Source organism: Periplaneta americana, chromosome 13 (assembly GCF_040183065.1).
Source record: "Periplaneta americana isolate PAMFEO1 chromosome 13, P.americana_PAMFEO1_priV1, whole genome shotgun sequence".
Lineage (NCBI taxonomy): Eukaryota > Metazoa > Arthropoda > Insecta > Blattodea > Blattidae > Periplaneta > Periplaneta americana.
Window position 1 is genome coordinate 50,765,195 of NC_091129.1, and position 247,276 is coordinate 51,012,470.

At 35.8% G+C, this 247,276-nt stretch overlaps 2 protein-coding genes across 5 annotated transcripts; both read right to left on the minus strand.

The window, feature by feature from the left end:
- Positions 1–26,024: 26,024 nt before the first annotated feature.
- LOC138711881 (facilitated trehalose transporter Tret1-2 homolog) lies at positions 26,025–136,497 on the minus strand. 3 transcript variants are annotated; one of them, XM_069843155.1, is made up of 4 exons: positions 136,380–136,497; positions 55,468–55,606; positions 37,014–37,301; positions 26,025–28,304 (listed from the first exon to the last, which is right to left on the minus strand). In XM_069843155.1, the coding sequence occupies exons 1-4, from the start codon at positions 136,392–136,394 to the stop codon at positions 27,268–27,270; spliced, it is 1,479 nt and encodes a 492-aa protein (XP_069699256.1). In that variant the 5' UTR covers positions 136,395–136,497; the 3' UTR covers positions 26,025–27,267. The 3 variants fall into 3 exon arrangements, with proteins under 3 accessions (XP_069699256.1, XP_069699254.1, XP_069699257.1); XM_069843153.1 differs by lacking the exon at positions 136,380–136,497 and adding an exon at positions 124,303–124,582; XM_069843156.1 differs by lacking the exon at positions 136,380–136,497 and adding an exon at positions 113,154–113,174.
- Positions 136,498–140,537: 4,040 nt separating this feature from the next.
- LOC138711882 (facilitated trehalose transporter Tret1-like) lies at positions 140,538–242,186 on the minus strand. Of its 2 annotated transcripts, XM_069843157.1 has the most exons (5): positions 242,026–242,186; positions 214,130–214,252; positions 208,092–208,230; positions 175,401–175,688; positions 140,538–148,227 (listed from the first exon to the last, which is right to left on the minus strand). In XM_069843157.1, exons 2-5 carry the CDS (start codon positions 214,184–214,186, stop codon positions 147,158–147,160), a joined length of 1,554 nt encoding a protein of 517 aa, XP_069699258.1. In that variant the 5' UTR covers positions 214,187–214,252; positions 242,026–242,186; the 3' UTR covers positions 140,538–147,157. The 2 variants fall into 2 exon arrangements, with proteins under 2 accessions (XP_069699258.1, XP_069699259.1); XM_069843158.1 differs by lacking the exon at positions 175,401–175,688.
- Positions 242,187–247,276: the final 5,090 nt, after the last annotated feature.

Below are 247,276 nucleotides of genomic sequence, written 5' to 3' on the forward strand. Positions count from 1 at the left end.
CACTGTCGTGAATGACGTGAAGCCTGAGGTATGGCCAGGTTCCAACTGAAATGTGTTGTGTATCGCAGCAATTGAATGGGAATATGTTTATTGTGCGTAGGGTTCAGCGTTGTGTTCCTGCAATTGTGTTTGTTTACATTGCACTGCGATTCATTGACTGGTTAATCATATAAAGCAGTGGTCATCAGCACACAGCACCCACGGGCTATCGTCTCTTACCCGCGGATAAGATACTGCACTATGGTGCATCCGTAGCTGCTGGCGGGTATCCTTTCTCCCTCTCTGCCTGCTGCACTACGGGGAATATGATATTGCACCGAATAGCCTTTACCCATTTCAGCGTGTGCTGACTACCACTGATATAAAGCTACAATCTCACCCTGCTTATATCACGGCAGAGTTCCCTACCAGATACCCATTCAGTTGCATTGCTAGCTACGCTCACTCTCTCTTTCAACAACGAACACTTTATGCATACCTAACCTTGTAGTCTCTGTGGGTAAATTCCCATCTTTAGTAATGACATAGAGCACAAAAAAAAATATTTAAGAAATCATTTTTAAATTCTCAGACTGCCTCTTAGTAAAATTATCTGTACCTGTATGTGACTTACCATTGTTTTGCACGAATTCCTTTCTAAGATGTTTCTTTGTCTTCAAGTTTACACGGAAACTGAATGAAATTCAGCCCGCAGAAACAAATTATATCGAACGAATTCTGCCAAGGAAAATTAAGCACTGCGCAGTAATGCTGGTAGAACTTTAAGCGTTAAACAAAAATTTTATTTGTCTTCATTTTCGCTCATTATAGCAGCCACTTAAAGTTTAATGCAGTGGCACTCACTAGAAATTAGGGGAGAGCCAAAAGCGAGAAATAGTAATTTGCCGAGAGCCGCAATGCATTTCACAGTAATGAAGCTTAAAAATGCGCGGATTTTTAATTATAAAGTTATTTAACTATTATTATTATTATTATTATTATTATTATTATTATTATTATTATTATTATTATTATTATTATTATATGAAATAAGGTAACTACACATACTGCTGATATTTTGAAGTTGAAGGGCAGACTTTGCTACTCTTCTGCAAAATCATATCAACACGAACAAGTTGATTTGTTATTTTATTTCACTTCCTCTCTGTTCTTATTCTGGAAATTTAGAAAATAAAGTGTCATATACAGCTAGAAGGCACTCTTTAATAATCTCCGAATTTTTAAATGACTTAATTTCTGCTTACGTGTTACGATGCTTTTTTTGTCAATTCGTTTTTATGTACAGTACAAGACATTAATTTCTATTCAGATATTACGGACAATTTTTAACATTTTCAGTTTTTATATCGTTGATTGGGAATATTTTGGATACTCGTTATCAAAATTTTAATGCACGCTATTGTAATGTCTATTAAGATAAAACGCTAACAACCCGTTATTATATTATCAAGATACAGTAAGCAGACAGCGGATTTTCGGTCCGTACACAGCAACAAGACGTCACGTCCCTTGGATTAGGGAGGGAGCGCAGCAACGGGTTCAGTTACCTCCCTGTAACTGATGTATACCTAGCGTTTAGTATGTTCAGTAAAGGAATCCAATATCCACTGTCTGAATTAATACGAGGTTCTGGTTGTTACTTACTGTACATCTATTTTATCAGGCAGTACATCTCACTTGACGATATGTGTCAGAGGAAGAACAATTGTTTGCACACATTTGAAGTCTGATCAGTGTAATACAGTATATTACTAGTCAACGATATACGCAATGGAGGGGGAGAGGAACTCGCCACCCTCCCCCATTATCTCCTGGCTTAGTTTCCTCATGAGTGATGTTTTATTGGTGTCACTTATGAGTAGGGGCGGATGTCGATGTCCTAAGAATCTACTTAAAATGATCATTAAAATGCCCTTAAAGTAAATGAAACATGACGTAAAATAAAAGAAAATGTCATTTAAATATTATTCACCGTACTCGCACCACAATTTCTTAAAGATTGGTCACCTTGTTTCAACGACTGCGTTGCAAATCTCGGAGAGAGAAGGCAACTTCCTAGAATTTGGCTAAGATAAAGGAAAAGAACATGCAACAAAATGAAGGTTTTAAGGGAAAACTATAGATTTTAATGAGGGTTTACAATGTGTTTCAATCAGGAGTGGTCCATGCCAGTGCCTTCATTATCCGTCTCCTCCTGCTTCCGCGCATCACTTTTGTTACCAGATCTTCTAGATGAGGGAGTGTAAATGACAAAAATGGTGGACGCAGCGTGAATTCTTGCTGTCTGTGTGTTAAAAAATACAAAATCTTAACGAGGACCTTGAATCTGTATCTGCATGGGCCAGAAAGTTTGATTTGACTCTCAATGCAAGAAAATCACAAGCAATCCTAGTGGGACATCAACGTCTATTATGCAATATTACTCCTGCTCTTCCAGTCAAGTTAACCGACACAATAATCCCTTTTGCTTCCTGTGTTAAAAACCTTGGAGTTTACTTTGATATGTATTTAAACTGGAATAACCAAGTGACCCATATTACCAAAAAAGTCCTTTCCATACTACATTCCTTAAACAGCATTCGAAAATTCCTTCCGCTATCACTCAAGAAAATACTAGTGGAAGCACTAGTAATGCCCCACTTCGATTATTGTGATTTTCTACTGACTGACCTCAATGTCAACCAGTCGCAAAAATTACAACGTGTTCATAATTCTTGCGTTCGCTTTGTCTGCGATGTCCGTCGCGCTGACCACATTACCCCATCCTTCCAAGCTCTAAACTGGCTACGGCTTAACGAAAGTAGAAATGTTCATTCTCTTATTCTCCTTTTCCAAGTCCTTCACACTTCTACACCTACCTACCTTGCCTCCCGTTTCAGTTACCTGTCATCATATCATAATCTCTTCACACACACGCAAAATAGCCGCATACTAGCCATACCAACACATAAGACATCATCGTATTCATCATCATACACAATCTCGCTCTCGCGCTTGTGGAACACTCTATCCAGTGACATCAGAGACTGTCGGAATTTAGTAGCGTTCAAAAGCAAGCTTATTAAGAATTTTCTTACTGCGTAGAGTAGATTTAATTTGTACTTAATCAATAAAAGAAATGCTTCTCTCTTCTTAACTTTTACAATAAACTGTCTGGCTTTTATTAATCAGTTAATCTTTTAGTACTTTCATTTTTATTGTATATGTAAATGTAATATTAATTGTAATTATAATTGTAATTGTATTCTTAATATTGTAGTTTTAATCCCCTGGTAGAGGGGAAGAGAAGGCCTAAAGGCCTTATCTCTACCAGGTTAAATAAATAAATAAATAAAAATAAATAAATAAAAGTTCTTCAATCAGTTAAAAATAACCAAATAATGCCGAAAAAACATAAAAATGACCTATTAGTTTAAAACCGTCAGAAATGCAAAAAATGCAATATAAGAAATTACTCTTTTACTTTGATATTAACATAGAAAGGATTTCTATATTACTAGGCATCGTCAAAAAATCGTGAAAAATAAGAAGATGACTTTTTGATCAATATCCGCCCCCTACTTATGATGTTGAAATCTGTCTTCGGATAATTGGCTAAACAACATATTAAGCACATGGGATATGACAACCATTTTTTAAGAAAACAAAAACGTGTCGTTGTTGAACACCTTTACTGGCAGTAATGACGAAAGGTCACCAAAGTTTTCTATAGTGGCACATTACTATAGAAATTTAAAAAATACTGCTCAGAAAAAGAGTAGTTATAGTAATATTAGTTCAAGAGCCGCAATTAATGATTTGAAAGCCGCATGCCTCCCGCGGGCCGCGTAATGAGCATCACTGCTTTACAGCAAATTGAAACTGTTCCTTTTTTTGACATAAGCTAAACACAGAGGCCTTATAGTAGGCTAGTATTCATATAACTGGAAAACTCCGATCAAACGCAAAGAAATGGATTTATCACGCACTGTGCGACACTATGGAGTAAAATATTAGGTGGCTGTGTGTAGAGATGACGTTGATGCTTGTTTACCTATATGCGTACTAATTCACAGGCTGTCTCAAAATTCATTAAACCCAAATAATTAACGGATGAATATTTACTGTATGTAAGATGACATCATTTCATTGCCGCTAATTGCAGTGGCGTTAGTGGTACGTTAACACCAATTATACGGATATTGCGCGGGGCAGAGACGTGAGGAACAGTTGAACAGTATAAACTTCTTGACTTGTTACTTGCTGGCAGGTTTTGCTCAGAAGAAGCGGAACTATTGATCCTAATTACTATATCATCATGGAATTCGATTGTCTCAACAGCAGCTTACTTGCCCTCCACGAGCACTTGTATAACTTAATGGTCAACTTAGAATGGGTTACTCCTCACGGTAAAAAAATTAAACAATGATGTTACAATTTATATTACATCTTCCTCCCGACATGAATTAGGTGATAACCGCACGTTACAGTCCATTTCGATTCAATGTTATTCCTTTTTCTTTCATTATGCGTGTAATTTACGATTTTCGTTGCATTCCGTAATAACCAATTTCAAGAACTAGGCAGCCAATCCATGACAAAGTAAGCCTGACCCCAAAATTTTCAAATGTTTTATATCACATCAAAGTTTGAATATTATGCAAGAAAACACACTGATGTTATCTGTGAAAGAAGAAAAACGGATATCAGTTCATTACTTATGAAGTGATTACGGTTTAAAGAAAGTAGTGGAAATTTGCACTCTTGAACTATATTTTGTACTGTAGCCTAAGTTAGTAACACTGATGAAACTCTTCACTCCATTTATCAGCCATTTTATTCTGCTGAATGAAAGAAAATAGTCCACTATCACAGCCACAATAATATTTTGTTTTAAAAAGTAGAAATATTATGTCCTCTGTTTATTGCATATTATAGTGCTTGTTTCAATGTCCCGCCTGTGACGAAATAACTTTAAAAGTTCGTTTCTAGAAAATACAAAACTGGAGATGAAAGTTTATGTTATGTACAAGTAAATTTGTCCTCATTAATATTATGAATCCAATGTTTCAGATTAGTCGTAATTATTGTGTGTCACACCAGTGAAACATTTCATGGAGACCTCTCTTCTCACTCATGAGTGAAACACCATCAGCTAACAGGATACAGAACTTGTTCAAAGAAGATAAAATGAAGTATGAAAGTCATAAAGAAAGGGAAAGAGAGAAGGACAAGGGAATTAAAAGAGTTAAGATAGTTCTTTCTCACATTCTGATGAAAAAATTTGCTGTTGTAAAGAAACTTATATTGGAATGTATACCTAATGCTGTATATTCAACCTGCATATTTAATCATATATGTATATATATATATATATATATATATATATATATAATACAGAGCCATAATTTTATCCGGTTTCTTGAAATATCGTTATTTCTCATTACTGTGCTCGAAATAAACCAAGAATTTATTTCCACTAGACATAAACTACAATGATTTTCTCATATTCCATACCGCTTCTCCGCCAAACATCAGCCGATTGTTACTCTGGCGCCATTACTCAGCAAGCGTCGTCTCATCTATCTACTTTTAAGTTCTAAGAAGTTACCAAGCGTTTTCTATGAATGGGTTGAGGGAAAATCCCGGAAAAACCTCAAGGAGGTAACTTGTTCCAACCAGAATTTGAACCCGGGCGCCCTCATCTCACGGTCAGATATAATAACCGCCACTATACGCGACAGACCCAATGAAACAACTGTAAACTAGATAGACTTGCTAGATTTCGAAATAAATGCTGAAAAACACGACTAAATATTTCCTACAGACAGTGAAATAGAATTGTAATCCGGAAATTGCATGTACAAACCAACTTATACACATTTAAATGACCGTGGAAATGATACTTCAAAGTATTTATTTGTTCTGAAACCATAACTGTATGCATATATAGAAATAATAATGTTGCTGTAAGTAAGAATCGATGCTATGATATTAGGCTACTTCCTTTGTTAGTCTGATTTTTCATAGATTTTCTAAATAAGAAGTAAGTATGAAGGCTAAAGCTACTTATTTTCTCACGAAGGAGTGCAGAAAGGTTCTTTTTTTAATGGTCGTATTACATAAGAAGGAGATGAAGGGGTAACAGACAATCCTTGCGTCGCACGCAAGATGAAAAATAGGTAGCAAGAAATTCAGTGGTAGTAAAACGGGATAGTTTGAGAAGAGTAAAGCAGTATGTATTCAAAACTTATTAACACGTGTTATATATCTCCGCCGCCGCCATCATCATCATCATCAACATCATCATCATCATCATAATCATCATCATTATCATCATCATCTTCATCATCACCACCACAACAACACTGCAAATGAAATGAGGTCTATCTGTGACATTATCTGAATCTAAACTTTCGTATTATATAATTCCTTTGGAACATATACATTGCCAGTCTTTATGCTAGTTCGTACAATTTTACATTTTTTATATCAATACTTTTATTTATAGTTTCGAAAGGATTTACGTTGTTTTTGGTTTGCAATCACTGTTCTTCTTTCATTATTACAAATTCAGAAGAATTTTAATCAATCATTTATATATTGTATTTTATTACTCTGAAAAAAATTTGCGTGATTGGTTCATTTTCATGACGACGAATCCGTGGCTATCCACGGTTGGTTTCTGATTAATAGATGTTACTACATCTAGCGTACTTACTGAATCGCTACACGGAGAGGTTTCATGTTCGACATGTTCCTATTATTTTCTACTATATACCTACGTTTATAGTTACGATGTATGTAATAATGTGTTAAGCATTGTGTATTAGCAGCACATATGCATCAATAATAGTATTTCTTCTTCTCTGTCAATTGAAATTTTTATGAAGTTATTTATGATGAAAAACAAGTGATTTTGCTTTACAAACATCAAATACAGGTAATGACCGGTAATGTTGCTCCTGTACGAGCTGTTTCAGGCAGAACTCAAAACAATAACCACTGTAGGCGATGCCACAGTGAATTTGAAAGTTTGGCTCATGTCTTGGGTTCATGCCCATTTGGCGAAACTCTTCGTAACAGCAGACATCACAAGATCAGGTCTGTAACTGCAACATGCCTTCAGCCCAATGGCTACACTACTTATGAAGAAGTCCATGGACTAGCGGATACTGTAAGTCATCGGCGTATTGATATTATAACATTTAAACCTGGAGAGACGAAAGGTTATATTCTGGATCCGACCATCAGATTCGAGACGCATCAGAATCAACCTGAGGAGATTAATCTAGAGAAAAGGAGAATTTATGAACCCACTATCCCTTATTACAAAACATCATATAAACTCAGGGATAGAGAAGTCATCGTATTAATGGTGGGCGCTAGAGGGACCATAACAAAACAATTTGTGTCATTCTGTCATAAATTTGGAGTCCCAACAAAACAATTAAGGAAATTTCTATTAGGCCTATAGCTTTGCATTGTTCTCTGCAGCTTTTACGGCGACATTTGTATTTCAATTCAAATTACAGTTGAATTTTCTCAGTCTATTTTTTTATCTGTATTTTTTTATAAATTTTCATTATGTGAAATATTATCTACTGCAAATTTTAGTTTCTTGTAAACAAATTTCTTGTAAGACACTTTTAATGCTATTTTAAATGTTACTGTTTAACATTCTTTGTCTTTGGCAACCTCACCAAGTTGAGGAAGATTGGATTATATATAATGCTTTGATAAAATTCTGTCTCTCTAATTAATTTACTTTTTTCTTGCATAATTTTTTTTTCTGTTGATGCAATTCTGAGCCATTATTTATAAATTTTTATTTTGAACCTCATCCATGTTGCTTCCTATTTTTGAAGACTTTTTTAAAACTTTCCTACAATAATTCGGTAGTAAGGTTATAGTTTTTATTATAAAACTATTGGATGTTATCTTATTTTTTATTATATTGCTTCAGTTTTCAGTTTATTTTTGTCATAGTTGGTAGCATTCTACATTTTTTATTTTGGTAATTTTTGAAACAAATTCTAAATTTCCATAATCTTTGTTTATAAGACGAAGATTCTTACTACATTGTAACTTCACAAATTTTTCTAACTTAATATGATTTTAAATTTCAATTTGATAACATGTTTGTGGTTGGATTATTTACAATGCCTAGTACTGACCATAGAGCCTCGGAGTTCACATAGTCGAAGGAGGCTCCCTTTAGATAGATTACGCTTCTCGTTACAAGGATTACGGTATTGACTTTTGAGCGAAGAATGTTTTTGGTGGAACATGTCTTCCTCCATAACGACAAGAACACAGAAGAAGTGCAATATGGTTTTTTCGTTGCGGAATACTCACACACTACTATACGTAGCGTTATGTCTTCTTAGAATAATTTTATGAAGAAATATAAAAACGTTTTAAATGTTTTTTGTGTAAAATGTTTACCTTAATGATCTAGTTCGTGAAATATAGCTGAAGCAGGTAGTATTCAATGATGCTGAAAATCATAATGGAAATATTAACATAAAACAACAATATTTACACGACACCAATAAAAATTAAGAGAACAAAAAACAAATTCAGAAATATAAAATATTGTGAACTGCAGATATCATTTAGAAAGTGCTGTAAATGAAAATCACAATTTCTCGATCTGTTCTGAGGATGTTACATTTAATCTGGAGCGATTCCCTGGCCCAATATTTACCACAAGAAGAAGTGAGGACTCTTTACATATTAAAGTAAACTTGCCAGTGTTTGTATGAGATCAAACTTGCCTGCTTTCTGTCAGTGGTCAAATTGATGCTCCACTTCCTTTTTCTTTATTTTCTTTCTATCTTTAATTTAGGTCCCATATTTCCCCGTCTTTCAAACTATAGCCTCGTAAGAGAAAGAATTTCATTTGATCAACACCACAATCATCTCAGTGCAGACCTCAATGGCCGTGGGATCAGAACAACCGGCATGGCATAGTTGCGCCCCGCGGTCAATTGGGAGGTCTAGGGATGGCATAATTGCGCCCAGAAGAAATCAGGTAGCAGAAGGGACATGGCATAGTTGCGCCCCGAAGAAATCAGGTACCAGAATGGACATGGCATAGTTGCGGCCCGATGGGCATAATACACACGAAAGTGATTGTCATAATATAAGCAAATTACTTACAAATATTACAGCGATAGCTGCATTGAAATCAGGTAGGCCTAGCATATGATCAATTTTTTTTATTTAAAATAACACTTTTTTTTCGATCACACACAATAAATGAACTGCATTTTTTGTTTGTACATCGATATCTTAACCCTATGGTACAGGGTTTCGAAAATTGAAACTTAGCACCATTGTGATTATTAACTGTTTAACCTTTTCACTAAACTTAACATTCATTTTAAATTAGCCTCACTATACGCCACGGACGGTGTGAAAATCATTAATAAAATGTCAATGACTGCGAAGCCCCCATATTCCAACGGCTCACTCACTTGAATATATCAGTTAATGAAGTACTGCCAACTACTGGATGTTCATTTCAAAATGTGCCATGACGTCACTGTTGTTGGGTCACCTATTTGAAGCGAGTTTCAGCTTATATGTCAGAGAAGTTGCCTATTGTTTAAGGCGTTCTTCAATCTGAACTTGAGAACGTGTACGGTATAACTTGAACGTCTTAGCAACAGATGGCGGTCTGTACGGTCTGTGTGCTACCATAACCTCTTTCGAACTGTGTTTTGCGCCGGTAAGTCGTACGCAGGGTATTTGTTATCATCGGTTGCGTACGGTAACATTCCACAACACAAATCAAATGCTCCGTGTCCATGTTGACCGTCGAAGTTAATGTCAACAAATACGTAAGTAATCGTCTTAACCCTTTCCCCATATCCCGACAGTACGTATTTCCAAACAGTTCACATTCCTGCCACTACCGGCGTTACCGTACGTATCGGTACGTACTCTTCAGAATGAACGCCGTACTTGCTAGGCAACTTCTCTGCCTCTGCGGAAGTGTAGGAAGATTGAATTCTCTAGGCTCATCGGCTAGCCACTGACGGCATACAGCGAGCCATGACACACTTTGAACTGAACACCCAGTATATGGTGTTCATTTTAACGGTAGGCTATTGATAATCACTGCATAAAGAGTAGAAAAACAGTTAATAAAGTACTGCCAACTTCATGGTGTTCATTTTAACGGTATCGATAATGAATATTAAATCGCATAAGAAATCAATAAGGTTGGTTCATTACGAGGCTCGAATTTCCGTAGTGTCTTTTTCTCTATCTATTTCATCGGGGCGCAACTATGCCATCCCCTTTTCTCTACCTGATGGGAACGGGACGCAACTATGCCCACAAAACAGGGACCCTTTTTTATCTGCTGCACTTTATTTGACCGTAGGGCGCAACTATGCCCTGCCCCAGAACAACGCGGGACGACAGCGGACACATCCTCCCTTTACCTAAAGATCATTCAATTTACAAAAAAAATAGCGAAATCAACAAGCTGAAAAATGAATTTTTTTCCATCTAGATCAACGTTTTTTCAATATGTGGCACACGAAAGTTGTAATTTAAAATCCTGCTACCTACTTATATAATATAAACCAGTTGTTCCTACGGAGCGGGAATATTTTTCATAAGAACATATAAAATATGATATTCATGATATTCTTTTAAGGTTGGTCCGCTGTGAAACTTGAGGCAAAAAATGGCGCAGTTGGGTTTTTACGGGGTTCTCTCGTTTCCCCATTTTAGACATCTACATTATTCTGGCAACGTTTCTTCTTTACGTCATCATGCCATAGCATTCTCCGAACATCGGCTAGCGACACATGGAGGGGGCTGGCTTACGGACGAGTGGAGTTGCTTGCTCGTTACCTAGGTACGCAGCGAACTTTAGTGTAGTTAGCCGGTGTGGGTTTGGGAATGCGCCTTGTTTGAGGGTAAGCGCAATAGATCTAATGGATCGTACAGTAGTGCCCCTTCCCTTAAATTAAAATTCAATTCATTTCAATTCCCCGTATAATATTCCAACTTCATAACCTGGCAATCATAGCTGCGCGTCATTATTCTCTGCTGCTCGCAAACCTACACTGTGTTGAATGTTAATTTGTGCTGCTTTCGCCGAAAGTTGATTCTTATTAGCTCACTTTTTTTATTACTCTTTTCACTTTTATTTTCCCAATTTTTGATAAGTCAACCTTTACCGGTACTACTTTCATTTTCCCGCGGCACACCAGCAGATCATTCGCGGCACACTACTTGAAAATTACATCTTTAAAACTGAAAATTCATCGTTAAAAGCACCTCAATCGGGTTTGAATATATTTTTTAAAATTTCATTTACCTTTGTGTACTGTATGAATTATTCCTGTATTGCATTATGTTCCTTCGTATCTTCGTATTATTATTTGTTTTATTAAGTTGGTTTATATATAACCTTTAACATTTATGAACACAGATGTGACTGTTGATAGTGATTTATCCGTCGAACGGGGACGTTAAGGCTGGCGGCCTTCTTGGTGCTATTCGACAGGAGTGGGCTACGTGACGGAAGGGTTCCTCTTGTCCCTTCCTCATCTTCATCATCATCCTCACCCATTGCCTACACTGCACTTCCACGAATACTTACATATACTCACCCTAATACACACAGATAAACACATCATGCATAACGTGCCCGCCAAAGTTGTGTGCATCTTGAAAATGTGTCACAGTCTTGTCTTCTATCCGAAAAATAAGGAAACCGAATCACGTAACTGAAGTAGATAGGCATTGAATACATACACACATACACAGTGTTCACTTCTCTATATTTACAGTACTGCACTGACAATGCAGAAACACTAGTAGGGTCCACACCTGTGGAGTAACGGTCAGCGCGTCTGGCCGCGAAACCAGGTGGCCCGGGTTCGAATCCCGGTCGGGGCAAGTTACCTGGTTGAGGTTTTTTCCGGGATTTTCCCTCAACCCAATACGAGCAAATGCTGGGTAACTTTCGGTGCTGGATCCCGGACTCATTTCACCGGCATTATCACCTTCATTTCATTCAGACGCTAAATAACCTAGATGTTGATACAGCGTCGTAAAATAACCCAATAAAATAAAAAAAACACTAGTAGGATATCCTAGCGCTGGACGTTACTCTGTTACACAATATTTTCTATTTTAAACGAAGTGAGAAACTACACAAATCAAATTTTAGCCAAAGTGTTTATTGTGCACTGACATTAATTCATGTTTTGCACGTCTTTAGGAGAAAGAAGACATGTTTCCCTTATTTTAAGTGATTATGTGATGACTAGGGCACGGCATGGGGAGTTGTAATAAATATATTGTGACTTGGTAAAGATAGAGCGCGTGACACTGGATATAGGTATTGCACGAGCATTAGTACAGTTTGCCCATCGAAATTGGAACATACTCACTGAAAATGTTCAGAACAACACTTTTGTTACTTCACATAAGTTATACAAATCAAGAAACTATGTTCTGGACTGAAAATCAAGGAATATGTTAATCCCTTAGCGAATTATTATAGTACACAACAAATACCTACTTACTTACTTATTTACTTACTTACTTACGTACTTACTTACTTACACATGGCTTTTAAGGAATCCGCAGGTTCATTGCCGCCCTCAGATAAGACCGCCATCGGTCCCTATCCTGTGCAACATTAATCCACTCTTTATCAACATATCACACTTCCCTCAAATCAATGTTAATATTATCCTCCCATCTACGTCTCAGCCTCTCCAAAGGTCTTGTTCCCTCCGGTCTCCCAACTAACACTCTATATGCATTTCTGGACTCGCCCACACGTGCTACATGCCCTGCCCATCTTAAACTTCTGGATTCAATGTTTCCAATTATGTCAGATGAAAAATACAATGCCTGCAGTTCTGCGTTGTGTAACTTTCTCCATTCTCCTATAACTTCATCCCTCTTAGCCCCAAATATTTTCCTAAGAACCTTATTCTCAAACACCCTTAATCTCTGTTCCTCTCTCAAAGCAAGAGTCCAAGTTTCACAACCATACAGAACAACTGATAATATAACTGTTTTATAAATTCTGACTTTCAGATTTTTTTAACAGCAGAATAGATGACAAAAACTTCTCAACCGAATAATAACAGATATTTCCCACATTTATTCTTCATTTAATTTCCTCCCGAGTGTCATTTATATTTGTTACTGTTGCTCCAAGATATTTGAATTATTCCACTTCTTCAAAGGATAAATCTCCAATTTTTATGTTTCCATTTACTGTTTCATCTATAGATATCCACACTATCCCATTTTGCAGTTCATTTCTGATTTCTTCTATGTTTTTTTCGTAAATTTGTTTTACGTAACACTTTTCGCATTGTTGATTCATGTGGAATCTCTCGACCTGTGTATTTATGTAAGAATGTACAGGGTGTGTTATTTTTTAATTTGAAGAATGGAATGTAGGAGGAAATAAATGCACTGCATAAATTTGTGTTAAAATCATGCACTGTATTATATGAATCACTGTGCTATTGCTGCACATTCGGAACTTTTGTTTTTTCAAGTCCTTTTCTACGTTTATCCGAGTGAATATGACGATGAACATTGAAATTCTTACAGCCTAAAATTTCGATATTTCAAATTTTGCAGAAGAGATATTATTCGCAATAGCAAACACATTGTCACCATACTTTGAAACACATGCTTTCAGTTGATTATATGTATTTGGTTTATGTTTCGGCATTGTAATGTACAACGTCTCGTAATATGACTGTTCTAATTGGGAAACTTCAAACCAGTGTAACAGAAAAAAAACTAAATTACGATAGTAGTAAGAAATAATGATATATTGAATGATAAATTTATTGCACGTACCTTTAATTATCTTGGTATAATATAGAAATGGTGTAATCTTAATGTATTTGACGTGAAAGTAAAATAAATAACTTGTACTTTGCTATTTCCTGAACACAACTGTACGTTTCAGACTTTGGTTACTAAGTAAGGGTGGCCTCTGTGTACAAAGTGCATGCTATTTACTCACGGAACCTGTACATGTCCTGCGACAGGTCAAAACATTGGCTGTGTACATGCAAATCTTAGCGTTTAGAGCTCTCTATGCCTTGCCCTAGTGATGACAGTATTTTCCTGAAGAGGATGAAATCTTAAAGATTTTATGAAGATTAATTTTTCTGGCTTAGTCGTAACAGAAATAACTCCTCTGAGGAGCTGTAGTGTGGGACTTCAACAAGATATCCTTGTTTTTACGAAACATTTTTTAAATATTTTCTATTCATTTTGTAATATGAATGACAAAATACATTTGTACTAAATTTGTACTTAAAAGGCTTTTGTTCTCATTAACTTATGCACAGAATAAATACAAACTAATATAATTTTTCTCTGTAAATATTTGGAGTATTTGAGAAACAACACATGACCACCAACTTTCGGGCAACCTGGCGCTGTTAAGTATAATTAAAAGTTTCTTTATAATATTTATAAATGGGGAAAATAATGTGAAAAATTCACTCTGAAAAGATATTTATTAAGCTGCAGACATTTTTCTGAAAACTTCTAGTTAAGGAAATGTGTAGTTTCTTTTTATTTGGTTATTTAACGATGCTGTATCAACTACGAGGTTATTTAGAGACGATGCGATTGGTGATAGCGAGATGATAATTGACGAGATGAGGCCGAGGATTCGCCATGGATTACCTGACATTTTCCTTACGTTTGGGGAAACCCTCGGAAAAAATCCCAACCAGGTAATCAGCTCAAATGGGAATCAAGTGCCTTATCTGACTGAGCTAAGATGGTGGTCGAAATGTGTAATCTCTCTAATACCCAAGTCGATTATGTTTGAACCGGTATACAGCAGAACTCCGTAGAAAGCAGTCGCATGTGCACAACACTCCGCCTAGTCAAGTAGAAAGGTTTCTGACCTGAGTTAGAATTTAGAAAGAAATGAAGGACGGACAGGCAAATGGAAGAGTGAATACAAGTGATTTCAGGAAATTATAAAGTTAGTGAAGTAAGGAGAGAGGAAATGAAGTTTATTACAGGAGTGAAACAGGTTGAAGACCAACAAAATCCAGACATTTGAAAATTCAAGTGGAAAGTTAGAAAGCATCAGCGAGAAGATAAAGGGGTTGGTAGCGGAGAACAATAAATTAAAGAAGAAAATGAGTGACTACGATCGCAATACGAGGAAAAAGAACTTAATAATTTTTGGCATTGAAGAAACTGGGCGCGAAAAAGAGATGGAAGCCTTGGAGATAGTTAATAACATGCATATAATGATCTTTAATTTGGAATTGAGGGATGACAATATTGACCATTCGTACAGACTCGAAAGAGATCCAATAGGCCTATATTTTTAGCTTTAAAAATACGATACCGTAATAAGAGAAGTTATTCTGAATAACCGAAGAAAGCTTAGTAATTCAGGAGTGAGAATAGAAGTAGATATGTCTATTAAAGTAAGAAATAGAAGAAAACGGATACTACAATATATGAAAGCAACAAGATTAAAAGGACATTTTGCTAAATTGTGCGAAGATAAGTCTTGCTGTGTGTGATCTTGCGTTTCGTCCAAGAGCACAACACCTTCACTCAAGAGCCCTGGTCTCTTTCGTCGAATGGCGGACCTGAGTTTGGTGAGGGTGTTGCAGTAGCGTGCCGCATTGATGATCCCTTCATGGAGGAAATCCAAGAGAATTACACCTTTTGCGACCCAGAACATTGTGGCCATAACCTTTCCTGCGGAGGATGTCACTTTGCATTTTTTCTTCACTTGTGAGGTGGGATGCTTCCACGTCATTGAGGCGGCCTTGGTTTCTGGGCTAAAGTGGTGCACCCATGTCTCATCGCCTGTGACGACTCTGAACAGGAACTCATTTTCCTCTCGCGCGTACCACATCGTGTGATCGAGGCTGATTCCCATTCTTGCACTCTTATGATCCGGGGTCAGGTTTCTCGGCACCCATCTTGCAGACTTTTCGGTAACCCAACACATCATGGAGCATGTGATGGCCCTGAGCACGACCAATATGCAATGTGGACACCACCTCTGATACCGTTATGCGCCTGTTAACTAACACCATGTCCTGTACTCTAGTAATGTTGTTTTCATTTGGATGTGGAGGGACGCCCACTTCGACCTTCATCCTCCATACTCTGCCTTCCATCACTGAACATGCAACACCAGCGACCAACCATTTGACGAGACATGACCTCTTCACCATACACGGCCTGTAGGCGTTCATGGATGATGGACACATTATTCCCACGTGCCCATTCATACCGGATAACAGCACGCACTTCCATTGGCGACCATGTTGTCAGCACACGTCTGTCTGCCATCGTGATTTTTACTCGAATAACCTTGGGCACGCCGTTCGAGCAGCGTTGCCAACCTGAACACGAGCGAGTCGGCTACAAACGTCCCGAAATTCAGTTACAAAGGCTGAAATTAAGCTACGCTCAAAACTTGAAGAATTTGCACATATGCTGTTCAATGTGCTGCGTTTAATTATGGTTTCATTGCCTGTTATATTAATTTAATAAAAATAATTCGAAAGAGCTATGCATACGGTAATAATAATAATAATAATAATAATAATAATAATAATAATAATAATAATAATAATAATAATATTAATAATAATAATTATTATTATTATTAATATTAATAGGGTTAGTAATGTTAATATTAACTTTATTTTATTTATTACTAGACAACAATGTAATTTTAATCTTAACAATACAACAATTACTCTTCACTCCCGTCAACAATGGGATTTGCTCTCCGCACAGCAACACAGCGTTCGTTATTGCACTCCACAAACGACAATGACAATTTACTTGGACTATTACAAACAACAATGAACTGTTAATCTTAACTAATATTCACAAAGCACTATTTACAACACAGAACTGTCAGTTCTCAGTTCACAGCTCGTTTGTCTTGGCTAGTTCTTCTAGCTCAGTCACTCGCGTTCACAGAATCTCGAACACCAGACCTTCAGAGACGATCCGCTGCACTTCGAACTCAGGTCCCCCAACTGCGGTCCACTGCACTCGAACTCCGGGCTTCAGGCTCCACAGTTACGGACACAACTCAAGTCGCGCTCTGGTCTCCAGCAGCTTCACTGCTACACAAGACTGTCTGGCTTGCTCTCCACTGACTTTAACAACACTGCCTTACTGACTGACTGAATGAATGAATCGCGTTCACTTGCGCGTTGTATTTATAACTAAGCCATAGTTTCTCGAGAGTTCGCCAAAGATTCCACTCTCGAATAATCTGGATTTCCACTTCGACGGACTTCTGGACGATTCGGGAGGGTCCGTCCCCCCCTTCACTCCGCACGTAGCCGTTTGCTTCCATCCATTCTCGGCAAGCACCAGATGCGCGCGCAACCTCCCCTCGCGCGTTGCCGTAATACACCCCCTCTGCCCTTCCTCCGTCGGTCGTGAGATCGAACCTCACGTGGCCGTCACATTATTATTTTTTACAAACCGAAAAATCAATACATAGGCCTAAGCATCAACACACTTCTATAGGTTTGGTAAAGCGTTGCTCAACCCAGTCTACAAAGCATGCAGCAATATAAAAAAGGGAAAGTATTTATTAACTTAACTCACCTAATGAAATCTAGTTGATACTTCTGATAACACTTGCTAACACACACAAAAACGTCACAGCGTCCACGTATTTATAGGTACATATTTACAGTCAAAATTTTGTAAACACTAACACACATTGAAGAAGATATCATCCTCTTCTTCTTCCTGTTCGTCACTCGGTCCTGCCTTAGGATATAACACTGACTTGTCATGGATCTTAGCATGCGATGATGACAGGAGACCAATCAATTTGTTCGTAGCAAGCTTATGGATTAATTTCTGTGCGGCAGGCTTTTCTTCCTCGTGGATGATTGGCACTCACTGTCAGATGTATCAAAACTCAAGATGAAACCACAACACACTACACTAAATTGCACACAAAAGTTGCATTTACTAAGTAGGTCCTATCTTACTGGAACTCGACTGACTGGAATTCAGACACGCGTAAGACTGTTTTCCTTAATTTCCAGTATAGTGACGGGGGAAGACGCCATGAAAGGAAATAAGTAACAATGAAACATAAGACTCGCACATTTTAAAAACTGGCCCTTCCCGACCTTCCCACTCATATATTATATCTCATTGTCAATTTGTTGCGATATTTTGTGCAAAACATTGTAAGCACGGTGTCATCTGAAGACCATTCGTAAAGTGCGGTATGTATGAAGATAGTTTAGATTTTAGAGCTTTAGAGATAGCCCTTATTCTTGAGTAATAAATAGAACCGAGGATCAATGTACGATGTTTACAATGTTTTGTACCAAGTGTCGTAACAGGTGGACAATGGGATAGATATGCGTGGAAATAGCCAGTTTTTCAAATCTAAGAGGCTTAAGTTTCGTTGTTATTTGAAGTCGGAGTACGGTTATTTTTGCGGAGTAGGCAACCCCTAATAAAAACTCTGCTGTGTGCCGGGAAGTTCACAAACAGAGGAACTGTCAGGTTACTGGTTTACTTTTGTTGGGTAGGCGACCACTAATAAACCGCATGACGGGTGTCTGCAAATTCACGAGTACAGAAATTGTCAGTTAGGTAATAGGCGCTTTTCACATAACAGGGAAATAAAACTGAAAATAGGAATGCTATCCTTCCCATAAATGCGGGTCTCATTGTTCAGAATTCAGTCTGTGACATAAAGTTTCTACCGGTATGTTTTCGTAATTTTAATGAGGGAGTGAGAAAATTCTGGTGGGTATTAATATGAGAAAATAAATTTGTTAAAAGAAGAATATTCACAGATGGTCGCTCGATCGAACCTCAATTCGGCTACATTTTCACATTCGGCTACGACCATTCTGCTACAAGCTACACGACTAAAAATTAAGCCACGTTTAGCCGAATTCGGCCACGGTTGGCAACGCTGCGTTCGAGTGTTCAACTGATACGCTCTCTTTCTCGGCGATATGCGCATGCGTCATTCCCCCTCCGCTGACGGAATATTTCGTAGTTGAACCAGCAACATGTGTAGTTTCTTATGGTTATAGTTTCTTTCACCTTGTGTACCATCTTCACATTAAAAAAAATTACGAAACTTACTTTCGGAACACCCCTCGTATAAGCATGATGATTCGACTGGGAGAGGGAAGCAACTTTAAACTGCAGAGTAAGAAGAATGCAAGTCTGCTAAGAAAGCACTTGAATGTGATGAGTGGCAAAAGGAGCATGGGAAAATAAATAAGACTAGTGATAGGAAAAAAACTAATCAATGAGTCGGGACGTCAAATTGGTGGAGGAAGAGTGGAGTGGAAGTGGCGGGAGTGGAAGAAGTAACTTAAAAGACTCTAATACAGTGTTTGCTGTTGATATTGTTGGGGATTTTTAAGGTTTTGGAAGCATGATGGTAAAAAAAATCGAAGAATTAATCAATCGTTAAGTTAGACCAGGCTATTTCGAAAATTGGTGAAAAATATGATGGGGAGACGAGATTTAATAGTATATCGTCGCTTAAGAACCAATACCGCGTAACTGACAAAATGTAAATTTTACAGGAGAAGGAAAAACCCGAATAAAAACCATAAAAATAACGCAATAGTCTTGAAAAGTGGTGTATGGCTATGAAATAGCATAACTAATTTGTAACTAAGTGAAAATGGATGATCATGGCCGTAGACATTTGGCCATGTCACTTACGCGGTATTGGAACTCTGCCGTTGACTACATTTTGTTAGTTACGCGGTATTGTGAGGCAACTTTAGCAGTTTCAGGACACATGCAGACAAGCATTTTCTTTGCGTGAAAACTGCCTTCTGGAAATATTATTCGTGCTCTTGTATATGTCAATGTGTTATCTGAATTGTTGTCCTACCATCTGACTTGAGGTCAAGGTCGGTAGGCTGTAGCTTGAATCAGCACTAGATTACTTTCCAGACAATGATTGCTGCATTCTTAGTCAATCAAATGCTGAAACTATGGGAAAGGAAAAAGAAGACACAGTTCAATGTTTATTGTTATAATAATAATAATAATAATAATAATAATAATAATAATAATAATAGGGACCGATGGCGGGCTTATGTGAGGGCGGCAATGAACATTCGGGTTCCTTAAAAGCCATTTGTAAGTAAGTAAATAATAATAATAATAATAATAATAATAATAATAATAATAATAATAATAATAATAAAAATAATAATAACAATCTGATACAAGGTACTTTATTTTCACACTACGTATATGAATAAATAAGTAGAATTGTTGCTAAAACGTTGCTGACAAATATAATTTTATAATAAAATAATTAATAATAATAATAATAATATTATTATTATTATTATTATTATTATTATTATTATTATTATTGACAATGGACTTGACTGACTTGCGAATAATGAAAAGAAAATCATATAAAAATATAATAATGATGATAATTTTTCAGGCACAATATTCGTTAAACACAATAAAGAAATAATTATAGGCCTATGCTGAAATCACAAAAACTAATCCTTGAGTAACCCTAGTGTGGAATACTATCATAAAAACTATGGCACAATCGGTTCTATATACAATAATGTGACGGTAATTTAGGCAGGCTACTAATGCCCTTTTTTTTCTGTGCTTTTGCACGAGAACATTACTTTTTTTTTACTGAAGGGACGCCATAAGTACTATTAGCTAACCAATATTGCACAGTTCATTCTTTAATTCCCAATGTACACAGAAACATCTTTTTGCAAACCTGAATTTTTTTCTCATCAACTTTTAGGTTGTAGACAAATGTTCTCTTTCTTCTCGATTCAGAATTTGTACTGTCAGGTCTTTTCGTAGATTTGATACGTAAACGGTCCTCTGTTCCCAAGTCATAGATTTCCAGAATGCCTGAAAGATGTCTTCTCTCATTACAAATTAAATTACAGCCCATTACTTTCGAATTTTGGCACATTTTATAACTACACTCTGGCCCCAAATTCCTTGCATCTCTTTTCGTATCATGTGTTACTTTGCCATCTTTCGATCTCTTGTAGCTAAGATAAGCTGCCTGTTCTATTCTAAGTTTTCTATTTTTCATTTTCTTCCACTTACCCTTTTGTGGCTTTGAACTTCTTTTTCTTTTCTGTCAAATTTCCATGAAACGCTTGTAGATTCTTCTCTTTACCTTTTTCTGACGAATGTAAAGATGTAGAATAAGTAGCACTCACAAATTCTTCGGGGTCGTCTACATATGAAGACGCTTCCGAAATTTGGTGTAGATCCCTCATTGACATGGTATTGTCTTCAGTTTCTGTCCTATCCTATTTCTAGCTGTATTATTTTAATAGCGTTGCTTTAAATCATACCAGACTGCATAATACGATCATAACATTACCGGTAACACTGGACGGATAATCCCTGATCTGCAGCAGCCCATTTCCAGAAGGACGGTTTTCTTTTGCATTTGAATTATCAGGCAGTACACCTACGAATAAGGTGAGATTACTAGTGTTTATAAATGTGATATAAATGGCTTAAAAACATGTGTAGTAAATATTATCATCAATTTAGATCTTCCTCCTAACGCAGGAAATGGAAGGAACCAAGCTCAGCACCACTAAATGTAGCGCAAATTATTTTAGCGGCCCCATTCATGATTATTTATATTAAGTACTTAAATTAAGTTTGCTGTTATGATTCCGTAACTGAAGAAAAATAAACGTTTAATAACTGTGATACTTCTTATGCCATACCTTTGTTAATGTTCACAGAAGTTTCTCCCGTCTTGAATGCAGAACATAGCAGAGATAGGATTTCGTTCTCGCTAAACTGACTGTCGTCTGATTCATTGTCCATTTCTTTTCTTGTATTTGAAGGCCTATATAATAATAAAATATTAAATGTACTATATTTCAGTGAATGAACTTGGAGATTCTGCGGCAATTCAGCTCAACTAACATTCAATTGACATTAGTGAAATAATTATATTATATTTACCTTTTAAATAATTGAAACTGAACACTTCTTTAATCTTCTCAGAATATTACACACTGCTGACACAATTTTACAAAGTAGTAACGAGAACCAGCTTCCGTACTGAGGGCGCGCAAGGAGTAGACGTAATATCTGTTGTCAGATACGCGGTATTTCCTACAGACTTCTCGTGACTTCAGTTACGCGGTATTGTACCCCCCTCCTTCGCACGCAGGCCATTCATGCAATCAAATTCCCGCGCTTGTCAATGCATGCAGACGATAGTGGAGGTACCATCTGTGCAAAAAAACAGTTTTGACCAAAAATGTCAGTTACGCGGTATTGGTTCTTAAGCGACGATATAAGTAATACAAGCGACTGAAGAAAGTGCTAGCTACGAAGAGAGAGGGGGAGGAGTCATCAGTGAAAGAAGTAGAGATCAGTGATGATAACGATCTGTTTTCCTAAGGTAAAAAAGAGACTAGTGAACAGCATTTTTCGAATTAATAAGTGCCCAATATTAGAGAAGTAGTAAAAGATCAAGAAAAGAGTAAAAATCAAAAGATATCAAGACATCAGAATAACGAAGGTGTGGATAGTAGTAATTATTGACGGTGCAAGTAAGTTGTTATAGCGAATAATGAACTGAATAACGAATCGGTTGTAGAAGTGAACTGGTATAAACAGTAAGGTATATATGAACTAGTGAATAAATAATGAATAGGAAAAACAAGGTAGGATAAGTATTAGATAGACGATGGACTGAACAGCAAGAGAGGAGATAGCTAGTAGGATTATAATAATTTTATTAAAGTTTACTGCAAAGAAGTATTATTTGTAATGATTGTTAATGGTGGCACAATATACGTTAAAATACGAGATCCACCATTACGGGTAAGAAATCTTGTGACGAAGTACATATCATATCGTATCATATTTAAACAAATGGTAACGTTTGTCGATTCGTTGAGCATCATAATCTTCTAAAAACGCTTTCGTATATTTTAGTAGCAAAAATTATATGATACGACTTATAAATGTGTTTCGGTACACAAAGTACGATATAAGTTTCAAATAAGTGAATTTTGTCTTATGCATGTAAATGTTTCAGAACGTAATAGGTAGCAGATTCTTATGAGAAAATGGAACCATTACGAATAAACGGTGTAATGTAATTAGCTGAATTTACCCTAAATATAGGCTATTGAGTAATGTTTTTAGGACTGGAGTCTCACTATATTGATTTATACGATGAAGTCGAAAATAGGCTGTAGTTTTTAAAGTCTATGTAGTAATTGAAATCAATATCATTCTTAACTTTCTAAGGACTGGGTGGAGTATTCTGACACCCCAGTAGCAGATTTTTTTAACTAAAACACATTAAATGCTCTTCTTAAGTAATTATATTTTTTATTGTGTCAGAGTTTCTTTATGTTTTCATATGCCAACTGTTGAAAATAAGACAGTTCATTTTTTTCTTGTAAAACACATAACTAGTAGATGGGGTATTGATACACCTCACATAGTCTATACCGTCATTTTCTGATTTTTATTTATTTATTTATTATTTTTTTTAATTTGTTGTAGATTATTTATATTGGTAGTAGCCTACCGGTTTTTACAACAATGTTATTTAAATATGTTCCACATTTTAACTTATTGGTTCATTGTTGAGGATTACTACAGTATGGTCTTACTGTCTTGAAGTATGGTTTGTTTCTGCAACATGTGGAAAAGTACTAAATGTAGAAAAATTATAACTGATCATGTAGAACTTGGAAGGTTGGTGAATGATAGTTCTTTTTTTTCCCTCTTCTTCTTCTTCTTCTTCTTCTTCTTCTTCTTCTTCTGATTCAGAAGTAGATGATAATTTAGAAATTATAGAAGAATTTGACGATCTAATCACACGTGAACCTTTACCTGATGATGAAGTGGATCCATCTGCAGGAGATCCTGGAGAAGACGATTCTTCATGTTTTAGTAAAAGTGGAAAAAATTTCCCTACCCACCAACACGAAGAAACCGCGTCAATATTGTGAGTGTAAAATGTGGTCCCTGCAAATTAAGTATAGAAAATATTGATACTATTTTGAAGCTATTCCTTGGCGATGAAATAGTGTACATAATAGTCTTATATTCAAATCAATAAGGGGAATTACTGTCCGGAAAAAAGGAACCTTGAAAGTCCGAGTAGAGAAATATGACATTGGGTTCCTACATTTCGTGAGGAAATATATTCATTCTTCGAAATTGTGCTTGTAACTGCTGCACTGATTGCTAACCATGAACCAGTAAGCATGCTCTGGGCCACTCAGCCCATTTTTCAAAGGTATTTCTTCTCAGGATTTATGGCAAGGGATCGGTTCAAAGATATGCTTGTCTTAAGATTTGACGATTACAATACTACGACAGAAGGAAATCCACAGACAAAACGGCTGCTGTTTGTAAACATTGTTGCTAGTTACCATTGTTGGTAGTCTTGGTTTTTACAACAATGTTCATTGTTGAAGCTCATTCACTTTCCTGTTACTTTTTTTGTGAATAAATATACTAAAAACCGGAACAGAAATACTTATCTCTAGTGATGAGATAAACTGCTCTTTTGTGATCACTGTTGGACCTGTGATTGCTCATTTATGATCACGGTGTTCTTAGACAGTGAAACCGTGATAAACAGTGATTGAACTGCGAACTTATTCGAGATGAACACTAAACAGTTCATTTTTCCCCGCTCATCACAGCGTCTCACTGCGATGTTTCAGTGCTCTCGATATTTCGCACATGTGGGTGAGGGCGAGAAAATGTTGAGGTTATGTGTTTGTACTTCACAGAAGTCAAGTGTAAGCACAATACTGAGATGTAAATACAGGCATTTCATCATTTTAAAAACAGATTAAAGATTTAAAAGTCAGTATTTATTTATTCACTTATTCATTTATCTAATTATTTATTCTTTCATTTAATTTAATGCTATAGACAAACTGAGCATTTTTCGTCTGACTACCCAATATAATGACTTCCATTTGATGTTGTCCACTATTCCCAAAGTGAAATATTATAAGGGAAAAAATGGAAAATTAGTAATTTTGACTGTGTGTGTTTGCGTGTGCGTGTGTGTGTGTGTGTGTGTGTGTGTGTGTGTGTGTGTGTGTGTGTGAATTCATACAACACTCAGAAGATGAATAAGACATTGTTATTTATATATCATTGTCATATTTGGTAAAATTTTATTATCATTGTCATTTTACTGGTTGATTAGTGTAGCCAATTAATAATGTCACTGCTTAAAATAATGGAATCAATTAGGCAATGTAAAAACCTGCCAGATTTTCGGCTATCGGCTGACAATAGTATATTTTCCGGCTTTAAGAAATTGAAATCTGCCAGGATCAGCATGAAATCTACTGAGTTGGCTACACTGAATGTATTGTTGAAATCGGGCGCTCACAGTTCGCGGGAGTAGTTGTTCCCGTTGTTGCCACTAGGTAGCATAATCATAGCAGCGCAGCGCACGCAGTTAGAAAAGAACGTGAACTGTTCAGCTGGTGAGCAGTTTAGTCTCGAATTGTGATCACTGTTTAAAGAGCTGTTTAATCACAGTTGTGATCGTGATTTTTCGATCACCGTAATAAAATCACAGGTCAGTGATTTTCTGCTCGTCACTACTTATCTCAAATAGTGAATTGGGGTGAAGAAACACCCACATAGTCGCGTATATAACAAAATGTATCCAGTTCTCAGAAGGTCAAGAATTTGATATGTATTACAATACAAAAAGTGGTTGCAACGCAGAACGACTTCTGTCCCCTTTCTCTGTAGATGAATTGGAATAATATACTCATAACCAAAACGTGATAAAACTATTAAGTGTTGGATTAGTTTGTTCGAATATAACAATTTTAAACAGAAGAAGAAAATTGTTTTTTTTAGCAAATGCAAATATTTTTGTGAATTATTTACTTTGCACCCTCTACTCAACCAAGAATATCGTTTTAATTAAGATTTGCGGACATAATAATATTCCGCTTCCATTCGTTTGATTGAAAGAAGAAACACATAGTTTTAATGATATGATTTTATTAAAAAAATAGCCCTTAAATATTCTTACCCGCCTGCGGTTTAAGAATTACAGAGCGATACAGAGTAATACACTGATCAAAACTTAAGCTACAAATTGTGTTTTGTTTCGTTGAACAAAACACGAATATTGTGATTAAGACAACAAGAGACAAAATATTTAAACAAACAGATAATTTTTAATGTTTTATCTTTCTATAGATGTAGGGTTTAGCAGAGGAAACTTGAGAATACATATAAGTTCAACTAAAATTGTATAAAAGCATTGTGAATCGCATTACCTATTCTTTCTTCTGCCATTCTTTTTCCTAGGTCCGCAGCAGCGATTCTGTTTCATTATGTTAGAGTTCATGGAAGGAATGTTACACCAATGTCTTCTCGAAAAAATCCAGTCTCCATCTCTCTTTACAGGGTGATGGAATAATGGGACAAACTAGATGTCTTAGATATAGGTCTATACAAAGAACGAAGATAAAATGAAATAATCGCAATGTTCGTGCACTGTGTGCAATTAGGCAGAGAAGAATTCACGTTTTTTTACAATAAAGCAATTATCACATTCGGAGTATATTATAATGTCTTCAAGGTCAATTGGCGTTTAGTTACGAGCATAATTTCTTAAGCACCAGACGTGACTATGTGACATACTGGCAAACTATTGACTAACAGCTACCTCGAAAAATGTCAGCCTGCAATTATATGAGCGACATGCCAAATAGACCTATCTTGTAAGATTAGGATTTCCACGCAGCGACATTGTGAAAACTATCTAAAAATAGGTCAGAATTTTGAATAAATCTTATTGGAAATCTATAGTGAAATGATATATAGCGTAATGTTATTTCAATACTTTGCCCTTTAGTTTGTCGATTTTAAGTTCGTCCATCATAATGGATAAAAATTATAAACATTGTGTTAAGTAGCTGTTACTTATTCTTTAATATGTCTATTAGTATATAAATTCATCGAACGTAACAACTGTGTATAATAAGTTTCAAGTTACACAATTAAAACATATTTATGCTTTACATCTCAAATGCCGTTTAGTTCGAAGGCGTGAAATGCTGTTATGTTTATTCGATAATCGGCTATGGACTAATGGCTAAAAGTCTGCCGCATTGTTTCATAAGCACCCTGTATAGATTGGAATATTTTACTGTATGGCCAACATGAAGCATATATTGGCTCTTAGATTGCATATTTCGTCCATTATCTTGTTCCTTCCAATGCGATCTTTGTAGGCAACAGCTTGTTTCTAGAAGTTTTGTTGCAGGAAGCCTTTCCTCCGTTTCTAAAGAAATCTTCAACCTCTTCTAATGTCTTACCCTGTGTTTCTGGAAGAACAAAATACATTACGATAGTTCCAACAACAATGATGACCGTGTAAAACGTGAATACGTTGTGATAGCCCATCCAAAGCCTCATTTCGGGGTAGAGCTTGACGGCCATAAAACAGAATATTGTGGCCATGAAAGTACAGAATCCTGCGGCCGAACCTCTGATAGCTGCTGGAAAGACTTCCCCAATCATGGCGAAAGGTAGCGTAAGGAAGCCTAATGTTCCCGTCAGTACGCAGAGAAGGAGTGCAGTTATCGGAAACCAACTGTGAGTCAGAAGAGTTTCATGACTGATGGTGCCTCCGTGCGACAAGCTGAGAAAGATAGCAAGTGATCCCGTGGATAATGTCATGCCAATCCCTGACACGTTGCACAGCATCCGGCGCCCAAATCGCTTCGAGGCGTAGCTGATAATCACGGTGATTACAACACGTGAGACTCCGATGAGGACAGTCGCCAAGTATCCATCAAAATTCACTCCAGACTCTCTGATAATGTTGACTGCATAAAATATAATAACATAGATACCGGAAAACTGCTGAAAGAAGAAGAATGAGTTGAAAATAAGAAGAGGCTTGTACGCCTCCGGCCTCTTCAAATATGCAAGGTCATCCCTCCAGGTTCTGTTGTTGCTCCTGGGTGTGTTACTAGCCATCATGGCGTCCAGCTCCTTCTGCATATCTTCTGTCAGTCTCTCCTCGAGTGGCACGTGTCTGATCTTCCTCATACAGAGTTCAGCTTCCTCTACATTCCCTCGTGCCAGAAGCCACACTGGGCTTTCTGGTAATATATACCATATCAGTGCGATGGAGATGATTGGCACACAGGTACTGATGCCAGCTACCAGCCTCCAGTTCTCTTGGAAGATCGAACCCAACACGTACACAATCAGGATGCCCAGCGCCACGCCTGTAAAATGGATCAGGTTGAATACTTTAACTATTTACAGAATTGTTGGTCACCCCAGTATCATTCAGTAATAGATAAGGAGAAATAAAAACAAAAGTATTTTGAAAAAACTTGAAAATATAGTGCCCTCAAAAAAAAAACCGTAGCACCTATTTTTTTTCACATAATCCCCATTTAAATGTCGAATATTTAAATTATCTTGTATTATACTCGTCTCATCACAGAATTATAAACGAATAATTTTCCATAATTATAGTTTCTGAGATTTAACAATGCTTACATAAATGTAACGTTACCAAACATGACATTATTTTTATAATTCCATTGTTTACAAACTCTAGCATGCTATAAATTAAAAGCATTTCTGTGAGGATATTGTTGCTTTATCGATGTTTAGTGTTAATGTGGACATTCTCTGTGGAGTTTTTGAAGACGTTTAAGAGAGAAGATAAGGATGCTTCTAAGCCCTGAGGATTTGGCGATAGCAGTTGCACATTTTAATGAAGACCACAGCTACCGCTACAATGGTGAGATCCTGGATACATCCTGCAGTAGTATCCTTCGAACTGTGAAATGTTTTCTGGAACTCAATAATCTTCAGAGGAGAAACGGATCAGGCCGTCCACGATGCACTTCGGCCAGGGAAGACCGTTTCTTGAAGCTGCAATTCCTTCGACACCGACATAGTGCTGATGAAGCACGAAATCACCTGATAAAAATCAACAATGCAACACTAAACGGTGAGGAGGAGGCTACATGAGATAGACCTAGCCTCAGGAAGTTCTGCCACAGGCCCAGAGCTTAATCCAGATCGCGGAATGACCCATCAATAATTTGCGCAAAGACGTGAACACTAGATTCAGGAGCAGCCAAGTGCTTTTCAATGACGAGTCAAAGATTCTGTCTACGCAACCGGACAGAAAGGAAAGGGCGTGGAAAAGACCTGGAGAACGCTTTGCCTCTTGCACCTTCTCCGAAAGGACTCCTTTTGGAGGAAGCTCATTGAGGGTGCTGGGCGGCATAACTTCAGAGGCGCGTACCGATCTCGTATTCGTAGAGGACGGCTCATTAACGGCACACCGGTACATTCAAGAGATAGTCGCTGATCATGGAGTTCCTTTTGCACTTTTCGTGCACAAAAACTTTGCATTTATCTAGGATAATTCACGTTCTTATGATATTTAGTGTGTGAAGGAGTACGTGTAGGAGGTCGGCATTTCAACCTTGAAGTGAGAGGAAAGGGTCCCGACCTGAGATCTATTAAACATGTGTGGAACATTCTTGGACGTCATATCCGAACCCGAGTTTTCAGACCCCTGTCACTACGGGAGGCAATATGGAAAGAATGTGAGGAAATACCACAGGAAGACTTCGGGCTGTGATCAGATGTCTGTCAATAAGACTCAGAGCGGTAATAAGTGCAAGAGGTAGAAATAATAGGTATTGTTCATTAAATGAACAGTTTTGTAGTTTTGAATGTAGGCCTATTATTTCAAATGTATGAACAATAGATCCTCTGTTTTCGTTTGTGACAAAATACGCCTATATTGTTTTCTCTTTATTTTTAATAGGATTGTGATAACATTAAATTTATGTTAGAATTTTTAAATCTCTATATCTATGTGGATAAAGTTTTAAAATGATATACTTGAATAAAATTTTATTTTTCCACATTCACATATCTGTTTCTGTTAAAAAAAATAGGTGTTGCGGTTTTATTGAAGGACAGAAACATTCTTAAGTTTTGTAGTTTTTAATATCCAATACACAGTCTATTTAACTTTTGTGGTGTAACAAGAAAGCACATGGAAATAATTTTGTTATATGTACAGAAAGCGAAAATGTTCAAGGAAACATGACCAATAAAAAAACATTAGGCCTAAACTGGTGAATGAAATATTGGATGTTCAAAGAAGTTTTAGATAGAACAAAATATGTACATTACTAAACTCTAGCGCATGAAAGCGTGAGATTTATTGGAAATATATTTGTACCTAAGTGTGGAGAATTTGGCATAAATAGGAAAAATAATATGTATGCTCTACTTCCGTGAAAGACATTAATTTTTTTTGGGCTATAAAGTTAGTGATAATATGTTGGGATTTCTCAAATTCAAAATTTGGCAGTAAAATGACTATTTTAAAATTACTTGCACTGCAATTGAATATTATAGAAATTTCAAAACAAAATCGATGTGCTATCTTCATACATCTTTGTTTCACTTTAATCACGATTTCTTACGCAAACTCGTTATAAAATTAGATTTTTTATTTAAATGATTTCTTGAAGTGAAGAGATTGCTCACATTTGATGATGAAGACAATCATAAAGTAGTAGTTTTTGTTGTTGTTAATTACGATATAGAGATAATAATTGAGGATTGGCTGGGAAACAATACTCGGACACGATTTGTCTCGTTGTTATGTTGTGTTTTCATGATCTCCGTGGATGAAGTCAGGAATCGAATCCTGGCTTCTTTCGCCAAAGTCCATCAACTAGTTGGTCTGGGTAGCGTAGTCGGTATAGCGCTGGCCTTCTATGCTCGAGGTTGCGGTTTCGATCCCAGCCCAGGTCGATGGCATTTAAGTGTGTTTAAATGCGATAAGCTCATGTCAGTAGATTTACTGGCATGTAAAAAAACTCCTGCGGGAAAACATTCCGACACACCGGCGACACTGATATAACCTCTGCAGTCGCGAACGTCGTTAAATGAACCATATTTTCATTTTCATAAACTAGTGACTGGAAAGAAGTAGCGAAAAAATTAAAGTAAATTTTATGACAAAGACTAATGTCAAATATGAAAATAATTCAGCTCAAATAGTAGAAATCATAGTAATAAATTTTTCAATTGGGTCGTCTGATTTTACTAATCCATTTAAAGTTACATTCACGAATTTTATAAAATACTATGTTTATTTCTTAAAATTTTAACCTAGCACTATATCCCATTACAGCTTTGAGAATGGCATTCATTACTGAGATCTTTGTGCGGTCTTTGCAAATATATTTTATTAGAAAATCTTCCTTGCAGCGAGGAATATTAATTTCTCATTACAAGTTTTGCCTGTACCGTAGCAAGTCCGTTTTTATCGTGTTGCATTATTAACATTCATGCTTCGTATACTTCCTTGAATAATCAAAGATATTAACAGAAAAATTCATTTACTGTTCACTCTAGATAAAAATGAGTTTCCTCTTTGCGCATTCCACTCAAAACGTTTGACTCAGACTTCATATTCTTAGAGTTGAAATAGGTTTGTGCAATAAATGTTGCAAAAATTCGAGTGACTTGGTTACACAGAGTTGCCATGTTTTGGTGCTTTACATAACGAAGGACATTTTGAATGACTTTTTCATACTCTCTACAAAAATTAAATCCATTTTCATCAAACACCCATAGTTTTTACATAATTCCTTAAGTGCCTATATTTAAATTTCGCGCGAAATATTATAGGCCTACTGCAATCGCTATAATCTATCGTGAAGTGACTGAACACGATCTACTGTGAAACAATCGATACTTCACAAGTTGTCTAGATATACACACAAGCATTACAGTCATATGATAATAATTTTGAAGTGAAATTTATATGTGTAAACGTTATCAGGTTATTTCAAATCGTCCACACCTGTGGAGTAACGGTTAGCGAGTCTAGCCGTGAAACCAGGTGGCCCGGGTTCGATTCCCGGTCGGGGCAAGTTACCTGGTTGAGGTTTTTTCCGGGGTTTTCCCTCAACCCAATATGAGCAAATGCTGGGTAACTTTCGGTATTGGACCCCGGACTCATTTCACCGGCATTATCACCTTCATCTCATTCAGACGCTAAATAACCTAAGCTGTTGATAAAGCGTCGTAAAATAACCTACTCAATTGAATATTTCAAATCAGGCGACTTCAACACAAAGATCATATGCAAGTGACTCTAATGTGTTGGGTTGGAAGGGAGTAGCCTGCTAGAACAACAATGAATGTTGCGAAGAAAAATATCATTAGAGAATGTCTGATGACACGAGAGAAGATCATCTTGCCGCCTCTTCACATGAAACTGGGAATAATGAAACAGATTGTGAAAACATTGCATAAAAAATGGTAATTGTTTTAAATACATAAGTTCTAAATTTTCCTTTCTCTCTGAGGCTAAACTTGGAGAAGGATTATTTGTGGGACCCAAAATAAGAGGTTTGATGAAAGATGAATACTTTGAAAATTTAATGACCCATAAAGAACAACTTGCTTGGACAGGATTAAAGAATGTGGTTGAAAATTTCTTGGGGAGTAGGAAGCATCAAGGTTTCAAACACATTGTAGAAAATATGTTGGTAACCATGAAAAATATAGGATGCAACATGAACATTGAAATCTATTTCCTTTATAAGGTAATTCCGGGAGAGTTGCCCCACTTAAAGTTTTTATCGTTTAAAAATTAAACAAACCAAAGCAGATATTTTATTCATGTGTTATAGCAAGTGAAATACATTAAAGTTTTATGTAAAATATGAAACAATCGATAATTCGTACACAATAAGTGGTAAAATAAAAATTAATCAGATACGATATCACTGCAATATACACACATATAGGGGAGAGATGCCCCGCTGTTGCAATTCCCAAATAACACTATTAATTTGATAAATAACACTCTAAATAATTTTGCTTATTTTATTTTTGCAATAAGTTCATTTTCTGAACTCGTTTTTCAGTGCGACCACACATATGGCACTTAGCCCACATGTTATGGAACTTCTTGCAGAAAAGTCACTGAATCCAATCAACAACTTCCTTCATTTGATAAAATGTTCAAGGCACTCAACAAAGTAGAAACTATCTACTTTGTTTCATTTGACGACACTCGCTTCATATTTTCTCCAAAAGTGTCTTCTATATCTACTAGATTTTGAAGAAATTGACTTTGAGCTTTTTGGAACTAGGAGGCTTTCAAAGATGGTATTTCCATTTTTATCTCCACCTGTAACGCGTTCTACCGATCGCTTTCTTTTCTTCACAGCAAAAGATATTGCTGGCACATAGTTTATTTCATGAAGGGATTTGAAGGGAGTCGCTGTCGCTGAATTTTCCATTGTGACACTTGAGCCGAAATTACAACTTCTTATCCCGTTATCATTAGAACTTGTAGCCGATAAAGTTTTCTCTTCTTTGAGATTTCCTGAAGAGGCACAGAAAGGAATTTTTACAGCTGTGTTGTTGATTGATGCATCATAAATATTGAAGAGGTGCTCAGGAACTGCATCTGGATTGAAAGGATAGAAACCTCTGGCTCGAAATCCAAATGACCTCTCTATTAATACCAACGCAGGTTTCTAGATGGATAGTCAGGCTTGCTTTTTATAAGCTATCCATTGCTGTGATTCTCTTCTTGAAATAATGCTTGAGAGACTTAAAATGTTAGCGATCAAGAGATTGAAGTGCCTGAGTTGCATAGGTTGGTAGGCAAACAATTGTGATTCATTATCCTCATTCTAGCATTTTATGTTATGTAAATGTGCTGAATGTTCATCCAAAATTAAGATAATCTTGCCAGGATTCTTTCTTGGAGTAAAATTTTCCTTCAATCGCTTCATAAATAATTCTGATGGAACATAGGACGATTTTGGATTCATATAAACCCCCGTTTCTGCTAGGAATCCGTCAGAAAACTTCCATTTTTCTTCTCAAACATTGCCGGTGGAAGAAATGTTCCCTCGGAATTATAACATGTTATGACAGAATTACTTCCACCTTTTTCGCTTGAAGTTAAGACTTGAACATTTTTGGATCGCTTTTTCTGAACCACTTTTCCTTCTAAATTTGTTTAGTTGGATGCCACTTTCCTCTATTTTATGTGGCTTTTCTACAAATTGCCTTCACATAGAGTTGTTTCCAGTAGGTCAAAATACTGCTTGTCTCGACATTCCTTGACCTCTTCAGAGAGATGGATGATCCTTCTGACTGCCTGACAGGTAACTCAAGGTTTCGCTTTAGGAAGAATTGCAGCCATTGGATGTTTCTTGAAGACTCCACTAGATTTCAGTCGGTTGATTGTTCTCTAAATAATTCCATAACAATGTGATGCTTCATTAATTCCCAATTCCCCAAAAAGTTACAGTAAGATCGAAGAAATCTCTGGGATTGCATTGACTAACGTTTGGTCGTGAAATGTGTCTTTCAAACACAACTTTGGACATCCCTTAAAATTTTGAAGGCCGTCAACTTTGGGCACCTATTGAAAATGTCGCTCCAACAAATTTAGAATACCGGTATTCCTTAAAATGTTCATGGATTTCAACTTTGAACACCTCTTGAAAATATGTGATCCTCTAGCAAGTTTTGGTCACCCTTTAAAACTATTGGCCTCTAATATACAATAATTGTATTCTAATATAATAATTCAATTAAAATTCCAATAAATTCAGCAAGGACACTAATAATAATTAGTTATGTACCGTAATATCACTCTTAAGTACATGGGGCGTCTCTCCCTCAAACAGGTGGGGCATCTCTCCCTTTAGCATGACCAGTACGCCCTATGTATTTAAGGGTAACCGTAATGGACAATTACTTATTTTTTTTTTTTTAGAATGGAGTACAATGCAGGTACTTGTCAAATATATTGGATTAAGAAACATATACATAGCCATTATCCCAATTACGAATTTTGAAAAATTATAAATATTATAACAAAGCCTAGGAAAAACAGCATTTCCTTTTCCTATTCATTTTTCACACAAAAAAAACCGTCACAAAGATTGCCCTGCTTGCCTTCTAGGGTGGTATACGAATTAAACAAATGGTCCCAAGGTCAATTCCTTAGAGGTTTTCAGATAAGGAGAAAATGAGGGTGGGGCGACTCTCCCCGTGGGGCATCTCTCCCGGAATTACCTTATACCTCTTGATTTATTCCCTGATTGTCTTGGAGATTACACCGAAGAACACGGAGAAAGGGTTCCTCAAGACATGAAAGAAATATAAAGGCGTTATCAAGACAAGTGGGATGAAGTGATGATGGCTAACTACCAGAGACCGGCGAAACCTCAATCAAGCCTGCCCATAACTGTTTAACTTCGTGAGTGGGCTACTCACGGTATCGCTCGCCTGCCTTCAACCTTCCCTCACAGACGGCCAGTGTCGTTGCACGTGACGTCAAACAGTCCTAATAGTGAGCCGAAAGGACTGTTGCGTTTCGCCGATCTGCGACAGACTGTGCTGCTTTCAGATAAATGACAAATATCAACCAAGTCATTCAAACCCGACAAGAAACATACAGATATAGACAAACTACTGAAAACTTAATTTGTCGCCTTCTCAAACGTACCGTTAATAAATACAAAGAAAACTATTTCTCTCAACATAATATCCATTAAATTCCAACAGTTGTTATAAATTACTTACACTTTCCTTTTCATCATAGTAATATAAAATGTAATAGAAACCACTCAAATTTTCAGCTTCATAAATAAAAAGTAATTTGTCCCCCAGAAGTTAAATAGCAAATTAATATTCTGAAGAACGAATATATATATATATTTTTTTATAGGTCATCATGAGGCTTTAAATTGTTAATATGGTAAAAGTTAAAATGCAATATTTTCCTATAACAGTTGTTGATATTCATAATAATAAAAATGTTTATAAATTTCTTTCCAATATATTCCTCTCCTCTCCTCTCCTCTCCTCTCCTCTCCTCTCCTCTCCTCTCCTCTCCTCTCCTCTCCTCTCCTCTCCTCTCCTCTCCTCTCCTCTCCTCTCCTCTCCTCTCCTCTCCTCTCCTCTTCAACTAGTCACAAGTTACGAAATGTTACTGTTTTGTTCAGTGAGCTATACTTTGCAGGAATATGAAATGTATAATATTGTTTTATTATTTTATTAAATTCTGTAGTGCAATAAATTGTAAAACTGTTTTTCTTTTATCAAGAATTATCTACCGTTGTTTCTTGAGTTAGATACACTTTGGAGAAAAAATGAAATATGTAATATTTATTTTATTATTTTATAAAACTATGTAGTTTAATAGATTATAAAATTATGTTTCTTTAATCAAGAATTTTCTGCCGCGTTGGACCAGAAAATAAAGATTTTTTTAAGTAACTAAATAGTCAACGAACTTAGATTTCAAATTAGTACTGTTTCATCTTAACCAGCATAGATTGGCTTCCATGAATACAAGTCACTCTATAATACGAGCATACAGGCAGGCTTCTTCGGGTCCAGCCTGGACTGGGCTTATAAAACGCGGGCTGAATGGGACAGTTACGGGCGTGAGTCTTGTCTGATTTGCCGGTGTCTACCGCATAATAGACATTCCAAGTTGATTGTGGGCGGTCTCTTATCTTCTCCCACATCGTTTACGCGTGCCCCTAACGTATATAGAATTTCTATTTCACAAACCATCTCTGATTCTTATTTTCCATTGTTGCTACTTCTACTCACTGGAATTCTCTGCCGCCTGAAGTCAAGGGCTGCCCGAACTTTGATTTATTTTAAATATAAATTAGAAGAATATCTTATGAGTTACCAAACTTAACGCGTTGTAAACGTTTAGTGCAATGTTTTCCACTGCATTTATTTTATTTTTGTGTACACTATTCAATTATTTTTATACTTGTATTATGTACATCATATAATCATATTTGATTCTAATTTAATTCTAATTCAGCCAGAACCTCAATCAGAGGTATTTATATTAGTGTGAACTGAAATTACAGCGTTACCCAGAGAAGGCCAGGTGACCACCACGCCTCTAAGCGTTCTGTCGATGACCTCGCTGACGTATACCACTGCCGCCGTGCTGACCAGACCAGTGGAGATCCCTGTGAGGAGTCGACCCACGTACACCAAGTAGAGAGGCCAGTTCTCCGAGTGCGGCGCCGTTGCAATGAGCAGCCAACCCAGAACGGACGGAAAGTTGACGAGCATAAGTGTGCGCCGGCGTCCCAGTCGAGTCAGTAAAGGCCCCATCAACAGGCAGCCTGCTGGCATTCCTATCGACGTCAGTGACGCTGTGAAGAATGGATATAAATAGAATTACGACTACTTAATATTTCAATTGTATAACATCAAAGGCACTCTAATGACACATTATTTGAAACCAATATTTCAAGAAAATGTAATTTTATTGATTTATTAGGTCAGAAACTTTGATACACATTTATGGTTTTTATCTTCCATAAATACTACGAACTCTTTATACCTCGATCTCGGTTCATGCATTTTTATTTTCATTATCTCTATTGATTAGGCCGTTCTGCTGCACACGTATTTAATTTAGTAATAAAATGTTAAATTAATAGCATGTCTCTTCATTTCCTAGTCTCATAAATTAAGTCTTTTGTCGCTTGATAGTCCAAGTAGTGCTTGGAACATTAAATCCAGACGTTTGAGATGGGCAGGGCATGTAGCACGTATGGGCGAATCGAGAAGTGCATATAAAGTATTAGTTGGGAGGCCAGAGGGAAGAAGACCTTTGGGGTGACCGAGACGTAGATGGGAGAATAATATTAAAATGGATTTGAGGTTGGCGGGATATGATGGTAGGGACTGGATTAATCTTGCTCAGGATAGGGACCGATGGCGGGTTTATGTGAGGGCGGCAATGAACGTCCGGGTTCCTTAAGAGCCCATAAGTAAGTAAGTAAGTGCTTGATGTAGGTCTATGAGTAGAAACCTTATTTACCCATAGTACCTGTGAGTATGCCTCAACCGTCTTAATACTCTACTTCGAATTATTGCAATTGTCAATGTTATTATGTATTTTCTTGTTATCTTTGCTGTGTTGAGTGCGTGTTTTTATTAGGCCCACTTGGTCCTAATACTTTTTCGCAGTATTTATTTAATATGATTAGTGCACGGCAGTTTTTTTTAGAGAACCCAGTTTTCTTCACCGTAGAGAAGGACAGATATAATAATTTTCCTGTATGTCTTGAATTTTGTGTTTCAAGATAGACATTTGTAGCTTAATGACAACAATGTAATATTTAGTTTTATGGGGTTTTTTAAAGCGCGTAAATCAGGAAAAGTAAATATGTGAGAAACAGAAAACAAAATGTTAGTGGAAATCTATTTGGAAATATATAATTCCGGACATGTAGGCTAATACTCTAGATTAAAGTTGTTGGCTTTTAAAGTAATTATACACATTATGTGTATTCAGATCTAAAATATAAAAAAGCCGACCTTTAAAAAAAATCAATTTTATAACAAGTAAAAGCAAATAAGACGGAGATATTTTCGTGCTATTCTTGAATTAAGTTACTTTACTGGAAATCATACACAATCAATAAACAGAATGTATAATAATTATAAATTAAAAAGAAATAGGATAATATCATGAATGATGAAGAGAAATCAGTCTTTTCACTTGGGATGGAATTCTATTAGCCTACTGTTTGCCAGTCAATGTGTTATCTGAAATGTTGCCCTACCGTTTGACTTGAGATCAAGATCGGTAGGCTGTAGCTTGTGTCAGTAGTAGACCTGACAATGATTGCTACATTTTTACAATCAATCAAATGTTAAAACTTTGTGAAAGGAAAAACGAAGACACAGTTGGACGTTTCCTAATAATAATAATAATAATAATAATAATAATAATAATAATAATAATAATAATAATAATGAGAATCTGTTAACAGGTACTTTATTTTCACGCTACGTAATTTATTTAAATAGATAAATATAATTGTTACTAAAACGTTGCTGACGAATATAATTTTGATAATAAAATTTTCATAAATTATTATTATTATTATTACGATTATTATTATTATTATTATTATTATTATTATTATTATTATTATTATTATTATTATTGACAATGAACTTCACTAACTTGCTAATAATGAATAGAAAATCATAGAAAAATGTAATAATGATTATAAGAGAATAATTTTTCAGGCACAATAGTAGTTAAACACAATAAAGAAATAATTATAAGCCTACACTTAAATCACAAAAAGTAATTCTTGACTGACCCTAGTGTGAAATACTATCATAAAAACTGTGACAGTCTTTTGGAATAACTTTCTTCAATTGCTGCAGATGAGTCCATTTTGAGTCGTTAATCTTCGACCTATCGTTGTACAGTTTTGGAAAAACGACATTCCTGGAGAGCTTCTTAGGTTGCCTAGGTATCTCTTGCAAATCATCGTTGAAATTGCACTTGAATAGTATTATATCATCAGATCAATACTGAATGACTCTTAAGTTTGTGACCGTAGAGTCATTTGTAATCCTCCCAGGTTGAATAGAGTCGTATGATCACATATCGTTATCGTTCGTGAAGAAGCCATGAATCAGATAATGAACTTTATAAGGGGAATTATTTCTTCCTACCCTCTTTAGAAATCAAATCATACTGGCGAGGAAGTATTATTTCACGCTCTTTCGCTTTACATTCTATAGAATTATGGACGGAAACGCATTCCACTTGCGTATGTCCCTTTTCCAAAAATTTCTGTGTTATTGTAATAACAATAATAATAGCTAATCTTAATGATGTATTTGCCATAACTACGTTTCTATTCTAGTAATTACAACCATCAGAATATAGAGTGATTGGGAGTAGACGATCTTTTAGTTGCTTGGTTAACGTATATACCACGTATGATGCGAAAGTTGACGCCACTAGATCAGTCTCTGCCTCATGGAACCAGTACCATACTGCTTCCTGAGTGGTTAGGTTCCATAATTGCCAAATTATGCACACATTTTGTCTTGCAATACATGGAACTAGCCTGCACATATGGTGCTACCTTAACTGCTTGGAGATCCATTGTATAAGCTATACACACATTTTTCTCCCTTTTATCTTTGCCTTTACATTTTTCTTTTCTTGTCAATTCTTTCCTTTTATTAAGAGTTTCCAATTCTTCTTCTAAGATATTCCCTGCTTTATAGCTGCAGCAAACATTATATTGATCCTTGTTGGACCTAAGGAGACTGAGGTTCGATTCCTGGAACAATCTGTCGAAAGTAACTGTTGTCATCAATTTAGATCTTGCTACGGAGGAAATGGACGGAACCAAGGTCAGCACCACTGAATAAGCGCAAATAATTATAGCGTCCTATTCATGATTATTTATATTACTTGAATTAAGTTTGCTGTTATGATTCCGTGATTGAAGAAAATAAATGTTTAATAACTGATACTTCTTATATCATACCTTTGTTAATATTCACAGAAGTTTCTTCCGTCTTGAATGCGGAACATAGCATAGATAGAATTTTGTTCTCACTAAGTAAACGACGCCGTGTCGCGTCGGTCGATTCGTTATCCGTTTCTTCTCTTGTATCAATAGGCCTATATCATAATAAATACACTATACTGCAGTGAATGAACTTGCAGTAAGATTCTGCGTGAATTCAGCTAAACTAGCATTCAATTGACATTAATAAAATAATTCTATTATGCTTAAATAAATAAAATAATCCGTGGCGCTACAGCCCACGAAGGGCCAAGACCAACCAGATGGCTGCTGGCCTCACGTCCACATGCCGAAGCAGAGGTGGACGATCATCCAACCGTAATGGAGGTATCGTGTGTTTAGCACGATGAGTCCCCCAGCCGTTGTAGCTGGTTCACGTAACCGGATATCGCTACCTATCGTAGTTCCCCAAGTGCATCACGATGCTGGGTGGGCATCGGTCCCATACACTGGCCTAAATTTCATGAGAAAATTTCTTCCCCCATGAGGACTCGAACCAGAGCGCATTCCGTAACGCGAGTCCGAGGCAGGATGCCTTAGACCACGACGCCACGGCGCGGGACCTATTATGCTTACCTTTTAAAATAATTGAATCTGAACACCTCTTTATCGTCTCAGAATGTCACACATTGTTGACACAATTTTACAAGGCAATAACGGGAACCAGGTTCCATACTCAGGGCGCGCAGGAACTACGGATATCTGTTGTCAGATACGCGGTATTTCCAGTGACTTCAGAAACGCGGCATTGTATCCGCGTCCTTCGCACGCGGCCATTCAAACAATCAAATTCCAGCGCTTATGAATGCATGCAGATGATAGTGGATGTACCAACTGTGTAAAAAAACAGTTATGACCAAAAATGTCAGTTACGTGGTATTGTTTCTTAAGAGACGACATGTACTTATCACGTTATCAGTCTTATAATTGTCCGAAAATTATCCCTCCAATATTAATAACAAAAATAATTAGTTTAGTTAAATAAGTAATAAATTACTTTTCTAATCTTGATTATTGTCTGCAATAATTTTTCTCTCTTAACTGCACAATTTAAAAATTTTCTATGCTAACTCCATAACGTAACACAATTGAGTGGATAGTTGAAAGAACGTGGCATGTCCTTTTCGTCAATTTACAGAAGAAGCGTTTGTTCTCGGTCGTACGGCAACTAAATTAGCTACATATCACGTTATTCCAATCAGCACTATTCATTCATTCGTTTAGTGTTCTACCCAAGGGCAGGTCTTTCACTGCAAACCCAGCTTTCTCCAATCTTTCCTATTTTCTGCCTTCCTCTTAGTCTCCGCATATGATCCACATATCTTAATGTCGTTGATATACTCTGATATCTTCTTCTACCCCGAAATCTTCTCCCATTCACCATTTCTTCCAGTGCATACTTCAATAGGGAGTTTCTTCTCAGCCATGAGCTAACCAATTCCTTTTTTCTCTTTCCGATCAGTTCCAGCATCATTCTTTCTTCACCCACTCTTTCCAACACGGCTTCGTTTCTTATTCTGTCTGTCTATTTCACACGCTCCATTCTTCTCCATCCACATTTGAAATGCTTCTATTCGTTTCACTTCACTTCGTCTTAGTGTCCATGTTTCTGCCCCACATAATGCCACACTCCATACAAAGCACTTCACTAGTTTCTTCCTTACTTCTTTTCCAGAGGTCCGCAGAAGATGCTCCTCTTTATATTAAAAGCTCCTTGTCCATTGCTATTTTGACTTCCTGGCAGCACCTCATGTTACTACTTATAGTACACCCCAAGTATTTGAAGCTGTCCACTTGCTCTACTGTCTCATTTAGAATTCGCAACTTTATCTTCAGTATTTTTCTTCCTATGACCATGCTTTTCGTCTTATTTGCATTTGTCTTCATCCCATACTGCTCACGGCTGTCATTTATCTCCCGTAGCATATTCTTTAGTATGATTTCCTCGTCTGCTAAAAACGTCATATCATCAACAAATCTGATGCACTTTATTCTTCTTCCTCCTACTATCACTCCTCCCATGTTCTGAAAAGTGTTCTTTTCAATTCTTCGAAGTAGATATTGAACAGTGTAGGTGGTAAAGGGCATCTTTGACGTATTCCTCTCCCAATTTCACTCCCTTCTGACATTTCTTCTCCTATCCTGACTTTGACTCATTTCATATAAAGATTACTGAAGTCTTCTCTCTTTCCAATCCACACTAATTTTCTTTACGATCCCCAACAGTTTATTCCAATCCACTCTGTCAAAAGCCTTCTCTATGTCATAAATACTACATACACTTCTTTATTCTTCTCTAGGTATCTTTCACCGATTGTCCGTAGCAGTCCAATTGCATCTCTCGTACCTTTTCCCTTCCTGAAGCCAAACTACTCTTCTTTCAACTGATCTTCCATCTTAGAATATAAATGTCAATTTAGAATTCGCAAGAGAATCTTTGCCGAATGTGATATTCCTGAATTCCTTACATTTCTTGACTTTTTTTCTTCGGTATTGGAATCAACACTGTCTCCGTAAAATCTTCAGGCCAGTCGCCTTTCTCATATATTTCGTTGCATAATGATAGAATTTGCTTCTTTTCTTCACCCAAGCATTTCACTAAGCAGACACAACAAATCAGCATCCCATTAGAATGCCTCAATGAACACTTCACTACTCCGCTAACTAACAATACTGACCATAACACACAGCAACAGACAATGGCAGAACCTCAGGTAGTTGACCCACTCAGAGACAGATTTTACTTTTCATACGTTACACCTATTGACGTGAAGAAAGCTCTTAAACGCAACAAATCCAAAGCGACAGGTTCTGACGACATTAGTATCGCAATGATAAACAAACTTATTGACGTAATCTTACCAACACTAACACACATTTTCAACACTTCGCTGACGACATCCTTTTTTCCTAAAGCTTCGAAAAATGCCTTTGTGCGCCCTATACCCAAAATTAAAACGCCGATTATCCCCAACGACTATCGACCTATTAGTATTCTACCTACCTTATCGAAGGTGTTAGAGAGGATAGTACACAGACAACTCATTGCCTACCTAAACAGATATGAACTCTTGGACACATATCAGTCGGGTTTTAGGACTCGACACAGTACAGCGACTGCACTGTTGGAAGTAACGGAAGACATCCGAAAAGCTATGGACGAACGTAAAATTACAATACTGACACTACTAGACTTCAATAAAGCGTTTGACACAGTAAATATCGACTTACTGACGAGAAAATTACGATCACTCCAACTATCAGAAAGCACAGTTTCGTGGTTCTCCTCTTATCTCAGCGAACGTCAGCAGTGTGTCTGCATTGGAAGTCGAACTTCCTCATGGCGTATCGTTGATTCTGGAATCCCACAGGGATTTGTTCTATCACCACTACTATTCACTATTTACGTAAATAACATCCCCTCGACTGTACAGCACTGTAAGCATCGCCTCTACGCAGACGGTTTACAAGTCTATATCCATACAACCCCTGACTCGCTCAATGACGCAATACAAAATCTTAACGAGGACCTTGAATCTGTATCTGCATGGGCCAGAAAGTTTGATTTGACTCTCAATGCAAGAAAATCACAAGCAATCCTAGTGGGACATCAACGTCTATTATGCAATATTACTCCTGCTCTTCCAGTCAAGTTAAACGACGCAATAATCCCTTTTGATTTCTGTGTTAAAAACCTTGGAGTTTACTTTGATATGCATTTAAACTGGAATAACCAAGTAACCCATATTACCAAAAAAGTCCTTTCCATACTACATTCCTTAAACAGCATTCGAAAATTCCTTCCGCTATCACTCAAGAAAATACTAGTGGAAACACTAGTAATGCCCCACTTCGATTATTGTGATTTTCTACAGACTGACCTCAATGTCAACCAGTCGCAAAAATTACAACGTGTTCATAATTCTTGCGTTCGCTTTGTCTGCGATGTCCGTCGCGCTGACCACATTACCCCATCCTTCCAAGCTCTAAACTGGCTACGGCTTAACGAAAGTAGAAATGTTCATTCTCTTATTCTCCTTTTCCAAGTCCTTCACACTTCTACACCTACCTACCTTGCCTCCCGTTTCAGTTACCTGTCATCATATCATAATCTCTTCACACACACGCAAAATAGCCGCATACTAGCCATACCAACACATAACACATCATCGTATTCATCATCATACACGATCTCGATCTCGCGCTTGTGGAATACCCTACCCAGTGACATCAGAGACTGTCGGAATTTAGTAGCGTTCAAAAGCAAGCTTATTAAGAATTTTCTTACTGCGTAGAGTAGGTTTAATTTGCACTTAACCAATAAAATAAATGCTTCTCTCTTCTTAACTTTTACAATAAACTGTCTAGCTTTTATTAATCAGTTAATCTTTTAGTACTTTGATTTTTATTGTATCTGTAAATTTAATATTAATTGTAATTATAATTGTAATTGTATTCTTAATATTGTAGTTGTAATCCCCTGGTAGAGGGGAAGAGAAGGCCTAATGGCCTTATCTCTACCAGGTTAAATAAATAAATAATAAAGTAATAATAATAATAATAATAATAATAATAATAATAATAATAATAATAATAATAATAATAATAATTCAATGGGGATTCCATCAACTCCTGTTGCTTTCCCATTCTTCATTTCCTTAAGCACTAATAATACGTTATTAAATATGAGAAGGAATATTTATCAATAAGGATCATATTATGGCACATTTCCGCATTGCTAAATTATATAAATACATTAAATAATCGAGTGTATACAATAATATATAATTTATTTATTTATTTATAACGTAAAGTGGGTGAAGAAAGAATGATGCTCAAACTGATCAGGAAGAGAAAAAGGAATTGGTTGGGTCACTGGCTGAGAAGAAACTCCTTCTGAAGATGCACTGGAAGGAATGGTGAACGGGAGGAGAGTTGGAGCAGAAGAAGATGTTAGATGATAGACGACATTAAGATATGTGGATCATATGCGGAGACTAAGAGGAAAGCAGAAAATATAAAAGAATGGATAAAGCTGGGTTTGCAATTAAAGGTCTACCCATGGGCATAAGATTTATGCATGTATGTATTATAACGTAATTACATGTAATTGAGTTACTGGCTGATATGTAACCCACATCTATTATCAGGCAGTACATGTCGCTTGACATGTGTCAGAGGAAAAACAATTGTTTGTATGCATCTGAAGTCTGATTTGTGTAATATGTAGCTAATCGGCGATGTATACAATGGATGGGGAAAGGAGCTGACCACACTAGCTCATTATCTCCTGGCATGGTTGCCTCATAAGTGGTGCCATGTTGGTATCACTTGCGAGGTTCAGACCTATCTTCCTACATTTGGCTAAACAACAACAACAACAACAACAACAACAACAACAACATAACATTATCTACAATTACATTTTCTCCTGCATTCTCTTACAATTGCAAACCGTATCTTACTGTACGTCATAATTTCAGCCAGCTCGACGTTTTCATTCACTCTTATTATTTCAGAATTTAAACTGGAGATGTACAGTAAATATAAATTATTGTCATAGTTGAATATCAGCTGTTTCTCGCTAAAACTAATAATTTCTTTTTACAATCAGCAGAGCCTAGCGGGATTAAATTTTGAATTCTATCAATGCGAGTATATTTACATACTATTGGCAACATTTAAATAATCTTCGCTCTCTATTCGTAGAAATGACAACTAATGAAGCCAGACTTACATCACTATAGATTAGTGAAAGTCAGGTGACTTTCAACGTCAGTGTGCATACTAGAGTGCGTGAGAGAAGGACAATAAAGTACTTGTTGCAAGTCAACACATAAAGTAATACTATTCACATGTGTAGAGTCCATATCAAGTTGTTTATATGCTTTCAGCCTTAAAATGATGTATATTTCCATATTCCATTTGTTATCGCTCATCCTCATTAGTGACTAGTGTAATATGTAGTCTGACTAGTGTAATATGTAGCTAGTGGGCGATGTACGCAATGATGCAATGGAGAGGAAAGGAACTGGCCATCCTACTCCATTATCTCCCGACTTAGTTGCCTCATAAGTGTTGCCTTCTTGGTATTACTTGTGAGGTTCAGACCTGTCTTCGAACAGTTGACTAAACAACAACATCCTCATTTAAGCAGTTTTAAGCTTGGCAAAATATAAATCGCATTGTTTGCATGTATCTGACCTAACCTCAACTTGAATTCACGGTAAAATATTTTTTGTATAGTGTCAAACTGACTGTGATCGCAGGGTTTTGGCTCTTGAAAAGCCTGTAACCTTCTGCAAGAGACAAATCAGGGCATAAGCAGGAGTATTCCGGCTGTGGTGACTGGGCGTTGTTGGGAAACTAATTTTAAGTGTTCGTATCAAATTACGAACATCACTGTCGATTACGTGAGGTCTATTTGTATGTAATCCTCTACCGTCTTCAGGGATAATGTTCCTCCCCTTTATTTTGCGTTGGAGTGTTTCTACTCCTCGTCGAGTTATCATGAAAATGTTCCAGAATGTTTTTAAGACTTAGAAACATTTGCCGTCAACATCTTCCTGAAGTTTTTTTCCGATTTTCCCGGTCTTCTTACAGGCTCACATATAGTGGTCTTTTTCAGGAGTAGTAATGATTGTTCGTCATATGAAAGTTAGTAAAATGTGTGTAAAACTCCGATACATACTGGAGACTTAAGTTCATAGAGTCTTTTTTTTTTACAAAATTTATTATGGACTGTAGCTTAGAACAGACTAAAACAAAAACAACTCACACTGTATCGACGGTCCAGATCAAAAAGGAAACCAATAAAAATTTAAACTTTTGAGAAATCTGCATTTTGAAGCTATATGTTCCTGTGAAAATCAAATGATCGTTGAAATTACTCGAAGTACTGGTAATGATGATATATAGCCTACTGTAAGTTTCAAATTAGAGTGTTAATTGGATTTTTCAGAGCAACATGCAACTTTAAAATTCAGTTGTCTAAAAACTTTAAATTTTGAGTTGTTTCCCTTTTGAAGTGGCCCGTTCATATGCATCTATCCAACTGTTAATATTCACATATATGAGAAATATTAGCTTGCATTACGCTTATACAGTACAAAATAATTTCAATCAAGAGATTACAATAATATAGGAATAAGGGTATTTACAGTCACTGGTGAAGATTTTGCAGGAATCTCTTTCCACTGTATCGTAGACGTTACGCTTCACGGGCAGTAACGTTCTAACGATTCATGTTGCACAACACAAGGTAACTGATCGAATGTTAGGCCTAAACACTGGCTGATGTTTTGAAATTGAGTTAAGTGTTAAGGATGTGCTATTATGTGTTTTACTATAGCAACATAGACGTTGACATGAAAATACTACACATTATATGCAAAAAAAAAAAAAAAAAAAAAAAAAACGGAAACTTGACACTCTAGAACTGTGGTTCCCAAACTTTTTCAAGGCGCGACCCACTTTTGGGTGAAACTTTCTTTTGCGATCCTCTCCCCCCACTGCCGTACCGGCACTAAATTCCATTCGAAAAATGTAAATCCTTGTAAAATCGAAAATAATGACAATTTTACTCAAAATCAGTGGGTACCACTAAAAATAGGACCAAACTGAATTATATAGGCTATGTTGCAACAATTACACGAAATATTAGGTAAACATCATTTGTAGTACTTCAAAACATTACCACCGTGGCGCTGTGGTAATAGTTCAATACAAACAGCGTATTCCGAATCTCACCGGACCGGTGGACAACAATGACGTCACGCTGCAGCGAAATAGGAACAAAACTGCTGGAAGGATTGATGATTGTCATGGCGACTGTGTAAGTTGTTGTCTTTGCTATGCTAGCAAAATTTTGCGAAATTTCCGTACTGCCATCTCGTTCAAAGAAAAGAGAGCATAAACAATTTATTTCTTTAACCGGTAGTAATAACTGGTCCGTTGGCATGTTCGCTCATAAGCCATTAACATATTGTTTTCACGTTGTGCTCATTACAAACAATACAGCAGAACTAAAGCAGAACACACCGCCATGACACAACAGTGCACGATGTTATCCGTCTCCTAATTCCCGCCTTATACAAGAACCAATCAGATTCACTGATGGCGGCTGATGGAGACTGCCACCACCTCTGCAAGCTGATGGCACCGGTGTGACACCGGTGGAGCATCAGTGAAGCCATCAGTGAAATTCGGAACACCGTGATGCCATCAGATTGCTCAGCGCTGAGATTAGGAATATGCTCGAAGTGATAAATTCCATCAAAGGAAAGGCGTTACAAACTCGTATTTTCAGCAAAAATTTGTGAAAGTTTGGGTTCGTTTTATGAAAATACTCTTTATCACGCGGAAGAGGCGTTTTTAGGGTAACGTGTTGAAAAGAGTTTTAAAGTTAAGAAAAGAACTTTTAATATAGACCAACCTGTACGTACAAGACGAGAAATCGGATTGTATGCGAACCTATTTTCCAATTGAGGAATGTCATCCCAAAACTAACTAGGAAATATACGTTCTATATAAAGATAATGATATAGCTGTAGACAATAAAGCTAGATTTACTCAATGGTTTGGCCATGTATGCAGAATGAACGTTACACGTTTGCCCAAAATTATATTAAATGGTAAACTAGATGGCAAGAGGAAAGTCGGGAAGCTCAGTTTACGATGGTGGGTGATGTACAGACAGACTTACGAAAGATGGAAAGCAAGTGCCATAAACCACAGTAAATTGGATGGCTTTGAAAGGAAGGCTAATGTCAAAATAAATTGATCGTCACGCCAATGGTGGTGGTGATGGTGGTGGTGGTGGTGGTGGTGATGATGATGATGATGGTCCAGTTGGTCATTTTTATTATGTATAGATAGGATTATATATGATTTTTTTTTAGATTTCTAGCACGATATTTTAAGTTTCTTTTCTTCCAAAACAACGCCGATCCTTGTCTAAAAGTTTGTGTTATTGTGTATATCACTTGAAAACAAGTTCAGTCCGTAGACCGATAGATAAAAAACTATTAGTCCAATTTCATCATAAAAATGATCTGAACGCGTTTTAAATAATAGTCTACAAGACCAAGATGTTAACATTATAACAGCCAGGTATAAAATTAACGGGTTTACAAAGAAACTTGATTTCTGGTCAGTATGATTTGTCAAAAGGATTTTTTATTCATTCCAGTGTATTAAAGAGCTCATGGAAAATTTCGATACATATGATAGCCAAATACTGTGTTTTTGCTGACATGCAACTAAGTTTCAACAAAGTTAATCAACAACGTTTTGAGTACAATCCGGAAGAAACTCAAAACAATTTATTACGACTATCACAAAGATGATGAATTCCAGAAACCATAAAGGAAAATCTCATTTAAATATGTACCTAGAAATGGAATGTTTAAATTAAATATACATATTTTTTTTTTCGCAGAGCGTAGATCAATTTTGGAACAAAAGAATGCAAAAATACCTGAAACTTAATAATCAATTCTTAAATTTTTAAATATTTTCAGCCTTGTATTTATGCAAAATGAATTTTTCGTCTATGTTCATCATCAAAACAAAAGTCTGACATGTTTCTCAGCTTTAAAATGATATCACTGTGTGTATGGAATGCTGAGTCCAGATTTGGGAAGCTACTTCTGAAAAACAGGCATATTAGTCTCATCATTTATTTTGTACTTTATAACTACTCAAACATTTTTTTATTCTTATGTTCAATATTGTTTATGTTTATGTTTCCAAATACGAAATAAATGTTAATAAGAATATTTTTGACTTATTTTGTATATTATCTCGCGACTCCTCTTAACTCCTTACACGAACCCCCTGGAGGCCGCGACCCACACTTTGGGAACCGCTGCCCTAGAACAATAAGAAATTTAAAAACGTACAGAAAAACATCCCCAGCACATCCTGGACACTCAACTCAATTTCAAAACACACACCTTTTTCGACACAATCATGACACCACAACAGGAAACAAGAAGATAGCGTGGGCTCTTAACTAGGCTTTGGACAATGATGAACTACACTTCAAAACTAATCAGCCAGGTAAATTCCGAAGAAAATTAACACAGTGAAGGGGTTGAAAAGTTAATCAGTCAGTTTATTCATATTCATCTATGAAACCGAAAACCACGTGGTATGTATAGCCTATTGCGGCTAAACAATTAATTTGAACTGACTATTACACTTTCACTACGATATACTACTTTTGACCAATAAAATGGTACGAAAGGAGGTGTTTCAACTAATCATGGGTGTTTATCCCTACAATTTTGTCACTTACCTAGCATTTGTTTGTTTTTATCATTTCCCTAGCATTTGTTTCTATGTTTGCAAACATTTTAAACTGCAAATTCTTTACAGAACTATAAAACATGCTTTGCGATCATCATTTGTTTCCCGCATAGATAATAAACTTAGAAATGGCGGCTGTGTTCAAACGTTTTGGTAAAGCTAACACTAGAGAAGCAGAATTTTAGTAAGACAATTCATACATATTTTTCCTATTACATATTTCATTTCTTCTAATCTTTATATATTTTCTTCTGTTTATATCACCTCGCTAACATTTGTCTCTTTATTTGCCATCATTTCAAACAGCAAATTCTTTAAGATACTATAAAACATTCTTTGCGATCGTCATCGTCGTTTACCGCATAGGTAGTCATCTGAAAATGGTGGCTCCGTTAAAATGCTTGGGTGAAGGTAACATTAGTGAAATAGAATATTTTAGTAAGTCGATTAATATTTTATTGTATTAGAGTACTTTATTTCTTCTGATCTTTATATACTTTGTTCTAATCGTGTAATAGTCAATTCAATCCCACTCGAGTTTTCATTATCTCTAGATAAATCAAAACCAGTGGCGTATACTGGTTTAAGGGCCTGGGCTACCACTGACCCTATTATTACACAAAATATATTTTAAAGTCCATATAATAAAATTCCTTACCTATTTATATCTGAATTTCAGACGTCTTGATTGGGACGAAAATACTTTGATGACTTCGTCATTGAAATTACAGTTGGGCCGCTTGCGAAGTTTCTATAGAAATGACTTTTCAATGGACATCAGTGCCAAGCCGGATAACCGTTCTTGTGTATGAGTTGATCTACAGTAGGATTTTATTCTCTTAAACGCAGAAAATGTTCTTTCTACTGATGCTGACGTAGCTGGTATTGTCACAATTAATGTTGCCAATTTAAGGACTTCAGGAATAACTTGGTTCAGCTGGTTTTCATATATGGCAGATAATATTTCATGGATAGGTTTGTTCGAAAAATCAAAGACCTCTGCTGAATATATTACACTTAATTCATTTTTCAAACGTACTTGATCAAAGTGACTGTTATAGGACTGAAATAATTTGTTTAGTGCCTCATTCGGGAAGTTTTCTCTCTAAGCAGAAAATTTTTGAGAATCTAGAAGATATGTGAACTGAAGCTTTCCATAATCAGAAAATCTGTCAGTAATTTCCATGTGCATACGATCTAGTATGCTGTAGTACAGCTGCCTGCATTTCAATTCATCATACCTTTTCTTCGCTTTAATGGTGGTTCCATTGTATTGGCTGAAGAACTTTCATTTTCCATATTACTCCATATGGACGGAAACCCACTATGTCTGAACTCGAATATAGTATTTTTTAACTTTGATACCTCTTGCAAGCAGTATGCTATGTCTAGACTTTTTGTCTGAAGAATATTGTAGAGCACACCTGTATGTGCGAACACTCTAGCATAGACTTCAAGAAGAAATATATTCTGAAACTGTGTGAAAAATACAAATATCCTTGAGCCTGCACAATTACATCATCAACCCAGTTTTCTTCAGAGTCATAGAAATGATATTTTCAAAGAAAGCAGTCAGTTGTTGTCTGTATTACTTTACTGTATTTACAAGCCGAGATGTAAAATTGCATCTAGTTGGTGCTACTTTTGGGAGTTTCTTTTTCATAAATTCTTGAGTTTTTCTGATCTTTTAGGAGATGATGAGAAAAATGCAGCTAAACCCGACAGTGTTTTGAAAAAAAAAAATGCGGCATTCTAGAATGGATGAAGTAGTTTGTTGCAAAACTAAATTGAGAACATGGCTGTAACAATGGACAAATAGTGCTTGAGGATATTTTCCTTGAACTTTTGTTTTTAAGCCATTAATATTTCCCGCCATAACTGAAGCACCATCGTATGTCTGTGCAATTAACTTATTGCCGACATTGTATTCTGCTATAACACCTTCCACATGCTGAAACCAAGCAGCAGCAGTTTTGCCCGAACTGACATTTGTGAATCCTATAAACCGTTCTTGAACATTGGCAGTACTATCGACGTATCTTAAAACAGTGGACAATTGACTCTGATTAGAGCAGTCACTTGTTTCATCAACAACAATGGCCGCAAAAGGTGCTTCTTCTATTTCAGATTTTATGTTCTTTATCATAACCCCACTTATAGCAAATATTAAGTCATTATGAATTGCGGGAGAAGTACCACGAAATACTGTTGAACTCTCAAGATGATTGGTCAGTAAATGGTCAGATTCACTTAAGGAACTTAAATAGTCAATATAATTTCCTCTATTGTCTGATTCCACACTCTCATTATGATCCCGAAAAGCCAATTCTTGTTTTTCTAGAAAGCAAACTGCGTTAATAAGATGCAGTAAAATATCCCGATTTTTTTTCCACAGGAGCATTGTGTTGGTTGATATGTAGAGCTTTTTGCTTATCTAGCTGTAAATCAATTCTTGTCTTCCCAAAGTTTGCAAAGTTCATGCTACTACAAATATGAGCTTTTGATTTGTCGTGTTTTAGGACTGCAGTTCGAAGGGAGTTGATATTAGAAAACCCTCTTTTGACCACACATTAATTTCGCGGCTAAATAACAAACATGGCCAGCAAAATAGTTTAGACAGTTTAGAACTACCACACAACCAATTCCACTTACCATATGATGTTGAAGTGAAATGGCGTGTGTACTCACGCTGTTTTTCTTTTACGTCCATGGACAAATTTAACTCAGGAGTTGGTCTTTCCATTTTCACAATTTCAACTTCCTCGTTGTATGTACGACGGTTAAAAGGTACTTTTAATAAACCTTCTATTACACAGTCATTTTCAACACAAACCTCTCCAGAAACTTGTTCTGCCATATTTTTCACAACATCACTTAATTGGGAAATTAAAAACTTAATAATTCACAATTAATATAACTCTTAGACACTCGAACAAATCACAAATTTAAAATACTGCACTGCAAGAACACAATTACATTCATGAGCTAGCGTGCTAAGCGTACTGTTGCTTCGCGCCTGCGAAGAAACCGATGACGAGAGCGGCAACTCACCCGGCCTTACACTGCACGTTGGAAACAGAAGAGAGCGGGGGGATGGGCAGTTGTGCGACCGGACAGCGTGCGCGGTACGGTCACAGGCTACCTCACGTAGCAAGCGGTTTCTCCAGTGATGCCGCCTTGACAACTTGTTTCTTTTCGAGAGCAGAGAGCGCATATAAATCTAACAATTACTTTAATTTTAATTACTGTGGTAAAACTAATAATACAAAATTATTACATTATGTTATATTATAAACTTTTTCTTTTGTAATTTTCTTGGGCTACCGCCGGTAGCCCCGGTAGTCCGCAGAATACGCCCCTGATCAAAACCTGTAATGAGATTACTGTTGATAGACTAAACCATAACGTTTCTTTGGGGAGTAATATGAAAATTACTACTAACAATATTGTTTGTATAATGGATACCTGCAATACCGATCGGGATGTGTAACATGAGATGTAGTTCCCATTTTGTCACCATTGGCTTGGGTTTAACATCGCTTTAATAGCTTCTCCAAAGTATGTATACATTGAGTTCAAAGTCTTTCTATGATATTTGTCTGCGGCTTGGAGGGTGTATGTAATTGTAATAATTTGCAGCCATAACAAGAAATCTTGTGTCTTATACATAGGATAGATAGGGGCTTAGAGGCATACTGCGTTCATTTGTGTCTTCATCACAGGCAAGAAACATTATGTAAAGAACACCTTTTGGACAGATATCGAGTGTATGACTGTTTTAAATATTTGTTTTAAATAGAGATATATAAATTCTTTTACTAAAATGATTATATTTTATGTGCATCATTCACGGATAAATTTATTTGTAGTTAAGCTACTTACCAATAGTATGAAAGAAACTGGAAAGTGCTATAGACAGATAGGCAGAGAAAGAGACGGCGCGCTTGAAACCACATTTTCCGTTACCAGTGATGCTGAAAAATTGTATTTCCAGAAGAATCTTGAAATATATTTCCATCACAATAAAATTTCCTTTTATTCTCCGTGTCATGAACGAAAAACTAAAATGAAACCGGCTAACTTCATAATTCTGTGGTGTTTGATCAGAAGATGATAACTCCAAAAAACCTATTTTGAGATACAAGTATTTTTATATTCACTTTGCGTATACATATCTATACAAGTTTAAGTAATAATGTCAATAAAACTGACATAAGATTAAGTGGAGATATCACGGCTAAACCAAACGAAAGAGAACTGTTTGCTATACAGTGCTGTGCTTTCATTTAAAAAAATACCATTTTTGGAGTTATCATGTTCTGACCAAACACTACAGAATTAACGTATTGGAAACAGAGAAAAAGTGTTAAGTTATTGACTAACTATGGATCATAAATCTTGTGAAATAAGTACTTATTCATTAGATTTAGTCAATTCAATTTTATTTGACTACAAGGAATTAAATAGGCTACATGTTTCAATTTAATTTTGAGTTTCCCTACCATATCTTATGTACTAATTAATTAGGCATATATAGCCTAATGATCTCAAAGAAACGCATCTTCAATTTTAGGCACTCAGAACTTAGTTTTAAATCTTATATGTCCGCTTACCACTTCGCATATGTAGTCTATTGTGCTTGTTTACTCACCCACCCACGACGCCTGCTCCTCGGACACGTGTGGCACATGGTCTGTCATCTGCATGGCTGGCAGCGCCACAGCAGAGAAGCCGAGCGCCATGCCGGACGCGATGGTACCCAGGTTGGCAGCAGCGCTCACGATCAGTTGCTGCAAGCAGAACAAGCCGTGCACATGTACTGCCATTTTATCTCACTCTTTTTCCTCGGTAGGGTTTAATAACGTCTTTGGGTTAAAATCACTCTCGTAATTATAATTTTTATCTTCACAATGTTCATCATTCTCACTAACATCGCTGTCGTCATCAACTTTGTTAAATGTTATGTTTTATTTAACGACGCTCGCAACTGCAGAGGTTATATCAGCGTCGCCGGATGTGCCGGAATTTTGTCCCGCAGGAGTTCTTTTACATGCCAGTAAATCTACTGACATAAGCCTGTCGCATTTAAGCACACATAAATGCCATCGACCTGGCCCGGGATCGAACCCGCAACCTTAGGCATAGAAGGCCAGCGCTATACCAACTCGCCAGCCAGGTCGACTCAACAACTTTGTCTTCCCCGTACCAGATCGGCATATGGTTTTATTTGTGCATTACTCTGTGCAAGTGGTTCTCAAATTTTTTAAGTCCGGGACCACCTTGAAGGATATTAAAATTCACGCGACAAGAATTTAAATTAATACACTAATTACTGATGATCAGATACTAGAAAGAGTAGAAAGTTATAGGTACTTAGGTACTATTATCAGCAACGATGGAAGAACAGAACAAGAGATTTTAAATAGAATTAAAAATGCAACAACAGCCTACTACCAAATAAGCAACACAATAGTTGGAAAAAAAAAAGAGACCAATAACAAGACGAAAATGCAAAAGTATATTTCGGAATATGTATTATAGGGGAGAGTCGGGTAGTATCGGACATCGGGTAATATCGGACAGTGAGTTTCTTTCATCTACCACCATATCGTAGTACCTGAATGACATGGTTACATTTCTCTATGCGACATCACAGAAACGTAACCATGTCAATCAGGTACTATCATCGTGTGGTAGATGAAAGAAACTCACTGTCCGATATTACCCGCTGTCCGATACTACCCGACTCTCCCCTATGTCTTTCTCGTGTTAAATTTTACCGTACCTGGTTGACCTGGTTCGGCCTTCTTCAGAGTTCAGAACTCTGAAGAAGGCCAATAGCAGGCCGAAACAGGTCAACCAGGTATACGGTAAAATTTAACACGAGGAAAACATATAATATGTATTCCGAAGTGATATAGTGTTAAAAGTTGTGTAATCAAGATGTATAGCAAATATATAACTCAATAATAAAACCAATACTACAATATGGAGTAGATTTACTAGCATGTAAAAGAACTCCTGCGGGACAAAATTCCGGCACATCCGGCAACGCTGACATAACCTCTGCAGTTGCGAGCGTCGTTAAATAAAACATAACATTAACATTAACAATATGGAACAGAAAGTGTACGGCTAACTGACAAATACAAAAGCAAGATAACAGCTACGGAAAAGAAGTATCTCCGGAGAACGATAGGGAGAACTAGAAGGGATCGAATAAGAAACTAAAAAAGTAAGAGAAGAGGTAACACTGAAGAAATCCATAATAGAAAATATAGAAGAAAAGCAACTGAAGTGGTTCGGACAGGTGCATAAAAAGACAGAGGAAAATAAAATTAAACAGGTAATGGAGATGGGAGTGGAAGGAAGGATAGGAAGAGGTAGACCAAGATTTAATTGGGAAAATACTATAGAGAAAATGGTACAATAACGTGGAAAGAATGGTTGAAATAAAGAAAATGTGTAAAGACAGAAAGATTTGGAAGAGATGGACGGAGATAGGTGAACTCGACGCCTAACAGCATCAGAGATTGAAAGAAGAAGAAGAATTACTGATGAAGAATTCAATACTGTATGTTTTGTAGGTTAATAAAAAATACTATATTACTCTAATTGAGCACATGTTGAAATTTGTTAAATATTTAATACTCATCGAACTAATGTGATGGATGGGCTTGTCGTGTCTGCATAAGTTGCCCATGTATGTTGGGTTCCAGTGCAATTAACTTGTGTCGTAAATCAGAGCGTGCATCAAGACTATTTCTGTACTGGGTTTTCACTTGAACTAAGGAAGAAAATTCCTTTTCACAAAGATATGATGTTGCGAGCGGCATGAGCAACTTTAATGCTCCATTCGAAAGTTCAAGATATTCACGCCTTAATAATGTCCAACAAGTTATTACATCTGAGTGTAAAAATTTAGTTTTAATATCAGTATTACGGCTAATATCACACAACTGTTCTCTCAGTTTCACTGACAAGTTTGAACTTTCGAATTATAGGAATGGGTCTCGAATCCAATTGAATTCACTGTAATTTTTTTTGGAAAATAATATTCAATCTCATTATTGACATCAGAGAAATGGAATACTACAGAATCGAAAGATCAGAAGGTAAGGAAAAATTATTCTCACTTTGAAAGTAACCTAAGATTGGAAAAGCAGAAAAATTATCACTTTTGACGTAATCTAACCTTTTCCTGGAATGACTTTCCTTTATCAAAAACTTTAAATACAGTGATGGTTGGGCCTTGAAGAGACAAATTGAGTTCATTTCGTTAGGAAAATATATTTGCCATATGGGCCAATTGTTATCTAAAAACAAAGCCACGTACTCATTTCTACAATCATTCAAAAATAGTAAAACGTCTTTAACAATATCCTTAACAACAGAAAGGATCAGTTTCCAACTATTTAATTAGACATCTTGATTACACAACTTTTAACGCTATATCACTTCGGAATATGTAATATATAACTTTTTTGTGTTAAATTATATCGTACCTGGTTTACAGGTTTCGACCTATTATGGGTCATCCTCAGAACTGGTCGTTGTTGGTCTTGGCACCTCTTGTTTTGCTTCATGTGAGGGTGTGTTTGTGTGCTCTAATGTGGAATCAAAGAGTGTGTGTGTTCTAAAATTGAGTTGTGTGTTGAGAATTTCATTGGGATGTGTTTTTGTGTGTCTGTATATTTCATATTGTTCTAATGTCTTTCGTTTCTATCTTTTTGGTTGGATGTGTAGTATTTCTACGTCTGTATTGATGTCTCTGTAGGTGTGGTTAGCATTTGTGATGTGTTCTGCATATGTGGAGGTGTTTTGTAATTTTGTAATAGCTGTGATGTGTTCTTTGTAACGTGTTTGAAATGGTCTGCCTGTCTGTCCTGTGTAGAAGTTGTTGCAGGTGTTACATTTGAGTTTGTATACGCCTGTGTGGTTGTATTTGTTTGTTTGTGTTGTTTGTGTGTTGAGATGTTTTTGTAGAATGTTATTTGTTCTCTATGCGATGTTGTAATTTAATTTCTTGAATGAGGTTGCAATCTTGTGTGTGTTTTTGTTTTCGTATGATAGTGTGATGTATTTTTTTTTGTTCTTGTACTTGTGTTGTATTCTTATGTTTTTTGTGATTATGTTTTGCCTTACGTATTATGTTGTCTATTATGTTGGGGTTGTATCCGTTTTCTTGTGCTCTGTATTTGATTGTGTTTAGTTCTTCGTTGTAATCCTGTTGGTTCATTGGTACCATTGTGTACCATTTTACAATTCGTTTTTGCTTTTCAGATAAATCTATTCAAAATGATAAATTTATTTTAAATGCTCAATCAATATGATTGATCTATTTGCAAATTTATTATTTGCTATTACATCTCATTACATGTGTACCATTGTTCGGAATGCAGCTTGTTTGTGTTGTGTTGGGTAGTTGGATGTATTGTGTTTGTGTGTTGTTGTTGTGGGTTTTCTGTATACTTTGAATGTGTGTTTGTTGTCTAATAACATATTAATACTACACAAAGGAAACAAAAGACAGATCCAAAACCTACATCAACACATAAAAAATACACCTAAAGCTACACTACACATTAGAAATTGAAAACTACAAATCCATAAATTTTCTAGACATCACAATAACAAAAGTAGACAACAGACACAGATTCAAAGTATACAGAAAACCCACAACAACAACAACAACAGCAAGAACATACATACACAACACATCCAACAACCCAACATAACACAAACAAGCTTTATTCCGAACAATGGTACACAAACTACTCAACATACCAATGAACCAAAGGCTTACAACGAAGAGCTAAACACAATCAAATACAGAGCACAGAAAACGGATACAACCCCAACATAATAGACAACATAATACGTAAGACAAATATAATGAAAAAAACATATGAATTCAAACAAGCACAAGAACACAAAAAATACATCACACTAACATACGAAAACAAATACACACACAGGATTGCAACCTCATTCAACAAATTAAATTACAACATCGCATACAGAACAAATAGGGGAGTTAGGCCTAAAATGACATACTTGGGTAAAATGACATACTATGTGTTTTGTGAAAACACTGCAAGCTGAGTTTAAATTTACAGCTCTATAGTGCACAGAAGCTGGAAACAGTGGTTACATCCAAGTTTTAGCAAGCGAAGGCGCTTTTTGGTGAAGCAGGTGCAACTAAAGGAAAAAAGTGCACGACGATATAATATTGTTGAGTATGTTATGTATTTTTTGTCCTTTTAAGCTTCAGATATTAGTGAAATAATGTTCATGACTGAAAACATGAATATTTCCCTCTATAAAAAGCATTACAATATCCAAATTCATAAAGAGGTTAGGTCGTACTAACACTACTTCTTATTCTTCTTCATTCCGGGTAAAATGACATACCACCTACTTGGCTGAAATGACATACTATGTCATTTTACCCAAGTGCATGTTTCTGACTGGAAATGAGAAGCCATATATTATGGGCGATAGCGATTTGCAAAATTGGTGTCAAATTTGTTTACAATGGCTGATTAGTGATTACTTCTGTGAAATTATGCATTATATGGTGACTCCAGCCACTTGATGTCTCTTTCTTCGGGCCTTTGAAAACATATGATCAGGCCGTTACAAAGTGGCTGAAGAACCATCCTGGATGGGTGATTACACAGTTTCAAATTGCGGACTTATTTTCTGAAGTCTATGGAAAAGCTGCAACCATCACCAATGCATTGGGTGAATTTTCTTCAACAGAAATTTGTCCACTCATTTCGGACATATTTCCTGATCACTTATTTAGTCCTGCAGCGCCCACAGACAGACCTCTAACGAATGCAGTCCCTACAGACGGGCCAAAGGGTCAACACAGAAGAGCAGTTCAACAACAAGAAATGCAAAAGAAGATATGATAGAGCCATCACCACTAACTGCACCAGCTGCGGAAGCGTCACAAAAGAGGCCTTCAGCTCATGTGACACAGCAAGATATCTACCCGATTCCCTCTGGCACTAGATCTGTGGCGAGAAGAAAGAGAACACATGAAGGGTCCCAAATCGAGCATCTCTTTTATTAACCAATTAAAATTAAAGGAAGCTGAAAGAAGAGCTGTAGAAGAAAGGCGTTCAGCAAACAGAGGAAAAACACGGCTTCAGTTTGATCTAAACAATGGGGACCAAGATGAAGAGAGTGACTTCGATGGTGATGTTGAGAACGATGCACTTTGTCTGTACTGCAATGAATTCTGCAGTCAAAATAAACCAGAAGAAACATGGCTACATTGCAAGAAATCTTTCTCATGGGCACACAATGAATGTGCAAGTGTATCTAAGAGAACAAACTCTTTTTTTTAACTATTTAAAAATTAACTTAAGTGTGTCATTTTACCATATTAACTTGGGTAAAATGACATAGTTTGTCTATTTTCAAACATACATTTCAGTTAAAGATTGTCAGTATTTTCCACTTTCTGTTGATCTTAATATATGTGTTAATATTGTAGTATCAGTTATATATAATTGGCCAAAACTAATTTGGTATGAATACATATTTTTTTCAAGATTTCCTTAAGGTATGTCATTTTAGGCCTAGTTCCCCTAACATTCTACAAAAACATCTCAACGCACAAACAACACAAACAAACAAATACAACCACACAGGCGTATACAAACTCAAATGTAACACCTGCAACAACTTCTACATAGGACAGACAGGCAGATCATATCAAACACGTTACAAAGAACACATCACAGCTATTACAAAATTACAAAACACCTCCACATATGCAGAACACATCACAAATGCTAACCACACCTACAGAGACATCAATACAGACATGGAAATACTACACATCCAACCAAAAAGATAGAAACTAAAGACAATAGAACAATATGAAATATACAGACACACAAAAACACACACCAATGAAATTCTCAACACACAACTCAATTTCAGAACACACACACTCTTTGATTCCACATTAGAGCACACAAACACACCTTCACATGAAGCAAAACAAGAGGTGCCAAGACCAACAACGACCAGTTCTGAGGATGACCCATAATAGGTCGAAACCTGTAAACCAGGTACGATAGAATTTAACATAAGAAAGTCATATATTACATATTCCTAAATATATAATTAGGTTCTCCAGCTTCAGCAATATGCAAGCTAGCAAAATATGAGTCTTTGTATTCAGTGATCCTATTTTAAATACAACAGACTTTTCCCGTTTAATTCGCTTTAATGCTGGAGCGAAATATTCTTCACTTTTATTTTTAATATCGGAATGTTTTGTTTCTAAGTGCCTTCGTAAGTTATTTGGTTTCATGGAAGCATTTGAGAGGTCAATAATAATAATAATAATAATAATAATAATAATAATAATAATAATAATAATAATAATAATAGGCCTAATAATAATAAAAATAATAATAATAATAATAATAATTTTGCAGTGTAGGCTTTCACGGCCGGAGTCTATAGATGTAGATTCATTTTCCGGGCTGAGAGGCCGTGGTCTATTAGTTGGTTTTATACCAGACGTTTCGTCTGCAACTGCGGCAGACATCTTCAGTGGAGTAGTATCCGAGGTCGCAAGACTCTTCTCGGCGTACCTGAGGCAACTGATCCTGTGTCTGGTTGTGCGAGCGTATTTATAGTGCGGCTCGCGGGCCGAGGCCTGTTGTCGCTGCGCAAGGAAGAAGGCGTAAAGCTAAACAAGTGTTGGTACCCGGTCCTAAACAGAACAGATAAGAAGCCACTACAACAAAAGGACGGAACCCAGAACGGGAGCAGCGAACAAAGCGGCGCGGACCGCAGCGACAACAGGCCTCGGCCCGCGAGCCGCACTATAAATACGCTCGCACAACCAGCCATCTGTATATCTATGCAGATGACACTGCCCTCTTGGCGATGGGCAAAACCTACAGGTTAGCGTCGCGTAGATTGCAGTCGATCTTAGATCACCTCCAGCCGTGGTTCCACGACTGGAGAATCAAGGTCAATGTAGATAAATGTCAGGCCATACTCTTTTCACTAAGAGCGAGGCTCGAAGACATACCACCTCCACCCACACTTTTCGGACAAGCAATGCCGTGGATGAACCAAATTAAATACTTAGGGATCATTATGGACTCTCATCTTACGTTCCGAGATCATATCCATTCCCTTCTTCGTAAGGCCAATGGATTGATAGTTAGACACTATCCCATTCTGGCGGCCTTCACTCCTGACAACCTGGGGGTAGGACTTACCATGTATAAGGCCCTCATTCGGTCTGTAATAACCTATGCCGCACCCGCATGGGGGTTCGCGGCAGTGACCCATCTCCGGAAACTCCAAGTTATCCAGAACCAGGTGATTCGTATCATAACACATCTCCCGCGAGTCGCTTCGAGAGAGAAGTTCCACGATGAGCTAAACTTGCCAACCGTAGACGAGTTCATTGCTCGATTGGCTAGAAACCTGTATGAGGCCGCTCTTGCCAGCCCCAACCCGCTCATATCTGGCCTTGGCCGGTATGATCCTAGGTTACGGCGAAGACACCAGACAGGTCCACTAGCTATTCTCTTAAGACAGGAAAACAGGGAGGCAGGTGTCACTCCCAGATTTAGGTAGTAGATTATTAATTCATGACTTAATCTAATAAGCAACCGCTGTGAAATGGCCTGCTCTAACTCGGGCTATAAATCCATTCTATCCCTCTTACAGGTCTACGGAGTGAAGAGTCAATTGACTATTCTCCGGATCTGACAGAAACCATCAAAAAGCCAATTGGCTAATACCGTTATGATGGTTAAATAACTTGAGCTAACATATCGTCCCCAATAAATCCGTTTTGCTGATCGATGGAGTTGTAATAGAGCCAATTGGCTAGTCTACATCCATCGAATCAAGTCATTTTACCTAAGAGCCAACTGGCTAGTCTCTAAAATTGAGACATCTCATCCTGCCTAAGGTTTTTCCGTGGTTTTCCTAAGGCGTTAAGACAAATGTCGGGATGAGCCCTAAAAGAAATGGGCCACGGACCTGAATTCACTTCCCCAGACATTGGTGACGGCTCAAGATTAATGATTGTTCACATCGAACTCGGGCCCTGGCAGGGTTCAATCGTCCCCTTGTACAGATCACTGGAGTCATCAAGGAGCCAATTGGCTGGTCTCCTGATCTGAGGAAAATAATCAAAGCGCCAATTGGCTATTGTAAGATCAATCCCTACGCGTTCGAATCTTCAAACAGCCAAACTGGCTCTCACCGTTTCGTGCCTAGACTTCTCCTCCATCGCGTCTCTCCTCCGGATCAGGTCGCTGTACTTCTGCCCCTCCTCCCCCCCGTATGTTGTAGCTAATCAGTTACGTCCATTTTCGGCTTACCCACTAGAAATTTCTAGCGCTCCTTCACTGGGGCGGCGAAACCCGAAGTGAGACAAGTGGCCAAGAGGCTTGGAGCTCACATATTCAGTTTTTCACAGCCCCAACTCCCCCCTTGCAAAAAGGACGTGTTTTCACGTACCTTTAAAGTTTCTCCTCCCACTTCCCCCACTCACTCATTCAGATTAATTATTGTTCACATTCATTCAGTCTCTTATATGAGACAACTCATCCTGCCTAAGGTATTCCGTGGTTTTCCTCAGGCGTAAGACAAATGTCGGGATGAGCCCTATAAGAAATGGGCCACGGACCTATATGCCCTTCCCCATATATATTCCACCTTTATTATAAATTATGTATGCCCTAGTTCAGATAATATTAATAGTCTATTAAACATATGAGGTCACTCAATAAGTCGCAAATTGAAAGGACAGGGACCTCTCAAATTGCAGGTTAGAATTCACGGCGCTTCTTCCGACGGCCTTCAAATGCTTTGTCATCGAACAACGGATGACGGCGTCTTGCCATCCTAACGGCAAACACCAGCCAACTCATCCTCGCCCCGTTCCGTGATCAAGTGATCAATCTCAGCCCCCCTCGCGTATGTGGTACCTAAGAGGTTACGTCCAATTTCGGCTTCCCCTTCAAAATTTTCTAGAGCTCCTTCAGGGGAGCAGCGTAACCCGGAGTGAGACTAGTGGCCAACAGGCTTGGAGCTCACATATTTAGTTTTGTACAGCCCCCAACCCCTTGCAAGGACGCGTTTTGCGTACCTTTTAAATTTTCCTCCCAATTCTCCTTCGATTTTTCGATTTTTCGAGACACAGGATCAGTTGCCTCAGGTACGCCGAGAAGAGTCTTGCGACCTCGGATACTACTCCACTGAAGATGTCTGCCGCAGTTGCAGACGAAACGTCTGGTATAAAACCAACTAATAGACCACGGCCTCTCAGCCCGGAAAATGAATCTACATCTAAATAATAATAATAATAATAATAATAATAATAATGATTTACCTCCTTATGTATTGAAAGCTTGTTTCGAAGTACTTATGTATCCTTTATGTTTGTTGTATAATTTAATTTAAAAAACAAAAACTTTTCCGAAAATGTGGAAATTAACAAAGGTTTGCCCTGTGTTTAAATCTGGTGATAATAGTAAAATTGAAAATTATAGACCCATTGCAATAGTTTGTGCCCCGTCCAAGGTATTTGAGCAGATTCTATATACACGAATTTTTCAACATGTTTATAGTGCAATTGATATAAATCAGCATGGATTTTACACCCATAGATCTACCACAACAAATCTAATTAATTTTACACAAAAGGCATTTAATACATTACATAATCGCAGAAATTTAGACGTGATATACCTTGATTTTTCCAAAGCGTTTGATAAAATTGACCATAAAATTTTAATTAATAAACTTTCAAGTTTTGGATTATCTTATTCATATTTACAGTTAATAACGTCATATCTTACAAACAGGCAGCAGTATGTTTCATTAAATCAAGTAAAATCAAAACCATTCACAGTAAAATCAGGTGTACCCCAAGGATCTAATCGTGGTCCCTTGTTCTTTTTACTTTATATCAATGACTTTCCTAAACAGATTTTGCACACTAAATGTTTACTACATGCTGATGATGTTAAATTGTATAAAGTCATTGACAAACAACTAGACGTTTTTGATCTACAGCATGATTTGGACAGACTATATAGATGGAGTATCGATAATTTTCTTCTGTTAAATCTTAATAAATGTTGCTTTATGACATATTCTAAAAATAAGACAGTTCCTCAAAATTCGTATGAAATTAATGGTGTGAAGTTACCTAGAGTAGAATCATTTAAGGATTTTGGTATTTATTTTACACACAATTTATGTTTTAAAATGCACTTAAATCACGTCGTAATTGATGCATATAGAAAATTAGGATTCATAATCAAAAATACAAAAGAATTAAAAAATATAAATACTATTGATACTCTCTATAAAACTATGGTTAGAAGTAAGGTAGAGTATGCGTCTGTAATATGGTCACCTCAGTTCCAGTCCCATCAGATGCAAATAGAAAGGATACAGAAAAGATTTTTACGTTATTTATATTTTAAAAAACATCACGTATCGTCTTATGACAAGCAAATTTCATATAATCAGTTCCTTTTTTAATTTAATTATAAAACTTTAAAATCTCGACGATTAATAAATAGCCAAATTTTACGCTATAAGACTGTTTATGGTATATTGAATAACTGTGATTTTCTTAAATTCCTTCAGTTCAATGTAAAAAGAACAGAATTACGTCATAGGCAACCTTTTATTATTCCTATTCCTAGAACTGTTTTCTTCAAGAACTCTCCATTGTTTGTTATGTGTAATACTTACAACTCTCTGTCTTTAAACTGTGATTCTCAATTGGATTTCAGTTTAACAATTGAAAATTTTCATACAATATTAAAAAGCATTGTATTTCCTTAGATATTTAAATTATGAAGAAGTGTATTATAATGTTTTTACTCAAGTTTTTAAATAATTTTGCATCATTATATTGACATTTGGCACTATATTAACTGTAATATTATATTCTAGCATCCATTACCATTATGTACTTTCTTTCTTTCGTTTGTGTTGTTTGTTTGTTGTTTTTTTTCTCTCTTATTATGTATTTTGTGTATACATCTGTGTAAGCCACCTGTAATTGGAAGCCTGCTTCTGTTGGTGGTGGATTTAAAATAAAATAAAATAAATAAAATAAAATAAAATAAAATAAAATAAAATAAAATAAAATAAAATAAAATAAAATAAAATAATAATAATAATAATAATAATAATAATAATAATAATAATAATAATAATAATCCGTGGCGCTAAAGCCCGTGAAGGGCCTAGACCGATCAGCCGGCTGTTGGCCTCACGCCCACGTGTCGAAGCAGAGGTGGACGATCATCCAACCAGAATGGATGTATCGTGTGGTTGGCACGATGATCCCCCCAGCCGTTATAGCTGGTTCGCGTAACCGGATTTCGCTACCTATCGTAGCTCCCCAAGTGCATCACGATGCTGGGTGGGCACCGGTCCCATACACTGGCCAAAATTTCATGAGAAAATTTCTTCCCTCATGAGGACTCGAACCAACGAGCATTCCATAACGCGAGTCCTAAGCATTTGAGAGATCTTCGTAACATAATACATACTGTGGTTTGGGTTCGTCTTTATTACCACAAAACGTACATCTCAATCCCAAATATTTCGAGTCATATTTACGCTGATATTGCTTCTTTTTTTCGGGTCAATCGCCGAACTAGTCGCACTTATGTCAGAGCTCGAAGCAGGGACACTTGATTCACTATCACTCCCGGGATTGTTAGTGTCACTCCAGTGTAGCAACTTTTCTTTTTAATGTTCCCGGTTTAGGCCACACATCCATCGTTAAGTATTAAGATGGAAAGACACTCACTAAATCTTGAACGATGGCTGACTGAAGACAGAGTGTGAATAATAGCAAAATTATTATTGACGATCGGAAACAAAAGAGACTGACCCGAAGAAAATTATTTGATATCTGTCCGGGCAAAAATCACAGTTATTCACAAATCTGACTATCGGCAGAACATATTGTGATTCCAATACCGCATGTCAACTTCTTTGCCGTTGCTTTAAAGGCTGCCGCCTGTCAGCCATCACAGCAATTTCATTTTGTTGCGAAAACTAACTTATCTTATATAAAATCACAAGCATAAGAAGAAAGACACAACAGAAGACTGCTGAGGAAAATTTAAATTTCATTAACAGAACGTGTTCAGAATGTTGTAAAAATTTCAATTGTCTTTCTGTTGCAAGAAAATGATACGTTTTGTCCAATATACTCACAACCCGTTCGTCTTATTGTAGAATTCTGTGTCTTTTCTTGTCTCCTGGTTGATTATAACAAAAGTAGAATGGAATTAAGACAATAATAATAATAATAATAATAATAATAATAATAATAATAATAATAATAATAATAATAATAATAATAACAAACATCATCAATCATTCGTGGAGTAAAGAACCCATAAAGGATCAAAACCGGACAGTCAGCTGCTGGCATGATATCCAAGTGCCTCAGCAAAGGCGAACGAACTTCTAACAAGAACGGAAGTCTCGTGTGATAAGCATGATGATCCTCCCAGCTGTTATAGCTGGTTTTCGCTACCTATCGTAGCTCCCCAAATTTATCACAATACTAGGTGAGCATCGGTCCCATAAACTGGCCGAAATTTCATAAGAAAAATCCTTCCCCACGAGGACGCAAACCACAGTGTATTTCGTAACATAAGTCCTATGTATGATGCCTTAGAGATACCACGATACTACGGTGCGGTAAAATAAAGATGAACCGTACCTTACAGGCTTAATATAGTATTTGTTTTTCCGAGTAGTCTAATTAAAGTGAAATCATCGTAATTATTACAATGGGACCACTCAAATTACAACACGTGTTAAATATTTGGTAGCTGAAAGGGTATTATCGGAGAGTTCAATACAAAGAAAGGTAAGCCTACACAGAAAACCTTTAGTCTCCATTGAAACACTTGCCAACAATGCAAAGTTAAAATCCTACATAATAAATCTTATGAACATTACCCGTTTAGGGTTAAATTTACTTTTTCCACCTACATTATAAATTACAAGAATCTGATGATACATTGTTTTTCCGGAGAAATCTTCAATTTATACTGTAGATTGTCTAGAACAGGCCCGTTCAAACAGCGCTCCCGACACAGCAGTGCGCCAATCACGCTCCAGACAGTGCGCCGGCGCGCATAACTGACATGGGTCAGTCCATGGTGGAAACAGTAAAGGTGTGGGACTGCGCATGCTGTTGCGATAGCGGCCGAGGCGTGTGACGTCATCTTTACTGCAGACAGCGATCGCAGCTCATTGCGTTGAGTACATTTTCTTTAATAAACCTAACTAGACATTAATTACAATACATAATTTGAACTGATTGTTGCCAATATTATTCATATCCTTTTCATTGTGCGTTTAAGTTCATGTACTCTTTAAAAGAGTTATGAATAAAATTAAAAAAAACATATAAAAAATTAACAGTAATAGTTTAAAAGTCGCTCCCTCAAATCTGCCATCCTAGGCAGCTGCTTAGTCTGCCGAGGCCTAAATACGCCCCTAATTGCATGTAGGCTACTGTACCTATTAACTTTCTTTCACTTCAGCGCAACAGGAGCATCCAGCACTAATGTAACAATGGAAAATCGCGGAGCCACTGAGTCTACTGTCACAGAGGAATGCCAAATACTAATACAAAGAATTCAAGAATTAGAAGAGAAGAATTACTCTCTAGAAACGAGGATTAAGGAATTGACAGCTTCCAACAGGAAACATGAAGAAGACAAAAGAATATTACATGAGGATGTAATTTCATTGAAAAACATTAGACAAACAGAAGTTAAATCTAAAGTGGCTGAAATTTTGAAACCATTTTTCACTATTGGGCAAATTGATGCTCTTTTGAATAAAAAGCGTAGGGTGAAATGGTCTGTAGAAGATTACGGTACTGCAATAACACTTCGAAACCTAAGTCCAAAAACATACCGATACTTAAGAACAAAATTAAATTACCCGTTACCTGATTTGTCAACTCTGAGAAAATGGGCAGTAAAACAATTATCGCTTGAGGAAGGGGTACTTCATGATGTCTTAAAATTAAGGAAGGCGAGAGCTACAAATATGTCGGAGTTAGATCGTGTAACAGTATTAGCATTTGATGAAATGTATTTAAATGAGGAGGTTTCTTTTGACAGTAGGGAAGAACAAATAATTGGACCTCATAAGGCAGTGCAGGTTGTTTTTGCACGTGGTTTGTTTGCAAGGTGGAAGCAGCCCGTATACTATAAATATGATCAGACAATGACAAAAGAAATCCTAACAGACATAATTTGCCAGTTAGAAGGCAGTGGTTTTCAAGTTATGGCCACAGTTAGCGATTTAGGTGGAAGTAACAGAAAATTGTGGCATGATTTGAAAATTTTTACCAAACTAAATTGCAGTTTTCCTAATCCAAATGATTTAACTCGAGAAATATTTTTTTTCAGACGCTCCACATTTATTGAAATTACACAGGAATCATTTTCTAGATCATGGTTTCAACTTGAACGGATTGAACATTTCATCAGAACCAATTCATGAACTTTTACGTGCATCCTCGTCCTCTGATACAAAATTAGCTTACAAGTTAACTCCGTTACACTTAAGTGTCCGTGGTACCCAAAGACAAAAAGTTAGTTTGGCAGCACAATTATTTTCCAACAGAGTTGCAAAGGCTTCGAAATGGTGTGGTGAAAACGAGCTGTTGAGATCAAATGAATGGAAATAAACTTCAAAGGCAATAAAATTAACTAATGATTGGTTTGATTTATTTAATACCGTTTCTAAATTCGGTACCCACCGTGCATAGTTACGGAATAAACCTTCAAGATCAGAATATTATACTCTCATACCACAGTTAAAGTAGTAGAAGCAAACAGGAAATTACCTTATCAGGAGGAGATTCTAATAAATAATAAATCATTAACATTGTTGTATGAGGCAATGAGGTACAAGTACAAAATTGAATACATCATCACAAGAAAACTTAACCAAGATCTGGTAGAAAACTTTTTTTTTTTCGGAAATTAGAAGCATGGGTAGAACAAACGTTCATCCCTCTGCTTTAGATTTTAAACATAGACTGAAGTGGTACGTACTAGGTCGAAATCCATTATCTCAGTTTTGTGAGAACAAAAACACCTCCGATTTGCTTTCGGAAGAAGAGGCATTAATAGTGGGTCCTAGTACAAGCCAATCAGAAGTCAATGATAATCTGCAGAAAGAACTATGTGCAACGGCAGAATTTCTTAAAGGCATTCTGAAACCGGTTAAATTTACCAACGATCGAGATCCTGAAGAAAATATAGGCCTCCCAGAAAAAATATATGAAATCTCTGCAAGACAGCGGATATCCCAGGAAGGATTAAAATATATTACAGGATATGCTGCATCAAAACATATGGAGCAATACCCGAATCTTGGAATTCCCACAAAATTGTCAACTTCTGCTAATCAAAAAGACTGGATTACTACAGTGTCCCGTGGAAACATAATTCTCCCTTCTAAGGATCTGCAATTGGTTGCCATGCTTGTTGAAGTATATTCTCAGATGTGCACGGAGATTCTGTTTCTCATGAGAAATTTATAATAAAAAAAGACTGTAAATTTGGTTAATTCTGCCATGAAAAACGAAGCAGAAATCAGTTCTCCTCTTCCGCCAGAAGTAATTACGACATTGGTTAGAACAAGAACATTTATTAGAATTAAAGAAATTAATAAAATAATAAAAATGTCTGGAATTTCAAAGAGAAATATTATAAAGAAAATGAAAAAGATTGCATAAGAATAAGTATTTACTTAACAGAGTGGGATTTATAATGGTGAAATTATATTATGTCGTGTGTGGAATAATAAGGTAAATAATGTAGTAGACTATATTATGTCTCCAATAGCCTGAATATATAAAAATATTTGTTTACTATAATGACAAATTATTCCAAGAAATTCATATACATATGTTATTGAAGGTTCAAAAGTATTTGAATTCATGTACAAAATAATGTATGTTATAAATAACTGTATAGATCTAAGTATGTATATATTTATTACACATTGTATTGTAATTATTATAAAACCACGTGTATATTACAGAAGGCAATATTATTAATGACACACTGCCATATCACATTGTTTCTTGAAACTTGAGTTTAATATGTAATAGATCATAATTTTATTACGTTATCATTTCAAGGTAGTTCCTATTGTACTTGAATTCATGTGTAATATAATTTGTGTGATATATGGGCCTAATTTTGTGCATATTTGTAGCATAATGTATTATAATTATTATAAAAGTACGTGTATATTACAGAAGACAATTATTAACGTTGCACTACCATATTACATTATTTCTTGACTCTTGAATTTAATTTATTGTTCACTATTTTATAATGTTATCACTTCAAGATAGATCCTATTATAGCCTATACTGTCAATATTTACTGAATACACAAACCATGAGTTTTATTTATTCATTTAAATCTATGGACGCAGATCTAACCATCAACAATCTGTTATGTTGACTGTGTCATTCGAGTGCGGCCTGCAGTAAAGGTGACGTCATGCGCAGACTGAACGAAAACACGCACAGCTTGTCCCACACCTCTACTATGTTTCCACCATGGGTCAGTCTACCACCCTTCTTGCTTACCACGCCAGGCTGCGTAGAGTGTATCGCATTTGCTCCGCGCTTGATGTACACTTATTCAAAATGAAAGTGACCGGCCTCTTGAACAGTGAAAATTTCCTAAGTCCCTTCGGGTGAGCGCGCAGTTCACTACTGAAAACCTTCGTGCGCCGCTTTAGTTGACTCCATAATACAAGACTACCTCCACAGCAAGCTTCGAATCTCCTTAGTGAAATTTTTGTGTTTTGTCCTTTCTTTTATTTTTTTACAACTCGTAATATCAGAGCAATTTCATTTTGTATGATTTTTCCGATAAGCCAGTAGTAATAATATATTAAATTGAAATGAGCCGTCTATGCTTATCTAGTTTTATATAAATTAATTATGACATGAACGTTTTCGGCACTGATGTGCCATTTTCAAATGTATGAAAGTTTGCCTAATTACATATTCAAATAGATGCACATGGACTGTGTGAGTGAGACATATAATGTATACCCTTGATTATTTGAACATAACATAAGAAACAATTTTATATAGATAATTAAAAACACTCATTATTACTAACAATAAAATGTATTAACTAATTGGTTTTCTACTATATTGTCCATATCTTGTAGAAAACTATGGTTAGCTTGACGTTATTCTGTCAAATTCAGTTATTCAGTTGTTAAAACATTATTAAACATTCTTAAATTGCACATGATGTAAAATGTTAAAATCATTATTGACCTGTCTTATGCTTTGTTGTTACACCAAGGTTCTTGTATGTTCACTTTCACATGATGAAGCACTTTACCAATATGGAACATGGTACGTAATATAAGTTACAGTAATACCTGGCTATTGTTTTCCTTCGGTTTGCCGTTGTTGAAATGTTACAAATTATAGTTGTCACCGTCCGATTTTCAGCTTAGCCTTTTACACTGTAAACATGAAATATTGCTGTTACGTATATGAATGTATTGATGGTCAAATGTATTAATTGAGCTAGTAACTTACGTGCAATGGCTGGACGTGTTGTGTGTTCTACGTTAGCTTGGCTACAACTGAAAGTCGTTCGGTACTCACATTGGTTCTTGGTTTAATGAACATCTGGCGGAACCGGAAGTAATATGGGGTGGGGGGACATGTTGTAGTAAGTGGGGCTGATTTATTCTTATTTTTTTAAATAATTTAAATAAATTATGGGTTATTGGGGTTGACTATTTGCTCGTTTAAAAGGTGGTTTCCTTCATTGAAACTCCTAGCGATGTAATATTGCTCTGCCGTATCTATTAAGGGGCTGTTAATGACTTTAATAACTTTTAATGTATCTTTTATGTTACTTAATTCATGTCCTTCTTCAATAAAGTGATGAGCATATTTCGACTTGTTTCTATTGTATTTAAAATCTGTGGCGTGTTCTTTGTATCTTATTTTAAAATTACGGCGGGTTTGACCGATGTATAATTTGGTGCAGTTTTTGCATTGCAATTGATATATACCACTATTTAAGAAAGGTTCATTACTATTGGTTTTGTTAGGAATTATGTTGTGAAGCTTCTTTTTGGTTTTAAAGGCTATATTGATATTCTGTTTTTTGAAAAAATTGTTGATTTGATTTGAAATTTTTCCCAAATAAGTCATGGTTTGCCATTTTTTGTTGGATTTTTTCATTTTCTGGTTCCAATGTAGTTTGTTTATTCTTAAATACTTTGGCTTTTCTATTTTTAAACAGTTTATGAATTAAATTTTATCATAGCCGTTTTCTCTTGCGAGGTTTTGTATGCAGTTGTATTCTTTTTTGTAATTATTCTTATTCATTGGTGTCGCGAGTAACCGGTCAATTAGGTACCTGAATTTACGAACTTTATGTGTTGTGGGATGGGTAGAATTGTTATTAATAGAGTGTGTGGTAGCCGTTTGTTTTCTATGTATATTGAAGACTATTTTAGGGGGTCTTACTGCAATGTTTAAATCTAGGAAATTTATGGTATTGTTAATACTTGTTTCCAAAGTGAATTTCAAATTTTGATGTAGGTAATTAAATTCTTTTAGTATCAATGTATCCTGATTAATGTTATCCTCGTAGATAATCAAAGTGTCATCAACATATCTGTTATATGTGACGAAATGAAATTTATTGCTTAGATTATTGATATGTTCTTTTTCAATATGTTGTAAAAATATATTAGCTAGGAAACCCGATAGGGGATCTCCCATTGCCAAGCCTTTTGGTTGGGCGTAAAACTTATTTTAAAATTTGAAGTAATTTTGTTTTAATGAAATTTGTAGTAAGTTTATTACTTGTTGGATTGTGTTATTATCTAATTGGAGTTCACTTAATTTAGAGGATATGATATCTAAAGTTTCTTTGATGGGTATATTTGTATATAAATTGGTTATGTCAAGTGATAATAATTTCGTGAATTTTGTGGTTTTCAGTTTTCGTAATTTATTTATTAATTGCCTTGTATTTTTTATAGTGTATTGGCTCTCTTGTATAATGGTTGTTTTTAGGAAATTATATAAGAATTTGTTAAGTTTATGGTTAGGTGCTTCTCTGCAGTTTACTATTGGTCTCATGGATAGTTCCGCTTTATGTGTTTTGGGTAATATTTTCAATGTGGGGGCTTTGGGGTTTTTCATTATTATTGTGTGGCTATTATTTTTCGGGATTACATTTGGTGCATTTTTTATAGCTGTTTTAATTTGCTTCTGGTATGTTTCGGTTGGGTCGGTTTTTAGTTCCGTTATCTGATTATTGTTGAAGAAAGTGTTGGTTTTACTAATATAATCGGTTTTATACATTAGAACAACAGCATCATTCTTATCTGCTTTTATGTGTGTTATATTATTGTCTTCAAATTTTTGTTTCAATTTCTTTATTTCATGTTGTTGTGTTTTGGCTATTTTAAGTTCTTTTTTAGTGCTGGGGTCTGTAATGTACTTCTCTATTATTTTAGCTGCGCTGAACTGTAAAAATTCTTTGTTTTTATGATTACTTTGTGATATTATGTGCTGAGTTTCAATTGCTAGTGTATCAACTATGTTATGTATGTTGCTTGGGGGAAAGTTGTGTTTGTAACCATTTTTTAGTATGTCTAATTCTTGATTATTTAGTTGAATGTTTGTTAAATTTATTATTTTGTTATCATGTGTTGTGCTATTATTGTTGGTTCGCTGTTGTGATTGATTACTTATCAGGGTATTTAGTTTCTTCTTTGGTGTTTCGTATTTGAGTTTCATTATGTTACTAATTTTCTCAGTTTTACTCATATAAATTAGGTTCCATGTTTGGTTGAAGTAAGTTGCCAATTGTAAGTGTATGTCGTATAATTTTCTATTTAGGTATTCTTTCTTTCTATGTAAAAAATTAATTTCATCACGCACACGTAACTGTTGGTATTGCATGTTAGATTTCAGAGCAGGATATGAGTAGTACTTGTTCTTTGTCATGGCGTATTTTGGTGTGACTCTATTTGTTAGGCATTGTGTATTAAACCAAATGTTGGCGTTGATTTTAAGTATTTTCACTTTTGTATTCACAAACGAATTGAGTAGTTTAGCTTGACTAGCGTTTAGTAATTTCATTTTGTATTTATTTTTTATTTTATTGGGTTATTTTACGACGCTGTATCAACATCTAGGTTCATTTTGTATGATTTTTCCGATAAGCAAGTAGTAATAATATATTAAATTGAAATGAGCAGTCTATGCTTATCTAGTTTTATATAAATTAATTATAACATGAACGTTTTCGGCACTGATGTGCCATTTTCAAATGTATGAAAGTTTGCCTAATTACATATTCAAATAGATGCACATGGACTGTGTGAGTGAGACATATAATGTATACCCTTGATTATTTGAACATAACATGAGAAACAATTTTATATAGATAATTAAAAACACTCATTATTACTAACAATAAAATGTATTAACTAATTGGTTTTCTACTATATTGTCCATATCTTGTAGAACACTACGGTTAGCTTGACGTTATTCTGTCAAATTCAGTTATTCAGTTGTTAAAATATTATTAAACATTCTTAAATTGCACATGATGTAAAATGTTAAAATGTTAAAATCATTATTATTATTATTATCGATTTTGTTCTGCATGCGATGTTGTAATTTAATTTTTTGAATGAGGTTGCAATCTTGTGTGTGTTTTTGTTTTCATATGTTAGTGTGATGTATTTTTTGTGTTCTTGTGTTTGTGTTGTATTCTTATGTTTTATGTGATTATGTTTTGCCTTTCGTATTATGTTGTCCATTATATTGGGGTTGTATCCGTTTTCTTATGCCATGTATTTGATTGTGTTTAGCTCTTCTTTGTAATCATGTTGGTTCATTGGTATGTTGAGTGTATCATTGTTCGGAATGCAGCTTGTTTGTATTGTTTTGTGTAGTTGCATGTGTTGTGTATGCGTGTTGTTGTTGTTGTTGTGGATTTTCTGTAGACTTTGAATGTGTGTTTGTTGTCGACTTTTGTTATTGTGGTGTCTAGAAAATTTATGGATTTGTGTTTTCAATTTCTAATGTGTAGTGAAGCTTTGGGTGTATTTTGTTTATGTGTTGATGTAGGTTTTGGATCTGTCTTTTGTTTCCTTTTGTGTGTATATATATATATATATATATATATATATATATATATATATATATATCGGGTTACATCAGCTTCTTGTCTATGCGGATGACGTGAATATGTTAGGAGAAAATACACAAACGATTAGGGAAATCACGGAATTTTACATCCATTCATTCATTCATTCATTCATTCATTTATTTTATTCCATAGATCTTACATGAGCAATGAAGCTTTAAGATGTGGAACAAGTCAACATTTTACAATATTACAATTACAATTTTTACAAATTTTTATAGTTTTACAATTTAGTAATTTTCTTCAATTTTTACAATTTTGTACAATTTTTTTACACTTTGGCGAGATGTAGTGAGATGAGATGAGGTCCGAGGATTCGCCAAAATATTACCCGGCATTTGCCTTTTCGGTGGGGGAAACCTCGGAAAAACCCAACCAGGTAATCAAATCAAAGGGGGTAATCAAATCAAAGGGGTTGATGCCAAGGACTCGCCATAGACCAGTCCCACGGCTTCAGTCCCACGGCTGGGGAAAACCTCCGAAGAAACCAAAGTCCAAAGGGGGATCCAACCCAAGCCCGAACGCACCTCCGGATCAGCAGCCCAGCGAGTCTGCCGACTGAGCTACATCGATGCCTCTACTAAAAGTATACAATACATAACCAATCAGATTATTAATTTTACAAAGGCAAACGATCATTCATAAGTTGAGCTATATTATGATACAAAACAATTTAATTAAATTTAAGGCATAAACAATTCAACCAGTTGTGATATACAGAAATTGATAATACATATCATGCAAACTACTTCAAATTACAAACACAAAGAATTTATCAGTAGAGCTATATAGATTACTATTCAATTTAAAGCATATACAATTCATCGGCCAAAACTATACAAATATATACAATACAAAGTAGCATACTTTCATTAAGCTATACAAATTTGTGCAATTAATATCAAGTAGATTAATTCAATTCATAATCATAAACAATTCATCAGTTGAGCTATACGTATTACCATTAAATTTACAGTAGGTCTATATACAATTCATCAGTAGAGCTACACAGACTAATAATCATTTTAAGAACATATACAATTCATCAGCCAAACTATACAAACATATACAATCAAATTAGTTCAATTTACAAACTTATTTTCGTTAAGCTATACAATTCATATGAAGTAGATTAATTCAATTTATAAGCTTAAACAATTCATCAGTTGACTTATACAGTATACTATTCAATTTACAGTACATACAATTCATCATTTATGCTAAACAAAAAATACAATACATAGTAAACAGATTAAGTCAATATAAAAACATATTTTAGTTGAGCTATATAAAATTGTACATGTCATTTAAGTAGAATAATTCAATTCACAAGCATAAACAATTCATCAATTGTGTAGAAGGTATGAGTATGTAGAAATTTGGTTAATTCTTATCTGAACCTTTTCTCGTTGTTCTTCAAATCTTTAAGATAATTAGGCAGTGCATTGACGACTGTTATACATGAATAGCGAACTCCTTTTTTAAAACAGCTTAGACTAACAGAGGGTAGATGAAGATCTGATTTATGTCTTGTATTAAAATGATGAATGTCTTGATTAGTACTGAATTTATCTTGGTTCTTAATATACAGCATTATTAGGGAAAGAATGTATTCACAAGGTAAAGTCAAGATTTCTAAGTTTCGGAAAATATTTTTACATGAGGTCCTTTTATGCACACCGGCCATTATTCTTATAGCTTTCTTTTGTAAAACAAAAACGTGTTTAGCTTCAGACGAGTTACCCCAGAATATTAATCCATATTTCATTACAGAGTGAAAATATGCAAAGTATGACATTTTAAGTAAGTTTATATCACCAATAGTAGATAAGGATCTTAATGCATAACAGGCAGAGTTCAATTTACAAGTAATACATTCTATATGCGTTTTCCAGTTCAAGTGATTATCCAATTCTAAACCAAGAAACTTTGTGCTTATAGATTCTTTGAGATGAGTTCCATTTAATCGAATGCTGTAGGAAACCTGAGCACTATTGTGTGTACTAAATTTGACTGCACTGGTTTTATCAACATTAAGTGCTAGTTTATTTGCATGGAACCATTCATTCATTAGATTCAGCACTGTATTAGAAGTGTTTATAAAATGATCGTATTGTTTACTTGAAATAATTACATTTGTATCATCTGCAAATAAAATTACATGGGATGAATTGTTTATGGTCAAGGCTAAATCATTAATATAAACTAGAAACAACAATGGACCTAAAATTGACCCCTGCGAACACCATGTTTAATATTTCTAAATTCTGAATAAGTAACTTGAAGAAAGTAAAGCGATCGGTTTGGAAGTAAATCCCGAAGAGACAAAGTATATGATTATGTCTCGTGACCAGTATATTGTACGAAATGGAAATATAAAAATTGGAGATTTATCCTTCGAAGAGGTGGAAAAATTCAAATATCTTGGAGCAACAGTAACAAATATAAATGACACTCGGGAGGAAATTAAACGCAGAATAAATATGGGAAATTGCGTGTTATTATTCGGTTGAGAAGCTTTTATCATCCAGTCTGCTGTCAAAAATATCTGAAAGTTAGAATTTATAAAACAGTTATATTACCGGTTGTTCTATATGGTTGCGAAGCTTGGACTCTCACTTTGAGAGAGGAACAGTGATTAAGGGTGTTTGAGAATAAGGTTCTTAGGAAAATATTTGGGGCTAAGCGGGATGAAGTTACAGGAGAATGGAGAAAGTTACACAACTCAGAACTGCACTCATTGTACTCTTCACCTGACATAATTAGGAACACGAAATCCAGACGTTTGAGATGGGCGAATCCAGAAATGCATATAGAGTGTTAGTTGGGAGACCGGAGGGAAAAAGATCTTTAGGAAGGCCGAGACGTAGATGGGAGGGTAATATTAAAATGGATTTGAGGGAGGTGGGATACGATGATAGAGACTGGTTTAATCTTGCACGGGATAGGGACCGATGGCGGGCTTATGTGAGGGCGGCAATGAACCTTCGGGTTCCTTAAAATCCATTTGTAACTAAGTAAGTAAGTATGTTACATATATATATATATCTGTACCAATACATGATGTTGTCTGCGTGTTTGTTACTGTCTTTGTGTAGTATGTATGTCTGTTCTTTGTGGTGTATGAATATTTCTGCTAGTATGCTGGAAATAGTTGATTCCAAGGGTAGGCCTTCGGTTTGAGTGTAATATTTGTTATTGTATGTGAAGTAGTTTTGTTTTGTGATATTGTGATATTAAATTCTCCTAAGATATTCACGTCATCCGCATAGACAAGCAGCTGATGTAACCCGTTCAATTCCAAACTCTCTCTGTTATCTGAACTTTCCTAATGGCATACTCTACAGCAAAGTTAAAAAGTAAAGGAGAAAGTGCATCTCTTTGCTTTAGGCCGCGGTGAATTGGAAAAGTATTCGACAGAAACTGACCTATAAGGACCCTGCTGTACGTTTCACTGAGACACATTTCAATAATTAATCAAATTAGTTTCATGGGAATACCAAATTCAACAAGAATATCATATAATTCTACTGTCTTAACCGAATAATATGCCTTTTTTGAAATCTATGAATAACTGAAGTACTGTACCCTTATACTTCTAGCTTTTTTTTTTTCAAATAATTGTCGAATACAAGAAATCTGATCAATAGTCGACCTATCACACCTAAAACCACACTGATGAACCCCAATAATTTTATCTACATATGGAGTTAATCTTCTCAAGAGAACATGGATAAAATTTTGTACAATGTCAACAAAATCATTAATATTAAGTTTGAAAAAAAAAAACGTGATGATTAGCAACATTGAACGGCATTTAAATAACTGACAAAAGAAACTGACTAAATTAGGTTCCGAAACCTAAATCCCCAACCAATTGTGTATATTCATCACTCTAGCCTACTAGGTTCTTTCCATTGTACTTCGTTGTATTGAAAATAAATTAAATTCTTACTGGTACAGTTTTGAATATTCTTTTTCCAACACAGTAGGTAACACTATTATTATTATTATTATTATTATTATTATTATTATTATTATTATTATTATTATTATTATTATTATTATTATTATTATGAAGGACAATGTTACCTACTGTGTTGGAAAAAGAATATTTAAAACTGTACCAGTTATTATTATTATTATTATTATTATTATTATTATTATTATTATTAATATTATTATTATTCACTTCATTCATAGTGTTATGTCCATGGGCAGTTTTTCTCTGCAAGCCCAGTATTCTCCAGTCTTTTCTATTTTCTGCCTTCCTCTTTGTCTCCGCATATTATGATCCATATATCACAATGTCGTGTATCATCTGATACCTTCTTTTGGTCGGGACTCTTCTGCCTTTCACTATTCCTTGCTGTGCATCTTTCAGTAAACAGTTTCATCTCAACCAGTGACTCATCCAATTCCTATTAGTCCACACCTGTGGAGTAACGGTCAGCGCGTCTAGTCGCGAAACCAGCTGGCCCGGGTTCGAATCCCGGTCGGGGCGTGTTACCTTGTTTAGGTTTTTTCCGGGATTTTCCCTCAACCCAATACGAGCAAATGCTGTGTAACTTTCGGTGCTGGACCCCGGACTCATTTCACCGGCATTATCACCTTCATTTCATTCAGACGCTAAATAACCTAGATGTTGATACAGCGTCGTAAAATAACCCAAAAAAATTCCTATTCCTCTTCCTGATCAGTTTCAGCATCATTCTTTCTTCATCCACTCTTTCCAACACATCTTCGTTTCTTATTCTGTCTGTTCACTTCACATTAAAATGCTTCTATTTGTTTCTCTTCACTTCGTCGTAATACCCATGTTTCTATCCCTTACAACGCTACACTCCACACAAAGCACTTTACTAGTCTCAGATTTCCGCAGAAGATGTTCTGTTTCTATTAAAAGCTTCCTTTGCCACTGCTATTCTCCTTTTGACTTCCTGACAGCAGCTACACCCCAAGTATTTGAAGCTGTCCACTTGCTCTACTGCCTCATTTAGAATTCGCAAGTTTACCTTCTTTATTTTTCTTCCTATGACCATAATCTTCGTCTTGTTGGCATTTATCTCCATTCCATACTGCTCGCAGCTGTCATTTAGCTGGATAGCATATCCCTTAGTATCATCACCTCTTCTACTAACAACGCCATATTTTAAACAAATTTTATACACTTTATTCTTTTTCGCCCTACTATCACTCCTCCCATGTTCTGAAAACTAAATCCTCCAAGTAGATGTTGAACAGTGTAGGTAATAAAAGGCATCCTTGTCGTACTACTATCCCTATTTCACTTCCTTCTGACATTTCTTCTTCTGCACTTACTTTCACTTGTTTTTTCATATAAGGGTTACTGAACAATCTTCTCTCTTTCCAATCCACACTAATTTTCTTCAGGATCCCAAATATTATTCCAAACAACTCTGGCTAACGCTTTTTCTATGTCCACAAATACTACATTTACTTCCTTATTTTTCTCTAGGTATCTTTCGCCTATTGTTCGTAGAAATACAATTGCATCTCTCGTACCTTTTGCCTTCCTGAAGCCAAACTACTCTTCTTGCAACTGTTTTTCCATCTTAGAGTATAAACGTCGATTCAGTATTCGCAGAAGAATCTTCGCCGAGTGTGATATCGGGTTGATAGTCCTGAACTTGTTACATTTGTTGGCATTAGTTTTCTTCGGTATTGGAATCAACACTGTCTCCGTAAAATCTTCAGGCCTGTCGCCTTTCTCATATTTATTTCGTTGGATGTTATTGTTATAACAATCCATGGCGCTACAGACTACAACCTTTTAAAGGCTCTAACCGACCCGCCGGCTGCTGGCCTCACGTCCACATGCCAAAGAAGAGGTGGACGATCATCCAACCAGAATGGAGGTATCGTATGCTTATCATGATTATCCCCTCAGCCGTCGTAGCTGGCTATCGCAAACGGATTTCGCTACCTGTCGTAGCTATATCATCATAACGATGCTGAGTAAATAAAATTATTCATACAAGTAATATTCATTCATATCAAGATTGTAACTTTTAATGGCTGCACAGAAACACCTTGCAAGCATAAAGTATAATTATTTATTTTAATATATATTTGTTTTTTTGAAGTCATACTACGTTTCTAGGCAAGTTATAGCTCTTTTACAGGCACCAAGAAAATCTTCATGCAGTTTCTTTTTATTGTATTGTTCCAATTGTAGAACCCTACATTGCTCCAAAAACGTATCCTGAATCCTCGATTCAAATCTTGTTTTTCAAGTCTAGAGGCAGAACAAATATCTCTCTTACATTCAAACTGAATTCATCAAGTCTCAGAATATTTCCTTGAAATTCTTTAAATAGGCACTAAATGAGAATGATCACTTACAAAAAGTATTATCCTCTTATTCTATATAGCATGTAATTGTGGTTTCGTCTTGTACACTTTGACCTGATATTGAAAATAACTTTTGAGGTGATTTCAGTTTTTAGCCAAAGTTGCTGCTGCTTATAAGAAAGACTGCCACCTGGTTTTAAAATATCTCAAAATTGGGAGATTATTCAGTTTCTAGACTTAATTTTTTTTCAGATTTGAAATGTTTGCAACTGAGGGACATAAAATGAGAGTGGATATTTAGAGTAAGATTTTCAGTATCAATATTCAGTTTCATGCGCCCGTATTTGGAGTAGTTGGGAAAAACATGTGCCAAACATTTGATCTACAATAGATCTAGATCAGGATTCTTCTCCTTTAGCTACTCAAAAGCACTGCAGTGTTTGCCATAATAAATTGTCGGCATTATTTGTTCAGTATGCATACATTTTTGGAACATACTCTCTTCAATTTTGTTCAACATAATATTATGATGAGCTATTGCTTCTGAATGCTCGTCACTGTTTATAAAAAAGAAAAAACCTAGAAGGTATGTTTTCATTCCACCTTCTGAGCTCAAATTCTTAAGTAAAATAGGGACACATTTGATGTTAACTTTGTTACTTTCTTCAGTTGCGTTATTAACAATTACAGTTGTTATGTTCAAAACTGAAGCTGAGGCTAAGACATTCTGACAAACTGCTGCAGTCTTGTCCTTTCCTAGGATTATTTCTATAGCTATCTTAGAACTTCTTATTTAGTTTGTCTGTGCAATCCAAACTTCGGAAAGAATGGTGATGCTAAATAGAGTGATAACACCAATGTCAATTCTGATGCTATTGTTTCATCAGGAAGGGTTGTAGTATTTGGCTTCAGAAACGAATCAATGCATGAGCTAGAAAATTTTCAAAATATATCAAACACACGGCTTGAGACATTTCATCTCCTCAAACCACTCGTGCTGGACTTTACATTTCATTTTATGAATTTTTATGCTGAACTAAAAAAATACTGTAAATTCATTAAAATAACAAAAATCATAGGAGAAACGGGAAAAACTGAAGCCCTGAAACAACGTGAGAGTAACGCTAAGGGAAAATTCTTTTAATGGCGGAACCTTATTAACGTTAGTTAATATTTTATTCTAATAACTAACAACGCTAGTCTAGGATCAAAGTATGCTGTTTGCTGGCGTGAACCGACAAGCTTATTATTTATTTCTATTTAACAAACATTACGAGACTTTCAAAGAAAACTAAATCTAAAATTGAATATCGTAATGCTCCATCTGCAATAAGATTTGTACCACAAGGACCTGAACTCCTTGTTCCTAATCCACCTTCGCAATTGAAGGAATTGGTTCTTCCGATAGAACAAATGAATAACTTGACTCAAACATCAACAGCATCTGAAATTTAAATTTAAATTATGATTTATTTAACGACGCTCCCAGCTGCAGAGGTTATATCAGCGTCTCCGGTGTGCCGGAATTTTGTCCCGTAGGAATTCTTTTACTACTGACATGAGCCTGTCGCATTTAAACACACTTAAATGCCATCGACCTCGGCCAGGATCGGACCCGCAACCTCGAGCATAGAAGACCAGCGCTACTATACCAACTGCGCTACCGAGGGCGACAACATCATCTGAATCTCCTATAGTTCAGAACATTATAAAGATCTCCATTTAATTCAACAATATAAACTAAACAACTTAATAGGAGATCTTAATCTCACTAAATCAATCAGCTGATATATTAGACTCTAGACTGCTAGCATCAGATACTAGAATTTCATTGTACAGGAAGAGACACAAATACTTTTTAAACATTTTATAATAAAGAATTCAGTGCACATATGTGTAAATAAAGGTGGTTTAATGGAGGAAATAACATTTCTACATGTCCCTGAGGAGTGGAAGTTATTCATAGATTCTTACAATTTATTTTTAAGAACAGTGTTATTTCACTATTTAAATACTAAATCATGAATTACAGTGTCGTATTCAGTGGTTATAAAGAAACTTTGATCATTTTTCATCACTATTAGATGCAATCCAATATAAAAGATACTGCTGGCAACTATGCGTAGATTTCGCCTTAACACCAACAAAATAAATAAAATTATTATTATTATTATTATTATTATTATTATTATTATTATTATTATTATTATTATTATTATTTGAGAACTGTCACGTTATTGCACGGACTTTATGGTGGATTCACAAAATACTGTTGTTTTCTATGTTTATGGGATACTAGAGCGGCTGAGTAACACTACTTACTGAAAGACTTAGCTTCCAGAGAAAGTTATGTTCCACGAGAACTTAATATTAAACATGACCTCCTTTAAAATAATATCAAACTTGGTTTAATGAAGAATTTCGTTAAAGCTATAGATAAAATTGGAGAAGATTTCGTATAACGAAGGAATCTGTTTCCGAATTTCAGTGAAACCAAAGCGAAAGAGGATATTTTTGTTATCTCTCAAATCACGAAACTCCTGAAAGGCTTCGAAAAAAAATTAAATGTTAAGGAACTAGAAATTTGAATAATTTGGAGGGAAAAATTATTCCAGGTCCGGGCATAGAACCCGGGACCTTTGGTTAAACAAACCAAAGCTCTACCAACTGAGCAACCCGGGAACTCTACCAGACACCGATCCAATTTTTCCCCTCTATATCCACAAAGTGGGCTGACAACCGTCAAGCAACCAACATTGAGTGCACACTAACGCTGTGTGACTTAAATTGTGGTTTTCTGTTAACGAACAGTAACGTGTATTATGCAAATCAAGCTTTCCGGTGTCTGGTAGAGTTTCTGGGTAGCTCAGTTGGTAGAGCGTTGGTACGTTTAACCAAAGGTCCCGGGTTCGATGCCCGGCCCCGGAACAATTTTTCTCTCGAAATTATTCATATCAACGTTACAGGGAATTCTACCTGAAAGCTTAATTTGCAACTAGAAATTTGGAATGCCTTCGGAAAAGTTGAAGAGTTACTAGTAGTTTCTACATAGTGCTTAAGTTGACAAGTACGAACAGCTTGTACAGACCCAGAAACAAAATTTTGACACCTGAATTTTGTTTCTGAGTCAGTACAGAAACTTTTGCGTACTTACTCTAAACTAAGAGTCCACACCTGTGGAGTAGCGGTTAGCGCGTCTGGCCGCGAAACCAGGTGCCCCGGATTCAAATCCCGGTCGGGACAGGTTATCTGGTTGAGGTTTCTTTTCTGGGTTTTCCCTCAACTCAATATGAGCAAAGGCTGGATAACTTTCGGTGTTGGACCCCGGACTCATTTTACCGGCATTATTACCTTCTTCATTCAGACGCTAAAGAACCTACATGTTGATACAGGTCGTAAATTAACCCAATAAAATAAACAAATTTAAGCTAGGATGTCGAATGTCTCTGAACGTACACTATCGAAATTCCTATCTATACCTTTCCTCAGATTACTTAGGAGATGTAAATGATGAAAAGGCTGAAGGGTTCTATAAAATTGGGCCTATACACAGGATGGAACAAAGATATGAAGGAAGATGGGATTATAGCATGATTGGGGACTACTGTTGATTTTTGTTCAGAGAAGATGACTTAAAGTAATAAAAGAGAAAATGTGTATGGTTTTTTCTTTGAATATACGGTTCCAAAATTGTTTAATTTGAGATTGTAATCAATATAATTTATAATCGTTAAAATTCATAGTTGATTTGATCGAATTTGAAATTATTTAAAGAAAAGGCTGCTTTCAGTAAAAATGGGATACAATGTCATTTGTTTATTGTAATTCTTTTTATATAGTGTTATTAATTTTCTGTGGAACGACAGTGTATTCTTCACAGAAATTTTGTATTTTAGGAATTTATTCATTTTCACTGATGTAATTACGTATTTTGAAATGTGCAAAAACGTATTTTTAATTCAAATACTCATCATTGTCATATAAAAAAGACAGGTGTTACAAACTTTTCGCTGCGATTTTCGTAATCAGCAGGGTCGATTCAGTAAAAATCAGCTCAACTGATCTCTGTGATAAACAAAAAGTTGAATTTATTGGCTAATGTTATTAGAGCCCAGAGTAATGCAAGTAAAAAAACGGTATATTCAGACTTTTCAGATTACATATTATGTGGATCAAGAAAAAGATATTCCTTGAAATAAATGTGGGACAGAATTGATTGTTCATGAAGTTACGTGCCATCAATTTGAACTTTTGTTCTGACCTTTGAGTTAGTTACATTTTCACTGAATTATTGCAGAATGAAAAAAAAATGGTTACTGACACTACAGAAGTAATAACAGTTATAATAGAAAATTATTACACTTTAAGTTTGTAACGGATTTTTCGACATCTTTTTACTGCATTTTAAATGCAAGATATCTAGTTAAAAGTAATACGTCGTGCAATGTGTCGCGTAGGGGACACCCGGAAAAAAAGAATAACCCGGGCAAAGAGAATAATGCCTATTTCTTAGAAACGACAACAGGTACCGCTTTCTGCTATGTTGGGGAAGAATCCCTACCAGATTTTGCTGCTGGAACTAACTTGTCATTCTAGTTAGTAAGAGAAGAAGTCAGCGTGTGTTTGAAGAACATTGACTGTTTTCTTAAAATATTTCAAGGTAAGAGAAACATATGTACAACATACAGTAATGCAGAAACTCTTTGTTTAGTGATAGTGATATATAGGCGATAGAATTAGTTCTAAAATTCTGTACTTACGAAGAAGATTATTGACGTTTATGTTTGTATAACCTTATAGGAAAAGCGAAGTGGCGTCTGCGGGCAAAGTGAATAGGCCAAAATGGATAACTTATCCGCTTTGCCCTGCCACCTTTATTTGACTATATAAGTGTCAGCCGTATTTTTGTATCTATTTGTCTATTGTAATAAAGAGTGTTAGATCATTTTACATAGTGGAGACATTAAGTCACACTAATTAAATTATAAATCAGCAACACTGATCTTAATTTTTACTTAAAAAGGTCGTAATGTGTTTTCAGATGGTTTAATTTTTCAAGAGGAAGACGGAGCAAGCCAAATGGTTTGAAGGAGCCATGAAGAAAGCACTTGAAGAAATAAAATCTTCCAATCAGTGGTTCTGCTATTTGGTCATACAACCATAATGTGTTTTTTGATGAAGATTATGCTCCAGATGAACTTACAGATCGCCCATTTGAGACAGAAATCAGCTAAACGACAGCTGGCTCAGATTTAACAAATTCTGCGTTGACAGCTTCCTCAGCGGCTGAAGAAACAGTTATTTCTCACTACAGAATCAACCACTCTGTGATGTCGGCATCTTCAGAAATTGAAGAAACATTCAATACATCAATTACACTCAGATTTTCAGTTCCGGTTACACCAAAAACCCTCAACATTGTCAGCAGGAGAACCCAAGTCAGTTCTTTTGATTTAGAACAGTGCCAAAAGTGGATGCTCGAGACAGGAGGTAAACGAAGAAAATGTCAGCGCTCTGAATCTCTTACAACTATACAGATTAAAAACTTTGAAAGAGAAGTAACTTATGGGCAGGAGAAAAAGCAGAAGAAATCCAAGTCTTCATTGCCAGTGAAACGTCGACTTGTTCAAATTTGTATTTTATACTAATCTAACGTGCTGTAAAGGGCTGTAATAACTTCTTATAGTCTCATATGCCTCATTAACATCGTGTTTATGTGTTGATTAAATTTTATTATCAGTGAATAGAAATTAAATATAAAGGTGAAAATGTTATAGGGATATTCACTTTACCCGGGTTAATTATTCGCTTTGGCCTTGTACCCGGGCAAAGCGAATAATTAACTATATTTTCTTTCTCAAATAATATCACTGTCCGTAGGTGCGAGAAACGAATTGCTGTTTTTATATATGTGGACAACATGTATCACAACCAAAGTCATGAGGTTTTTATTTCGAGAGAACCAAAATATAGCCTGTGACATTGTTTATTCTTAGCTTATCTGCTTTTCACGGGTTTCCCCTACATGTATTGATGTACATACGTCTGTATGCCATATGAACTGTCAAATTTATGCAAGAATAGTATTCATACACGTTTACACTTTTTAACATTTCTTCACAGAAGTAAGTTTATTGATCAGTCATAAATCTCACCATTATTCTTACCGGTTTCTTTTTGTTATTTCGGGTTCATTATTAATCCATATCAGTAGTAGTTCAACTATTCTTTATTATGTATAGTATGATTTCTTTGTATTCGGCCAAGTTATACTCATACATGTTCTATGAGAATCACGACTCGTGATTGTGAGCGTATGTGAAGTTGTATGGATGTATTTTACAACATCTTCACAATTTCTTGCAATACGTTCCTAGTCCCAAACCTTGGGCATTCATGCGCCTCCGGATCATAAAGTACCCTAGCCAAGTTTCACCGTAAGACACAAATTTTCATTGTTGCTGATTAGGTTTTCGCCACGCCATGAAAACAACTGAAAGCATTTTTACTGTCGTTAGTAGTTATACATGAATCCGAAATATGTTTGGGTCTATTTACAAGATTACTTGCAAATTTTAAACGTTTCTTTCTGTTTATGTTTCTGACATATTGAGAAAAATGAGAAAATTATGTATATCAGTAACCATAAATAATGCAACTATTTTTTAAAGTAAGTTTGCAAGCATTTATTCTTTTCTATTAGAAACCAAATTGTCAATAGATTCTTTGAATTGGTTTAGCAGATATTATGTTATAAATTATAAATTAATCAGAGTTTGCAGCGGAGTTTCTATGAAACATCTATAAAATTAAATTTACAGCAGTATAGGCTCATTTAGGAGACATAATGTGGTTAATTTTTATAAATTTTTTTCGTAAAAAGTACTATTTAACACTGGGACCGCATCGGTCATTTTGGCTGGTAAGCATTTTTAAGACTTCACAAATTGCACGGGATTAGAGATGGGAACGATATATCGGTTTTTACGAAATACTAATATTTTCGTTTCGATATATCGATATCGAAATTTTGATTCAATATATCATAATATAATATATCGGTTTTTTCATAAATTTATAGTTTTTTTGTAGGCCTATTTGTTTTTGTTTTTGTGGAATTATTATGAACAACAAAATTCAGATTAGTTAACTCCGATAATTCCCTGAGAAATGGCGTTAATGAAAGTGAGCAGTTACATAATTGTGAAACCTTGAAATACCCAATCCAACCAATGCCTTTCTCTGATTGACTGGTCTGGAATTCGAATTCAAACTGTTTAATATGCAGTACCAAATTCAAAATGCAACGTATGCGAACTTGAGACTGAGACGGGAGGTTTATCTACTACTGGTTTGTTATTAATGTTCTCCAAGGCAGGAGCAGCTGCCACTCTGAAAAGAAACCGTCTGACATCAAAGAAGTCAAAAGGAGAATACCAATGGCAAAAGAAGCTTTTAATAGAAAAAGGAGCATCTTCTGCGGACCTCTGGAGAATGAACTAAGGAAGAGACTAGGGAAGTACTTTGTCTGGAGTGTACCATTGTATGGGGCAGAAACATGGACATTATTACGAAGTGAAGAGAAGAGAATAGAGACATTTGGAATGTGGATATGGAATAAGACAGAGCGGGTGAAATGGACTGAGTAAGAAACGAAGCTGTGTTGGAAAGAGTGGATGAAGAAAGAATGATGCTGAAACTAATCAGAAAGCGGAAAAGGAATTGGCTGGGTCTCTGGCTGAGAAGAAATTGCCTACTGAAGGATGCACTAGAAGGAATGATGAGCGGGAGAAGAGTTTGAGGCAGAAGAAGATATCAGATGATAGACGATATTAAGAAATTTGGATCGACCTGGTTGGCGAGTTGGTATAGAGCTAGCCTTCTATGCCCAAGGTTGCGGGTTCGATCCCGGACCAGGTCGATGGCATTTAAATGTGCTTAAATGCGACAGGCTCATGTCAGTTGATTTACTGGCATGTAAAAGAACTCCTCCGGCACATCCGGCGACGCTGATATAACCTCTGCAGTTACGAGCGTCGTTAAATAAAACATAACATTTTAACAACATAACTTATACGGAGACAAAGAGGAAGGCAGAAAGTAGGAAAGATTGGAGAGTTTTGGGTTTGCAGTGAAAGATTTGCCCTTGGGCAGAACACTCTGAGTGAATGAATGCTTCAATATCAAATACTGACCCATTTAGAGTTCACTTAACGCTTTCCCATTATATCATTTAAGCTCATGTTACCTTCACCATAATTTTATTTAGGTTAGGAACTACATAATAATTATGATATTGAAAATGTATTGTTTATCGTTGCAATTTTACATTTAATCTTTTGACTGTTATGCTAATTTCAATGCTATTAAGAAATAGGCTATTAAAATTTAAAGAATTTATTGTAATAAATGTATGCCTGCAAATGTAATTGCATTACTATGTATTAATTTGCTAACGGAATAGCTATATATCGTTAATCGTTTCGATATAACGATATAATAATATTCGGCAATATAATATATATATATATATATATATATCTTTTTTCGGAATTAGGTTTGCAATATATTGCAATATCTATATATCTGTATATCTGTATTTAAATTATTTCCTCCATCTGTACAAGGGATTTATATATTTATGTTTATGCAGGGTGTTTAAAAAATACGGGGCATAATTTCAGGTATGTATTTCCCACATGTAGACAATCAAAATAGTTCATTACAACATGTGTCCGGAAATGCTTCATTTCCGAGTTATGGCCTTCACAACATTGAAATTCACCGGAACGTTTTTCTTTCCGTAGGTCGTTGTCATTACAGAAGATGTTCAAAATATCCACCTCCTACTTGAATACAGATCTCACATCGATGTCTCATTGACCTGCGAACACGATCCCAAACTCCAGGAGTATTGCGTATGTCCTCAGAACATGCCACAATTCGATTCCGAAGGGATTCCAAATCAGGCACCGGAGACGAATAAACCAATGATTTTAAATGGCTCCACAAGTAGAAATCGAGAGGGTTCAGATCAGGTGAGCGTGGAGGCCAAGCAATTGGGCCACCTCTACCTATCCATCGATCAGGAAACCTTCGATCCAAGTACCGGTGAGCCGTATGACTGAAGTGTGCAGGAGCGACATCATGCAAGAAGTGAATGTGTTGACGATTGATCAGTGGAGTGTCTTCTAAAACATGAGGTATGGTGTTTTCCAGGAAGTTTGTGTACGCCTGTCCCGTAAGTCTGTTTACAAGTACATGGGGTCCAACTAATCGATCACCAATGATACCGGCCCACATTTTGAGGGAGAACCGCACCTGGTGATGAGATGGAACAGTTGCACGTGGGTTTTCATACGCCCATACATGTTGATTGTGGAAATTTGTTATGCCATCTCGTGTGAACTGTGCTTCATCTGTAAATAATACTAAGGCAGGAAAGTTCGGATTTACACCACACTGCTGCAAGAACCAATGACAGAACCTAACTCGTGCAGGATAATCTGCTGGTGACAGGGCCTGTACACGTTGCAAATGATAAGGATACAATTGATACTCTTTCAACAATCTCCAGACAGTTGTTGACTTGCAACGCTACCCTTCGTGTGCTGATAGAAGGAGTAATGTTTACAGCCTCCAGAATCTCCTCCTGTACTTCTGGAGTTGTAGATCTTGGTCGTCCCCTTCCCAAACCAGGAGAGTTAAATTTTCCATATTCGCACAGACGGTAATGGAAACGTACAAATGTCTTCCGATCTGGACATTGTCGCTGTGGATACCTCTCCTGGTACAAACGACGAGCCAGCGCAGCATTGCCGTCCGCCTTACCGTACATGAAGTGTGTCTCTGCCAGCTCTTGATTTGAATACATGTGGCACAGTCTAACGTCTACACAACACTGAATGTAACCTTCGCCTCGGAATGAACTGTCAGAGTGCCCTCTTAATGTCTCCTTTGACGCCAACGACCTGCGGAAAGAAAAACGTTCCGGTGAATTTCAATGTTGTGAAGGCCATAACTCGGAAATAAGGCATTTCCGGACACATGTTGTAATGAACTATTTTGATTGTCTACATGTGGGAAATACATACCTGAAATTATGGCCCGTATTTTTGAAACACTCTGTATATTTAATAACTTTTATACACGTAGGCCTGAAAAAATTAACTCTAACGCGAATGTGAAAGGAGTAGAGGAGGGAAAAAAATAACGTAACGGTTATTTTGGAACGGTTCCTTGTTTGCAACCATTCCAATATGTGTGAGGACCTTGAAATACTACGTTCCAAAATAACAGTGTTGTTCTGAGCTAGTACGAAATACTTGCGGTTACAAAATACTCGTTTCACTTTGGAACTACATTATAACAATGCCTGTTCCACTGAACGGAACATGTTAGGTACTATTGAAATCAGTGATGTCAACTTTTGGAAAACAGTGGGTGGGCTCAAACATATTTTGAGGTATAAGTTAAATAAATCACATAACACGACAAATTATTGGGTGGGCTCGGATTCCACGATCCCATATAAGTTGGCGCCACTGTTTGAAGGCAGAATTGGGAATCCTTTCGTCGTATTGAAATAAATGTAGGAAACTAAAGTAAAAGATAAATAGTAAATATACGAAGATCGTCTTTAAAAAGGTACATATTATCTTGGAACCGGTGTTACTGAGTATAGGATTCTATCAAATAACATAACGCCTGTATTATAGTAACTACATTTTGAATTTAATCAAGGGAGATGAAAATATATAGGTTATGTGTAATTTCCAAATATTTTACATTTTTATTTTCAATACCAATTTTTGATATTAAACTAAAATCTGTTGAAGCATGACTGTATTGTTGAAGTTCTTTTATTTAAAAAAGTACAACGGTAAGTTTTCATATTTCATTACAATGAGATTATTACTCTTCACAACGGTATTAATATGAATTTTAGCACGGCCGAAATGATTATAGCTTTTATTTGCTAATTTTTGGAGAAATTGAACACTATTGTGACCTTTAGCTAAGAAGAAGAGGAAGAATAGGTTAGGTTTTATTTATCATTGGGATCCACTTCGATTTCGTGATCAATTTACAAATAATTTAAAATTATATTACATTTCCAGCTTCGAACAAATCTGATCTACGAATTCAATTTAGCATAGAAAAGATTTCATTTCCACGAATTCACATCTCGACTCATTATTACATCATACTGCATCACATGGCATACAGGGAAGTATGTGATCATTTAGCGTCCTAAACACCACTGTTATATTACATACTAGTCGTACGTACGTACGTGTTCCTAAATACCACTGTTACATTACATACTACCAGTTATACAAAATACTTGCAGTTCCAAAATACTTGCTGTTACAAAATACTCTATGTTATGGAACTACATTATAACAGCCGTTGCTTACGAGTACAACACCTGTTCCACAGAACGGAATATCTTTTGCACTGCAGCGTTGACAAATTTAGCGAATTTATCACTAGATCTGGCTAATTTTAACAATTTTCAGGGACAAAATCAATACCAACTTTTAATTCTGAACTGGCGTCGTGCATAAATATAACGTAACTGGTATCGTAGACTCGTGATGTGAATATTGTTAGTATGACTTCTGTACTTTCTCATTGCCTTCGACCTATACTTTTGCCCTTTTTACCAAAATGTTTGCATAAACTACTTTGACTAAAGGGTTTTAACATAAATAAATTTTGTCATACGATTCACAGAATGACAGAACTGAATTTAGGAACTTGACTCTGGAGGAGTTTCGTGCATTCCTGGTGTGTTTTATTTTGGTACAGTTTCCAAATTAAATTAAATGTAAATGAATAATGTAAAGATTAATTTCTGATCCTACAGAATTTATCTGTTATGGTAACAACACAAAGTCAGGCCACAAAGGGAAAAACACTGAAGGAGAGGGATTCTATCCGGTGCTGTGGATCGAACTTCGGCGTAGGCTATATAATATATGGTGGTACTGTCATTTGGAACCTAGTATTTTCATGGAACTGGAACAGTTGGAACAGTTAAGAGAAAATAACAACTTTTCCCGTCTCTAGAAAGTAGTTATAAATAGACGGCGGAACTTCATGCAATTGCATGTTTTTATTGATTTGGCATATCAAAAAAATAAAAGTGGATCTCTGTCAGTCCTGGTTATGACGTTCGAATGAAGCCAACTTTATTTTCCATAAGTACATACAGTATTTTGAAGGTTTTCTCTTTTAAATGCATACATACTTTTGTCTCCCATATTTAAATGCACGTATTAATATCTTTCCTTATTTCCTTATTTTATTTTTCGATTTTAACTAATTTCAAAATTTGTCTCTCATAAAATAAAAATTACAGTATTTACAAAAATTAAAAAAAAAACTATGAGAGAAATAAAACCAATAATCAGTTAATTACTGTTGAGGAATTAAAGTACTGCAACGACAATGGGTACTTCTCCCTAGTCTGTATAAACTGGGTCGAAGTGGATATGTGGCACAATGAAGTCGCGTATTGTTCAGGTCATGAAAATGCTGCGACGAAAATGCTGCCAATGTGCACTGATTTCACATAAACAAAACTAAATGTATTTGAACATCTGCGACAATGAAGTCACGTGGAGACGTATGGGATCTCGTGCCATGCTGCAGCATGTCCAAGAAGTGCATGCATTTCGCGGAGGTTTAGGCATGTTTTGGACTGGAATCTTGTTGGGACGGCAGACGCCGCTCTTGCCTATTAACTGCACAATGACGGGCGAGCGTTACATTTCTGAGATACTGCAAACTCATTGTGCGTCCACTCCGTGAAGTAATCGGCGATTAATTAGTTCTTGTGGACGACAAAGCAAGACCATATCGAGCGGAGATAGTACAAAACTTCCTCCAGGAGTCTGACATTGTCCGAATGGAATGGCCTGCGATGTCGCCGGACATGAACTGTGTCGAACATGCAAAGGATATGCTGAAGCACGCCATTGCTCAGCGTCCACACCCTACCAACATTATACATAGACCGAGTAACAATAGAATTATGTCTACTTGAGTCAGATTTTGCAGTAGAATGTTTCTCTTCATTTTTGTATTTACAATGCAAAGAAAAGTATTCAATATAAGTGTTTGTGTGGAATCTAACCAGAAAATTTTGTCAAGTATATTTTAAACACTCTGTATATATACAAAGTACCACAGTGTTCTTGAAGTAATATTCGTTTTGTAGATTATATTTCCAGAATACTAAGTTTCTAGTATATTTTTCCTCCATTTCTTGATATATGATTACCAACCAATCTTGATGTATTGCATTCAACTTCCTTGGAATGGAAAGTACAAATTTTGTCATGTTAAAAACCGCTCACTAAATTCCACAAATCCACTACAAACCTTGCCACGTAATGAAACTTCCTCCTTACTATGCATATTGCTGTTATGCAGTTACGAAAGTCATCCACCCACACTTGTGGAAATATTTTGAGTTGTTTATGTGAACAGAGCATAGTGTACACAGAAGACAACTAGTACAATAGAGTCGCCGTGATCTATTTGTTTTGCTGTACTCAATCTGAAAACTGTGTTCTGGTACTAAATTCTAGGTCTATGTTTGAAGGGATATATCAATCCGCAGAAGTACCAGTAGTGATGAAAACAAAAATGAAAAAAAATGTTCTTGAAACGAATTATGGGTTTAATGTGATGTATCGTATACGAAAAGCACCGTATATCGTAAATGGTTATACTGCGATCGAATCCCGGTTGGGGCAAGTTACCTGGTTGAGGTTTTTCCGAGGTTTTCCCTCAACCCAATACGAGAAAATGCTGGGTAACTTTCAGTGCTGGACTCCGGACTCATTTCACCGGCATTATCACTTTCATTTCATTCAGACGCTAAATAACCTAGATGTTGATAAAGCGTCGTAAAATAACCCAATAAAATAAAAATAAATATAACTTACTGCGATTTTCGGCTCTCAATCGGTAGGAAAGCATCTAATTATTGTCCCCGACATACAGCTTAAATTGTATTACACTAAACATTTCCTGAATTAATGAATGAATGAAAGTCAATTCCTAGACCTAATCATCACCATAGACTGGAGTCACCCGTACAGAATGATCGTTAAACCTAATTTAAAAGATTAATATTAGAGAAGAAAAATTCGCTACGACGCCGGGAATCGAACCCTGGCCCTTGGTCCTACGTACTAAGCGCTCTCACTATGAGCTACGCCGAATTCAATCCACAGCACCGGATCGAACTCTCCTCCTCCAGTGCTTTTCCCTTTGTGACCTGACTCTAAGTTGGGCATGTAGCCTATGTTTACATTTTATTAAGTCAAGTGCCATTATACAAGAAGCGCACTCTGTTGAGTGACTTCGTGGCCGGGATTCCACAGTAATGTGCACAGTAATCTGTACAGAAATATGCACTGTTGATAGAAGAATTTAGTAAAGATTATTATTTTTTTGTCCTACAGAATATATCTGTTATGGTAACAGTTAATATTAATTTTGTACGTGTATTATTTTACCCGCAATATTATATTACCGGTTGTCCTGTATAGTTGTGAAACCTGGGCTCTTACTTTGAGAGAGGAACAAAGGTTAAGGGTGTTCGAGAATAAGATGTTTAAGAAAATATTTATGGCTAAAATGGATGAAGTTACAGGAGAATGGATAAAGTTACACAGCGCAGAACTGCATGCATTATATTCCTCACTAACATAATTAAGAACATTAACTCCATAGGTTTGAGATGGGCAGGACATGTAGTACGTATAAGTGAATGAAGAAATGTACAGTATATACAGTAATAGTTGGAAGACCTGAGGGAAAATATATTTGGGGAAGCCAAGACATAGGTGGGAGGAAAATATTAGAATGGATTTGAGAGAGGTAAGATATGATGCTAGTGACTGGATTAATGCTCAGGATAGGGACCGATGAAGGGCTTATATGAGAGCGGCAATGAACCTCCGGGTTCCTTAAAAGCAATTTGTAAGTAAGTACAGTAATTATTTATTTTACCCGTATATCGTACATGGTTATACTGCGATTTTCGGCTCTCAATCAGTAGGAAAGCGACTAATTATTGTCCCCGACATACAGCTTAAATTGTATTATACTAAACATTTTCTGAATGAATTTTTTAAGCGACAGAAACGTCTCCAATTTACTATTACAGTATTTTTGGGCAACTAAATACACTTGCCATTTGGAGAGTTTTTAAGTTTCCAGCGAATAGTCATATTGTACTCGTAATAGATTCACGCTTCGAAAATCGTCAGCCAAGCTCACAAGGCAGAAGAAATACGGTAGAGACGGTCGAGCAGTGATTTGTAGCATCGAGTGACAACCAGCTGTCGAAAGAGAGCCAAGGACGCAGCGACACTGCGCGCTGTGTTATGACGTCATGTGTTGTCTAACTTTAATCTTTGAATTGGCACTCCACACACTATCAGCAGGTCGAAAACATGTGACGAACATACTCAGCTGTTACGAGACGCGGTCTTTGCCACCTGAGATAACTGCAGGGAAGTGCGAGTCTTGAATGTAACTCTACTAACATAGCGGAAATTCAAACAGAAACTATAGGGCCAATTCATTTTCCAAATGCTCATGCAAATTATGTGCGTAGCCCACTTAAAAAATTCACTACTTTTGTCAAAATTCTATAAATTAACCAAAAATGTATAAAATCAATTTTAAATTAGATAGAAGAATAAGTTTTGTTCATTAAAACAAAAAAAAAAATCATAACAAATTGATAGTTAGAAATACATAATCGCCACCGGCGTGGCTCAATAGGTTAAGGCGCCTGTGTGCCGGTCTGAAGTTGCGTTCGGGCGCGGGTTCGATCCCCGCTTGGGATGATTATCTGGTTGGGTTTCTTTCCGAGGTTTTCCCCAACCGTAATGTGAATGCAAGGTAAACTATGGCGAATCCTCGGCCTCATCTCACCAAATATCATGTCGCTATCACCAATCTCATCGACACTAAATAACCTAGTAGTTGATACAGCGTCGTTAAACAACCAACTAAAAAAAATACATAAACCTACAATTGCTACACATACGTTATTCCGCATCCCCAGCAGAAAGTGTCGTAACTAAGAAAACATTGAATATTAAGTTACGTGCGTCATTTGATGTGTTTTTATGCTCTTTCGTCCTAAAATACTGTCAATTATTCTTATCAATTTTACAATTCTGTATGTGATGTTTCAGTTTTCTACTTGATACTTTTTCATTATAGTCTGCATCAATTGAATCACTTCAATGTCAATGCACAGTTGCCGCTTTGGTTCAGTCATAAGATGTTTACGGGAAGAGAAGTTACAGCGCCAACCGCCTTGCCAAGGAAGCTGCAAGGGAAGGTACCGTACACTACAATACAGCAAGATCCCCATGAGCGGGATAACAAAGACAGAGAAGAAAGTCTTGTGAAGTGAGAAAATCAGTGGCAGCTCGCAAAAACGGAGCGGAAACAAGAAGATATTTTTCATAAGTCTGGCAGTGACATAACTGTACATACCTTTTTTCAGCTGGACTTACAACCGTGCTAACTGGTCGTGGAAGAATCAACGCATACTATCATACAAAATCCAACATGCAATTGCAATAATGGTGAAGAAACAGTAGATCATATTTTACTTCAGTACACAAAATACAGCACTGTCCGAAACAAATTGAAAAGGATCATAAATTTCAATGGAGGAATGTGGCCACCAAACAGGACTGATCTCATTATCAAATACTTAAAAGAATATTATAAATTCATAAGAGAGGTGGATTTATAAAGTAGGCAAAATGTATAGCAATAGGCAAATAGGCTAAAAAATATAGAGAACAGTAAATACTAACTTAAGATAAACGAAATGTCGAACAGGTTAATGTAATAAAAATATAAAATAGGAATTTCAACTTATATGGAAAAAGAGTACACAAAATAGATTAAGAATGAGTAATAAACAGCAATAAATACATTAGTCGAGGGATTATTCTGCAACATATTAAATTTGTCACAATAACACAAAAATAAAAGTTGATTGAATTAAGACAAAATTCGTAAATATGAGCACCGAAGAAGGGGAAACGAAATTTTAGACTAAAAATGCATCTACACGGTTGAATTTTCCATGTTCGTACGCATGCAATCTGGAAAGAATATTGAAAGAATTAAGTTTAAAACGAGCGTTCAATTAAGATGGATGAAGATTTTGTGTCTGCATGATGCGCCATTTTGAACGTCATCTTCACTAAGTATATATATTAATTAATATTAAATATCAATCTTGCATACATTTCTTGAAAGCGGAAAGTTGAAAGAAAAGTTGAACCGTGTAGCTACACCTGAAGTCATCCTGTTACTTTTTCTCCCTTCTTCAAATTCTGTTACTTTATATATTTTTTAAAATAAATTTTGTATGCCGTAGCCCATTCTGTTGCGCTTCTATTGGACATATAATACCTTCTCTTTTTTTCATTATGTCTTAATAACTTCGAGCCCATTACGTTTAAATTGCTCGTGAATTACATCTCTCTTCCGATCCTATATCCTCTCAATGTGCACAGCTTCTGATGACATGACTTGATTGTGATTCCGAAAGGTGATCCATCGAAGCATTTCGAGTTGTCCCTCTTTCCGCAGCAATATGTCAGCAGCACTTTCTCGTGTGTGTAGCATTATATTATGTAGCGTAAGTGCGGCCACCGGGCTTAAGATTGACATTAAATGTGTTTTAATTACGAGATCTTATAGTGGAAGGACTTCATAAGATAATACGTTTCATATTTAGAGTGAGAATAAACGACTCTATTTTTCAAAAAGGGGCGGGATATCAATAATTTTGCATGACATGAGATGCTTGTTGCATGAATCACCAACTAGGGTAACACCATTACCTACGTATTTAGTGCCTATTCATTCTACCTCAAGTTCCCAAAACAACCTACATTCATTTCTATATAATTCCAACAAATTAAAGGATTATGATATTTTTTAATCCTGCCCAGACCTGTATAAATATTCCGATGAAACTTTATAAAAATATAACAATATTTTCCTTGTTTTTGCATTTTTACGCTAATTCCTTTAGATTTCATTTCGTAAAAGTTGTTTTGTAAATGAACGATATGAAGAAATAATAAGTAAAGAAATTAGAATTACAATTTTAAATAACAGTTAAGAATTAGGCGGAAAGAATAGTAGTACGGTGCATACATATTTTATCTGAGTCCTGAACGGATTAATCTGGGATATCATTAAATCAAACAGACAACAGTTATTTTACGAAATTAATTAGTACGAATTGCAACCAGATTTTAAAATTAGCTTTATTCATGAACAGAAGCAAAATCGAAAGCGGTCAAAAAGACAAGCAATATTTTGAATCATAAACTGAGTGATATTAGTAAAAGCAAATTACTCAGCATCGTCGGTTTTATATTAATAATACGATCTTGTTCATGTTACTCGTCGAGGTCCGTGCTCAATTGCCTCGATCGCAGAGCAAATATTCATATTTTGATATAAATAAAACAGAGGTCTTGCTCATTGTTATAAGCAAATGATTACGATATCTTGAGATACCTCATTAGCAGACTCAACGTACTCAAGTAAGGATTATAAACGTGATGGCAGCATTCATGAATGTGATTCCTGATCGGAGAAGAAAGATTTACAAAAGACGTAGGAACTCTGATATGCATAGTTACAAAGATTTGTACATATTTTAATGGGAAAATGTGCAATGGATTACGAAACATTTCTCATCCGAATCGAACGAAACAAGAGGTGGAGCACTAAGCAATGCAGAAAAATTATAATATTTCTAAGTTACGTAGGAGATCCTGGTTTTCAGGTTGGTATAGCAGAAGAAGTTGGTGTTTCACAAGGAACTGTGTCCTTAACATTCTGGGAAGTTGTCTGTGCAATTAAGGAAAAAGTAGACAATTGGATACAAATTCCCAACAACCACTGCTGCTCTTGAGGCAACTAAAATTCAATGGTGAAATAAGTATATATTCCCTGATGCTATAGAGGCAGTCGACTGCACTCACGTGTTAATAATAAGACTAACTGTACGTGGGGATGAATATATGAATAAAATATATCGAGTTGTTAGGTTAGGTTTTTAGGTTTATCGAGATGATACTGTTTAGTATATAAATATTAAAATGCTAGAGAAGCTATTTCCAGTGCAATTAATGGAACGGAGAAACAAGTAACAAAATAAAATAACTTATCACTTATTCTTCTCTTACCTGCCAGTTCACTGGTTGAAGACCTTTTGTCCCCATTTAAAATTTAAAGTAATTTCTCTTCCCAATCCTTTAAAATGATTTTCTTGTTGTCAGTCTTTTTAGGTCTGTTTTCGACGATTTCAGTCGGCTTCTCATATTATTAATTTGTTTCATAATCTGGTTTTCTGTCATTTCCATGCTTTATTACTTCCTTATGGATTCGACATCTACATGTTTTCTTCTCTTACTGTCAGGGAGTTCTGATTTCTGAAGCATTTCTTTATGTAGGTCTACTTCAATAATTTCCACAAAACATTTTTGGAACGCCATGCTTTCTTCTATTGTGGAAGGTAAACTAAACTTTTAAATCCCTCCTCAGACCGAACGAGTTGTGTTTATTGAGTTAGCCTATCCAGTGTTGCCAACCTCTGATACAAAATAGTGGTAGGAAGTGCAGAAGGACGTAAATAAAGCAAAAACAAAAGACGAACGAATACAGAGCAAGTGCTCATGTCGCAGATCTTTTGCTACGCGATATGAGGATGTTTTTATTAATATCAAACTAGCGACACTATTCTCATGCTCATCAGATCTTACTCACTAGGAGTTTCTCTGTTTTATTAATATCAGCCATTGTAATCTTAACTGTCGCCTTTGAATTCTTGCGCTAGAATGAGATAGTGTGGTAGACATCACGCTCCGACTGTCTTTATAAAATATTATGTGTGTATGTCTAGTCAACGTTGCGAAGACTGGTTGGAACCTCATAACTGACATCAATAACGTATCATTCGTGAATCAACTAAGCCATGAGGTAATTAGGTAGGGTGGCTATTTCTTTTCCTCCTCAATTGCATACGTCGCTGGCTAGATTACAAGTAACACAGTTCACTGATCAGACTTGAGATGTATGCAGTTCTCTTCTGACACATATCGTTAAGTGAAATGTAGGCTACTGCCTGATAATACGTAGATGCATCAACCAGAACCTCCGTCAGAGGTACCGTAATATAAAATATTATGAAACATTAAATTAAACGTAAAAGAAAAACTATCAAAACATTTATAAACATACTGTATATCTTTGAAATTATTTATCAGTTTTGTACTAACCTATTTCTGACAATAATTCCACCCACGACCTAGTTTTCCAGATTTGCAGAGAGCTCTTTAACATGTGCCTTAATGAGAAAAATATAGAGGGAGCATTTAGGGTTGGGTCATTCTCCATGCCAGTGCCTTTTTATGGTCAATAACAACTGTTCGATTAGCGCCTATTGACACTATTTTGTGAGTTGGAAGAGGAAGAAAACGGCCTATCATCGTTAGGGTGGACAAGGATTTCAGCTTTTAAGTGAGAAATAAGAGGAAGCAGCTAGTACCGTTTATGAAGGAAGCGAGAGTGAAGGGACACTTTACGACTGTCATGAACGGTAGGTTAAAGATAAATTGGAACATATGTTTTCTAGAATTCTGCCAAAAAACTTCAATTCGCCTGAATTCTGGACGAGGAAATCGCCTAAGTAGGAAGAGCACTTACAACTCAGAATCCAGTGAGCATGGATCGTAGTGAAGAACGAAACCTTCGTCACAGGAGAGAGGGGAGTTGAACAGACCATCAGTAGCAAAACATATCCAATATAGTCAATACAGAAACGTGAAGATCTGCGGATTCCGCCCAGCTGATAGCGAGAAACAGAGGTCTGCATCGGACGTGTTCGCTCGAGCGCCAAGTAGTTCATAGCATAATCCGATAGGTAGCGCACATGAATGATAGGTAAAATTGTCTCGAGCGATAAATCCTCGAACGGTATAAGCCCAGCATTAGACAATCGTTCTTGTTACAGTGATGAACTGTGTAGTAACATCATAGATGTTTATCATTTCAAAACTTTGCAGTGTTTAACTAACCTCTCCATGGTACAACTACAAAACTTGCTTTAAAATGTAATATAAATGTTGTAGGTAAATGTTTTATTTATTTATTTATTTATTTATTTATTTATTTATTTATTTATTTATTTATTTATTTATTTATTTATTTATTTATTTATTTATTTATTTCCCCCCCCCCACACAGGAGTGATTCTGTTTTTGCCACATCTGATAGATGTTACTGGATGTAAATGTAAGTATTATGAACGGAGAACACAATCACGATAATGCAAGAACTGTATCAAGTTTTCTAGTAGCAATAATAATAATAATAATAATAATAATAATAATAATAATAATAATAATAATAATAATCTCTAATAGCTAGTGTATCAATCTTTGCGTCTGTAACAGTTGTGCAGAATGATTATTCGTTTTATTATATTTTCTGTGACGTTATCTCTGTACTAATATTGTTATTAATCTACTGCTATATCAATAATATTTTGTAAAACATTTCTACATTGTCGCAGTATATAGGCGGAACACTGTGTATGGACCTATCATATTATATATGTGGTAAATAAAATATTGAATAATTATTAATTAGCAATAATAACTGTATATCGAAGTTTTTCATACTATTTTATTTATAACTTTATTTTCCTGTTTTGGTACGTTCCATTGACTGTTCCATTAAACGTTTGTCATAAACGCAGAAAATAAAGCCTTATTTTTACAGTGTGATCGAAACATGTGTGTATCTTATCTGTCGCCTTCCATACAAGATAAGACATGTCGGTGAGATGACCTTGTACTATGCTTCTATTTATTACGAGCGTATCACGACCGATCGTATCTCACTCGATGGTGCGACACTCGACCGAGTTCAAGCGAGCGATTTAACTCCAATGCAGCATTCTGGTGAGAAACGTCAGCGGGGATCCAAGAGAGATTTTCGAGAAAGTCAGGAATGACAGGAGCAGCCATGAACAAGCAAGAAGAGCTTCTATTGAGGTAGCATTATTTTCACCTAACGGAAGTTCACAAACTCTGACGTCAAAGAAAGATCATCAGAGATCCTACAATCTGCGGATCTGGTGCTTCAGAGGAGATAGGAACTCAACCAAAGGTACGAATTCATAGGTTGTGAAGCTGGACAATGAGGGAGCATCGAAATGCTATTTTATTAATATCAAGGGATTCTGAATGAATAAACACGACATTATATGGGTTAGCAGAAACCTGGATGACCGATAATAATAAAAATAGTAATAAATATTTTACTTTCTTCGCAAAGACAATAACAAAACAGGGAAAGATAGGGAGAAATCGGGGGGGGGGGAGGGAGTAGCCCTTTCACTCAATATTATAAATTGCAGATAAAGTAGTAGAAACTAAGTCAAAATTAGATGAAATGATTTGGGAAGAGTTACTAGATTGTAACAAAAGAAGTGAAATGTGTATTAAGTTGAACATATATAGACCCGAAAAAATTCAAAATATGCAAATAAGAATTTCTGAGTTAAGCTGAAAGAATTAAGGGATATGTACAAAACAAAGGAAATACTAATCATGGAATATTTAAATGGGAGAACAGAGCATAAAGACATCGATAGCATAATAGTTTGGTACGAAGAGAGAGATAGGTTAAGATATTGCAAGGATAAAGTAGTCAACGAAGAGGGGAGGAAACTACTAAAATTCTGTGAAGAGATGAGTTTTAAAATAGTAAATGGTAAATATGCAGAAGATAAAGAAGGGGAATACCTTTCATCAATGCTAATGGGCAAAGCGTGAGTGATTATACAGGTGTTCCAAAATGATTTTTACATATTTGATGGGTAATAACTTGGAAAAGGAAAGAGACAGAAAGGTGTGATTTTCTTCACTATGTTCAGACACACTTAAAGTTCTAGTAGTCACTTACAAAAGTTAATGTATACTCTATTCGTAACACGCAGCCGGTATCGCGCGACCAGGAAATTGTAAATGTCGCTATCAATTATGTGGCGCATTCTACGCAAAGGTTTTCGCGTGAAACCATAAAGGGTGTAGTTGTAACACGTGCTGAGTCCTAGGGATCACGATCTTCGTGTGCAATTCTGCGTGGATTTCTAACAGGAACAGGAGAAAAACGGGTTTGCTGAGAAGATAGTTTTCAGTGTCAAGTCGACGTTTCTCTGTGTGGTAAGTTGAACCGTCACAATGTATGCATCTCGGACACGGAAGATCCTCATAAAGTTGTGGAAGACGTCCGTGATTTACCTGAAGTGAATTTATTGTGTACCATTTCTTCTCGTAAAGTCCACTGAACTTTAAGAAGCCAACTGTAAATCGGTACATTGGCGTTAAAAGATAACTGACCTATGAATTTATGATCGTGTAAGCGAACTTTCTAACCACGGGATAAGTCAGAACCAAATTTACAAAAAAATGGACAACCTTTTAAAGAGTTCCGCTAGTTCTCAGTAGGTGGCACCATTTTTGGGGCGGTTAAAGAAGTGTCGGGGGTAATTGATTTTGAAGATTAAGCATACATTATTCTCCAACCTCAGCATGGAAGTAGGACTACAACTCAACCCACAGAAAACAAAAGTCATGACTAACAACTCCAAAGTACCAATCACAATAGGAACCAGACAACTGGACTACGTGACTGAATACATCTACCTCGACCAACTAATGTCCTTTAACAACAAACGATAGAACGAGATTCAAAGAAGAATCAGAAACGCATGGAAGAGATTTTGGGGCCTCAGTTTCATTCTGACAGACAAGACTTACAATTTAAAATTAAGAAAAGGAGTCATGAACAGCTGCATCCTTTCAGTTCTCTTATACGGTCTCTAACGGAAAGAGAGAGAGAGAGACATGCTGAGAAAGTGCCAACGAAAAATGGAGAGGAAGATGCTGAACATCACACTCAGACACAGACTACGTAACGAAGACATAGGGAGACAAACACGTCTCAAAGACGCAGCAGAAACGGCCGACAAGTTGAAGAAGAAATGGGCAGGACACGTGATGCAACTCAACGAGAACTGGTGGACATACATCCTTACGACATGGGTCCCAAGGACTGACAAATGCAACTCTGGAAGACAGAAGACAAAGTGAGAAGACGAACTTAGGTCAAGATTCGGTCATCTATGGTCAAGAACAGCGAAAGACCGACAACAATGGAAACCAACCACAAAGTGACTTGCAACCCAAACAGTGACTAGTGAATAGTTCAGTGTTAACCCAGACAGCATCCCAAACTATTACATTACATAAGTGACCATCATTCCCGGAGTGGCTAACCGGGAACTGCTTGACAAGCCACCCTGCATAGGCAGGAGACCCTTGCCCTCCACGGGATTTCGTGGCTAATTCTTAATTCTTATTCTCATAATTGACAATATCAACGGTGTTGTTTTACAATCAGTAGAGGGGGATAAAATATTGAATTCTATAATGCGAGTATAGGTCTATTTATGTACGTACGTTTGCCAACACTTACTATTATCTTCGCCATCTATTCATATAAGTAAAAACTAAAGAAACCACACTTACAACAACAAATTATCGATCTCTATCGATTAGTAGGGCCACTTATCTTTGAACGTCAATGTACCACTAACTAGATATTCTGCAACTGTGGCTAATACCACAACTACAGGAAGATAGCGAGAGATTCATTTTTAAAAAGGTGGAGTCTCGCCACACTTCGATGTAAATGTCCATCATCAATCTTTCCGATTATTGAATTAAGCGCTCTCTGACGATGACTTGTCTCTTCTTCCCTCACCTCCACGATCACCTGGCATAATGCTCATGATTTTTACTCATGAGTTTACGTCTAGGATTGTGTGTATATGCCCCTTTTAGCACATAATTGATCAGAGTTGTGACTATAATGCCCATATGATTTTTACTCATGAACTTACGTCTAGGTTTGTGTGTATATGCCCCGTTTAGCAAATAATTGATCACAGTTGTGATAATAATGCCTATATGATTTTTACTTAAGAGCTTACGTCTAGGATTGTGTGTATATACCCCTTTTAGCAGGTAAATTGACCAGAGTTGTGACAATAATGCGCACATGACTTTTACTCATGAGGTTACGTCTAGGATTGTGTATATGCCTCTTTTAGCAGATAATTGACCAGAGTTGTGACAATAATGCCCAGAGTAGTGGCAGTGTTCAAATATCAACAACGGGAATGAGATATTTGTTATTGCCTATAACGCCAACTATAATCTATCATGACCCGTATCTCAATCTTCGTTAAAATATAAATACCGATCATAAGTTTCAGTGATTAGCAGAGTAGTGGCAGTGGAAGTACAGGACAGCTGTTGTTAATACGTTAAAATACGAAGTTATTCGACGCAGCTTGTCCGCCAAGCACAAACCATTTTTAACCATAAACAGTATCTGTATAAAATGAGAAGGGAAATGTTTTCTTGCTTGGTCTAGCGCGGGGACCAATTATTGCAGTACAAAGATGAAATCAACCTGGAACCAACTCGGGTATAGCTCTGGGACGAACTGGGAACCTATTCACAGATTTGGGAACCAATTCCAGTACGCCCATAATGTTTTATCTTCACTAAACTACCATGCGCAATTTTTTTCTCGTGGCCTCGCAACTCGCACCTCGCATGCATCGGTACAGAAAAACCAAAGCTTTAACGTATCCATCTCAATAGGTTACTGTCCAGTGAACGCTTCCCGGCATTCCAAAGACTAAAATATTTCAAATGGCTATAATTTACAATGTACACAGCAAACATCCCACACTTCTCCATCATTAATGTACAGTTATTGTTAACCGTAAAACAATTATTAAAAAAAAAATGTGATTTAGTTTGAAAATGCTCGCTTTTTAGATTTAGGAAGAAACAAATTCTATTTTAAATAATAATAAAAAGTATTAAATTTTATTTTTATTTTATTTTCACAATCCGTTTCAGGTATATTACAGTACAATGAGTAACTTAATTCTACAACAAAACAGAATGCAGATAATCATAATAGTTAATGAAACTGAGTTGTGCAGAAACTTTTCTTAGAAACAGCATTGTAAGAATTTCTAGTAGGTGAATTTATACATTATGCACATAAAATTACATTTAAATACATGGTTTATTTGTGTACGTAGCAGAATTGAACAGTAGGACGTTACCGGAATGGTGTTTGTTACGTGTAATCATATTTGTGTGTCAGTAACGTTTCATGATTAGCAGCGTGAATTCACATCAATGTCATGACTCAAAGATTTCACCGCCTGATAGAAGGTAGCTACACGAAAGAGTAAGAAATAAAAGTAGAGGCAAAATACATGCGTGATGACAAGCATTGGCATTGCCACTAACAGATCAGTGGTCACAGAGGATATCGCACGAGTGGTATGTGTGAACATGCGCTAAAGATAATTAAATCTTCAAATTTGGTATCAAACTAAGAATAAATTACAATAGAAGTACCGGTATAGGTGGATTAGTTCATCAACATTTCAGCTGTGAAATATTATGCTTCCACAGTCAATTACCATACGGTACACTTCTATAAACGTTACAACAATTATACTGTATATATTCCTACAAGTTAAGAGCGGAATAACAGCAGGCCCAGATGTAGAATTTTCTCCTCTTGCATATAAAAAAAAAAATATTTTTACATGGTGTAAATCTGTTATGTGGTCAGGTCAGCAGCTTTCCTTTCTTTCCTTGCGAATTCCTTAGCATGATTCGTTCTATCTAAAAGTTTATCGCCTTCAGTCGGAATTAGATCCGTGTTGTACAGTTCTAAGAGAAAAATAATAAGTAACCACTACCCCATTGAAATTGTACCTTATTATGCGTACTTCAACATAGAACGCCAAAGTTAACAAACAACCTGAAACATGAAACAGTTTTAGAAAGTGGTTGAAAAGTCTTTGGTGGTGTTTTTCTTTCGGATTTAATATGATACATATAACCAATAGATATTTTTCAGGCTCAATAGATGACCATCATTAATTACATGTCAACCTATCTCTTCTTCCTCCAATAAAAGCACTGTTATGCTCGGAGTCCTGTTCGCGTTTTGAGAAAATAAATAGCGCAATATCTCTTGGCTATAGGAATTTTCACAAAAAATATACTTATCGTTTTGGAGTAAAACCGCTGAAGTACTAAATCTGACCTGGCTGCTTAGTGTACATGTTTATATGTAAAATATGTTGAGAATTTGCTCACTTCACTTGTTTCATATTTTTTTTCTCGCTATTATTTATACTCGCTTTAACATCTTTGGTCATATCGCGAGTTACTCTTTGATTGAAATCCGAAGGCCTGTGTACTATTGTTGAGACTGGTTCTATTGTTGTGAACTATATGGCTACTGTATACAGTATGTACTCGTATTATTGATTTGTTATGAATATGGTTTCGGTGATGAATGAGGCCGGTGATATTGAGGGACGTTGTGGCCCGAATTTCTTGGCATTTGTTGAGGAAAAACCTTGAAAAAGATCAATCAGAAAATTCAACCCGACCGGAAATCGAACCCGGGCCCTCTGCGTAAGAGACCAGCATGCTGACCCCTACACCACATAGGTGGTCAGTGTTTCTATTGTGTTGAAACGAGTTTTTTTTTCAAGGTTTATGATTTGCTCTTAATCTGTTTATAAAATAAAATATGTTAAATAAGAGTATTATACAGTATTTAGGCACGAGAATTTAACTTATTCTAGTCTTTTACTCCCGAAATTCACCGTCACCGTTTTCCTCCATGCACCTATACTACGCTCTTATGTTGATGCATATTATGTTCGTAGTGTTTTTGTTCGTCATCACAACACTGCTTTGTTAGGTCGTTGTAATTACATTTGTCACTTGTCATTTATTATTTGGAGTGTTGTGCTTGTAAATAAGTCTTGCATTTTATGGATTTGAAGAAAGTTTGTGCTATTTGTGCGCTAAAGAAGATGAAGTATCAAATGGTAAAAAAGGAACACTTGCTACATATTCTTCCGTTTGAGTTTATAATACGATTAGCGAAGTAAAGGCTACGAAAGCAGTTCCAAAAATTTGCACCGTGTGCGGGGAGATTGACATCGGAGAAAGCATGACAAGGAAATAATTCTGTCGTTTCAACACACAACACCCCCTACAAATGTTAATGTCCATCCACAAATGATGTTGTTATTCGCCTGGTGGGATGAAAAAGTCGTCGTGCACTACGAATAGCTTCCTAGGAAAGTAACTATAACTGCTGATATTTATTCCCAACAACTCAGACGCCTTGCGATCGAAATTGAAGAAAAACGGCCGGGAAGTCTGAATCAAGTGCTGCTGCAACACGATAATGCACGCCCGCACTCCGCTAACATGACAAAAGCATGACATGAAATGATTATCCAAGAGCTTAGTTGGGAGGTGATTTCAAATCCCGTATATTCTCCACATATTTCGCTCTCAGATTTCTACATTCTCCGTTCTCTATCCAACAATATTCAAGGGAAATCCTTTGATAAAACAAAGATACTTTACAAACTTGGCCTGACGACTTCTTTAACTCCAAAACAGCAGATTTCTAAGAGACGCGAAATCTAAAAATCAGCGTTGGCAAAGAGTCATTGGTATTACTTTCAATCTTCTATTTATCTGAAATAAAAACTTTTGTCACAGTGAAAAAAACGCTCTGAACTTTTGCACCAACCCATTATTTGTAATAAAAATTTGAAGGTCAGCTGATTAATTTCTCGGAGAACCCATTCATGTCGACTTTAAACTCATAATTTTACCTACTTCAAGAGTGATAGCGGCACTAGACTACATTACTTCTAACATTACATTTACTAGGATTTTAGCGCTGCTTAGATGTGTCCTCAATAAGATCGTGACATATATTTGTGGTGGGATTCTCTGTTCCTGTTTGTGATATCCAACGATAATTGATGTTATCCGATGCTTCATCAATTAAATTCAACTATTACATGCAAGGCAATCTCTCTCATTCCTCAATGCCTAAGTGCGTGTTGTGCAATATAGAATGCCTTCCTTTGCTACTGTTTTAGAAGATCACAATGTCCTTTTCCGTCAATTTTTGGTAAACAAAATTTAAAAATTCTAAAGTTAATGGTTTGCAATCATAGTTTACGTGTCAGAACGTGTCCTGTCTTGGCCTCTAAATCTACTTCCTGATGTTCCATCTTGACGTTTCATCCTGAGTAAATGTTTACTAAGGGCATAGAACTCTGTCACTTTGGGCATCACAAACCCAAAATCAATTCTTTTTATATGCAAGATGTGCTTAGTGATATTGGAGAATATATTTAAATCATCCCTTAACGAGAGTACAAATCAAACTCCTTCTTGAGGGGGTGGGAAAACATTCAACCAATTTCTCATTCTTCGCACACAGAAACTTTTTAAATACTGTAGTCTAAATGGTATTTTCTAGTTTACATTAACGAAAGGCTATACTAAACACTGTAATAGAGTATAGAAATTTGATAAATAATATTCACCTTTTTAATATATACATTTATCATATTATGAAAGATATTCAAAAGAGAAATAAAGTAACAATCAATGAAATACATTACCTTAATAAATTAAATAAATAATTGCTTGCATGGAATGATATCTTTGAAGTTTCCTGTCGATGAGGTATGTCTGGTGACCCTCTTCTACCCAATCAGCTGCAAACCGTTTTGCCGGAAAATCTTCTAAAGCAGGTAGGGCTACATAATTATATTGATATAAACATTGAGATGATAGCGAATTAATGTGCATTCTATTTCTTAGTTTCGTCAATATATTGCTCATTATGCTGAACTCTCCTTCATTCACACTTTGCTGAAGACACAGGCACCACTTCAATTCTGTTGAACAGAACCTTTAATTTATTACCTACATATTCCTGTTTTTTAACTTTACAAACGAAATTCCTTAATAGATTCAGAGATAGTAGAGGCGTCATAATTTTTATAACATATTTTTAATGAATTACGATTCAATTTTATCACCATCAAACAGAACAAGTTCATTGTAATCTGTAGGCCATAGACTTTGCTTTAAGACTTCACAGTTTTTAAAAATAATTAGAATTTGAGAATCTTGTACTTCGATTGTCAATAGGCCTTGTAATAACTGTAGTCTGGGATTTTTAAAAATTTCATTGCTTTTATTGGATGGTACTTTTATATCTTGATCTTGATAGGCTACTTCCCGTTTGTTCAATATTCAACAAAAGCTGCTTTGAGTTAAATCTCTTCAACTTCTTTCTTTGAATTTAGGGACCTGACACACACAATTATCTCAGAGGAAACAGAGATTTCGTCTTAGTTCTGTGACTGAAAATACAGTGAAAGTTATTTCAGAACTTTTAATGTGTTTCTGAACAATGCCAACTTTACAACAAAGGACAATGTTGTGAACTTTTCTAGCAATCCTTGATAGTTTGCTTTATTTCTTCCATTTGAAGAACCGGATGTGGTTTCTAAGTACTGGACTAGTGATGAGAACTTGTCATCAGAGCTTTTACAGTATTACTGCAAGATGATGCCACCCATCGAATGTCAAATATTTTCGTTATTTTTCTAAATTTACATCCCAAAGTAGTAGAAACTTCTTCTATCTCTCTCTGACTTCTTGGACTGACTGAAAAAAATTCCACATAATGAGGCTACAAATGACTTAAAATGAAGAGAGATTGACAATGAATTAATAAGATTATTTACAGCGAATTTATGTTTATGATTTAAGTAATGAATAACAATCAAATCTCTGCTATATCTACTCTTCAAGAATGTAACTACACTTTTATATGCTCCTTGAAGATTGACTGTACCATCTGATGCAAATCCAATTAACTGTTTGCATAACATTTCATGTGTATTACCATGTTTGTCCAAACAAACAGAAATGCTGTCAGCAATTGACTCACCAGTCAGAGAAGTTAATTCTAGTATATCAAAGAAATAATTACATGGCTCACTTCTAACATACAGTCCACATCTGTGGAGTAACGGTTAGCGCGTTTGGCCGCGAAACCAGGTGGCCCGGGTTCGAATCCCGGTCGGGACTAGTTACCTGGTTGAGATTTTTTCTGGGGTTTTCCCTCAACCCAATTTGAGCAAATGCTGGGTATCTTTCGTTACTGGACCCTGTACTCATTTCACCGCTATTATCACCTTCATCTCATTCAGACGCTAAATAACCTAAGATGTTGATACAGCGTCGCAAAATAGCCTACTTTAAAAAGTTTAATATACATCAAACGTACAAAATGAAACATGATTTATAGTGCTTTCATCAACAAGTATACTAAACACACAACGTGACTGAATTAAATGTTGTGTTAATATTGCTTATAAAATTAATAATGTTGGCACAATTGCCATCTGAATTAACATTTTCCTCATATTAGTACCATTCATAAATTGCAGTGTACATAAATCTTTGTAAAGTATGAATGGCTCAGCTCTTTTGCAAACTACGTACGCTGTACAGAAGTTACATGCAGTTACCTCAAGAATTTTCTCTTCATTTGTTCTTCCCGTAGTCTTAACTCTGTTGTCAATGCTGCTGGCAGCTTTTCGTTTTTGCTTTTTTTTAATATTTCAGAACATTTTAAATTAATCTTACTTCTCCTATGATCATTCCATTTTTATTCTTTTTACCTTTCACGCTCTTGATGAACGCTGATTTAATCCGTCATTTGTCTTTTAAAGCACCATGCTTTTGCTTATCACTGCATTTATAAGGAACAAAATAATAATCTCATCAGAGGATTTGTATGAAAGCCACGGTCTGCTACTTTTCCACTTTTCAAATTGTTCCAACTTGATACAGCCACCAATTAAGTTAATTGAAATACTACAGCCATCTACAGAAATTCCATCACCATGCAGTTTCTTTCTTTCCTTTTTTTTTTTCAAATCACTGTTAGTACCAGCCTTCTCAAATGAAGATGATGATGAATCAACGGCATTCTGTTGTACTGTCGTCAATGGAGGGCCGACGGACAATCACTCACTGATTCCTTAGCCTTTCTATGTTTCGCAAATATTTCGGATAAAACCAGTTAACGTTTCGTTGTAAAGGTTTAGTTGCTTGTATATTAATGGAATATTCGTATTTATTACCACTGGATTCACAGTTTATTAAGGAACACAAGGCACAACCACCTTTAACAAAATTAAACAGTATTGCAAACACTCATGTTAAATAAACTCACGGCTTTCTCGATTCCTTTGACGGTGTAAATTTAGGATACAGTTTCAGTGTATGCCGCTTGGTGTGCTGCATATTAGCAAAAGCCCAGTTCAGTAGATATCATCGTGGTTATCGGTAGTTTCAGTGATATAATCATTTACAGACAGTTTTGGCGTAAGCAAATAGAAAATATGTCTAGATTTTTGCATGACAGGGGGAAAATCATTTTCCTAATACGGAAAAAACATCACTATCATCAGCCAGAGAAGTGATTTTACCAGCCGGGGAATTTTCACCCTTCCCTACCGTTAATTTGCGCTCTGCCATTAACTGTTACTCTGTCTTCGTCTTGGCTTGGAAGGGAGAAGGAATTTTCATGTTATATTCTCAATTGTAGGTGCAATTTATGACTTTAAATGTTATATATATTCTCCCACTTTTCGCTTAATGATTGGACAGGCACAACGCTCTTGTCACATGTAAAGTTCCCCACTTCTTTATGGATAATAATAGTTTCATAATTTAGAATTGGAAAAGAAAACGAAGTACTCAATAAAACTATTTCCAAATAATATCTTCGACTATCACCAATTTTGCATGGATGCTCCGAGACTTGGTCCCCAACGTTCAACTAACGTCAGTTTACTACTCACTGCCAGTAGGTGATTACCATGTCTTGATACTTTGCGACTTCAAGAAAGGCGTGTCCTTCTTTGTGATTGATCTTGTTGATCTGATCCTTGCAGATTGATTCGACCACGAACACTCGTTGCACTCCGTTGCCCTTTCACATCTCTGCGACTCGTCATAGCAAACAAAGCAGTTGAGCTCAGTCGTTGCGCAAACATCTCCTGGCTGCTATATTTTCGTACCCAAACCACCTTACACACTAGCGCTGGAATTCTTGCAGATTTTAAGTAATACCGTTTCGTCAGGATTACAATAGCTGTGATAAAAGTAAACGTATCTCCTTTGGACGTCTTGAAGGTGCTTGGAAGGCATAAAAGTAGGATGTTATGCGTTCATGACCTCGGCACTAGAATGAGGTGGTGTGATCGGACTGTCTTTTTTCTCCCGTGAAAGGCCATGTAATTAACTTTATAGCACGTTGAGTGAACCTCGGGGTCTTTCTGGAGGTTTCGGCTATGGAAAAATTTTCTCCACCATCTGGGATTATACCCAGGATCTTCCAGTTCGTAGCCAATTACTCTACCAACTAATATGGCAGATAATAGCAGTGATGTTTTATTCAATAATATATTCTCTCCAAAATGTAAAACTTTTGGGGCAAATGAGGGGGTCCCTTTCCAAGGTGCAGTCTTTCAATGCCTTAGTAAAGTGTAAGAAACTAAAGAAATGTCATTCTCTTAACAAGAAAATATTTCCGTTCTCTGCACATCATTTGATTGAACAATGAATAATCATTATTAATAACGAGTAGCTGTAACACTATCCGAAAGGTGATACTTACGTCTCAGTCTTCTCGCGTGACGCAAAGGAAAGGAGAATAGAGCCATTTTCATTATACGTTGTTTTCCTCATACTTCATTATCACTGATTTTTAAATTTAGAACCTTTGTACTTATTTTCTTCTCGTCCAGAAATAGTATGCCTAATGTGTTAATGCAGTGTCAAGCATTCAATATTTTCATTGTTAGAAGCTAAAAAATAAGGGACATTCCAAACAAGGGAAGCTCACAAGTGGCTGAAGATTTGAACACAATTATTTTCTGACAAATTAAAAAAAATTCACCTTTCTTAACTGTAAGAAAGATGCAAGACAGGACTCATGGATCAATTCAATTAGTCTCAAAATTATTATGTCATTGAAGCCTTGAAGGGAGAGGAGAGAAAGAACATGAGGAAGGTGGAAATGGGAGGAGAAGCGAAGGATAAGTAGACTGAGGGGGAAGAGTGACGGAAGGATAACAAGTGAGAGAGAAGAAAGAATGGGAGGAGAATGAAAACATGAAGAAGAGAAGGGGAAATAGGTCGATGTATAAGACAAAACGAAAGGATAGCACGAAATATGAGAAAGGAAGACAATAAAATGAGTGTTGAAAGGGAACTTGGGCAATATAGAAGAGAACGTGAATAAAAGTATAAGGTACAATACGAGATGGAAGAAAAGAAGCAGAAGGATGGAGATATTATGAAATGCAAGAAAAGAAGAAGAAACGAAGAAGCGAAATGGTGAAAAATGAAAGAGAACAAAATAATATATAGTACGAGGTTAAGTAGAAGAAGTAGGATAATCAGAGAAGATGGAATAGAAGGAAACGAGAAATTGGACGCGGCAGAAGAGAAGTGCATGATATAGAAAACAAGAAATAGATGAGAATTATTAAACATTGCAAGAGAAGAGGAAGAGGAGTAGAACTAGATAGAAAAGGAGTGAGAGATGTAAGATGTCATAAAACACAAGGAGAAGGAGAAGAGAAATGAGACCGATGGAAGAAACAAAGTAGAAGGAGGTAGAATAAAAGGAGATGTAGAAGAGGAGAAAAAGTGTAACTACATAGAAAAGAAGGAGTATGAAGAAATATAGCAGAAAGCGAGTAAATAGGAGACGATATAGAAGAGGAAAGGAAGTGGGACGAAATAGAGGAACAGAAGAAAAAGTGCGACAAGTTAGAAGAGAAGAAGAAGAGGGAGTGCAATGAAATAGAAAAGAAAGAGAAATGCGAAAAAATAGAAGAAAAGAAGAATAAGAAGAAAAGAAGAAGAAGCGAAGGAGGAGAAGTGCTACTACATATAAGAGAAGAAGAAATAGGATTAAATGTAAGGAAAGAACAAGTACGATTAAATAGAAGAAAAGAAGTGCGACGAAGTAGAAGATAAGGAGAAGAAAATGGACACTAAAGAGGAAAGAAAAAGTGAATTTTATTAATATTAAATAAAAGACAAGCAGAAGTGCAACGAAATAGGAGGAGAAGAAAAAGGAGACGAAACAGAAGAGAAGAAGAAGTACAAGATAATAGAAGAGAAGAAGATGAAAAAACAGAAGATAATGAGTAGAAAAAGACAAGAGAAGAAGTGCGTCTACATGGAGTAGACGAAATGGCGAAAAAGTGACACGAAATAGAGGAGAAGGAGAAGAGGAAGTGAGAAGAAATAAGAGAAGGAATAAAAGAAGTGCGACGAAAAAGAATACAAAAGTAGCGCGGCAAAATAGAAAAGGAGAAGAAAAAGTACAGCGAAATAGGAGAGAAGCAGACGTACGCGAAATAGGAAAGAAAAGGAAGAAGGTGGGAGAGATGAAGAGAAGCAAAAACAAGAAGAAAAGGATGAAGAAGAACGAAACGATATGCAAGGGAAAGAGAAAAGTTATGTGATTAAAATATGTAGGAGAAAAAGAAGAGGAAAAATACGAGATACTTCAGAAAGTAACGTAGCGTGGAATGAAAGGTTACAAGTAGAGAAAGATACTGCGAAAATAAGGCAGTAGAAGAAATAGTAGTAGTAGTAGTAGTAGTAGTAGTAGTAGTAGTAGTAGTAGTAGTAGTAGTAGTAGTAGTAGTACTTTTATTTTGCCTGGCAGAGTAAAGGCCATAAGGCCTTCTCTTCCACTCAACCAAGTTTGAATAATATACATGAAATACATAATAATATGTAAGAGAATACAAAACAACACAAAATAAGATACCTTAGAGATTATATAAAATATAATAGAAAATTACAAATAGTCAAGATCAGTTATATAATATGAGGAGAATATAAAATAAAGTAGAGAAATGCATACAATCAAAATCAGTTACATAGTATAAGGGGAATATATACTATGTATAAGACGGATGGAGATAAGAGGAAAGAGGAAGGAATTAGGACGGATGAAGATAATAACATGATATGTTCTACGAAATAGAAGGAAGTAAAAAGTAATAGAAGGGAAGGAGAAGAATATCTAGGTCTGGATAGTAAAGCGAGATTGGTTTTTAAATTTTATGATCACAACAAGGTAGTGAGTTTATCAAGCATTATTGTAAATAGAGCAGTCTGCATAACAGCAAGGCGAGAGGCTAAGCTTTCTGAGGAAGGCTGTTTCCCCGACCTTGCTCTATCGTATATTCTCTGAGGCCCTTATTCATTTTAAAAGCTTCGACAAAGAATTTTACAGTACCCATCTGCAATAAGCAAATGCAGCGCGTTTTTTTTATCGATGATGTTTAATATGATTTTATTTAACATTTTAATTGTTGGTCGACATAACAGAGTGATTACCACTAGATCCGATGTGTACAGGGTCTAATCCAAGAGACACTGATTGCTGATATTACTGTACTGCAGAGTACAAGAAGGAAGATAGAAAATTTTATTGCTATGAAAGAAGAGAAGAGCAGAAATTGGTAAGAAATTGTGTAAAACTAATAACTTGACTTACATGAGCGGTTGCTTTCATTACAAATGAATACAATATTATTTAATTCTTAAGTGTTCCACAACTTAACTCTGTTATACTCTATGAATATTAGAAGTAATTAGTCATCACGTGTGTATGATTTCTAATATTAGAAAGAATAAATATTACGTGATATATTGTACAAAATGTAACGCCTGATATCGTTACAACTTGTGTATAGGGTACGCTAAGAAATAATACAGATAAGCTCAATATAATGCCAATAATTTACCTTATTCCTCTTTAGATTCATGTGTTACTTTACTGTTCTATTATTATGAAATGTTTAGTTTAAGGGGTTAGGTACATCTTAAAGGAGTAAAATTTTGGAAATAGTCAACATTTTTTTCCTCTCTTGCACAATAATGAAAATTACTACGTATACAACAGTGTCATTCTGGTATATGATATATATATTTTTACGATTTAAAAAAAATATTTATTATTTTTTTCAAAATTCAAAATTCACTGTGCAGTGATAAAGCTTTTCCCTCATAACTCAAAAAGTATCCAACATTCTGTGATGAAATTTTTTGTGTATTTATATGAATGTCATATCTACAATAGCCTATGATGCAAAATCATTTCTCTACCTTTGATAGACTGTCTGATAAAAATAAATTCATTTTAAAAAATGGTCAAATATCAGTACTTTCTTCTAACACAAAATAAAAAAATATTATTTATTAAGGAATGTAGTTGAAAGATCATGATATTTTAAACGTGAGTTTCAGCAATAAAATAAAAGACAGACAACATGAAAAAGTTACAAGTTTATGAGTTATGAGGGAAATGCTTCATCACTGCACAGTGAACTGTCACCGTTTTGAATATTGAAAAAAAAAAAATATATATATATATATATATATATATATATATATATATATATACCTAATTTTTTAAATCGTAAAAATATTATTATATAGCAAAAGGACAGTGTTTAAACGTACCAATTTTCATTATTGTACAATATACAGTAATTGAGGAAAAAAATTTTGAATATTTCCAAAACGTTTACTCCTGTAAGCTGTACCTAACCCCTTAAATGATCTGTCGTTATAACATTTTAAAAGTCGAACAATATAACCCCTATTATTTGTGAAAATGAAGGAGGTGGACTGAACAGTTAATCGAAAAAAATTGTCTAATCCGTACCATCAATGTATAATATTTAGGCCTATAGTGTCATGATTTCCTTCGTAGTCTTGTGTTTAACATACTAGATAGTGGATCAGAAGTTCATCATCATAAACATCACGGGTTAGGCCGTCCGGCCTGTTCCGTCCCAATAGTAATTGAACTCTAAAACTGGTCACTCCATCGTCGTCTCGGTCTTCCTACATCCCGTCGTCCCATGGGTCTATAGTTGGCAAGTTTTCTTGGAACTTTGTCTGATGACATTCTCTCTACATGTTCGTGCCATCTATTTATATAGGTATGAGTTACATCAATTATATTTGAAATGCCTAATTCCTGTCTAATGTATTTGTTTTGTTTATGATCTAACATGGATCAGAAGTTCACCAATTAAATCTGGTTGTCAACGACCGACTTTTAAGGGACAAGAAAACTCCTATGATGGCAGCCTAGGAACAGTAGAAGCCTCGTATTGTAGTTGTACTATGGTTATATTTTATATATTTTATTCTTGTCTTTTATTAAAGCACACACATTTGTAACGTCAACCTGGTTTTCTGGTGTGAAATGAGTAACAGGTTTTCCTTTCCCAAACCTCTCAATTATGGGTACATATTAGTTCGGTCCCATCAGATACACATCTGAAATATAGGCCTACAGTACTAATTCGGTCCGAGGTTTAGAAAGGTAGAGTAATAATTCGGTCTGAGGTTCAGAAAGGTACAGTATTAATTCGGTCTGAGGTTCAGAAAGGTACAGTACTAATTCGGTCCGAACTATGCAGGTATAGACAAGTTATATATTTATCAAAAGAGACTGTTAAATATATTATGAACTAGCTATTGTATCGAATCCTACATTTTTATGTTGGTATGTTATCGATACTGGCGTATTTTGATGTTGGTAGTAACACTTATTCGATTTTTTTTTTCATAATTAGGCGCGGTCGTACCTAACTGTCATTTCAATCACTGGTAAACATTCTTTGAATTCGTAACTACGACAGAAAGAACGACAAACAGTTGTAAATCATCTCACATCTTTCAATTAATAGACGTTCTAAAACGAATTCAAATTGACACTTACATACAAATTGGAAGTCCAGCAATAAAAAGGTCAGACCAATTAAAGAAAAAACAATATATTAGAGATAAAATGGCAGAATTTGTATCTAAATCAATAAACAGACTCCAATATATAAAAACACTGTCCTACAAATTTCTCCCAGAAACATAGCTCCTAGTATCATTGACTACTCTCAAATTTAAGAAGTTTTGGCTTAGGTTCATACTGTAAGTTGTACATGACAATCAACATTTTTTACCATGCCTTAAGGAAGAAGCAGGCAATTTTGTAGTATGCTGTCTCGAGTTATAAATTTACCCGTTCCTACCTTATGACAGTCCTTTGCCTGAAGGAAAATGTCGATTTGCAACCAGTACTGATCTATTTTCGATCCGGGACCGAATTAGGTTTATCCTCTTCTGGTTTATTTTGTTTGGCTAATATTTCTTATGAGCGTTTAGTATTGTTAACGTATTAACCCGGGATCGAACTAGTATTGTTTACTTCTTGGCTCCGGGCCGAACATATTTTTGACCACGGGACCGAACTAGTGAACTCCGTCAATTATTTGCACTTTTTGGATACTTAGCACAACACGTTTTATTTTGACATCGTGGAAGACATTTTGCATAAAAGGTATACGGTAGGCGCTCGAAATGTAGGAGAAGGATTGAATGGTACAGAGGTTTGCAGTTGTGTGGAAGTTCTTGGGAATATTTCTTTGACAGCAGGTAGTGACTATTTTATAAGTTGGTGAAAACATCCCCTCATATTCCTACTACATGCTGTGTAATAGTAAAGGCTTGTAATAACAATCATTCTCTCCAAAAAATTACATATTAATATAATGTAGGCCTATATGCGTCATAATTTTTCTGCAGCAAAAGAAAAAGAGCGGGAGAAAGACAGTCGGATAATTCGCCAGTAGCTCAATAGGTGTTCTACCGTACTACTATTGATGCTCTTAATCTCTTATTAAGAATATTTTCACCTGTTTCTATTACCTGTCTCTCATTTTCATTTTAGATTTTTTTTATTCACATTGCATTGATCCGAAATTTTGCATTTGTTTCTGTAGTTCTAAGTAAGTTAAGAATTAACATACAATTTTTTCAGTTGGCTATTTTATGACGCTTTATCAACTAGTATGGTTTTCTAGCTTCTGAGTTAGATGAAGATGATAGTGTTAGCGAGAGGAGTAGAGGTTCCAGCGCAGAAAGTTATCTAGCATTTGCTCTTAATGGATTGAGGGAAAACCCCGGGAAAACCTCAACCAGGTAACTTTCCCTCCCAGGATTTGAACCCGAGCCCACTAATTTCAAGGTAAGACATGCTACCATTTACATAACATTACTGGCATTATTATTATTATTATTATTATTATTATTATTATTATTATTATTATTATTATTATTATCGAGTTATGAAACACCGGTACACATTTTTCTAAAGTTTTTCTTTAATTACTTTCTAGTAATAAGCTTAAAATGAGAGTTCTTCCAAGACTAAGCTTATGCTGCTGCTGCTGATGATGATGATGACGACGATGATAATGATGATGATGATGACACAGAGATAGTGAGGGATATTATGAAATAGGAAAATATATAGGCCTAGCTTCGTTTAGGGACATCTCGACACGCTAATGAAATATGTTAATTTTGGGACCAATTTATGCAAATTTTATTATAATTTTTCCCCTAATATGTATGGATATGTTTTACATATATTCCACATATCTGATGTGAATTTCATCATCTTATATCTCCGTATTTAAAAAAAAAATACAAATCCATGCCGAAGTATCGATTTCTTCAATAATGGGGAGAATTCGACATACTATGACAAACATAGAAAACACTTTAAACACAACATAAACTACACGAAATTTTCTCCTGAAATATATCTAAATATTGTATAATATTCTTACTCACATTGGTCACATGTGAATTTTTCATCGGTGCCATATTCCACTCTTGCCTCGTGAAACCATTTTTGCATTCTTCAACACACTGAAACCAAAGTTCTGTAGCATTGTCATCGTGGTAATACCCACTATACGCGGCACAATAGGTTTGTTTTGGATTGTCCAGATTGTTGGATGAACGAGCTTTCCCCCATACACGCCGACCATTACATAGCTTCCATCTTTCTGCTGTTTAGTCTCCTTCAGCTGTTTCCTAAAGTACTCACACGTTATTACGTCTGAGTCTTGCAGTTTTTTCTTTTGCCACCAGATGAACTGGCTACAGTTCCTCAAAGGTTGTATCAGTAGGTGAGGAATTAGGCAAGCCTAAATGTCCTTGCACAGATGACATCTATGATATTGTTGGGGGAGTGGTAATATCTTCCTAGATGTGAATTCCACATCAACTTTCAGCTAGAACCAGATCGTACTCAAACATGCTGTCCTGCAGTACGTCAGGATGACAATTCCCTTACGTCATTAATTGTTAATCTATTTAGCCTTGAGAATCAAGGCGAAGGATATGCCAAACTAATTGATCTTCCATGTTTGTATCGAGAGTTGTGACTTTTCCTATTTGTTCGATATCAATGAAAATTGAAATATAAAGTTTAATTAAGATTGGTTCAATGAGAGATGAGTAGTTTAATACATGCAGGCAGACATAGAGAGAGAAAAACAGATAGACGGACAAAGTGGTACAAAAAAGTTGTATAAAAGATTGCAAACTCCCCTAATACAAAAAATACAAGAATTTTGATAGAGAAAGCCGACCAGGTCATCTAAGAATCATCGCAAATCGCAAATCGATCTTCCCAAAACACAGTGTCGAAATTTCCTCGAATTACACTTTCATTTAAAAGACAACAACAAACCCGAAACAAAGATTTAATATATTTCTAGAATAATCACTTTGGTGCCTTTACTTACAATAATTTGTGCATCTACTATTATCACGCATGTCCAGTCAAAGTACAATAAACTAAAGATGACATATTATATTTCATGACTGAAAAGAAAAGTGTAACTCACATGTACTGTGTTTATTGCCTCCTGTGATCGTAAAACATAAGTTGGAACCACTTACACAGAGATTACAAACACAGTCAACACAGATCTCATTATACATGTAGTTCGAACTGTTTTCGATAGGAACAGTGCTCGCAATGGGTACCTTTATTAAAAGTGTCGAGATCTCCCAAATGTCAAGATCTCCCAGAATTACTATATATCTAGGATATACAGGATTTGAAATCACAGGAAATAAGGTGTAAAATAGTCAAAATAGGGAATTAATGTGTGTCATATACTCAGTTCTCTAAATAACGAATAACATAAAATGAACATACTGAAAATTTACTAATCTAAAGAAAATCGTAGGCTACACTAACAGCCTGAACTTGACATATTTCTCAAAGTTTAAATAAAGATTAATCATTAGTCAAAGGCACGTTCACAGAAATGTCTACATCGAAGTCAGAAATGAAACATTTATTTTATAAAATTGAGGCTCTGACAAACTATTTGAATATGGTAAGTAGAAAATAGCAGTTAAATCGGTGCGAATGAGTAAAATTATTGCTGAAAGATTCCCCAACGAATAGTTGAATTTACTCCATCAGATAAAGAAGAAAAAGAACAAAGAACAAATGGTTTGCTAGCTAGAGTGAGTGAAGTAATGATGTGACATATCACAAATTGTTAATAAATAATAAGTGGCGGATCATACATATAATAGACGTTAAAAACTAGATGACAGAAAAATTCATTAGGAATTAATGACTTATTGCATATTGGCATTGTTTGCACTGACTAGTTAAATCTCTGGGCTTGAAGAAATAAAATCAAATTAAACGGTAGTAAGAGAAAAGTGATTGGATTCAGTAGAAACAGAAGGTATTTATTGTAGTATAGGCACCGTGCATGGGTCTCAAAATCGTACTGGTGGCGCAGCGCAGTGTCTCAATTCCTAATTAACTACAGGCTCGCAGTCATTCACTTGTCATGTGTGATATAGAAATTACATGCGGCTTTCTGCCGATAAAAAGTTGTAATATTAGTAAGAATGGGCTCAATGATTCACACTGTTCTGCCCAAGGGCAGGTCTTTCGCTGGAAACCCAGCAATGTCCGGTCTTACTTATTTTATAGACTCAGTGGAAAGTTCAGTACTGCTAGAGGAGTGTGAAAATGTAACTACAAAATTCCTGAAATATCAGTGAAGTTGTTTGGCATTTAAATCAGATTTCAGACCATTGAATGAGGGTGAACAGTCATATTACGAAAACATTGATATACTTATATTTGATGGCATGACGTGTGTAATATTTGTGTGTATAATGTCTCTATAAATTACGTATTTTAATGTGATTTAATTCTAAAAGTAATATTAATTACACTTCCTGACTAATGGGCGACTGCAAAATTCTCTAAAACACAACACATAATGAACAATATAATCAACATACTACCTCTGATTGAGGTTCTGGCTGATATGTATATCTGTTATCAGGCTGTAAATCTCACTTGACGATATGTGTCAGAGGAAGAACAATATTGTTTGTATGCATATGAAGTCTGACTAGTGTAATATGTAGCTAGTCGGCAATATATGCAATGGAAGGGAAAAGGAACTGGCCACTCTACCCCATGATATTCTGGCCTAGTTGCCTCATAAGTGGTGTCTTGTTGGTATCACTTATGAGGTTCAGACTTCTCTTTGGACAGTTGAATAAACAACAAGATCAACATGCGGAAGCAGTTCAATTGATAGTTTGTGTAAAATGTTATACTGTATATTTTAATTCGCTCAATGCACCTTTCAACATGAATTCGAACACTGGCAACGCTGTAAGTAGTTTCGACTTCTTCAGCTGTTAATTTACCATCGTGCAGATACGGTGGAGTAACAACAATGATCCCTTTATCGGAGAGGTTTGTTATTATTCCGGGAAAACCTGACTTCATCACCACCTTCTAATAAAGTCAATAATCCGCAATCAATTGTTATGAATGTGTCACTCGATCTGCCTCGGTAGAATTTAGATTTCAAGGCCACCATCTGATTCACATTGTGTGGCTGTTCCACTTCTGAACAATTAATTGTCACTCTACAGTTTTCAATATTGCAGGCATTGTTTCCTGAATACTTTCTCTGCTAGGCCAAAACCCAAAATTACAGTAACCATTGTGGATGTCAACAACATTAAAGTGATGGTACAAATACATCATAATTATTATTGTAAAATTAACTCCGAACATCACCCTCATAGCAGAATACGACAATCCAACTTTCATTTTAATTGGAAAATATGAGTAGACGATTTTTTTACTAATCTCACTCTTGGACAGAATTTTTCGAAAGCTTTCGATGTGAAATTCACTAAAAAAAAGGGCAAAAATAATATGTATGGTCTACATCTTGGGGCGTTTCGACTATCTGTGGTAGCTATTTTTGGGTTAAATGATATAATTGAAAATATTTCTTATTATGATTCTACGGGTATGATTGTGTTTCAATTGGCAGCAATTTTAACAATATATTATAAAACCATAACTTCACAGACTCACCTCGCTTCACTGATACAACAGTTCAAATAAGACATATAATTACCCCCTTATGCATACTTATAAACACAACTACATTTAAGCTAAACATTTCTAGTCTTACGCCCTCATACACGCTATTTTTTAAATAATTTACAATTCAAACCAAGGGAGTAACTCGTCAGGCTAAATAAATACATGTCACCTTAAAAAAATAAATGTTAAATGTCATCTTAATTTTAATTTGGACTTTATACACAACTTTTTAAGTTATTCTTGAATCTCCTTAAGGAAGGACAGCCCTCAAAGACCACTGCAGGTAGGTCATTCCAATCATTTGTAGTTTTATTTAAAAATGAGAATTTACCTACATCCGTTTTCTGTTTCCTACATTTGATTTTAAAATCATGATCATTCCTACCATAGTACGCTGGCTTTTCTAACCGAGCCGTTATGTCTACCCATGCTTTCTGACCTAGATGTGCTCTATACAATGATGTTATTCAAGTTTTCCTACGTCTGTTTTCCAAAGTTTCCCATTAAGTTATTTTATCGTATCGTTTCCATCTTCTCTTTTAATTCTAACAGTATTTCTAAAGAGTATTTTATATCCAGTAATAATTTACAGTAGTTAAAAAACAAAATAGCAACAGAGTGATGTTTAATTAGAAAATGAAACACATAATTTCATTATAATTATGTCTATATAGAGCACCATCTGGAGACTACGAAAATTTTATTCATTTATTGAAAAAGCCACTAGAATACTTACAGAAACTGAAACGTGAATGCATTATTTGCGGAGACATCAATGTCGATTATTTGACAGAAAGCAATAGGAAAGATCAACTAAATTCATTGCTAGCATCTTTCAATTTAATTTACACAGTAAACTTTCCGACCAGAATACAAGGGGATTCAGCTACTGCAATAGACAACATATTCATCGGAAAAGAAAAAATAGGTAGACTATATCTCAAACAACCCCAATAATTAATGGTCTTTCGGATCACGATGCTCAACTCCTAAGTATAAATATTAACACATCATCAGAAAAACAAACTAAAGTGAGATTCAGAAATATAAACAGGGAATCATTAAATAATTTTGAAATAAATCTTAAAAATGAAACATGGGAATCTGTATATAGTCAAAGCGATATGAACAGTAAATTCAACGAGTTTCATAAAACATTCCTAAATATTTTTGAATCCAGTTTTCCTGTAAAGTATAAAAATGAAACAATATGTAACAATAGATGGATTACACAAGGTATTAAAATATCATGTCTTAGACATTTTTTTCTCTACAGAATTACGTCAGCTTATAGTTTTGGAAACCAACAGATATGCGGCTCAGCCAACATATTATGCATAATTTGAATATCTCAAGGGAAGAGATTCTTATTCCAATCGGTATTCTACTTCTGTCTGGGTACCACAAACTGCCATCAAGAAGGCTCTATTAAAAAAGCGATTCGGATATTCATGTGCCACTAGTGTCAGAATCTATGCGACACAACTGATTTGATGAACTACTGATATTCCTTCACCTAACAAATAATGACGGATTAGATGGTTCTGATTCTCTCTATAAAGTGAGACAACTCTTCCATAAACTGAACGCTTCCTTCAAACAGCTGTCTGACAAATATGTAAGCATTGATGAAAGTATGATCCTATGAACTGTTTAGCACCATGGAAATTCATAAGAGGAAAGACTGTGCTCGTCAGATTCAAATTGTGAGTTGCTGCTGATCCATCTGGGTTTATCTTTCATGCTGAACCATACTGTGGACGTCAAACTTGCCTTCCTGAAACAGATTCTGGTCAAGGAAGTAATGTCGTTTTGGGATTGGTTGATCATGTGCAGTTACCGCAAGGAATAAAATTCTACTTCGATAATCTCTTCACAATTGTAGTATGCATTTTTATTTTTCCTGATTCGTGTCTCAAAACATTTTATGATGCATGAGGACTATTTGGTGTTGAATAAAATCGACTCTTCCCTTAAATTTGACATAATAATTATGGACAGAGTAAAAAATAATAGTCTAAAGTGATGTGGTGTTTGTAAATTTGTAAGTGCTAAATAAAGCAAAAACTTTTATTTAGGTAAGATGTATTTATTTTATTTAACAATAACAAAATATTAGACACGCAAGTGTCCAGTGGCAACTAAAGTTTCCAGCCTAGAATGGAACTTTTGGTTGAAGGTACATGAATGATATAAAATTATAGAGATTAGGATTCTTTCAGGATCACAAAACAGAAATATCACGCTAAAATCTCATACAGGGAATTACGGGCATTGGTGGGTTAACCATGTTCAACATGACCTCTCAGAAATTTGCTGGATAACTGAGGATCCAGAGAAGATCTTTTTAAAGAAATTTATTCTTCTGAAAAATACCAGTATTTTAAGTAGTAATTAAGCGGAATGAATATTTTGAGTGTGTAAATAGAATGAGTATTTTAATTCTTTAAATTAGAGGTTCCCAACCGTGGTGTGTCACGCAATCCCATGGAGTGTGTCACAAAATTTTGCAATTGAACAATAAATTTTATGCTATGCAGAAAATCCCTTTAAAACGCATTTTTTATTTACAATGAAGTCTTTGATATGGTACATTTTATTCTGAGACAGACTTTACCAATGAAATGTGAAGACCTGCAACAATGTTCAATTCAATTTTTCTGCCTGGCGGCAATTCGAATGAAAGTGAACACCTATAACAATTCTTAGTAATTCGTTACTCTTCCCACTTAGTAATAAACAGAGTTTAGAATCTTAGAACATATTGGTCAGTTCAGTATATAGTATGTGTGAGCGGGTGTTAAAGCACTTACTTACTTACTTACAAATGACTTTCAAGGAACCAGAAGTTTCATTGCCGCCCTCACATAAGCCCGCTATCGGTCCCTATTCTGTGCAAGATTAATCCAGTCTCTATCATCATATCCCACCTCCCTCAAATCCATTTTAATATTATCCTCCCATCTACGTCTCGGCCTCCCCAAAGGTCTTTTTCCCTACGGTCTCCCAACTAACACTCTATATGAATTTCTGGATTCGCCCATACGTGTTACATGCCCTGCTCATCTCAAACGTCTGGATTTAATGTTCCTAATTATGTCAGGTGAAGAATACAATGCGTGCAGTTCTGCGTTGTGTAACTTTCTCCACTCTCCTGTAACTTCATCCCGCTTAGCCCCAAATATTTTCCTAAGAACCTTATTCTCAAACACCCTTAACCTATGTTCCTCTCTCAGAGTGAGAGTTCAAGTTTCACAACCATACAGAACAACCGGTAATATAACTGTTTTATAAATTCTAACTTTCAGATTTTTTGACAGCAGACTAGATGATAAATCTTCTCAACCGAATAATAACACGCATTTCCCATATTTATTCTGCGTTTAATTTCCTCCCGAGTGTCATTTATATTTGTTACTGTTGCTCCAAGATATTTGAATTTTTCCATCCCTTCGAAGGATAAATCTCCAATTTTTATATTTCCATTTCGTACAATATTCCCGTCACGAGACATAATCATATACTTTGTCTTTTCGGGATTTACTTCCAAACCGATCGCTTTACTTGTTTGAAGTAAAATTTCCGTGTTTTCCCTAATCGTTTGTGTATTTTCTCCTAACATATTCACGTCATCCGCATAGACAAGAAGCCCCATTCAATTCCAAACCCAGCCTGTTATCCTGAACTTTCCTAATGGCATATTCTAAAGCGAAGTTAAAAAGTAAAGGTGATAGTGCATCTCCCTGCTTTAGCCCGCAGTAAATTGGAAAAGCATCAGATAGAAACTGACCTATACGGACTCTGCTGTATGTTTCACTGAGACAAATTTTAATTAATCGAACTAGTTTCTTGGGAATACCAAATTCAATGAGAATATCATATAATACTTCCCTCTTAACCGAGTCATATGCCTTTTTGAAATCTATGAATAACTGATGTATTGTTCCCTTATACTCCCATTTGTCTCCATTATCTGTCGAATAAAAAAAAATCTGATCAATAGTCGATCTATTACGCCTAAAACCGCACTGATGATCCCCAATAATTTCATCTACGTACGGAGTTAATCTTCTCAAAAGAATATTGAACAAAATTTTGTACGACATCAACAAAACTGATATTCCTCTAAAGTTACCACAGTGGGCGAAGGGCTAACAACCCATGACCGTAAAAAACAGCTTGTTACGAATCCCTACAATAAGCCTCGGAATAGGACTGATTCTCTGGCACGACCACAGCAAAGGAATAAGGTTTTGAGATTTGGCACTTGGAACATAACTAGTCTTTATAGAACAGGAGGGGTAACATTAGTACCAAAGAAGTAGCTAGATATAGAATAGACTTCGTGGGAGTACAAGAGGTTAGGTTAGATGAGAATGGCATATCACAAATAAGAGATTACTTGTTGTATTATGGGGAAGGAAACAGTAATCACCATTTAGGAACAGGATTCTTTGTTCATAAAAGAATAAAATCAGCAGTAAAAAAGGTCGAATTTATCAGTGACAGGTTATCATATTTAGTACTTAAGGGTAGATGGTGCGACATGATAGTTATAAATGCTCACGCCCCTACAGAAGAGAAAGACGACTATATAAAGGATAGCTTCTATGAGGAATTGGGACACACATTTGATCACTTACCTAGATATCACATGAAAATTTTATTGGGGGATTTCAACGCTAAAGTAGGACGGGAGGATATTTTTAGGGTGTTAAAGCACTGTTGATAAAATAGTCGCACTATGTAGCTAGATTTTATCATAGACAAATTTTGAATTCGAAAAAGACAATCTGAATCGAGTTCTGGGTTAGACGACAGCAGTGCTAATTCAAATAATGTGAGCGAAAATTTCCTCAGGGTTCACAAAAAAGTACTGCGTTTCGTAAATATAGTGATGAATACTTGCAATATAGTTTTACGTGCCGTGGAGATGAATATAAACGGAATCCGGAGTGTTTTATATGCGGAAATGTTTTGTCAAATCAATCGATGGTGTCTAATAAACTAAAAAGACATTTAGAACTGCCGTTTTCAAAGTCATTATGAATCAGCATTTTCTATCATAAAAATAGTGAAATCTAAACAAGTAACAAACCGAAGATGATTTACGTGTTGACCTGTCAACTATAAGGCCACGTATAGAGAAACTTTGCGCAAATCACCAAGTATAGACTTCACATTAATTTAAATATATGAGTTTTCAAAAACAATAATAAAATTCTTTTATCGGACATCCAGGTAGATAGGTTGGGATTTTTTACACATATCTTGATTTTTCTAATGCCACTCAAGTTGTTGCATGTTATTTTTTTTTTAGAATTTTCGATTACGTGTTAACATCGACCTATCTACAACACTGGATGTCCGACACCACATAGAAGTTGTTATCAGTGCTTTTTTCTAGAGGAACGCGCTGGAACGGCGTTCCATTTTTCATCATGGAACAAAATATGTGCAAATAACTATGTTTTCAATAAAATTTTTCTTTGAATTCCGCTTAGACCTTAAAAGTCTGGGTTGAACGAAAAGGAGGATAAAAAGATAAAATTCCCGTGCAGTGAACAGTAATATCTCCCCGTCCGCTATAAAATATTCTACACAGAATTCCACCATATTTTTTTCCAGAAGAAAAGCACTGGTTGTTATTTTTATATTAGTGTTATTATTAACAAAAACAAGTAAGTGTGTGTGGCGATATAGTGGACGTTTGGTAAAGTGTGTCGTTAGTCAAAAAAGGTTGAGAACCACTACTTTAAGTTGTATAAAAGCAATAGAAGTGAATGGCAAACTAACACAAATATTAGAAGTAGTTTTTTTTTTCATATATCTATATCTGTCCTTGGAAACTGTGAAAAAATTTGGTAATCTTATATTATGTCCTCTGAAACCTATACATCCATTGCTTAGTTAAATACAGCAACATTTCAATTACTGTATATCAAAATAAAAAAATATCGTAGATACTTGTTAGCAGTATCCTAAGATCCTCATGTGAATTAGACAACAGTGCCAACACTAATTCCGTAGGATGCTTGATATTTGTTCACTTCGCCACTTCTTATCACTTGTATGGTCACTTATTGTAGGTTCAATGTCATCATCCGCAATAATAGCAGTTGTACAAACACTTATAATATTATTCGCAGTATTAGCAGGTTCTTCATTATTACTTCCATTTTGTTCTATACTTTTTAGAAGAGAACGGTATCTCGCGAATTCACTGTCACATAAGTGAATTCATGAACTCTCTCTAGAAAATGTTCCAAGCTTGTCCCAATTCCTTCTCACCCACAATATAGGAAGATAAATCGAATAATGAATGCATATATTTAGAAGTATAACGTTTACATAAAGATTGATTTGCATATTAATTTCCAAAACTATGCTTTCTTCATACTTAATGCTATATAGGTAGACTAGCCTGTATCACTCTGACTTGGGGATGGGGGCTTTTCTCTCCTATCCCTCCACCCAATATCTCCACCTATTCGTTGATCAGCTGATATGAGGCATGGCTTCCAAACCTGTCAAGCAAGCTTACAGTATCAAGTCAGTAGAGGCAACTGAACTTATCTCATCACAACAGACCACACAGTTATGAAGATGATGAGTTTAATGATAAACAAAACAAAATATATGTAAGATAGATCAAGAATATGAAAGCTACATCCGAAGAGCTGATACCCATAACATAAAAATAGTAAAATATATAGGTGTGAAGAAATGTTAATATACATAAATAAATAAACTATTAATATTAAAGAGAATCTAGAAATAGCAGGTTATATGAACTAATATTATTATAAAGAAGTCTCTCCTACAGGATCATATTCGATATAAGTAATTTCCTAAATACAATATATCGTTAACTACGATGTATGACTTAATACAAAAATAATAGCAGAGTAGGCCTACATATTGTACACACAAAGATAGACTATCAACAATTCTGTTCTCATGAAACCGGAATTTGACGTGAACATACACAACAAATCCTTATCTTGATTAATAAAATAAAAAACCGCTTCGTTCCGTGATCACAATTTCGGAACTTAACTAATTCTGTAGGAATAAGAAAATTTCTAAATTATACTCACTGTTCAAACTAATGATAATAGGTAACAAACAAAAATGTAAGGAACAGAAAATTTGGGGTTTGGACACTTTGGACGAACGGCTACTTCGAGATTGTAAATTTTGGGTGAGCAGACATTTCGGATTTGGAAAATTAAATAATTTGCAAAACCGAATTACGTACGTAAATGATAATAATTATTATGAAACACAGCTATAAGACATTATTATCTTCCCTTGTAATGAAGTTCAAAAACAAATTGATATCTATCACGACATAGTAAATACTAATGCCAACTCTTTAGAACTGAAATACGAAACAACAATACTTAACTTCAAAAGTAAGATAAGGTGAAATGATATATTTACAGAATAAGAACACGAAAGGTTTTTACAGTCATTTATTTATTACTTGGAGCTGCAGTTATTTAAAACGAAATTGTCAGATAAAACGATTCCTTACAAAGCGTCTTATAGGAAACACAACTGTGATTGGTTGATTTTAAGGTGGTTCTGAAACTTTATCGACCAATATCGCAAATTCATCCTATAAGTTGAATAGCGTTTTAAACATACTGCGGGCTTTCCCCGTCGTTATTTATCCTTATGAAGTACGGAGTCGATTTTCGTACCATTTGAATACTTATAGCAAGTTTGTACAAAAGGTGCATGCACGTAGGAGATCGATTTGAATCAAATCAATTTTTGACACTTTGTTTGAAACTACAGTATATGCGAAGGCTTATCATTATTTACTCATTTAGACAAATTTCACACGTCATTTCATGTAAGTTATATTGGGATTTCGATCAGAATTTTATGTGCTAAGTAATGGCACGATTCCAAGCAAATTTATATTTTGTTTCTTTCCAAAATTCCATAATGAACAAAATATTATATAATATTCATTTTGTAGGTACATGTGTCATGAAATGGGGAAACTTATATAATCGAACTTGGAATTTGTCGGAATATCTGTAGACACTTTAAATACCATGTAATGAATGTCATCCTCGGTGATGTACTGACGATGACCATCAGGGGATGATCGACATTCAAATGAAATAAATTATTATTATGACTTCGTTCTAATGGGAAATAATATTTTTAGACGCATTTGTCGGAAATTTTCGGTACGTTAAAGATCTCTGTTCCTGAATGAGGGATCTCAAAGCAAACTGATTGAGCCATATGTCAACCATGTCAAAATTTGGAGGTAGCCAGCAAAGGGTCGAATAAGTAAATGTGAGTTTGTTCATCTTCCACAAGGAATTCAATGTCATCCACAATAGATAATAAACTGATTTCAATAACATTTCTGTTCGATGCATTTTTAGGAGCTTCATCTCAGGTAATAGGCAGATTTCTAATTAAATTTGTCACTCACCTTGGTGGTGGACATGCTGAGCGCGGCGTCGCCGTCTCGAACGGCAGCTGACTCGAGTGTGCGAAGTGGTCGGCCTGACAGGTCAACTGACGGAACTCAGTTAACAAACAATTATCAGGGGGCGGTGCAGCAACACAAGCAGTGCGAACTAATAGAGTGTGATTTACAAATCCAACGCATCAATATGTATGTAATCAAATTCTCTACTTTCTGTCTCATTCAGAGTTACAGCATTATAATTTTGTGGCCGGGAGGAAAAAGGTCTTAAGTCAATTTTTTGTGAAAATGGGATTTTTACATATTCTGAAAGCGGAAACAATTCTCTACAATCTGTTAAAACGGCTAAAGTCAAATAAGACTCCTGACTGGATTTATAGAGCGTTACCAAATGTCCTAAGTACTTTTTGAATCGAGCACACACAGAATAAGGGACTTTAAGAATATTTAATACTTTATTCCTTACAGACCATCACATGTTTACTTTCCATGCTTCCCTATTAAAAAGGTCTAAATTGCATTTTAGCCATTTTATCACATACCGTCAACGGGGGTAACATTGGCCCATTAAAGTAACTTTGGCCCAACAAAGAATACATATTTTAATTGTTATATCTCCACAAAATGTGATATATCTTAGCAGCCTCAACTATAATGTGTAGATGGCAGCTACTGTCAATATTTTGTGAGAGATATAACAATTCAAATATGTAATTTCTGTCGGGCCAAAGTTAACCTTAATGGGCCAATGTTACCCCCGTTGACGGTACTGATGTCCTTTCCTTTTAATACTTTAAGCACCAGGATAACAATCCTATAATTCTTTAAGACCCATTTTGCATTCCTAATAATTTACATTTCTCATTTATTTTGACATGAAAAAGGTCTTATGTTTAAATAGTCCCTTTTACTCAGTTTGGGTTCTAGTCTTAAAAGGGCTTAAGTGCGGCTATTTTTGGAAATAACCAAGAAAATTGTTAAATGAGCAACATTACCTATTTTAGAAGAAATATAAACAAATGATATCCAGGAAAAACCTCTTAATTAAAAAACTCTATAATTGATACCAATTTCAATCTTTCTACTGCTCCCCTGAAAAGTATAAAATTTTTACTTAAGACCTTTTTCCTTCCGGCCACAGAATTATTATCATCGTTCTCCTACTCCTTACCACCGTCATCGTCATCGTCATCATCATCATCATCATCATCATCATCATCATCATCATCATCATAATTATTCAATAAGGGTTTCTTCTTAAATATCATAATAATTATTCTTTCCATAATCCGTATTTCGGCCGACCTCAACTCCTTTTCTTTTCGGGTTTGAATTTTCTGAACTTTTAACGGATCTTGCAGTTTCCATGCGTTCAAATTAAGTTTGATATCATTTTTAATGTGTTCCTTGTTCCTCTGTTGCGTCGCTAATTTTTGATAATTTCATTCGTTTCTGTCATCCTCGGTAGGATTAATTACTGGCGTCCATATCTGTGGAGTAACGGTCAGCGCATCTGGTCGCGAAACGAGGTGGCCCGGGTTCGAGTCCCTGTCAGGGCAAGTTATGTGGTTGAGGTTTTTTCCGGGGTTTTCCCACAACCCAATACGAGCAAATGCTGAGTATCTTTCGGTGCTGAACCCCGGACTCATTTCACCTGCATTGTCACCTTCATTTCATTCAGACGCTACTTAACCTGAGATGTCGTAAAATTACCCAATAATATAAAAAATAAAATAATTACTGCCTAACAATGAAAAACTGCAATTATTTTCAAAGAAATGCAATTTTGTTTATTATATTCATTTCAACTTACACATTCTGTGTGTCCAATGTTTGCAGCCATAATATTATAAAAGTAATAATAGGCTAGATTAAGTTTGTTAGGTTTAGGTTAGGTCACGGTGGCTGCGAGTGGGTTAGAACGACCTGAGAGCTACTGTTCACCCCGAATGTTATGGAATGAATGAGGATGAGGGTGTACCAGTATAAAAGTAATAATAGGTTAGGTTAAGTTGGTTAGGTTTAGGTTAGGTCACGGTGGCTAAGGGTGGGTTAGAACGACCTGAGAGCTATTGTTCACCCCGAATGTTATGGGATGAATGAGGATGAGGGTGTACCAGCCCACCGGCCGCATATGACCCCTCACCCGCTTACTCAATAGGGGCCTCTTACCCTCCCCTCTCTAAGTTCATACCGCCAAGGTGACTAAGCAGCATAGGATCCATTCCAATGGCCTTTCCGAGGTATCAAAGCGCCCTTGGAAATGCTCTTAAGGAATTAATCCTGGCAAAGATATTGCGGAAGGCTATGAACCCAGATACGGTTGCAGAGAGGACGCCCCCTCTCGTAAGCAGATGAAGACTTGCGTCTTGACCTGAATATGTTTATTGACTGAGATAAAGAAGATGAATTATATGACATGAAATATAAATTCTCTTTCTACACGGGAGGGGAAGGGAAATGGACCGTGGTAACGAAAATTCCAACCCGGCATTTGCCTAAGTAACTGTAGAAAACTGCGGAAAAGCACAGTCTGGTTGGTCGGTCCGGGAATCGAACCACGGATCTCCCGAATGAGAGTCCCATGCGGAAGAAAGTAATAAAGTACAGTTATCATTGTGTTCAATTTCTTCCCTATTTTTTCCATCTTCAATTTGACCTAAATTTTGTTGTAAAAGTCCTACAAAAAGAAATTAATTAATTTAATTCTTCCTCCGAAACATTGTCTGTGGGTGATTTTACTTTTTATTTTACGCATTAATAATCGTTGGTTATATTTCTCCTTTTGTCGAGTTAAAGGGGCATACTTCGGTACTACTCTGGCGTTGGATCGTTACGATATCACATTCCCTCTCTCCAAGACAACACAAGATATCGGATAATTACCTTTATCTTGTGGGAAATTAGAACTCAAGGACGTAGCATACATAGAATACCAAGTATGTGCCTTCTCTCTTTGGCTCATTAAAAAGAAAGAAACAGAAACAATTTCATAGCGATTTCGTTTAATTCAAATGGAATTAGCTGTAACAACACCGGAAGTTTAAACTTTGAGCGATTTCCGCTCGTATGACTTAGAAAACACTTGATAAAAAGAATCGAATGATTAATACTCATATACACGTCATAAAGTCTGTATGATTTTTTCATAAAACTAACACAAATCATCTAATAGACTACATAATTATTTCAATATACTTACTTAAAAATTCAAGTTCCCATGGAGCCATAAGTAGTAACAATTGCTCTTATCATAATGCTGTCAATGCTGTGGAAATAACATCTCTTAATTTCTAAAATACCAGTAAACGTCTCTCAGAATATTAATCTTTATGTTAAAAATGACTTATTGCGAGTTTATATTGTATCTATATTCTGTTTATAAAATAAGAATTAATATGGTGTGATTTTGTTTTGCTGACCTTCAAGACAATGCTAATTCATTTAAAGTACGTATGTGTGACTTTAGTCAGCATATATTTTCGTTTGGTTTTACTTTATTTATAGTTAGACGTTACTACTGTATTATTTCATTCGTATTTGTGGTGGTGTGGAAGAGAAGGAATAATGGCCTTAACTACACCAGAATAAATAAATAAAGACAAACAACTATATATATAGAGTAAAAAGCATTTGAACGTAAGGCATATGATATGTTTTCTTTCGGATGCCTGATCTACAGCTGGTTTAAATTGAGTTAACTCTGGCAGGATTTGGCTAAGAAGTTCATTAATTCTTGTAAGTAACAATATCTAAAGATTCATGTTTATGGACGAGAGAAGCTTAGTAAAGACAATTCGTTTTGGTTGTCTATAGTTGAGTTTCTGAGATTTTCGAAAAGTCTAAAACCAATTTAGTTAAAAAAAAAAAAGAAGAAGCAAAAAGGACAACCCGGGCAACGCCGGGTGCTTTCAGCTAATAATATAATATAATATAATATAATATAATATAATATAATATAATATAATATAATATAATATTAAAATGGATTTGAGGAAGGTGGGGTATGAAGATAGAGACTGGATTAATCTTGCACAGAATAGGGACCGCTGGCGGGCTTATGTGAGGGCGGCAATGAACCTTCGGGTTCCTTAAAAGCCATTTGTAAGTAAGTAATATAATATGATATAATATAATATAAAAATAGGTCACAGATTACTTTTTTATAACTCCCTTTATTTACAAATGTTCAATTAGTGTAAATATGTCTGTAATTACAATGATGTTTGATAGTGGATCAGGTTCAGTAATCTTATAGTACATTGTCGATAATTACATAATTATTTGTTGTTTAGAATAAAGTATGAATGTTATATTGATTTTTTTTTAAAGTTTGGTTACAGTTAGGCAGCATAAATGTACGTAACTCTTAAATTCAAGTGAAGTAACAATGTATAGCAATTAATGCCATAATATATAACATTAATTTTGTATACAATCCGTTTCAACCTTGAGTTTAATTTAGGTACGATTTGGGATACTACGAGGTACGATTAGAGAAATTGGTTTCCAAAATGGTACTACTTGCAGCTTGTGAAAAAGAATTTAAAATGCGCTTATAATCCATCATAACTACACGAAAAAATATATTAGTTGCCAAACACTACATATTAAATGATAATGCAACTAAAATAAATTAGGGAAGTTGCATGTAAAGATAAAAAATAAAACCTGAAAAGTGGTGCAAAATAGTCAACCTTCTCCTACATAAGTATTTATAACAGTAATATTTTTCCTATGTTAAGTTACATGTTGTATCGACCGCTCGTTTATTGCACCCTGCTTTATTTGTGCATTACCTACGATTTTACAGAATTTTAGAAGGGATTTCGATATGAGTAGGGTTGCCATGTTTTGATTAGCAAACAAGAGGACACTTCATCGACAACTACTTCCGAACACATCGCTATCATAGATCATGTACAATACTAATATATGCACAGTATGTACAATATTGAAGCTGAGAAATATTGCTAGTAGTAATTTTCTTAACCTTAAATAACATAATAATAATACAAATAGGCTTAAGTGAATTGATTATAATTCAATGCTGAGAAATATTGCTAGTAGTAATTTTCTTAACCTTAAATAACATCATAATAATACAAATAGGCTTAAGTGAATTGATTATAATTCAATCTTTATAACCATGAGTCTAATTATTAATCACAAAAACAGTAAAAATAACACACAATTTCAATACTTTGGTATCCTATATTATATTGTTACGAAAAAGTTACCTTATGATCTATCACTTTGATATAAGGTAGAGTAGCATAAATCGCACCGCTTCCTAAATGGCACCACTGCTAGTTTGAAACAAGTTACTGTAATAGTGTGGTATCTAGTGGTATTGTTACAATCTACCATATGAAGTTCCACCATTTTACTTGATTTCTGCCACTTCTTTGTGTCAGCAGCGTGGTGATAGTGTATCTAATATAATCGCTCAGGTGGATGTATATTTAGCTAACAATTTGTAACTAAATAACGGATTTGTATGCAAAGGAATCCATAATCTTAAGATGTTATTGGTTTAAAGAAATATTAAAGAACATTTAACTTCGTAGGATTTTCGAACATGTGGTGATTATAGGCTAGAATGAAGGAAATAATAACTTATGACGTAGTTTCTCAATTCGCACCACTTTGTAGGTGCCTAATTCGCACCGGTGCGATATGAGCAACTGTAGCAATTATAACCGTACAAAACAAGGCCACAAAAATTTTATCTGAACGAGGAATGCATCAGGTGGGTGCAATATTAAATGGTGAAAAGGACGTTAATACACCAAGTGTGTGTTATACGAGCGCACCAGATATTTTATGCCACCCATGATCATTTTTAAACGTCAAACAGCGCATCCTTCATTATCAGCTGGTGCTCCTCCAGGATAGTTAGTTGTTTGCTCTGAGTCAGGTTACATCAACAGTGAACTATTTGTCGAATAGCTCAAACATTTTATTTGCCATTCAAACCTGCTATAGAGAAAAGTGCTGCTTCTGTATGTCCACCTATACGACCCATTCCAACAATATAGAAGCTCTTAGATTATCTCAGGAAAATGGTGTGCTCCTGTTTCAGCTTCCTCATTATAATACTCATAGACCCAGCCTTTACATGTTTCTATCTTCAAACCATTTGAGACAGCTATATCATGAAGCAGTTCTTAGGTGGCTTCGAGATGATCGCGGAGAAAAAGTGACGCAGTTTACAGTCTGAACTACCTGGTGAAGCACATGGCAAATGTGTAACATTAAAAAACGCATTCAGGAAGTTTAAATGTTAGGTAATTTATGCTCCATTTTTTCAATTTCATTTGAAGATGCGTTACTCTCTTTCATTAATTTCAATAAACTTTTAAATTGCATTTATTACATTATTCATATTATATACTGTTCAGTATGTTCAATATTAAAAGCTTTCCTTCGTCCTGTTCCCTACAGATAAAGAGGTGCGATTTAAGAAACCGCAGGTGCTATTTAGGAAACTAGTTGCCTAAATGGCACCACTGACAAGTGTTTCGAAAATGTAATTTTAATTAAAAATATTAAATCAATTTGAAGGATTCTTTTTTACATGAAAGGTAAATGGTCTGGGAATGTATCTCTGTAAAGGAATGCAGAAAATAAAAACTGTATTGTTCAATAAAAATTATAAATGCTGAAGTGGTGCGATATACGCAACCTTACCCTATACTTTGTCCATATTTCTGACGCTGACTGGCTCAAGCATATTTATCTGTGGATCTGATTTTGTTCAATAATTGCTTAGTACTTAAAAGATAGTTCTCAAATTCTTTGCAACATGCTTATAATTATACTGAACTAGCAATATACTTCGCACTGATTCCATAGATAAGTTTCCTCTTTCTTTGCTCCACTGACTTTGCATGAAATAGAAAATGCGTTCCAAGTTTGCATTATGTGATGCAATAGCAAAAACAAATTGTGGAATCTTCAAAAGCTCTGAATGGAACACACTATTACAAGACTCAAAATACTTGGTCCACTTCTAATGTGCCTGAAGATTAGCGAACTCTTGTTTGTGTTTTCACAATTCAGATGTTCCTGCAAATCAAGTTCTCATTTCTTCGACATTACCACAAATGTACCGGCTTTACTTACTATGCATTCACCTTCGAAATCATCTCTAACTCTTCGGAAACAAGTATATTTCTTCTGTAACTCGGCAGAAAATTTACACTTTCGTTTTAACATTTCTTCTCGTACAAAGTACAAGCATGCACAGTACAACAAAATACCGCTGGTTGGTGGAATCGCTTGACTGGGGCAATTTCTTCTGAATACCGATATCTCTATAGATGATGTGAAGTCCTTTGATTAATTTTGCAACCTAAAAAAACTTGGTAGGTAGCCGGCAAGCAATAGTAACCGGAAGACGACATATAGCATTGCCATCTAGTGGCAACAGTTTTAAACACAAGATGCAAGCTTCCAAACATTACAAAAATAAAACATCGATAATATATCTCGGTCAAAGAGTAAGTTACAGAAAGGAAAGTTCACGAGAGCATTTAAACTGGCGTGAACTAAAGCCTTACTTAGCTGTAACGATTAGAATGTTCCAAGTTACAAAAAAGTAACTGTTGCAAATGTTTAAGCCATTTTCCTTCACTAGTAACGTCGTATTTTAAATTTAACCTAAAAACCCTAAAAAGAGGACCTGTCCTGGAAAACCCGGACGTATGGAAACCCTAGATATGAGGAACAAGAAAGGTTCTCTTGCTAGAAGTTGAAGTGTGGGGACTGTACAATAATAATCCAATTGCCAAGCAAGGATTCTGGTTTATATAGAGTCACTCTGAGACATAATGACAGAGATGCTAGTGCAATATTGTTGAAGCAGTGACGAGAGAGGCAGCAACAAAACACAACATTATTGTTCAGTGAGTAAAGTTTTGCTCCAAATATTAATAATAAATTGATTTGATCCTTTAGGGCTATTTATTATTATAGCTATTGTCATCATTTTTTGGCCGCTTATAGCTGGAGGCCCCGGTCCGCCACAGATTTCGCTCATGCGTTAAAACGCCACCGCTTATCCCCAATCCCAAGAACTGTTGAATAAGATACGATTGATTTAGAGGTGACAACTGATTCCGCGTGTATTCAGTTCTGTGATGCTGTAGGTGTCCAGCAGTTGAGAGTGCACTACCGAAAATACAGTCGAACTTGGTTAATTCGAAGTGAAAGAGACTATTAAAATATAATTATCCTAGATTTTAAAGAAGTAGTTGTTTTAATTGTTTTCTCATTTTTCAATCCAGGGGAATTTTGATTTAAATATACCAACGCTTTTTGAGAGAAAGGGTCCAAACCAACTAACTAAATTAATGAGCCCATATCGGATTCGAACCCGGAACCTCTTTTATAAAAATCACTGCATTATAATAACAACAAAACTATTTATTCAAAATGTTTTACAAAATTGCCAAACACAGGACATTCAATTTAAAAAAACTTGATAATTTTCCTTGTTTGTTTGTGTTTATTTTTAGTATTCAATCTTTGAGTCATGAAAAATTCTTCGACTTTATTAAGCGATTGTAAAATTGTAATACTTACATACTGCAGTCCTTCAATATAAAGTCTTAATTCCTGGATGTGGTCTATGGCTTGGCCGATGGTAGGCAATGTTTTCTCCGGATGTACTGGTCCTTCTTCTTCAACTGAAGACATGGCTACATTTTCTCGAGCTATGTTTTGGACTGATTTTCATAACTTTGGAAATAAATGTCATTGAATTTCACTTCGAATTACAAAAAAAAAAAAATCGAATTACAGGCTTTTTTACATTGCCTTTTGTAGAATGTTGAGACACCGCGCGAAATGTTCGAATTAACCACGATTTTGAATTAAAAACTTAAAATTACACAAGTTCGACTATAGTACCTATTAGAAAAAAAAAACATGTTATCTGTATCCAAAATGGCTCTAATCCTTTCATATATTGTAATCGAAGTTTGTTGTAATTTCTTGTGTGTTCTTTAAATTGACAATAACAAAAGACTCTCAATCCCAGACACGAACGCCGGAATTTTAAATTATACAGTACAGGCGTTATTATTTTCCAACTAAATCCCTTCTTATGCCTAAGAAAATGTTGACAATGATGATTGTGATAATAATGATAATATCGATAATTTTGATGCTAGTGATAATAATAATTTTTAGTGGTTATTTAACGACGCTGTATCACCTACTAGGTTATTTAGCGTCGATGAGATTGATGATAGCGAGATGGTATTTGGCGAGATGAGGCCGAGGATTCGCCATAGATTGCCTTGCAATTCACATTACAGTTGGGGAAAACCTAGGAAAAAACCCAACCAGGTAATCAGCCCAAGCGGGGATCGAACCCGTGCCCGAAGACTGGCAAGCAAGCGCCTTAACCGACTGAGCTACGCCGGTGGCTGATAGTAATAAAATAATAATAATAAAAATAATAACATAATAAAGCTTCTTTTATATGTTTCGCAATTATGCGTCTATTACACATAGGCTATTCTTTCTGCCCTGACAAAATTCGCATGTTAATTTAATTTGGATGCACGATTTATGTTTTTCTTTTTTTTTACACTTTTACGATAGTAGTCTATTATAAATTGCAGGAAATGCGGAATGTCACTTATATTTTCCATTTTTTTTTTCGAAATTAGATTTGCCGTGAAAATATCAGAATGCGCGAAAATAAAGGTATATTCATTATTGGAACCTCACATGCTTGCCTCTAAATGATACTGTTACAGTTTTAGAAACAGTGAAACGTTTCGTATCACATTACGATGTACCTGGACAGATTATGGAACAGTTATCACAATTTGAGGGCAATGTTTATTCCTTAGGAATAAGGAAACCTAAATAACTATTTTTTTTTGTAAAATAATCACATATTATTAAGTGAAGATCACACACTAATAACAAGGAAAATCAATTTCGTAAAATGTTCTGGACTGGAATATAAGTTATTAGCAAGCTTTGGCCATAAGCAGCTAAGATTACCTACAAATAATCTTATATTCTTCAATAATATGGGTTAGCCCTGTAAATTTGAGTAGGCCTACTGTATTATAGACCCAAAGATGGCTGTAAAGTTCTAAGTTCCGCTTGCAAAAATTTCACAAAATTGATTTAACTCATTCTTCATATAGTCATCAAATGCTATTTCAGATGCAAATCTTGTCTTTCAGGTAAGGTTCCCTGTAAAGCAGATTTGAATAATTTCAAGGAAAAAATTTTTCCGGGGCCGGGTATCGATCCCGGGACCTCTGGTTGAACGTACCAGCGCTCTGCCAACTGAGCTACCCGGGAACTCCACCCGACACCGTCCCAACTTTTCCCTTTATATCCACACAACTCGCGTGGGCTGACGAAACGCCAGAGACCCACATCGAGTGCACACAATCTCTGTGTGACTTGGAATTGTGGTTTTCTGTTAACGTATACAGTGACGTATATATTATGCAAATCTAGTCTTTCAGGTAAAGCAGATTTGAATAATTTTCCTTATCCGTGCTCTGAGTCCCACAATGTTTGATTGTATGATACAATTATTTCCCGTTTCTTAGTGTAATAATTATCACTGCTAATTCATGGCTGCTCCTCAAAGACAGGTACCAAAAAGTTATATTGAGATAAAAAATATCGTGTTCTTTGACATAAACGTCTAATAATTGCAGTTATTGCATGCAGACTTATGGAGTTCAAAAGTTAATAAATATGTTTTAATCTTTAACATCAAGTGAACGCTATGGTATTCAATTGCATGTCAGTCTACTTGTTTCTGATGATACATTATCTTCCTTCGTTGAATGTATTTCAAGCGAAGTGAGACTCTTGTGTTCTGCTCTTGTTGCTCTTTCTCCACTTTTGAAATATTGCTCGATTTCTGCAAGGGTCTTCCCCTGAGTCTCCGGCAGATAGAAATACATAACAATAGTTCCAATGACGGATATTACAGCATATAAAATGAAAACGTTGTGGTATCTCATCGTCTCTTTCAGATAGGGGTATAATTTGACAACCAAAAAGAACAAGCAACAGCCCATCAAACCGGTGAAACCTGCAGCGCTGCCGCGGATCTTGGTTGGAAACAGTTCCCCCATCATGGACGCCGGCAACCAGAAGAATCCAAGACTTGACGTGACAACAAACAACAACAAAGACGTGACGGGAATCCAATTGAACCGATAAGCTTCTTCACTGTCGATGACATCCGCGTGCATGAGGCCAGAGAACAGCGCCAAAGCCGTCAATGACAGAGACATACCAACTCCAGACACATTGCAAAGAGCTCGACGCCCGAATCGCTTGGACGCGTAGGACAAGGCGACCACCACTACAAGTCTAGCCACACTGAGGACCACCGTCGCTACATAGGTGTCTACATTCACACCCATGTCGCTCACGATGCTGAGGGCGTAGAACATGATGATTGTGCAGCCCGAAAAATGCTGGAAGAAAGTGAATGCATTGAGAATCAGTAGTGGTTTATAGGCCTCAGGTTGTCTTAGGTAAGAAAGTTGCTCTGTAAATGTCTCCTTTTTAACATCTTGGCTCATGCTGTACGACATCATGGCATCCAGCTCCTGTTGCAGACCGGCTGGTAGATTCTGATCGGGCGGCACATTTCTCACGCGCTTCAATGAGATCTCGGCTTCTTTAATTCTGCCTTTTGAGAGGAGCCAGATTGGACTCTCTGGCAAGAAGCACCACACGACCAGAATCGACAACACAGGAACAATGACGCTGAGACCAGCGATTAGGCGCCAGTTCTTCTGCAGGATGGAGCCGAGGATGAACATCACTACCGTCCCCAGTGCGTTGCCTGCAAACATTTAAATGTTTTATTTTAAAAAAAGAACACGTGTATATAAAATAAGTAATAATAAAAAATTATCTGTCGTTCCTATGTCCATAATTTTAATTTATATACGCATATAGCAAAAACTGCAGCCCTAGTTAGCTCATTTGGCAAAGTTTTGGCCTACAGCGACTAAAGACCACACTTCAAATCACGGAGATGAATAAGATTAAGAACTAGATGCCTATGCAGATTTTTAACTTGCATTAATAATACAGGAAGAACTTCTGATTGAGGTTCTGGTTGATACACCTATTATGTGCACTACTGTACATGTCACTTGACGATGTGTGTTGGGGGAAGAATAATTGTTACATACTCTTAAGTCTGATTAATAAAGCATCTAACTTGTCAAAGTGCATGCAATGAAGGGGAAAAGGATCTGATCACCTTATTCAATTGTTTCCTGGCTTAGTTGTCTCATGATTGATGCCTTATTAGTGTAACTTATGAGGTTCCAATCAGTTTTCGGAGTATTGACTAAACATATACAGGAAGAAGAAAACCGCAGGCCGTCCAAGAGTCAAATAGCAATATAAATAAATAATTGTAAGTATCTTCTAAACTGGAATAGACTTAAAGTCTGATGTGTGAAATTTATGATGACAAAATTCTTCAAAATAGTGGCACTAGTCCGAGCAGATATCAAAGTTGAATTTTTAGACTTGTATTTACGAGTACCTCATAGGAATATAATATAACACATACATATTTGTACAATTTCACTTGTAAAAAATACCTTTATCCCTTTTATTTCCTAAATGGCCCACTTAATAAAATAAGCGTTTTAGTGAACCGGACTAGATCATGACAGAAATTGGATTACATAACTTATTTATTTACAATAAATACATTTACACACAAAATACTTAATCAATTGTAAAGAAGGAAAATTTCGTCCAAAGGGCTTTATTCGGGAAGAGTACCTAAAACGCTCATTGCATTTCCGCCTTGAATAGTTAAGAGTTGATGCGAATAATTAGTGTAACAGCGATCACTAGTAATGGAGTTCAAAATTTGGCCGATTTAAGATATGGTTCCAAAACTTTAGCGTCATAACTCCAAGGACTGAAGATCTCCACAGCAAAGGGGATAAAGATATAATTGTCTAAAAGATGTGCATATTTATTGACTTTTTTTCCTTCGCGGCTAATTCAGCAGCAGATGCTGCGCATCTGGAGGTATTCGGCAAGTGAAATGGAGCTAGAGTGTCGACGCAAGTGGAGTCCCAAATTACAGATTTTCGTCTAGACCGGCGTAAAGCCTTTGCGGTTTTAAAGGATGTACTATCTATTAGAGTGCCGATGTGAGACGATGGTAATGCAATTAAATTGAAAATTATATGTATCTTGCTCGTTGCTATTGATTTCAAAGAAATGCAAGGCAAATTATCTACTTGTTTTAATTATTCTGGTGATATATTATGATTCCTCAAAATATCACATTTCAAATTTTCATGATAATAATGAGTTGAACATCTCTAATACCGAAAGTGTTTTGGGCATGCCGTCAGTCTATATACAGTGGTTTCTTCTATTCTATGGAAATATTTACACTCAGTATTTACGGGAAATGATGTACTTGATATATATTTAGCTTTGTAAAACGTAACGGAGCACTTTTCATATTTAAGAACACAAATTTGTAAATGAATCCAGATCAAATCAAAGATTTCATTTCAGATTTATATTCATACTATGTATAATAAAGTGAGAAATGAAATATATAGTTGCTATAAATGGAACTTGAACTTCTTTAGAGGATATGTTTAAATATTCTTAATTTTTGGTTCTACAGAATTCTCTGTTATGATTATTATTTGTTAATAAATTCGCTCCAGCGTCGGGGATAGAGCTCAGGACTCCCAGTTCTACGCACTAGGTGCTCTACCACTAAGCTACGCCTAGGCTCAATCCACAGCACCGGATCGATTATATCATTATCTGAAGTCCAACAATATATTATTTTTGGAGCAGTTTGGATTTAGAAAAAAAAAATTGACAGAGGCTGCTCTTTTTAGGTTGGTGGATGAAGTACTAAATTCTTTAAATTCGAAGTTACATATCGGAGGGATATTTTTGTGACTGGGCTAAAGCATTTGATTTACATGTCGATGGCTGAGAACCAGACTGTTCTAAGTCAAACTTTTTATAAGAAAGAAATCTGTGTTTCATTGTGTTCCAATTCTTGTCTGCATATATGAATCGAACAAAATTGTAAATATTCCTCTCCATAAGGTTGCTATGAAGCTATTCTAAATAGTTTCATGAAGCTTTGAATGTCAGGAGCTTAAAATAGCTCTCCTGAAGAAAGAAATAGTAAAATGGACTTGGAACAGTCTGGTTCTGGGCCATCGATGTGTAGATCACGACATATTAGTAAAAAAAATAAAGTTTTATGGTTTTAAAGAGATGAGACGTTACGTTGATTTACAGCTTACTTATCAAATAGAAAACAAAAACTAGAAATAAATATACCAAATAGTCACAAAGTTACTTATTCATAATCTAGAAACATAAAACATGGAGTCCCCAGAGGTAAATTTTAGGTCCATTGTTGTTTCTAGTTTATATTACCGGTAATAATTTAGCCTTAACCATAAATAATTTATTCCATGTAATTTTATTTTCAGATGATATAATTATGATTATTCCAAGTAAACAATATGATCACTTTATAAACACTTCTAATACGGTGCTGAATCTAATGAATGAATGGTTCCATGCTGACAAATGGTGTTGATTTGCAGCTATTTGAAGAGCTCAAATGCAAAATAAGTTATATCCCCAGAAAACTTTTCTTGGAAATGAGAAAAATGTGCCACACAGTATATTTACAGTGTACGAGTATTTTATAATTCTTTTTCATCATCCAATTCCTTCTATAGTAACAAGATTTTAGAGCAAATATTGGTCTTCAAAATTCTTCCTTCGTCAAATTATTTAAATTAAAAAAGAGGATATGATTTGATTTGCACAGATCTGCGTGTAACTCGTTTTGCACTTAATCGTGATGTGAGTATATATTAATTTTGAATACTGTAGAATATTGAACAAATAATATGGTTATCAGTACAGATTATATACATTATTATTTTCATAATATTTTACAAAATTACAGAAAAATATAACATTTTTTAAGATTGCCTGCTGAAATTTTCATTTGAATAAAGGTCTAATTTTATGATTACCAATGAAAATTATACACATAATTATTATCATTGCAAATTATACATATTATGTTCATAAATTGCAAAATTACTTAAAAATATAACATTTTTACACTGCCTGCTGAAATTTTCAGATGAATACAGATCTAATTTTAGATATATTTTCAAAATGAGTAACGAAGAAAGTCTTTTCCAGACTTTAACCAATATTTTGTTCTTTTGGGGAATTTCTACACATGCTCTATAGGAGGTTCAAGTTCAACACAATTATAGTTGTCATTGGGTTCATCATGTTCTTCCCTAGCTGCTGGCGTTGACTGTAAGGCCTCCCCACACCGACGCGAAATATTCGCAGCAGTGGCGAATGTTTCGCTTCGCAAAGTTGCCACTGTCTCAGTGTACATTGCGGTATATGAGTGTGCCCACACCGACGTAGAAAGTATCGCCGGACGTCTGCGAATCTGCAGCGTTGAAATTTAGATTCGCTGCCTGCGCGGTTTTTTTCGCTGCCGCCGCGAATTTTATGATGGTGTTCTATGAGAAATTGTAAGGAAACATCCAGTTTTATACGATTTATTCTACAGGATTACAAGAAAGTAAGGAAAAAGGGCAATATGAGATGCAATCCATTTGGAATTAAATGAAAGTGGTAAGTTATTCAAATCGTTAACATATTTTAAAAGAAAAATTCTAGCCTACATACGGCCTGTCTATAAGGAATAATTTCATATTCACATCTCTGTTGCCTTTTATCAGTCCTTCAGAATATGATAGCATTGCTTAGTACAGAAATGTATTTCTAGATAACTTAGCTATATGAACTTTGTGTCATTTAACATCTTACTAAGGTTTAATAGTTCAAAGTTAATAATTTTCTTAGTTTAGGAAAGGTTTCATTCTTAAAAGCAAATACATAAGCCTACATTTAATAGCAATTTTTTGTCAGAAACTAATCTCATTCATATTTTATTCCTATGAGTTGTTTCAATGAACATGAATAGGCCTATTAGTTGTTATCATTAACCCATTACTGCATAAAGTTATTAATGACTTGAAAAATGCGTTTCTGAGTTTAAGTTTGCTAGTTTGTGACTTAAGAATGATTCTTAACATTTTTATCTTTATTTACTTTCTGGGATAAAAATTAAGGACCGTCCCATAAAGAGGACGCTATGCATAATGGTCAGTGAAACAGTAGCTGAATAGAATAACCCCTTTTTGAAGTTCAAATTGTATTTATGTATTTATTATGTAGCAAATACATATACATATTAGAATCAGTGGTTCAACTGTCCTCCTCACACAAGCCTACGCATTGCACAACACTATTTTTTTGTGTTGTAAGGGTAGAAACGTTTAGGGTGGAGTCCAATTTTGACACTTGCTGCAGATGGACTTTGCTTTCCCTATACAATTACCACACCTTCGCAGAGTTTCATTTTCAACTGGCCAGTGGTGTTGACCATCAAATCGTATGTCTCCTGATGGAATGGGAACAATTTTTCATTAGTGGGAACTCACCCCATGCCTTTTCAGTACTGTAAAAGTTGAGGAGCGGTTCTGAAGAGTTTTGAGGCTTCATTTTTCTGTATAGAAACCAAGCATTTACTATGGCAACATCAAGAAAATAAGCGAAGATGGACCACCACTCTGTTGTTGCCGCTGTTCCTAACATCGGTATTGCCAACGCTGGTGGTGCTGTTTCTGTGCTAGCGCTGGTACTGCTGTTGCTGCTAGTGATGGTGCTGCTATTGCTGCTGCTAGCGCTGGTGTTGATGGTGGTGATTGTAAAACAATTCGTAGCTCTACAGCTCATGAAGGGCCAAGACCGACCAGCCTGCTGCTGGTCTCACGTCCACATGCCGAAACAGAGGTGGACAATCATCCAACCAGAATGGTGGTATCGTGTGGTTAGCACGATGATTCCCCCCTAGCCGTTATAGCTGGTTTCCAAAACCGGATTTTCGCTACCTATCGTAGCTCCACAAATGCACGATGATGCTGGGTGGGCACCGGTCCCATACACTGGCCGAAATTTCATGAAGAAATTTCTTCCCCCATGAGGACTCGAACCAGCGCCCATTCCGTAACGCGAGTCCGAGGCAGAATACCTTAGACCACAATGCCACGGCGCGGTACGTTGGTGGTTATAGTAGTAATAGTAGTACTTGTAGTTGTAGTAGTACGACGGCCTTCTACCTGGAATTACCTTCCCTGTCTTGGAAATGTTCATATATTAGCTTCCTTCTTTTCGGACGGCAATAACTTGTGCGAGAAACCTCAGCTCCATTTTTGTCTAATGTACTTTCAAAATCATTTGTTGCAGCTTTTATGTTAGAAGATTCTGGCATACTTTCATCAACAATGTCATCTTCATTATCATCAATACATTTTTTTTTTTTTTGTAATTCCGCTTTACTAAGTAGCATTTTACCGCCAAGATTATTCAAATAAGCCTCATGCTCGTCGTCCGATTTATCACTGTATTTATTTGTATCATGGAAATCTTCTGGAGGGGTCACATATATTAGACTCTCACTATTATTATTTTGATTTTGCATTAACCCCAGAATTTCACTCACAGATAGACTGGAAATAAAACAATGTAATGGAAACCACATACATATTATAGAATACTACAGGAATGCACACTGCATGGCGTCCTATTTTTAGGACGGCACTTTATTTCACCTCGTACCTAGCAACATATAAGAAAATTTTATTATTGTTATATACCACATGAAAACTGAAGTATTCAACTCATTAAGCGAAAATAAAAATCAGATTTCTGTACCACCATTACAGAGTAACTAAGAATGAACTTACACGCGGTGCGTCACAAAATACTGTTAACCTGACATCTTGTAAAAAATTAACTGGTATGAACAAATGTTAGCGCGGAATTGAAATACTGCAACGCCATAATACAATGTAATAATTTACCTACTAAACAATTCCTCCAACTGTACTAAACAAGAAAAAGTTCCATAGAAATCAGTATTTTACGCACGTCCCATATTTAGGACGCTATGCAGTAATGGGTTAACCCTTACGGAATCACGCAGTATTTCCTAACATCAGTACTCGCGTTTGGGGTCACTAAGCTCAATCAATAATCAATGTTTTTGACTTAATATTTTTATTTTATTTTGCGATGTTTGTCTACATAATGTTAAAATAACCGACTTGCTATTAATTGTTATATATTAAATATAATATTATAGGGGAGAGTTGGGTAGTATCGGACATCGGGTAATATCGGACAGTACGTTTCTTTCATCTACCACAGATGGTAGTACCTGAATGACGTGGTTACGTAACTGTATGCGACATCACAGATATGTAAGCATGTCATTCAGGTACTATCATCTGGTTGTAGATGAAAGAAACTCACTGTCCGATATTAACCTATGTCCGATACTACCAAACTCTCCCCTACGATTGTTGTTTAGTCAATTGTCCGAAGACAGGTCTGAACCTCACAAATGTTATCACGAAGACACCACTTATGAGGCAACTGGGCCAGGAGATAATGGGGTAGAATGGCCAGTTCCTTTCCCGCTCCATTGCATACATCGCCGAAAAAAATTAACAAAAATCTACACCTAGCAGATACTGCTTCATCAAGTCGCCTTTGTTGCCCATGCACACTTAGAGAATACACTTACACATAAACAGAATAATTTTATTAATTATACGCGAATATCACTACTTGTGGGGCAAACCCCTCCCAGATTTCAGACTTGGCATCATCTCTTGTCTTCCTTACCTTGAAGGACGCATTATAATAGAATACGAATTAGAGTCTTTTCTGTTTTCGAGATTTTGTTACGTATTTAACACTTATATTTTTCCATTATCATAAATATTTAGAACTGCAAATACTGCATGAATTTTGTGATACTTTCTGCATTGAGAACGCATTTTAGTGAATGTAGCCATTATACATATATTCAAGGGAGTATTAGTTTGCTAAAATGTTTAATAAAAGTCAGTATGGTTTTCTTTTTGTATGTAATGATGAAAAAACATGAGGGGGTTTAGACTACTACATTACATCATAATAGAAACGCGACAATTAAAGTAAAATAATTGTTTCCAATTAATGTGAATGTATTGATTTCACGACACTAAAATTATTTATATCGTCTTAGGAGTTCGCTGAACGTACTCTCATCAATTCCCAGAAAATTGATAAATGACCGAGAAACTTTCAATGTCATCTCTCTGAGTAGGAATAAAAAAAATATATTACCAATAAAGGATTTTTTATTTCCATTTCAATATTTTTAATTATTTATGTGCTGGGATGGTAAGTCATGTTATGAGGGATTATCTGAATATTCGTTTCATAGGTAATTTATCTTTTCAGATATCTTTAACTTCTTATTTCTGATGCACTTATGTTTCTTTCTATGTGGACTTCACTTTCTTATTCACACTTCTTTCTTTTTTCTATGTGTTCTCTCCTCCAGAACCGTAAGTTCTTTGGCAACGTTTGCAACCCCAAACACAACATCTAAGGCTGTCTAAATACTAGGTATCGTCGTTCGCCATTTTGATTATTTTCTTTTAATAATTTAATTAAATATCTTCTAATATTTCAGTTACATTTATTTTAACATTGTAATTACATTTATTTTAATATTGTGATTACATTTATTTTAATATTTAATTTCATTATTTATGTATTAATTACATTTATTTTAATATTTATTATTATATTTCAAAACACATAATTAAAACAATTTAAGCGATGGAAGTATTTTGTAAGCAGATTTGAGATCAGAGCGAAGATTTCTATATTAATTAAACAAGAGGTTGTTTTGAGTTCTTCGCCAAGTGAAAATACTCTTCTTTAACTCGCCGCAACTTGAAAACCAGTTAAGATTTTGAATAGTGGCAACTTTTAAAATTAATTTCCATTCTTTCTCAGTATTTCACTCTACTTTCATAGGAGTGAACGGTGGGGAGTGTGATAGATTATATACTGTGTAGTATGAATTTAATCGACAGGATTGCGGATTTCTGGGTGAGGGACAGGATTGAATCACAGCACTCACCTGTGGTTTTGCAGATTCATGTTCAGTCAAATAATAAAAAAAAGGAAAAGAAAAGATTTTGAGCGGATAACCAGGGCAGAACTGTTAACAGATATAAATGGAAGAGCGAGCAAAAGGATACATTTCTCAGTAATTTAAATGAAAAGCTTCGGGGGGGGGGAGAATCGTTATTATTGCGTTTCTTAAGGTCATTTAATAGATTTACACATTCAGGGAACAAAAATATTCATTTTTAATGTCCTGCACAAATTTCATGTTAGTAAATTTTCTTCGAAAATAGTAGACTAAGTACAAACAATATTTTAATTTATCGTACTTTTTAATTTGGCATGTTCTTTATCACATAAGGAGTAATGTTGTGTATTAAATTTATTAGTGTCTATTAGGCATTTTGAACATAACATAAAATGTAACGTGTATTCTCCCCTTCTAACCAGCAAAAGAACTCTTCCTCCCATTACAATAATATCATAGTCGTTTTTAACTTGTACACATTGATTTGATAAGCAACGATTCCACCACTGGTAATTAATGAATATAACTAAGCCTAAGAGTTGCTAAGCAAGTGTTCTGGAGGAAAGAGGAGTAGTAATTGATGTCACACGGCCCGATAAGCGCTGTCAAGATCGGTTCGACGTCAGTCCTCAAATCACACACCAATGTCTACGGCTACTGAAATATTTAACTATACAGATATAGCTATGTTATGAAGTATATAATATCTGCGATATTTTGTGTCATTCAAGATGCATGTTAGATAAGGTAAGTTTGTCTTTCGAAAAGACACAAGTATTATTAATTTAAGTTTACGTTACCAAGTCTGACCTTGAAACTAACGAGCTCGGGTTCAAATCCTTGTTGGGACAAGTTATCTGATTGCTGTTTTTTCCGGGGTTTTCTCTCAACCCATTAAGAACAACTGCTGGATAACTGTAGCGCTGGATCCTGGATTCATCTCGCTAGCATTATCACCTTCATCTAACTCAGACGCAAGATAAACATTGTAATTGATAAAGCATCGTAAAATAACCAATTATAAAAAACTTAATGTTACTACTTATTTAGTTTCATGCTATTTTGTACTACTTGCGGTTCCATAATATGGAATTTAAAATAAAATTCAGATATGTCAGTCAGCCACAGAAAGAAGTCGGTCATTTACACAGCACTTCTTCGGAAGTAACTTCATTATTAATTGAGGTTCAGAGATCGTTTTTAATTTAAAGAGAGGATTAAAACTTCCTCCTCTCCAAACAGAATTTTGAAAAAAAAAAAAAAAAAAAAAACTTTATTAGGGATGACGTTTCAGAGTAATTTGAGGAGATCCATGTTCACCTGAAGATAGAGTTGACATTTATGTCAGTCAGAAACACGTACTTTGAAAGTAAATTAATCCTATACTTTTCCTTTCAAAGTCTTTTTTTTATATCTTAACTATGCACTATATCTTAACTATGCACTTCAAATAATGCGGTGACACATTTTAATTTCAACCTATTAAACAATTTAGGAAGACTTTTGCTGTCAAAATCTACTGTAATTATCAGTCAGTCACACGTGGAATTGCTCAAAAATAAGGAAGAGATAAGAATTTGGACGGGTAACCAGGGCAGAACTGTTAACAGATATACATGGAAGAGCAAGCTACAGGATACATTTCTCGATAACGTAAGTGAACAGCTTCAGGGAGGACGGGGGGGATCGGCGGAGACGCTGACAAATATTTTAAGAACGGCAGCGGGTACTATGGAGGAACGCAGGAAGAATAGGTAAGGGGAGCAAACGGGATGACTAGTATGACGACGAATATAGGGTGGCTAAGAAGATGGCTGAAGAAGCCCTAAGAGTATTTAGGCGGGTGGGGAATGATGAAAGTAGGATAAGGTATGTTCAATTGAGGAGAAATTACAAAGATATCATTCAGCTCAAAAAAACTAACTGGTAATTCAGGAAAGTAGGTGAACTGAGTAAAGTGGAAGAGAACGGGGATATATCTGAAATGTGGCACACTATTAAAAGAATAAGAGGTAGGTAGGTAGGTAAGGAACGAAATTACACCAGAAGTAAGGCGGGAATATTTTAGGGGCATTTATGGGGAAGGAGAAATGTGGGGGGGATTAGTGATAGGACCGGAAGAATTAATGTCTGTTATAGGGAGCAACTCGAGAGGAGAGACCAAGTAACCTGGGAAGGTAGATTACGCAGAGGTTTGGAGGAAATAGGTATGGGATTTATAATCGGGGAAGATTGCAGGAACTAGCGAAATGTCTGGCGGAAAGTCAAGAAACGCCTGAAGGATATAGACAGGCAAATAAAGGAAGGGGAATGTAGAGATAAGGTTGCTCTGGAGTTCCAATCGATGATCAAAACAAATTGGGGAACCGAGTTATATCTCTATGGGGGAAACAGAGAAGGCAGACTGGGTTTAATCTGGTTTCGTCTAAGAGCTTGGAGGGCACTTAAAATCGTCAACGAAGACGGCGCGAGAATATGTCCTCTTTGCGATAGAGGCGAGACATCACACCATATTTTATCTGAGTGTGAAGTCACAGAAGCTCTGAGGAAATGATTTCTGCCAGAGTCCTTCATTACATCTAGCAGGGAGTACTTGGCAACATACGATATATTAATTAACGCTAAATTCTGTGAGAGTGTGGGAAAATTTATGGCAAAAGTTCGACAGCTGAGGGTGGAACTGGCCGAGGGGGAGGGGGCCGAGGAAAGAAGGCAGAGTTATTTATTACTGTTTTAAAGAGTAGCATTAACACAGGGCGAATGATGTCATTAGGAGATAATGTTTTTGTTGTATTTATGTGAACTCGCTTTTAGTATTTTGCTTGTTATTTCATGATACGCTGAGGAATTTTTTGACTTTAGGTTTTTAATAATTGCAATTATTTATTTTTTGTTTGTTGGGTATATTTGAATATTGGTAATTTTTTCGGAAAATATTGCGTTAAAGAATCTAAGATATTAGTAATATTATCTTAGGGTATGTTGAGGTTATCAGGTATTGTAAGCAAATATTTGTTAAATACATTTGCAATTTCATTTCGGTCTGACGTTTTTGTATTGTTAGATATAAGGGTATAGTTTGTTACTTTACTTTTTGATCGTCCACGTTCCTTTTTAATTTTGTTCCAAGTTGTTTTGATTTTATTATCAGAGTTTTGTATTGTTGTATTATAGTGTAATTTTTTAGCTTTTTGGATGTTTTGTATAATATTTTTGAATAATTTTTATAGTGTTGTTTTAAGTTTGCATCATTACTATTTCTGCTCTGTATGTATAATGATCTCTAGGTTTTGCATGAGATTTTAATACCTTGTGTTATCCATCCGTTTTTACATATTGTTTCATTTTTATACTTTACAGGAAGACTGGATTCAAAAATACTTAGACATGTTTTATGAAACTCGTTGAATTTACTGTTCATATCACTTTGCCTATATACTGATTCCCATGTTTCATTTTTAAGATTTATTTCAAAATTATTTAATGATTCCCTGTTTATATTTCTGAATCTCACTTTAGTTGGTTTTTTTTTATGAAGTGTTAATATTTATACTTAGGAGTTGAGCATCGTGATCCGAAAGACCATTAATTATTGGGGTTGTTTGAGATATAACTATTTTTTCTTTTCCGATGGATATGTTGTCTATTGCAGTAGCTGAATCCCCTTGTATTCTGGTCGGAAAGTTTACTGTGTAAATTAAATTGAAAGATGCTAGCAATGAAATGAGTTGATCTTTCCTATTGATTTCTGTTAGATAATCGACAATGATGTCTCCGCAAATAATGCATTCACGTTTCAGTTTCTGTAAGTATTCTAGTGTCTTTTTCAATAAATGAATGAAATTTTCTTAGTCTCCAGATGCTGCTCTATATAGACATAATTATTATAATGAAGGTTGAAAATAAATTTCCAGCCCATATTTTTAATTTAAGCAGAGCTGCTCTCAAATTTTGCACCTCTATTTGGTTTATTTAAAATCCATTTTATAATCTTGGCGAATTTTTTTATTGTACAATCTCTTCGTAATTTAACTGACCTTGTCTATACATTTTGTTTTTAGACATGTAATTTAAACTATTGAACTACGAAACCTGGGATGAATAGGACGGATAATGACTCACTGATACCTTGGACCTTATACTTGTTTGGATGACGATGATGTATATATATACATATATATACACAGTATATATACGGAACTTACGTATAGTGTTGAAAGCTGCGAGGTTGTATTGTTGAATGATGCGGTCGGACTGATTGACACATATGGAGAAGGTTGAGTGAAATAATCGGTGGGTGGGAGTTGGAAGGAACTGGTTACGGGGGTTTGTAAATGTTTGTAAATTTAAATAAATTAAACACAGGTTTGTGTACATTTGAAATTTGTTCGTTAAAAAGTGATGTTCCTAAATTAAATTCTTTAGCAATATTGTATTCTTCGGTGGTTTCTATTTAGGGATTATTTAAGGTTTGTATTATAGTTAGGGCGTCATTAATATTTGTGAGTTCATGTCCTGTTTCAGAGAGATGAAGGGCAAATTTGGATTTTAATACGATTATGTTCATATATTGTCACATTTATACGAAAATTTTCTGAAGATGGCAAAACATTTGCCGATAACGTTCATCTATGTAACGTCATACACATCATGCTAATTTAATGAATACAATTCACTTAGCAATTGATAAGCTTTTAGACGGCAATCACTCAATAAACTGTTATATTCTCACCTTATCGGCCTTATATAACACGCTTGAAAAACAGCACACAATAGTGCTCAGGTTTCCTACAGTATTCGATTAAATGGAACCCATCTCATAGAATATACAAGCACAAAGTTCCTTGGTTTGAGTTGAATATTCACTTGACCTGGAAAACACACATAGAATACAACACACCCCCACCCCTACAGCTGACGAATGCAAATGGCAGAATTCAAGAACAACAGCAAGAGTAACAGCAGTAGTTCGTAGGACACTGAAGATGCCGTAGCACCGGCATCGAAACGGGCCGTCTGTCTAAGGTACATAACTTATTTTAAATTTTAACAATTTTAACGTGTCAACTAAACAATTTTAAGTTTTTAAACAAAGTATTAACGTGAACTAGAATCAATAAATGACACATAGAATATATTACTCTTAAACTGAGCTCTGCATTAAGCATGAAGATCCTTATCTTCTATTGGTGATATAATAATACATTATGCAACGAGCCTATAGTGGTAGTAATTAAGACGCGAATATGTTTGTTTATGAAACGAGCGCAAGCGAGTTTCATAATTTTCATACGAGCGTCTTAATTACCATTATAGGCAAGTTTCATACGACTTTTTATGCTGGACCATATTTCTAACTTGAAATTATTCATAAGTTTTCATGTTATGGTTATGTGAGGAGCGGAACTGACCTTCTGAATTGTGAGATGTGCGCAGACGCGAAAGTATTGATTTTTTCCGAGGCACGAATGTCATTGACCTTGATATAATCTAGAGAATAACATGAAAATTAGTCTCGATGTAACCTGGAAATTGATTCAGAATTGAAAAACGAGATGAGAAATTTAATATATTTTAATATTATTTACAATTAACGCTAATTATTGTAGTAACAGAACATAACATTCTGCGACAGTATTGGATTTCCAGCCTCCGTGACTTTTCGCTAGTTGTCTTTCGATTGCATATCCGAGAATAATCGATACTTGCGCTTTTATAATGCTACAAAGGTGATTTCTCATTGGCTGAACAACTGAAGTATAATGAATAGGTGTACTTTAATGGGGTGCATTAAAGGGCTACTACCAGGTGTATAATTACTACATTTCGGCATGGTCGAGCATAAACATATTTAAAATGTCATATTTTGCATATTTTCATGCTGTAATGAAATATCGATTAATATTCTGAGGCAACTCGTCTGAAGCTAAATACATTTTTGTTTTACATAAGAAAGCTATAATAATAATGGCTTGTGTACATAAAAAGACATCACGTAAAAATATTGTCCAAATTTAGAAATCTTGATCTTACCTTATGAGTAAATTCTTTCCCTAATGATGTTTTATATTAAAAACCGAGATTCATTTAGTACTGATTAAGACATTCATAATTTTAATACAAGATATAAATCAGGTCTTCATCTACCCTCCGTCAGTCTAAGCCAGCCATGTTCAACGCGGCGCTTTGGCGCCCTCGATATCTTTTTATGGCTCCCTTCGCAATGAAATTTCAAATTGCCGATTTTAAATGTTAATTCATATTTTAAAACAAAATATTTTTCATCATTTGAATAATGGTTTAAGTTTAGAGTTAGACGTAAAATGTTTTCGCAGTATTTCCATGAAGCATGTCATTACTAACACATTCCTTTATTTGCACGATATCGATTTTATATATTTCATATTAAAAGCGCCGTTCGCAAGCCGAGGAAATTTTTTCTAGTGGCATTTTTAATCCTCAAACAAGCCGGCTTTCTAGACTTGCACATTATTGCAGTGACATAAACTTCCTACCGTAACAGAGATTTGCCAAGACGACAATGGGAAACCCAATGTACGCATTTCCTCTAAGTTTCTTTAATCCCAACAAATTAGTGCCGTAAACAATAAACGAAAGATTTATTATAACTGTCATATAATAGGAATCGAAAACAGTTTTGATTTCCAAGTTCCATGCTCTCAGCCACGGTCGACTTTAGTAGAAGGTCGGAAGATTCAACTTGGCAACACTGTGTCGCCTGCTGTTGTCAGTCATACTACTGTCATACTCACCATTATAACCAAACACTTAAAATATATGTTACGAATTATAGATGTATGTATATATATATATATATATATATATATATATATATATATATATTTTCAACAAATTAAAGTTTTCCTTTTATCTTTTTTTTTTTTTTTTTTAATTTAGAATAATGTCAACTCGTAATAAATGTGCTGTATATTAATACGAGTGTTCGTAACTGTTATGCCGTGTCATTTTTTCTTCTTATTTCGCAGGTTATAGTTTTGCATGGTTTATAAAAAAAATCTCATATTATTTACTAAACTCATACACAGGTCATAAGCATATATATTAAATACATTTTACCTTATGTAGATCCTAGGCCTACGTTGCTTTCCAGCCAGAATTAATGGGTTTATCCAGTTAGACTAGACCACTTTCTGCAGACTTCAGTAGGCTAATGTCAATTTATGAAAAGTCGCAATAAATAACTTACAAGGAGTCATGTCTTTATTATTAGCATTTTTTAAATCTTATTTCCAATTTCTATATCCAATTACATCATGTGCAAAACTCAAACACATACTGTAGGCTTACAATTCCTAGAACTATAACACCTACATTTTACCTTATTTAGGCCTACATTTTTTTACATTATTAACACAAGATTGGTTACATATTTACACAGATGACTCACTCATGAATCCAGATGAAGGAACAGGTGCTACTTGTCCATATTTTTCATTTTATAAAAATTTTGGCAAATGTAACTTAAAATTTTGATGGTAAACTTGAAACTACCTATGCCTCTCTCCAAATTTTTTTTCCTTGGTTACAGAAATGCAAAAATATAGTTCTCTTATCTGATTCCAGGAAGTTAGTACAACTACTTTTGCTATATCAAGAAAAATTAAGGAAATCCATTGTATGTTAAGGTACATTCAAAATTTAAATAATATCTTAGTTCTCCAATGAATCCCAACCCATTGTGGAATATATGGTAATGAGAAATCTGATATGTTGACTAAGAAAGGAACTAGAGAAAACGTAAAGAAGAACTACAGTTTTCATATGAGTCCATAAAACGAGTTATCAAAAGGAAAACTACCAGCAATTACCACACTAATTCTCCAAGTGAACATCAAAATTCAAGATGGAATAATTTACTACAAGATTTAAAATCTATTCCTAATCTACCACGAAAATCTACTGCGGCCATGTTCAGACTGATTACTGGTCACGACTGTCTTACAAAACATCCACATCGAATCAGTTTATTGGACTCTGCTAAATGTTTATTGTGCAATAAAGAAGATACCATGGACATGGAATATCTAAAAAAATGTGTGAATCTGTGGAAAATTTTATGGACCTTACATCTAAATATTGGGAAGAAAGAAGGAGAATGACTTCACCGTTAAATATTGAGCATTAGACACAAACACACTTTTTACATCATCCTTTTCTAAAATGTCTGTAACTTTCTTCTACCATACACTGGTTTACTGGCAGATATGTTATCATTCCTGGCTTTTGAATAATTATTTAACAGTATGTTCGTAATGACTGAAAGTATTTTGTCAGCAAGTTCAATATATTCCATACCACATGGGCATACATCATTTACAAAACCAGCATCACCACACAAAACTGTTTTGCAGAGTAACATCAACAATTTTTTCTGATTTTCACATTTTACAAATTGTTCTTCATTTGTACCCCTTGAAATCAATGCATTTACAATGCAGTATGCAATTTTTGCAATGTAAGTTACAAAATCTGAAGGAAGAGTAAGTCCTCCTCGGTTCAAAGTGTCAAAATAAATATCTTGATTGCTGGTTTCTTTTCCTACCAAGTAATCAATACAAAGTGGACACTGTAACCTTGAAGATACCTTGAAAGAGGCATAACCTGATATGTACAAAAGGCTGGAGGTATCAGCTTCAAAGGTAAAAGTATCGGGATCTTGGATGACACTAAAAAATGGAGCTACATCTACAGTTTCATTCCTTTCTAGGTCTATATTTTCTGCTGCTTCAAATGTTTGTGAGGACCATTTTAGAATTCCATATTCGGCTGATTTTATACCTTAAAGAGATTTCATTCTGAGTTTTTTTCTGCCTCTAAGACCTGTACAAAGGAAACATTGTAGTTACCACCTGATAACTGCCTATAGCAACTGATGCGTTGCTCGAGATTGTCGGTTTGTAACTTTCCTGGCAGTACAAATTCCACATTAAGAGTTTGCAAACTGTATTGTATAAATTCAATTAACACAGAGGTACTCTGAAACAAAGCCCTGAAAGTATCAGGAGTTAAGCCACCTTCTCTAATGCACTCCCATTTTTGCAACCATTGTAAAAATTGTCTTAAAAATTTAAGGCGGACATCACCAACACTATAAAAGGGATTCGCCAATTCATTTCTTTTTATAGTACTCAACAGCTTGGATTTCACGTTTACAATTGTCCACCACTGCAGTATTATCAATACAAACTGACAAGTACCTGGACTTGACACAATACCAGATTGACTTTGAAATTCAGTGTTTAAAGCACTGTAAGTAGACTCATGGAAAATATTGCAAACTAATGAAACTTTCTGTCTTTCTAAGTTGCTTGGGTACAGAGATTTATGATTTAATTTATGAGCAGGTTTCAAGAGAGGACTGACATTATTACCATAGTGATACAGTTGCTTAAGGTCTGAAAATTTTGCAGTCAAAAGCGTGTCTGTGTCTTCAAAATCTGGAAAATCAATGTTTGAGAAGCATCTTTCTGATTGATCCAGCAGTTTCTAATGTTCTTAAAAATATGAACAAAGTCGTATGTAAAAAATGTCTTATATGGTGGATCAATATCATTTGAAACATACCCCTTCATTTGAACCCTGAAGTAGTGCCATCATATTTCTGTTTACTCTGTGATTGTCTGAAACAACAGAAAGTATATGACACCCACACTTTCTTAATAAATCAATTACAACATTTATCATATCATATAAATCTTTGCCTGTCAAATTCTTTACTGGGTAAAGAGCAACAATTTCCCTGAAGTTACCAAATAGAGAAGAAACAAAAAATGCCTGGACAGTTTTAGCTTCAGTATTTTGCTGGTTATCAGCATATCCGAACAGTTGCCCAGATTTATAATCAATCTGTGGTTTGATATGCATTTCATCAATTTGTAAACTAACTAAACGTTCTCTCTCTGTCAAGTTTTTTATGGCATTTTTGAGAAAATGTTCATTGTTTGACATTGAATTTGGCGACACTGAAAACAAAGAAGTCAAATGTTGCAAATATTTCATATGTGGTAAAACAATCCAAGATGTTTCTCGGATTGCCGCATAACAACTTGGAGAGTGCATATACAACATAAAAGCCCATAAAATATAATCAGTTGAATAATGTTTAGCTTTGCTACAAATTAAATTTAAATGTTCAATTGCAAATTTAATTTGCCTTTCAGTGTTCGGTTGTATATCACTGGACTCTCCCAATAATAAAAGAAGTGAATTTAATTTGTTCGTAATAACTGATAGCATAGATTGGACACTTTGAGCAGTAACACAGTCTTTCTCAACAGACTCATATTTCTTCAAAATTTGTTCTAACTGAGACCAGTGGGTGAGTTTCATATTTCCTGTTAATATGTCAAACAGTTCACTTCTAGCTACTATGTTCTGATTGACACATACCTCACAATTCATATCATTATTTATTTTAACACTAACTATTATCTGTGGTATGGTTTCGAAAGTGCACTGATAAAGTATTACGTAATAGATATTATAATAAATAAACCAACCCTTTAGCAACTGTGACTTTCCACTAACATTGTCGGTAAACGTAGAGAAGTCCTTAATAATGTATTTTTCAAGAAAACCTTTTTCTTTTTCAGCATGTGCTTCAGTCTGTCTGGCTCTTCGTTCTTCAGGGTCCCTCCGCTTCTTTGTTTCTGGGGTTGACAAATAAGCTGGCAAATCAGGAAAAATTGTAGGGAGTGCTCCTGTTACTAACTTCAACCTATCTATAGGACGTTCCTTCCACTCTCCCGACGAATCCTTGTATTTTTCCACTTTTATTACATCTTGTTAATGAAAATGGTGTATGCAAACCACAGCCCACTTTGAAGGTTGCCAGTGCTTGCGTGGTATTTTTCTTATCCAGGCTTGGCGAAGTTTCTCTTCATTTGGGAATCTGAATACTGGAACATAACCTCCTTTGCTCGGATAATTTGAAGTGCAGTTAGGAACACAACACTTATCTGGCATTGTAATTAATGCATTCCTGAAAAATAATTGAATTGTAAAGCAAAACGAGCCAATAGGTAATATTATATTAATAAAACAGAAAACATATGCATAATACATAGATTTGACTTCAAGAATGTTTGTTATTATATTTTGCGTGTTTTATTTTTGTTTTAAAATTATGTTTTTACCTACCTTATATAAATATGTATATATTGTTACTATTTCTTCTGCAGGTTCATTGGTTTAAAGGCGAAACACACGTAAAAAACTCACCATAAATTAAAAATACTCTTAAATAAGTGTAAACAAAGATTAAACCGCATATGCCATGTGAGTTGGTCGATGCCTGATGTACATGTTGCCAAGTTTCAGCGTTCCGACCTTCTACTAAAGTCGACCGTGTCTCAGCCGAACATTCTTTATCACTCGTGAACTTCTGAAGTACGTTGTGAGTACTAGTTCAATATTATTGTATCTTGAATATTCAACGTGTTATCACTGTTTTTACACCTCCTTAAATTATGAAGTTATTAATAAGTAGCCTAGTATTTTAAACTGTTCTCAATATGGCTAAAACAAAGAAATTATAGCTTCAACGGTGAATGGGAGGATCCATATTGTTTTATTGAAAGCAGACGGAAACCTGTGTGTTTTAAGTGTAATTCTAGCGTGTCTGTTCGAAAAAAGTAATGTATAGCGACATTTTTTGGCTAATCACAAAAACTTTAACAATGAATTTTCTGTGAATTCTGAACTAAGAAAACACAATGTGAAAAACCTAAAATCTAAATTAACATTGCAACAATGTATGTTTACGAGACCTGTTCAGCAAACCCATAACGTGACAATAGCTTCTTACAAATTCTGTTACGTCTTACAAATTAACCTTCACCTGAGGTAGAAAACAAACGAAATGAAAGCAATAGTATTGGAATCAGCAAAACAAAATTTGAACAATCCTCAAATTTCGTAACTCGATTGCATTATTAAGTGCGATACACAGCGCAGAACACGAGGCATTTAGCACTAAGAAAACATATCTTCAAATAGTGATTAATACGTAACAAGGAAAACGGTGATTTTGTCATGATGTTACTTAATGCATCGTATATACAGAATCAGTGTTAGTTTTTATCCTGAAATATATGTCGCACAACAGTGATACCTAATAAGAAAATGTTGGTAACAAATTGTCAGTGCAGCACTCCCACTTTATAAAGGCTAATTTTACACATATTCCTTGTACATTTCGAATACAGTACTCCGTAGAGTTCTGAAAACGTTGTCAACTCCTGGATACCAATACAGCTAACCCCCAACCATATCGACGTGCCTGTTGGAATAATTGTGAAGAAAGAAACTGCTGGTAAACAAGCGACTGTAGTGTCGGTTTACATTCGAGAAAAATACCTTTCCAAAGGTTGCAACTCATAAGTCGTATTTGGTGGTGTGATTTTCACCATTAGTTTTTTCAAGACCATAGTCACCTTCTTCTAACTCTAACAGTTACGTAATTGTATTTACGTCGTAGAGGACACCATACGAGTCCAACAGAAGAAGACTGCATGTTGCAGGGTGAGGAAGGACGTAAGAATTCTGTCCACATTTTTTTTTTTGGTAATTTTTCCTGATGAAGTCCATTTTACTAGAAGGTTGTCAGCCTGGAAAATGTGTTCCGCAACTCTTACACTTACACATTTTAGTTCTTGGCATCAGTTTTCCAGTTTTAGAAACTACATATAGTGTAGGAATGTGTAGTTGTCACTTTGGATTGCACGACACCATACACGTTACTGGTTCCTTGACGTTCTAAGGTTCTGCCTAAAGGCATTTCCTTATGGAATCCACATTAATATGCATTAAATACATGATCATCATTGTACGTGTCCATAAGTGATGTGTACTCACGTCTGAAAGTTTGGATTGATTTTCAAGAGTTCGCTTGTCGTGTGTCTGACACTTTGTTACAATGATATTTTGCGGCTGACAATTTTATAATGCTTTTTAATGCGATGTAACAAGAAAGGACTTCCGTTGAAGTTTTTTTTATTTATGCATAATAAATCATGAGCTGTTGTCAGTGCAATTATTTTTTCTGTCACTTTCTTTTACAATTTCATTTGATGACCGCCGCAGACAGAATTCCTCAGATGTTCTTTGGTGTACTTCTTTCATTTTATTCATAACATTGTTTCAGCTTGCTCCATTTTGTAGAGTTAACTTTTGTGTGTTAGCCATTTGAATTTATGTTTCATACTGCTCCATGACCTATGTTTAAACTTTTCTTATTGTTCGTCGGTGCACCTGGCAGAGTCCAATACTCTATTAGTCTATTACCCTACATTTTTCTTCAAAGTAAATGACTCGGGATGTTTTGGAAGAGGACGGAGCGTAGAGAGAATCGGAATTTTTTGAACTACTTGATTCCTCTTTTGACGTAGTAGATATGTTTTCAGTCTCGCATTCTCGTACATGACGCATGTCATTATTATCGTCGTCGTCGTCGTCGTCGTCGTCGTCGTCGTCGTCGTCGTCGTCGTCGTCGTCGTCGTCGTCGTCGTCATCATCATCATCATCATCATCATCATCATCATCATCATCATCATCATCATCATCATCATCATCATCTCGTGGTTAATTTTCATCAGTGTCCAGAGTATGACTTTCTTCATCTGCTTCCGATCCATAACTCTTTAATAAGTCGTATATATCATCAACAATTTCAAGTTCCTTTCGCGACATTACACAGTCTATCTCCTTAATACTACTACTAAATACTATAATCCTCTGCTTTTAGTTTATCCAGAATTTTAACCGCTATATTCACCGGGTTCATCCACAAACAACTGCAAGGTACAACTGACAGTGCGTCTAGAAAAACATTGTCTCCGCTCTCGCGTCTAGCATTTCTGCGTGATAGGCTATACGTGTTTGCAATCTAAGTAGCCCATGTCAACTTGCATCTTCATTGATCGCGTTCTTAGGTATTCATTGCGTTCGAGTTGTAAAACTTAAGTATTTTGCTTTGGTTTTACTGCTTAATCGAACGGTAATAAAGGCACCCCGCCAGAAGGTTTACTTGTTACCTAAAAAGGGGATAAAAAAAACTTTCAGTAATGGGGAAGTAGTAAAATAAGCAATAATAAATCCCGCTGAATCTCTGTTAGATTGTCACAAAGATAAATCTGCACGTATGTCTTCCATCAGAGGACTTCAGTTGTCTCACCAAACTGTTGCTAGGCGGGTTGAACAGATTTCTATTAATTGAAATCTCAATTACATCAGGATTTGCAATCGTGTGAATATTTTTCACTCCAGTTTGATAAAAGTACTGATATGTCTGACATTGTTGAATTGTGTGTATTTGTTAGAATGGTTTTTAATGATTTTACAGTAAAGTAAGAGTTTGTCAAACTATTGCCACTTCATGGACGTAAGAGGGAAGAACACATAAATAGTCTATTATGTCAATGGCAGTAACTTAACACTTTTAAAGCTTGGTGCTGTAACAACAGATGGGACGCTGTCTATGACTGGTAGAAATAATGGATTTCTATCTCTTTGTGCTAAGGATGAATCATTTCCAAAATTTCTTTCTTATCATTCTATTATCCACCAGGAAGTTTTATACGCGCAAAGGTTTTGAAGTTCGATCATGTCATGAAAGTTGTAACTCATGTGGTGAATTACATCAGATCGTCTTCTACTCGTCATCGATTGTTCAGAAATATTTTGAATGTATCAGATGCTGAGTATGGTGACGTAATTCTTCATGCAGGCGTGAGGTAATTAGTAGCGGGAAGAGACAAACGGTTCTGCTGTGTGCTGGATGAGATAAGAGACTTTTCGAAATTATCTCCGTGGCAATATTATCACGAACTTGATGATATATAACGGCTAATAGATTTAACTTTCTTGGCAGATATTACCTCAAAATTCAATGAGTTAAATCTTGAATTGCAAGGAAAAGATCGTAATATTTCAGGTATGACAAGTGTTGTTAATGCATTTCAAAATAAAGTTATGGATTGCCAATTTAAATGGAAATTCGCCTTCACACTTTCCAAAATTTAAATTTTTGGCAGAAACGGTAAATGGCGGTAAGCATGATCTTTCATCTTTTTCCAAGCATCTTGAAACTCTTCGGTCGGAGTTTGGTAATAGATTTAGCCAGTTTTCAATGCTAGAAATAGTCATAATGTTTGTTAATAATAATTCTTTCTTTTCTGTTGACGTTTGTGAGCTTGGAGGTAGGGTGTGCGAAATCTTTAAAAATTATAATCTTAAAGAATTAGAAATGGAAATTTTAAATCTTCAATCAGATCTTTCTTCGAAATCCTCCTACGTAACATGTGGCAATTTCTGGACTCTGATGGGCAGAGAAAAATATCCCATTTTCCGTAGTGTTGCTTTGAAAATGTACCTGTTTTTGGTTCAGCATATCTTTATGAAGTTGCATTTTCGTACATGAACATCATCAAAAACAAATACCGATCCTGCCTGACAGACTCACACCTGGATGACGCGTTAGAAGAGCTTGTTCCAGCTACACACCAAATTTTCGTCAACTTGCAGCGAGCATGCAGTGTCAAATTTCACACTAATTATGCGAGTAAACATGATTTGAGATATTTGTTCATGCTATTATTATTATTATTATTATTATTATTATTATCATCATCATCATCATCATCATCATCATCATCATCACTACCATTCATTTTTCAGGCTCAAAGTCTGATCGTATGGAACTCAAAAGAGGGGTTTTTCAAGGATCTCCATTGTCCCCTCTCCTGTTTAATTTATCCATTCATTTCATTATTAAAGAACTGACAAAAAAACATATCATTGACCAATATGGTTTCCAAATTAATTCCGATTTAGACAGTATTACTATGTCAGCCTTTGCAGATGACATAGTTCTCATTGGTAAATCCATGAACGCAGCACAAGAGCTCGTTATGTTGGTTGCATCTTTACTTCAAAATATTGGCCTACAACTCAATGTCCAGAAATCGGCGGTAATTAATATTCATAAGGGAAAGCTACATGAAAAGGATTTGTTTCTTCACCATGAGTCGTATATAAAGGCCATTGGACCAGAAGACAATAAAATATTTAGGAATAACTTTCAATGATGAACTGCAGTTTAATTCCGAAGAATTGATATTTTCCCTTGGTCAGGATCTTGAACTTGACACCTATGTTGCTGCCTGATCAAATACTTAATATTGTTAATCAATATATCTGGCCCAACCTTATACATCCCCTGCAACTGGCTCGCTTACATAAATTATCTCGAAGTATTTTGGAAGACGTTGATAAGATCCTTCGAAGCTCTGTTAAAGAAATGCTTTTCCTCCCGGCTGATATTCCAAATAGCATGCTCTACGCTTCAGTTATACCTGGTAAGGTTTATCTTGTCTCAATAGCAATAAAACCAAGACCCTTCAAATGAGGGTGGAGATTATAGGAGGGTTGTAAATTTTCAGGATTCCTTTCAAAACCTTGTTATTGTACAGGCTACCGAAACTCAGTTTCTTGAAATACAAGCTCCGTGACGGAACTATACATTACGAAGAGAGATATTGTGTTACTTTATTTTGCGCTACACACTGTATCAACTAGTCTCTTCCGCCACTGGCATCGCTTCACTCCCCCCATCGCAATAACAACACAGACGAAGTAACACATATCTCCTTTCTCTCTCTTTTCACAGTGAGATAAGATTCATCACACAGACTTTAATACGCGCTTCTTGGGAAGCTTTTCTGCAACATTGTAACATCTGTCTATCATTAATCAGAGCAGATAATCCGCATGTCATCCTGATGAGACAATTAGATGTCGAACTCAAATCGTCGTGTGATTCCCTCTGCCTTTCTTTTCCCGAAGACTTTACTAAAGCTAGAATTCGAAATTTTCGAGAAGAATTGCGAGGTCGTGCTTATGAATCATGGAAGATCCTTTCAGGACGGGGAAAAGGTATAGCGAAGTAACAGTCGCCAACAGTTGGATTGCAAACAAGAAAGGACTAGTGAATGGATATCTAGCTTGAAAATGACAGCAAATTTAGCAGCTCTTCCTTCCGTTTCCGGCAGATCTCTCACGGTACCCGGTGCAGATATGGCTGCCCGGAGATTGAAACTTTAGCACACATCTTGGGATTCTGTGAGCAGGGATTGCTCTTAAGGGACTCTAGACATCATCTTATAAGATCCAAAATTGCTGCCGCATTAAGGAATAAGGGCTGGATAGTAGAAGAAGAAATCTCCTGTCTAGTTAAAAATGGGTCAACGAGACGAGTAGATATTTTAGGGGACAATGCTGACACTAAACAGAGCATCACTGTGGACCCCACGATACGTTTTGAAGTAGAATGCCATCAGTCAGCCGAGGTCCACCTTGAGAAGAAGTCGATCTATGAGCCTACAGTCAACTATTTCAAGCTGAAATATGCTTTAATTCACGTTGAGGTATTCGGCTTGCTCATAGGTGCTCGAGGGACTATACCAGCTTTTTTTCGAAGAATTTCGACGGGAGTTTGCTCTGCCAACATCTATGAGGGATGACATTGTGATAATTGTGTTAAAAAAATCCTGCCAAATCCTAATTAATCACATGGTGCCACATTAATAGCAATTGTAATTTTTCACGCCCTTTTCTTAGTTTCCCTTTTTTAAATTTTAATATCTATGTTTACATATGTATATTAATTTTTTTTAGGATATACTGAGTCCGTAAGGATTACCGTCAATGGGGGGGCAGTTCAATATTATTAATATTATTATTATTGTTATTATTATTATTATTATTATTATTATTAGTAGTAGTAGTAGCAGCAGTAGTAGTAGTGGTAGTAGCAGTAGTAGTAGTCGTAGTAGTAACAGTTGTAGTATTAGTAATACCGGTAGCAGTAATGTCGAAGTGATGGAATCGTAACCTGGCGCCTGCGCATCCCTAGTTATCATACAAATGTTCCCGAGAACTAACGAACGTTGGACAGGCCTGTTCTAAACTGTTATAAAAAAGGAGTTCACTATTCAAGTATTACAGTCTTCAATGCATTGCGTAATTATCTTAGAGCTTTGAAGGACCATGAGTGAAGGTTTAGAACAGAATTAACCAAATATCTACATACTCATACCTTCTACGCAACTGGCTAATTGTTTATGCTTGTAAATTGAATTATTCTCTTTGATATGAAATGTACAATTTTTATTTATTATGTACCGGTATTGTATATTTTTATATTTTTGGAAAGCTTAACTGATAAATTATATATGCTGTAAATTGAATAGTAGCCTGTATAGGTCAACTGATGAATTGTTTATGCTTATAAACTGAATTAATGTACTTGATAATAAATATTGTGTAGCTTAACAAAAGTATGATTGTATATTGAATTAATCTGTTCATTATGTATTATATATTTTTTGTAGCTTAGCTGGTGAAATGTATATGCTTTAAATTAAATAGTAATCTGTATAGCTCAACTGATGAATAGTGGAATTGAAGCGGTGAGATCAATAACCATTGAAGTCCGTTTACACAAGTTTCGAGAAAAGTGCAATTTTTTTTTTTTCATTTCTTACTTAATTATAATTTTTTGCACGTAATATTTCTGGCTGTTTTAGAGATCAAGACAAAGTAGTAGACCAACTGTTAAAGTCGTAACACTTGTGGAAATATGCAAAATTTAATTTCAAATTAACAATGCAAGCAATGATGTGAATACAATTACACTCATATTTATGTACTGCGATTATTATTATTATTATTATTATTATTATTATTATTATTATTATTATTATCATCGTCATCATCCTAAATCGTTAGAAATCGTCCCAAATGTCTTTTTAGTTCTTAGGATTAGGCATTTCATATTTTCGTTTTCTTACCCACATTGGGCCAGGTGATGACCACACCTCTCAGGTTCTTGTCCAGAGCTTCGCTGACATACACGACAGAGGGCGCACTCGCTAATGCAGCTGAGATGCCACACAGTACTCGACCTCCGTACAGTTGTACGAAGAACCAGGTGATGTCATGAGTGGCTGTGGCTATGAGCAACCAGCCCAGCACGGCGGGTACTTGAGACAGCACTATGGTACCCGTACGGCCGTACCTATCCAACAATGGGCCCGTCAGCAGACAACCGACCAAAACGCCCATCATAATCGTAGACGCTGTAAGATACACAACATTGTGAATACATAACATAATTATGGATGGATGGATATATGGATGATCATCATACGAACATTTCATATATTTTATCTGTCTATTTTATTTTGCTACTAATTATAATATAAAATATAATATAAACTGATCAAATTTTAGCTCACCCCTGAAAGAGTAGAACTCATGCTCAGGGGCGGATTCCTAAATTTAAATTAAGAAGTATATAATACAATTTGTTTTTTATGTCTACTACAGGATAAGAACATATAAATTTAAAATTTACAATTTTTCATTATTTATAAAATCCGTACATAACATTTTAAATTTAATACTAGAACTATTAGAATTTAAAAGATTAGAATATTTAAATATAAATTTGTTATATATTCTTGGGCCTAAATTACTACTACGATTAAATATTAGCATTGTTGCATTTCGGTTCAAACAATCTTAAAGAATTCATACCTATGCTATGAAAATACAATTCAATTCAAAGTATTTCGATTTTTATGTATGAATTTTATTAATCAATATAATAAATTTGTCTCATTTTAAGAAGACTAAAGTCTAAAAACAATTTTTGAGATGGAAAATCAACAAGTTTATGAAGACATAATTTAATGATTTCCTTCTGTAATAAATAAAGTGGAATAAAGATTGGTTTTTAAATAAGTTATCCCATCCTATAATTCCATACATAATTACCGATTGAAACAAAGTTAAGTATATTGTGCGTAATAAACTTATTGATAAGTAATTCCTCAATAAAACAAATAATATATTATTTTACGTAATTTATTACAAAGGTAATTAATATGTTGGTTCCATTTTAAATGACTGTCGAAAATTATGCCTAAATATTTAACTTCAGAGGACTCTTAGTAATCGGACATTTACATTGTATAAGACAACAGTAAGTGTTATGTAATATATTACTTAGTATGGATGTAGGGGTTTCTTACATTTTTCAGATAATGAGAATGGAATAATTATTATGGTTTTACTGTATTTTCGTGGATAGAAAAATAATTTATGTCAAACCATTCTTTTTATTAAATTGAAGTCTATTATTTGAATTATTACGTCTGATTAGTGGAATATGTTGCTAATAGCCGAAGTATGCACTGGAAGGGGATAGGAACTGGTCACCCTACTCCATTATCTCCTGGCCTAGTTGCGTCATGAGTGATGCCTTACTGCTGTTACTTATGAGGTTCAAACCTGTCTTCAGACAGTTGACTAAATAACAACAATAGACCAGGTTTTCCACCAAAAAGCGAAATTTGATATCTGCATAAGAATAATGAACACCACTGTATTGTTGTAAGTCAATTTTCAAAAAATAATTACTATATATTAAAATAAAATAGGGCAAAGAACTGTGCCTTAATAATTGAAGGTTCACTCGAATAATTGTCAATTTTCGTTATTTGAATTCTGTTGTTCAGGTACGATTTTATTAATGTTAAAGTATTACCTTTGATTCCTAATAAGTCTAATTTCTCAATTAAGATATAATATTTCAATGTATCACACGCCTTTCTTATGTCCAGGAAAATACCATTACATTTGTTAACTTGATCAAACTCTCTAACAACATTTTAGTAACTTGGAACATTCCATTATCTGTTTTCAAAGTTTTTCGAATACCAAATTGAATATTACTTAATATCTCATGTTTATCAAGATAATTCATTGATCGAACTTTCATACATTGTCTAGAAATTTTTAAATAAATTAAAGTAATTGATATTGGTCTATAATTATTCATACTTCTTTTGTCTCCTGTCTTAAAAATATACTTCAAAATTGGGCGGAGTTGCTCAATAAGAGACCAAGCCCCAAAAACCTGTTTCGAGATAATGACCATTGAAATAAATCTCTCTCTCTCTCTCTCTTTTTTATAAAACTTTGTATGCAAGAAGTATTACAACATTCATACTATTAGAAACAATAGCACAAATAATACTCAAAAAGACTAACCGATTTTTGATAAGAGACCAGCAGTTGAATTAATACTTCAAAGCAAAGTAAATAAACGGCTTTTTGCTTATAAATAGCACCAAATTCAGATATCGCATTCTTGATTTTTTTTTAATTAAATTAGCCTATGATCAACAGATTTGTGCAAATATAATTATTTTTAAATTTTCGGTTGGTCTATTATTACGTGGCTCCGTCCAATTGCATTTTATTAATCTATTTGGGAATTTTCCATTTAGAAAACATAAATTAAAAATATGAGTTAGGGGTTTGGCAATATAATTTATAACCATCGTAAGTATTTTAACACTTATATTATCAGGACCAGGTGATATATCATTTTTTTTTATTTTTGGCTACATTGATTATTTCGTCATCTGTTACGGGATCAAGATACATTCAAAAAATTACTGAAGTAACATTGTTAAGGAAATTTTTATTATCTAGAGTCTAGACCATGCCTGCAGAACTGTAGCTACTCAGAGCGACTTCTTTCCTCCCCTTTCCTACCCCACCCACATTTCTACCTGTGTTATCACGGCGTTCTATTTACGCTCGGCTGCATCAGCATTCATTCTCGCGGCGGAAGTCGATCATCCCCAATAGAAGTGGAGTGAGGCTGACGTCATAGTTACCCTACTTGTGAGTTCTGCAGACCTGATTTAGACGATACAATATCCAAACCATTATTTGTAAAATAGGAATCAAAATGTGTTGCAATAAAATTAAATTCCTGTCCCCTCTTAATAGCCCCATGAGTTGATGAGAAGTATTTTATTAATGGAGAGATGCAACTAGAGCAATTTATAACATTTTTTTTATTGTAAAATAAAGGAATCTATTGGGCCAATGCTTGGATTATTTATTTTGACATTTTCACAACAATATATTGTTTCTTGCTATGTGCTTTTTAAGAAAAAGTAGGAACATACTCTGTGATTTACATAAGAAGCGAATACGCAGTGGTAATTACGATAACTTTTATAAAGAAGCCGAATTAATGATTTCAAGATACATTATCACTACCAGCCATATAATAATAATAATAATAATAATAATAATAATAATAATAATAATGGTTATTATTATTATTATTAATACTATTACTATTAATAATAATTATTATCATTATTATTATTATCATTATTATTATTATTATTATTATTATTATTATTATTATTATTATTATTATTACTTTTATGCACAATAATAATGTAATTTCAAAGGCATATTGGTTCCGTTAAGTTCAATGTTAATTGAAAAATGAGTTCTATTCAGTCAATACTTAACATAAAACACAATAAAACATGTTATAATATTTACACAGATTTAAAAACAAACGTTTTCGCCAATTTTGATTGGCATCTTCAGGTCGTGTAGATCGAATGGAACATGTTATAAAAAGTGAACACTTGGTATATGACGTTAAAAACCAAAGTTACAACTGTAATGTCACTTAAAAACAGGCTTTTTGCTATATTATATTTTCTGTTTTTAAGTGACATTACAGTTGTAACTTTGGTTTTTAACGTCATATACCAAGTGTTCACTTTTTATAACATGTTCCATTCGACATACACGACCTGAAGATGCCAATCAAAATTGGCGAAAACGTTTGTTTTTAAATCTGTGTAAATGTTATTATAACATGTTTTATTGTGTTTTATGTTAAGTATTGACTGAATAGAACTCATTTTTCAATTAACAATAATAATGGCTTTCTATTTCTGAATTTAAACACTCCCTTCAACAATGGGTATTCCACTCCACACAGCAACACAATATTCGTTATTGCACTCCACAGACGACAATGACAATTCACGTAGATTATTTAGAACAACAATGTACTCCTAATCTCAAATAATGTTCACAAAGCACTATTTACAAAACAAAAGTGTCAGTTCTCCGTTCACAGTTCGTTTGCCTTCGCTAGTTCTTCAACCACATTCACTCAAGTTCGCGATATAAGGAACCCAAAACTTCCAGAGACAGTCCACTGAACTTCCAACTCAAGACTTTCAGACGCGTTGCTTCCGCCTGTACTCTGCCACAGTTACTCAAGTTCACTCACGTCGAACCAAAGACTCCCGGACGCGTTGCTTCCGCCTAGACGCTCCTGGTTCAATGACTAGCTGACCAAACTAAGCTGGCTTTGCGGCTCTTCTTCGCATCGAACTCCGGACTCGAAGGCTGGCTTCCTTGCTCGCTCACGGCTGCTTGCACAAAACTGAATCCAGGCTCGAAGACTGGCTTGCTTTTATGTATTAAGTCACACGTTCTCGTACCTTCGATTTTCGACAACAATCTGTTTCTACAAAAATCGTTTTCGGGACGTTTCTCCACTTCCGCTGCAGTCGATTTTCCTTCTCTCTCTGACCGCCATGCCAAAGCGCTTGCCGAAGCCCACGTTTCCTTTCTCCGCGCCGCGTCCCAATGTCCACTGAAGCTCGCACTCCTCTCTCCGCCCCCTGCATTCCCGCGCGCTCACCCTTCTGCCGGACGTGCCATCGACTCGACGCGGCCAGGTCTTTCAACATGGCGCCACATTATTTTTATTATTATTTCACTCAATGAAAATAAATAAATAGATTTGGAAGTATATCCCGAAAAAGACAAAGTATATTATTATGTCTCGTGACCAGAATATTGTACGAAATGGAAATATAAAAATTGGAAACTTATCCTTTGAAGACGTGGAAAAATTGAAATACCTTAGTGCAACAATAACAAATATTAATGACACTCGGGAGGAAATTAAACGCAAATAAATATGGGAAATGCCTCTTATTGTTTGGTTGAGAAGTTTTGTCATCCAGTGTGCTTACAAAAAAGCTGGAAGTTAGAATTTATGACACAGTTATATTACTAGTTGTTTTCTATGGTTGTAAAACTTGGAGTCTCACTTTGAGAGAGGAGCATAGGTTAAGAGTGTTTCAGAATAAGTTGCTTTGGAAAATATTTAGGGCAAAGAGGGATGAAGTTACAGGAGAATGGAGAAAGTTGTACACCTCAGAACTTGTCGCATTGTATTCTTCATCTGGCATAATTAGGTACGTACATTAAAACTAGACGTTTGAGATGGGCAGGGTATTTAGCGGGTATGGGCGAATCCAGAAATGCATATGGAGTATTAGTTGGGACGGCTGAGGGAAAAAGACCTTTGGGGATGCCGAGAAGTAGATGGGAGAATAATATTAAAATGGATTTGAGGGAGGTGTGTTATGATAATAGAGACTGGATTAATCTTGCACAGGATAGGGACCGATGGTGGGCTTATGTGAAGGCGGCAATGAACCTCCGGCTTTCTTAAAGTCATAAATAATTAAGTAATGAAAATAAATTGCGTTAAGGAGTAAATTAACAATGATAATAATAATAATAATAATAATAATAATAATAATAATAATAATAATAATATCAATAACAATAATAATAATAGTAATAATATTCTAATAATAACAATAATAATGACAGTAATAGTAATAATATTGATGGCTAAGAAGTGATACTTCACATCATACAATTGCAGGTTAACTCAAAAAGAAATGTTCTAAAAATTAATATTTCTCAAAATAGACAAACTTTTCATATACGAATCTGCTTTGGAACATGTACTCTAGGACAAAATGTCAGTTAACTGTCCAATTTTCTGAGAAAATAATAATAATAATAATAATAATAATAATAATAATAATAATAATAATAATAATAATAATCTTCTTCTTCTTCTACATAACGGTTTAGGCCTTCCATAAGCCTGTTCCGGCTCCAAATTGTTACTGCCTCCATCTTTTCTTAGGTCTTCCTAAGTTTCTTTTTCCTCGTGGTGAGTAATTGTATGCTGCTTTTGGTATTCTATTGTCCGTCATCCTTGTTAAGTGGTTTTCCCAACTTGTTCTGTATTTCACTATTGTTGTATTTACTTCTTCTACGTTTAGTTGTTGTCTTATTTCTGTATTGTGTTTTTTGTCTGTTCTTTGGTATCCTGCTATTGGCCTGAGGAATTTCATTTCAGCAGCTTGTATTCTAGCTATATGTTGTGCCGTCATTGTCCATGTTTCGGATCCATAAGTAATTGTAGGAACTGCCATCGTCTTATATAATTTTATTAAGGAGTCTTTTCTGGCTTTATTTTTCAAGGTTCTTTTTAGTGTTCCTGTTATATAATTAAACTTGTTTAACGTATTATTTATATCTGTTTCTGTTGTGTATGTTATTTCGCAACCTAGAAAATTGAATTTTGAAACTTGTTCTATTGCTTTATTTTCTAAAATTATCTTTGTCCGAACTGGGTAAGAGCCCTTGAAAGCCATTGCCTTTGTTTTTTCTGGTGATATTTCCATGTTGTATTTTTTTTTTTTTTTTTATATTTCGTTTAATTTATATAGCATTCTCTGCATTTCGTCCTCTGTTTTTGCAATTAAAATCTGATCATCTGCAAAGGCTAACGTTTTTATTATCATATTTCCTAAATTAGTTCCTCCTGTTGTTATTTGTTTCCATGATCTTATCATGTCGTCTAGATATATATTAAAAAGAGTGGTTGATAATGGACAACCTTGTCTAACTCCTCCTGTTATTCTTAAGAGTTCTCTTTGATTTATTTTTATTTTTGTTTTTCTATACATATCTTTAATTACTTCTATCAAATGCAGTGGGATTCCCTTTTCATTTAGTATAATAATAATAATAATAATAATAATAATAATAATAATAATAATAATAATGTAAGTTAGTTAATCTAAATCGGGTCTGGGTACTAATACCTAAGTCGAGTCACTGCTACTTAACACGTTCCCTGCGCTGGCTGAGTGGCCAGACTTTCAGGCTATCACGCTGGCGCACGGTGATTCATTTTCCCGATATCCTGACCAAAACTCCTGAACTGAAACACAGCAGGAGAGGATTGTTTGTTGTCTTATGTTGAAGAGAAAGGACAGGGCATGTAAACATCGTATATCTTCTCTCCCACGTTCAGTCTTCTGATTGTAAACACATGGCTGAAAATGCGACTCGCTTGGACAATGCAGTTGATAAGTTTGCGTGGTGAAAGAATGATCAACTTGAAGTGTTACAAATAAGTGATATAAATGTGAAACTAAAAGCTGAAGCATGGATTCGATTTCTGGAAGTATGTAAAATATTTTGATATGATTTTAATTAATTACCTAATGAACTAATTGCATTTGGATATTAAATAATACACTAATGTTTATGGAAATTGCAGCACCAAGAAGGATACATAGGACTGAAATGAAATTGATATTACAGATTAGGTACATGACAATACACAAATGATTAAAATTACAGAACTGTACCGGATCTGTGACCGTGAGATTTCAGTATAGTGTGAAGCCTCAATGCGCTGCAATCAGAACCTCTAAGCGTCGAGGCATGGAATCAAAGAGGGCCTGGATATATTCCTAAGGAATCTCCCTCCACGCAGTTTGTAAGGGAGTCCACAAAGCGTCGAGAGTGAGTGCTGGAGGACCATGACGAACAAGTTTCCGACCAACCATATCCAGACATGTTCGTCGGGCGATATGTCTGGCGAACGTCCAGGCCAGGGAAGCAGTGATAACCGTCGTTTTTCGAAGAAGGCTTGCACAATCCTAGCCACATGTGGCAGGGCATTACCCTGATGAAATATGGCATGTGAAATTGCCTAAAAGAGGGGCAGTACCTCGGGCTCTAAAACTTCCCCAATGTAGCGGTTGCTGTTCAGATTGCCCTGAATAAGTAGGAGGCGAGATCGCATATTGTAACCAATGGCGCCTCAAACCATCACACTAGGCATTTGTCGTCTATGCTGCTCAACATTGCAGGCTCTTACATTGCGTTCACCACGCCACGTATACTGCCATCATTGTAGGACAAGTTGAAGCGGGACTCGTCCGAAAACACTACATTTTGCCACTCAGCACGCCAGTGACGGAGTTCACGTGCCCATTGCAGTCTGAGGCGGTGGTGGTTTATGGAAAATGGAAGCCGATACAACGGCATGCGAGTCACTAGTCCAGCCCTCAAAAGACGGCGACGAACTGTTGACGCAGACAGGTTCACATCCGTTGCAGTACTCCAACATCGACCCAACATTATGGATGAAGCTCTACGGTCCGTCACGGGCATGCGGACAAGATGGCGGTCATCCCGTGCTGTGGTCATATTACGTAGTCCAGTACCCGCTCGTCTCTGCGTACGATCCTCTTCTATTCACTGGTTTCACTCACATCACTGTCGTAGCAGGATGTCCTATACGAGCCGAAATGTCACGGTATGACAAACCTGTTTCCTGGAGACCAACCATTCTGCCCCTTACGAACTCACTCACGTGCTGATATTGTTCCCTTCCACGTCGACGAGGCATACCTACACTAGCTTTCACGTTTCCGCTTCGTTTGGAAGCTCTGCGCTGACTGAGCAAGGCATAACACTGACCTTGCTGGTGACACAAGAGATGTCACTGTTGGGCCTATATGTAGGCAATTTCTCTGGAAACGTAATCAATTATTAGTGGCACATTGTTTTACACAACTCCCGAGTTTGGAGTCGTTCAGGCCATTCTTTCTGGGTGTTGCAATTTCACAAACAGTAGTGTACAAACACGTTGAGAGTAGTTGAAAATATGAAAACGGGATTCTTTGAGGTTAAAAGTTATCGGTTCTGTGCAGCCCTGTTAAGTTTCTCATTATAAATTATACCTATGTGGATGTTTTCCTTTCTGTAATTCATTTCAGGATATGAAAGTCACCACATAAACCTCACTATGCATGAACTGTTTACTATACTACAAGAACATTTATAATCTAATTATGAAGAACAGTTCGATTATTTAAAAGAGCGCATTAAAATCATAACCGGTTACCCGTAACATAATCCGATGATCTAAAGAATGTGTTAAGCCATTTAATATCTAATTTTAAAAACACATGGCAACGGTCAAATAAGAAGGTTGAAAGATTCCTATCACAGAATAAGGATTGGCTTGAAAATTCTGTAAGTTTGGCAATAAGCCTATGCCTTACTGAAAGACAAAAGAGAAGCGAGCGTCTATTATCAGAATTTACGCAAAGTAGTGAACATCCTAAAGACCAAAAAAAAGACAAACGGTAGGTCCTTTAGAACTCCTATATGTCACACAAATGAGTCTTCGTGAAGCGCGAGAGGTTCATGCTGCTGCTATAATAAAATATATACATATTCAACACAAACCAGGGAGTCAAAATACAGAAAAGTTTATAAATTGAGTTCAGAACGTTGTATATCTTTATCTGGAGCAAATGTATTAGTATTAGTATTTATTTATTTAACCTGGTAGAGATAAGGCCGTCAGACCTTCTCTGCCCCTCTACCAGGGGATTACAACTATAACATGAACAATAAGATTACAATTAATATTAAATTTACAATTACAATTACAATAAAAAATTAAAGTACGACAAGAATACCTGATTAATGAAAGCTAGACATTTTATCATAGAAGTTAAGAACAATGAATATTTTTGTATATACTAAATTACAAATTAAACCTACAATAACAAAATTCTATAGTGATGAAATTACCGGATATTGAAATATTTTGTGATAGATTAAGATAACTATTTACAAGAAACCATGTCTGAACGAGTCTCATTTACTGACCAAGTGCCTAGTAAGTTTGCGTTTGAATTTAATTTTATTTCGACAGTCCCTGATGCTAGCAGGTAACGAATTCCAGAGTCTTGGCAGGGCTATTGTGAAAGAGGATGAGTATGAGGAGGTGCGATGGGATGGTATTGTTAGTATTGTTTCATGGCGAGAGCGTGTGTTCAGATTGTGGTGGGAAGAAAGGTAAGTGAAGCGAGACGACAGGTACGAAGGAATAGAAGAGTTCAAGATTTCGAAGGGAAGGAGAAGTGAATGTAAATTTCTTTTCTTATCTAGTTTAAGCCAACCAGGGATGGGGCAATGTGATCATATTTACGAACATTGCTTACAAAACGTACACACAAATTATGAGCACGTTGAAGTTTCGTTTTGTTGTCGCTGGAAAGGTCAGTCAGTAAAATGTCAGCATAGTCAAAATAGAGAAATACAAGGGTCTGCACAAGGGACTTTTTTAAGCAAGAGGGAAGATGAACATTTACCCTTTTTAGCACATGGATAATAGAATATACTTTTCTGCAGGTTTCTGTAATTTGCATGTCCCAGTTGAGATTATTATCCATGTGAATGCCAAGATTTTTTACCGAAGAACTGAAAGGGATATGCACTGTACTTACTTTAACGGGGGAAATGTCGAGGTGCTTTACAGCGTCGGTTTGCCGTTTGTGTCCTAATATGATTGCTTGTGTCTTTCCAGGATTGATATTAAAATGGAATTTCTTTGTCCATGTCACAATCGAGTCAATGTCTTCGTTCAATTTATCTATAGCGTCATTTATTCGATGTAAGCGGGAAGAGATGTAGCATTGAAGGTCGTCAGCATACAAGTGATAGATACAATGCCTTACATGAGATGTAATATCATTGACATATATTGTGAACAACAATGGTCCGAGTACCGAACCCTGTGGTATACCTGATGTTATGTTAAGCCAGGAAGAGCTTCGATTCCCGGATACAACACACTGTTGTCTTTCCCGTAAGTAGGATTCGAACCAACTCACAGCAGTCTCTGACAAATGCAGGTTTCTCAATTTATGGGTGAGCAGGTCGAAATTTACAGAGTTGAAAGCTTTGCTAAGGTCAAGAAGTGTTAGTATTGTTACTTTATTAGAGTCGATTGCTTCACGAATGTCTTCTGTCACTTTAAGTAGATCAGTGCTTGTGTTGTGTTCAGCTCTGAAACCTGACTGATACTTGTCGAATAGTTTGTGTTCGTTCATGTAGTTAGTAATTTGTCTGTGTACGATTCTTTCCAGTGCTTTTCATATGGCTGGCAGGATACTGATTGGTCTATAGTCGTTCGGGTCGGTGGGAACTTTGACTTTTGGAAGAGGAAGAACGAAAGCTTGCTTCCATATTTTAGGGAAAGTTGAAGTGATTAAGGAACTATTGAATATGTGTGCAATTGTAGGTATTACTATGTCTTGTATTTTCTGTATGAGTAATATGCTAATGTTGTCTGGCCCTTGAGCGTTCGCCTTGATGCGTCGGATTGCTTTCATTACGTCAATAGGAGTGACGTCAGTAAAATAGAATTTGTCTCGAGTTGGGGGAGCTGAGTCAGGCAAAACTGTGTCTTGTTTCATTGTGTTGTTTAAAATCGGGTCCTTTACAAAGAGTTCGTTCAATCGGTCAAGTGGGATGGGTATGTCTGCTTGTTCACTAGCCCTTCCAAGTCCAATAACCTTCAGATTTTTCCATAACTCGGAAGGGGTTGTGTTGGGCTCTATAAGTTTGTAGGAGTATTTGAGTTTAGCGTTTCTTATTAGTTGAGTCGTTCTGTTTCTTAGGTGTTTAAATAAGTTAAAATATTCGTCGTTTTTATTGCGGGTGTATTTCCTATAGGCTAAGTCGCTTTCGGACATCAGGCTACGTATTTCAGTCGTCATCCAAGGGGCTGGGGTCTTTCTGGTACGTTTGATCTTTAATGGTGCGTGTTTGTCATAAAGTTGAAGTATTAACGTATTGAATAAGTCTGCTTTCTCGTCTACAGTTCGTAATATCCAGATCATGTGCCATGGAAGTTGTGCAGCTTCTTCTTTCAGTGCAATATCATCTATTCTTTTAATATCCCTGTAAGTAATTACTCTAGGAGTAGATTTAGGACACTGCAGATTAAACGATAGATAAATGATATCATGCCCTGATAGTCCTGGTGCAGGCAACTGTCCATGCGTCAGTATTTTGTCAACATTATTAGTAATTATCAAGTCCAGTAATGTGTCTGTACCTTCCGTGTGATGTGTGGGAGCTAGGGGTAAGATTATCGTATCAAGGCACTGAAAGAATGATTGAAGTCTTTTAGTCGTACTAGAATGTAAGTCAAGTAAGTTTGAATTGAAGTCACCCATTATTATAACGTTCTCATATTGCGGCGTTACGTTTAGTAAGGAGGTTTCGAAATCATCTACGTCAAATATATGAGGAGGTTTATATACGACACACACTAGACATTTTGTAAATAAGGTGCAAATTTCAATGAACATATACTCGGGTTTGGCAGAGTACTGGCTTGGAGAATGATGAATAATTTTAGGTCGCAAATCGGATCTAATATAACCAGCCACCCCTCCTCCTCTCTTGCCCTCTCTGTCATTACGGCAAAGCGTATAGCCAGGAAGGTTTACGAGAGTGGAAGGAAGATAAGGATGTAACCAAGATTCGGAGATAAGAATAACGTGAATGTCTAAAGGTGAGAAGATAGAAGAAAATTCGTCAAAATGACACAACAGACTTTGAGCATTCACGTGAACAACATTAAGTGACAAAGGAGAGGAAGAAAGCGCAGCCTTGAGTATGTCTGCGGTACAGGGCAATGGGCAGGTAGGATTGCTATTCGTGTTAATTGAAGCAAAATTAACTAAATCCTAATATAAGCTGATTAGGTCCGAGGCTAAAGAATCCAACGTCCACATTTTCCGGCCATAGAGACCAGTGCTAGAAGCAAAAAAAAAAAAATGCTATCCAGTACCAATGCCATTAAAATAACAGAAAAGTCTGCTGAAACTGATCTGTAGGCAGTGTTAGACTATAAGTCAGAAAGAATATTGAAAGTGCCACGAAATAAAATGGTGCATTTGGCGGCGGATATCATATCACTTATGTCACCTCCAGAAAAATCTACAAATCTTAGATCTATGTGTCCACACAGGTCACACAGATTACTTCCTTATCTCCACAGACTCTTATGCTAGCGAGTGAAAGAGGTAGGCCGACTGTACTGTACGCACATTATGTGTATGTGTGTGTGTGTGTATATATATATATCATATACACGTATATATATATATATATATATATATAGCTAAAATAGACTACAACTTTGAATACGTACTGTAAGAAGCAATGAAATGAACATTCACTCCAAAAAGCACTTACTCCATTTTTCATTCTTAATTATGTTATTTTTGCGACTTGTTTTGACTTTGTTGTTAAAATTAATTCAAACGTCTCTAGAGGTTTCGACCAAGAAATTAGGAAAATGAACCACTGTGAGGAGGTCCAGTTCGAGTCCCGGTCATGCCTCCGATTTTTCATTGAAAATTCATAGTGCAACTTGTGGCGGACAAGGTCTCTCTTGGGGTTTCTGTCGGGATTCTCCGTTTTCCCCATATTAGGCATTTATATCATTCCGTCAATATTTCTCTGTTTGGTCATTATTTCGTAGCATTTCCCAATCGCCGGCTGGCGACGTACACAAGGGGCTGGCCTAGAGACTAGGAGTGTTTCCTGCTCGAAATATGAGTAGCAGCGAACCTTAATGTAGTCAGCTGGTGTAAGTTTGGGAATGCGCCTAGCTTGAGGGTTAACACAATTATAAGGCTGTGTAAACGGGAAGTACAGAATGAGTCAGCCAGAGCGAAACCCGCGTTAGCGGAAAGTCGTATGCTTAGTAACCACTGTGCCATCGCAGTGATCAGACCTCTTGCTCGCGTACGTTTCGTGTTTAGTTACGTAAATACGTTTACACAGTGAAGGCTCAGCTGTATGCTTTACAATTAGAGTGCAGTAGTGTTTCCATTATGAAATATAATCTTGAACAAGGAATATTTATTTACAACTTTGTGAAACAGGACTCTTGGAGAACAGTTGTAACAAACTTCCATCAATCATTACCCGGGTCACTAGAGCCTTCTAAAGCAATAATTTACAATCTAGTGAAGAAATTTCGTACAACTGGATCAGTATTGGATAAGAAACGAACATTTCTGAAGCGTGTTCTCACTGAGGAGATGTTAGATGAAATTGGTCACCGACTAGAGACAAGTCCTACGACATCATCCCGCCGTGTAGCTCACAAGCAAACGTTCTGATGGGTGCAGATAAAAAAGTTAAATTTTTTGTTCCAACATGTTAATAATGTCAAAAACAGTGCATATACAAATTTTGGCCATTTGACCGCAAATACAAGGCCGTCCAGAGAGTGATTTTCCCTGGGGCCGTTTAAATAAAAAAAGGAAAATTGCATCGAAAGATTTATTGAAACAGATACAACAATTGTTGCGCTATTTGTCAACATATCCCCCACTGGAACTGAGACATTTGTCAAACCATGGAATCAATTTTTGTATCCTTGTGTTGTAGAAGTTAGCCGCCTGGGATCTAAATCGGCGTTTGACAGCCGTCTGCACCTTTATGTCCAGTGGGGAATATATTGAAAAACAGCTCAACAATTGCTGTGTCTGTTCTAATAAATTTTTCCGATGAAATTGTCTTTTGTTTCTGTTAACGGCCCCTGGCGAACGTATTTTCTTACGGCCCTCGTAATTATGGTCGAGTGGCCAAAATTTATATAAGCACTGTTTTTGACATTATTAACATGGTGAAAGAAAAAAATTACCTTTTTATCTGCCCCTATCAGAATGTTCGATTGTCAGGAGGTAGGAGTGTCACAGACTTCAGTGATAAGAGATACGAAACAATTACAATTAAAACTTTACAAAATTGTTGTAGTTCAAAGTTTAACGGAACTCGATTATCAGAACAGATTTAGGTTTTGCATGCGGTTCCAACAATTAGTGAATGATGGAGTACTTGACCCACCTTAATTTTTATAGTGACGATACATGGGTCCACCTGTGGTTACGTGAACACTCAAAACAGTCGTTACTGGGACAGTGAAAATCCACACCGTTTTCACGAACAATCGCTACATGACATACAGTAAATTCGAGCCACTTAGAACCAACTGCGGCGAATTGCTGGACATGTCTTCAAGAGATGTGTAACCTGTCAGATACCACAAGGACGTCATTTCGAACATGATTTGTGAATTCGTTAAGTACATCATTACGCAACACTAATTGCAAAAGCGCGTAACGATTCTCCGCATATGGTAGCGTCGTTACGTATGAATCAGCCGCCGTCAGTGCGGTTAGGAGTCTAACCCTGGCTGGTTCACTCTGTAGATGAGCTGATGATTAATTCCCTTTCACTTCCCCCTTGTGTCCAGGGCTGATATGTAATCATACCAAATGGCCATTTTTGTACATAACTAGATATCACATTTTAGCCATCGAGTTATTATTATTATTGTTATTATTATTATTATTATTACTATGTATTCTATTAATATTAATAGTAGTAAAAGTAATGTGAAAAGTGGGTAAAGGTATCTCCTTTATAAGCCATTAAGGCACCTGGGGGGCATGGAGGTAGAACCCCATGCTTTCTTGACCTCGGCACTAGAATGACGTGGTGTGATCGGTATCACGCTCTGACCGCCTTTTACCCCCGCAAAAGACCCGGTATTCAATTTTATAGGAGTCTTAGTGAATCTCGGGGCCGTTCTGGAAGTTTGACGAGAAAATCCCGTCACCACCCGGGATCAAACTCCGAAACTTCCAGTCCGTAGTCAGCTGCTTCACCAACTGAGCTACCCGGCCGCCAATAGTAGGAGCAGCAGTAGAAGTAGTATTGTCATCAAATATATCGTACATAATTTATGAAACTAATTAATGGCGCTCTTATTTCTGTTTCTCAGCTATTCGCCTTAACTGCAACAATTTTGTATATTTCATTCTCATAATGCATGTCGACCACTGTTAATTATAAAACATTTTGCCTTAACTGCAACAATATGAATTAATTTAACAATTTTGTATATTTCATTCTCATAATGCATGTCGACTACTGTTAATTATAAAACATTTTGCCTTAACTGCAACAATATGAATTAATTTAACAATTTTGTATATTTCATTCTCATAATGTATGTCGACTACTGTTAATTATAATTCATTTTTCTCTAAGTACCCTATATGATCATTATTGTAACACGATAAGGGGCTTTTAAAATTGTATTAGCAAACCAACGTTTATAGCGTGACTTTCTCTTCCCATCTCACCTTAACTATGGAAAAACGTAGATAATATTTTCAAATCAGATCCACTTGTAGTTCCTCGTAATTTCTTATAGGTCTATTCTATTGTTGGTTAGTTCTGGAATTTTCTTCTTTATAAAGAGTTATCTTGCTCTACGTTTTAAGTTTCTGGTAATTATAACCAGTCTTAGGAAGTTGGTACGAAAACACTGTTTTCAGGTTGAGTGCAGCAAGGCATGTAGAATTAATTGCACTAATAAACAACTCAGAGTATCAACTATGTGTGATAACTCACAGTAGTTTATCCGCAACTATAGGGGGATGATTTAGTCAATTCATTGCAATAATGTGCACAGAAGAGAAGCAGTTTCATTACTTACTAATATTCACAGTAGAGTTGTGCAGTTTAATGAGCGATTTTCAACATGACAGAAGTTAAATGCTCTTTTCACAAGTAGTTGAATGCAATATCCAAGAATTTCCTGGTAGTCATAGAAACAACATAGTTTTTTTATACTATAATTATTATGTATAATATAGGCATGAAAAGAAGCGGTCTTCATACATAGTTACTTTTCGATATAATCCGCCGGGTTAGCCCTGTGGTAGCATATGTGCCTCCAGACTAGCTGGCTAGAGTTCGATTCCCGGTGGGGTCAAAATTTTCGTGTAAAATTTATACCTCAGGACTATAACAGATGACGGTGCACAACTTCTAATCACTAGATTATGTACTGATGTTCCTGAGTTAAATTCCACTTCTTTTCGTAGTGTACGTGAAAAGAAGGCATATGTCACTGTTGGTAGTGATTCGTCCGTGGGATGGACACGTTAAGCCTGGCGGCCCTCTTAGTGCTATTCGACAAGAGTAAGCTACGTGCCGACATCGGGTTTCCCCTTCTTCCTTCCTCATCTTCATCATCACTCATTCCCTACACTACACTTAGATGAACACTTACACATACATTCACCCTATTACACGACATAACTCTCCACAGATACAAATAATGTACAGCGTGGCCCGTCAAAATGGTGTGCAACTAGAAAATGCCATCTATCCACAATATGCGGAACCTGAATCACGTAATGTGAAGTGGGTAGACACTGGATACACACAAACACACACACACACTTTTCGACATACGTATAATATTGATATGTTGCAGTATCTCTTCAAACATTTGGATTGCCTAAAACAATCATTTTACTGCAGTCCAGAAATGTGGAAATGACCGAAACTGTGAGGTGGAAGCATAGCATTATTTAAGTAGGCTTATATAATTTTATTATGCCAATCCGCAGAAGTTTCAATAGTCATTACAGCAAATATGAAAAGTGTCCTTGAAAAATATGATCTGCCACATAGCCTACGAGTATTAGAATCACAAAGTTATTGTTCACTTGATGATATAGTAAGAAATATTGCCTCATATTTGAAATTTATTTACTTGTGACGTATAACCAACATTTTTCGCATATAAATAATTTTTCTGAACATAGACGGAATATTTGACATGATAAACTGAAAATGTTCATTTTTAAGTATTGTAACAAGTCCACAGGTGTACCACCATGTACAGTATTTGATTTCTTGCTGTTATATTTATGCGTAAATTATTTTTGGTTACCACCCGACTACACATGTTTGTTGTGCTGGTTTATTCACGTTTAGAGCTATGTTACTACCGTTCATTCGGTAGATATATAGCGCGAGTTCACACAACTTAATAGTTTCGGTACCAACTTCCTAGCTCTGATTATAACATTATGAGCATAGCGTCTTCTTTGTGGTTGCAGAAGGGGCAAACATCTCAATGTTTCCCTTCAGTTACTCATCATCCGCTATTCCTAACAGCTGCTACGCTAAAAACTTTTAATTTCGTTGTAGCGCCTTTGGTCCACTACGTTTCGTCAATTTTTTTGTCCACCGACACATTTGTCCATTTCATGATTCGTACATTAAGGTTTGTCCATTGACCATTTAGTCCATTTTCATGCTTTGTCCATTATGTTTTCATCCACTATGGTAAAAAAATAGATGACATGAAATATGTCTCATTTGGTGAAAATATAATTTATTTAAATTTATATGTGTTGTTGAATGCATGTTTGTATTATGTTGTGTCAGAGTTCCTGGGGAAAACCCCGGAAGGAATTATGGATCATAGCATGTAAGGTTTTTGGTTGCCCCTAACAATCTCATTTAAAAAAAAGTCATCGTCATATTAACAATTTAATAAACTATGGAAAACAATAACAGAGTAGAGAGTATTATTAAACAATAAGATTATAAATGTTACAACCAAATAACAAATAATAAAAAAAGTACATTGTAAATAGCCAGGAAAATAACAAGAATCTATTCATTGATTATAGTTCACGTTAATACTTTGTTAAAAACATAAAATTGTTTAGTCACACGTTAAAAAGTGTTAAAATTTTTAAAAAAGGACAGACGGCCCGTTTCGACGTGATGTTACGTCTTCATCAGTATCTCCTGAACTACTGGTAAACTTGAATTCTGCGATGTGCTTTTGTTGTAGGGGTTGGGGGTGTGTTGCTCTTATGGTGGGGGCTGGTTGTTTGTGTGTTATGACGTATCATGACATCGAATAATGTGTGGGTATTGAACTGTCAGTGTGGCTCTGACCACGGTAGAGTACGGTTGAATGGTGTACGCTCGAGTTGCTGACTGAGTACAGTGCCGAGTCGTTTGGTCGCGTAATAAACAACAGTGCACATCCAGTGTATTTGTTCTTAGGTATATAGTGTTTTTGCGTTCATATATTTATTTTGTAAGTTTTGTGTTTTATTTTTCCGAGTGTTATAAAGACAGTGCAACGAACAATTTTAACAGAACATGGCCACTATACGTCGTGTTAACACAATGAAAGTTCAATTTGAAGAAAGTGCCCCGCGCCCTACGGTGATGGAGTTACACGTGTGGATACAACAAAGTCTGAGCATAAACACAGACCAAGTAGATATGTTGCAGCTGAACATGCAAGAAAAATCGTTGTATATAAAAGTGATATCGCCAAGTGTGTATGAGAAAATAGTGCAAAAACACGAAGGTGAAACAAAGTTTAAATACGGCAACGGTGAACAAACGCAAATTAAAATTAGCAAAGCTGATTCTCCTGCTATAACAGTCAGAGTATTAACCTTCCTCCCGAGGTGCCGAACTCAATGGTGACGACAGCTTTGACTAGGTATGGTGTTATTCATTCAGTGAGAAACGAACAATGGAGCACAGCATTCCCGTTTCCTGTCAATAACGGTATCCGTGCTTTAAAGATGGAAGTGAAACAAAATATTCCAGGCTCAGTACCGATAGCAGGCTATAATGCACATGTTACATACATTGGTCAACCGATTTTATGTTTTGTGTGCCACGAGCCTGATTACAAAAAAGAAGACTGCCCACGAAGGAAAACAACTTTACCAGTTAGTGTTCAGTCACGGAAATTGTTATTGAGCGACATTGTTATGGGGAGATCTTCACAAGAACCATCGACATCAAAAGAAGAGCGAACGATGACACGGCCCGTGGAGCGAGACGCACCGGTGGAGGACGATACAGATACATCTTCTGAGACAGCAGAGGTCACAAACGTAGTGACCGACAGGACGGAGCAGCCTACGTTGGAGACAACAGACCGGACAGAGGATACAACAGCAGAGGAGGTCAACACAGACGGACGAAACGCAGCTCCGGAGTTAATGGAAACAACAGTAATCCCGCCAGAATCGAAGTCACCCTCGCAGTTCGGAGAGGCATCACTCGAGGTAAGCCGTACTTTACAATTAGAAGAACCAACGGAAACACCATCGAAAAAACTAAAACCCACAACACAACAGGAAAATTCAAGGAACCCACGTTTGCGAAGTCGAGACGCGGGGCCCAGTAATACAGCCACAGATAAAAACTCGCCATATGCTATATATGGACGTACCAAAGAGAGCAACAAGAAAGACGGTGCTGAAGGGAAATCGACTCAGAAGGGGAATATAAACAATACCACCACTGTCGAGGGTATTACTGACTTGGACATGTTAGATGTGTAGGATGTATGTACGTCCGCGGTCCTGTTTGTTTATGTTTACAGCATTCTGTATTTTCCATTCGATGTCAATATTACGTAAATACGCTACCTTAAATGTCAATTATATTCAAGGGAAACATAAACAACAGTCAGTCAAAGAGAGCACCAAGAAACAGGGTGTTGAAGCAAAATTGACTCAGAAAGGACATATAAACATTACCACCACTGTTGAGTTATACAGACTTGGACATGTTAAATATGTAGGATGTATGAACGTCCGCGGTCTTGTGTGTTAGTTTATGTTGCCAGCTTGCTGGATTCCCATGCGATGGTAATAGTACGCAAATACGGTACTTTAAATATCGATTGTATACAAGGGAAACACAAACAACAGCTACTTAAAGACAGCAACAAGAAAGACGGTGCTGAAGCAAAATCGACTCAGAAAGGGCTTTATAAACTTTACCACCATTGTTGAGGTTATTACAGACTTGGACATGTTAAATATGTAGGATGTATGTACGTCCGCTGTCTAGTTTGTTTATTCTTAAAGCCTTCTGGATTTTCTATTCGATGGTAATATTACGCAAATATGCCACTTTAAATGTCAATTGTATACAAGGGAAACACAAACAACAGTTACTTAATGCTTTCATTAGGCAAAATGATATCGATGTGCTTTTATTGCAAGAAGTAAACAATGATAATTTCAATTTTTTGGGTCCGCAATATGAATATGTTGTAAACACCGGCGAGAATAATCGTGGCACTGCAATTATTTATCGGACGGGAATGAATATTGAGCAAGTGGAAACACATCCTAGTGGCACAGTCATATCCATGAATATTAATAATACACAATTTATAAATGTTTACCTGCCTTCGGGAACCAACTATCGTCAGGAGAGAGAAAATTTTATTAGTAAAGAAATTCCTTTCTACCTGCGTCACCGATACAATCGATTACTTATAGGTGGAGATTGGAATTGTGTATTACACGCAAAAGACCAGACAGGCAAATATAACCCATCGCCAGCATTAAAAAATTTAACAAGAGAACTACAATTAATGGATACCTGGGAAGTCTTTCATGGTAATGATGTAGAATATACTTTCCGTCGACAGAATGTTTCGTCCAGATTTTATATCACGCGACTGCATTCAATATACGTATACAGAATACAAGTGATACCTACACCTTTTTCGGATCACGATTGTGTCTGTCTTTCAATGCAGACAGATACACAACTTCCCCTCTATGGGAAAAGCTATTGGAAACTGAACGACTTTTATTGTTTATACCGGAGTATAGAGACCAATTTGTTCAACATTTCGAAACATTAAACAGAAGGGTCAGAAATTCAAAATTCAATATAATGGAAAAATGGATGAAAATAATAAAGCCAGGTTTCAAATCCTTTTATCAGGCTGCAAGGATTCAGCGAGCTCAGGAAACGAGAGCAACTTTGAATTTTTACTACCAGATGTTAGCGGAACTGTATGAGACACAAAAAAACGGAGGGAAATAAATGGAAAGACATCGTGGAAACTAAGTTGAAAATCTGTGAGATCACAAAAAACTGATGCCTGGCGTGATGGTTAGGGCCCGTGTACCGACGATACACGAAGAAGAGCGCTGTGCGCTATACCACCTGGTAAAAGAAAAACGGACGAGTAGAATCAAATATATAGAACAGCTCCGCACTGCCGAAGGGCAGATTGCGAATACTTCGAAAGAATGCATCAAAGAAGTTGAAGAATTTTTTACCTCACTCTATGCTGCGTCTCCAACATCACAGAAGGCAACTACAGACATTCTGAAAAGTGTGAACAGACATCTAAGTCTACAACAACAGCAGGATCTCCAGTCACCAATAACTGAAGAAGAAATTCGTTCAGCATTAGAAGGCGCGCCCAAGAACACTGCTCCTGGTCCTGATGGATTAACCTATCAAGTATACAAGAACCATTGGCGCTTAATTAAAGAATATTTGATAGAACTGATGAATTATATTTTAGATACTGGTTCAGTTATCGATGGTTTCAGTGATGGTGTAGTCACTCTAATTCCGAAAACGACTAACCCAACTACAGTGTCGGAGTATCGACCTATTACCACAGTCTAATACAGTATATACAGTCGCGCAACTTCAACACTTTTTTTGCAAACATTCACGACACTAGCGCTCAAGCGGCAGGCAAGGCACTGGTCATACGGTTGATACAGCCAGCACGTGTTTTAAAGGCATGCGAATGTTATAATAACGTTTTAATCATGCGTCGGAATAAAGGCAATGTGTGCAATGACGAAAATTGCAGTAACAACAAGTTTAAATCTCCGAATTTGTCGTTCTTCAGATTCCCTAAAGACCAAGAGAAAATCATAACTCAGTCATAACCTATAATCCACGCTGTAGGTAGCCCACGTATTGTGTTCTTTATTAGTTATCAGTTACCTATTTGTATGTCAGGAAGGAGAGTTTAAATAAAAACAAAGTAAATACCTGTTACAGTATATTATTGTTTTGCAGAGATCATGTGTAAATGCGTTACCGGTACCATTCGATTTTGGATAATGTATCTACAGTTTTTAATGCAAGTAATTCCATAATTTTTGCATTCGTGTTTTTTTCTTTATATTTTTCAAAAGTTGAATGTTATATTGCATTCAAATAGGGATTATGGTGTTAATTTTTTCAAGAATTCATGGCGTATTATAATCCTTTTGCAAAATATTCACTTCTTGAATAAATCCAGACTGTGTCGATAAATTTCTGATTTGTTGGTGTAGATTCATGTGGCAGACGTATTACGTTCTCAAGAAATAAAAGATCCTTTTTAAATTTAATATAAAAAGCAATCTTTTCTCTAATAATTTGCATGACTGTTATTGGTGTTGAATTTACATTAACAGTGATTATTTGAGCCGTTCAGAGCAGAAGTGGTATAAGTCAAAATTAGGTAATGAGGTTTAAAGTAAAAATTCTGTAAAATACAGCGCAAAGTAGCAATTAATATATCCTTCGTGCTATTCACTGACTACTAATAGTTTAAATAAATTCAATATTAACTGCTACTTTGCGCTGTATTTTACAGAATGTTTACTTTAACCCGCATTACCCATTTTTGACTTACACCACTTCTGCTCTGAAAATAAACTTAGGCCTACATTTTCTGAGTTAATTGAAGTTACAATTTTTTCAATAAAGTTGTGTATTCATTTGTTCTCACCTACGTCATAATAACAGTAAGTGCATGTAAATTACGTATTATATAGGTAGGGTAAGTTAAAATTAAGCTTATGTGTGAAAACTGGAAATGTAATGTAAAATGCGGTAAACTTTCCATAAAAATTTAAACCATAATATCAGCACTATTAGCGACTCAAAATAATAAGAAAAAAAAATTGAAAAATAATGAACTTCATAAATCAATGTCTGTCAAATTAAGGTTTAAATCTTCCCCTTTTTTATTTTTAAGTATACCTCAGCGGCCGAGTTTACCCCAATTTGCGGTATGGAAAATAGTTAATTTCTCAGGAAATAGGGAGAGGAGTTCACCACGCGATGTACCCTACGAGATATGCCCTACAATTTTGACTCTTCTCACAGGAAATATAGAGTTCCAATGGTTTTTAAATATATTTAGGAATGAATTGAATTAACCGTCCACGTACAAACAATTATATTATTTCAAACCATGATACGTGATCAGGGCCATGATTCAGTTGTAAGGAGCAGAAAGAATTACATTTATTCCCAGCTTCTGAAACTTGTAGATTAGCTGCGTGTGAAATTCTTCCAGGATTCTAAAGTAAAATTAGTAAGAACCATATACACTTATTGTATGGCATAAGAATATAAAATATATTACGCAAAACCCGTTTTCTGATGTGTTATCATATGTAGTGTGCACACTTTTAACATGCCTGCCGCTAGAGGGCTACTGTCGCGCCAGCTGTCAAATGTTGGCATATTTTATACGTATGAGTTGCGTGACTGTATCTATTAGACTGTGCTATTACCTTGCTCAACACAGACTACAAGCTATTCATGAAGGTACTAGCAAATAGATTGAAACCAGCATTTCGGAATATATTTGAAATTGGTCAGACATGCGGTGTACCAGAAAAGTCCATTATCCATAATCTTGCCACAATTCGCGACACGGTGCTATATTTTGAAGAACATCATGACGATAGGGGAGCATTACTCTCAGTAGACTTTAATAAGGCGTTTGATCGGATTAATCTTCTGTACTTACAACGTGACATGGAATGTTTCTGCATACCAGACAAAATTAATAGCGTCATCAAAAACATATACAGAACTGCGCATTCCAGGATCCAAGTTAATGGATTCTTTACGCAACGAATACCCATTCAAGCGTCCGTACGCCAACTGCGCATTCCAGGATCCAAGTTAATGGATTCTTTACGCAACGAATACCCATTCAAGCGTCCGTACGCCAAGGATGTCCGTTGTCGATGTTTCTGTTTGAACTTAGTGTGGAACCCCTTATTCGCATGGTACATCTGAACTTAAATTCGAAACAACGAACAACGTGTCCATTATTCACTTGCAGAGTACATGCAGATGATGTACTCTTTCTTCTTCGTGATGCAGATGATTGCGTGATACTGCCACATATATGTTGGAAACGTACAGTGCAGCCTCCTGTGCACAATTGAACACACAGAAGTCTTTCTTGATACCCTTGGGTAGCTGGCCTGACGGACTTACTTTTAATGAGATCACCACGGTACGGCAAGCGGAGATGCTAGGAATGACAGTTTGTAATTCCTTCGAGGAGAGGGTGGAAATCAACTGGACAAAGACAACGGCTCTCACAAGAGTGACACTGTTCCAACAGATACACAGAAATCTAAATCTTTTTGAAAGGGTGTGGCATGTTAATATTTTTTGTTTGTCCAAACTGTGGTACTTAGCACAAATTCTTCCACTTCCAGTTAAATATGCTACGGTCATTGAACGAGCAGTCAGCTTTTATATTTGGAAAGGTTACCTTTATAAATTAAGGAAAGCACAATTGGTCTTACCAAAAGATAAAGGAGGATTGCAATTGATAGCAGTGAAGGAAAAATGTCAAGCACTGATAACACGGAACATTATACGTGGACAACGAGGAGAAAGTGATCCCATGGATAACGAATTCTGGAAACGACACATTCCGCTATTCTGTAGCAGAAAATCCCCGCTACCACAAGCGATACAAAATTTATGGAAGATAATAGAATCATATCCTCCAGACCTTATTACAGCGGACACAAAACAACAAACAAAACTGATATATAAATACATCATAAAGAACAGCATTCATTCTCCACGTATCGTGGAACAATTTCCGAATCAACGCTGGCAGAAAATCTGGCACAATATACATGTGGCCAATATTCCTACGGCATGGCAGACAACAGTTTATTGTTATATCAATGAAATTATACCGACGGAAGAAAGGAAACACCGACACCATCTGACGGACTCGCCTGCATGTAAAATATGCGGTTTCATAGACACATTGAAACACCGTATAACTATTTGTGGAACTGCAAAAACGACTTGGAACGGAGCAAAAAAATCTATTGCAGCAAATATGGCCTACGTCAAAACTGAATGACCGGTATCAAACCTTATTGTTAATGGATCCTCCAACAGACAATGCGGTATTCGTAAAAGCTTGGCTTGCCCCTGGCTTTTGGCATTACCAACTCACGGCTTCATCCCATACGATGGAGGAATTTGTAAAAATACTAACAACAGAACGAAAAAATTTGGAGCAAAAGTGCAGCGGCAGATATTTCCAGAATTGTCAAGAACTACAACTATTGCACCTTTAAAATATGGATATATGTTACGAAATGTTGAGTGTGTGTGTCATACGTTGTTCCTAATGTAAGTCTATACATGGGGTCATTGAATAAGTAAGGTCTTGTCTGACAAGAAAATGAAATGATCAAATTATACTCATTTGGGTGATGTCTAGGAATACAGGTTTCGGTTCGTATCTGTGGTGTTATGGAGAAGTGTTTACATATATGGTAAAGTTTCTTGGTTCAACGACTTTGGTCTAGAAACAGTGACAAGTCTAGGTGTGAACGTGTATAATAAATATATGTATATTTTCACATACTGACAACAAACTGGTATTTTTGTAACTTTTGAGATGACGACTACATTATCAAAGAGTGGTTGTACTTAATAGGTTAAGAAAGAGAATTTGTTTACCACTGCACTCAAATTTTATCAAAATAGAAGTATATGTGAGTTTATATTTCACAAAAAGAGTTGGTTAAGATGTGAAAAAATAATAATAATAATAACAATAATAATAATAATAATAATAGTAATAATAATAATAATAATAATAATAATAATAATAATAATAATAATAATAACAGAGGATACAGTTAGATTACAAATTATGATAAAACTGACCAAAAAAGGTATTAGTTGTGATATTTGTAATACAATTTAAATAATATAAAAAAAAGATCTCGTAGCATAATATATATAAAAAAATTGTCATTTTATATCTAAAAAAGCTATTGAATAATTTATTTCACTCTCTACTGTAAATGTCAGGCTTTCGTGTAATTTATTCAACAAATGTACAATTGTATTATCTATTAATTTATTTTCATAAATTATAAGTGTCATCTACAAATCTATGAAAGTCTTTTATGTTATGGTTATTTAGGATGTCACTGATAGTATCATCTTCTATGTTTTGTAGGAAGATATCGGTTTGAATTCCAGATAATGGATTACCCAGTGCTAGGCAAACATTCTGTTTATATAATTTTTATCGAAGTTAAGCAATATTGTGAAGTAACATTATTTATTAGATTTAATTTTTGTTGGATTTTATTCAATGGTATTTGAAGGTTAATTAATTTTGCTTCGATAACATTTATAGTTTCTTGAAGTGTGATATTTGTATATAAGTTTTCTATGCCAAGGGACATCAGTTTTGAATCTAGGTTAATGTTCAGTTTGACTAGATTATCTATTATAAGCTTCGTGTTGTTTATTGTATATTGATTTTGTAATTGTAAGGTTGGTTTTAACCATTTGTCAAGAGAAAATAAATTAAAAAAGAAACTGTAATTGTGTATTATGTATATGTTGTGTGTATGTTATTGTATGTTTATATATTTCGTATTGTCCTAAGATGTTTAACTGTGAACTTTTTGGTGTGATGTGTAAAATATCCATATCTTTGTAGTCATGATTATTGTTGATAATGTGTTCTGCGTAATTTGATGTATTGTAGGGTTTGGTTATACCTTTAATGTGTTCATTATATCTTGTATGAAAGGATCTTCCTGTCTGTCCTACTTATGTAAAAAATGTGGGCAACTATTGCATTTTAGTTTGTAAACTCCATTTGAATTTTATTTATTTGAATGTTTAATGTGATTATTTAGATATTTCTGTGTTGTGTTATTTGCTTTGTATGCTATCTTGTATTTTAGTTTTCTGAATGAAGTTGCAATTTTGTGAGTATTGGTATTGTGATATGTTAATGTTATGTATTTATTCTCACGTGGTGTTTGTGTTGCTTTGTTCTGTTTTAGTTTTGCCTTTTTTATTAGTGTGTCTATTATGTTAGAGTTATATCCATTGTCTTGTGCTACTCCTCTGTCCCATAATAATTGTCCGGTACGCCGAAATGGTATTACAGTAATTACAGACGACGGGGCAAATGAGAAGTGCACGCATGAGGAGAAGCACAATAGATCAGTGTACAAGGTTATGCAGAGCAATAACGTGATCTCATTGAGACAAACAACACACACCACCCAGAAAATTACCGAAAGTGGGTATTGGTTTTCAACTCACCGGTATGGCGCTATATACAAACCAGTGTAGCAAAGCAAGCTGGAAATCGCTAGTAGAGCATACTCCTGCAGTGAGTACTTACTTTTGAACAGACATGGACATCCTGGGAACACAACTGGCGGTAGTGAGTGACAGGGGTAGCAAGAACGAACGGCAGGCGTTATAGGAGTATCTGTTGAAAAACACTACGGCTGACTTAGTAAAGAATAGTGCCATAACAGGTGCGGCCGAGAAATTTAATGTCAGTAAAAGAACAACACGCTATATTTGGCAACGGGGGCGGCAATCTTTGGAAAGTGGATCCATGCTCATCACCAAATTAACCCGAGCAATAAATGCAAAATGGCCTCCTGGACCGCGCACAGGGGAATTCAGGTGTCAGTTCAGCAGGACAATGCGCGTCCGCATATCGCTCCCAATGACCCCACCTGGATGGACGCTGCAGCAGCCAGTGGAATCACTTTGGAACTCGTGTGTCAACCGCCAAACAGTCTGGATATGAATGTTTTAGATCTGGGTTACTTCCAGGAAATTCAGTCTCTCCAGCATCAGTCAGCTCCACAAACTACTGATGAGTTGATCGCCGCAATTGAAACAGCTTTCTCTCAGCTGACACGCAACAAGCTCAACAACGTCTTCCTCACTTTGTAGTTCAATCTGATTGAAATAATGAAAGTTAATGACTGAAAGAACAACAAGATTCCCCATATGCAGAAGGGGCACCTGGACCACCTCATCGTCCTGCCATCTCGCTTGGAGTGTCCTCGGAACATTTACGACAAGGCTACAGTAGCACTGCAGCAATAGGTCTGTGGTTCTAGGCAAACTGTTAGAATGACAACCTTCCCGGTCTAACAGGCAGTTTTTTCGTCTTTACTCGTAGGAGAATGTTTTTCTTTGTTTCACTACTTGGTCAATTTGTACTATTCCTGGAGTTAATAAAGTTGCACTCCTAGAAGTATTTATTTTGGCTCAATGACTAGCCAATTTGTACTGATCCTGGAATCATAAAGTTGTACGAGTAGTATTCATATTCTTTTTTTGGCTCAATGATAGGCCAATTTATACAGATCCCGGACTAATAATGTTTTTCTTTTGCTAATTGAGTACAATTTTGTACGGATTCTGGAGTAATACAGTTGTATTACTCATTCATGTGTTTCATTTTGCTCGTATGTAAACGCCAATGTAAAATTATGGATATCGGACAATTATTATGGGACAAGAAATAAAAGCGTACCGGACAATTATTATGGGACAGAGAAAGTATATATTTTATTGTGTTTAATTCTTCAGTGCAGTTGTCATTATTTATAGGTATATTAATTAATCTGTGTGTCATTGTACGGAAAGCTGCATGTTTATGTTGTATGGGATGGTTTGATGAATTGTGTATATGTGTTGTGGTTGTGGTGGGTTTCCTGTATATTTTGAATTCGTGTCTGTTATTTGTTTTGGTTATGGTGATGTCTAAGAAGTTTATAGCTTGGTTATGTTCTGTTTCTATTGTGTACTTTAATTTGGAATGTATCTTGTTGAGTTGTTGATGTAGGTTTTCTATTTGTTTTTTTGTTTCCACTATATAGGACTATTATGTCACCTACATATCGATGCCAATACATTATTTTCTCTGCGTGTTTGTTGTTGTCGGTGTTTAGTATGTATATTTGTTCTATGTTGTGAATAAAGATTTCAGCTAATATGCTTGATATAGGTGAACCCATTGGTAATTCTTCAGTTTGTGTATAATATTTATTGTTATGTGTGAAATAATTTTGTTTTGTAATAATCTCTGTAATGTGTATAATTTCGTCAATGTGAGTCTGTGGTATGTTATTTTTGATAAGCATTTTTCGAAGTATTTCAAGTGTTTCTGTTACTGGTATGTTTGTATATAGGTTTTCGATGTCAAATGATGCTAATGTTGTGTTGTGTGGAATATGTTTGTGTTTTACTTTGTTAACTAGGTCTATGGTGTTGATTATTGTTGTTGGGTTTTCAAATTTTATACTATTTCTTATAATGTTGTCTATATATTTCGCTAATTTGTATGCTGGTGCATTCTTGTAGTTAATAAGAGGCCTGATTGGTATTTTGTTTATGAATTTTTGGTAATGCATTTAATTTGGGTGCGTGAGGTTTAATTTGTTTCAATTGTTGTTTTTTGTTGTTAAGTATGATGTGAGTGTTTCGATTTATTGTATTTTTGACTACAGTTTTATATTTTGTTGTTGGCTCTGTTTTTATTTCTGTGATGTTATTTTCGTGCACCGTAACAATGAATGCTCAAGACATGAAAGACAAAATTAACACATTTTTCACGAAAATCTAACAAAAATCTAATGCTGATGGCACAGAAATACGTAGGCTGGTGGCAGAGAATGATATTTAGAATACCCGGGCTGTAATAATAATTAAATATTTCTCTGAAGGAGAAGACGTATCATTTAACATAGGATGAATATAATAATGATAACGGTATCCACTCCGGGAAGGTGAAAGTCATGAAGATTTAACGGACTATATCTGCACTCCACAAGCGCTGGCCCGAATGAGAGTAATTAAATACAGAACTCCAACCTTGAAACGACGCAGATCACAATCTGCGTAGAAATGTCGACATAGGTCGTACAACTATTACAACACATCAAATTTTCTGAGTGAAGAATCTTCTTTCTTGTCTAACGATGATAATGATGCTCCGGAAGTCAGGATACAACAAATAATGGAGAACTGGCAAGTGCTCTACTTGCGATCGGATACGTCGTAGCTGGGTCTTGACATCAGAACAGCGTTCCGTCAGGAAGGATACCCCATGTTGTCAAATACATTCCTGTACAACTAGCCGGGCAAACCCGGGCTCGGCAATATACAGGCTGCCGACGAGTTCAATGCTGAAAGCTGCCACTACAACTTCATCTGGCTGTCTCCATACGACGACTCGTCTCGGACCCAAGAGGCAGGTCGTTCGCTACCAGCCGAGCGACGTGCACCATCGATAGTCCCAAGCTCCAATCGGAGACGCGAAAAAAGGGGTGAGTTCAAAAATAGAAAAAAAAAACAAGATATAGCCACCAGAACAAAGATAATATCCCCGCAGCATGTAAATATAGCACAATTATAAATATAAATATGATTAGTAATCATTTTCTTCTTCCTGAAGAAATTCAGCAGGGTTAAGGTCATTCATAAATTTCCTAACTTTGTTCTCCACACCTGCATTATGTTGATGTTTTGCAGTGTCATCTTTATATATAGCGATGTCATCTAACTCAGTCCCAGTTATGCATCTTGCATTACATTTCTGTCGATCCTCACATCTCCAATATCTTCTTCTTCCATCTTCGCTGACTAAGTGGAAATGGTAGCAGTAGGCCTATCCATTATAATGTAACATTGGTTGCCTTCGACGTGGATATACAACCTATGCCATAATTTTTAACATCAAAAATGGAAAACATAATTATATATTCATACTTTTTAATATCCAAAGGAAAATGGAACGTATCTAAAAATCAGACGGCAATGATGACACTACTTTCTATTGTAATTTTAGGTATAATGTATTCCAAGAGGGACGAAAGTTTATGGGCATAAAAGGTATGGGCAAAACGTATGGATGGACGTAAATTGTATGCACCAATCAATTGTGGACGAGAGAACGTGGACGAAAGGTAATGGACGAAACAAATTGTGGACAAAAGGTAGTGGACTAAAGGCCGGCAAACCTTTCGTTTCGCTATAACATATATGATCGAAATGATAGCCGTCGAAATCTTGGATTTAAAATATCAGCATTCTAATCAATTCAAATGAATAAAAAAGAAAATGTAAATTAATGTTAAAAAATACATAAAGAAATTTTAAAAAAGAATATTCTGCGACAAGATGTGGTGACTATCAAAACGATAAATATTTATCGAAATTAAATAATATACATTGAATAACTAACTAGTTAATTACCAAAACTTACTTAAATCACAGTAAAGTTCTTGTCTTGCTATCTCATTGCTCCTCTTTTGTATCATTTTGTACATTAAAGTTGAACATTAAATGAAATATGCTTCAATAGTAACTTGATCAGCGTAGTTAAATAACCAAGTAAAAATAATAATAACTTGACAATTTGTCACAATTAAGTTTATTTTAGTAAAACGATTAGTGGTATGTATTATACAAGCAAAATCGTGCTTTAAGCTTATGGCTTTGTGTCTCTATAAACTAATTTAAACTTTATTTTTATACTGGAATTCTTAAGCCAGATATTAGATGGACACATGGTGCGGTTGATATGACGTGCAGTCAGTATAATGTGTGTGAATTCATCGATGTAAACACAACACCTGATGTTGACAACGTCCTCCATGCATTGTCATAACTCTATCCTTACGTTTGCGTACTTCGTAGAAGACTACATATTTTGTTTATTATTATTATTATTATTATTATTATTATTATTATTATTATTATTATTATTATTATTTTAGTCCAAACACTTCATGAGAAACAAATTCAGAGTGTAGTCGTCAATCTGAAAGAGTACTCACCGATCCACGAGGCTTCCTCGTACGTAACACGAGGTTCGTGGTCGACCGCCATCATGGCCGGCAGAGTCACGCCGGAGAAGCCGAACATCATTCCGGTCACAATGGTGCCCAGGTTGGCGGCGGCGCCGGCAGCCAATTGCTGCAACATATCACAATATATTCAGGGCCGGATTTAGGTAAAGTGCCGCGCCTAGGCAGTACTAAAATTTGACCCCCCCCCCAACTCCCACAAACAATTTATAAGCAGTTATTATGCAGGTCATGTTTAGTTTAAGTTAGTTTTAGATGAAATGTTACAATTCACAAAACAATAAATTACTGTAATCAAAATACACTTTCTTCACAGAGGAAGCATTGATGATGTCATCAAAGTCGATCTGACGAAGAACATCAGACTCAATGCAAAGGAACATATTCAAACTTATTCATTGTTGAAACAAAATTGATTCGTGAAAGACATAGTGTGGTTTAAATACCGGGTGTTTCAAAATGAATATCGGGGTTTTAAAGATTTATACTATTTATTACATTTAACGTACAATTATTATAAATAATATATGAAATGAAAGAGCAACTCAAACAATTTTGTACGCGCAAGCAATGTTTCCTCTGTCCTCTGTTTCAGAAAGCGCGTTGAACGAGTGAGAGAGTCTTTCACGCGTAGCCCCAAGAAATCTGTTCGGAAGGCTAGTCGTGAATTAGCAATTCCAGCGACATTTGTGTCGAGAATTTTAAGGAGACGCATATGGATGTACGCGATTGGTTAAACGACGTTGTACTCGACCGCTGGATTGGTCGAAAGGGGCCGAATGACAGAGCTTGTTTCGCATGGCCTCCACGTTCACCAAATCTTACGCCATGCGATTGTTACCTTTGGGATTCATAGAGGATCGTGTGTATGTACCTGCGCTACCAGCTGACCTACCGGACTTAAGACAGAGGATTGAAGCAGTTGTTGGAACAATTACTCCAGATACACTGATCAAGGTTAGGAAAGAACTCGCTTATCGTCTCGATGTGTGCCGTGTGACGAATGGTGCTCACATTGAGCACTTGTAGCAAAGCTGTTTGAGTTGCTCTTTCATTTGGTGTATTATTTATAATTGTACGTTTAAACCCCAATATTCATTTGAAACACCAGGTACAATAAATAATGTTTAATTTTTCAATCTTATGACTTACCAATTTAATATTAACATTCACTAAAACATGTTGGATATTGCTTCTTTTTAAGCATCGGTTTTGTTGGTGGTTTAACCATTAGGCCTACGTGTATTTCTTACTTTGATAGGAAGTATATTAAGCAGGATAAATTGAAAAATAACCTCAAACTCTTTGCGAAATAAACATTTCATATCGAATTTGTATAGTGCACATGCTCAAAAGTGATTAAATAGTATTGTTGACGATATACGAGGTCGTGCTGAAAAGTAATATCTCCTAACTTTTATGTGAAAAAATTTATAGTTATTTGAGTGAAACAAAACTCGTAACTTGTTACAACCTTACTGTTCCTACCTGTTGTTCTATTTTTCCACATATTCGCCCTGGCGCTGAATACACTTCTTCCAACGGGTGACCAGTTTCTTGTTACGGTCACTGTAGAATGTTTCACTCTGATGACCAAACCACAGCCTCACTTCTCTCTGCACTGCATCGTCGAAATCAAAGAGCTGTCCTCTCAGGTGTTTTGGGAACAGGTGAAAATATATTATGGCGCCAGTCGGGACTATATGGAGAGTGATCAACAACAGCGAAAATAAGACGCTGAATGGGTTGTTGTCAGTGCACTGGTGTGCGGACTAACGTTGCCATGCTGTAGGAAGGGCTGCTCCTTATCTGAACGAACAATATTCAAATTCGTGCTTTTAGTTTTTTAGGGTTTCAAAATACATTACAGAATTAATGGTAGTGCCTTTAGGCATAATTCCATATGTACCAAATCTTGAATAGCCCAAAAGACTGTAAGCATGAGTTTGCCTGCTGATGGCACAGGCTTGAACTTTTTTGGTACAGGTGATCCTTTGTTACGGAACTTCATTGATGACCTCTTGTTTTGGGGATCGAACCGGTGTACCCAGCTTTCGTCACCTGTGACAATGTTCTTTAAGAATTCATTGCCTTCCCGTTCTTAGCGCGGAAGAAATTGTTGGTAAATGTCCAATCTCTTCTGTTTCTTGTGAGGAAGGAGCATTTGTGCGCAAATTTTCCGGAATCCCAGTTCTGCAATTATCACCTGCACACGCTCCCACACTGGATTGACAGATGTTCCTGCGTTATGCAACGATTCGCTGTAATGAGTTCATTGATACGATTCCGGTGAGTGGTATAAAATGCATCTGTAACGTTTGGAGTATATATTTTCTAATGTTATAGCAATGCAGATTATGTTTGATGTTATTTAACGCAATTTATTTATGCAAATTCTAGTGCAAATATCATAATAGTGCTACAGGTTTTGTTTGACATTTTTCAATGTTACTATATGTACCATTATAGATTGTAGCTTATCAATATTTCCCAACGTTATGTATCTATACAGAACATTACAGTGCAATCCAAATCTCCTGATGTTTAGGTATGTATACTTGTACCTACGGCAATAGCCAGTAGTAACAGTGCTGCGTTGCCGCATACGGATATTCGTTGACGTCGCTTGTAAAAATAATACGTACGCTCGGACAAGTTCTTCGTGACAAGATGTCTACATGTGATTAGGCTGAATGACATTATTTTTCTGAATATATAGAAACAAGAATATCATTTGTATGCCAAGTAATTCGAATTTTATGCGCCTTAATCGAGTCCAGCGGATTCATGATTTTTATGGTCTTCCACGAGTGATGTTTGCACAGCTGTGTGCCGATAAAAAAAAGTCTTTCAAAGCATTAAGACTATTAACTGTAAACAGTAGCCATTCAGCGACATAAACCTTAGATAAAAGTAATTACGAACTGAGAACCGAAAATACCAGCTAGATTTCTGTTTGTGTTGTGTGTAGGTATACGACAAGATTCGTGATTGTCAGTGAAATAAATAATTCGTTTGTAGTAACATTTGCTGTCTGTTCTTCTCAGTTTGTTATTTTATTTGTTTATTAGTATGTATGAAACTCAATTATGCCATTGAGCAAGGGCACTACTAGTAAAAGTAGTAGATCCAGTGGATGTAATATTAAAATTCTGAAATTATGTTCAATGTCTAAATTTATTCAGAAAATATTCGTACTAAGAAAAAAAAAACTTAACTTTTCTAAGTGACAAGAGCTAACAGCCGAGGCGTGTTCAATAAATGTATCAACCATGTCACGTGTATGCAGGGAAGTGAAAAAAGCGGAAACGCAGGGCTCTAAGAAATTGTTCATCTCGCCCAGAAAACATTAATATACCTAAAAGAATGACGAATTTAAATGACCTGGAAAACAGACCATTGGCATTTCCCATGGAATTACAAACATGAATTTAAAGGTATGACTTTTTAATACATTATTTATTATTGTATGAATAAATTCGGGTAAATTAGGGTCTGTTGGACAGTCGGGCATGTTGGACACTTTGTACTTTAACGTGTTGCCTCGCCACTTGTGGCTACACATTCTGCTAGAAGTCAGTGACGGAAGTAGTCACGAGTGGGGCTACTTCCGTCACTGACTTCTAGCAGAATGTGGTGCCCACAAGTGGCGAGGCAACACGTTAAAGTACAAAGTGTCCAACAAGCCCGACTGTCCAACAAACCCTAATTTACCCTATTTATTATTATTGTACTGTTTTGTTACTGAGAACGGATCATGTTTTCAACATCGGCCGCCCATATCTCCCGCCAGACGAGTTCGGTGGAGCACACATTACCCGCTCCGTAGGTTTCACAACGTCGCGTTTGCACGTTATTGGCTCTCGTGAAACGTCAAGAGATTAGGACTCCACTGTAGATTTTATTTTCCAATCTAGCATACCATTAGAGATTGTAATAGATGTTGTCCGACATTTTTTTACCATTATAGATTTCAGTTAGTAATTTTCAATATTATGCACCAATACAAATTCTAGAATGATAATTTGCAATGTAGGAATCAATAGTAGTTATTTAACAGATTGTACTTCATATTCTCCAATGTTATGCATATGAAATAGGAATTCCACTTCATATTTTAATAGCTTACTTATCAATACAGACTTTAATTTATACTTTGTGATCTAATGTATCAATAAAGATTCTAGATAATAAAAAAGCAGTAGGTTTTAAAGCAGGGATGTCGAACAGCGCTCTCAAACTGTGAAACGATTAATACTGGTTCCTACCGTGGCTGAGTTACAACGACAGTCAGCTCGCAGTAGCAGTGTTCTGTACGCAGTCTGTTTATCAACTCTGGCGACTGGTATGGATATGGAACGACGATTCAATAGTGAATAGAGAGATATATATTTATTTACCTTAAAGAACGAAAAGGCACATTGCTTAATATGTAGAAAGGAACTTGGATACATTGCGCATCATAATATTAAAATACATTTTAATTCTACACGTCATGCTGAAGCTTATGGACTAGAAAATTTATCCGGTTTCACTCGTGAAAAGGCTGTAGAAGAATTAAAATCAAGATTGAATTCAGAAAACCTTCCATCATCATCGGTTGTTAGTAGAACAAGTTTGGTTCGTGCTAGCTATAAAATCTGTGAAATTATTGCAACGGCTTCAAAGGTATTTAGGCCTACTGACGGAGAATTTGTGAAAGGCTGTCTCACAGCTGTTGCAAAAGAGATATGTCCGGAATACGTTAATGATTTGAAATCTATATGTCTGTCTCATAATATTGTTGCAGAGCACATATCAGAAATGGGCGATAACTTGGAGGAACAACTGATAGCAAGAATAAAAACTTTAACTTATTACTCACTATAGCTGTTGATGAAATTACCGACCGGAAAGATACGGCGCAGCTAGCTGCAGTATATTCATAAGAGGTGTCGATTCAGATTTCAATGTTCATGGAGATCTTATAGATGTCATTTCACTAAAGGATCTAACTCGAGGAGAAGATATTTTTGAATCTGTAGCAAAACCTATGAACAAAATAAATTTCAAGTCACGCTAAAAGTAATTAATTTTATACATCAAAACAGTTTGCGTTTCTGAATTTGAAGTAGCACTGCTACAACACATACACACAAAGTTGATATTTTAAACATGATATTCACAACATTATTAATATCATTATTATTATTATTATTATTATTATTATTATTATTATTATGTTTTACCTATTTCCGTCACTAACGAACAACATTCATGGAATGACCTAGTAGATGAAACTCTATTATTATTATTATTATTATTATTATTATTATTATTATTATTATTATTATTATTATCATCATTTGACCTCATGTAGACTACATTCTTTTTTTATCAGAGTTCATCAAGTGCAAATCTAAACTGAGTTCCTAATCAATTGGTAAGATGTATAAAAGTTATCAAAGTACCAGCCGCCGCAATTTCGCTTTTGTATGCGATCATTCGGCCGGTCTGTCTGCTATCTGTGTTCAACCGTTGCACGGTAAGGGAGGAGTGAAGGCTCTGCAGTTCACAGCTCGAGAGCGCTGTTCGACACCCCTGTTTTAAAGTGTTGTATTGAGATGATGTCTGACTCTTCAACCAAACAAAGGGGAAAGAAATCGTAAACTTAGACATACGGCAATGTAATGCAAGTCTGAATTTCAATAAATCCTTCGGAACTAGACTTGCATTTAATTTGAGAGTATGAAGCAAATCTCGATATACCTCTCATATATTTAAATAATACTCATACACTTGGCATAACGCTGTAAATGTGAACTATACATGTTATTGTAGAACGCAGAGAAAATCACGCAATTAAAATTCACTGTAGAAGTAAAAGATTTCGCATGCCAATTCCCTAGAAATTTTCATTCCAAACAAATTGTATTAACAATTTGCTCGTAATTCGACTGGCAATCTGAAGTTTGATCACAAAAATTGGCGACATAATTATTTTTATTATATTCATTTGTTTCACTCACCTTGTAGGTGGACATTTCTCTGCCAGTTGCCGTCGCATCGCCTCTTTCGGTCGCCATACGTTCGCTGTGGAGTTATCTGCGCTGTAGAATTCGGTTTTTATCCGGCAGAGTAATTGCGGCTTCCTGTTGAGTGAATGGTTTGTTACTAAGGTTGCATGTCTTTATTTTCTGTAATTGTGTAATCATTCCTATAATGCAGTTAATCTAAGCATATATCATTTCAGTGCTGTGCATGATTAGGCAGTCTACGGAGCGACTGTTCGTGCGCTTTCAATCGAAGACCCCCGGTTTTCCCCGAATGATATCGTAACAATTTTCATTTGAACGAGAAAGGAAGTTTGGCGTAGAGGTATATTTTTCTCTGAGGATTCCTTAAATCGGATCACGTAGTGGTTCGAATCCTCTTACATCTGCGTATTTCTTTAATGAGTGTCATTTTTTTTTTTTTTTTGTTTATTCTCTCTTTTTAAAATGCTATCTTAGCTGACAGACTATTTCTGCGTTTTAAATTCATAGCATGTGTGCAAGAACATGTTAGTTTTGTTACTAATCTCAATCGCGCTCTGACAGCGCTTGGGTGAGGTTGTGCGAGCGAAGCTTTGCTGTGTACGTCCAGTTTGATATAGTACATAGAGTAATAGTGATTTGAATATGAGTTCTAAGATTAATAGAGTGAATACCATGAAAGCAACATTCAACAAGGAACAACAACGACCAACAGCAATAGATATTCATCAGTGGATTGCAGAAAATTTACAGGTACGAGAATCGGATTTGCAAGCTATTCAACTAGTTAGTAAACAGAATGCGGTTTATTTGAAATTTACTGGTAGCAGTGTGTATGAAAATTATTTACGGAAACATGAAGGTACAACAACTATAAAATTGCAAAATGGTGACAGTGTTTCAGTTATAATAACACCAGGAGATGTCGACATGACTACAGTTAGGGTGTTTAACATTCCACCGGAAGTGCCAAATGACAGGATTACCAATACATTAATGAATTATGGTAGAGTGCAATCAATTGTTAATGAAAAATGGGCACATAGATACCGATTCGCGGTCGATACTGGCATACGTATAGTACATATGTCAGTTGAAAAGCCTATTCCATCCTCTCTAATAATTGCTAACTATGAAGCGTATGTTACATACGTCGGGCAAGAAAAAACTTGTTATCAATGTGGCAGTGTTTCGCATGTTCGTTCTCATTGCCCACAACGTATTTTCCGTCAGCCCGTTACTGTAGCTCCAAGACAAAAGCTTACCTTTAGTGATATACTTCAATCGCGAAGGTCTACAGATGAGATACTCAGTAATCCCGTCGAGAATGAACCACACGGACAGGCGACTGCCCCATTGCCCTCTACCTCCACTGTAAACAAGACCAATAACCTCGAGATGTCAGTAATTCAACAGGAACGACTATCCGACAGCCACAGAGACACAGCAGCTGATTGTCCCGAGTTAGTCGACAAGATAGACGTAAATCGGAACACTCAACCAAGTACACATGACGAAGTTACTAATATACAGATCGGATCTGAAACTGATTCGGCTGACGAAAACGACATTGCACTAGGTAATGAGAACAATTCAACTGAAAATGAAGACGATATTCCCGATAATAAACGTCGTAAGAAAGAACCTTCTGAACAAACTTCTAAGCAAACAAAAAGTAGTTCACAAGAAACTAGAGACAGATTTAATGTGATTTCACCTCATGTGATAAGTGAAACTCACAACCCACAACTAATGATTCAAGATACAGGAGCTGCTCCAAGTGAAGATGAGGGGAAGATCCCTTCTTCTCAGCCGGATTGCATCCAAGATCCCCGACTACAAACACTAACAGCGACGAATAACACCATGTGGAGCGATGAAATGGAAGTTGTAAATCTTAACCTTTCCAGGGAAATAGGAAGTAATGACCATGGACACGTGGACAAAGCTCCTGCCAAATCTACAAAAACAAATACTAGTAATAGAAAGCATCCATATAAATCAGAAGAAGGCAAATTCTTTCTTCCTACTTTAAAAAAAAACATAAGTAACTACTACCTGAGTATTTCTATAACACATGTATATGGCGCATACCGTATGCTATAATATTCGGCTGCTCTTTATGACGCTCACGTTCATAGTAGCGTCCCTAAATTTCGGTGGTAGTTCCTCGCCAACAAAAATCAATGCTCTCAATAATTTCCTGAAAGCACACGATATCGACATTCTCTTTATGCAAGAAATACGTCATTCAGATTTTACTGGTATCTACAATTATAATGCTTATGTTAATATCGGAACCCACCCGTTAGGAACAGCTATCTTAACTAAACCTGCCATAGAACTACAATCTATTCAGAAACTCCCATCAGGACGAGGTATATGTGGCACGTACCAAAATCACACTTTTTGTAATATCTACGCGCCCTCAGGGTCAAATAAACATACGGAAAGGAATGATTTTTTTAGAGAAGAGATTCCATACTTATTGCGGTCACTGCCTCAATATCTGATCCTTGGCGGTGATTTTAACTGTGTACTGCGAAGGGAGGATTGTACTGGAACATTTCGTCCGAGTAACACACTTCAGGTTTTAATACAAAATTTACATCTCAGTGATGCCTGGATATCTAAGAGAACAAATGTGCAATTTACATTTTACACGTGTGTCTCCGCTTCTAGACTAGACAGATTCTATACTACGAAAGCTATAACGTCCAGAATACAGTCCATAGAAGTTTTACCTGCCATTTTTTACTGATCACGAAGCGATTGCAATGCATATTTCCTTGGATGTAGCCTTCATTCCACAACGGAAATCTTACTGGAAACTCAACACTTCAGTTCTCCAGAATCCTGATTGTATTGAAACCTTTAAGTATCTTTGGTCGACATGGCTCCTTCGACAAAATAGATATATGGATTGGTGGGATTTATACGTGAAACCACAGATTAAAAAATTCTTCCAGCAAGTTTCCCTTTCTGCATATAGAGATCAAGAAAATCTGTTAAATTTCTATTTTCGATGTATCTATGATATTCAGAAACAATCTCAACCATCACTAGAACGTCGTAAGCAAATGCATTTCTATGAAGCTAAAATTCTCAGTATTTACAGGGAACGTATGCAGGGATTACAAATTCGTTCTAAAGATACGTATCACATTAGTAACGAGCGCATCAATCTCTACCATCTCATCAAGATGTCAAAGAGACGTCGAAGTGGTATGATTTTACACGTTAAGAACAAGAATGGCCAAGTAGTGAATACACAACCGGATATTGCTAGGTCATTTAAAGAATATTACACAGAGATATTTCAAGATAATTCTTCACATAATTATAGTCTCAATTCACTCAATTTACCTAATCCGATACGTTTAGATGCACAAGACAATACTACATTAGAGATGCCGATCAGGAAGGAGGAAATTTATGAAGCTTTACTACAGGGTAAAAAATCAAAAACACCAGGGTCTGATGGACTGCCACATGAATTCTATTATGTTTTTTGGGACTGCATAAGTCAAGAGCTTACTAATGTGTATAATGTTATTTTACAAAGAGGCCGTTTATGTACATCACAAAAACAAGGCATCGTGGTACTAATACCAAAGAAAGGAAGAAAAGCAGAACTCAGTGATTATCGTCCTATCACTCTCCTTAATTATGATTACAAGCTCCTGGCTCGTGTCCTGACGAATCGTCTTAAGCAGTTCTTACCGAAATTAATTCACCCTGCACAGAGTTGTGGTGTCAATGGACGATCTATATTTGATGTCAATTGTGCTTTGCGAGATGTAGTAGCACACTGTAATCATGCCAATAAAGCAGCTGTCATTGTGTCCTTAGACTTCCGACGTGCATTTGACAGCGTTCAGCATAAGTATTTATATGAAGCACATGGTATAAGTGAAAAAATGATAAACTACGTGCGGTGTTTGTACACTGATACGTGTTCTGCCCTACAAATCAACGGCTACTTAACTTCCAATATTCCTGTAACACAATCTATTCGTCAAGGGTGCCCTGCCTCCATGGTATTATTCTCCCTTGTGTTAAACCCTCTCCTCTATCTTCTGAATGACAGGTTATCTGGAGTTAGCATAGGTTCATATACACTAACAGTACAAGCGTATGCTGACGATGTGAGTGTTGTTTTATCGAATGATAATGATATACAGAAATTATGGGACCTAGTTGCACCCTTTAAAGATATTGCAGGTCTTGAAATCAATACCGAGAAATCCTATGTACTACCTATAGGTCCTTTGGCTGAACAACAAAATGTGTACCCCCTGACGACAGTGGACAACATGAAAATCCTTGGACTCGTTTATCATAGTCAAGTCAAAATGATGCAGAGCTTAAACTGGGATCCCATTGTGCATAAAATTAAAATTTTGGCAAAGGACATGTATCAGCGTGACATTAGTCTCTATGAACGTATATGTGTTGTCCACACATATATATTATCTCAGTTATGGTATATTGCACAAGTTATTATTTGTCCTCAGAAGCATGTTCGACAAATCACAGCGGCCATCTTGTGGTATATTTGGCGTGGATATATATTTAAGGTCCCGATTTCGACGTTGTATCTTGACCCAGAACACGGAGGCCTTGGTTTATGGAATATACATTTAAAATGTCTGAACTTATTCTTATATAGAGGTCTGCAAATGGAAAAACAAAATGCAAGTTTTACAGCTGCCTGGTTTTCTGAATGGAGAAATTCTATCGATTTGCAAATCCCTCCCAACTTAAGTCTCATACCTAAACATATAAACTACCTCCAAATATATATTCTGGACTGCAGTTACCTACAAGATCGATATGCAATAACTAAACAGACGTCATACCTACAACTTGAAGAGATGTATAATAAATCGGTAACGCAAATGCGCATAATGAGGAATAACCCAACCAGTGTTAACTTCAGTCGTATTTGGAAGAACATTAGTGCGTCAATTTTATCCGCGAGAATAAAATCTAATTGGTTTTCGGTGGTACATGACATCATCCCTACTCGGTTACGACTGTTTAGAATTCATCTTTCCCAAGATGACAAGTGTCTCCACTGTGGACAAACTGAAACTCTTGTACATAAACTTAGCGAATGCATCAGAGTCCAACCAATCTGGTATCAACTCACACAATATCTGCAACCGATAAAGATCTCAAGTTACACTTGGTTTAAACCAGAAATTCTCATTTTACCGGATTTTCTTTTAACTCATCGCTCTCGGCATTTCTCATGTGTGTGGATGCTTGCACACACGGTGAGTTTTGTATTGTGTTCTCCAGAGGATGTGTCTATTGACACATACAAAAATTACATGCAGACTGAAAAAGAAAAACTGTTGAATAGAGGCAAAACCGACAAAAAGTATACACAATTCCTGAAATGTATATAATAACTTTGTATCCTTTTTGTGTATCTTCTTACGGTATATAATGTAACCTTGTAATATAAGAAAAGAAAGAAGAAACAGAAACAGAATAAGAATCTTCTTTGGAATAATAAAGAAGGCCATGTGAAAAGAAGGGCATGAAGAGGGCCATGCTGAAACGTCCATTTATTCAGCACTTTTAATATTTTCAGTTCAATCAATGTGGAATAATTTTCTTGCATGTTGTTAGGAATACAGTGCCCTCCTTAATTAAAAAAAATCAAATTAATATCATAAAATTCAATTGAAGACTGTTTTTTTTTCGAAATATTCATTTTTAAAGAGTTATATAGAGTTATAGTTATAGAGAGCTTTCTATAAGTGACATTACATAGTAACTAGTTAAAAAACAAAGTTCCAATATGTACTATTTAGTAATGTAAAAATTAAGGATTTTTCAAAACTCTACAGATTTTACAAAAGTAATTTTACAAGACTCTACATAGATTTAATAAGATAAAAGAAGTTTAGTTATACATATAAATCTGTTGCATATAATACAGTTATAAATTATATGTACAGTATGTTTTGTTACATAACATTTGCTATAAGTGAAGACGAAATAAAATCGACCTGATTGCCAAAACTCTTTCTTTGACTATAGTGATTTTGACAGTTTGTGTCCAGTTCGTAATTTATTTTAAGTTATCAAATATTTATCTTGAGTATGTTAAATTAGTTTAGACCATGTTTTCAATGTCACTTTTAGAAGGTTATTTTACAACGCTGTATTAACATCGCAGGTTATTTAGCGTCTGAATGAAATGAAGGTGATAATGCCGGTGAAATGAGTCCAGGGTCCAGCACCGATAGTTATCCAGCATTTGCTCATATTGCGTTGAGGGAAAACTCCGGGAAAAAAAAAAATAAAAAAAAGGGATTCGAACTCGGGGCACCTGGCTTCGCGGCCAGACCTTCTAACCGTTACTCTACAGGTGGGGGCTCTTCAATGTCATAACTAAGTGATCACAATGCCCTCTCCATCAGTGTTCCTATCTGAAACGATTCTCTTATTGAAAAAGTACTTTATGTCACCATAAAAATCAGTAGCTAATGACAGCACTGTGAAAAACCTAAGTAACTTAATTGCTTTTTCATAATTAGTCATATGTTTTCTATACATTTTTGGTCTGAGATGTCCATAATATACTTGAAATTTTTCTTTTGCTTTTATCACATCTACCACATTCTTTATGTAGGCCTATATAATATATGGGTTGGAAATAAAGTAGTGGCAATACCGCCGGGAATGGTTCATGCGCATTCGCATGCGATACGAGACAAATGATGATCGCAGTTGGAGATATTGCTAATGTATTGAATGATAACACCGTTGCTATTACAAGAGATGTTATTGTGCGTGATTAAATATAGAGCACTATTTTTTACTGCTCTAAAGCATGTTTATTAAACTTGAGCAGCGATCGCGAATAAAAATCGAGTTAGCCCGTGGTAGAAATGCACGCCAATGTCATCAAGAGTTATTTGAAGGTTGTGGCAACGATGTACTATCGTATCGAACGGTTGCAAGAAGGGTCTTTGTATTTCTTACGAGTCGGAATGAGACGGCACAACATGTGGTTCGCACATATCGCCTATCCGTTTGTGACGAACAGGTGGAACTAGTGCTAGGTCTCCTTACTGTTAACAATCGCTGGACTGTATGAAAATTATCCATCGAGGTTGGATTCAGTCATTAAAACTGTATGGCACATCCTGAACAAAAACCTCCACATGAGAAAAATTGCAGCACGTTGGGTTCCTCATAACTTGACAGAAGCACAGAAGTGCACCGATACGCAATAGCCCAACTCCACCTACAGAGATGCCACAACGAATGGGACGTATTCCTGCAACGTATTGTTGCCATTGACGAGACGTGGGCACGGACATACGAGCCTGAACTAAAGCGTCAGTCTAATGAATTGTATAACAAAGGATCACCACTTCCAAAAAGTGCGATATGAACCCTCTAGTTGTAAGTCATGCTGATAGTGGCATAAGACAATGAAGGTGTTATCATTAGCCATGCCGTACCTCAAGACCAAAATGTCAATGCAGTGCACTACCAACATTTTCTCGAACACGACCTACGTCCACATTTCCTGAGAGACAATTCACATTTCATCTTGCATAATAATGCTCATTATCATGTTTCAGGAACAGTGTCTGAATTGCTACAGAGATGGGATTGGAAAGTATTGGAACCTGCTCCGTATTCCCGTGACATGAGTCCTTGTGACTACGACTTGTTTCCACACTTAAAAGAACCACATAGAGGCAAGAGGTTTCCAGATATTCCATCAGTGCATCATGCAGTAGGGCAGTCCATCAGAGAGATCAACAGAAACAACCTCGCTAACGGGATTCAATGGTTACGACGAGTTTGGTGAAAGATAAAAGAACATACTGGTGATTATATTGAGGGATGTAAATGTATTTTCCATGTAAGTTCAATAATATGTTCGTACTGCGTGTGTTGCCACTGCTTTCTTTACAACCCTCGTATATAACTTTAGGAATCATTTTTTTCTCCTGATTATAACACCCATTAATATTCTGGATAAATTGTGCTTCTCTCATCATATAAGGAAGTTTGCGCTTCACTAAATTCTGTGCAAAAGTCTTAGAATCATAGATATCCTATTCTTTCCCCATGTGATCTTAGAATGCCAAATTATGAGTCCGAAGAAGTCTCCTTTCTGAACACCTTTTCGACCCTACCAAACACACTAGGAGCTGGAATGTAGTTGTGTCTATGGATGGAGTAGATATTAATATGATATACCCCTAAACACTCTATATTCCATAAGAAAGCCTATCAAACTATTGGTCAGTACAAAATTTTTATTTTCGTTTGTTTAAGAGTTGAAAAATATACGAATGTATTTAGGCTTCTTTTCCAATACATTCATCTTATGTTCGAGCTCACTTAAGAAATTTGCCATGGCACTTGCTACTTCATTGACTCCACGAGACAATTCTGTCTCCAACCAACAATATAAATAATTAGATTTATCGAGTTGATATTTAACCTTCTTATATTAAATTATTGTCAAATTATAGAACCAAACTTGTCGAGCATGAAGTATCTCAGAAACGGAGAGTTTGGGTAGAGGTTGGTTCTACTGCATTTCGAAACAATTATTTACAATTCCAGCATCATGCTCTTTCATGATTTCGTAAAATTTTCTTGGCTCTCATTTTGTGTAAACTGTACATAGTGCAATACCGGATAGACAGAAGAATAAATGAATGAATGTATGAATGAAATATTCACCCGAAACACACCTAAAGTTTCCAGCATATACTGAAACTGGTGTACCATTTTGCATTTTTTCAATTATATTTTACAGAATTTATATTTGGCTTTTTATTGTCATTCCAATCTACAATTCTGCGTCGTAGTCATTCAACGTGCATGTATTTGAGAAGAAGTTTATCTTGATCTATCTTATAGGCTATTTACCGTGTAGCATATAACAGAAACTTGTAAAAACATTTTATACAGGCATATTTTAGTATTATAAGTTAACTAATATAAACATATTCGTAATTCACAAAAAGATAAAACAAAACCTATAAAACTTAATAAGAATTAATATAAATGTCAGAATAATTAGTAACCTATGAGTATTAAAATTAATTTACTTACTTGTCATGTCTTCAAGTCAATTTCAGAAACAAGAAATTTTTTTCCTGATTTGGTAGCCTCATGAGGGCTGCAGGCTATGTCTGGTCTAGATAACGAATAACTAATATCTCTTTTCCTTTTTAAACGACTACTGTCATCATTTCTCTTATGCTTTTTCCTGCGAGGAACTGTGCTAGCAAAGTTAGTGTAAACTTGATTATCATTGCCATATTTCACCCATGTAACAGAACAACTCGTAGAAAGAAAATTGCTCTATACTTTGCGCTCTTTGTCTCATTATAGTTTCACTCTATCAGTATGTAATTACCAAATGGCATATTTTAAGTTATTACTCAAATGCATCAGCATCAAGAAACGGTATTGTGAAACCAAGTTTTTCTCTCATTTATCTTCTGTGAACAAAATAATGCGATGTAGGGCCTACCAGTTTAACCGGTTTAACAAAATTCTACAAATGCATGAATATATTCAGTTTTGCAGAATTTTAGATATTTTATAATTCAATAACAATTTAATTTACAGATATTTGATAAAACTAGTATAAGAAATGGATTTCTCGCTGTTCAGTTCTATAGAAAATATGTATAACTCATTTTCGTCGGAAACTGCATATGTCGACTCTTGAAAAAACGGTCTTCAATTGCGAAATCTACAGCAAAAGTAAAGCTTTCAGTAGCTAAAGTAACATTTATAGTTCTCCTCGAATCACTCGTTTATTCACAAATAGTTCCTGTCAGTCTAATCGGTCTAGTTCAACGTAAAATATATTAAAGAAATTTCAGAATGGAGCCAAAGAAACGTATGGCATGAATGTGTGAACAGGGATGCATTTCAGGTCTGGCGGGCACTGACGGCACCACGGCACTATATTCCGAGACTAGGCGGTGCCAGAGCACTTTCATAATTTTCCTAATTATTGTCAAATTTTGCATTTATAAATCATACGTTATTCATATTTAGACAATTTCATAATCAGGTATATTGCATAGATAAAAATTTCTATAAGCATATCTAGATTCAAACCCAGTACTTTATTTTCGTCTGATATTCCATAAGTATTCCTGAGGAAGTGGTGGTGGTGGTGGTGGTGGTGGTGGTGACGACGACGACGAAGACAGCTACTACCGAAATCTCAAGAGACAGGGCATTTTTCTTTTTATAGAAATGAACCACTGTGTGTAAAGGTTTACTGTTTAAAAGTAATTTATTCAGACTCTTCGTTGTCTTTAACTATGTGAAATACTTTTAAATAATATGTAATTGTCATTTTGCTTGTCATTTTGTCGTCAAATATTCTTGTGCAGTGTGTACGATGCTGAAGGTTGCAATAAGAATATGTTCGACATAAATCTATACTAATGTAAAATAAATGAGGAGCATCGTTTCAAAACGTGTTATGTTCCCGAATTCTAATTTTGCAGGAAACAATAAAAACGTTTTTCTCCTAAAGTGCTTTGAATATGTATAAAAATGAACTGCCATCGTGTTAATATAGACATTTATAACTAATAGGCTACTGATAAAATCTGAAATGTGTTTCCTATCACAATGCGGAGCAATTTGACTTTTAATTTGTTACTTAATACGTTTTGAAACAACACAAAGAATTTAATACGTTTTGATCCAACACCTTTTGTTTCTTACACAATGCTGTTTCATTTATTTATCTTTTTCACAGATATGTCATTTATTATTCAATTTGTTATAAAGTAACAGAAATGGTTATTTGAGATTAAATATTCTGTGTTCCGTATTTATTATCAACAAAATAGGCCTATCATAAATTATACTAGGGCACTAATAAAATTGAAGCTACATTGCTTCTTGAGTACCCTTTAGTCTAAAATGAATATACATAAGTAATATAATTATAAAAATACAGTCTTTCAAAACCTGATTCTTCATGATGTTCACCATGTTCGTTATTTTCAGTAGAAGATTCTGTATCATTGCTGAGGCAGAAACATAGAACCCCACGTCATCCAGTTCTTCCCAACTACCTTCAAATCTCACTTTCAGCAAAGTATCCACATCGTTCTTCTTAGCATCAGTTAGATTTGTGGCTCTGTTATTCTTCTTACTCCTCGTTTTATAATACGAATGCCTACATTGAAAGGATTATCATATCTAAATGTGGGTTCCATTTTCAAAGTAACCTCTGATTTTCCATTTTTATAGATACTTTTTAACGTAACCCTTTTCATATCCTTGATTGCGTCCACCTTTTTGTACTGTGAAGCTAGAGATTTATAATCTCGAATTCTCCAATTTTCTCCTAGAGTTTTAACGGAATCCACTGTTTCATAAAAAAAAACTATATTCATTAGGGGTAATTATTTCGGCTTTATTATTTATTTATTTTACTAGGTTATTTTACGACGCTTTATCAACATTTTAGGTTATTTAGCATCTGAATGAGATGAAGGTGATAATGCCGGTGAAAAGAAAAGAGTCCGGGATCCAGCACCGAAAGTTATCCAGCATTAGCTCATATTGGGTTGGGGGAAATCCCGGAAAATACCTCAACCAGGTGACTTGTCCCGACCTGGCCGTTACTTCACAGGTGTGGACTCCGCTTTCTTGCGCAACGTTTTCTCTACGAGTCCGAATGACCCCGCATTGGAAAATGCATTACAACTTCGGAAATATGTGGGGGTGCCTTGCTTTGGAGCCAGAAAGGAAGAACGTGTACTATGTGCATATTTTTTTCTACCCGCTGCATCTGTTAAGAAAAGTCTTATGCAAGTAACATCCTGCTCAAAGCTGAGTGCTTCGAGAAATGATATTCCTCCTGATGCCACTTCATTTGCCCCTCTTCCAGACTGAGTCTCGTTCCATGTATAGAATGTAGGGAACTTTGTGGGAATGATGCACAGTGAATTGGAAACGATTAGTTGTAGAAAGGTCCAGTTTTCCCCCATTGTAGGCCTATGTATATGGAAATGCATGTAGTTTAGAAGATAATACTATCTCAGAATGAGATATTTAATTCAGTTTATTGTAGTAACACAGCTGATATATTTATCTTGTTTCCATTTCGCGATTCCTTTTTGTTTTTGTTCTCAGTCTTTTCCTGATTCTCTTTGATCTTTCTCCAACTATTGCATAAACATCCATTTTGCACAAAAGTAGTAAGCAATAGTTATTCATTACATCGTACACATCGCTGACAACTTCGGAAAAAATGAGGCATTTTGTTCAGGTCAACCAACGAAAGGAAAACGGTTGGGAATTTAATACGATTTGAACCGATCAGTTTCGCGAACATAACACGATTTGATCCGACGCATCAGAAAGCGCATACAAAAAACACATAATATAATACGAAATGATCCAATTTTGTTATCATATATGATAGAAGACACGCTTATAAGTGCGAAATCCCATCAAACTAAATTTCGATGGAGGGGGGACAGCACGTTTTGAAACGACACTCCTCAAATAGTGTATAATGTACCTTATCTTTAGGAATAAATGCTATACTGTCTACAGCTTCGTTATAGAGCTGTGAAGGAATTATAGGCGGATGAGACTGTTTCACTTCTCAATAATATAACTCACATTCTATCACAACCATATTCCAAAGTTCCTTTAAAGAATTGCCATCACTCATCTTGTACTGTTTAAATGCTCAGAGTACAATTAAAATAACCATAAGAATCGTTACATCTGCAAGAAACTCCTGTAAAACAACTGACTAAGAGCGCATAGAAAAGCAATTTTCTCATTTATCACTAAGGATGAGGGCCATATTCTGGTCTAAGGCGTACGGAGATAAGGTTAATTGTTCATAGGCTACTATGTATTGTCATGACGTCATGTTTTGCGTGAGTCACATATACTATCAGGGAAAACTCGCATCTTGTTTGTGCTGCAGTTCATGTTCTATTCATGATTCTAAACTAAACTTTACACTCTTTTACAATGCATTCTACAGATGAAGACTGATATTACGATGGCTCTTCCTACAATTTCAATTGTTATTTGCTCTTTTATTTCATTGATTTATCTTTACTGGCAGAGTAGAGGCCATAAGGCCTTCTCTTCCACTGAACCACTATAAAATTCATAGCAAATATGAATAACTGCAATACAGAAAACAATGCAATAATAATAATAATAATAATAATAATAATAATAATAATAAATAATAAATAATAATAATAAAAAGTAAGAGTTAAATGTGTTCAATTATATGCAATTCCAAGAGTTGAACAATTACAATTTAATGTTAAATAAGATAATATTAATCACAGAAATTATTAACATATTCAAGGAAAAGTGATACATTAAAATAAAAATCATATTCTACAAGAGTTATAATTGAAGTTATAATTGAAGTTATATTCTAGAGATGAAAAGTAGTCTTTGGCAATCGGTTTTTGAAAGTATTCAATATCTGACAGCCCCTTTACACTATGTACACTAGAATTCGCTATTTTTTTTTTTTTTTTTACTATTTATACCAGTGTTCGGCAAAGATTACGTCATATAAAATGCAGCCTGCAATACGCAGCAAAGGGGAAGGTAGGAGGAGGATAGCCGGTCTGCTTAACGTTGAATGAGTAAGTGATGGCTAAGGAGATGGAGATCATGCCATATCCCTCCGCATTACTTGTGTATTAAGGGATTGACTCTCGAATCACTAGATGCAGACCACTGATTCACACTATCATAAAGAATGATATTGAACTACTTCAAGATGAAAGCATAAGATAGTTTACACACCCAAAGAATGAATACTACACTGGATGAGAATTTTGATGCCTCTTCAGAGGAAGTTCATAATTATTTGAAAAAACAAACACTATTAGTAAGATTGCTACCGGAGCTTTAACCAGTACAAAAAAAAAATAAAAATAAAAAAAAAGAAACAGACTGACAACAAAGATTCTACAATTAACTAAAGAAACAATAACTAGGCCTACATACCATAAATGGATGAACATGAAATAAATGCTGAAAAGAAAATTTAAGTTACGTAAGAAGAAAGACGTCTCAAAGATGAAGTCAGGAACGCACATGTGCAATAATAAATTATAGATCTTGATTACACAAATTTTAACACTGTATCACTTCGGAATATGTATTATATGACTTGCTTGTGTGATAGAATTTTACACAAAAAAGTCATATAATACATATTCCGAAATAATAAATTGTAAATTAGGATTTCAAAAATCAGTAGAAGTGTCGGCTGTACAGGAGGATATGAGACGAGAAGAAAAACAACACTAACCTGGAGATGATACAAATGGCAGACTGTAAGGCACACTTTGAAAAATTATTAAATGAAGATAGAAAGGAATATAATATATAAAATGAAACATGGAAGTATGAGTACACAAGATCGAAGGTATCCTACGACAAAGTAGTAATTGCAGTACCTGAAAGAAAGAATGGCTAGGCTGGGATTAAGACCAACGTTCGTTTGCGTTACGTTACGTTGCTTTCGTCCGTACGTTGATTTCTACCGATATTATGTTTGACGTTCGTGACAACTGTAAAGGCTGGTTCACAATAACCCGGGAACGGAAACGAGAACGAGAACGGAAATATTGTTAAAATAAATGTATTTAAATGTGAGCATTCACAATTAACTATTGTGAATGCCCACATTTAGATACATTTATTTTAACATTATTTACGTTCTCGTTCTCGTTGTCGTTTCCGTTCCCGGCTTATTGTGAACCAGCCTTAACACTCTGCCGGCCCTAATGAATATTGAAATGCACATGCCTGACATTCAGCTGTTTATGATAAACATTGGTTTTTATGGTAACTTTGTTTGAAATAACATAAAATACCGGCATTACAAAAATATGTTACGACAGAATAATATAGAAAGACGATAATGTTAAAGCAATAATAATAATAATAATAATAATAATAATAATAATAATAATAATAATAATAATAATAATAATAAAACCACATACTATAAATAGCTGGACTAGTGCGAATAACGAATATATTATTTATGTAGTAAAAGCCAATTTATTTCGGATTAAAATAAAATAACGTACCTCTAAAATAATGTAATACTACTTACTTATGGCTTTGAAAGAACCCGGATGTTTATTGCCGCTCTCACATAAGCCCGCCAAAAATAATGTAAATAAATGATCAAAAAGAAAAAAATAATAATAAGCCAACCCCAGGTTCGAACCTCGGTTCAACTATACCACGACCTTTTGCTTTACTAATACGCTACAAGGAGCTTCGTAGTGCAATAAAATTATTGTTGAATTAGATGCTGTGAATTGTTTCATGTTTGCTACCTATAATGTTTAATTTTAAACAAAAAATGTGTTTTATGCCTTATAGAGGAAATATATTCATGTGATCTCACACATTCAATCAAAGATCGCTCTCCGTATTATGTAATTTTTAATTAATGGTCTATTAATTTGTTTAATATTTCAGTAGCAATATGGCGCATCTACAACGAAAGGAAAGGTTAAAATAAATTAAGCGCGCCAAGCGCTTCTAATCCGTCATTGGATGACGTTCAACTTACGTTTCTTTGCGTTTGAGGAAGCTAGACCTAGGCAATATCGAATCAGCGCCGCATGCGTTCGTTCATTTTAACGTTAACCGTAAGTAAATACACGGAGCTTGTATTTGTCAAACTTCAACGAACTTCATTGTAACGAAACGTAACGCAAACGAACGTCGATCGTAATCCCAACCTTAAGCTCCAAGTCCAGGAGAAATTTATTTAGAACTTCCAAAATATGGAGGAGAAAAGGTAATTAAGTTGCTGGCTAAATTATTTAGCAAAATTTCTCACGGGGGAAAAACCTCATTAACAATAATAATTACAATAAGATTAACAATAATAACAACATTAACAATAATAATAACAATGATAATAATAACAATAACAGTAATAATAATAATAACAATAACAGTAAAAATAATAATAATAATAACAATAAATAAGTAATGTAGGCATGCATTTATCAAACATTATTCACACTATTTAACACTATTTGAAAAATTCAAATATCTTGGAGTAACAGCAACAAATATAAATGACAGTCTGAAAGAAATTAAGCGGAGAATAAATAAGGGAACTGCGTCTTATTATTACGTTGAGAAAATTTTGTCATCCAATCTGCTCTCAAAAAAGTTCAAAGTTAGAATTTATAAAATAATTACAATACCGGTTCTTCTGTATGGTTGTAAAACTTGGACTCTCACTTTAAGAGAGGAACAGCGATTAAGGGTGTTTGAGAATAAGGTGCTTAGGAAAGTATTTGGGGTGAAGAGGGATGCAGTTACAGGAGAATGGAGAAAGTTACGCAATGCAGAACTGCATTTTATTCTTCACCTAACATAATTATGAACATTAAATCCAGACGTTTCAGATGGACAAGGCATGTATGAGTGAATCCAGAAATGCATATAGATTGTTAGTTGGGACGCCAGAAGGAATAAGACCTTTAGGGAGGCCGAGACGTATAATATTAAAATGGATTTGAGAGAGATGGAATATGATGGTAGGGACTGGATTAAACTTGCTCAAGATCGATGGCGGGCTTATTTGAGGGCGTCAATGAACTTCCGGGTTCTCTAAGAGCCATTAATAAGTAAGTATTAAACACTGTTTACAGACTAAGTAGGTTATAGTATTATGAAATAAAAATAACTTGTGCAATGCACTGTACATTATAATGTAAATAATGTTTGGTTAATGTAGATCTAGGAATATAATAAAATTAGCGTAGTCTAGTGTACATAGTGTAAATAATTTAAATTGTAAATGTTATTGTAATTGTTGTTGTGGTCCATGTTTTGTTCCCCATAACTTTACCAAAACGTCGACCTGGTTAGCGAGTTGGTATAGCGCTGGCCTTCTATGCCCAAGGTTGCGGGTTCGATCCCGGGCCAAGTCGATAGCATTTAAGTGTGCTTAAATGCGACAGGCTCATGTCAGTAGATATACTGGCATATAAAAGAACTCCTGCGGGACAAAATTCCGGCACATCCGGCGACGCTGATATAACCTCTGCAGTTGCGAGCGTATTTAAATAAAACATAACATTTTTTTTTTACCAAAACAGAGTCATGTGAGTAGTCAGTCAAGTACTTCGCTTGCTAGATGTATGTACATTGTCCACTATCGTAAAAAATTCAGTAATACTTAATAATGTAGCGTCTTGGGAGAAAGTACGGTCCCTATTTCTGACTGTCTTCATGGTACTTACATAACGACAATACATGCAGAAGTGTACAATATACAATCAACTAATTTGTATTCACTGGATGATAGAGTATCTTACAAAGGTTTTAACTGAATACAGGAAAACTTTTCATTATGAGTTATTATATTATTGCCAAATGTCGTTCATGTCATTGAAACATTTCCAAGTGCTGCACTTATCGTATCCCCATATTGTCTTGGCCCATAGTGATGTCTTATTTTCGTGTACCTGCTGCTCACAACTTTATAGTGAGGATATTCTCGTCAGTACATTTTAGTCCAAATGACAGACTTTCATCTTCATCTTTATTTATTACTGACAATGCAATCCGGTAAGTGCCTGAGGGATTCAAACTCCTTATGAGACTTAGGAACAGCAGAATATCTGCCAACACTTCTCTATGGAAGTTTAACTCTCAAACATCTAACGAAGTGTGTGATCGACCTTCCTTTTGGCTTTGAAACTGATAATTCAAGATTTTCCCTAAATTATTCATTTTCAAAAAATTAGTAAGATACTTCTAAATGTTGCCTCTTATTCCTTATTTTCATCATTTTGATTACTTACCCACACTCACTTGAGCTAATGAAAAATGCATAATTAACAAATAAATTTATTAATTTAATCTACATCGTTTCATTACCAAGCTTCCTCCTTCTTGGCGGTCATTGTCTCTGTCTCCATGTCTACATTTTTATATTCAGAATTGTTGCAAAATTGTTCATCTCATAAAATTTGAGTAAGTTTAACATGATGTTACCTGAAGGCAAAGCTTGTATAATTATATAACTCAATTCTGATATCAGTTTTTTATTAGAGACAATACAAGGTTTGTTTTTCATCAGTTACCCAAAGAGAAATAATAAAATGACGGATACCATTGCAAGAAAATTTAATTCAATTAATATATTGAACAAATGGAAACGAAAATAGCTCAATTGCTACGCATATACATAAAATATTCCCTTTTGATTCATTACGTGTAGTGATTCGGAACAATTTATTTTAAATTAAAGTTTATCTCCTATTCCGTGCAAAGCAATCAATTTCTTTAGGATAAAACTACAAATGCGAGAGGTAATTAACATTAGCAAGACCTACAATACCATTCACAACATAATTATCGTACGGAATTTATAGTTTCCATTCATTTTGTTTTTAAGGAACTCTAGCATCATTTATCAAAAAAATTTGTAAAATGCTTATTCAAAAGACATTCAATATGACTTTTTACTTTTGTCTCTTACAGATTTTCCTAAAGTCGAATAAAATTACTTTCTTTAAGTAGCATGTTTACTTCTTCTTCTTCTTCTTCTTCTTCTTCTTCTTCTTTTTCAGGCTTTAAGACATCTTAAGACTTGTTAAGAATTCAAAACTGGATGATAATCTTAGCATACATTTGGAAATAAATATAAAAAATTGACATATGATTTCCCTCTGTATCCACTTCCTTTAAAGTGTTTTAAATGAACTCAAATTTTGAGTGAAATTGAGGCAGGAGAACTTTTCAGATGTTATATACATTACGTTGCTTTTGCCTGAAGTAAATCTCTCCCTTTTCTTAATGTTTCACGTGTAATGTTCTCTTTGTCCTGATTGGCCGATAAACACAAGACATTTCAACATTTTGTAAATCCTCTGTGTAATTTTCAAAAGAGTTCAATCATTTTAAGTTCATCACAGACTTACCAACAAAATTATTTGTAATTTATGATATTAAGGATCCTGGAGTTCTTCGTGTCTGAATTCCAGGTCTGTCGAACAGGATATTACTGTTGTTACAAAAACACAAACATACCGATATATCTTTGAAAAATTCATATTTATAAGTGTAACACTCATGGAACGTATAATTACAGTTTTATTGAGGCACTACTACAGAATAAGATATAATTTCATTACCGCCTTGTTTTTGTTGTTTAGTCAACCGTCCGAAGACATGTTGGAACCTCATAAGTGTAACCAATAAGGCAATTAAGCCAGAAGATACGTTACCTCATGAGTAATGCCTTATTTAGACTAAATCAATTTTAATAAACAATCGGGAATCTAGCTGTGGGAAAATTAAAAATTGAAACCAAATGACCTACTTTAAGCGTTATGTTTCAAATATAAATATATAAATGAAACAAAAGAAGCCGTTACATACAGTACGTCCCTGAAGTAGTATCAGAAATTTGTTGATATTAACGTTTCAGTGTACCTTAAATTCTTATCACATTCTAATATTGAACTTAAACCTACTTACGTAATTTCGTATGGCCTTTTAAATTGTATTGTATGTAGCCTGTGTTTGATGTTTTACTTACGTATCGCAGACACTCACTATCTAATTTTTTTTCCTGTTTAGGTCTACTATCTGCGTTTATCACATGTATTTCTCAGCGTTTGTTGATCTGATATGATTACCTCGTTTCTGATTGCAAATGCGGTGAATTTAATTATTATAAGTGCAGTGATTTACTTCATTATTTACAAGTTGTTAATTGAAAACATACTTTTCACTGCACTTCCTCACTGCACGACCTGAAAATAATTTAGGCCTACATCAATACATTCAGTATCACTCATAATATCATTATAAATCAAGAAGCTTCCGTAAAATTCTAGTTCATTTGCATTCTTCTACAATACTAGATGTAAAGAAGAGCGTCGTCCTCTAGAGCAGTGATTCTCAACCAGGGTGCCGCGGTCCCCGGGGCTTGGCAGAGCAGTTAATAGGGGGCCGCGAACAAAATAATAATAATAATAATAATAATAATAATAATAATAATAGTAGTAGTAGTAGTCGTAGTAGTAGTAGTAGTAGTAGTAGTAGTAGTAGTAGTAGTAGTAGTAGTAGTAGTAGTAATAACAATAATAATCTAATATAGGGTTACTATCTTAAAGAAGTCAAAAGTCGGGATACTTTAGAGGGGCGGTATTCCATTTTACAAATAAAACTTTAAATACTTTAAATTAAACATTAATTACAAGCACTATATTAAACAATTCTGATGGTATTGAAATTAATTATGGTTACATTAGTATGAACATGATACCTTGTACAAATCGTGGGGCTGAGGCGAAAGCTCGAACTTATAGATGTACTTTTTATCTGATGCAGCTGTCTTTAGAAGTTGTTTCTCATGTAGATTGTGATGAAATGTTTAGACTTCGAATGCATTCGGTCCCGTGAACATAGATTTGCTCGTCCGCAATTCTGAGCCTTGCATCTCTCTGACAATGCGGTTAACTGGTTCTCCTGCTACCTTTATGACCGCCAACAGTGTGTAATAGGTATATAATAACCAATATTCAACATGTCGGACAATAAAGGTGGAGGTGTCCCAGGGTTCTGTATTGGGGCCTCTTCTATTTTCAGTCTACATAATTGACGTATCTGAGACTCTAAAACACAGTAAGGATGACCATACATGCTTTATTCTAATGATTCCATTATATATATGCACATACGCGACCTGAAACTCTAAATGACAAATTAGACCAATTCAATAGTGACTTGAACTCAATATGAGCATGGTCTACAAAATTCGGCATAACTTTAAAACCAAATACGAATAAGTCGCAGGCAATTCTAATCGGGCAACAACGGCTCTTACGCATTTTAAAACCCGCTATTATGAATTCTGTAAAATTAAATGACTCTATAATCCCATTCAGTTCCTCTGTTAAATATCTAGGTTTGTACATGGATGAAGGCTTCAAGTGGAATGTCCAAGTCACACACACACATGCAAGACCGACTTCTCCTCCTACATTCATTACATCGCCTGAAAAATTCTCTACTTTTCAATTAAAAAGAATTCTGACACAAACATTGGCGCTGCCACATTTTGACTATTACGACAGTCTACTAATAGATTTAAATTATAATTTAGCCCAAAGATTGCAGCGCGTTTATAATGCCTGAATACGTTTCATTTGCAACTTCCGCAAATACGACCACATTACACCTTCCCTTGAAACGCTTCAATGGGTAAATTACAGGACCGAAGCTACATCCATCCACTAATTTTCCTATATCGTATCATCAGTACTTCTTGGCCTAACTATCTCTCACTGCGTTTTAATTTGTTAACCTCATATCACAGCCTGGGTACTCGCTCTAAATGTGATCCTTTATTCTTATGCCTTGCCATAAAACAACAGAGTAAAATCTGTTCTTCTGAGAGCTTTATCAGAACTTCTTTTTATTTTTTATGTAATGAGAACATAAAGAAATGAATGCTGAAGTTATTAGTAACCTACACTCCTTCACATGCAAAATAATTTTTTTTTGTAATGGCGTGTTTCCTGTTCGTGCTCCCAGTTCAGTCGATTGTTCTATCAGCGATTTTCACGCCATTATGAGGCTTATGATTTTTTTCAAGAAGAATTTCTGAATTCACTAGCAGTCTTTCAAATGTACAATTTGTCTCAGGAGGAATGTAAAATATTTCAGAATAATGTAGTTTGGGACAGTCTACATCGATTTAACCACCTATAGGCCTACCTATGTTCGAAATCTAACGGTTAGGGAGAAATTAAGGGGATAAATAGAGCTATTGGAACGTCTTGCGGCTCAGTGTAATATACTTGACGCCAGCACAACACACACAACTGAATACATGCTCACTTGATGTTTAATTTCTGTATTCGCATTTTGAATATGCAGACATGCTTTTTGATTATTGATTTTGTGACTCCAATGCATTGGCTGCTGTTGAGATATACAGGCGACGTTTTTCCAATCGGAGGGTTCCAGCTAGCTTTGTGTTTTCCCGTGTCTACCGGATATTATCTGAAACTGGCAAGCTACGATGTGTTTCATTGAAGTCGGAAAGAGAACCGGTACCGGTACTTGATTTGAATATATATATTTCATGGAATCCATAAGAAGAGCAACTTTAGTAATTTGCCGTGTGTAATTATTTCATTTATTTCCGAGTTTCTAATTAATTACAAAATAAACCCATTGGAACAACACAAGGTGCATTATTTTCAATAATGTATCATATGAATCCTCTAGATTAAAACTCCCTAAAGAACATTTTGTTTATAATTGAGTTATGCCCAAATATTGCGTGCTAAGAATGAATTCTAATTATTTATATAGTTAGAATTTAAAAAGCCACTAAATTTAAAAAGCAAAATGACTGTTAAAAGTCCTCTTAGGTTGAAAATTCCCTCTATTTGGAACCAGTTACTGTCAAAAGCCTTCAATTTGTGAAAGTGAATATAGGGGATTTTGAATCTATAGGATTCATATGACAATCTTCTAAAACGTAGATTGTAGAAACACGTATATAATGTCTTCCTCTATTTAAAATTTTACCCATCGATATCTTCCAAACCGATAATTTCGGACACAGGTATATTAAGTTAAATCAATGTAGATTAATCCAAAATACATTATCCTCAAATATCATTGCCCTGAGACACACTGCGTATGTGTATTATGTATATATATATATATATATATATATATATATATATATATATATATATATATATATATATATATTGTCTCTAAATAATTATCGGAGTTTTAGAGTTCTTTAATTTACCTCATTTGCGATATGTAAAAACAAACCTTAAATGAGATTAAAGAGAAACTCTCCGAGTTTTAACACTGTACTTCGTAATTGTCATTATTAGCACCATTTGTCACACGGCACACATGTAGCCGATAGTCGAATTCGTTCCAAATGTTAGTCATCATGTCAGGAGTGACAAACTCAACAGCAACAAAAATCTCTCTTCTCAAATGTGGCAGGGTCCACAGGTAAGGATGGTACGTACACACGGTCCTTGACATACCCCACAGAAATAAATCACATGGTGTGAGCTCGGGAGACCGTGGAGGCCATCGGGAGAAAACCATGTCATTCGAACCGCATGTCCTATCCATCGTTTGGGAACATCGTTCAACCAATCCCGCACATGAGAAAATGAGAAAGAGCACAATCTTGTTTCCAAATTATTTCTTGAGATTCGAACTCATTTAGCTAAGGGAAAATATAATTCTCCAGCATATCAAGGTATGAAATCCCTGACACTGTTTTTTCGTTCAAAAAAAAAAAAGACCCGTATACTTTTCGTTGGGACATGACACAGAAGAGATTGGTCTTTGGGGATCTCTTTCGTGTTGCACTACTGCAAGTGAATTCTCCCTACCCCAGATACGCACATTATGTCTATTCACCTTGTCACTGATATAAAAATTTGCTTTATCTCTAAACACAAAACGACTAAACTGATCGTCATAATTTTCCGGTACATGTTGTATTTCCATGCATAAATTGGTGCGTGCCACTAGGTCTGTAGGTTTTAGGGATTGCAGTAACTGAAAACGGCGAAGCCGCTTGAATTGAATTGAAAGAGTAGAAGTGGGAGGAGAAATTTAAAAGGTACGCAAAACGCGTCCTTGCAAAGGGTTCGGGGCTGAAATAAACTGAATATGTGAGCTCCAAGCCTGTTGCCCACTTGTCTCACTCTGGGTTACGCTGCTCCGTTGAAGGAGCTCTAGAAAATTTTTAAGGGGAAAAGCCGAAAATAGACGTAATTTTTTACTTAAGAGATTACGCTAGGGGAGGGGAATGTGATCAAACTGACCACACGACAGGAGAAAAAGAAATGGCAGAAGGTGTAAGTCTGCACATTGAAAAGAACTTTGTCATTTCGCAGTGTAGGTAGAATCGAGAAGACTCGTTTGTTTGCTGTTTGATCGAAGGTGTAAGCTTGCACATTGAAAGGAGCTTTGCACGTGGAGTCGATAAGACTCATTCGTCTGCTGTTGGACGACTAAGGCAGGTGAAAGCCGTCGGAAGAGACGTCGCAAATTCTAAATCTATAAATTGAAAGGTTCTCTGTCCTTTCGCAATGTGACTAGAGACGAGTAACCTCGCTCATGTAATGGATATTTTATAGAAAATTAACCAGGGCATTTATGTCGCTTTATCGGAAATTAGGGAACGTTATAGCGAAGGGCATGTAGGTCCGTAGCCCATTTCTGTTAGGGCTCATCCCGACGTTCCACTACACTCCAGGCACTACTGGTATGATCCTAGACACCAGACAGGCCCATTAGCTAAACTCTTGAGACAGAAGGACATGGTAGAAGCCGACCTGCTCGTTCCTGATTTGAGGCGTCTATGTATGACCTGCTCCACCATATGCAGCAGTTGAATGGTTCATCGTACAGCGTCCTACCGGCAGGGCAGGATGTCCTCATCGTCCTACTAAGTTCAAGTAATTATGTAGGATTTCCTGTCCTGCCGAGAGAACGTTCACCTAGACCATTGACAAGAGCGTTTCTTTCTCTATGAGCGCAAAAAAAAGTTGGTACCAAATATTTTTGCTGAGATATGTCGGATACTTTCAGTAACAGTGCGCGAGTGTTCGCTAGCTAAAGCAATTCTCTTTGATGCAGATGAAAATAAAACTTGGAGTAAGTCTGTTTTAGGTGATACATGGTCTGAAAGTGTTTGTGAAGGAACTGTATTGAAGGTACGTGGGAAACTTGTTGAAATAAAATGGAATATTGATAACAGAATAACGTGGATTCGTGCCTCAGATGTAACCAATATAGTCAACATTGGCACTTCTTCTAACTCCAATAATTCTTCAAAGTCTGGAAGAAACAATACGAATCCAAAGAAAATGTATTGTTTGCTCCAAAATAAGGACGATACAACAAAAAGCTAGTTACGTTTGTGTTGCTTGTGGCCCTGGAGCAATTATGTGTAGTCCTCAAACTAAACGTGAGTGTTTTGCATTTCACATTCAGAATGGAATTCCTGCATAATTCATTAAAGTTAGTATTCATTGAACTTAGTCAAATTATGTAAATGGCAATTTTAAATTATGACTCTCAAATTTCTTGAAATAATCTCGAGTAGTATTTTTTTCACTATCACGTATTAAAAACAATATGTTCAAAAAAATTAGAAAATGTTATGATTCACAAATGTATGTATATTATTTACTTTCCTGATAAGTATTGGATAAAATTTTATTTATTCAATTATCATCCTAATGTTACAAATAAAATTAATGTAAATTGTATTGAAAATAATAAATAGAATTATTAATTTACTACTTTTCTCTTTTTATTTAAAAAGTCAATAAAATTAATGTAGACTGTATTGAAAATAAAAGTAAAATAAATTAATAAATGAACAAACTGTTATGCCCCAGAGCATGATTTCCTGTGCAGTGTCAAATTTGAACAGTCCAGGAACAGTGTCAGCGGAATACATGGTCTTAAGATGCTTAGCCAGCATTATACAGTCTTGTCGCGCGGGCGGTAAATCACTGCCTATGATAAAAGTATTCTTACGCCAAGATTACCTGCTGGACTAATCGCATTGGTCCAGTGGAACAAAGCATGCATTTTAATTGGTTAAATGAAATCACGCATTGTTCGAACTCTTTTCTTACGCGTAGTATCATTAAAGCGACTTATTACTACATTGCACTGAATCGAATTAAATGTAACATATGTTTGATTAAGACGACATCTGTAAGCACGTAGAAATCAAAACGGGTTTTAAGCCCATCTCACCTGGTGGATGGCGTGGTTGTTACCCCGGCGGGGAAACCGATAAGGAAACATAAAAAGTGTTGGTGAGGAGATTTTAGGAAGTAGTTGAGACTTACAGAGAGAAATAATCGGGGGTATTTTGGTGAAGAAGCCGAAGATAGCGTCATGGCGTCAGCATCAGCACAAGAAATATCTCGTAAGTAACTTATATGTATATATATATATATATATATATATATATATATATATATATATATATATATATATATATATATATTGTAAATACTTAATAAATCAAGTAGAGTTTTCATTTCCAATCAATTCAGTCTAGTTCAGTAACCATGTAGTTTTCCTATAGTATCCTGAGAGCTCCAGCTCTTCCAGTAAAATCGTTTCCATTATTGAGTGAAATGGTGGTGTCAGAAATCCTGATAAGTGTGAGCAGGAGACGAACGCAGTAGCCATCTGTTCGGCAATTCAATAACAAAACAAAACGAAACAAAAAACAAAATAAATAATACGTCCTTCTGACAGGACAACAGAGTACTACTGACAAAACCCATAACTTACGTACTGTCGGTAGGGCGTTACAGAAATACGTCCTGCTAGAAGGACAGCATATGGAAAATAATGTTTAAGAATCTGTTCTACCGGAAGGACAAAGTGATATGTACAGAATTCCTTCTGGACGCGCTTCGGGAAGGACACGACTCTGTACGATTAACATTAAGTAGCACTCTGCACAGTCGTACGAGGCATTCCTGGTTCATGGCTGGCACGCTGCACAGATGTCTGATGACTACGTACGAAAGATGCTTTGACATTATTGACTCTTTCTTTTGTCACTCGTGGACGTCCTGAAACTCTTCACTTTACAGATACATCCAGTTGTTTCAAACTGTCTATACTCTATAGCCTATACCAGTGGATCCCAACGTTTTTTGACTGTCGACACATTTTACTAAACGCCCACGATATCGCGACATACTCATTTGTTTTTAATAATAGTAATAATAATAATAATAATAATAATAATAATAATAACAGCAATCAGTGCTTTTTTCTAGAGGAAAAGATGGTGGAATATGGATAGAACGAGGAAATGATTACTATTCATTCCACGGGAATTTTGTTGTTTTTAAACTACTTTTCGTCCAACTAGGACTTTCAAGGTCTAAGCCGTTCCAGGGCGTTCCACCAGAAAAAAAGCATTGAATTATGAATTTCTATGTAGGCCTAGTGTTGGAGATCCAGTATTGTAGATAGGTCGATGTTAACATGCAATAAAATATAAAAAAAAAAATAAGCAGCAACTTGAGTGGCATTAGAAAAAAACAAAGGTATCTGTGTGTCAAAAAATCTCAACCTATCTATAATGGATGTGCGATAAAAGATTTTTATTATCGTTTTTTAAAACTCACCTATTTAAATAAATGTGACGTCTGCGCTTTTTTTTTAATTTCTATATCCGGCCAGAGGCCATTTTCCGAAAGATTTGTTTGTTTGTTTTTTTTTTTTTTTCAGGTTTCAGTTTTTCTGATTTCTGTTTACTAAACTAACACAAACACAACACCCATGCCCGAGGCGGGACTCGAACCCACAACCCTTCTGACCAAGCCGTAGAGTCATTTCGTGCCTCTACGGCTTGCGCCACCCGGGTCGGCAGATTTTGAGTCCGAGGACGAAAGCTTGGTGGGTTGCACAGAGTTTCTATACGTGACCTTATATGGTCGACAGGCCAACACGTAAATCATCTTCAAGATGCAGCAGTCTGTTCCATTTTTTTTTTTTTCACTGTTTTCATGGTACAAAAATGCAGATTTACGGAAGTATGAATGTGAAAACGGCAGTTCTAAATACATTTTAAATTTAGTTGGCACCATCGACTGATTTGACAAAACATTTCCGCATGTAAGACACTCGGGATTTTGTTTATATTCATATCCACGCCACATAAAGCCATATTACTAATATTCGTCACTATATTTACGAAAAGCAGTACGTTTTGCGAATACAGTATATTGAAATTCTGATATGTTACTTACCTTGCAGTACGACTTTCGGCTAGATTAACAGGTATGCTTATGCGCACTGCTAACAATGAGAAGAAGAGACTGAAGACGAGACACTATCGCAGAGGGCAGTGCAAGAACGATGCAATAGGATCGCCGCTGAACAGCACATGGATCTGTCTCGTCCGCTTCTGCCTTATCAGATCTGACAGAGGAAGGAGGAGAAGGGATCTGTATGCTATCTTATCGCGGTGTTCAATATGGGGATCGTCAGTCTGCTCATAGTCTACTTAAGGAACTTATTTCGAAATCTGCATTAATTGCACTCATTATTTTCTCCATAAATTAAGGCAGAGTAGTTAATTACCTACAGCTTTCGATAACTTTGGTATTAAAATATACGCGTCAAGTTTGATCAAAATCGACTAATGCGGGAAAGAATTCACATGACCTCTCGAAGTTTGCGTAATCTACAAACACTTCTTCGCCTTAATATTAGTACCAGACATCTGACAGTATACTAGGGCCTAGCCTACGATCTAGTGTGGAATTAATTACAATCAAAGTAAATAGCGTTTCGCACCGTTAGCAGAACGGCTAGAGTGTAGGCTTTCCATACCGGAGACAATAGTGCAAATCCTTTATTTCACATAGAAATTGTCATGGACAAGGTCAGCCTTGGTGCAGATTTCTCTAGGTAGTCCAGTTTACCCCATAAATCTCATAATCAGCTCATTGTCATTGCAAGCAAACACAGTAATATGTCCTCCAGTACATATCTTACCACCTGCTTGAGTTCAAAATTCGCTAAGACATAAATGTAAATAAAAAAATACTGCTACGAAGATTGGCTGCATACTTTTAATACATTTCGCAGCAGTGCACTTCCTTTATCGTAGCTTATTGCAAGTGAAGTTACTGTTAATAATGTGTGCTTAGTTTCTTTAACTATCATTTAAAAGATGTACCACATATAAATTAAATTATTTACTGTGAACGAAATAATAAAAGCAATTCATTGTATGAATTCCATAAATTTTAAGAAATAAATGAACTTGTTCAAAATCTTACTTTCGAACTTAATAGAGCCAAAACTACTCATTTCTCTCAGCAGGAACTGTATTGACATAATTCTACGCCTGAAATTACGGATCTCTCTGTAAGAGGACGCACATTATTTTTTTTTTCCATTGGAGTGGGTAAATGTAAAACCGGTTGTAACTGAAATTCGTTCGTTTCTTTCATGATTCTTGCGAATATAACTTGCCGTTGCTCTCATAAACTTAATTCCACTGGCAGCAGCAGCATCACCAGTAGCAGCAGCAGCAGGAGTAGTAGTAGTAGTAGTAGTAGTAGTAGTAGTAGTAGTAGTAGATGCAGCAGCAGCGGTAGCGGCAGCGATAGCAGTGGCAGTGGTAACAGTAGTAATAGTAATAATAAAATAAAATTCAAGAAGAACGGATATTGAGCGGGTCGGATTCGTGCTCCGATTGCGACAAGAGTAGTTGGAATCTCACTTGGACTGATTACCTGGTTTGGTATTTTCCAGAGATTTTCTCCAACTGTGAGAAGAATTTCAGGTAATCCCATAGCGTATCCTCCAACTCATATCGCTAGAAATTAACATCTAAGTTTATGTCTGATAACAGGACAGTTGACACTGCGTCGTTGAATAAAGAATTTAATAAATATAATTCAACAGACAAAAGTGATGTTGACATAATACACAAGCAACATCTAATATCCCTCTATATTAAATAATACTCCAACTACTATACCTGTAAAACTAGACGGGTAACCTAATTCTGGTGGAAATGTGTGCGTATATATACATGTAAATAACATGTTTATTTTCTGCATTCCGCTGTTATTCAACCTTGAGAATGTATTGCAACTATTAGCAGATAAAATTCAAGGATTCTGTGATAAAATATTGCTACTTAATTACAATACATGTTAATTGTCGTTCGCAACGACTTACAGGCCTACACGGTTCGTAAGCAATTTTCATAGTTTAGAATTTCGTTAGGGCGTAGATGTATGTATGTGTGTATGTATGTATGTATGTATGTATGTATGTATGTATGTATGTATGTATGTATGTATGTATGTATGTATGTACGTATGTATGTATGTATGTATTTTTTAAATATAATACTTATTTACAGTGTGCCCCATTACATAATTTTAGTAATACTACATGCTTTGAATATATATATTTACGGATTTACATACTAGTGATATAAGTCATCAGAACAATATTTGTCAGAAACAAATATTGTTCTGATGACTTAGGTGTTTAGTTCACTGTGTTGGATCTGAAGTATCTTTTTTTAGATTTTTTCAAAGTCTATTGAATTCATAAAATACATAAAAGGTTTCAATTAATCTAGTACTAATATATTATTGATCACTGGCCATCGTTTCGAATACGAAACTCTTGTTTTTAGATTTTGTCTTTTGTTCTTTAGGATAGGTCACTCGACTAATGAAAAATGTTCCACCGTTTGTTCACCTATATCACAAACTCAAATGGAATTTTCAATTAATCTAAAACGCTTTAGATAGGCTCTTGTTTTCCCTTGTCCTGTTATAATTGCTGCGATATTAGGTGTGATATTTATATTTGTTTTTAGTCTGCCTATTACGCTTGGGAAGAATGTTTTCGTTGTTCCACCTTGCATTGTCGTGCTCCATTCATTATGCCATATGTTGGTCGTCTCCTCTTCCAATTCCTTGAGTACGGCGCTTTTTGGCAATTTGTTTGTCATCGGGCTCACAGTTCTTGATTACTTCTGCTGGATGGATCCAGTGCTGTGGTGCTGTATTTCTCTCCACTTGATAAATCCAATTTTCTCTTCCTGTCTGGATGTCATGCAATTTGGCTGTTTCTAGTGTCTTTATGATGCTAGGAGTTATGCCATTTAGAACACATAGTCCTTCGTTAGATGCTGTACAATAATCTTTACCGTTCATTATATTCATTATAGTCTTTGTACTCTGTTGTACTTTAGTCTATTATATTCATTTGACATTGCTTCTCTCCAAACAGGTGCCTCGTACATTAATAGAGGTAGTATGGCTCTCTCATAGATTGTTTTCAGGGCTTTGTGTTTTAGTCCCCAGTTTAGCCTTGCCGACTTTGACAAGGGATGAATCAGTTTGGTGAATTTTTTGGCTACGTTGCTTACATGTGTACTGAATTTAAATTAATGATTCCCAAGTATTTCTTTTGGTTAACTTGGTGTAGTAGTTTATCATTAACCCAGACATACATTTACATATATTAGTTTGTTCTCTTTTCTTCCTTCTGGACACCAGCATTACAGGAGACTTTTGCTCATTAAAGTTGATTTTGTTTTGTGTTACCTAAGACGAAATATTCTTCAGTTCCATATTCGCGAAATTTTCTACTTCATAAGCTGCTTCTCCTTTGATTGCCAAGATGAGGTCATCCGCGAAGGTTACCACGTTCGGTCTGTTTGCAAAGTTTATATTTAGTAGTGAATTATACTGGAGGTTCCAAAACAGTGTTCCGCAGCAAGACCCTTGTGGGCAGCCTCTACTAACGACTCTTTCTGTAACTACGGTATTTGTAGACATGAAGGCAATTCTCTGACAGCAATAGTACTTAGTTAGATTATCACTTGTGGAGTAACGGCTAGTACGTCTGGCCGCGAAACCAGGTGTCCCGTTCGGGACAAGTTACCTGGTTGAGGTTTTTTCCGGGGTTTTCCCTCAGCCCAATATGAGCAAATGCTGGATAACTTTCGGTGCTGGATCCCGGACTCACTTCACCGGTATTATCACCTTCATCTCATTCAGGCGCTAAATAACCTAAGCTCTTGATAAAGCGTCGTAAAATAACCTAGTAAAAAAATTTAGATTATAGATGTTTCTGGAGCAATTGAATTCATTTAAGACATGTAATAGTGCTGGCCACCACGTTACGCCGAACACTCCCTTGACGTCGAGGCTGACATGGACTACTATTTTCCCTCATTGTTCTCGGGAACTTCAATTCAAGGACGGGTCGCGAGAACATTTCATTAGTAGATGAGAATACGGAAGAGGACGACAAAAGGGAGCTAAATAGAAATAGTAAAGATAAGATCCTCAATGGGGAGGGAAGGGATTTATTGGCATTTTGTGACGTCTTCAATATAGAATTTATGAACGGGAAATATGGGAGGGATCTAGAGGGACAGCTGACTTTTATAGGAGCGAACGGGAAGATTGTGATAGATTACATACTGTGTAGCATGAATTTACTCGACAGGATTGCGGATTTTTGGGTGGGGGACAGGATTGAATAGCAGCACTCACCTGTGGTTTTGCAGATTCATGTTCAGTCAAATAATAAAAATATGGAAGAGATAAGAGTTTTGGCGGACAACCAGGGCAGAATTGCTAACAGATATAAATGGAAGAGCGAGCTACAGGACACATTTCTCACTAACTTAAATGAACAGCTTCAGGGGGCGGGAGGAATCGGCGGAGAAGCTGACAAATTTTTAAGAATGGCAGCGGGTAGTATGGTGGAACGAAGAAAGAATAAGGGGAGCAAACGGGATGACTGCTATGACGAATGTAGGGTGGCTAAGAAGATGGCTGAAGAAGCCCTAAGGGTATTTAGATGGGTGGGGAATGATGAAAGTAGGATAAGGTATGTTCAATTGAGGAGAAATTACAAAGATATCATTCAGCTCAAAAAGGCTAACTGGCAACTCAGGAAAGCAGATGAGCTGAGTAGAGTGGTAGAGAACGGGGAAATATCTGAAATGTGGTACACTATTAAAAGAATAAGAGGGGGGGAGTAAGGAACGAAATTACACCAAACGTATGGCGGGAATATTTTAGGGGCGTTTATTGGGAAGGAGAGATGTGGGAGGGATTAGTGATAGGACCGGAAGAATTATTGGGGTTTCCGGAGGTTCCGGAGCTGAACGCAGAGATTTCACGGGGAAAAATTAAAAAGCGGTATCCTCTTTGAAGAATAATAAAGCAGCAGGCTGGGATGGCCTGCCATCAGAAATATTTAAGGCTGCTCTTGTCAATGAGAAATTTGTCAAAGGGTTCAAATTGTGTTTAATGATTTATTAAAGGATGGGAAATACCCGGAAATTTGGGCTACATCCATCATTCATCTAATCTATAAAAGTAAGAGTTCGATTGGATCTCCAGACTCATATAGAGGCGTGGCCTTACTGCCTACTATGGGTAAAATCTATTGTAAAATCTTGTATGAAAGAATGAAGGGGTGGGTGTCTTGGCACGGCAAAAT

Bases quoted from the DNA above. Each gene is read 5' to 3' on its own strand.
- LOC138711881 (XM_069843153.1), bottom strand. From the start codon at position 124,335: ATGGCACCGATGAAAAATTCACATGTGACCAAT. The intron at 55,607-124,302 runs GTGAGTAAGAAT...TTCTGCTTGCAG, and splicing joins AAAATTCACATGTGACCAAT to CAACTGATCGTGAGCGCTGC. The intron at 28,305-37,013 runs GTAACGCTGTAA...TCCATTTTACAG, and splicing joins GGTCACCTGGCCTTCTCTGG to GCGTGGCGCTGGGCATCCTG.
- LOC138711882 (XM_069843157.1), bottom strand. From the start codon at position 214,186: ATGGCGACCGAAAGAGGCGATGCGACGGCAACTGGCAGAGAAATGTCC. The intron at 208,231-214,129 runs GTGAGTGAAACA...GATATGTTGCAG, and splicing joins GAGAAATGTCCACCTACAAG to CAATTGGCTGCCGGCGCCGC. The intron at 175,689-208,091 runs GTGAGTACTCTT...TGTATCTTACAG, and splicing joins CGAGGAAGCCTCGTGGATCG to CGTCTACGATTATGATGGGC.